The sequence below is a fragment of the Copidosoma floridanum genome, unplaced genomic scaffold (genome assembly GCF_036245765.1).
Source record: "Copidosoma floridanum isolate Cflo_tuat_1 unplaced genomic scaffold, Cflo_Japanese_pri ptg000020l, whole genome shotgun sequence".
In the NCBI taxonomy this organism is placed as follows: domain Eukaryota; kingdom Metazoa; phylum Arthropoda; class Insecta; order Hymenoptera; family Encyrtidae; genus Copidosoma; species Copidosoma floridanum.
In genome coordinates this window covers 18,649,258-18,893,050 of record NW_028321897.1, presented here as the reverse complement: position 1 = coordinate 18,893,050, position 243,793 = coordinate 18,649,258, and the positions used below count along the sequence as shown (strand labels likewise).

At 32.2% G+C, this 243,793-nt stretch overlaps 3 protein-coding genes and 1 pseudogene across 3 annotated transcripts; 3 read left to right on the top strand and 1 right to left on the bottom strand.

Annotated features, from left to right (window-relative positions):
- Nucleotides 1-9,327: 9,327 nt before the first annotated feature.
- LOC149374401 (uncharacterized) lies at nucleotides 9,328-10,104 on the top strand. The gene is made up of 2 exons (XM_089593692.1): nucleotides 9,328-9,474; nucleotides 9,580-10,104. The coding sequence occupies exons 1-2, from the start codon at nucleotides 9,328-9,330 to the stop codon at nucleotides 10,102-10,104; spliced, it is 672 nt and encodes a 223-aa protein (XP_089449818.1).
- A 269-nt stretch (nucleotides 10,105-10,373) lies between these two features.
- Nucleotides 10,374-12,962, top strand: LOC106644926 (uncharacterized). The gene is made up of 7 exons (XM_089593691.1): nucleotides 10,374-10,561; nucleotides 10,664-10,816; nucleotides 11,029-11,113; nucleotides 11,721-11,957; nucleotides 12,066-12,215; nucleotides 12,287-12,427; nucleotides 12,480-12,962. The coding sequence occupies exons 1-7, from the start codon at nucleotides 10,374-10,376 to the stop codon at nucleotides 12,960-12,962; spliced, it is 1,437 nt and encodes a 478-aa protein (XP_089449817.1).
- A 5,794-nt stretch (nucleotides 12,963-18,756) lies between these two features.
- LOC149374400 (uncharacterized) lies at nucleotides 18,757-21,105 on the bottom strand (annotated as a pseudogene).
- A 16,835-nt stretch (nucleotides 21,106-37,940) lies between these two features.
- Nucleotides 37,941-182,549, top strand: LOC106636748 (uncharacterized). The gene is made up of 2 exons (XM_089593864.1): nucleotides 37,941-38,570; nucleotides 181,378-182,549. The coding sequence occupies exons 1-2, from the start codon at nucleotides 38,017-38,019 to the stop codon at nucleotides 182,474-182,476; spliced, it is 1,653 nt and encodes a 550-aa protein (XP_089449990.1). The 5' UTR covers nucleotides 37,941-38,016; the 3' UTR covers nucleotides 182,477-182,549.
- Nucleotides 182,550-243,793: the final 61,244 nt, after the last annotated feature.

Here is a 243,793-nt window from a genome sequence, read left to right as displayed (position 1 = left end):
AGTTTTTTTATAGTTAAAAAAAATACCATATATTTGTGACATTGTAAAGCATACATTACACATGTATATTTTATGATTAATTACGAAAAGAATAAGATGCATGACATCAAAACAGGTTAAAAATTATCCAAGACACAGCTATTTAAAAAAAGTAACAATCGTTAACCTAACCTCAAATAACATGAAAACGGCTACATAAAATTTATCAAAAATTAAACTATATCAACATAATACTCAATCCAAGTACTCCTAAAATTTGAAGAAAAAATAGTTATTTTTACTTAAGTTATCGTGTTAAAACGAAAAAGTATGTTATTTACTTTGTACATTCTCACATACACAGAAAGTATATTTATAGCTATGAGCAACAAAGAATCTTTAAAGGTCTATATCTTTTCAATTTTTTTTTTTTTTAGAGAAAAAAAATACGCGTAAATTATTTTTTAAACTCAACAAGACGGACAAAATAGAATTTACATCTAAAATGCTCATTATTTTAACATAAGTACCACGTTCGTTCGAGGCTTACTGGATACAAATCAGATGTATTCAGCAGGTAATTATTAATGTATCACTAATGAACAAGGTTTAATGAATATTTTTAGCACTGGTTGGCTGTCATAACGTTAAATAATAATTGTTCAATGTGCAGCAAAAATTCACAGAAACGCATTTTTCAAAATTTGGTGAATTTTTGCGGGTACGAATTTACGTATTTTACTTACTATTGAAATAAACAAAAAAATTTTTCTTTCGTTGAAAAACATTTATTTATAACTTTAATAAGAGGTGTCAATAGAAACTATTCAATGCAGATTTAGAAGAAACACTGTTGTTATTCATATTTAAAAGGCCAAATTATATAGATAAAATTTTTTAAATTTTGGTAGTTCGCTTAGCAACGGGATCGACCTTAACACCTAGATGATTTATGTGCCAATAATTTTTTTAGAGTATATTAGTTTTGTCAATAAAATGATAGATTAGAATTTTGTATGTACTTATTTATTAGTTAGGAATAATTTCATACGATATTAGTACACACTTACGTAATTGTATATAAATTTGAGGCGTTTCTAATTGTATTGTATTGATTTATCTCTTTTTCAAAACGAATTTAAGAAATTCTAGTTTGATTGATTCATTAAATATTTATGCAAGGTTATTCATTATATATTTGTACAGAAGAAAAGAGTTTCCGCACATTTTAAAATGAAAGTAAAGTAAAAAAAGGAATTAAAAGAAACAGTGGAGACATTTTGAAGGAAGATGTTGTTTAATAAACCATGAAGAAACAAATAAGATTAAAAAAAAAACACTTTTTATCTATTTTGTATTTACCAAGAGAATTTATGAATAAATTATTGGAAAGTCTAAAAATCAGTTAAAATTTCTAATTTCTAATCCCTCGCTGTTCTTGATGTGTTGAATTCTTATCTTTGATCCACCGTATTGGATTTAATATTTTCAATTTTCAAAATCCGACAATGAATATGCAATCAGCGACCCAGAAAATCCCTGTATATCAATTTTTGCGTATGATATATGACATGCAAAAACGTTTTTTGGGTTACTTTTCAACGAATTTCAGAGTTTGCAGAAAAAAACTTACAATAAAAAACATAGTTCCAACTCCTTAAAAAATAGAGGATGTGACCCTGACTATAGAATTTTCCTTTGATTATTAATACTTTTTGATGGGAACAATTTTCATATAACTTTTTGAAAAATATTGAGTTTAGAAGAAAAAATTACAGAAAATATTTTTTAAGGGTAAAAACTTACAGGTAGAATGCACCCTTTAGAAACTATTTTCCATCGATAAAAAAAAAAAAAAAAAAAAACCTGTGTCATTTATTTTTTGATTCTCTACCACTACCAAAGTTTCATCAAAATCGGTGAGTGACACTGGGGTTGGTTAACTTGTCTGTAACTGCCAGATACGTCGTGTTCGTGTTATCGTTTTTAAGCGCCTTTTCGGCTTTTGCTACTTGGTTTACTTTCATTTCCGTGAATAAGAAGTGAAGTAAAGAAGTCAGTGGTGACCGGAGCCAACAACCACTGATTTTTAGAATTTTGTCAAAATTAATCCGAAAATTTGTTCCTCGTTTTTGGAATTTGACAAGTCTTATAAACAAAAACAAGTTCTCTAGTACAGTCTAAAAAATACGTGCTGTGTCCTTACTTTAGAGTAAATAGTCACCAGCTCTATGTTTTTTTACCATTTCTTATGTAGTCCTTTCTATCTCCATGAGATTTTTTCTCACCTGTTTAATAATTGGTGGAACATTGTACTTAAACACATGAAAAAAGTCAGAGGGGTAATTAAGCACCTTCTTATTTTGCACGAGTACAGATATGTGCATGATAAAGTATGTTTTGTGATGGAACTCATGTCTTTAGAGATAGTCTCTTTTTCTCCCGTATACTTTTTTCTTGTATGATTAGATTGACGATTTAGCTATCAACCTATACTAGTTAACTTTTTGATGCGTGCTCAAGCGATGCCTAAATTAATCAAAAAATTTCTTTTTTGTTTTTAAATTTTGACGAGTCTCCGAAATGAGAACGTGTTATTTCCTTGAATCTCAAACACACATGTTGCCGCTGCACTTTCAAGTTCATGAATTCATAAGCTCAATATTTAAATACTCATTGAAAACAAATTAAAGTGCGATGTAAGTAAACAAACGTTTTTCAAAACATGACATGTGTTTTCACCGTATGCTATTTTTTTTTCCAATCCCACGAGACTTTTCCCCCTTTTTTCTTAATTTTTAAAACATTTTATATTTAAAATCATGTAGAAAGGCAGAGGGATAACTCCAGTAACTCTATATTGTATACAAGTACGAACATAAGCATCATACAGTATAGTGCGTTGTAATTTATATATTCATTAGATGATAGTTTCTCTCTCTTTCTCTTTCTCTCTCTCTATATCTCTCTCTCTCTCTCTTGTATAAAATTTGACGGATGCACCTACACTGTAATATATGAATTTATTCCTCTGTTTATGTCTCGTCGAGTGGCATCTCTCATACCTATCTGACTAACAAATAGTCAAAAAGAGAAACAGACAGTCATAAGGAGTCGGCATTAATATATAGAAAAATAAAATGTGGGTAGCAGTGCGGGCGGGAGGAAAAGCGTTAGGCAAACTTAGTAGGTACTATAATTAGAATAGAGAGGCAACAGGAATTTCGCACATGCAGAGAAAGCAAAGAAGATAGACTTATGGTATCATGAGTAGTAGGAGCCGCCGCTGGCCACCACTGGTCATCGGATATACTAAAGGCAGCAGCTGGATACCGCCAGCAGCAGCTCCCAATCTATAGTTTATTAACAGGGTAGTTGTGCCACTACTCCCTGTAGTCAGTCACTGCCTCCTATAAATGGTTGGCACTCGCTGCTGCTATAGTGGTGGCCAGTGGAGGCTCTGACTGTTTACTATAGACGATCTCTATAGCACGTCAGCAAGAAGTGGTCAAGTATAATCTGTATCTACGTATATATAACTAAAGTATACTAACCACGAGAGAATGTACCCTATGATAATGTATATTTTAAAACTAAAATCATAATAGTGTATGTTACAAGTGCAATTACATTGTATTTGAACTTCCTCCCATTAGTATACAGCATGATATGTAACGGTGGCATTTCCCGAGAACCGCGTGTAGAGCGATTTTTTCTGACGCGAACCCCGTTGGAATTAATTTTTTAGGGCAAATAGCTTTTAAATGGGAGCCGATTGAAAATACGTTCCAAACTACCCCTAAATGGGGTTGGAAAGCTATAGCGTGCCCGCATGAACTCGCGACGTTGCCATATTGTTATTGGAGCTTAGTCGGTAAGCAGTGAGAACTATATCCATGTGCGCACGCAAGAGCGTCAGCTACTGCTGGTAACTTGAAGGTTGGATATAAAAATTTTTATACCTTAAGGTAAATATTGTCTGCTCCTTATGTTGTCAGTTGTTTATCCACGCGCTTACTGTCTTTCTCACTCTCATGTAGGACAAAAACATCTTTAAATTTTTATACTTGAGTAATGTTACCTCGAATGAAAGTAATAATACCATATCAGTAGGGATTTTTTCACTCTACACGACAGTATTTTTGCAAAAATAGTCGACCTGTCGGTCAAAAATATTGTTGTTAGGTATGTCTTGCTTACGTTCCCGAATATGTCGTATGTACACGATTTAGAACGAGTCCATTCATAAATTGCAATAATCCAGTACCCAGGAAGTGCCCGGGAAGTACCCATTAAGTACCCGGGAAGTACCCGCCAAGTACCCGGGAAGTACCTGCCAAGTGCTTGGGAAGTACCCGCCAAGTGCCCGGGAAGTACCCGAGTAAGTGCCCGGAAAGTACCCGCCAAGTTCCCGCCAAGTACAATACAGTCGGGTACTTCCTTGGGTACTTAGATAAGTATAAAAATTAAAAGATGTTTTTGTCCTACATGAGAGTGAGAAAGACAGTAAGCGCGTGGATAAACAACTGACAACATAAGGAGCAGACAATATTTACCTTAAGGTATGAAAATTTTTATATCCAACCTTCAAGTTACTAGCAGTAGCTGACGCTCTTGCGTGCGCACATGGATATAGTTCTCACTGCTTACTGACTAAGCTCCAATAACAATATGGCAACGTTGCGAGTTCATGCGGGCACGCTATAGCTTTCCAACCCCATTTAGGGGTAGTTTGGAACGTATTTTCAATCGGCTCCCATTTAAAAGCTATTTGCCCTAAAAAATTAATTCCAACGGGGTTCGCGTCAGATAAAATCGCTCTACACGCGGTTCTCGGGAAATGCCACCGTTACATATCATGCTGTGTATGTATGTGAATATGTATGGGCGCGCGCGAGTGTGTGTGTGTGTGTATGTGTGTTTAGAAAAGGTGACTTATGTTGGCAATCATATGCATGGGAGGTAGGGTAATTATGCAGAAAAATTAGAAATTATATGGTCGGCTGCATAATCCTACCGTGTTACTAACATACGTCTTTAAAACACCTAGAGTCTGCACAAGTCACCTTTTCTGAACATTATTATGTATACTAGTAGGGCTTCGCACCTCTGTGTGGTTAGCCAACCTCCAATACTTTGTCTTAAAACAAAAGTTGTGTGATTTAATATTACTATTTTATCTTTAGTCTTAAAATATAAGTCATGTGATTTCAGGTCCTTTGAATACTCTCCGTGCTCTATCTTAGTGGCACCAAGTATGAATTTTAGAACTAGAGTAAACTTGATTGGCATGGAGAAAAGTCCGTATGCATGTATGAGTGCAACATAATTTGCACACATACAACCGCAAACAAAATGATGTTTAAAATATCGAGTACAGTGTCTTGATTGATGTTATTTCTGTAAACAAATAAACAATTGATTAAGGGAGATGTAATAAATCGATTTATTAAATGCATGCAATTGAAAATGCATGCCAGTTTACCAAATTACTATGGCAATCTTGACTTTATTACCATAATACGTATCATATTTTCAAGATAAAATATCAATATATAATAGTTTTTATAATTTTAGCAGTACTTTCGACGTATCAATTTTCAAATTTATTTCAAGATGGTTTTTGCAGGCTCTGCGCGTCTTCACTATTGATAGAAAGTTATGTGAAATTAATTAAAAATACTATACGTACTATATAAAGGGATCCAAACGTTATGTAGTTCGATATATCATTGAGACTTTCTACCTTGTCAAATACCTTCGTTTGGAAAGATTTTATTAAAAATCAAATTCATTGTTATTTAGACAAAAACTAATGAAACAGAAGAAATACAAGTTGAAGTTATTGTACAGTGGAAGTGAGGTGTCGACAAATATAAAAATAATAGATGTCTAAGAGAAATTCTAATTTTTTTATAAAGGGGGGTAATGCACTAGCCCCTCTTGTCCCTATCATAAATTATCTTACAAGAAATTATAAGTGAGTGTAGGGGTGTTGAGGTGCTGTGGGGTAAGTATTCCTATTAACCCTATGATAAAACATCTTTATAGTACATACTAAGATTTTGTGGAAAGATGTGGATAAGGGCTGTGTGGTGCGAAAATAAGCCCATATGTATTTTTCTTCAACATATTTTCATTAAAACAGGATTATAATTTTTTTTTAAATATTCTAAGTTTTTGTGGTAGAGTAGTGAGGGGGTTGTGGGGGGTTACTTTATGCACCTAGGAGGCTGTGGATGAGTAGTAGGAGGCATTGGAAGGGGATTTACACAAATTTTGTTGGGATGAATTCACAGAAAAGTAAAAAAAATTTTGTCTTGTATTGTAGGGGGTTTAAGGGGAGCTGTAAAATGCTGTTGAGAGACCATGAGAATATGGGAAATGATTCTTATTCTATCCACTCTCGCCATCATTATCTGCACTACGTGGCACTGTTGACCAACTACTGGAAGAATCGGTTTTCACCGTTGATTCATCTCTACGGCCTATTCGATACCCTCAGAGAGAATTATCGCCCACTCTGACTCTCCCTCGCTATTCTAAACCGTTTCCATCCAATAGGCCACTCATAACAGTGGGACGATGTGCACCACTTTTCCACGCATAGAGTCTCTAGCACAGGGTGCTTATTGCTGCTCGATCTCGACCGTTGATCGATATCTTCAAAGACGACATCAGCCACTCTCAACTCTCCCGCTCTGTTCAAAGCTGCCTACCTCCCAAAAGGCCGATTATAACAACAAATATTGTCCTTGTCCTACCTGCCATCAAAATGTTTGTACAAAAAACTGTCCAAACAAGTTTACTGAATTTACTATTACTATATTAAAATAAAAAGGTTTTTGGGATATTTGCTTATTGACTTATACAATTATTTGATATTTCTTGGAAATGAGAATTTGATCATATTTGTAAGAAAATGTATAAATATCAATATGGCATGGTGACTCACGACCTTAGTTAGGTAACTTTTGTTCATAATTGATTATCTTACATTTTAAAGAACGAAATTCTAACTTATTACAAAATAGATTATGAAAAATATCAAGGTAGTGAACGCACACATTATGCTAATGTAGATATAAATTTTTTAATCGTAGCTCTCAGTATTATACATTAAGGCTCACAACCACATGCTTGAAGTTTAAAAAAGGGTGCAGTTATTATGTTAATAAGAAAACTTAAGTTTATTACTCAATGGTTTGTGCGATAAAACAAGACTTCGCAGGATTAAATTATTTCAATGTAACCTTGAAGCAGTAATAGTGAGTATTAAATAATCGCGGGCAACAAAGTCTTCATAGGTACTAAGGATTACATCAAATACAAGTATTAATCTACTTTTATCGTTCGTACAGGAAATAATTTCCTTTGGTTTTAGTTCTTTCCATGACACTTTATAAATCACAAGGTCAAAATTTTGATAAATTATGATATTCGCATGAAATATTATTATTTTCTTACTGTCAACCTTATGTATTGCATTCAAGATGTGTGAATCTTTATAATATATGTACATAAAATAATTATAAAAACTAGTCAACCATTAAAAATGTAGTGAAATTTTTCGTAAGTATTAAAAATTGAAATTTTTTTTTCTAGTAAGCAGCCACAGAAAATTCTTAATCTAATGAGATTGCTGTTTACACATGATCGAACGAAAAATTTTATTTTCCACATTACACTTTTCAGAGTATTTTTTTCACGAAGAGTATCCATACAAATCTTGCTGTTGCTTGAAGTATTTCATTATTTACAAAATAGTAAAAAAATTATTAACACCAATGTCAATTTCTAGAAATAAGATAAATGTATCATGATAATGAAGTGATAATTCAAATGATAATTTTAGTATGTTTTGTTTGGTATTTTTATCATGTTGTCATAAATTATGATTGATGATTCTATTTTAACTACTACAATAAACGGTATCGGAGAAGTGGCAAGACAGGAGCCAGGGGGCTACTTTGAATGTGAGCAGGGGCCTATGGTGGTGCGAAGGGGTGCTTTATTTCCGTAGGATGTTTTTGTTGGGTTAATTTTAAGAAGAAAATTTTAGTTTTTCCCTTATTAACGAAATGGGCCCTTGGGGCTCCCATTAAATTCTAATTTTTTGCAAAATGTTAAACACATTTTTTGCTGGAAAATCTATAGCACGCGTAATAATCATGATTATAATTTTCTTTTTCAAAGAAAATTGTACAAGCTCTCTTATTTATATCAAATTTTTACACAATCGATCGTCATTTTGATAATCTGAATTTTATGAAACAGCACACATTTTTATCTTGAAAAAAAGTGTGACGGAAGTGGATTTTGCTTGATTCTCCCCCCATCATCCTCGTACCCCGTGACATAACTCCGATTTTCTCCACACCACCTGACACTTCATCACATCACCACACCACACGATTTGAATCTTATGAATTTTATTTCTTGTCCTTTTAACAAATCTTGATTAGAACCCCCAGACCTTCTGCGTACGAGTCAAGGCCCTTATATGAAATTGGATTCCTGTGTGTTATTTTGTAGTTCGTAACTTATTTTTTACGTAAATTTTTAGAAAATGTTTATTTTTTTATTTTGATGAGTTATAATTTAAATAACTAAAAAATTTACCAAATGAAATAATTTTTTTTAAAACGTTTTTTCAAAAAACTTGAAAATTATTATACTTCCGTAAAGCACCTTTCCAATTCATTACTGAATATTCATTTCTATATACTTAATTTGTTACTTTTACAGAAAATAAATAATTGTTTGTACAATTTTTTATTGTGCACAGTGACTTTTCCTCATGTAGATGTGACCTTATCCTCTTCGAGCGTGAATTTCCCTCGAGAGTGAGACAGTGCATAGCGTGGTGAGTGACATAACCTCAAACAAAAGGCTCTTTTTTCCGTGTGTGAGTTGAAGCCGGCACATGCCAGTGGAAACCCGAAGTCTAGGGTTAGGGCGTTCACGCGGCCGCGGGTTAACTAGGCCTGGAAGTGAGCAGTCTCCTCTGGTCGAGTCGGATAACGCACTCGTGGTGGCATTGCCTTCTCAGGTCCACCATACGTCCCGAGTGCCTCCACTGTCAACCGACATCACAGTGTGGCACCCCGACATTTATCGGGATGAGGAAGACCTTGCCGGTTTCGACCTGCTACCGTTTTCTCCGGCGCCGGGAGGGCCCCTCCATGGCTTTGGAACTCAGGCTGTCCCATACATCTTCGGCACGCCGTAGAAGGTGTTAGAGAACAACACGCACGAGGGGGGAGAGGCCCAAAATACCGCCCCCCCCGCATATACAAGATAATCTGATAATTTCTGATCCAGCAGACCCAACAAAACGAAGCAGAGATGAGCAACAAGCTCAGCATGCTGCCCTTCTGGCGCGACCAGCCACACATCTGGTTTATTCAAATAGAAGGCATTTTCGCTGCCAACGGCGTAACAGACGACGCCCAAAAGTTCTACCAGGTGCTTGGCATGTTGGACAACCAGATAGTGAGATAGGTGGCTTACCTGCTGGAGCACCCACTGGATGCGGATAAATACAAGTCGTTGAAGGAGCAAATACTTAAACGGACCACAGACTCCGACGAAACAAAGCTACACAACCACCTTACGAACTTGGAGCTGGGGGACATGAAGCCGTCACAGCTCTGGCGCAAGATGAAGTCCCTTGCGGGCTCTCACATGCAGGACGACGCCCTGCTGGTCAAATGGAAATCACTGCTCCCGTTAAATGCTCAAAACCTGTTAAAGATTTTCAAGTCAAATAACACGGACGAGCTTCTTTCAACGGCGGATGAAATCGTGGCCAACAGCATTGGAGGCGTCATGGCAGTGAGCAGATCGCCCTCCGGGAGCGGGTTTGTCGAGCGCCTAAGAGCGGTGGAGGCCGCCTTGTCTCAGCTGGCCCTTAGAGTCCGCCCAAGCAACATCCAACAAGCCGGACGTCAGGGGCGCAGCCACTCGCGTGCACGATTACAGCGCAGAAACCGCGGACGCAGCCGGTCAGCCACTCCAAACCAGGAGTGGTGTTGGTATCACAGGAAGTTTGGAGCCAAGGCGCGTAACTGCGAGCAGTCCTGCACGTACTCGGACGACTCGGAACAGCAGGGAAACCAATAGGCCCCCCCCTCCGCCGCAGGTGTCGGAGGCAGGGCCTCATCTAGACAAACGTCTGCACATCCGCAATAGGCGAAGCAATATCACCTTCCTCGTAGACACCAGCTCTGTTGTTTTAGTTCTGCTACTACACTCGGTCAAGGAGAGCCTCGAACCGCAGAGTTTTGTTTTGCATGCAGCCAACACAACGCCCATCAGCACCTTCGGCCGCAAACAGCTCTCGCTAAACCTTGGCATGAGGCGAAACTACATCTGTGACACCATCATTGCAGATGTTCCGCATGCCATTAGGCGCGGACTTTCTTTTGAAGTATGGCCTCTTGGTGGACTTAGAGAGCGGCGGTCTCATAGACTCAACAACAGGACTGACGAGTCATGGAACATTCGCACCGGCACAGCTGCACTCCGTGTCGACCATAGCGTTCATTCTACCAACCAACGACAGCGTGTTGGCACATGAGTATGCCACCCTGTTTAAGGAATTCGCCGATGTTTTCAGCCCCAACACCAGCCCAATACAAGTACCTGGTTAGCCAGTCAAACATACCATCTCTACCACCAGGCCACCCGTCTTTGAGCGCCCCCGCAGGTTGATCGGCGATAGACTGGCCGTGGCTAAAAAGACATTTGCTGAGCTGCTAGATAAGGGCATAGTTCAGCCGTCTTCAGGCCAGTGGGATAGCCCGCTTCACATGGTGCCCAAGAAGGATGGCACGTAGCGCGTTACCGGCGACTATCGCCGTCTGAACGCTATCACCATTCCGGATCGGTACCCGCTGCCAGTAATTGAAGATTTGCTGCAAGAAAGTGAAGGCGAAATTTTTTCTACGATCGATTTGCTCAAAGCATTTTATAAAATTCCAATAGCTAAAGAGGATGTTGAGAAAACAGCAGTGACCACACCATTTGGCTTGTTCGAATTTTTAGGTACTTCTCTGGGCCTCAGAAATGCTGCACAATAGATGCAGGGAACGATGGACCATGTTTTGCGCAAGCTGCCCTTCACAAAAGGGTACGTCGACGATATTTTTACCCTAGTGAAAAGCATTTTGTAGTTACATTTGTAATTACATTTGTAATTATACTTGTAAAGCCATTTGTAATTCCACTTGGAATTACACATAGGGTTTTAGAATGGAAATTCCAAGTAGAATTCTAAGTGTAATTCCAAGTGGAATTACAAATAACGATTGGAGATTAATTTTTTTTTCTTTTTTAAATAGTTTATAATAGAATCGTGCACAGCGTAATGCTCATTACAGTAGTTATCATCCGTATAATAACACCAAAACAGGGCGATTAAAGTATTTTTTACGAACTTAGAGAAAATAGAATTTTCTATTTTTTTTCAAGTTTTCTCAAAATGAACTGATTTGTTTTGGTGTTACTATACGGATGGTCACAAAAATTATGGTCATTACGCTGCGTACGATTCTATTTTAAACTATTTTAAAAAAAAAAAAATTCATTTCTAATTGTTAGTTGTAATTCTACTTGGAATAACATTTGGCATTTCACTGGGAATTTATATTCCAAAACCCTATGTGTAATTCCAAGTGGAATTCCAAGTAGCACTACAAATGGCTTGACAAGTGTAATTACAAAATATTTTTCAGTAGGGTATTGTATCCAAGGACCACAAGCAACACCTGGACCACTTGCGACAGCTGATGGAAACCCTGCGGGAAGCTAAACTACACGTGAATCCAAAAAAATGCTCCAGAGGGCAACCGCAGGTCGTCTACCTCGGCTATGAAGTCTCCAGGGAAGGTTTCGAGCCGCCGGCTACAAAAGTAGAAGCCATTGAGGCTTTTTCCAAGCTGGACACGACATCCAAGTTGTGCCGTTTCCTCGGTGTCATCAATTAGTACAGGCGTTGTACGCCATATGCTGCCGAGTTACAAGCGCTGCTCCATGACCTTCTCAAAGGTCTTTCTAAGAAGACCAATCTATCTTGGACACAGGAAGCTGATGCGGCCTTTCAAAAATGCAAGGACAGCATAGCAAATGCCGCGTGTACAACGTTTTATCGCCCAAAAGCGCCGTTGGCGCTCAGAATGGACGCGTTGGATACTGTAGTTTGGGCGGCACTGGAGCAGCAACAGCGGAATTGCGTCTGGCGTCCTCTGGGATTTTTCTCTTTGAAGCTGACGGACATACAACGCCGATACAGCACGTATGACAGGAAAAAATTTTTTTGTCGAGCTTCCTGGACACAACCACCATTGCCGAGGCCCAGGCCACCGACGCTGAGTTGGAAACGCTCAAAAATTTAGCTCTGCAGCTGATGCAGCTCAGGATGGATAGGCAAGATATTTTCTGTGACGTTAAGGATAGCGTCGTTCGGCCGTACCTTCCAGCCGCTTTTTCGCTGACAGGCTTTTAATGTTGTCCACGGCCTCGCACACCCAGGTGGCAGAGTGACGGCAAGGACCCTGACACGCAAGGTCGTCTGGCCTGGCCTACGCAAGGACACCATCGCTTGGGCTCACTCCTGCGAAGCCTGCCAACTATTCAAAGATGGCCGTCACAATCAAGTAGCACTCGGACGATTTACAGAGCCTGATAATCGGTTCGAGCATGTCCATGTGGGTTTAATCAAACTACCTCTCGTCGCAGGAATGCAGTACTGTTTAACAGTCATCGACATATTTACGAGATGGCCCGTGGCAGTCCCTTTGCTAAACGTGCAAGCAACTACAGTGGCAAAGGCATTCCTGGATAACTGGGTCAGTTTGTACCGCACTCCACTCTACATCACGTCCAACCGGGGGGCGCAATTTGAGTTGGAGCTCTTTATTGGACTCGCCAAAGCCATAGGTGCACAACTGATATGCACGACCTCGTACCACCCACAGTAAAACGACATGGTGGAGAGGCTCCATCGCACCTTGAAGGCTACCCTCAGGTGCTGCCCACCATCCTGGTTAGATTGCCTTCTCACAGTCATGCTGGGATTAAGAACGGCTTTTAAGGAGGATCTCGAGGCCTCACCAGCAGAAATGATCTACGGCACCACTCTGCGCATACCAGGCGAGTTTTTCGTGTCTGAATTAATCCAGGTGGACAAGTCCAGCTTCGTCTCCAGCTTTCGCAGACTTTTCAGGGCTATCCATCCTGTACCAGCGTCAAGACACCCAACAGCACACCCTTACGTGCACAAAAACGTGGAGAAGTGCTCGCATGTATTTAAAAGAGTGGACAGTATTAAAAAGCCGCTTGAACTGCCATGCACAGGTCCACATCAAGTCATCAAGCGTACACAAAACATGGCATATGTAATCGAAATTAATGGAGCGGAGAAGGTAGTGTCGGTCGACCAGCTGAAGCCTGCATATATTGAACCCACGGAGCCTGGCTATGCGAACCTGACTACCCAACAGCAGCCTCCAGCAACAGAATTACCTCAACAAAACCAACATCAACAACATGCACAACAACAGCCTCCAGCTTCGGATTCACCACCAGAAGCCACCAGCCTGGAATCTTCAGTGCACATAAAAGACGCACATAAACATGTTACAATCCCTCCGTTTCTTGCAAAGGTCACTGGAGGGGAAGTGGTTGTAGCGTCTCAGCCCAGCCCGCCGACGATATGCCATCGTCGCATGCAAGCGCTGGTGCCGAGGGAGGACCTTGACTAGTTCAGTCAAGCTCTTTCTCTCTCGCACGCGCTGGTGTACGGGAAACGATGCCACGCTTGATCACCTCGGTACCACGACCGTCCTGCTTGCTCTTAGGCGCTCTCTTTACTACCACAGCTGAGGCGAGGGAAAAAGCCGGAGAAGGAGTCCAGAAGAAAAGGGACCAAGGTCTGTCTGCGCGTGGGACGCTGCCAAGCCTGACGGCCTGTACGTTCTGTCTGGCCAAGAGTGCGTGCTCAAGAAAAGCCATGTATAATTATTAACATTAATCCAAGTAACATTTACATTAAGTACTTCTTCATTAGGTTATGTACAATTAGCTCAATGTTGTAGCATTAAAGTGATATTAAACATACTTGTGCGTACACACCCTTATTACTCGAATCCTCGCCCACGTACTCGCGCAAGACTCTCAAATTATTGAGTCTTAACCCAAGACTCCCAAATGTATTTACAAAATTGTATTTTCACAACGAGAAACTTGTGAAACTTTTTGTATTGATTCTAATTATAAATCTTTTGATACTTAAAAAAAAATCTGTTTATAAATATTAAAATATGTGTATAGAAGCAAATATAATATTTAGATGAATTCCTCTGTGAGTAGTAAAGAAAGATGTAGTATACTACAGGATGGTTTTCCTTAGTTTCCTATGTACAATTATATTTTGTTTATTACATATGGATTAGAAATAAGTGTGAGATCGTATGTGATGGATGTGTGCGTGATGTTACAGATGTAATCTGCGTAGGCAGTAGGAAGTTGTTCTGAAATCACCGAAAGATTCGATGAAAGAGCAGTCTTGTACTGTCCAGCCTACATATTTTTTTAATGTATTGTGCCGCAATATATTGCTTATTATCGTTAACTCATTAAATACCTGGGCGTAAGTTATTTTCAATCCCCTCAAAAAAAAAGAAGCTTGAAGAAAAAAAAAAGTACTTTTAAAAAATTACTGTATGAATTTAAAAACTTATTTTAGAACTATCAAAATATTTTTGATTTTGTTTTTTTTTTAGTTATTTTTTGTTTTTCTTTAGCTTTTTGTACAATTTATCAAAATATTTGTTTATCCACTAGAGTAATTTAATTAAGTAGTGTATGATTATCATGGAATTGAGAATTGTTCGATGCATTTTCTTCTGAAAATATCAATGCTAAAATAAATAAATCATAAATTCCATCGTTGATTTTTCGTTGATACCTTGATGAATCAATGTTAATTGAATATTGTGTCTACGATTATTGAATTGATGTTAGTACACTTAACTTCAAAATAATAATCGTTCCATGTTATTCTTGTAGTTAAATTGCAATTCACATAAACTTTTTTTAGAGCTTATAACTAATGTTATTCAGTTGATCATAAGTCCATGTTGATTCAACGCCTTATCAGTATTAATTCAACATAAATCATCACAGGATTATCAATGAACTTAAAATGATTGATTTTAATGTTTATTTAGCGTTGATATATGTTGAATAGGGTTTAGTACTATGTATTTTTTTACCTACTAGTCGATTACTAGTCCAGGCACGTTGAATATGGAGAACAAAAAGATGTTACCAGAAACCTACGTTTTTAAATGGTTAAAAGCGTTAAGGTCAACATAAGGACAATGTGTTATATGCCCAAGAAAATTCAGGGATGATTTTAGGGGTTGAAAAGGGGTGAAAATGGATACATCCCGTGTTTTTTGCAATTTCACGCAAAATTTGATGTCCTACTGAAAAATGTTAAAAACAAAAGTTGTAGATCTTGCAAAAATCTACAGCTTTTGTATTAGTCATTTCTTAATATAACCTCAAAATTTAAAAAAAAATGCAAAAAATTAAATAAAATTTTTTTTTTGTTTTTTACTTGTCAATTTCTTAAAAATAAATATTTTTCAATTAAACTTGCTGAAAGTACTGCTTTTTATGTCCCTTACAAAAAAAAAAATTTTAGATTAAAATATTAAAAACTGTTTGAAAGATTCATTTTTTTCGGTCCGAAACACGTTGTTTTCAAAGTTACATTTTACTACTTACAATCATCGTAGAGAGGTCATACAAGGCTCATTTTTTTCGTTATGACGTCTACTTTTCTATAAAATAATAAAACAATACAGCTTCTATTTAAAAATATGTCTAAAAATTAAAAAATATAAAAAATTCAATTTTGGAAGAACAAATTTTTTGGTTATTGTTAATAATTTGTTACAAATAAAAAAATTTTTAAAAACTAATAAGACCAATTAATTATATGGGAAAAAACACGTAGAAAAATATGTTTTACTATCAAATTCTATTTTTTATTTTTGTACAATACTGCTATAAACATCGTAATAGCATATTCCGTGTAGTTGAAAGATGTCTGGTAAGTACATACAATGCGATCGACTTTTCCTTTAGTAAGAAAAGTTCCTCATTTTTCACGATGAAATTAATTAATTCAATTACTTTTTACATATTTTAATAAATTAATCGTCTTATAGTTTATTTTCTGTACAAAATTATTTAAAACATGCTTTTAAATAATTGAATGATTTTTTAAAAGGAATTGATCTTGCATTGAATTTTATATTTATTGTACATTTTATTATATCAATAGAAATTTTAATATAAATCAAAGCCAAATATTAAAACTACACAATGTTAGGTAAGTTTTAAAATAAATTTTATAAAATGTTTTGGAGTAAAGATAGTTGAATATGTTTTTGGAAGGAACCTCTAATTTGTTTTGGAGCATATATACTGTTATATGTAGGGGACTGGAACAGGTGTTACATCTGTAGAAGAAGGACGTGGACAGATGGAGAGAAAGAAAATGAGAGAGAGGGAAAGAGAAGAAGAAATAGAAAGAGAAAACGAAAGAGCGAGAGAGAAAAGGACGCACAGGCAAAACGAAGCAGAAGGACGTGTACTCAGATCGGAGCACGTGGCTCAGTAGTCTATGTACAGTCAGCAAAGAAAGTACATTTATATTGAGTTCTTTATTCAATAAAAACATAGTTTTTGTTTGGTTAATTGAAATTTAAATTAAGTGATTAATTTTGTTTTCCTTTCGCTTGATTTCGAATAGTTATATGTGATAAAAATAAACCTCAGGTGAAGTTCCTGTTCTCGAAAATTAAACATTGATGTAAAGTGAAAACGTAAGTCAACTTTTTTTTTTACTTTTGAAGTTGTGTTTAAATTTTTTTTAAATATTGATAGTGAAATATTGTTATTTTTATAAAATATAATTTCTTGTAATAAAGGGTAAATGCTAAACTAATGAGAGTTTTGGGTCTTTATTTAATCAATTATTTTCATTTTTATTTTTTTATTCGTCAAAATGACTTTACAATATTATTTATAAAGTTGTATTTGTTTATATTAACTCTGCTTATGGAGACTATAACGTTTGCATTCAAACGATGCACGATGCACAGAGTTATGCACAAAATGCCATGGTTCTGAAAGTTGTTCAAACGTTGAAAATGTTTCAAAAGATTTAAGTGATTTTGATGAAATTTCTGATAATCCTGATGAAATTGAACAACCAAGTATTATCTTCAACTTAGAAAATCTTGCTATGGAAAAGTTTCCAGAGAAATTTGATGAAGAAACGATTGAAGATAATAAGAAAGTCACATATTTCGACGAGCAATTAATCGATGATGATCAGCCAAACTTACAATTAGCGAAAAGACAAAAATTGGTTTAGTGTGCATAATGCATTCATAATGGAATATATAATAAATCGCATACTAAATGTATAATGTTTATGTATATAAAGGGTAAATGTATGATATTTATCAGTACTTGAGCATATTTCATTAAAAAATCAACTTGATTAAAATTAAGTTTTTCATTATTGTCATTTACCTCCATTTTTTTTTTATTATTATTATTTTTAAAAGTAGTAGTATTGAGGAAATTGAAATAAATAAATTTAATTAAATAGCCATGCTCCAAGATTCCAAGTTTTTTCATTTAAATTTCCTTAATTATGGCAAAGGAGCAAGAAGACAGTAGTTTTATTATCAAATTTAGGTAGTATTGTTAACAATCTATTTTGTTGATATAAATTTCAATTATAAATTCAGTGCAAGTTAAATTAGATTTGGAATTCATTTTTAAAAAATCATTTAATGATTTAAAAGCATGTTACAAATAATTTTTTACAAAAATTCATTATAAGACGATTTATTTATTAAAATATGTAAAAAATAATTGATTTAATTATTTTCATCGCGAGAAATAAGAGACTTTTCTTATTAAAGTAAAAGTCAATGGCATTGTGTGTACTTACATGACATCTTTCAACTACACGAAATATGCTACTACAATATTTATAGCAGTACTGTACAAAAATGAAAAATGTATTTATACCGTTAAACATATGTTTTTTTGTGATTTTCTTGTGCAATTTAATGGTTTTATTAGTTTAAAATTTTTTTTTTATTTATAACAAATTATTAACAATAACCAAAAATTTGTTTTCGGAAAATTAAATTTTTTAAATTTTTCAATTTTTAGACATGTTTTTAAATAGAAGCTGTATTGTTTTATTATTTTATTGAAAAGTAGACGTCATAACGAAAAAAATGAGCCCTGTATGACCTCTCTACGATGATTGAAAGTAGTAAAATGTAACTTAAAAGACAACGTGTTTCGGATCGAAAAAATTCATCTCTATCGAGCTCTAAAGAATTGTACAAAACAAAAAAGGACAAGCCAAAAAGCGAAAGGAATGTTGGCGATCAGGTTGGGTATAAAGGAAATTTTCATGCCAATAAATCTTTCTAACAGTTTTTTATATTTTAATCTAAAATTTGTTGTTGTTGTTTGGGATACAAAAAGGATTTTAAGAAAATAGCGAGGAAAACGTCGAACGTGAGGATTGTTTTGATCAGGTACCGTGAAAGCGCATGTGCCGTAAAAGTTGCAACAGTGCATAATACACGACGACGACAGATTCCGCAGTCCAGCACAAGTATAGGTATATAACAGCAGAATATACCAGGTGTGGTGTTGTCAATATTATAGTGTCAGGGCCGTCAACTTTACACACGGCACCTCGGGAAAACTAATATTTTCTTTAATATCGATTTCCCCGATGACTTTTCCGCGTATTATTGCTATTTCGTTGTTATATGTGTATAATCAATATTATTCTAAAAAAAGTAATGCAAGGAATCATTTGTATGACAAGTACCCCACAGGGGCCCCTCGATAGATACGACACTAAACGCCCAAGCCTCCTTAAAGAAATATGTCGAAAATGTTGGGATGGATCGATAAAAGAAATATCTATTGGTGATTTAAACTGCAACATTGCTTGGGCTTTTTTTCATATGCAATAAAAGACGATTTTCATTTTCGAAACAAAATGCATCATGTGTATAAAGTGGCCCGATATTTTGAACACTTCGAGCTATATAAAACAAAAGATGGACATTATAAGTCATTTGGTCTTTGCCAAACTATTTTTCAAAGTCCATGACGAACTCTACCAACAGCCGATTAGCCTTCTTTACTTCAATATAACTTATAGAATCTTTTAATACAATTTTGATACCACTGACTAGTTTTGATAAATGATTAAAATATTTAGATGGCAAAATACCATTTAAACATATCAAGCAGAAGTACAAAAGCCAAGAACGCCATTCGGAAGCTTTCCATGAAGCTCTTTGCTTTATTGATCTAGGTATTTTTTGGATGTATGTAGGAAGTTTTATTGAAAGAAGACGTTTATCAATGACAGATGAATTTTTTGGAGATCCAACATAGAATGGTTGCCTAACTACACTTAGAATAGCTTATGTGTACTGGTGAATAACACCAAGAAATACACAATGCATGCTGTCAGGTGACATTCCATTAGCTAAATTGAATTGGTTCAAGTTTATTAATGCGGATACCCCCTTAATTCCGTAAATTAACTGAATTTGTATTTCTCCTGTCTGCTGATTATGTAACTGCGTAGCCAGCATATCCTTTATGATTTCCTCGTGAGTCCTTAGCAGATTAAAATTGTTCTTCACAGGGTATCTTCTTACTCCTTCAACATTTTCCGTAGGATGATAACAAAATGTGTGACCATTCTTACCGTTATATTGCTTCATATTTAAAAGGTTACATCGACAAACTGAGTCCACACAACATCCTAAATGTATAGATTTAGAATTAACAGGTTTTCCGTTTTTTATCCAGGCAACTCCTTCTGAAGATAAAGTGTTTTAAATTCATTTATAAGAGGTGGTAGAAACGTATTCATAACTGGTTTTTCCAAATTAACCCACAGTCCAGCCAAAATATACAATTATCTCTGATTTCTGGAGGTAACTCATTTATTTTTATATCCACTTGCCACACAGAAAGAGGACTGGAATCAGCAGCTTTACAACCATCTGTATTAAAAATATGAGGGAAATTATTATCTTCAGATGAAATATTTCCTTTTGTAGACAGTCCTTTATATAAGTCACTATCAAGAACATCTTTCATATTATTAATATTCTTTTTCTGACGGCTGTTTCTGCATGTTAGATGTGGCTGAACGATATTATTTTCTAATGAACTTTTTAGTTGATTTTTTAAATTTAGCGTTAAAAAAAAGGTGCTTTTAGTAACTTCATGTACTGTAAAAGCACATGGGATGAATGTTACAACTAATGATAACTCGGAACGTGTCCCTATATAGTGCTTGCAAGAAGGACAATATACATGGTATGTTTACCAATCCTTTTTTACAGGAAAAAAACTTAGAAGCTTGTACTTACTTAAATTGATGATATCTTTGTCAAATATCTTGTTAATTAAGTTAAAAATATCTAGCGATGCTTCCCACGTTAACGAATGACGCACTGCTAGGAGCATGCAAATTAGTATTAGTTCTCCATTGCTTGTGTCAGTCGTTTTGTGCAGCCTTTTATGAAGAAAGCACTTTTTTTTTAAAGTTATTTTGCTCAATTTTTTCTTTTTTAAATAGACATTCTGCTTCATTATACAATGCATCATCATCATCAGTGCCATCAGCATCATCACCGTTATCACTATCATTATCACCATATCATCATTATCATCTCTTTTATTAGAACTGTTGGAAAAATCGTTAGTAGTAGCTCCACAATCTCGATACAGACTTTTGCCATTAAGAGCAGTTGAATCATCACTATAATGTAAATTATTATTTGCATTATGTGCATTATTAGCATTTATCCAATCACTGTTGTCTTCATCGTCTGTATGCACTACTCTATCTTCATTATTGTTTTCAATACTAAGAGATGCATCACAAACTTCTTTGTTGTAAAACAAATCTGTGCATTCTTTTATGCTGTCTGTAGTTTTAATACCAGACTTTGATTCATAACCATTACTCATATTGCAACTGGAATCAGCTGATGAAATGCCTAGTGCCTTAAAGATTATAATGTAGTTGTAGCAAAATAGAACAACGTTAAATAGGGGCGCTAATTCAAGGTTATGATTTTTTTTTTCCATAAGCTGCGTGTATAAACAAGTTTTCGTACCAGTAATTATCATCATTAATAATTTAGAAACAAATAAAGTTTTCTACAAAACATCGAAAGTACTTTATTCATAAGTTATCTAAGCAGTATGGTATTTTCACCGATGAAGTTAGATGAAACATGAAAGTTCACTCTATTGATGTTAGTAAAAGGAAATTTTATGGTCGAACCAAGGAACATGTGCCACAATAGAATTAATAACAACAATAAATTTTTTTATAACTTACATTTACTAATGTATCATACTCTCGTTTTCTCGAATAATATTTACTTGAAGTAGGTTGTTTTGCTTTAGAATTGGAATCCAACCATCTGTTATACTCATAAGAAAGTTCATCACCCATTCTTGTAACTACTTGTTAAATAGTAGATTAATCACAAATGATTTTTTTGTGCACCGTACAATATTTTATACTGGTTTTTTGAATATTTGAAATATCACTGTTGATACAAGAAACATATATTAAATTCCAGTTAAGGCTATGTATAGAGCTGTAAAGGCACGTATTACACGAGATTGCCAAAGATATCTGTGGATTTGTTCTGATTGTTCCGAATACATAGACATGGAGGGTATTTTTTTTAGTCGGTCGGTTGATCGGTCGGTCCAATTCCTTATAAAAGTACACCTATATTCACCACAGTATGCAGATATACATTCTAGAAGAATCGGACTAACCTATCGATCGATGGACTATAAAAAAAAAAAAAAAAAAAAAAACAGACCCAAAGAAAACCACTGCTACATGCGGCGGAAATACTCAGCGAAACGTTACAGCGCTAAAGAGAAATGTTCCCCTACTATCAGTTTTATTGGTTAGGCTATTAGGTTTTTACCCACTTTGCACATGATACACTACGTCAGGCATCAATACAACGAGTCAGACTTTAATCAAGACTTGGAGGACGTAACTTATGAAAATGAAAAAAAAAAACAAAAGCAAGAAAAAAAGTAAGTATTTTTAACTTCTATTTTTGATGATGTATCTCATGTAAATTGTTTACATTGTAAATAAATTAAGAAGAAATCCAAAAAGAGAAGTGAAGCGGATGCTGCTAAAAAAATTGCAGAACAGTATCAAAATACTATAGATTTAAATGCAGACACTACTCAAAGCTGTTCAAACACGCACGAACACAGTGATGGTGGAAAATCTCCGACAACTTTTAACAACAATAATCAGCCTCCATCACCTGTAAATGTTGTTTACTTACTCATAACCTTAAAAAAATAGTTTTTAGTAAATATCATTACGTAATAATTATTATCTTTCAGTATAATATAGAAAATTTTTCTGACACTGAATCCAACGAAACGCTGAAAAATAGATTTACAAGTTCAATTGATTGAAGAAAAAAGGAAGCGTTTAAGGAAGCTTATAAGGTAATTGAGAAACTGCAAGATAGATTACAACAATCAAAGGAGAATAAGGAAGTTAGGACACAACAAGAAGGTATGGGATGACATAAATAAAATTAAATTTTACAGCCTCAACTCTTCATGATAATTTTAATGAGTATATATAGAACCTCATTTGAGTTATACCCAGTTAACACATTTTCTCAAAACTTCTTGTAGATATCTTGGAGACTTCTAAAGTCTATCTCAATAATATCTTTAGGAAACTTCATTATTAAGACTTGAAAAAATGTGTTAACTAGTTTATTAATCAAAATTCAGCGCTTTTGGTCGTAAATCGAATACTTGGTCATAAATATTAAACTGTATTTATATTTACAATTATCGTTATAAAATAGTTTTTATCAATTATGTCAAGTTATATTCCTGGTAGTTTTAAGTCTGTTAAACGAGCATTTTTATTTCTATGTCAAAGATTCTATCAAAAAATATAAATTTTTTATCTAATGGGAAATATGACAAAGTTGAATTATACATAAGAATTTAACGCAATAGTTTAAAAAATTTTTTTAGGATTATTGATGTTCAGTAGATTGCACTAAGTACTTACTCAATTTACAGCGGCTAAGGCAATGAAACTAACAGCTAATGACACTATTTAGCGTATCAAAGGATTTCCCAAAATAATTAATACGGGATACTATAAAAGCCAAAAAGCTGCCGTAGAGAAGGCGTATGAAAGTGTAAGACCTAGTGTGTTTTATATAACACTGATGTACGCCTCTTGGAGATACAAGGATCTATCTAATAGGTCCATAAAAAAAAGAAGGAAAACTCGTAATATAAAAGAGCTGACACCCAAAAAAAGACGAGCCATAGAAGCGCATTTTATTTACTACTTAGATCATTATGAGTACAGGGAACCTCTATACAGCAATGAGTTAAGAAGCATGAATGATTGTGCACGACGAGCGATTCATGGAGCAAAAAAATGGGTAATAAGAACTGAGCAATTCCCTGAACTTGATTCAAATGAAGAACAAGAAGAGCAGGAGTTTCTCATGTTCTGATTATTATTTTTTTTATATTCGTTTTATCTATAATAGTTTGTAATCAGATGACACAAGTCAAATATGAAAAAAAAGACAAAGCTTGTACTTTGCTGATAAATGCATGGAATATTTGAAACAATTTAGTTTTAACTATTTGCTGAAATTTACATGCCATAAGCGTACATGTTTATTTGGTACAATACGAAAAGTAACCTGCATTGAGTACAAAGTGAGGGAAGAAAGTATTTTCTTGTAATGTTTAAACATGTGTGAATATAACTTATATCAATAAATAAGGAAAATGATACAACAATAGATTCCTTTTTATCTTTGTTCATTCCTGATGCTTAAGTACTCAGTAATTCTTTATTTATATTATATAAAAGTGTATGGCGATCATTACACTATTTGAAATAAATTCTAATAACATTTTTGTTACACATACGGCCTAAAAAATCTGTTCCAATTATGATAAAAAATTAAAAATAAAACATTGTTATTATTTAATGAAAAAAAAAGAATTGAAGAATAAAAAATAATTTAAATAAATTTAAATAAATTTATTAATTTTTGTCTAAATTTGTACAGTAATTTTTTGTGATTATTAGATACTATTAATAAGGATTGACTTTCATTGTTTTTTTTTGTTTTTGTATAATTTCATTTTTTAATATTTGTTTGTATTTGTTTTTCTTTGAATTTATTTTTTTTTCAATCAATGGAGGTACATATACTCATTCCCACGATAATTGCTCCACCTTCTTGCACAATATTCTTTCATAGAAGGTATTTTTATACTGATAATTACCTACGTATCGACTCCTCTTTCATCGAGGTGTCATACGGCTTAAGAGATGTTTTTTTTTTTTTTTTAATTGATAGTTGGAGATACACACAGCTATATTTAAAATGAAATAATTATCCAACTTTTTCTTCGATTTACTGTACTCTTACAACTACTAATTATGTGCACGTGTGCTTTCTAGACAAGTTATAATCCAGAAACCTTCGTAGTTAGTTTTTTAATTTCCAACATTCTTTGTATTTATATGATACTCACCTTTAAAAGATATTTAAAGCCATTTATATTCATTATAATTTCATTCATCACCATTTCAATGGTGTTTTTGAATCTTTTTTCTCAGTTAATTTTTATATTTATAACTAATTTTACATTTCTGTTTTTTAACATGAATAAGATTAACAAAATTCACTTATGAAAACGTATTAAAATTAAAATAAAAGAATTATTATATTTGGATGTACGCTGGTGTGTGTAAACATTTCTTAAATAAATCATGTTTTCTGTCTTTCATAAACTATAAATAGCTCGTTTTTTTTTAACGCAGATAATAATTTTGATATTTTTGCCTGAATTTTGTTTTTAGAATCAATCTTTTGATTTCGCAAATAAATTTATTTGGAAGTGGTAATTTTTCTCACATAAGTCACCGATGTATACCATCCAGACACAGTTTGCGCCCAAGGGTAGAAAAAACATATACGCAACTTGTGCACAAATGTACAACAAGCGCCTCTTTCGGTCGCTGAAAGTTTTACTTTGCACTCTGTTCACGTTACGTATTATTTTTGTTTGAAAATCTCTTAGAAAATGTAGCTCAAGTAACATATAAAGTAAAAAAAAAATCATAAATTACTTCAGTGTACATTGGTATATCTGTAGGTATTTGTCTCACTCACTCGCTTCCTGGACTTATTTCCCTAACTTACCAGAGCCCTATATACGCCTTCGACCGACCTAACCGAACGCGTGTTTAATAGTTCAATAATTCTATTATCATTGTGTATTAAAAAAAGTCTTTTATTAATAAATTAATAAACTTTTGCTAGATTTAACGGTATTTATATTAGATAGCTAAGAGCTGTTTAATATAAGACTGTGAAACTGAAACCTAGCAAAAGTTCATTGATTTATTAATAAAAGACTTGTGTTAACATCCTCCGATTTAATATGTTTCACAAACGTCCAATCAAGAATTCTATTAGTATTAATTTAATTATAATCTGTCCGATCGATCTGACCGCTCGGAACACTCAGAGTAGAACCAAGGCAAGTTTCTTGAGCTCTAATTCACACCTAAATTAAAATGATCTTTACCCTGTGGCCTGAGGCACGCACTTTACCTGAGCTTGTATTATACATCTCCTGATTCTTTCGCAACTTTTGATAGGTATGTTCTTTTATCTGTCTTGGAGCGGTCTTAGCGGTTGGTTAAAATATAGGGGGGAGGGTTCGGGACTTACATTTTCTTTTTTTTTTTTTTAATTTTATAGGGGCTCAAAAATAATAATGTAATTTTGTACTTTATGAAGGTTTTTTCATACGATTTTTTGATTTTAAAAATATGTGAAGGTTTTATGCATGTCTCCTAGTATTTACTTTCTAAATTATTTTATTTTTGTATTTGTATTGTTAGGGATAGGGACTTATATTATATATAATTATATGTTAAAATTTTTATTTTTAAATACATGTTTAATAGGGCTACTTTACTTACGAAATTACATTTTCAGACGATATTCAAATTAACACTCCCAGTACTGACAAGAATCCTATTATTCCTTCAAGTTCCGCTAACCCTACTTCATCATCAATTAACAATGGATTGCCTGATATAAGAATCTCAGATGTTCAAGAACTCTCGAGTACGCATACTCAGACGATAAATTTACCTTTTACTCCTGTCACAACTACTAACGAATCTATATTCACTACAAGCGATGATCCTGCTCAGTGGGTCATTAATGAAAAAACAATCAATTTGATCTTAAAGCGAGGATTCAAACAAAATATTGATTTTGATTTTTCATTGTCTTAGTAATTAATATACGATAGATACCGGTACATGTCGAAAAATCTCTTTCATCGAACCCTTGCCAACGGTGAAAAACAACTTTGGTCATGGCTGATATACGCTACAAGTGTAAATGCAATATTTTGTGGTCCATGCAAACTCTTTGGAGAAGAACAGCCTCTGACAACAGGATTTCGAGATTGGAGTAATGTTTACAATGGAATAAAAGAACATGAAGAATCTTCTACGCACAAATTAAACGTAATTATTTATATTTAAAGATCGAAGACAGCTCAAAATATTGATGTCAACTTGGAAAAGCAAGCAAATTGTGAAATGGAATATTGGAAAAAAGTCTGTATTGGCGTTTTGAGGAAGTGATGAACGCTTTGGTACTCTTCACAATAGTAACTTTATGAAGCTTTTAGAACTTTTAGCTGAATTTGACCCTTTTTTAGCTGAGCATATTAAGTTGTATGGAAATGCAGGTAGGGGTTGAGTGTCTTATCTGTCTTCAACTATATGTGAAGAGTTTATTGATCTGATATCGAAGCAAGTTTTGCAAAAAAGTTCTTTCGATATTAAAAGAGCCAAATACTTTTCAATCAGCATCGATTCTACGGCTGACATATCCCATGTTAACCAATTGACTGTAATTATACGCTATGTAGATAAGACTGGGACTCCACAAGAAAGATTCATTAAATTTATCCCTCATTGTGGACATAAGTCCAAAGATTTAGCAGAAGCAGTTTTTTGTGTATTAAATGAACTTGATTTAGACATTAAAGATTGTAGAGGGCAATCATATGATAATGCCAGTAATATGAGTGGTCATTACGCAGGCTTTCAGGCACTCATAAAGGAGAAAAATCCTCTGGCTGAGTACGTTCCATGTTCAGCGCATTCGCTCCATCTCGAGGGTAATTACACTGCAGAATCCTGTCCAATGGCTGCAGATTTTTTCTCCAATGTTCAAAAAGTGTATATTTTTTTTCTGATTCAACACGCAGGTGGAAAATTTTAATGTCAGCATTAAAATCAAAGTGCACTGTTAAAAATCTGTCTCAAACAAGATGGTCGGCCAGACATGATGCTTGCAAAAGTTTGAGCGAGTCATTGCCAGAAATTTTGGATGTCTTGAAACGTTTTTTTGAAGATAAAGATGAGAAGCCACTTGTACGTTCGGAAACGTTAGGGATGTATACATTTTTTGATTCACTTGAAAGCTCCTTTATGGTGGTGTTTTGAAGTGATATATTAAATCGATTTGACTGCATAAGTAAATCACTACAAAATCCGTCAGCTGACTTAGCAAAAGTCGTTGAAATATATGAATCTCTGATAAATTTCGTTTCGGAAATGCGCAATTCAACGATGTTTGAGTCATACGGAGGTAAAGCAATTGAAAAAAAGTGGATATGATTGTTACAAGCTTGATGCGAAAAGGAAACGTAAGCGAAAACAGCAGTATGATGAAAAAAATACTGATAATAATGATATGATATTTTCTGGAAAGAATAATATGAAAATCAATGTTTATTATGCTATTTTGGACTCTTTAGCATCTAATCTACAAAAAAGAAATCAAGTTTACGTAAAGTTAAATAGTAATTTCAGGTTTTTAATGCAATTGCATACTTCATCCAAAGCAGACATTGTAGATAACACGAATAAGCTCATTGAATTATATCCTGATGATTTAGATTATAATTTAGGAATTGAATTTCAACACTTTGGAGCTCATTCGAAAACTGTCAACGATCGAACGCACTAGTTTTGTGCAAATTTATTTGTGAAAACGATTTTATTAGTATTTACCCGAACGTCTATACTGCGTTACGTATATTTTTATGTTTGTTTATAGCTAACACTTCAGGAGAGAGATCTTTTTCAGCGTTGAAACGCAAAAAAAAACTATTTATGGTCATTACAAGGAGATGAAAGGTTAAATTCATTAGCACTTTTGTGTATTGAAGAAGAAATGACTAGAGGTATTGACTTTGAGTCATAAATAGATGACTTTGCCAAAAAAAAAAGCCAGAAAAGTACTCGTAAAAATGTAATTTTTTCAATTAAACTTGTAAAAAAGTTAAAACTAATCAATTCTAATAATTTAATTTCCATTGTGTATTGGCTTTACGAAGCTGAAAATAAAAGACAAAACTTATAGTTGGTTTTAAAATTAAAATGATATTACAATAATTTATCTAAGTAAAAAATTAATAGAATTATTTCAGTCACTTTGAGTTTTTGTTATTGATTTTCGTATTTACTTTCATTATTATTAAATAATAAGGCAATTTAATAACAAGATGCTTAGTTAAAGCTTTATTTTTATTACGTGTTATTACCTTAACTGCCCTAAGTATAATGGAAAAAATTAAAACTCATTATGTTTTTTGTTCCATCATTAATTTTGCCCCTAAAATTATTTTAACATAATTTTTTTATTCACGTCTTCAATCTGCCGCCCTTCAATATCTGCCACCCTTACGGCATGGCGTTGCTGCCGTATGCGGTAATACAGCCCTGGATCTAAATAAGTCTCATTTTGTCTTGGTATCTTCTGGAAGTTTCAGTGGTGTTAAGGAATATTTTTGGGTTTCTTCAGTGATTAGCAAGAAGCTTGGGCTGCAGTCACATATATGTCTACGTTGGTAATGACGAAGCTCAAATGGTACAGTGGTACAGATTTAAGCTTTTTTCAATCGGATTCAAGGTTATCAAAGTATTTCCTTAAAGTTGTAAGGTATTTGAACTATTTACTTATATTCATGTGCTTACATCTTAAAAATATTATGCTTTGAGTCTTTGAAATCAAGAAACATAGCTATTACAAAATATTTTAAAATTCTCGAAGTTAAGCTATTTGTTGTAAGAATTTCGCGAGCTCGTTTGTGATGTTAAATAATGATTTCCTTATTTGTAACAGCTTAACTATTAAAAAAAAAAAAAAAAAAAAAAAAGTTATAAACTAGTAAAAAGTGTCAACTGAGCTTTAGTTGGAGATATTTAGTAGTCGTAGTACATAATTTCATATAATTTCATTTAATCCTTGTTACGGTAAAAAAAATTTAATATGTGTCCTGTATGGAGGTTGTGGTTACGGTTGTGTAATTTAAGATAGTTTTCTTGTGACAATGCAAATTATTGAATAAAGTAGTTGGACGTGTAATCGAAATTATTATCAACATGAACACATAACAATTGGAGATTGTAAAATACACATAATAATCCAAGCAAGCCCCAATGTTTAAATATATCTAATTATAAATATAAGTGACCCAAATAAACATAAGTAACTTTCGGCTTAAGTATACATATGTCCTTCCGAGCACAGATGGTTGACGTGCAGGATTGACTGTATCTTTTTTGCATTTTTAGGCTCAAATCTTTGTCCAAGTGAGCTGACTTATTGTTTTTCATTTCGACGGTCTTATTAGTTATTCACTATCTATGCTGTCCTCAAAGTCTTTCATTATTATTCATGAAGCAGACGCGTAAGTTCGAATTAGATATCAAATACGGTATCGAATGATTATTATAGTGAAAAACTTACTTCAATTTTTCACGTTACTACGAAAAATAAAAAAAACTAAAATTTAAAAAACAAGAGTTTTGAGACTTTTGCTTTTATGCATAGAGCTTTAATCGTTTTTAAATAATGCTTTACTTCTTTTTACACTTAAAATGACTTGAATAAGGTATCAGGATAACTTACAAAAAGAATGAACTATTTAATATAAAGTTATGAGAAAAGTTCACATAGGACGTCCTATTAGATATTTTTCTTTTTGAGAGGCAAGAAACTTATTTTTTTGTATCGAAAAAAAATTTTAATAAAGTAATTTTCATAAGATACAAAAATGCAATCTGAAGCTTATTGGGCAATGACAATTAAATTATACAAGGTATTCAATAATAAGTAATTATATAATAGGTATTTAATTTAAGATTGAAGAAAAAAAATTAAAGAATAAGCAGTAAGACCAACAAGACAAAAAAAGGTCATCTTCCATGCTGAGATTCGAATCCGAGAATGCAAAAACAAAATGATAAATATGCGTGCAAGCCATCTGTACTACAAAAGCTCTGTGTATACGGTCAAAAGTTAATCATGTTTGTAGTGAAGCGTTGAAGCTTGTCCTTGATTTTAAGGCTTGCTATAATTATTATGTTTATTTCGCAATCTCAATTGGGTATTTATTTGTGTTTATAATAATTTTCTATTAACACGTTTCAAGATGTTATTTTACAGTTTGCATTGTGCGATAATGCACTTACAGTTATGTATCATCCAGATCGTATGACGTTACTATAACATATACTGATAAATGCACGGGTAACAAAAAGTTGCAAGATAACGTTGTCGAGAAGCGAGAAGAGCTGAGGAGAGATTATTCACACTATTTTTTTATCATATGACCTTATTTAAAGAACAAAGATGACAGTGCTTGTATATAGTTAATGTAGGTGTCAATTATTTATGAACTTCTGAATCCTAGATAATCGAGTGGTGAAGTGTGTGTCGCTCGCAGGCTCTAGCTAGCTTGGGTTCAATTCCACTCGTCCTAAATAGTTTTTATTTGAATTTTTTATTAAATTACCGTGGCATCAAAATGAGTCACTTTAGAACTCTTTATAAATTTAAAATGTAGAAAAAACGATCTCTTGGCGAGCTCTCAGAGAACTCAAAAAAGTGGACACAAGTGGGATACTATAGAAATACTTCAGAAATATTTTGCGAATATAAAAATTAGTTCGTCAGTGAATTCATAAGTAATTCTATAAGAATTGTGTATGTCACCTAGGTTAACATGAAATTTTATATCAAATTTATTTAAAATTTACTTTTGATTACTTTTCAAACAAATTTATTACTATACTTAAATAAATTATAGTATAAAATAAATTAAATTAAATATCTCTTACACAACATGTTAAAAGAAACCATTTTTAATTAGCTAGTTAACCGAGGTTGTTACCAATTTTAAAGTTTTTTCATTTTGATTACCTCAAAACATTAATATTTTCTGAATTTATATTTTAAGCCTACTTTAAAAAAGAAAAAAAAATTTTTGGGCTTTAAAAGTGGACATATTACATACTCCTATATAATTTTTTTAATATTTAATATAGTCAACGTTTTTTACCTTTATTAAAAATTCGTACAAAATTAAATACAAATGAAAAAAAAAAAAAAAAAAAATACAAAAAATACAAAAAACAAATGACAAATTTACAACTTTAGTTGTAATTATGGAATAAACAATCAAGAAAATAATCAAAAATTTTCTGATATATTTTGATTGTTGTTTAATCTCTAACTATCTTTTATGTGTATTCATCTTACGATTAGTATGATTGGATCAAACTAACAAAAAATAATGGAGAACATCTTCTTGAAACCTTCAATGCTTTAAAAACATTGGTTTATTAAGTCTTCTGCAATGTAAAATAACAACAAGATATATATATATATATATATATATATAATATAAACAACATTTTATTCCCATTTAATATATTCCAATGTACACTGAGACAAGTAGTGTTAATAACGTATTATAACTATACTAAAAACTACTATATTTTTTAAGAAACCTAAGACCTACTCACATGATGATACTTACTATGGTTATATTCATAGTAACTTTATTTTTTTTTATAAATAACTATTATTATGTAGTAGCCGTACAAAAATTATTACACAGCATAATAAAAATTACTAAGGCTAGCGTAGTACAAAATTGTGATGGTATAATTTTTACTATACAACATAGTAAATGTTATTGTTATCATTTTGAAATTTCCCATATTCTTCAGTAGAATTTACTATGTGACATAGTAAAATTTCTGATCCCTCTGCATTGATATTCAGTATAGTGTCACGGACGTGGCTTGCTCCAGTCAAGCCAGCACCCGTGTGTTGGCACATTGGCGTACAACTGACGACACAATAGAGTGCATCTAAAAGTGCAATTAATACAGCCGCTCGTGACTAAGCGGTCAGCGTAAAGTTTCGCGAATCCTTAATTGACGGGCTCAAGCCCCTGCTCCACCTTTTTGGCGGAGCATTTTACGACAATATTTCGGACTCTTTAATCCATTTATTTAATAAGTTGGAATTATCAGCTCCCCATCTACACGAGAATCCCCAAGCTTGTTCCTTAACAAGCATAATTTGGTGACAGCGACGGGATGTAGAATAGCATACCGCGGTCTCAGGGGTACGGAGCCTGCAGATTTAAAGCTGCAGGACGGAGGTACAATTCCTGATTAAAGCAGACCTTTTTAAAATAAAAGTATTCTTTAAATGCATCTATATCCATAACCCAAAAGAAAAAGATAGTTATATAAATAAAAGCTATATATCAATCTTTTGTTGGTTATTATTTCTTGCGTATAAATAATATGAATGTATATTTTTCTCTTTCTTGAACTCAAAAATTAGTTTTGACCTTAGGAAAAGTAACTATAGTTGATAGTAATTTCAAATGTAAGCTGTTTTTAATGTGTTGTAGTATTTTGCAGTTTTGCAAGTATGTCTCAGCTTTCCTAAAAAATATAGTAATTTTCAACATAGTTATTGTACTTTTTCTAACCCCACTTTACTTAGTGTAGTTCAAACATTTTGTACCCAACGCTATGATTTAAAATTTATCTGTTTCTAAGAAAAGAGGTTCAAGTCTGTATTGCATAATTTTGTAGTTGTTGGCCAAAATAAAATTTTGTTAAATAAATAACGTGTACCTGTAGTAGTTTTTAGTGAGCTTTGAGAAAGTGAGCAGCAGAACGCAGGACAGTAGCTGATTGGCTGTTACGACCCATAAGATTAAAACAGGATTCCACTCGTTGTTTGTTGCAAAGTGTATATATATGCCATGTATACTTTGCAACAAGCAGTGGCGGTTCTGCTGCTCACTCCCTTCAAGCTCACTAGTAGTTTTGAAAAAGAGAGTAATCAGTGCACTATTCGAAAACTGAAACTAAGAATAAAATACGTAAATATTGATTAAAAATAGTCATGTATTAATACATAAGTTAAAAGAGTGATGCGCTATTCAAATAATTAATGATTATTAAGATATTACTTGATAAATAATTTACCTGGAGCTCCGTTTTATCAGAGAGCCAGACTATGTATGTTCTATAATCGGTCTCTATTTTTTGTGCCATTTTATTTCAAGACAATGGGTACAATTTTTAATTATAAATTAAGTTTTATGTTATTTTCTATGTGGTTTTCAAAATTTCCTTCTGCAAAAATTATATTACCTTAAGCATAAAAAGTCTATTAATTATGATTATACCGTAAGAGTTGATGTTTTGAGTACCATGAAACGTTTATACATCCATTTTACAGATTTTTTAAACCTTTGTTTGATGATAAATACATATAAACTATTATAATTAATTTATAATTAATTATTTATTAGTTATTTGACTGCTATAAGAAAATCTAACTTATTACACGCATTACGCAAAAATTTTGGCCGTATGCAAAATACAATTATAGATTGTATAGTGTTGACGTGATGATGAAATGATAATTCACCTAACAATCATTTCAACTGTAGGATTTGCATTTGCCCTCATACTAGCAACTGAATTTAAAGAGCTTGATGTGTTACAATTATTTAGAGTATGCTGGAAAAATTCGTAAATCTGGGTGTTTACGAAAAAATTTTTCTTTATTTTTTGTTTGTTTAACTTTAAACCAAAATTGTGAACATATTGTACTTGTCAAGTCTGACTGATCGGTTTATGTCGTCACTGTCAAAAGTTTTTGAAGTCTTATAAAACCTACTAATAAGTATGTTAAAATCATAGTCAAGATCTATACTTAGAAGTGTTTAATACATAACATAGATTTGCATTTCTGGTCAACAAATTTTAACTCAAACTTACGTGATTCCCGTTAAAATCGCACAAAACGTTATTTTAGTTAGTGTACTGTTAATTTATTTACTGATCATAGACGAGCGATAAAATAAATGAACGATTTCTCGTTTAACGTATTGCAACAACTTGTAAAAAAGGTAGATAGAGGAAGAATTAATGCTAAGAAATTTTGATAGAGGAGTAACGTAAAGGAACTTCGTATTATGATGCCATCATCAAAACTTGATACAAGAAGAAATGAAAGATTTACTACAGAGAGTGATTTCTGCTACTGTACTCTATATGAAAGCAGTCGGTAACGGTGGTGTATTCTTGAATATTGACAAGTTCTTTAATCTTTATGCTTATAAGTACTTGTGCATCTTCAAAGTTTTAAGTTGAGTCAAATTAAAAGTGTCATAGTTTAAAACGTTTTAAAAACAGTGAACCAAAGAAAATCGATGTGATAGATGATTTAAGTGAAAACGTTAAAATTCATTAATAATGTTATACTTGAAGACAAGTTATTTTAAATTACGTTGTAACATATTTTTATACTAAGTTATTTAAAAAAATTCCTTATTTTTAGGTGTATTTTTTGTTTTTTATTCTAAATTTTTTGTTGTTTTTACGAAACAAGAATAAATTATGTTATTATGTTAATTTTTGCAGAACAAACGAAAGAATTAAAAACAACGTGAGAGAAAAGTCCAAGCTGTGGTTATGTGGGGTTGGTTAAAAAAGATTTAGGTCTTGTTTTGTATGTTCATAATATAGAAATTAGTTATCCACAAGTAGTTTTTGACAAGCCTGAAAAAGTATGTCTTCCAATGATGACTAATAAACAATAAATTCATATATTAATTTTTCGGTCGGAAAAAGCTTTGTAGTACTGTTACATATAAATACGCACGTTCACGTAGATAGATTTAAAAAAAAAATTTTTTTGTCTCATTTTCACTTCAGTACGCTAGTCATAAAAATAAACTTAAAAACGAAAACGCACTGAATTATTGCTGGGTTAGGTAGCGAGGAGTAGCTTGGAGCTTGTAGTATCTTCACTGGTCATTTAGTTACTTAAAAAGTTTTTTTATTATTATTATTTCTTCCCTAGTAAAGCCCGTTTGCTGGTAGGAGCCTTAAGGCAGCGTCGAGTCTACTTTTTCTTTAATCAGGGTCACCTTATCCAGAGTACTCCATTTTATTTCTGAACTTTACAAAACACATTCTTATTATGTTATTTGAATAAATGATCTCTCGTTGTTTGCAAACGTTTTTTTATATAAAAGAGCAGTATGGCCAACTAATTCTAATACTCGTGTCATTGAAAGCATAAGTAGTTAGTAGATAAACAATACAAGAAAGTTTCGAATAATGGCGCTAAAGTGGGGCACTAAGGGTCTTTTATAAAATACAGCCCAATAAATAACTGTTGTTCTTTATTTTGACATACTAGACTTTTCTTCAGGTGGCTTCGGTAATTATTATAAAAATGACAATAATCTATAAAATTTTAAAATTATGTTAATAAAGTGTATCTTATTCATTTCCAATAAAAAAAATTAACCACATCATTTTTCTAAAAATTGCTACTAGAAGCTCACCAATTTAACACGTACTCTTATGAGATTTATCACCAAAGCAATTATTACTGCAAAAGTAAATGATAAGCCTTCACGAATAAGAACTGAGTACGTATTTTTTTTTTATAAATATAGAAATGTAAGAATTATGTGGTAACGATTAAGATTTTCTCAGAAAATTAAGAGAAAGTGATTTATCGTATTTTGTGCATGCACAGACTAAATTGATATATTTTTCTCATTTTTATCGATATTTTACAAGTTCTTAGGGCAATAAGACTCTGAAATTTAAGTATGTAATTTAGATATATAGTTATGATGATACTAAACAAAGAATATTTTTCATAATCCATAAAACTTTAAAGGGTCTCTCGCTTGGTACGGCACCATACACCCAAGCCACTTTAATGCATGTATTATGAATTGTTAAATGTAAATCTGTGCGTACTCGTGCATGTAAGAACAAATAGTCTGATCTGGGTTTATTTCTTTTTTGGGGGTTGTTGAGTCAATGAACATTACGATTTATTGGACTTTAATAGATGAGATAAAATCATACGTGATTAAACAATTCTTATGCAATACTCAGATTAAGAGAACCAAATACTTAACAAGTAACTAGTCTAGTTATAGAAACCGAAGTATTTTTTGCTTTTGTGTTGCAATTAACGAGCATTATTACATACTATTTGGTTATCGAAAAAATGGATTGTTAGTCGATGTTTTCAAAATTTTCAACGGAGTCTAGGCTACATTTGAATGATCTGCGATAATACTTTTATTGCTGTCGGGGAAATATTTTTTAAGAATACTTTCAAATACAGTTTAGATTTTCAAATTATTCTTTCAAAACAATATTAAAAAATTTTCTTTATATTGTAATGCAGTAAGACTTGTTGGTATGTTTTTTTTATTATTAATTTTCCTCCTTCATTACCCATTATTAAACTTTAGGGCTTACAAATCAAACAAAGTCAGAATTGTGAATAATGCTACAGATCTTGCTAAAGGTTAAATTTAAATAAAATGTTCCATTTTTGGTTTGAGAGAATATTCAACCACGAGTTAGCTGGTATGCAATATTCTTAATAAACAAAACGTCACTTGTAAAGAGTCTAAAATTCTTTCCATGTAGTGATTATTTAGTATAAGACACTGCGAAAAATATCATCTTTTAATAAAGATTTTTCTATCAGTGACTGAAGTTGAATTAGGAAAATGAATTTAGCCATTCTTAATAATGGTAGATTTTTTTCACAAAATTAATCATCTTAAATTTTTTAGTTGACAGTTACAAGTTTGCATTAAATTTAAATATTATTATATGTACATTAAATGTATTTTAGTCTGAGTTCCGAAATATTGAATGATAATGAGGGCACTATTGGAAAAACCCTGTAGCTTGGGAAAGAAATATATTTTCATTTATCATTGACCAAGTACTTGGTAATACGTATTAAGATACTCTTGGAGTAATCGAATACCAATATCTGACGAATATTCAATACGCATGTGCAAGTATACGGAACGTACCACCAACGTAGTATATTCTAAAGCTAAAATCGATAATATTACTGACCTGTGGTGGGATACTTTATATTTTGCCGTATTACTCTACACAATTAAAAATTCTTACTTGTTTAATTGTCAATACTCTTCGAAACTTAGTACTTGCGATTCATCATGTACTTGCTCATGAGATTATATTTAATTTTAATTTTTACTTTACTTGCTATAGGATGTCCTAGTTTATGTTTATGTAAATGGAAAAGTGGTAAGAAATGGGTGCAATGCAGAGGTCATAATTTTCAAGATCTTCCTGAAGGTGTACAAGAAGAAACACAAGTGCTTGATCTTTCTGATAACCAATTTCTGAACCTTCCAAATAATAGATTTTATGAACTACGACTTATAAATTTACAAAGACTTTATTTAAAAAATTCAAAAATACAAAGATTGTCTGCCAAAACATTTACAGGACTGCAAGGTCTAGTTGAGCTTGATTTATCTGAAAACCAACTTGAGAAAATACCCCCTAAAGTTTTTTCTCCTCTGCATAATTTAATGCGACTGAATTTGGCAGGTAATTTATTAACAATATTACCTAGGAACGTTTTTTCTAATCTTGGTCAGTTGATTTTTTTGGATATCAGTCGATGTCATATATCACAAATTGAGACAAGAACTTTTACTGGCCTAAGAGCTCTTGAATGGCTACGTTTAAATGACAACATGCTTGAGAACATATCAGAATCTGTGCTTCCATTGACAGCTAGTTTACATGGATTATCGTTACATGGCAATCCTTGGAAGTGTAACTGCCATTTATTAACACTGCATAGATGGTTAGATACTTCACAAGATCAAGTACCACAAGAAGTAGATCCACGTTGCAACGAACCAGCTAGATTAAGAAATATGCCTGTAAGAACATTGAAAAATCATGAATTAGCTTGCATTCCTTTCGTCCAACTAACGGGAGGCTTGGATATTGTTAAAGAAGGAAATGTCACTCTACAATGTAAAGTAGTAGCTGTCCCGCCAGGACAGCCTCAGTGGTTTTTAAATGGAAAACGTCTTGAGTTTGATTATAGATCTTCATCGATTAAAAATGTCAAGTAGGTGGAAGTACATGTTTAAATTGTCTTAAAAAAATATCAGTTATCGAAAGAACTATAATAAAATTTTCATAAATCAATTTAGGTGCTTCATCATATAAAAAATTTTTTTGAAACAATTGATGTAACTTATAAAATATAAGTACTTGAAAAATTTAAACTAATTGAACAATTAAAAGATTAATATTTAAATGTAGTTTTTAAGTTCCTATTCAAGAACTGCTCTATAATTTTTAATTACAAAAAATTTATTTAATATTTAAATACTTCATTTTACTAAACAAGTTTTTCAAAAACAATTTTATTAGAATTTAGATATTTGATCTGCAATTACTTTGCGTATTAACATTATTATCTTTAAATTTGTAAAGTTTATTTTTTTGAAAACATTGTTGACCTAACTACTAAATTTTGTCTTCTGTCATAAATGTAATTTAAAAACCTTGCATCACTGTTTCATCATGTTGAAATAATGGCTTTATTTGTGTATAATTACTAGAAATAGAGTAAAGTAAAACAGGGTTAGTTGTCATTAATTTAGCGGTTAAACAAAATAAGTAGTTTAGCCTTAAAACCTCGTTTTTTTAAGGTTTATGCGAAAAAATAAGAAAAAGATATGCTTTAGATTTTAATACAAGCCCAAAACAACAGACAGAATGTATTGAATCCAAACTTGATAAGATTCTCTCACTCCCTGAGAGAGCTTGCTGATAACCAATTTATAAATGCACATGTACATGACTGTTATGTTCCTCAAACTTCTGTACTCACATATTTTTTTCGGAGTATGATATATGTCAAGTCAACAATCCAACGGAAAAATGGATACACAATTATCTGTATAAGTTGACATTGTTACAAAACAACTCTGAGAATAACTCTCTTTCTTTATATAAAAATAAATACTTACTTGCGTAGTGTATTTGTTCGGAAGCTTTATTAGGTTCTTAAAGGCTTTTATAGCTGCAGTAACATAACAACTAGAATTACATTATTAAATAACGTTAGGTTGAAGTACTGTAGGTGAAAACTTGTCTTAAAACTAATCCTAAATCCAAAGTCAGTTTCGTGGATTAAATCGCAGTGATCACTATTATAAAAAATCTAAATCCCCACAGGGAATCCAACCCTTGCTCCCTTGAGTTCTGTTGTTTTAATGACTAGTATGCTAACCAACCGAGCCAACAACGAGTTCGACAACAATTCTTAAGACGCAATTACAGACGAAGTTATTATTTAACTCATTCGTACTCTCTCTTTTTACCACGATTGAATAAAAAAAAAAAAAAAAAATGTTCCGAAAATTTTTGCAAAAGTTTTCCCAATGTCTGTATGAAATTTTTTCATTAGAGGATTCATAAATCACCAATTCAATGACAGGAGGTATTAGACAATAACGAAGAATACTTTGATGATTGAACGTGTAAGGTTTTCTGTGTATACGTTTAGTTAAAACATAAAAAAAGGTAACGTTACTTTTGTACATCCGCAATAATATTATACATGCAGATTGCCGTGTGTGTAGAGTATATACGTATGCATACACGTATGTACTTATGTGTAACTTGTGCATGGAAAAAAGAAAATGTGTATATATTTACGTGTGTGAGGGTGTACCGTTTACTGTGCACATGTGCGCGTTTGTGCGTATATAATACTTCCATGACCTCGAGAATATTATTACTTAAAGAAAGTAAATTACCAAAAAATTATTGCACACATGGTACAAAGATGCAAACAACTAATTATAATTTGACGGGATGACCTAACCTCTAAACATTAGGAAATATGCCATAATTTAAAAAGGAAGCAAGATACACCAAAAATAATGATTCTTAGCACTTTCATGTGGCAAAAAGCATATGTTATTCACAAATAGAGAGGTTTTAAGTCATGTGAAAATATAACCTCAAATTTGAGTGTTCGACTACTGTCTTATTAAATCAAATTAGAAGTCTTTAAAAAAATAACAACTAGTTTAAAAAATTATTACAAATGAATGAAATATATTTGTTATTCTTTTGCTGGAACATTACGTTAAAAATTGTTTTAAAACGCAAAATCGCTAACAAGAACATAGATATATAGACCAAAAATAGTAATTCTTATGTGTGCGCGCGTACGTGTCATTTAAAAAAGCAATTCTGTATTTAAAAAGAATTATATCAATGCATTTAATACAATGCCGGGGACCCGTACGGCCACAGTTTTGAGTACTACAAACTTTCTGGAAAGCAAATCAAAGAATATGTTGGCAAAGATCTAAAAACTCCAGTCTTTCACTTTTTAGTATGCAAAATAAAATCAAAATATTACGTTTTTTGCCTAGATTTCTTATTTACAATAAATTTCATAAACTAATATGCAAAAATATGTGCAAACAAAATTTTGACCGTGCAAAGAACACATATGAGGTCAAATTGTACTATCCTTTTACAGAAATATCCTTTCTGTTAAGCCCTCACTTTTGCAATGTTAAACGGTAGGTACGTAAGTTTTTTACAGTTAAATTTTAAGGAATACTCAAGAATTTAAGCCAGATTAAAAACTGTAAATTATTAATTTAAAAATTCTCTTTCAAAAAAATAGTAAATTCACCAAAAATATTTGCCAATCTTAAATATGCTTAAATTACATTAACAAACGCGTTTATTTCTTAGGACAAAATTAAGAAAAAAGTCATTTACAGCATTTAAGAAGCTTGGCCCCCTTTATCACGCACCTCTTCTTGCACTCTACAAAATGCCTGGCAAGGCTTGATTTTTTTTGTTGAGCATCTTCCTTTTGTACCAAGGTATTTATAAAAACGTTTTTTTTCCAACACATTAAGAATATACCTTAATTTCAATTACAAGGCAAACCTAACTTTGCTCTCTCTTAAAAGACCGTGTTAAACTGTCAATATGTAATAATATTTTTCTCGAAAATTTCCCCTGGCGAAAAATCTGAAAGCATTTATGTGCCCTCCTAATATGCTCAAATATAACATACAATTTTTTGGCACATTTCTCCATTGTAAACTTTTCTCCCACACCTCTTAAATATAACAATTCATTTTTTTATTTTTTTTTACAAGTAGATTTTTTTAGGTTTTTTTTTTTTGTGAAAAAGAATTACAACAGTGAAACTGATCTTACACTTTTTAACTTTTTTTAAGACTAATATTCATAAGACACTTTTTTTTGTAAAACTATGATGTGCTCAATTTTTATTACAAACGTTACGTTTACTCAAAAGTATTTATTTAATTTTTTGTCTTCTCCTGCCGAAAACTTGCATTTCAGAAGCCTGTATAACCTAACCTTACAATTTCTAAATAAAATACAAATTTAAATGCAAAAAGTAGTGGGCACACCTTGGTGATTAAGTAACCTATGTACCACCAATTCACCTTAGACTAGTCCAGAGATTAGTAGAGAGATTGCTGACTGCAATACTACGGCGCGAGTTCACTTTTGGCCACTGTTCCGAGCGCCCCGTCGCGGCCAAGCGGTCGAACCAGGCACACATTTTTTTTTTTTTTTTGAGAAGCGTGGAGGGGATATACCGAGTGTGTGCCTGTGGATTTGCGTGGAAATGGGCAGGTAGGCACATACTTTGGAGACGCGTGGAAGGGGTATACTGAATGTGTGCCAAAGAAGAGAGGAGTGGTGCATGGAAATGCCGACTACAGCTATGTAACTATATACCCGCGTATATCATAGCGAAAGAAAGCGTCGAGTCTTCCTCGCTATATACTAACTTCTTAAATAAGGTCTTAGAAATTTAGGGGAATTAGAGAAAAAAAAGATTTTACATCTAATATTTATAAAATAAGAAACCTATTCTTTCATTTAACAATTCTCTATAACATATGAAAGCTTAAGAGAGGCTAGCCATATTATTTTTCGAAAATTAAATCATACAAATAAATGCTTACGCAATTGAAAGCTCAGACCTTCAAGGCATTTATTTTTTAGTTTTTCTTATACTTTGGATTTTCGTTTAGTACGGCGTATCAAAGAACGTTAAAAAAATATTTAGCTTGAAATATTTTTTGAGGTTGATAGTATGGCTATAAGCACCTTAAATATAAATTATTATTTTTACTTATCATAATCGCTATGAACTGTAGGCCAAGCTCTGGAGGGTATCAATGAACATATGTGACTTTAGGTTGTATGAGGTCCGAAGTTTGAGTAGCTAAGATGGCTAGGGCTTATGCCTTCGGCGGCATGTTTTGGCGATTTGGGGTTCAATTCTGATTGCCATTAAATTTTTTTTTTTTTAGTATAATTCAGTATTCTATTTCAATTTCTTATCACAACTTTTATTTTAATTTATGAATATTGTCAACGCTTTTTTTTCGGGCACGTTTGAAAAATTTCATTTTTAATACTGTGTTACGTACATGCAAAGGCTGCATTTGCTCTTACTAACGGTATACTTTTCTTTTAAACTGTTGATTTGGCGTTGTGGTGTTAGGTTTCACCAAACCGTATGAATGGAGTGGCGTTAACGTATTATACGCTGAGTTGACGTTATCCTACTCATGGAATTTCTGTAGTATGTAATGCAGTTGTAGCGTATTTTAATCGTCGCTTTATCTCACGTCTTTGTAAGGGTCTTTGTCATACGTTATCTGTTGAATTTTTGCTTGGTATTTAATTTATTTTTTAAAGCTTAAACTATGTATCTATTAATTTGAATTTTGAATCTTAAAATATTTAAATTAAGAGAATTAGTGTAATCATCAACCAAGTTATGTCTTATCTAATGACTTAATAAATTTGATATACTCTACAATAATCGATTTTTACAAATAATGTAAATTATAAAGTTTTAAATTTGCATATACAGTGTGTTTAAAAGTTTTTAGTTTTTCTCAACTTAACTACCGTCTATGATTGTTCGTTAGGTGCTGATTGCGCTCTCACAGTCACAAGATCTTACAAAGTTGACTGCAACGATGATTCTAATCCTACACTTTCCTTCCTAATTTCCTCTTATCCCTCCCCTTTTTAGGCAAGTCTACAGTAGTCTGGCTTGCTTGAGCTTTTCTTACACAACTTAGCCACCTAACTAAGTCTTACATTTTAAACAAATGTACAATTCTAACACGCTTCCTAATCACCGAGTTATTCGCAAGGAGTAATACATGGAAGCAAGGAGTTTCTACACTCTAGAGTTTAAGAAGGACACGTTAGGATATGGGTCCAAACGACCAATCAGGGCTTAACTTAATTACTCTCGATTGACACGAGTCATGGTACAATAATAATGCAGTAAATAATAATTAAAACTGCTGATCTCTCAGTATTTTACATAAAGTATAAGTTGCTGTTAAGATTGTGTACGATATTCTTTGTAGATCATGCGTAGTAACTAACGTTAAAATTGTTGATTGTTCCCATTTTTTGATGTAGTAGTGCGAATTGATGTTGTAAGATGAGCACTTTATAAGATTGTTGGAGTCAATTTTTAAATATAGCCTAATGTTTGAAGATCGCTGAGCATTCACTTGACATAATTTTAGAGTGAAACTTTGTGTGTTAAAGTAAAAAATATTAAGTAAATAACATGAAGTGTCACACTATTTACATGGATTGATAGAAAAGATATCAGAGTGTTATTACAAAAAATATCAAACATTACATAGCACAGTATGCTTAAGCAACATTATTTACAAGGAAAGATTGCTTAACCTTTTAAATGATACTACTACATACCTAAAAATAAGTCCTCCGTAAAAATAATTTCAAAACAACACAACATTCTAAAAGATTTAAATGACATTAACTACCTCATTAGTTAATACAATAAGAGGTTTTCAACTGAAACAAACACTAATCTAGCAAAATAATAGAGACTTTAAAAAATGTATACAGACAACTACTCCATAAGATCAATAATCTGTATGATCAACAGTTCTACGTATTTTTGGCAGAGATTTTGTACGAAAGATTTTTAAGACGCTTTATAAGATTGTTGGAGATATTTATTAGGAAGCAAGCAAAGTTTATTGTAGAATGCTGTTTATTTCACTTTATTTGCGTTACGAACTTTGAAACTTATTATTATTCATAAATTAGCAGCCCCCTGTCTCGGCTTCGCCTGAGACTTACTAATTAAAACATTGTAGTGTGTTGACATGTAATGTGAAACGTTTTTAGTTAGAAATTTTACGCATATTCCTGACACATCTCAGAACAAAAATCTTCTTATAAAAGACATGTTTTTTTGAAATCCATATAGTTAATTTGGTCAAATAATAAGGTGAAAAGATTAAAAAAATAATTGTGCTGAAAAGTACCGTGCGTTCTTTATTGCATAAAATAATCGGTGACCATAAGAAGCCGTCGATTTACAGTTTCTCCCGTGTAATTTACGAAAAGGGCTATTTTTAAAGCTTTTAAGATTTTAAACCCCCAAAAAATTTTTATTAAAAAAAAATTTTTTTTCTCATATCTCACAACTTTATTACCAGAGCAACAAAGTCCTTGACGTAAAACCCTACATTTTTATTGCCACAAAAACACAAATACTTTTTTTTCTTTTTCAAAAATCTAAAGTAGGATCTTTAAAGATTTCAGAGATTGCTGTAAGGGTAAAATGAAAAGCTGATCTCTTACGTAATGGATTCTTTATTTGTCGATTTTGACGCTGCTGTTTCAATCTCGATAAATTTTCTGCGTCAGTTTCTTGACGCCTAAGTAAAATTGTATTTATTAGATACATTTAAAGTTTTTCTTACAATTCACCCTCTTGCGATTTTTGGCATGCTTAAATTTTTGTGACCCCTAAAGGCTTTTTTCTGTCAACTTTGTTAAGTTCTAATATATTTGCTGGCATGTTAGTCCGACGTCCAATGGCCCTAAAAAAGACCGGGGAGCTTCTTAAGTTAACTCTTTCTTGACTGCAGTTTACAGCAATTGTGACTGCCTGGATACCTCAGGGTCATCTTCTCTGGCCTGCTGTTGAAAACCCAGACTGATCGGGAGAAAAGTTACAAAGTCCGAAACTTTGGGGCTAGTTGTAGTGCTTTTTCCCAACGTCTCCCGGTATAACGTCGAAGACGTTGGTGTCTAAAGCACCTTTTTTATTTGCAGATTCAGTTGTTTTGGTGATCTTAGATGGGGAGATTGGTTGGTGATACTTGTTCAGTGGAGGCTGTCCCATTGGCTCAAGTTTTTTTTCCTTCATAGCTGTTACAGGTTTGCCCAGCGCAGACCTTGGAGAGGATCAGTGATTCTTGGTTGAATGCTTAGAGTCGAGAGGGTAATATAGGGTCCTTGGTCACTGGGTTTTCCAGCCTTGCGAAGAACAACTCCGTCGGTGACGTCTGCTAGTGAATGGCTTACTTGGTTTAATAGTGCCCGTCTTTAGTTAATATAGTCTTTCAGTCGACGAATCGCTTCCGGAAATGGTAGTAATAATATATATTTGTTGGCAAGGTAGTTTACACTTAGGTGGCCTCTAAAAAGAATCGATGAAATTGTTGGTTAAGTAGGGAACGTAAATACTTATAATGGCCCTAAAAAGCGCCAGTCGTGAAACTTCCAGGCTATTCTTTATTATTGTTCCTGGCGATGAAGAGCTGGCTACGGGTAGCTTGATTCTTACCCTGGGAGTCTTGATGTACGGAGACTGTGATGGAGGGAGGTATGCCACTGACCAAAGAATATCTCGTCTTCGGGTTGTTCCCTGGATAAACAACCGCTCATCGTTAGACGGGAACATGTTGGTAAGCGCGTTGGGGACGCGACGACTAAGAAGGTAGTGGTTGTGGCTGCCCGTGCCCCTCAGAGTTGTTTTCCCTGGCTTAAATTTGTAGCCAAAAAATCTCCTACTGCACCAAGCGGGATGGTGGGACTGCCACTCAACTTTAAAGAGTTGGTGCACATTGTGCTGTGGCTAGATATGTCTCTTAGTATTATGCCAGAGACGTCATCGGTTGGCATGAATTTCTTTTTTGATCGCACTCGTCTAGATTCAGGGTGAATGGAAACCTAGGTCCCTTTCCCCTTTTAGAAGAGTGTCGTCCGTTACCGGAATATCCAGCTGCAAGACTATCATCTCCCGAACAGAAATTGAGTTCAGGCACTGAACAGGTCCTGGACAGGTGCCCGAGCTGCCTGCGAAGGACCTGCTCAGGAATTAATGGAATTTTATACAACGATGTGCACAGGACGTGCTCAGGCTCCTACACAGGCACCCTTAGCTCAGGCAACCTGGACAAATATAATCTAGTCCTAAACTGACCTTTACACAATTAAATAGTAAGGTTATGTAACATAAAAAATGTTTTTAAACAGAGGAAACGATGAATACTAAAAAAATGACTAGTAGATCATGTGTAAAATCATTTATTAACACTATTTAGTTAATTTTATAAGAACTATTTTGTCAGAGTAAAAAAAATAAAAACTCTTTATTATTAAATATCATCGTGTCTTTCCTTTGACGGCTCTGACTCACTTAAAGTTTTCTTGATCCTCCTTATGCGATTGCCACCCCAGTCACGAGCATTGTTCATCAATGAACTTAAATTTTCTCTGACATTATCAGCATTGTGATCAACATCTTTAATTGTTATCGATGTCAGAGCATCTAAGAAATGAAATAATTTATTAGAACACATGTAATTGTTAATACGAGATTTATAAAAATGATAATGAAGTTACCTTGAATGCATTCATAAAACTTGGTACTGCTTAATACGGGCTTGCTGCCTTGTTTTCTTTGGGCTGTGTGCAAGTTTACAACTGTATGTAACAAAAACTTTTTAAAAATTTTTTTCATTATTTGTAGCAAGCTGTCATTCTTATTCAGTGTTGTAGTTAAATATCTTTTCTAAAAGAAGAAAAAAAATCAATAACATGAATGTAACAATCGATTGGGAATTCATAGTTATATCTCTCTTGTAAGGCCTTCAAAGTTAGTAGATTTTCTTCTCTCATCCCAGGATTATAATTTATTATCAAGTTTTTATACTCTTCTACAGAAACTTCAAGACTAGAAATTCTAGAATGAATGCTCTTAAGATCTAGTGAAATCTTTGCCTTCAAGTTTTTAATTATAATGAGAATTAGAACATAATTACTAAAAAAAATTAAGATTTTCAGTCAAATTATTTGATCGTGAATTCATATCTGCATCTACAACTAAATCCAACTTAGTGCATGAAAATCACTTTAACAAAACAATCACAATTAATGCAATAACTTACATGGTTGCACATTCAATTGTACTTTCATCCAATTGTACTTCGCATCGTACGGATTCATTCTCATGAGCATTTGATTCAGCGGGTGTTAAAGGTAGAACATTAAATAAGTGCATCTCTTCCTCAGCATCAATTATCTTTTCAGATGCATCACTTAGTGAGGATACTACTTTGTTGGCCTCGTCGTACGTGTCTAAGATAAAATAACGTAAACAATAATTTTTCAAAACATGGTTAGTCATTAGAGAAATCTGTTTCACGTACCAAAAACTCTGTATATCTGACACTTATGCGGCACCCAGCCATTAAGAGGCTTTCCCTCATTTTTGATGATCTCAAATATATTATTTACTTCTAAAGTAGTAATAGGAAGTTTTGGATAGCACGTAAAAAGTTGTTCATTTCCAGGAAACTTCCGACAGAAGCTTAGTGGAACAACTACCATAGGATCTCCCAACTTTGGATTCTCTAATGTAACTACGGCCAATTTTTTACCTGCCATCTGAAAAATGATTTGTACTTAAGTATAAAACACAAAATATTTAAGAAGTCCCTTTTGCATCCTCTAAGCCTTTTATTGATAAAGTTAATCAAGTTCATAAATGTTGTAATAGTTGCACAAGTTTTTAAGAAAATAAGAGTACAGTTATAAATGGTATTATTCTTACCTTTCTTCTTAAATTTGCTCGAACGATTCTCTACGTACTCTACTTTTAGCTGTCAAACAGTATACTGGTGTGAACACTGAATATCCGCTGATCTATATAACACATGCATGTGTGTGTATACGTATATGTATTAAGTATACCCGAATATAAACATGTAATATACAAGTAATTTACTCATAATGACTATTATCAAATTAATTTTTGTACACTATTCACACTAATTATTGAAATTATTTACAAAAAAAATACAAGTTTTTTACTGCATGTGGAGAAGTGGCACAACGTATTCCAGCTTTGGATCCGTTGTTAACTCAAAAACTTCAAGATACATCATTTAACTTTTGACATCTTCTAATAAAAACAAAATATCCTTATTATTTTTATTTTTTTTCACTTTAAATATGTCCAACACAGAAGATTTACAAGGATAATCAAAAGCATTTCCCACGACATCCAGAGGTGTACCAGAAACTTGGATTGGTCCAAAGCAGGTTAATAAGGAATATATTTTTCTTATCTGTACCACTTGTCCACTGTTTACAATCACAATATTATTTGGATGCACACAAGTGAGTTCACAATTATGGTATTTTATTATTACGATGCTGATTCCCTGTTTTTCTTTTCTGATCTTTAAAATTTCAATAGGAAGTGGAAGAGAAGCTTGTTCACTAAAAAATATATCCTCCTTTACTTGATGTCGTAACTGAGACAGTGGATTATTTACACTATGTATGCTATTCTTAAGTTTTCCTAGTTTATTTTCAAAAGAGAAACCTGAATAATGATCAATAGGGCACTTCATGTTTTTGACATTCTCAGTTAGATGGATCAAACTATGAATATTCAGAGATTGTGACTCTTTACCATAAAAGCAAGAAAAAATTTGAACAAAACTGTTTAAATAAGTTTAAGCTTCATTGACATATTTTAGATGAAACCTATCATATGACAATATTCTACAAGCTACACTGAAGAGCATAAAATGATGAATTAATTTTGTTGGCAGTAAATCCAATAGAACAAGAAATCCATAGTACAATGAGAATAAACGGAATTCTGTGGCTTTATACTTGGACAATTCTCCAAGCGACCTAGTCGTTCTTTGAAACTCACAAGGTATGGAGCTTGATAAATGCATTATTCTCTGAGAAAGTCTGATAATTGAGTGTCTGTCAAGTTTTGTTTTAACTTCTGCAGTCCAGTAGCGGAGTAATTTTTTTGTGACACCTAAGGATCCCAAATGCCAAAGTAAATTTTGTAATCATGTTAACTGGAGGATTAATTTTTAGCAATGGAGATATACCGATATGATGTTCAGTTTGTTTTTGTTCTCTAAACGAATTATCTGTTCTACTCTCACTCTTAACTTCTGGAAAAACAGTCCGACTATCTACTCTGATGCCTTTTTGTGTACATCGTCCACAGCTGTGGTAGCCTGTATGCCCTTTAATGCACTTAACAAAAGCTCGTGCAGGACTATCACAGACAAAACACATAACTTCAACCTTGAACTTAACATCACCAACAGTAATACCATGGTCCATGATGAAATTCAGTTCATTAATGAAATCTGGGAAAAATAAATCGACTCTCTTGGGTTTTCCTTCACCACAGTGTGTTGCAACAACAAATGGCTGATAAGCGTCTCAATCTGAATATATTTTTGCTAATATAGGCCAGAATTCTTTTCTACTTGAATTAAATATCGGTAATCCATCGATATGTAACTGTAACTTTAGTACAGGAACAGTGTGGAGTGCTAAATTGACAGTTTTTTTAATTTGCTCTGTCATCCCAAAGTAAATAAATTTTGACTGGTCACTTTCATCGCGTTGATTGAATTTTTTTTATCGCGTACTTTTTCTTTGAAGTTGATTTCAGTAAAGTATTATGGGAAACAGGTAAGCTGGGAATGTGACATTGCAATATTTTTAAAAGTTCATCTATGTGGCTATTTGCAATAAAACACTCTCTTTTCCATTTCCGAAGTTTTACATACAAATCACGAACTTCATCAATATTAACACTTGTTTGTTTTTTTTTCTTCTTACACTGTCATTAGTTGTGTTTAATTCTCCAAAAATTCCTTGCTGAATATTGCTCTGAATTTCTTGCTTATCAAACTGTACAGCTGAGTTTTCACTAATATTATCTGTAAGTTTAGCTTTTTTTTCAGTATTTCCGTTAAATCCGTTTGGTTTTCTTTTTTCCGAAATTTTTCTTTTACGAATAATTTGCATTCTATATGTATTTCGCGTCTTTCGTCGAGAATAATGGTTTTGCTCTATTTTAGATTAATTGAAAAAAAGGTTAAGACTATACTGTAGTAGCAGACAGTTGATGTCAGTTCAGGCAAGAGCACCGGACCAGTTTAGGAACTGTGCACAGCCTGAACTCACATATGCATAAAATGCCTATCTTGCCTGTGCAGGTCCTGCACAGGCAGTCAGGCAAGCTACGGCACCTTTCTATTCGGGCACCATTCTCTATGCAGCTTGTTGAATTGCCAAAGCACGACTGCATCACTATCGAGACGCACTGGTGTATGATAACCACACGTATTTCTGTTTCAGGTAGCCTCGATTTTATGTCGACGCCACCTAGCGGATTTTACTAAACTAAAGTGAAAAGCTGGCTTATTTTTGCAAAACTTTGAGCTCATTTATTGCTATTGTTATTAAATTTTTTAAGATAAAAACTATACTAATTTTTATAAACGTCGTACGGCAATTTGGGCCCGTGTGATAATCTGGCCTCCTGAAGAAAACCAGATTACCTAGTAATAATAAGTGTCACATTGTTTTGAGCCTTTCGACTCACGAGACTCCTAAATATATCGTTGCCACCTTTGACTAGAAAGGATACGGCCTTAGAGGCGTTCAGGCATAATCCCACGGATGGTAGCTTCGCACCACCGGCCGCTCGACCGAGTGCGTGAACCAAATGTCCGAACCTGTGGTTCCTCTCGTACTGAGCAGGATTACTATCGCAACGACAAAGTCATCAGTAGGGTAAAACTAACCTGTCTCACGACGGTCTAATCCCAGCTAGGAAGTATCATGAATCAGTGTGCAAAATTTCAGCAAAATCGGTTTAGTAGTTTTCGTGGTTAGCGATTACAACGGTTTTAGCGAATTTACTTTATATATTATTAAGATATTATATTTAACAAGTATTGAAAACTATTTAGTGATCTGCCCCTTACTTTTTTATGTTTGATAATTAGAACTGTTCTGTGCAAAGTTATCTGAACAACGTAATGCATTGCACGAAAATTCTTTTATTATATTTTGCTTTGTACTAATTATTTATTGCACGTATAACTAATAATAGTAATTTAATAGTCATCATCCAACATAAAAAAAAAGTTAGATTATTGATAAATATTTCTATTAGTGCTCAAAACATTGAAACGTAAATAAATCACGGTATCCATGCAACATAAAAATATTGAACATAAACTTAAATACATGAAAGTAATGCATTATTGATTCGAGATTCCTCACTCAATAATAAGCATTATTTAAAATAAATTAAAAGATAAGAGTGTATTAGATTATTTCTTTCATGGGCTTGATTGTAATTTATCTTTTGATTAGAATACTAAAGCGTACTAGATCATTTGGTTATACGTGGTTCTTCAATTACTAACATAATAATTTTATGTGTAGAAGATTTTAGCATATAGATGATTCTGTTTTAGCTAATGAATTATTAATTGAGATTTTTATTTATTAGAAATATAAAAAGACAAGATCGTACTAGGTCATTGATGTTATGAGCACTTTTTAATTAACTAACATCACAATAAATTAAAATGGGAAAGACTTAAGCATACTAGATAATTCTATTAAAGGTGCCCATGTATTAATTGACGTTTTAGTTAACTTGAGATGGAAGGACTAGAACCTACTGGATCAGTTTATTATAAGCACTTGTTTGTTTATTAACATTATAATTTATGAAAACTGACAAGACCTGGGCGTACTTAAACATTCTTTTTAAGATGCTAGTTTATTAGTCAAATTTAATTTAATTAACTTAAAATAAGGCTACTAGAGCTACTTTTTTAGTTAATATTATTGTTTATTAAAAACCGAAAGACTTAAGTATGCTACATGTTTGATTTGAGGATGCTTGTTTATAATTTAAAATTTGTAAATTAGTTATAACCAATACGCACGCGCTTACTGGATTATTTACTTAAAGGCGTAAGTTTATTAATTGATGTCATTACTAAGAAGAAAAGGAAAAAATGCATCACTTGTTATTACTTACCGAAACTTAGTGAGTATTATTGATCTCTATTTAGAGGTGTAACTACTGTTAATCAGAATGCAGCTAGTATTATTACTTTTTCACAGACACAATAATGAAGACATGCTTTTTTCGAAGCCGTCAATCCATTGAACTCAAATAAAAATTAATTGTCGATGCAGTTTTTGAAAGCATAAATTAATTATAATAAGAAACAGTAACTGTAAAAAGAAGAAATAAAAAAAAAATTCGCAGATGCGATTTGAAGGTTATATGACCACCAAAAACGAAAATGATTCTATTCACTCGGCTACGGCGTGTTATATATTATGGGATACAGATGTAATATTCAAGCTATTTGTGGGGTAACCATGCACATCACATGGAGAGGGAGAGTATAGGAGTAGGGGGGCTGGGGTAGGGACTCTTTTGAGCTGTACTCAAGAAGCGCCAGCCTATAGCCTGCGAGTCTCTAGAGTACTAAACTCTGGTTTGAGAGAAATGCCGTCCCATCTGGCATCACTCGTCGCGACCGAGCTTCAGGGGAATCCTCGGCTCTGTAGCTTCATGCACGAAATCTGATTACGCTCGCTCAGAACTACCTGCGGTTTAAAAATCATCAAAATCTTGGCTTCCCTGGGTTACAGAACATTTTTTGTTTAAACTGTGGTAACTCAAGCAGATGAATTGTTTGTGCGTACTTTATTTAACTTTTTGAGATTGTTTATTAGGGAAAAAAGCACATTTTGAAAGATTGTTGTCTAATATGCATCTACGGCACGTTTCTACAGATACACCTCAACTTTTTATTGACTTACCTTTTTACTTAAAGACCAATACCAAGCAATACAGTGATTATCATAATAATGATAATGATTACAAGAATAGTAATAGTATTAACTAAAACATCACTCGTGAAATTGTCATTTTTCCTGCGTTGTAGCAGTAAGCCTAGCTTATTTGTAATGTAATTGGTATGTATGTGTCTTTCTTTAACATTTATTGTTATTTACTATAAAAATGTAACAAAAAATTTCTGCAGGTACAAAAGGTGTTATTACACTATTGCATTATTGAGCTGAACTGCTTGGTATTCTGTTGGCATCATTTTTGACACTACTACATGTTGTACCTTGACAACTATCACACAAGAGATTACAATACAGACCATATTTTTTGCAGCTACAAGCTTTCGACCTACACCCGTTTCGGCAATAGCAGCAAATACATTTGAGCAGATCATCTGGTATGAGAGTGTCGCGTGTGTTTTCACAGGCTCACCAACATAGGTACATAAGAAGCTCTTGCCGAAAAATTGAGATGTACTATTCAGTTTTGTATGAATACGGAAACAGTTCAGAAATTATATTTTGAGACTAATCTAACGACGCTATTGTAAAACTTTTTTTTTTATACAGGGTACACCCAGGAATGCATAGAAAATTATTCCCGATATCCCAATCAATTAAATTAGCGCTATTAATAGTAAGCAGCACGGTTCAGTACGATTAGGTCAAAATTTAGTAGTGGCTCGGAAATCCTGGGAAAATAATAAAAGTTTAACTCAAGCTATATAATCTAATAACCTGTTCACCTTTAAGTATTTAACCCCTTAGCCCAGAAATCTGAAAGCCTTTAAACACATAACATAATTCATCGTGAACTATTTAACCCCATTACTTGTTGCCATAAACAGTCATACATGCACTAGTTCAAAATTAATACTACGAGCGCAATTCACTAGGTTACCCAGGGCACCTACTGTCCACTTTATTAATTAATAAAGTATGATCAAACAACACAAATGCCAATTAACTGGTAACTCAAAAGGCTTTGTGGCTGCCTTATTAGTTGATAAGTTATTACTTTATAATTCAAGCACTAATCATTAAAGAGCCCTTGTAGGAAATGTAATAAATTAACATAACAACAATACATAACGCAATCCCTAATTACCAGGTAATTCTGGGCACTGACTGGTCACTTGAAGACTTAATAAAGCATTCATTATTAATACAAGCAGCAGTCTCCAGGTCAGCTGGATTTTAAGGCAACTTTATGAAAGTATGAGCTATCAATTATTGATAGAACCTCTAGTAACCAGGAAACTTGGAATGCTAATCACATCTTTGTTATCAGATTATAAAGCAATACTTCAAAACTCCAAGGGTAATATCTAGATATTTTGGGGCACTTATTGGCATCCAAACGAATTAAAATAAATACTGCAGCACAAATCACCATATAACCTAAACGATTACCACAAGCACTTTATTTATTAATTGAGTAGTATATTTAATCGTACATTATAAATCCATAAAAAGGCTAGTACGTGTCCCAAGTTGTTGGTGATCGGTGCTTGTGTTTTAAAATAATAATTTTCTAACTTATAAAGTGGCCAATAAGGGTCCGGAGTTACCTGGTGACTTACGCTCGTATTATTAATTTTTAATAATTTCATGTATGACAGTTAATGGCAACAGGTAATGGTGTTAAATAGTTCATAATAAATTGTGATGTTATGTGGTTAAAGATTTTGAGATTTCTGGGCTAGGGGTTTAAAGACTTTAGGGTGACCCGTTTACTACATTATAGAGCTTGGGTTAACTTTTTCTTATTTTTTCGGGATCTAGGAACAACTTTTGAATTTTATCCTAATCGTACAAAACTGTACTGTTTACTATCAATAGCACCAATTCAGTTCAATTAAGACATCGGGAATAATTTTCTGTGTATCATTGTATACTTCAACGATGAATCAAAATTGATACTTTAGATAATAGGGTACTGTTTTTCAAACTTTTACACAAAATCTCTGCCAAAAATATGTAGAACTGTTGATCATACAGATTATGGTCTTATGGAGTAGTTGTCCAAATACATTTTTGGAAGTCTCTATCCTTTTGCTAGGTTAGTGTTTGTGTTTCAGTTGAAAACCTATTATTGTATTAACTAATGAGGTAGTTAATGTCATTTAAATCTTTTAGATTATTGTAAGTGTTGTTTTAAAATTATTTTTACGGAGGACTTATTTTTAGGTATGTAGTAGTATCATTTAAAAGGTTAAGCAATCTTTCCTTGTAAATAATGTTGCTTAAGCATACTGTGCTATGTAATGTTTGATATTTTTTGTAATAACACTCTGATATCTTTTCTATCAATCCATGTAAATAGTGTGACACTTCATGTTATTTACTTAATATTTTTTACTTTAACACACAAAGTTTCACTCTAAAATTATGTCAAGTGAATGCTCAGCGATCTTCAAACATTAGGCTATATTTAAAAATTGACTCCAACAATCTTATAAAGTGCTCATCTTACAACATCAATTCGCACTATTACATCAAAAAATGGGAACAATCAACAATTTTAACGTTAGTTACTACGCATGATCTACAAAGAATATCGTACACAATCTTAACAGCAACTTGTACTTTATGTAAAATACTGAGAGATCAGCAGTTTTAATTATTATTTACTGCATTATTATTGTACCATGACTCGTGTCAATCGAGAGTAATTAGGTTAAGCCCTGATTGGTCGTTTGGACCCATATCCTAACGTGTTCTCCTTAAACTCAAGATTCTAAAAACTCCTTGCATGTATCAATATTTGCTTTTTCTTTTTTTTAGTGCTCTAAAGTAACTATAGAGGTTGAAAAGTGAGTTCTGTTGCGCTTTTTAGTGAATATGAGACTTAACTCGATGATTAGGGTGCGTGTTAGAAGTGTACATTTGCTTGAAATGTAAAATATTGTTTGGTGGTTACTACTGTAGACTTGCCTAAAAAGTGAAGGTATTAGAGGAAATTAGGAAGGAAAGTGTAGGATTAGAATCATCGTTGCAGTCAACCTCGTAAGGTCTTGTGACAACTTTGTTAAGTTTTAACATATTTGTTGGCAATGTAGTTTGACATCCAATGGCCCCGAAAAAAGACCGGCGAGCTTCTTAAGTAAACTCTTTCTTGACTAAAGTTTACAGCAATTGTGACTGTTTGGATACCTCAGGGTGATCTTCTCTGGCCTGCTGTTGAAGCCCCAGACTGATCGGGAGAAAAATTACAAAGTCCGAAGCTTTGGGGCTAGTTGTAGTGCTCTTTCCTAACGTCTCCTGATATAACATCGAAAACGTTGGTGTCTAAAACACCTTTTCTTTGCAGACTCAGTTGTTTTGATGATCTCAGGTGGAGAGATTAGTAGATATTAGTTCATGATACTTGCCCGTTGGAGACTTTCGTTGGCTCAAATTTTTTATCCCTTCATAGCTGTTAGGTTCGCCCAGCGCAGACCTTGGAGAGTATCAGTGATTCCTGGTTAAATGCTTAGAGTCGAGAGGGTAATATAGGGTCGTCGGTCATCGGGGCTCTCAGCCTTGCGACGAACAACTCTGCTCGTGACGTCTGCCAGTTAACGACTGACTTGGCTTAATAGTGGCTGGCTTTACATAGTCTTTTATAGTTGACGAATTGTCTCCAGAAATCCTAGTAATAATGTGTTTGTTGGCAAGGTAATCTAAACTTAGGATCTCCCTTTAAAGGATCGATGAGATTAATGGTTAAGTAGGGAATGTAAATGCTTACATTGATCCTGAAAAGGGGTTAAATTTCTAGTCATTCCTTATTATTATTATTATTATTTTTTTTTTTTTTTAATTATAGTGCTCTACGTTGGGCTCCTTTAATAAGGGCACTTCTATGGGCACTTAGCACTTTGGAGAAGGAAGGGAAGAGGGATAGGAGGCCTCCCATTACTGGGAGGCGGGTAGGGAAAATTAGGCAATTTTGCTGCGAAGAGGTCACCTAAACCCTCCTCGAGGAGCATTGCGTGGTGAAAAAGCACATGTGAAAAATTGCAGAGGTACTTGCTACAAAAGTTGCAATGGCCGGGAATCGAACCAAGGTCTCCTGTGTGCCAATCCACGACCTAGCTGACTGAGCCACCGCGCGCTCTTATTATTGTTCTTGATGATAAAGAGCCAGCTGTGGGTAGCTTGACTCTTACCCTCAGAGTCTCTGTGGACGGAGACCGTACATAAGGGAGGTACACCGCTGATGAAAAAATATCTCGTCTTTGGGTTGTTCCCCGGATCACCAACCGCTCATCGTTAGTCAGGGAAATGTGGGGATGCCGTTGGGGATACGACCACTGAGAAGGAAGCCGTTATGGCTGCCCATGCCCCTCAGGGCTGTTCCCTGGCTTACATTTATAGTATAAAATTCTCTGACGGCACCAGGCCAGATTGTAGTACGGCCATATAACTCTGAAAGGTTGGAGCAGGATATGCTCTGGCTAGACACGTCTCCTGGTACTCCACCGGAGACGTCATCGGTTACAATAAATTTTTTATTGGTGGCACTCGTCAATCCTGGAAGTTCCGGGTGATAGAAGACCTAGATCACTTGCCCATTGGAGAAGAGCGTCGTCAGCGTCATCGGTAACCAGGATACCCAGCTGCACAACGATCATCTACATTCTCGATGCAGCTCGATACACTGCCGGTTGAAAAATGCAGTATTTTTTGCGACGTTCTGGCCTCTTATAACCACACTTATTCAATTATGTTGCAGGTAGCTTCGATTTTATGTCGACGCCACCTAGCGGATCCTACCGAACCAAAGTGAAAAGCTGGCATATTTTTGCAAAATTTTGAGCTTATTTAATGCTATTGTTATTAAATTTTTCAAGATAAAAACCATACTTAAACCATCTAAGAAGTGTCAAGAATCGGTATGCAAAATTTCAGCAAAATCGGCTTAGTAGTTTTCGCAGTTAGCGATTACCACGGTTTTAGAGACCCTGCTTTATATATTAGTAAGATTATAGATAAGTAATTCAGGCAAAAACGTAATATTTTGATTTGGTTTTGCATACTAAAAAGTGAGAGTGAAATTTTTAGATCTAGATGATTGTGGGGATGGATGCCAAGAAAAAGTCGACAAAGAAATTTATATTGACCTAAAATCATAATAAAAGTTCTCTCGTGGCTGGATCATCTCAAGCCAATGAAACCATGAACAACTTGACGTGCAGTAAGGCACCAAAAAAGTTTGTTACAGCATAAGTGAGTACGGCAGTATCAGGATCTCTTCATCCGTAGCCAAGAATAACTATTCTGAATCTTATACTCTTCGTATATTAAATAAAATGACTTACCATTCACAGAATATTGTTACGTCGTGGCTGTTTGACGTAACGTTAGCGTGCGAGAATTTTAATGCAGCGTAAAGCGCGCGGACAGCAAATGCGTTTGTGTTCAACAGTGTTTGTAATGAAGTTAAAGTATTAAAAGTAATTTACTAGTACCTCTACGAGTAATGCATGATTATTAGCTGACAGTTCTGTTGGGTTGGCCAGTGAAGTAAATGCTTGTTAAGCTGACAATATATTATAAGAAAGAAAAAGGTCAACTGAATTGTAAGCAAAACTTGCTTTATTGGATCACAAGTATTATAATGATAATTTAGACAGTCAGACGTTTAATAATATGACTCGCTCTAGTTAATACCGGCTACTTGGTTGTTGGTCGACGGACTTTCTAGGAAAGAGGACGAGCTTGTAGGGCGTGGTTCTATTTAAACCCTAAATTGGATCGATAATCAGGGATAGCACTGGTGGTGATTCAAGGAGTGGAGGTAAATTTGATTAACATATTCTTGGAAAAAAGGTGCAGCTGCAGGCGTAAGGCAGCTGTTCAATTTGGTGGGTGTGGGGTTAGGGAGGAGGAATGGCTGGTAAGCACGCGATCGACCGAGCATGCGTTTGTATCGATTTATGGACTAGACGTGACAATATCTAGAAAAGTGTATTGATGATGTAAACAATACTGCTGTAAGAAAAACTTAGAGAAGAGAAGATGTAGGTAAAAAGAAGCATAGAGCTTTCAGGTTGTGTCGTAGGCAGTGTTCGCTACCTAAATGTGGGCACTGCCAATAGAAGCGTCATATCTGGTAGCGCACTCTGGTGTGCCGTTGCCAGATCTTGCGCAGGATGAGTTGTTACGTTTTGGAGTGAAGCTTGTTTTGAGCTTTGGTTGGAAGCTGATGCCACATATCTAAACATAAGACTATGCTTCTACCATACAGCTTCATGCATGTGTGAAATATTTCACGTTAATATACCAGCAATATTGCTAGAATGTTAAACGTTCTTATTGCAGTAATATTCCAGTAAAGTTGAAGACACATTACTTGTGAGCAACAACTGTTAATTAAAAATATAAATGCAACATTTCTACATCATTCTGAAAAGTTTCAAAACTATTTTGTTTTTTTTTTAATATTTTAGGAATGTCCAACATATTGCACATAATTTTGGTGAGAGCTTATTTTAAGTATCTAATAAAGTTTAAAATAAATTATTTATGAAATTGTATTATCTAAGGGACTTTTACTCTTAAATTCTGTAGTATAAAATAAAAATAAGAAATAGAAGGAAACAGTAATATAACAATTTTTGTATTAACTACAACGTATCATTTGTCATACATACTATTAGTTTTAATTAATTGCTTTAATTTTGAAGATATTACTTTAGGCCAAAATAAAAAATAAAAAAAATCAGTTTAATTTAATCATGCCATGCTGTTACGTAAATATTGTTCTACAATAATAAAATCTTCGTATGTTTGTAAACTTTCATGATATAGAATATTGCAAAATCATATATTTCATTTTTGCAAATTAATTGCGACCAAAAATTTTCACGCTTACTGTAATACTACTCCATAAAATAAATTTACATTTTGTTGTTGCAATTACATTGCACATAAGTTGCACTACATTGTAAAAAATTATTGCTTTTTGCAATGATGCAGTAATATTGATGTATAATATTATGTCATCTAAGGTACCCGTATGACTGCTAAAACAATTCACAAGTACCATTCTAATACTGTCTTCTTGTTGTAAGGTTTTTGCAGCTTCAATGTTTTTCATTAATACCTCTAATTATGTTACTTCAATATTAGGTGACAACAGTTACAACTGTTTACTGGTGAGCTTGCTCAAATTATTGGTCTCGAGTAAGGAGCGTTAGCAGAATTACGAATGTTTTAGTCTTGCGGAAAGAGTAAGTTGAAATTTGTATCTTTTAATCACAAACAGTTATTATTTCAACTAGATGATAAAAACTTTTTTACGAAAGAAATATGGTCAACACTGCTCTAACGTTACGTTGGCTTACGTTAAATAAATGAATACACCATGCACAATGACTAGAAGTGAATTTTTGATTTCAAAGAAAAAACAAGAACTATTTTATAAATAAACAGAAAGTAGCTTACCTAGCTAAAGATGACAAAAGAAAATATCACAAACAGCAAAAGTAGTAAAAAAGCACGAAAGAGTGCTTTAAGGGTTCAACGGCTGACTCCCCGATACCGCCAAAGTGTGGTGCTCAGGGGAGATGAATGCCCATTTAGTACCTTACATGACCAGCTAGATGTTGACGCCCTTGACAAATACAGATGACTTGGTAAATAGTTTGCTGAGTATCATGACAGCTTTTTCAAAGGTTGAGGCGTTATCTGAAAGCAAGGTGGAGCAAGTACCCCTACGTACACGATAGCGGCTATACGCTGCCAAAAGTGCGTTAACTGTTAAGAAGTCTGATACTACCTCAATATGTATGGCCTTAACCACCATAAATGTAAAATTTAATACGTTACCTTTAGTACTTTTAGATCTTTGGCTTTTAGAAAATAGGACAGGTCGAGGTCTCGCGTAATCAAGTCTAGTGACTGTGAATGGCTGAGTAGGAGTTGGATGATTACGTGGGGGGCTGACTCATTTGTTAGCCGGTGCCCTTAGTGTTGTGTCGTGCGCACGGGACGTACTGGTAAAAAACTGTGGCAATCCCTCTTATATCCTTAGTATTCCAAAATAACGAGTTGAGAACCAAGAGCATTAACTTAGGCCTACCATGGATAGTTAGTCAGTGCTTTTTCTGAACAAGCCTCTTCGTCAGTAGACAGCCTCCAGGCAGAATGATCGAATGTTTTTTTCCATACGTCAGAGTTGAATGATAAAGTCGATTACCAACTCAGATTAAGCCTTGATCACAGATGAACATGTGTAAACTCCTTAAATTATTCCGTTTGGTAAGGCCTTTGCCTTCAAGCAGATGGCGTCTATAGTCGGCAGAAAGACAGATTTGAGTGGCTCTGCAGCAAAAAATTCTTGCAGCATTGACTATGACTACCATTGGCAACCCAGAAATTATCTGTCCACGAGGTAGTTTGACATTTATCCCCGCTATCTCTACCAAACGTTCTTAAATCCCATCAGCAAAGTCATGCACAAAATTGAAACCCTTGTTTCCTGTAACATAAAAATCAGCAAGCTCGTTCAAAATAGAGGATTCCACTATTCTGCTCGTATATGTTTTAAATTGAATATTTTAATTAGAGTTCTTCCTATTTCTGAAAGGCTAAAAAGGTTTGAATACATGATAATTTAATTTCGTAAGCACTAAAGTACGAAATATTTCATAGAAATGGTGAAAATTATGAGTTTGTGTATCAAAAATCTATCACATTTTTCCTTTCCATTTACTTTTGCACTTTTTTTCGATTTTATGACTTTGCTTAGCAAAGGACCTAAGTGTTTGGAGATAAAAAAAAGCCAGAGTACCTATTAGTGAAAATAAAAGATCACAACTTGTAGATTAGTGCTGTATGATTTTAAGGATATTATTTTAAGATACGTTTGTCAAAATACGCGGATAATAGATGAATCATTTTTAGTGTCTACTGATAATAATAAAAACACATTTACAAAACCATTATTAACTGTAAGATTATTGTTTAAGATCTTTTTGACCGCACTATTGTTTTCTTGATCATGTTTTGCAAGTGTTGTAATTGTATTGTCTATGGTATCACGATTTTTAGCAAAATTTTCGGTGGAAGCACTATGCACAGCTTGAAAATCATTCAGCATCTGTTACATGAAAAAATTTATGAATTAAATCTTGATTTTTCCTCTAAAAAATTAATTTTTGATTAGGCGAAAATATACATACCAACAAATATCCAAGAGACAAATTAAAGCATGTGTTACGTCGGTGTGACAAATTAGTTGAGTCTAAGCTTGCGCTTAATAACTAGGGACTTTCACTGGGCTGGATGATAGTTGAAATACGCGGTAGGGTATTCAAAAAGGGTGTACGAATGTTTTTGAGTCAAGGGAATCAAGCTGCAATGCCTCGGAGCGGTTGTTATACTGTATCCCGATCTACTTACTCACGGTGCTCCTAGAAGTTGTCAATATTGACTAGAGCGGCTTATCGTAAGTGTCCTGTTTGCGATCTAGAAGCTACCAATACTGTCACGAGAAAAGGTATTACTTTAAAATTTACATAAGGGGAAAATTTGTGATTTAATTAGTGACTAGTCTAAGAGCCATTAATACCGTCACGAGTAATGGTGTTTTTTCTAGATTTTATGTATATAACAATTGATTCTTTATTTCTATGGTACAGAGGGTATCAATAATGCAACAAGTACTGTTATAAGCAGTAGAAATTATGTTCACGTCAGAAGGAAATAACAAAAAGGAAGGTTTAAAAACTTTCATAAATTTTTAACAACTTACTTTCCATTTTTTAGTCAAAACTAGAATACACGCGGTGAACCAGCGCGAAGTACCCAAAACACAGGTTTAACTGCACTCGTAAAGAAACATATAATAGCAGAGGCGTGTAACGTTGCATTTTCTCGCTCTGCGACGCGTACGGTGTCACGGCTAGGGCGGTCCCGAAGCAGCACACAAAGACACTTAAATTACTCACCGATGGCCTTACTGGAAACGATACGAATGACACTGCAACTGAGACGCGAAAATACCACTACTAGTAGTTGTTGCAATACTTTGGCCTGTCACAACAAACCTCCACCACCTACGTAAGAGCTTTCCATGATGAGTAAAGACAAGGCATGTGCGGTGGGGGACATGATCCCACAACGGTTGGGTCCCCTCCCAACTTCAAGCGTGGAGAGAAGGCTCCCCCACTTTTGAGTCACTAGAGAGTTTAAAAATTCTCCCTCTTGTTTAATATCGGTATTCTTCTTATAATATTAATAGGTTTTTCGAATACAAAGGGTCCAAAATATTTTTAAATTTTTTTCATGACATCAAAATTAAATGTGGTTTATAAGGATGTGGTGTAAATTTTGAATAAGTAACAACAAAGGTACATACGTTTATTAATTTATTTCAGAATTCAAAGTCTCTACAAGTGCCATTGTATGAAATGACGCATTATTGTATATAAAATTGCATATACATTCTTTTGTTAAATATTCGCATTTTGTTGTTCCCGTAGGCGCGACTTTTTCATATACACTCTCTAAATCTGAATCATTCACATCTCTTACAATTTTATTTACAATATCGTTTCTATAATAATCAATTTGCGCTTTATACATATTACTACCTTTTTCTGAAATATAATCTGCAAATTTCTGCACAACAGTAGGCATCAAAACCGACAAATCACTCAATACACGTAAATTACAATCGATATATTTGACAATAAATTCGCTTGAATAATCAAAAGTCACCTTTTCTAGAACTAAAATACGACGATATTGCTTCGCGACACTACCACTCACACCTTGTTTTTGTCCTTCTTCAAGCTCAATAGCCTTGTCGTTATAACTTACAGTAAACTTTAGGGACCAGCTGGAGCCATAAATTTTAATGTCCTACAAGTGGCTGTCGTCCGTGGTAAAATACTTCTCAATGTCTGTAAAAGCCAATTTGAATTCGTTCCAATCCAAAATTTTCAAAGGAATCCCTTCGAAATCTGTGCCTAATAGACGAACTACAGGTTCCAAATCGTTATCAAGTAATTTCTTATATTTAAGAACAACTACGACTTTTTTGTCAAATGATTTATTCAACCCATAAAGCTTGCAAAAAATCTGTGGAGGTGACTGTTGATACTGCTTTGCGCTTGAGAGATCGATTGCTACCGACGCCCCAATCCTCTTGTTCTGGAACTCCATTTTTCTGTTTAATTGTATTGACGATATGACGAGCAAGCAGAGACTAACGACTAATCCGACTTTTCATACTAGTTGTAGCTCCAGAGAGATAGTGTGTAAACGTTTGGAGGTGCAAGGTCACGTTTTAGCATGAAAAATTGCGTCAACAGCACATTCAGAATAACGTTAATCAAAACAAGTATGATCGTGTATCGCGCGTGAATAAAAAAACGCTGCTTATGAAATTTTTTACAAACTTTAAATATTCAGAGGTAGGATTGCTAAATGCTGACATCATTTATTTTTGGAATTGATAATAATGTAACATTTGTATCTGTCACTAGATGATCAAAAATGCGCAAACTACAAGTATATTCATGGATAAACTTATATCAAAGACATTTTACTGCAACTTAATTGTAAACATTTTACCAGACAACCGCTGGCACCCGACTCCGAGCTTCTCAAATTTTTTTGCTACATCTCTATGACATAAAATGTCTGGCATTTTTGTTATTCTTTTTTGAATCAGCGTAACAATTGTCGAGAAATTTTTGAAAACCTAAACTGTTGCTAATGTAAAACAAAAACATCAAACAAAACTGACCACATACATTTGAAGATATGCTTTGAAACTGTTTGACATTCCAACGCAGTTTCTTACAATTTTTACGAAATCGATTAATGTGCTGCTGTACATAAGGTTGAATACCATAGCTATCGTAATATGAGCCATTAGAATGTGCATCAACGTATATAGCAACCCAATGCATACCTGGTTTCGTGTGATCGTCAGTGTAAATGACGAGTGCTGTCGGTTTCGTCCACACCCGTGGGATCTGAGTGGCTGGGAACACACCGGTGGTATGCGTTGTAATTTGCGACAGGCTCTGCAGTATCTGTAGGCTGTTCATTACGTTCGTAGAGCCAAGATTTCAATTTATGAGCGTTATTTAAGGCACACTGATATTTTTGATGATTTGGTTTTAATGCGTGATGCATACAATACACTACCGATGATAAATCTGTCTATCTCTGAAGGTGGACAGTCAATATCGTATTCTTAACTTATTACTTGACAAAGAGTTATTTTATGTAAACCGTATCACTTCTTGCAACCTCTGACGTAGATTTTCCCGCACTCCTTCAAATATCGCTTAAAATTTTAAAAATTGCATTTAAAGGTACTTCACCCTCAAAAAAATCAAGTCTTTGATGATGTCGGGAAAACCAAATATTTCGTCGTTGTGCCTTCTTACTAAATTTTTGCAAACGACAAGAAGATGTCACTACCCAATGTGTGGGAAAGTCATTGTTCAAAGCAACGATAACAACTTCTTTCGGCACCGTTACGTCTTTCTTCACCTTGAAATACTGAATGTCGACTACGACCTTTATTGCGATTAATGGATAATTGAGCGTACCAGCAGCAACTAACCCGAGAGACGTCCGAGTAGTGAGTGCAAGTATAATATATTTAGTTAGTGGCGCCATCTAACCGCTAAAGTTGACCATGATTTGACGTGACGCATCGATTTCGAGAATATTCTCGTACTTGGCATACACTATACAATTAACAGTCGAAGTTAAAGCATCGGCAAATCGAACGTCCAATCTTACACTGCTGTGTTTAATTAGGTTCCAATAAGAACATTCGTTGGCCAATAAATCTGGTGTTAAATCGAAAGCAAATAGACAGTAACCGTTGGGATAAGATTCGCGATCAATATGGTTTCCTTTATTGAGAAAGTGAACGCCCGTGCCCGAAAACAAGGTATGATGAGCATCTACTTATAAATTGTTCGTTTTAAAGTCTGGCTGTAATGGTTTGCAAGGAACTTCAATACCGTCAATGTACAAACCAAGAAAATGTATATTGAAATGATCAAAATTAAACGGATTCATAGTACGATCTCCATTATAAGCTTGGTTTTTCACGAAACCGACGATTATCCACTTAGGTAACAGGCCCAAAGTAATATTATCTAAAGTTTCACCATGAATACCACTATGTGTCGTCACAGCTTTCACTTCGACACGCATGAGCAGATATTTTTCTGTACTCTTTGACAGAGCTTTGGTATGGGCTAATAAAACAGATGGGCTTATTTTAACGCGTCTCACTAAAAGATTTGTTTCTTTGATATGAACGGAAATTAAGTTTGAAGTGTCTATGAAACAAAATGTATCGCGAGATCTCACTAATCGCATTCTCACCTTGACGCCATTGATTAGTAATTTTTCCTGATTACATACATCGCGATCGCAATGAAGATGACCAACCAGATCAGTATAGATAGTACGTACAGATCTCAGTATAACAGTAGATAGTAGTGTACGTTGCTTGACGAGGCCTGCATTGGCATCCAACACATCGTCCATCTTTGTCGCCGTATCGTCGCACCATAATGCACTCGTTAAAAAGAATAATTTTGCCGCAGGACAATAATTCAATAAAGTTTCTAAATACGCTCGGTAAGCGTACGCGTTGTAAGAAGGCGATACAGGTCTCTGATTGGAAAACACATCGACTTGATTGAACAACGAATGCATAAAACTATTGATTGGTCCCGTCTTTGAGATTTTAGATGCTACATCAGTATTTAATTCTTCATCTTCATTGTCGGCCAACTTTACACGAAGACTGAGCATCGTGTGTGCAAGATCGATGTATTTGCCACCATTACCTGGTACGAGAAATCCGATCGGCGAATCATCCGTGAGAGATGAAATCGGCTTGTATTGAATCGAGTACGATCCCTCGATAGTTGTTTGAGTTAGTGGAGTATCAGACGAAAGAAGCTCAGACTTTAAGCACTCGCATGAGTGACTGTGTAAAAAAGCCGTTTTTAAAAAATTTATCTTTTAAAATTATCTCTCGTAGTTCTCTGTCCCTTCTTATTTTTTTTTTTACTGTTCCCTTTTTCTTCTTTGTATCTTGCTTACGCGTTTTCTTAGTTTTTTTCTTTTTACTCTTACGTCAACCACGCCTTGACTGCACAGTTCCACGAAGCAATTGCAACTGAAATGGTTCGTCGAGTCGTCCAAGTTTATATCCCGAACCTTCCATAAGCTTGTCTAATTTATCCTTGGCTTTTCTCTTCAGCGCATTATCAGACTCTATCACACGATTGCGGAATGTCTCTTCGAAAGGTATATTTTTAGCGGTGACGTCAGACATAATGTTTCTACCTGCATGAACAGCTTCTTTGCCAACAGCTTTGAAACCTCGTTTAATGAGTGGTAAAACTCGTCGAAATACTCCAGCCAGAAACGATCCAATACCTCCGTGCCCTCGTTGATAGGGGGTCCCAACGTAAATGCGCCCAACATTTCCTCCACTGTTTCCATAAATTGTGGTCAGACTTCCATCACCACCACCACTTTGTGCAATAAAGTAGTCCCCCTAGGAATCCATAATTTTTAATCGATTCGTTTAGAGTGAAGTGTTCCCATCGGCGTCCCAAAGTCAAATGGTATGGGGGCACCAATCGGGTCCCTTAGATTGATTTAGATGTTGTGAAAGGAGTTACACAATAATGTTAGATACATAGGTGGTGAGAAAATTTTATTTTTGACACAACCGTACGCGTAACCTTGAAGATCCAACGATACAGCCCGCAACAAACGCGATTGAACGTCTCCTACAATGTATGACTGACAGATGTTGCTGTAAATCATGAGCAGTAACGGTAAAGCATTGGCAAGATTTGCTGGATGGATAGATCGAATTTCATTATTTTCCAAGAAAAGACTCGTTCCACTTTTAAAGCCAAAGATTTTACGTAATTTTTCGAACAACAGTAAATAGCGATACATGTATTAACTGCGCGCTGTTGCAGAACAGACTAACTTAGCCACTACGTAACCGCCTCTTTCCAAACTGAAAACCACGTGATTTCGTGTGGTATCGGAACTATTGATTTCTTGTATCATTTCTCCGATATTTGTGTATAGGCTGGATTGTATGTAATTATCTACATGAATCACAGGACGTTCTGTGTGTATATTATTGTGTTGTCGTGGTATACATTTTACGGTAATTTTTCTTTCGTTATCTTTTATTGCATGTTAAAACGTCAATGGTGATAGAATATCTGTTATACCAACACTCCATTGACCTTGCAAACTAATTTGCTAAGGTAATCTTGTCACGTAATGCGCAGTAGTATTATCAGGATAATACTGCATGCTACTGTTGCTAGGCAACACAACGTGAAATTTATCCTTCATTTTATATCTTTTAATTAATTACCTTTCACCCAGGAATGACATTTTTCAGGGTATTCCTTCCAGCTGACAAAAAATTCTTTGGAGCGTTCTTTACCTTGACTTTTCAATATCTTGTCAACCTCAAAGAAGCTCTCGCTCAATTCCTTTCGCACTCTGCTTGACTCTTCCTCCTAAAAGAAACCGTCAATGTCTTCGTCAGCCAAATCTCTAAGAAAATAAACTGGAAGTTGTCGCGTGAAAGATAGACGTACAATTCTAAACAACTCTAAAGTCCAACCTCTTTCGTTACCTTTGGCAAAGACACTTCTCGTCTTACTGATATGAATTAAATCTCCAACGTTGTACTTTGGATTTTTATAAATATGTCTGTCATAACGTTGCCGTATGCTTTCTCGTGCTCGTGCAACATTGTGCAAAGTCACGTCAGCTGGTGCCATCTTTGTTGACGAATGCTTCGTGCGATTGAACAACTCTATTATGCTTAGAAAAATGTCTACGAAGCGTCAATTGTTTGTGTGCGTAAAGTATCGCCACATTCTTTCTTTAATAGTTCTTATAAAACGTTCAGCTATTGCAGCCTTTGTCTGTGAGCTACGTGCTACTATGTATTTAATTTCATTTTCTCGTTGCATTTCACGACCTACGAATTCTTTACCTTTATCCGTTTGAAGATACATTGGGGTACGGTCGTCACTTTTTAATAAAATATGTTGAAATACTTTGGCAACGTTTTTCGATGTTTTATCCTTGATAGGTACCACCCAAGCGTATTTGCTGACGACATCGATGACAACGAGAACATAAGCATAGCCATCATTGTAAGTTTTTAAGGTTCTCAAGTCCATTAAATCAGCTTCCCTTACGTCGTCAAAGTTACGCACGTTATAGTTTCTTCTGGGAAAGCGATTTCTTATAGGCCTATGTAAATTATAGGTATCTTGACTCTCTAGCCAACTAATAACGTTCTATTGCAAAAATTTATTTCTTGCAGCACTTACAAGTTTGCTACCAACAGCGTATGTAGTTGGTCACGCTGCTTCGTAGTGAAGTTTTTGCAAAGTCTTATGCATTATTTTTTTTTTTCTTCTTCTATTTAGACTTAGGTCCAATGGCTGTCTTGATGCGCGAAAAAGACTTCTCAAATGTAATCTTGCTACACATGCAACATGCTATCAATAAAGCGACTGTTCGCTCATCTGGTGGTGTTTCTCCGGCAAGCATACGCAAAAAAGCAAATTCATCCATCGCCTGATTGGCTTTTAAACGTTGACCCTTTTTCTCCGTAGCATAGGCAAGATCGTGCTGACGACATGCTTCGTCCACGGGATTTATACCCACATCACTGTGCTCAATACGCTTCGATAGCTTCGTTCCAGGACTGCAAAATTTGTATCCAGGTACATGCATCTCAAATGGTAGCAAGTTGATTAAAGCGTCGAGGGCACTATTTTTTTTCTCCTCCTCAAGTTTTACTTCTGTTTCTTCGCCTTCATAACTTTTCCGCTCAATCGACGCGATGTTTGTACTTGATTCTACAAAGGCACAACTTTTTTCATTTTTTTTCTATTTTTTGGTTGATTCAGTACCACTTTCATCAAGAGAACTTCCACTATTCAACGTAGATCTCGGACTCTTATTTGGCGGTTTTGATTTATCGTCATCGTCGTCGATCAGTAATATTTATGCTTGAGCGTTTCCGACACACTCTTGCGGAATTTTTACTATACGAAGTGACACTGCAAAGTGATCACGGCTTACCAGTTTGCGTTTCTTTTTGTTCCTCGAGGCATCGTTCACCGGATCGACAATGTTTGACTGTGGTATGCAAACGCCACCTATGATGACGGTATGTTCATTGCTCCACTCAAAGTTACCAGTAGCACGCAGTCGTAGTATGATAAGAAACTTTTTCGATTCGCTTTCGATAACCTTGTTATCTTGCTTTTCCTTCTCTTTACGATTCCCTTCATCCTTGTTGACGTCGTTATCATGCGGTATCTTGGTGTTCTTCGTGATCGTGTCAGCATGTCGTTTTCTTTCGCTGTCCAATTCCCTAAGGTGCAAATATCGTTGTAAAATTTGTTGGTATTTTTTCCATTTTTCTCGCCCATCGGTATACGGTAAATTCAAGATGTCGTTCATTTCTGCGTCGAGCCGGCACATTGTTGTGCCCAGCGTTTGCACAGACTGGCGCGCGATCTCGCAAATTTTTATCTCGACACTTAGACATCTCTGATTAGATCTCGACAATCTTACATTTTTACAGTGTTTCCTGTTCAATCATTAAAAAATGCATCACGTGGATTCAATTGTTTTCTTCTCCAATAATTTTCATTTTCTCGAATAAAATTTAAAAGTTCTTCGTTTCCATGTATTTCTTGGTTAAAGTTGCATTCCCATTTTTCTATCAACTCATAATTTGACATTCTTATCTTTCCGTTAATCGTGCAAGTTTACTCATACCTATCATCCATTGTATCTCCGGTCGTCAAAATGGTATCTTGGTTTATTCGGTAACACCGTGGGCAGCCGTGCCAAAAGCAAACCTTAAAATTGTAATACGATTCCACGATGATAATACACACCATCTAGAGGAGTACAGTATCCATCGACGAGGATACCTTCTGGTAAGCGTCTCTCTTGGCAGTGTCCAACGTATTGGATAAATCGCTGGAGAACGTGTTTTTCGATCCAATAAAGCCATTTTAAGGCTTTTTCCAATTGATAACAATCAATCTGCTAACAAGCCATTCTGTAACTTTTTTGTGGTATTATAACAATTTTATTTTTTTCAGAAATTTTTTTCTATACACACACATGCTGGTCGAAACGATCGTTGTGCATTCCCCAAAAGGGTCCCCATCGGAAGTAATTAAGACTATCGATAAATTTTATTTTCATAAATTCCACCAATATAGTGCATTGTGAGCTATGCAAATAATCTTGTCAAAATATTTTTGATGATCCGAAGCAAGATCTACCATCTGTTTGATTGGATAAGTTTGAAAAATATATTTTCGAATGCCGCAATGATTGCAGTTTATCGAAATATCTTGTAAGTTGCTACAAGCATTACAAACTTGTTGAACAATACACAGATTTACTTCGTGGATTTCTTTTCCTCATCACTCACGATGGGTTTCGTCTGTTGCGTTTCAAAATCGTAGAATAATATTGAAAAATTAGGTTTTTTGCAGTTCAATTTTAACGGTTGAATGTAACATTGATGATTAACGGATAAATACTCTTTAAAATAACAACAAAAAGAAATACCGCATTAATGTTTATGTTTTTTGTTTGATATTTGCACAGTTTTGCAATATAGAGGGTAAATTTTTTTTTTGGCAAACGGTAAAAAATTTATTATACGAACCTTTTTTTTAATGATTTTTAAAGCACGTGAAGTTAAAAAATAATCTGTGGCACAAAACACACATTTTTGATGGACCCGTCACATCGTTAAGAGGAGATTGCATACACTTGTGGCATTTGTTGGAGCATTTGTGATTCTCGATACGCCAATAACTCTTATTGCACGGTATACAGTATCCACAACTACCGCTTGTACCGATCAAATTCAGTATAGGCTCGTAATGCTCAGCATTTTCATAGAACATTAATCGTAATGTATTAACGATTTGTCCTGGAGTCTCTAAAACTAAACGAGTACCATCGCACAGGGGACGATGACCACGCCCAAAATTTCAAAACGAATAAACGACTATTGCTGTCTTGTAAGTGGAAAAAAAATTTTGAAACTTGTAAACGTATGTGACGCCAAACCCTGTATCAGGCACAAAAATTTTTGTCAATCGCAAAAGCTCTTCGGCAGCTCTCTTTTGAGTGGGCCCGTAATCGCGTCGTATAAGGTTCTAATAATTCTGTAGCCTACCTGTGCGTATTTGCCCCTGGATGACGTAAGCGTAAGCTGCTGCTAGAGCTCGGGGTAAACAAAGATTATCATTGTTATTGATGGTTAATATTGATTTTTTCCGTCTGTTGTTCTCAGTCAAGGCTACACGTCGTCTTCCACTGAAACCACTTATAATGGCACAATTAATTGACAAATTGTCATCAATTTCAAAGTCACTTGAACTCTGGATGGCACTTAAAAAAACATCCCATAAATCTTCAACAATAAAATTTCGAGTAGGCCGAAAAGATATCCACAATGGCCCGTGATGAAACATTTGAGAATTGCTAGTAATACCTGTCAAGTCTTTAGGATTACTTTTTTCGACTAAATGATTATGTAAATCATTCATACAATTCTCAAGCCATGCGTATATATCAACATTTGGGGGTGGTCTCGCCAATCTACCTTGAATTTCTCGTTCTTCATAATTAAATGGACGGTATTGTCTAGTTGTTATGTTTTCGATGATAAAAAGTGGACGTTCCCTTTCGCCATTCTGCAACAATAATTCTTGAAAAATGATTTGAATATTTAAAAATAACTAGAGAAAAAGATGCATCTCATAATATTTACCATCAGCGCCAGGGCAGTCTCCGTGGGTAGGACTGAGGGAGAGTAGCGACTCCCAGCCGGCCCGAGCAAGTAGCGGTTTTCTCTGGTAACAGAGAGGGCTGCTGCCCTGGTTTTAACCCTTTCCAAATACTTATTTCAAGAAAAAAAGGGTAGTGCTGGCCCTCGCGGGTCAGTACGACATTAAAAAAGATGCCAATATGAAAAACAACAATGCAAAACAAGTACCCCAGGCGGTAACCTCTCTGAGGGAATCCGCCGGCAGTTCCGATCCGGTGGAAGCCCGGGTGACTGACGCAGGCCCCACGGATTCTGGGGGGGACCACAAAGACGTGTCTCATGGCCAACAGGGACTGCTAAATGTTCCATGGCCTTTCCTTACAGACAAAGGACGACAAGGAAGCCTGTCAAGTATAGGCACTAACGACACCAAGGTTAGCAACGTGACGGTATTTAGCCACCAGACCCAGGAAGAGCTTGCCTCTTTAGAAGAAAGTGTCACTAGACTCATAGTAAAGTGACAGCAAGTTGCTGATAAAGTCCAATCAGCAACGAATGACATTACAGAGACGCTGCAACTGGTTAATAATAAGTACGGCAACACAGCGAACAATGTCAAAAATGGGCTCAAAGTTGCGCTTAAGCATCCTCAAGAGGCAGAGGTGCTGAGAAAAGGCTGTCTTATGGATGAAGATTTGTATATCAACGCTTGGAAGTCGTCATTTAAATCCCTGCAGTGGAGGGAACAAAGGCGAGATAATTTCCGACGGCATGTACAGAAACGAACCCTGAACACTGCCTTGAAGGAAATAGAACGAAGTAAGAGAAACAGGAGCCCATTGGACAGCCCTGAAAAACGCCAGCATACTATGTCTTTCAAGAAAAAGAAGAAAGGTAGTGGCAAACAAGAAGAAATCCCCCTGAATGACAAAACAAGCCAGAAGAAAAAAGTTGACGCCACAACAACAGTAGTAGTGAAGATGGTTAAAGGACAGACCTTTGCAACGGTGCTGAAGACTATGAAGGCGAACTTTGACCCCAAAAAGACTAAAGTGGCAGCCCAAAGTGTTGTCTCTACAAAGAAAGGAGACATAGTTATTAAGGCCAAAGGTGTAGAGAATGCTACGGCATACTCACAGCAAATTGAAAAGTCGGTAGCCGGACAAGGTACTGTCAAAATAAGCAGCAGAAAAGTGACTTTAGAGGTTCGAGACCCGGATGCCATTGTAGAGGAAAATTAGGTCAAAAAGGCTTTCGCTAGGACTTTTGGACTTAAGAGCCAGGAGCCAGAAGTAACTCTCTTAAAGCCAAATGCCAGAGGACAGAGGCTGGCTTTAATCAAGGTGGACGAACCAACTGCCAGACAAGTAGAAGAGGAAGGCAGGTTACGAGTTGGCTTTGTAAGCTTCCGAATTCGAAGAAGAATCGAAGTAACAAGATGTTACAAATGCCTGGGATATGGACACGTCTTGGGCAGCTGTAAGGAAGAAAACAGATCTAAGCTTTGCTTTCGGTGTGGAAGCACAAACCACTGGAAGAAAGAGTGCCTAGGTCCAGCATGGTGCTTCCTTTGCCCAACAACGGACAACAAGCACGAAGCAGGCAGCAGAAGCTGCCCTCTATTTAGAAGAGCCCTAAAAGAGGCCAGGGATTAGGCCCAAGCAGGATCAAAATAAGGCAGAAAGGCCTTAAGTTGAAAGACAGGCTTATGTGGACCCACGCTGCACTGGGTACTTCTTACCTATCAGCAAGGGAAAGCATTAAGCTTATAGTGGTGCTGGCTAAGTAGGCGGCCTACTATGAAGCGCTAGACAAGGTGCTGGTACTCAGAGACCCCGAGTCCTTTTCAGGACTCGAGAGCATCAGCACCTCCAGCAAATGGTGGCGAGCTAGCTCGTTAATGCTGTGAGACGCGATGGTCTCCCTGGTGGCTCTACCCTGAAGTAATGCTAACGCGGTTCTGGGGTGGATTAAAAGCCACGTGGCAAGGGGGGGGGGTTTTAGTGGGTATGGGTGGTCTAAAAAAAAAAATCCACCGAGTCTCACACTACCACTGTCCCTGCAGTGTGCCTTAATGCATTTCCCCTCCCTCCACAAAAAAAAAAAAAAAAAAAAAAAAACTACTACAGTCTTCTTTTTTACTTGCTTCTTACGTTTCTGAATTTTTTTTATTATTACCACTTAAATCTTCGTATATCAGTCGATTTAAACTGCTAGTCGATGATTGCGGATTTTCCTTTGCAAGAAAAAATGTAAGAAAATTATACCTAAGCAATTAACATAGTAATACAGTCTGCCTTTTACTTATAGTGTTCGGTGTTTATTCCATGGTTGTATCAACATTGAAAAGTAGTTTGTTTCTAAGTGTATCATTATGCATTTGCCTTATCACTAGGTGTAACTTAATTTTTAATGCCTGAAAGTAAACAAAAGCAATAATTTTAAGGTATACTTATGGTAACAGCGCACGATATTTTTTGCCAATGGATGATTACGACCGACAAATTTTCGAACAGCTTTTACAATAGTTTCGTAAACGACTGTACATTGAAAAAGACCACGTTTAAACATGTCACTCACGGTTTTTGTTCGACAATGTAAGACAAAAAACTACATTTTTTTGAGTAATATCTTGATCGATAATGATAGAAAATTACTACTCCAGGTGCTATTATACACAGTCCGAAGGTGTGGTTCACGAACGAGTGCAACGCGTAGCAAACATCTAAGCAAGCTTATCAACTGAGCTTTCGTAATAGGTTCCATTGTTAATGTTGAAATAATACTGAGAACTGAACGTCTTTCTTGTGCCATAATTATAATATTTTTGCAAGAAATTATGATCGGTCGACTTTTCCTCCCTTCCCGTGAGTCGGAAGACGTCTTGTTTTATTTATTATCAAATAATCGTTGCTTTACTTTAAGGAATGTGCTGACTATTGTATATAATAAACCAAACAATTCATTTTTAAAATTATAAAACAAAAGTCATCCTATATCACATAATAATCAGTCACCTCTTTATTTTTTTTTAGGAATGCGCTGATTATTTTGTATAGAGTATCCATCACCTTGATTTCTCAAGAATTTGAGAAGAACAGTTATAAAACAATCGTTACCTTATATTACATAGTGGGTGTTTGACGTCTTACTTTCAGGAATGTGCCAACTTTTGTTCGTAGAGTGTCAATGTGCTATGTTGACGCGTAGCTCGCTAAAAAACGATCTCATTACTCGTGCAATCTATCTTTGATCTCATATGTATGTATGATTATTTTCATACCTAGCGTTTTTGCACATGTCTGTAATGGAAGGGACGGGTGTAAGGTAGGAAGATTCTGCAACATTGTGTTAAAAATAACGGACCCTTTTGAAGGTGCAACTGTGAGTGATGATCAAGATCAGGTGGCAATTCAAGAAGCCCACATACCACAATCTGTGTTAAAGTTTTTTCGCTTACAGCATTTATATTGATTACGGGAACACCCGTTTACGCGACCATCAGTGATTGATATGTTAATGGAAGTGATATTGTATGAAAATCAATACCGCTATTACCAGGGGTACGTCGTTCCATTCCCCAATTTGCAAGCAATGAGAAATAATATTCAAAAATCTAACGTGGTACACGTACAACTACGCTGTGGAAGTACCCCGGAGTGACCCGCATTTAATATTTGTGTATTTTGAAGAAAATCGATGGACGAGTATATACGCTGCGAGGGTGGAATATTACGAAAACATTACTGGTAATAGATTAGAGCTGTAATCGGCAGCATTAATACGGTAAGTAATTAATAATTTTGTGGACAACCCATACAGTGTTACGTGTAAGAATTATAATAAAAACCGTAAAGTATTATGAAAATTTTCAATGTACATTCATTACGAGTGTGTGTTATGACGTATGATAGTAAATAGATAATATGTGTGATAAAATACAAACTGTGTAGAATTATTCTTGTAACTGACAATGTTTGTTGATAAATTAAAGATATACAAATTTAAAAATTTTTTATAATATTTAAAATACCCACAGTGTGTCTTTGTTCATTTTTACTAAATTATTACAAAGAGACAAATTGCGAGATCAAATTGCGCACGTCAAAGCAACATACACCTCGTGTGTGAATACTTATTATATTGCACATCATCGCTCTCCGCCTCTCCAAGATTTCGTACGTCTCTCTCTCTCTCCACGTCTCTCTCTCTCTCTTTCTCTCTTTTCGCGACGTTTAGACTTCACATGTTCTCCCTTATACTTGACATTTTTTCATTCTCCCACCTCACAAATACTTACATGCAACACTTTGGCTTCGTCAAAGCAGACCCCTATTCAAGTGGTGGGGGTTTGTTTTGACGGGCCAAAGTATTGCTACAACTACTACTGCTTAATGACGCTCGCAGCTCGGCCAAACCAAGCTCGGCTCCTGGAGACTCTCACCTAGAGAAAGTCCCACCAGCGGTAGCCCATCGAGAAGCAAGCTACTCTCCTAGGGAGAAACAAGTCACACAACCTGAAAGAAAACGCTGTTTGAAAATGGCATACAAATAACGACACGAAAGGCGGATTTCTCGAATTATTAAGATCACTTTATCCGGTACCACAATTACGCCAGCATCTAAGCCCAGAAAATTTCGGCGTGATCTGACGCAACGCCACGGTATGATATCCGACAATCATGCTTCTCTCTCACCCGCTCTCGCTCTTCCGATCTCTTAGATGAACGATCCCAGAGGCCGGCTCCCACAGCGCGCCCTGGCTACACGTGGCTAACACACATACACACACACTCCCACGCACAATTTCTCGTGACAACACTACACACTACTTTACCTCGAGGTTTACCATCTCTCTTTCTCTCCTTCAGCGGCTGAATCGGCTAGTGACCTTGACCTCGCGTTGATAGCTAGTGACGGCAAAAATGCTCTTTCGGTCATCGAGCGCAAGGTCGGGCACGGATGGCTGATCACAATCGCTGGCTCTCCTGGTATTTCTCTCGCTCTCTCTTTCTCTTTCTCTCTCTCTCTCACTCTCTCTCTCTCTCTAACGCTCTTGACAACTCAAAAAGAATGTGCGAAACTCACACCTTACAACTCACGGGCTCAAGCAGGAATAATGCCTAGGCCTAACAATTATGGCCTCATGCATCATCACACTATGCCGAAACATATACAGGTATAAGTCAAAATTCGTAACGAGTTACTCGTACACATACTCTAGAACGCGGCGCTGTTTACAAAAGTGTATGCGCAGGTACATTTGGCATATTTGTAGACGCAGCTTTTTCATATATATACATTCGCGCAACAGATCTCTATAGTACTAGTTACATGTGTATGTTTTTTGCACGCCATAGTTCTCGATACATACGTTCCCGCAACTCTCTTGCCTTCTCTCCTTGGTGCTACTCCTTTTTTCTGATTACTCTCACGTAGAACATGAAACTTACAGACCTGGGCCTTTATTAGCTTCTTGTAAATAAAATAGATTCCCCCTTGATGATGCGTTTTGGCGCCTACTTCTGCAGGGTCAGAGAAAAATGACTCCGTCATAGGCGAACTCTAACTACTCAGTCTACCGTTAGAAGTGACTATTAAGTGTCTGTTTTCGGGATCTCCAAGCCTTTTTACAGAGAGTAGTAGACTTTGGTCACGCGCTATCTCGAAAAGGATGCAGAAAAGCTTACCAGGCAAAAATCTGGCAAAAATAATAATAGCCGAAAATCTAACTGCCTAGAGCTGATCTCATTCAGCCACTCAGAAATTGGTACTTTCTTGATCCAAATTGCTATCCTACATGCGTCAAGAGAAAGGAAGGTGATTTACTTAGTACTGCCCTTCGTTTTTCTTTTACATCCTAACTTAACAGAATTTCATTGTAACTTAATACTTACATTAAGATAGAATATTATGAATATCACTAATGCTTATAACTGTTTATATATTTAATTAAACTTGTTGCAAAACAAGTGGTTAATATCGCTTTACACTTTGATTAAATGCTCGCATGAATAAACGGTTGGTGTGATAGCACTAGTACTGAAATAGTAGTAACGGTGGCCATTGCTCTAATAACTTAAAATTATAATTGTAGGGACAGTGGTAGAGTGGAACTTGGTGAATTTTTTTTTATTAGACCACCTATACCCACTAAGCCCCCCCCCCATGCCGAGTGGTTTGGGTTCCACCCTGGAACTGCGTTAGCATTACTTCTGGTTTGGAGTCAACAGGGAGACCATCGGTCCCTGAGGCCAGTACCTTGTCTAGCGCTTTAGAGTAGGCAGCCTACTCAGCCAGCACCAGTATAAGCTTAATGCTTTTCCCTGCTAATAGGTAAAAAGTACCCAGCGCAGCGTGGGTTCACATCGTGGGTTTTTTTTCTGTATATGCCGTCGAAAATTATCTCGCCTTCATTCTCTCCACTGCAGGGATTCAAATAACGACTTTCAAGCGTTGGTATACACTTCTTTTTCATAAAGAAAGCCTTTTCTTAGCACCTCTGCCTCTTAAAGGTGTTTAAGCGTGGCCTTGAGCTCATTCTTAACAGCGTTCACTGTGTTGCCGTACTTGTGGTTAATTAATTGTAGCGTCTCTGTAATATCTTTTGTTGCTGATTCGACTTTATCAGTCACTTGGTGTCGCTTTACTCTCAGCTTAGCACTACTTTCTTCTCAAGAGGCAAGCTCCTCCTGGGTCTGGTGGCTAAATACTTATACGTTGCTTTCCTCGGTGTCGTTCGTGCCTATGCTCGACATACTTTCTCTTTGTCTTTTGTCTGGTAGAAAGGGCCATGGAACATTAAGCAGTTCCTGATGGCCATAAGACACGTCTCTGTGGCACCAGATTAAAACTGCTAGCAAATATACTCAGAGAGGTTACCACCTAGGGTACTAGTTTTGCATCGACGTTTCTTATTTTGGAATCTTTTTCAATGGCGTACTGACCCACGATGGCCAGCACTACCCTTTTTTGTAAGAAATAAGTATTTGGGAAGGGTTAAAACCAGGGCAGCAGCCCTCTCTGTTACCATAAAGAGCCATTACTTGCTCGGGCCGGCCGGGAGTCGCCACTCTCCCTCAGTCTCACCCACGGAGACTGCCCTGGAGTTGAGTAACAATTGTAAGACTAATGTTCGTGTGTGATGTATGTATTTGTTGGTACACAACCGTCATTTCAGCGAGACGAGTGGCAGGTGTACAGTCCCGAGACCGCGCAGAAAACCCAACAACACGGGCTGGTGTAAGGCACAAAGGTGCCGCTATATAGCCTTCTTAGTGGTAGTAAGGCTAGATTAGTTGGCCCATCACGTCTTTTTTGTTTATGAGGCGTACAGCCATTTTAGATGTGGTTACCCAGACTTATCTGGGCCTCATTATTTGGCCTCACCCGCCGCCGGGCCTCCAACGCAAGCCTGGAAAAGGACCCTTCACACGAAACCCAGAACAATCCGTAAGTGTCCCTGTGTTTGTTTAGCAGAAGTGTGTGATGCATGTATCTGAGAAGAATGTTTTAACCGCCGCTTACTTCTATACACGACTGGTGCTAGTTTTTGTTGGCCCACATAAAGCAATCGAGTGCCCCATACGGAAGCAGCAAAAGCAAAGAACAAGAAGCACAAGCAGAGCCGGCCCATGCATCCACACCGATGGAGACATGAGGCACTAGTCCTTCATCCACATTACTGCAGATACGCACGCCAACGCCACACACGCCTCCTGATCCACGCCCCCGACCACCACCACAGAGAGCTACCCCAGCTACCCATCGTCACCTCATATTTAAAGGGGATGCCCCTATCCACCACCCAGGAAAGCGCCCAGTATGGAGAAACTAGCGAAAACCCCACCCGAAAGTAGTAGTAGTACGAGTTTTTTTGTTTTTTTTTTTGTGGAGAGAGGGGAAATGCATACAGGCACACCGCAGGGACAGTGGTAGTGTGGGACTCGGTGGATTTTTTTTATTAGACCACCCATACCCACTAAACCCCCCCCCATGCCGCGTGGCTTATGATTTACCCTGGAACCGCGTAAGCATTACTTCAAGGTGGAGCCACCAGGGAGAACATCGCGTCTTACAGCATTAACGAGCTAACTTGCCACCATTTGCTAGAGGTGCTGATGCTCTCGAGTCCTGAAAAGGATTCGGGGTCCCTGAGGACCAGCACCTGTCTAGCGCTTCATAGTAGGCGACCTACTCAGCCAGCACCACTATAAGCTTAATTCTTTTTCTCGCTGATAGGTAAAAAGTACCCAGCCCAGCGTGGGTCCACACAAGCCTGTCTTTTAACTCAAGGCCTTTTTGCCTCATTTTGTTCCTGCTTGAGCCTTATCTCTGGCCTCTTTCAGGGCTCTTCTAAATCAAGGGCAGCTCCTGCTGCCTGCTTCGTGCTTGTTGTCCGTTGTTGGGGAAAGGAAGCACCGTGCTGGGCCTGGACACTCTTCCTTTCGGTGGTTTGAGCTTCCAAACCAGAAGCAAAGCTTGGATCTATTGTTTTTTTTACAGTTGCCTGAGACGTGTCCATATCCCAGGCATTTGTAACATCTTGTTACTTCGATTCTTATTCGAATTCGGCAGCTTACAAAACCAACTCGTAACCTGCCTTCCTTTGCTACTTGTCTAGCAGTTGCTTCGTCCACCTTTATCAACGCCAGCCTCTGTCTCCTGGCATTTGGCGTTAAGAGAGCTACTTCTGGCTCCTGGCTCTAATGTCCAAAAGTCCTAGCGAAAGCCTTTTTGACCTCATCTTCCTCCACAATGGCATCCAGGTCTCGGACCTCTAATGTCACTTTTCTGTTGCTAATTTGGACAGTACTCTGCCTGGCTACCGACTTTTCAATTTGCTGTGAGAATGCAGTATAGCATTCTCTACACCTTTGGCCTTAATAAGTATGTCTCCTTTTTTATTAGTGACAACACGTTGGACTGCCACATTAGCCTTATCAGGGTCAAAGTTCGCCTTCATTGTCCTTAGCACCTTTGCAAAGGTCTGCCCTTCGGCCATCTTCACTACTACTGTTGTTGTTGCATCCACTTTTTTATTCTAGCTTGTTTTTTTCTTCGGAAGAATTTCTTCTTGTTTGCCACTGCCTGTTCTCTTTTTCTTTGAAGACATAGTCTGCTGGCGTTTTCAGGGCTGTCCAATGGGCTTTTGTTTCTTTTACTTCGTTCAATCTTTTTTAGGGCAGTATTCAGGGTTTTTTTTTTTGTACATATCGTCGAAAACTATCTTGCCTTTGTTTTCTCCACTGCAAGGATTTAAATGACGACTTCCAAGCGTTGGTATACACTTTTTTTTCATAAAGAAAGCCTTTTCTTAGTACCTCTGCCTCTTAAAGGTGTTTAAGCGTGGCCTTGAGCTCATTCTTAACAGCGTTCACTGTGTTGCCGTACTTATCGTTAATCATTTGTAGCGTCTCTGTAATGTCTTCCGTTACTGATCAGACTTGATCAGCAACCTGCTGCCGTTTTACTCTGAGCATAGGGACACTTTCTTCTAAAGAGGCAAACTCTTAAGTAGTAGTAGTAGTAGTAGTAGTAGTAGTAGTAGTAGTAGTAGTAGTAGTAGTAGTAGTAGTAGTAGTAGTAGTAGTAGTAGTAGTAGTAGTAGTAGTAGTAGTAGTAGTAGTAGTAGTAGTAGTAGTAGTAGTAGTAGTAGTAGTAGTAGTAGTAGTAGTAGTAGTAGTAGTAGTAGTAGTAGTATTAGTAGTAGTAGTAGTAGTAGTAGTAGTAGTAGTAGTAGTAGTAGTAGTAGTAGTAGTAGTAGTTTTTTTTTTTTTTTTGTGGAGGGAGGGGAAATGCATTAAGGCACACCGCAGGGACAGCGGTAGTGTGGGACTCGGTGGATTTTTTTTATTAGACCACCCATACCCACTAAAACCCCCCCCCATGCCGCGTGGCTTTTGATCCATCCCGGAACCGCGTTAGCATTACTTCGGGGTGGAGCCACCAGGGAGACCATCGCGTCTCACAGCATTAACGAGCTAACTCGCCACCATTTGCTAGAGGTGCTGATGCTCTCGAGTCCTGAAAAGGACTCGGGGTCCCGGAGGACCAGCACCTTGTCTAGCGCTTCATAGTAGGCCGCCTACTCAGCCAGCACCACTATTAGCTTAATGCTTTCCCTTGCTGATAGGTAAGAAGTACCCAGTGCAGCGTGGGTCCACATAAGCCTGTCTTTCAACTTAAGGCCTTTCTGCCTTATTTTGATCCTGCTTGGGCCTTATCCCTGGCCTCTTTCAGGGCTCTTCTGAATAAAGGGCAGCTTCCGCTGCCTGCTTCGTGCTTGTTGTCCGTTGTTGGGCAAAGGAAGCACCGTGCTGGGCCTGTACACTCTTTCTTCCGGTGGTTTGAGCTTCCACACCGAAAGCACAGCTTGGATCTGTTTTCGTTCTCACAGTTGCCCGAGACGTGTCCATATCCCAGGCATTTGTAACATCTTATTACTTCAATTCTTCTTCGTATTCGGCAGCTTACGAAGCCAACTCGTAACCTGCCTTCCTCTTCTACTTGTCTGGCAGTTGTTTCGTCCACCTTGATTAAAGCCAGCCTCTGTCCTCTGGCATTTGGCTTTAAGAGAGTAACTTCTGGCTCCTGGCTCTTAAGTCCAAAAGTCTTAGCGAAAGCCTTTTTGACCTCGTCTTCCTCAACAATGGCATCCAGGTCTCGGACCTCTAAAATCACTTTTCTGCTGCTTATTTTGACAGTACCTTGTCCGGCTACCGACTTTTCAATTTGCTGTGAGAATGCAGTAGCATTCTCTACACCTTTGGCCTTAATAAGTATGTCTCCTTTTTTTGTAGTGACAACACTTTGGATTGACACGTCAGTCTTGTCGGGGTCAAAATTCGCCTTCATCGTCTTCAGCACCGTTGCAAAGGTTTGTCCTCCAGCCATCTTCACTACTACTGTTGTTGTGGCGTCTACTTTTTTCTTCTGGTTTGTTTTGTCATTCAGGGGAATTTCTTCTTGTTTGCCACTAACTGTTTTCTTTTTTTTTAAAGACATAATATGCTGCTGTTTCTCAGGGCTGTCCGATGGGCTCCTGTTTCTTTTACTACGTTCTATTTGTTTTAGGGCAGTGTTCAAGGTCTTTTTCTGAACATGCCGTCGAAAATTATCTCGCCTTTTTTCCCTCCACTGCAGCGATTCAAATGACGACTTCCAAGCGTTAACGTACGTTTCTTCTTCGTAAAGAAAGCCTTTTCTTAGCACCTCTGCCTCTTGGAGGTGTTCTAGCGCGGCTTTTAGCCCGTTCTTAACAGCGTTCGCTGTGTTGCCGTACTTATCGTTAATTAATTGTAGCGTCTCTGTTATATCTTTCGTTGCTGATTGAACTCTATCAGCCCATTGCTGTCGCTTTACTCTAAGCTTAGCACCATCTTCTTCAAAAGAGGCAAGCTCCTCCCTTGTCTGGTTGCTGAATACTGACACGTTGCTGTCCTCGGTGTCGTTAGTGCCTATACTCGACAGGCTTCCTCTTCGTCCTTTGTCCGTTAGAAAAGGCCATGGAACATTTAGCAGTCCCTGTTGGCCATGAGACACGTCTTTGTGGCCCCCCCCAGAATCCGTGGGGCCTGCGTCAGTCACCCGGGCTTTCACCGGATCGGAACTGACGGCGGATTCCCTCAAAGAGGTTACCGCCTGGGGTACCTGTTTTACATTGACGTTCTTCATTTTGGCATCTTTTTAGTTTCGTACTGACCCGCGAAGGCCAGCACTACCCTTTTTTTCCTAGAAATAAGCATTTGGAAAGGGTTAAAACCAGGGCAGCAGCCCTCTCTGTTACCAGAGAGAGATGCTACTTGCTCGGGCCGGCCGGGAGTCGCCACTCTCCCTCAGTCCCACCCGCGGAGACTGCCCTGGCGTTGAGTAACAAGTGTAAGAAGGGTGTTCGTGTGTAATGTATGTATTTGTTGGTGCACAACGGTCATCCCAGGGAGACGAGCGGCAGGCGTACAGTCCCGAGACCACGCAGACAACCCAACAAAACGGGCTGGCGTAAATCACTAAGGTGCCGCCATATAGCCTCCTCAGTGGTAGTAAGCCTAGATTAGTCGGCCCACCACGTCTTTTTTGTTCATGAGGCGTACAGCCATATCAGATGTGGTTACCCAGACTTACCCGGGCCTCATCATCCGGCTTCACCCGCGGCCGGGCCCCCAACGCAAGCCCGGAAAAGGACCCGCCACACGCAACCCAGAACAATCCGTAAGTGTCCCTGTGTTTGTTTAGTAAGAGTGTGTGATGCATTTATCTGAGAAGAATGTTTTAACCGCCGCTTACTTCTATACACGACGGGTGCTAGTTTTTGTTGGCCCGCATCAAGCAATGGAGTGCCACCCACGGAAGCAGCAAAAAGCAAAGAACAAGGAGCACAAGCAGAGCCGGCCTATACATCCACACCGATGGAGGCATGGGGCACTAGTCCTTCGCCCACACCGCCGCAGATACACACGCCAGCGCCACACACGCCCCCCGATCCACGCCCCCGACCACCACCATAGAGAGCCACCTCAGCTGCCCATCGTCACCTCTTATTTCAAGAGGATGCCCCTATCCGCCACCCGGGGAAGCGCCCGGTATGGAGAAACTAGCGAAAACCCCACCCGGGGTAGTAGTAGTAGTAGTAGTAGTAGTAGTAGTAGTAGTAGTAGTAGTAGTAGTAGTAGTAGTAGTAGTAGTAGTAGTAGTAGTAGTAGTAGTAGTAGTAGTAGTAGTAGTAGTAGTAGTAGTAGTAGTAGTAGTAGTAGTAGTAGTAGTAGTAGTAGTAGTTTTTTTTTTTTTTTTTTGTGGAGGGAGGGGAAATGCATTGAGGCACACCGCAGGGACAGCGGTAGTGTGGGACTCGGTGGATTTTTTTTATTAGACCACCCATACCCACTAAAACCCCCCCCATGCCGCGTGGCTTTTGATCCACCCCGGAACCGCGTTAGCATTACTTCGGGGTGGAGCCACCAGGGAGACCATCGCGTCTCACAGCATTAACGAGCTAACTCGCCACCATTTGCTAGAGGTGCTGATGCTCTCGAGTCCTGAAAAGGACTCGGGGTCCCTGAGGACCAGCACCTTGTCTAGCGCTTCATAGTAGGCCGCCCACTCAGCCAGCACCACTATTAGCTTAATGCTTTCCCTTGCTGATAGGTAAAAGGTACCCAGCGCAGCGTGGGTCCACATAAGCCTGTCTTTCCACTGAAGGCCTTTCTGCCTTATTTTGACCCTGCTTGGGCCTTATCCCTAGCCTCTTTCAGGGCTCTTTTAAATAAAGGGCAGCTTCCGCTGCCTGCTTCGTGCTTGTTGTCCGTTGTTGGGCAAAGGAAGCACCGTGCTGGACCTAGGCACTCTTTCTTCCGGTGATTTGAGCTTCCACACCGGAAGCAAAGCTTGGATCTGTTTTCTTCCCTACAGTTGCCCGAGACGTGTCCATATCCCAGGCATTTAAAACATCTTGTTACTTCGATTCTTCTTCGAATTCGGCAGCTTACAAAGCCAACTCGTAACCTGCCTTCCTTTTCTACTTGTCTGGCAGTTGTTTCGTCCACCTTGATTAAAGCCAGCCTCTGTCCTCTGGCATTTGGCTTTAAGAGAGCAACTTCTAGCTCCTGGCTCTGATGTCCAAAAGTCCTAGCGAAAGCCTCTTTGACCTCGTCTTCCTCTACAATGGCATCCAGGTCTCGGACCTCTAATGTTACTTTTCTGTCGCTCATTTTCACGGTACCCTGTCTGGCTACCGACTTTTCAATTTGCTGTGAGAATGCAGTAGCATTCTCTACACCTTTGGCTTTAATAAGTATGTCTCCTTTTTTTGTAGTGACAACACTTTGGACTGCCACTTTAGCCTTATCGGGGTCAAAGTTCGCCTTCATAGTCTTCAGCACCGTTGCAAAGGTCTGCCCTTCAGCCATCTTTACTACTACTGTTGTTGTGGGGTCCACTTTTTTCTTCTGGCTTAATTTGTCATTCAGGGGAATTTCCTCTTGTTTGCCACTACCTGTCTTCTTTTTCTTTAAAGACATAGTATGCTGGCGTTTTTCAGGGCTGTCCGATGGGCTCCTGTTTCTCTTACTTCGTTCTATTTCCTTTAAGGCAGTGTTCAGGGTTCGTTTCTGTACATGCCGACGGAAATTATCTCGCCTTTTTTCCCTCCACTGCAGGGATTCAAATGACGACTTCCAAGCGTTCATGTACAAATCTTCTTCAGTAAGACAGCGTTCTCTTAGCACCTCTGCCTCTTGAAGATGCTTAAGCGCCGCTTTGAGCCCATTTTTAACAGCGTTCGCTGTGTTGCCGTACTTATCATTAATCAGTTTTAGCGTCTCTGTAATGTCATTCGTTGCTGATTGGACTTTATCAGCAACTTGCTGTCGCTTTTTTCCGAGCCTAGTGGCACTTTCTTCTAAAGAGGCAAGCTCTTCCTGGGTCTGGTTGCTAAATACCGACACCTTGCTAACCTCGGTGTCGTTAGTGCCTATACTCGACAGGCTTCCTCGTCGTCCTTTGTCTGAAAAGAAAGGCCATGGAACATTTAGCAGTCCCTGTTGGCCATGAGACACGTCTTTGTGGCCCCCCCCCAGAATCCGTGGGGCCTGCGTCAGTCACCCGGGCTTTCACCGGATCGGAACTGACGGCGGATTCCCTCAGAGAGGTTACCGCCTGGGGTACCTGTTTTACATGTTTTACATCGACGTTTTTCATTTTGGCATCTTTTTAGTTTTGTACTGACTCGCGAAGGCCAGCACTACCCTTTTTTTCCTAAAAATAAGCATTTGGAAAGGGTTAAAACCAGGGCAGCAGCCCTCTCTGTTACCAGAGAGAGATGCTACTTGCTCGGGCCGGCCGGGAGTCGCCACACTCCCTCAGTCCCACCCGCGGAGACTGCCCTGGCGTTGAGTAACCAGTGTAAGAAGGGTGTTCGTGTGTAATGTATGTATTTGTTGGTACACAACGATCATCCCAGCGAGACGAGCGGCAGGCGTACAGTCCCGAGACCACGCAGACAACCCAACAAAACGGGCTGGCGTAAGGCACTAAGGTGCCGCCATATAGCCTCCTCAGTGGTAGTAAGCCTAGATTAGTCGGCCCACCACGTCTTTTTTGTTCATGAGGCGTACAGCCATATCAGATGTGGTTACCCAGACTTACCCGGGCCTCATCATCCGGCTTCACCCGTGGCCGGGCCCCCAACGCAAGCCCGGAAAAGGACCCGCCACACGCAACCCAGAACAATCCGTAAGTGTCCCTGTGTTTGTTTAGTAAGAGTGTGTGATGCATGTATCTGAGAAGAATGTTTTAACCGCCGCTTACTTCTATACACGACGGGTGCTAGTTTTTGTTGGCCCGCATCAAGCAATGGAGTGCCACCCACGGAAGCAGCAAAAAGCGAAGAACAAGGAGCACAAGCAAAGCCGGCCCATACATCCACACCGATGGAGGCATGGGGCACTAGTCCCCCGCCCACACCGCCGCAGATACACACGCCAGCGCCACACACGCCCCCCGATCCACGCCCCCGACCACCACCATAGAGAGCCACCTCAGCTGCCCATCGTCACCTCTTATTTCAAGAGGATGCCCCTATCCGCCACCCGGGGAAGCGCCCGGTATGGAGAAACTAGCGAAAACCAGTAGTAGTAGTAGTAGTAGTAGTAGTAGTAGTAGTAGTAGTAGTAGTAGTAGTAGTAGTAGTAGTAGTAGTAGTAGTAGTAGTAGTAGTAGTAGTAGTAGTAGTAGTAATAGTAGTTGGTTTTTTTTTTTTTTTTTTTGTGAAGGGAGGGGAAATGCATTTAGGCACACCACAGGGTTAGCATTAGTGTGGGACTCAGTGGATTTTTTTTTTTATTAGACCACCCATACCCTGTTAAACCCCCCCTATGCCGCGCGGCTTTGGATCTACCTTGGAATCGCGTTAGCATTATTTCAGGGTGGAGCCGCCAGGGAGAGCATCGCGTCACACAGCATTAACGAGTTAACTCGTCACCATTTGCTAGAGGTGCTGATGCTCTTGAGTCCTGAAGAGTTGTTGTCCGTTGTTGGACTAAGGAAGCACCGTGCTGGGCCTGGACACTCTTTTTTCCGGTGGTTTGATTTTCCAAACCGAAAGCAAAGCGTGGATTTGTTATCTATCTTACAGTTGCCTGAGACGTGTCGATATCCCAGGCATTTGTAACATCTTGTTACTTTAATTTTTCATCGTATTTGGCAGCTTACGAAGCAAACTCGTAACCTGCCTTCCTTTTTTACTTGTCTGACAGTTACTTCGTCCAACTTTATTAAAGCCAGCCTCTGTCCTCTTGCATTTAGCTTTAAGAAAGGTACTTCTGGCTCCTGGTTTAAAGTCCAAAAGTCCTAACGAAAACCTCTTCGACCTCATCTTCCTCTTCATCGGCATCCAGGTTCCGGACCTTCAATGTCACTTTTCTGTTGCTCATTTTGACAGTACCCTGTCCGGCTACGGACTCTTAAATTTGCTGTGAGAATGCAAAAGCAATCTCTTTACCTTCGGCCTTAATGAGTATGTCTCCTTTTTTTGTAGTGACAACACTTTGGACTGCCACGTTAGCCTTATCGGGGTTAAAAGTTGACCTTCATCGTCTTTAGCACCTCTGCAAAGGTCTGCTCTTCGGCCATCTTAACTACTACTGTTGTTGTGGCGTTTACTTTCTTCTTCTGGCTTGTTTTGTTATTTAGGGGAATTTCTTCTTGTTTGCCACTAACTGTCTTCTATTTCTTTGAAGACATAGTCTGCTGGCGTTTTCAGGGCTGTCCAATGGGTTTCTGTTTCTTTTACTTCGTTCAATCTTTTTTAGGGCAGTATTCAGGGTCTCTTTTTTTGTACATGCCGTCGAAAACTATCTTGCCTTTGTTTTCTTCACTGCAAGGATTCAAATGACGACTTCCAAGCGTTGGTATACACTTTTTTTTCATAAAGAAAGCCTTTTTTTAGCACCTTTGCCTCTTGAAGATACTTGAGCACCGCTTTGAGCCCATTTTTAACAGCGTTTGCTGTGTTGCCGTACTTATCGTTAATTATTTGTAGCGTCTCTGTAATGTCTTTTGTTACTGATTAGACTTTAGCAGCAACTAGCTGTCGCTTTTCTTTGAGCATATTGACTTTTTCTTTTAAAGAGACAAGCTCCTCCCGGGTCTGGTTGCTAAATACTGACACGTTGCTGTCCTCAGTGTCGTTAGTGCTTATACTCGACAGACTTTTTTTTTGTCCTTTGTCCGGTAGAAAGGGCCATGGAACATTAAGCAGTTCCTGATGGCCATAAGACACGTCTTTGTGGCCCCCTCCTAGAATTTGTGGGGCCTGCGACAATCACCCGGGCTTTCACTTTTTTGAAACTGCTAGCAAATTTACTTAGAGAGGTTACCACCTGGGGTACTAGTTTTTACATGAAAAATAATCTCCAATTTACAATATAACATGCAGTAATTAAATATCTCCTGTCAGGCCTGCTCGTAGCAGAGTGGATAAGGGCGTTAGCTAATGTACAAAAGGTGGGTGATTCGAATTTCTTTTGAAGTTATTAGAAACAGTTTTTTTTTTAGAAGTGGTTAAAAGAAATAGAAATATAATTTATAAAATTCAAAATTGTCAAGTAGCGTGGTGGTGTTATGTGGTGTAGAGGGGACTAGAAGTACGTCATGGGGGACGATAAAAAGGAGAATAGTTAAGCAAAATCGACTTCTGTCACACTTTTTTGTCAGGCTACCGATCTGAAATTGCCAGTTCACCTCCACCCATAATGCGCCTACAAAAGTATAACTTCAAAAATGAAAAAAATAAATAATATATTTTTAATTACAGAGCCGCTTGAGTTAAGAATTTGGAATTCACCGTTATTATTTTACACCCCTCGAGAAGGATTTTTTATACTCCTATCACTATTTCTGGTTTACATGAATTAATTGTGGTCCATACTACCACTACTAAATACATCAGATCCCAACAACATACATTAACCATGGTTATCGTCATCTGCATTTTTGAAACCATTCTTCCCAAGGAGAATAGAGTTCTGCTTGTTCCCTGAGCGATGCTCCCTCCAACACGGCTCACCATTAACAGCGTTGGATTTAAGGATACCTCTTACCACTGCTGTCAACGCTTCTATGGGCAGCGATTTGATTACATATTCTCTAACACTTGCCAGTGATCAACAAGTACCATTAATTGATTTAATTTCTGTAACACGTTCTGTTCAGGAATCGCCAGAAGTGATACTGGTAGCAGAAAAACAATGTGCAGCAAAAAAAGGATTAAATAAATCGCATGAGAGACTAAGAAAGCTTTTCAGTGTACTATTTAAAAGTTTTTAGAATGTATGTGTATTTAAAAAAAATGATCAGAATAACAATTACGAAATGTTTAATCATCGTGTTGTGTAGTTTTTGTTTGAATATAGTTTGTAAATTAAAAACTACTTATCGTTTTCTATTAATATCACTTTTTTCAAAATATTACTTTTTTATTATCTTTCAAATACTGATGTATGTGTATACATATATATATATATACACACACCCACTTCAAGATACAGTTGGATAAAACTTTCGAGGACTTTGGATGAAGAGGGAGACAGAGTTTGAACACATATGCTCGCGCGAGAGCTATTGTATGTATTCATGCGTTTGTATACACAAGTGTATGAGCTTGTGCGTGCATATTAACTTATATACCATACTATTCTGTTAAATAGAGTACAAAAGCATGCGCAGAGAGCGAAAAATATGATGAGATAGGGAACCCTCCTTAAATCGTCTAACAGCTCCTTGATTTACTATTTTAGAGAGCTTGCAAGGTACCTCATACAATAGGACGATCATATTTTACCATCTATCAATTTAAGGTAAAAGTGAGAAGAGAGAGCTTATGCACGCAGTGTCTCCATCCACAAATCTTACATTAAAGCGAGAGAGAAAAAAGAATTTGTTCACATGGTTTTCTTTTCAACCATGCCTGGGAGCCCTCGTACAATAGTACGAGCCGTCGACATTCCTCTCCTCCTCCACCACGGTCAAAACCATTCGTACAACAGCAGGAGCTCCTCCTCTCCCACCGCACTAGGGGGGGGGGTGGAATCTAGAACCAGCCTAGCCTATCTACTAATCTAATAACTGTTTACGTTCTTACGTGGGTGCTTGTTCCTCTAGCTCTTGTAAAAAATGCAATAAATGTTACTATACATCGTTACATAATGATTTAAAAACAAATTTGGTATCGAACGCAACTGTCACCTGGACTGCTAATCCGAATGTTAAATATACTTTTAAATGCAACAATTGACTGGCTATCTGAAGTAAGTCCATATCCAATGCCTGGTGGGACTTGAACGCTTCCACCCTCAGTTTTATCCAACTTATGTCCGAATACGTCAACACTCATACTGATACTGAAGTCAAAATTAATTATCAGCTTAATATATAACACCACGTTTGCACAACTACTCGATAATCAAATAAATTTCACTTGTGTAGCTAGGGTTACCAGCTAATCTCTCAGCAATTCACAGTTGAAAGTGATCAACTAATTTAAATTGGGATTATTCCAATACACATAATCTGTCTGCATCTTTAAACGCACAATTTTTGATTGTGGTAATGCACCACCGTGATTTTTTGGCATTCATTGTATCAAACATTGGTACAATTGCTTTATTCAAATTCAGAATACTTTGATTTCGCACACTTGCATTTTTTTCAAATTTTTTTCTGTAAACGCTCGAAATTTAAAAAAAAAATCATAATTTACATTGATATTTAAATCATCATTCATGATAAGATTTTTTGTCAAAATGTTTTTTTATAAACAGTTCTATTATTTCAATGGTTATAGAATATATTTCCGTGCATCTAACATCTACTCTTTCTAACTCGTTAAACTAACCTTTAGAAAATTGTTCTGTTACGATCGGAGTGATTAATGAGTAAGATACCAAATGTCATCAAAATCAGAATTCAATCAATTAATCATAATTTTTCTTTTCCAATCTGACTTTATTGGTTATTTCAAAGATTGCTAATTTTGTTCCATCCAAAAAATTTTCTCAAGATTTATTCAAATTACCACGTAGGATACAGCTCACAGATCCGCAATTTTATATGCCACATTGAATCGATATGTCAATAGGCTCAGGCGCTAAGCTTTTTATGCTTTACATCGGGCAAATTAAACTTACTTTTGATTACTGAGATTCTTATGCGCGAAAACCCTTATAAGATTAAATTGTCGTGGGAGATTTTTGTCAAAACTAAATAAAAGAAATTTATACGTAAGATAAAACCATTTTACAAGCTGATCATGCTCATACACAACAATTTTAAGAATTATCTTGAATTACAAATAGGTTTTGGAAGCTAAAAGATATTCTATTAAAAAGATACTAAACAACCAGAAAAAGCTTTAATCAAACTTCATTATGTAAAAAACATGACTTAAGACACTAATGGGTGATACGTTATTCAATTACTTTTTGAGTGGAGATGGTAGATTTAGGCGACTCAAAAATCAGGGCTTTACGACAATTTTATTCACTTAAATAGTGATTAAAGGCAAATCCTGAGCTTAAAACTGAATATTTGAGGTGGTGTAGTAATCTCCGTAACATCTACTGTTTAAAGCATCAAGTACTACTACCAAGATACGTTTGTTTTTAACACCTTAAGCAAAACCCATGAAGGAGTTTCGTTGAACGATGGACTTGTAGTAGGCCTAACCATATACAAAAAGCTTCATAATTATCGGCTTGGATTTAAATCATACGGTTATGTCATGACGGGTGCTATAGTACAAATTTATTGGCAAGTAAATTGGATGGAATGAATCGTTACTAAATAGATTACATACTTCTGGGATTACTTCCGCTCATCATATCGGAATTATACAAAATTTCAAAGTCAATCAAAAAATAGTAATCGATAATTTTATACGTGTTGATATCATCGGGCTCTGTGACACTAGTAAATGAGGTTATGATGCTTGTCTATATGTTAGATTGGTTGATGCATCTGTTAAGGTTCTTATTTGATTAGCATGTGCTAAATTGCATGTACCCCCTTTAAAAGGTTCATTTACTATTCCTCGTTTAGAGTTATGTGCTACTTGACATCTTGTAAGACTTTACTAAGAAAGCTACAATGCTTTTAAATTTCCTATTCGAAACGTCATTTGTGGTGTAATTTTATAATCGTTTGACAAAAAATTGAATAATCGCTTTGAGATTTTAAAGTCTTTGACACAAATTGGGTAAGAGAAATTTAATTACTTGATGATGTTATAGACTAGTGACATACAAGAACTACTGATAATGCTGCTGACACTTCATCTCGTGGTCGAACACCATATGAGTTTTTTTTATAACTTAATGTGGCTAACTAGTCTGAAATGACTATATACACATGAAACGTTGTGGCCACACAGCATCGTCATTGCAACTACTTTTACAATTCAGAATATCACCTGCTTAACAACCATCGCACATTCTGATTTGTTTTCAAAATTTTCGGATTTTTACAGCTTAATTCCATTTGTAGCTTGTTATTTACAAAATTTCAAATTGACAATAACGTAGTAGAGCTATTTCTGTAGATGAGAAGTTAACAGCAGAAAAAATAATTTCACGTGTTGATCTCAAACTGAATGTCTTTTAAGAGAAAAAAATTTAATAAAACAAGGAAAAGAATCGCATTTAAATCCGTTTCTCAATTCTAAAAATATTTTGCGAGTCGATATATGCATGAGTTTCAAAGCTGTGCATACCGAAATCAACAGCAATCTTCAAACTAAGGGATTCCTTGTTGATTTTAAGCGATTTATAGCTCACCAAGAAATTCCGCAAAATGTGTTTTCTGATAATAGTTTTCACTACATCGGACCCAACAATTAACTTAAGGTGGCTCATCACTTTTTTGAAAGCTGAGCCATTGCGCCCAAATTAAAATTTATGGTAATGAATCACTCAACGTATGTAGAATTTAAATTTTAGAGCACGTTGCTGAACAAAATCAAAACAGAAATACATTCCAAATTTGAAATCTTAGAATTGGTCTTTTGAGGCATTTTGATTATTTTACCAAAAATCTTGGCATTTTAAGGCTAAAAGTCAAACCACTTGCTACAAAAACTAGGAGCAGGTTGTTTAAATAATCTTTGTCCAACGAAATCGTGAAATTCCAAGGTTACCGAGCCAAAAAAAATGTATGATACGTTGAGAGTCACAAAGTGATGGCTAACCTCAGCATGTAAACCAGTTGATTCTTATCCATAGGTATACACATTGAGCCTGCTACTTAATATTCTTAGGTGTGATAGCTAATTTCACACAAACGGGTAGGACAAGAATAATGAGCCACATTCAATAACTTTTTTATCTTCTAAAATCAGATAATTTCCATCGTGACAGAAATGAATACACTGTAGAAAAAAAGTACTTGTCATTTCAGCCCATTTATCTCCAAATTTTGGTGGACTCTGGGAATCGACATGCAAACTGTTTAAACATCATGCTAATCGAGTTGCTAGTAATAAGCAACTCACGTTCAAAGAGTTTAATACTTTGGCCGATGAAAACGAAGAAAATTTTAATTCAAAACCAATTTGTACTCTACCTTTAGACCCTAACGATCTACAAGCGCATACTCCAGCACATTTACTTATTGGTAGATATAACTACCAGCTTATGATTTTATTGGATGTTTGAGAAACCGTTTCATCTCTTGGAATTACATATCAAAAGCGAGACAAGATTTCTGGAAGCAGCGGTACACCGAGTATCTAAGTGAGCTCCAGAAAAAACAAAAATGGCAAGAAGAAAAAGAAGAAATCAAGTTGAATTTGGAGATTCTTCTAAAGAAAGAAAAGATTACTTGAGATAGTTGGAGGCTAGGCATAGTAGTTGAGGTTCACCCTGAAGAGGACAGCATGGTGCAAGAGGCTGCCATTATAACTATTAATAGTATCTACAAATGAAAAATAACAGATCTTTGTTCTTCGCCAAAAGAAAACATTGAGGTTTTATAAAAGTTTCAATTTCCTCTACTTCTTTCTAAGTATTGTACGAATATCCATGTGTCACCATTTTAATTTACGTAAGTTAAATTGTTCGTAATTTTTATATTTTTTCATTGTTGGCTATCGATTAAATTGTTCATTATAACATAATAATAAATTATAATATTGTAATTAGAATCTAAATCATTTCTGAGTTATCTAAAATATATATTTAATTAATTTTAGGCAGACTCAGCAAGTACTTATATTTACTAAGGTATTTATTTTTTTAAAGTAATTTGCTTATCCTGTTATTTCGCAAACGTGGGGGAGTATGTATCGTAAGTTGGTAGTACTGTCATCATTAAATATTCAATAAGAAGCTCGTTGTACATTTTAACTTCATTTCAATTGAAAAAATCGAAGAAAAAAAAAAAAAAAAAAAAGATTGGTACTCGCACACAAATTTTGAGGATTTGCGCTTTCATTTTTTACCTCTACACGAATTCTCGTCTAAGTTTGACGCGATTTTAGCTTAACGGAAGCGCATCAGCTGATCAGTCTTAACGTCTCCCAGCAAAACACTTTAAAAAAATTTTCGTGTTGATAAAAACTCTAGTCCTGTTTGGCTAGCAGACTAGAGAAGCCGAGTGTCTGCTAGCATCAACTAATTTCTCTATCTATATTACATAGTCGTGAGAGTTAGAGCGAGGTTTTGCTCCCCCCCGCTCCCCCCAGCTCCCCCTCAGCTCCCCGCCAAATAAGGTAGTTATTCTTTCATTTTCTTGCATTTTTCGAGTAATCGTACTTTTTTGCTAGCTCCCCTCACTCCCCCCCCACCGCCCCTCCCAAATCCCCGCCAGCTTCCCCATATATATTGTAAATATATTCGTAAAGCCTTATATATTAACTGTTACAAATGGTCTAATTTTCACACATAATTTTATTTGACCATAACAAAAAATTTTGTTACAATTATCTTACTTACGATGTTTATTTTTATGACGTATTAAAAAATGTCTTTTTAGAAGGCCTGCTCTTACATAACCTTTTCCACAATTTTGACAAATATTTTTTTTAACGTTTTTTTCATGACTTTTCAAATGTCTGTGTAAGTGATAATTTCTTTTGAAACTTTTTTCGCATTTAATACACTTGAAATTTTTTCCAATGTTTTGGCATTCCTCTGTGTGACGCAAATAGTTTTTTTTGTCGCATATTATAATGCTACATAGATCACATACAAAAAACTTTTTTTTGTGAATTTTTTCGTGTGATAATAGACACTCTTGATTTGAAAATTTTAAGTTACATTTGTCACACTAATAAAATTTTGCATCCATAATGGTGTATCTGAAAACATATTACAAAAAACGGATTGTTGACGATTACATAAATCTGGGTACTAGACGGTACTGAAATTTGCTTTTTTGATAAAAGATAAAATTTGTAAAAAAGTATAAAAATAAAAATGAGCTATAGAATAGTTTTTTTGTTACTCTAAAATTTTATATTCATTCCAAACAATATTTTTAATTTCAAATTTATTTTCTGATTTCATTAGGATAAAAATTTTTTTTTGGTTTCAACATCTAGATAGTGCCACATACAATTGCCCATAAGAAAATAATGGTCTTCTGAAGTATAACCCTGAGGCATCAAAACTTTGACGTTAAGATTTATTGATAGCCATAGGAAAAGTTAAGATAAATGGAAATCGTTTTCTGTGCAATATAAATGGTAGTAAAGAAAAATTGATTGTATTAAGTGTTATTCTTAGACTAAAGACTTTATTTCTTTTTTTTTACCTGAGATTATTCCAGCTTCGATGTTGTATTTAAATAATTTTGTAATTCGTAATCTTGTACCATTGCAAAGTCCTTCAGATATGTTTAAGTTTTGTATTAACATAACAACAGCGTTGATTTTTAAATCTAATTCGTGTGAAAAAAGACCCTTTTTACAACTTATTAAGTATTCTGTAGAGAAATTAGTATAAATATTATCGTCTAATTTATTTACTTCTTTGTGAGTTACTTTATAAATACTATTGTACGTTACTAATGTTGCTACCATATTATTTAAAAGTTTTTTGTTCAAAAAGTGAGTGTATTTATTGTGAGATGTTAATATAGGTTTACTTATAAAAGAATCATCATCATTATTAAAAATTTAAGAACATACATCGTTTGTTTTTCATGTCTGAGGAATTATAAAAGTTTTAATTTTTTCTTCTTCTATATCCAGTAGCAATGAAGAGAATTTTTTATCAACTGAACGTATATTATTTTTTAAATAAAAAATATTTAAAAAAAAGCCAAAAGTTGAAAAATTTTATGGTTTCTTGAACAATAGTAATTTTGCTTCCGTTTGTTACTACTGGGAGAATTTGACGAAAGTCTCCACCTAAAATTATTATTTTATTTCCAAAAGGCTTATTACAACTAGATAAATCTTTCAAAATCCTATCAACGATTTCTAACGCTTTTTTCGGTACCATAGAAGCTTTATCCCAAATAATTACTTTTACATTACGTAATTTTTGTTTATCTGGCTCAAAACGAAATAATGCACTTTCTATAGTGCTTAAGTTTAAAGGAAGTCTGAAAGTTCTGTAAGTGGTCATTCTCTTTGGAAGCAGAATAGAAGCAATTCCTGTCTAAGCCATTGTAAGAATTTTTTTTTAATTTATATGAAATAATAGATTTTTCTTTTGTATAGAAAAATTTTTCCAGATCCACCAGGACCATCAATAAAAAAAAATTTTTTTTCAAATTTTATTATTTCTTGAAAAATTCGACGTTGATTAGGACTGAGTTGTAAGCATTTCATGGAATTCATGTTTACAAAATATTCTTTCATCATTGTCAGTATTAGTATTTTTTTTGTCGTTTCTGTTGGTTCTGGTAAACTGCAATCTTTACAAGACATATTTTCAGAATTAAAAGTTCCGGTTAAACGTAAAAGAGCTTTATTTTAATCATCTTTACAATTTTCAATGAAAAATTTTTTGTATTTGTTCCAAATAATATCACCAAAAAATTTTTCAGACATAATAAACCATGCGAAAAATTTTCGTAGATGAAAAAGCAGCATAACGTTACATGCTTCTTCAAAAATTATATCGTTTTGAAAATCGTGTTCTACTAATCCCATAGAAATAGCTGTTATTAGTCAGGGAAAATAGAAATCGATTGTTAAAAATTCATGTAATTAATTATGATCAATATACATTTGTTAAATATATAAATTTTAAGTAACAATTATTTTAATTCGGGTTTTTTTCTTTACTTTGTAAATCTAATTTGCAACTACGGGGGTTGGTGCGCAGAGCGCGCAGGGGGCATATATAGTTATTGGAGCTTAGAAATATCTATTGACACATACAGGATAGACAGCTCATTTAAAAAAGGGAGCCACTAGAAGAAATAATAAAGCTCACCAACAAAAAGTCAAGGGCACATCACTTTGTCTATATAAACTTGACCACTTTTATTTAAAATTAGCAGCTTGTTCTTCATATTTCCTTAAAAACAGACCAGTTTTTATTCTTTACCGGAGAAAATTTATTGCCGAGTATTTACGAAAAATGCCACAGTCGTCTGAATTTTGTAAAGTTTACTTTAAAATGTTATTTTTATACTAAAAATTAATATTATCATTTTTAAAGCTTTAAAAAACATAAATACAAACATTATTTTAAAAAAATTACATTTGTAACACATCAAAAGTGGGGGGGTTTGGCGCGTGGAGCGCGCAGGGGGGTAGAGCTTTACTAATATATATATATATATATATATATATATATATATATATATATATATATATATATATATATAATATAGTTAAATCAGTGGGGCATTCCACACAAACCCCCCACCGCCCCCCCATCGGCCCCCATTTGCCCCCCACCGCCCCCCCACCAACCCACCACAATATAAGGTAAAAATCCGTTATTTTCTAGCTTATTTTGACATATCGTAGTTTTTCTAAAAACCCCCCACATCCCTCCACTAACCCCCACAGCCCCTCCACAACCCCCCCGCCGACCCCCCACACATTTTTTCATGGTCCCCCACCGCCCCCCCACAAAATGTTATATGAATAGTATAGAAGTATGGCATAAGTCTTGCTTTCAAGCCAGGGGGTTCAACCACGTATGGCTTCATGAAATGATAACAATATATGTTTTAATATTTAATTAAATAGTTACAGATTACTGCACAATACTATAATCGGCTAAATTTAAATACAATCAATTGTATTTCGATTTACTGGATCCGTTGGTTTCTTTGTAAGCATAAAGTTTTTGGTAGGCTGACTTTTTTTGTTAGCATTTTGTAACGTTGCATTTTGCCAGCCCTGTCAATGTGTTAAAGTCTGTTACCTCATTCCTACCAAATCACATGGAAATATTGTATAGTATTTTTTCTCAAAACATCCCACATTCCCCCACCTACCCCCTATGGCCCTCCCACTGACCCCCACGAATTTTTTTATGGCATCGCCTCCCTACATCACTTTTTTGGAACCTGACCGTGATCATACCGTCTTTACCTATCTTTGGACAAAACTGTCTTATTGCCATGATTTATTTCATCGTCAAGAAGAAATTTAAAGTCATAAATTGATTCATAGGGGGTTGTTGCGCAAAACATCATTATTTATACAACTAAGTAAGTTGAAAAACCAATTTATATGGAGTTAACAATATTTTGAACTAATATATACACATATATTGGTGCGCATAATATATCATCATCACTTATATAGTCCTTTATTACACAATTCTTCTTTTTACGTACATAAACTTGAGTTAAATTTAGAGTATCATTAATATAAACAATGAAAGTTTCGCATCAACTTATGAGTCATTTTATAAAGCCTGATAAAACCACGAAGACTTACGTCCATTTTTATTTTGTTTCAAATTAATGCTGAAATTGGTACAATAGATAAACACGATAAACATTCAGGATATGTATTACTAATCAATAAATTTTAACTATACATAAAAAAATAATAATTAAATCATATTATGAATATTAGATACATTATTATAATCAAAAATTTCTTTCCAAACTATATTTTCAATCTCTAAACTGTTTTCTTTATCGACTTGAACAAAAATTTCATTTTTATATTTGCATCTTGATAAAGCCACGTATAATTGACCATGAGAAAATAAAGGTTCTTCAAGTATCATACCACATTATCAAAACTTTGACCTTGAAACTTATTTATAGTCATAGCAAATGCTACAACTAATGAGAATTGTTTTCTATATGAAATAAAAGGTAATGATAAAGTATTTCCAGTATTTAATGTAATTCTTGGAATGAAAACTTTTTTACCAATTTTTTCTCCCGTTACTATTTCGCCTTCTACGTTATACTTTAGTAATTTAGTAATTCGTAATCGAGTACCGTTACATAATCCGTCTGATATACTCAAATTTCGAATTAACATTACTATTGTACCTATTTTTAATTTAAGTTCATGAGGTGGCAAGCCTTCACGAATGTTGTTTAACATTTCTACGGAAAAATTTATATAAATATTATCATCTGATTTATTAACACCTTTATATGTTGCAGTATCGATGATGTAATAAGTTTTAGTTTCCCCATGTAATTTACTTAAAATGTTATTGTTTAAAAAAATGTATATTCATTATGTGAAGTTAGTACCACGTTATTGTCAAAACAGTTGCTGTAATTACCAAATATTTTGGTACAGACATCATCTGTTATCCAGGATTTAGCAATGTTAAATGTTTTTATGTCCTCTTCTCCAATTCTTAACAATAATTTTGAAAATTTGTTATTACTAGAACGGATATTATTTTGTAATCTTAGAATTTTGAAGAAGTTCCATAAAAATGATGATTTAATAGTTTCTTCTTTTATTATAGTTCTATTACCGTTTTTTATAACTGGAAGGATTTGTCGAAAATCTCCTCCTAATACTATTGATTTATCACCAAAGCAAAGTTTTGTATTACACAAGTCTCTTAACATTCTATCAACGATTCCTAAAGCTTTTTTCGAAATCATAGAAGCCTCGTTCCATATTATTAAATCAACTTCCCTCAATTTATTTTTTTCAGTTTAAGCTTTTAAGAATACACTTTCAATATTATCTAAGTCTAGAGGTAAATGAAAAGTTCTATGACTGGTCATACCTTTTGGTAGTCATACAGATGCAATTCCTGTCTAAGCCATTGACAAAATATTCTTACCTCTAGAAATAAAGTAATAAATGAGTGTCTTATATAAGTAGGTTTTTCCGGATCCACCAGGACCATCTATGAAATATACTTTTTCATCTTGTTCACAAATAGTTTTAAAAATTTTTCTTTGATCTTCATTTAAATTTGTGTACATTATATCGAACATTTTTTTGCTGAAAGATATTTCCTCAATATTGCAATTATTTATATAGTTGCTAATGGTTGGTGTCGGTAAACTAAAAGACTCACATGATTTACTTTTCGATACCAAAATTTGATTAATGTGTAGAAGAGCACAATTATTATTATCATTATCGAAGTCTTCCGTAAAATATTTTTTATATTCATTCCATATTTTATCTCCTTGAATGTTTTCTGAAATCAAAAACCAAGCAAAAATTTGTCTTAACTGGTATGGAAACATAATTGTTATGGCTTCTTTAAAAATATTGTCGATTTCAGAGTCATGTTCTATTAAACCCATTGCAATTGCAGTATCCCTGAAATTTTTATATGTTCTTACATTATGTTTTTTAACTTCTTCAAACGATGTAGCCCCATGTCATTTATTTAAAATAAGTTTTAAAAAAAAGCGCTCATGATCTTTGGGAAGTACTATGTTTAATCTACCTATAGCAATATTTTTCAATGTAACTTTCCTTTTTTTTCAAATTTTAAGTTTACTGTCAAAAATGTAATGTTCTGGAATGTTAACATATTTTACTGATTTTGCAAAATCATCTACTTTATTTAATTCAAACCAAGCTGTAAGGGGTGTTTCATAATTTTTTATCACATTTTTGATATTATTTTCTTCAAATATGAGTTTTTGTTTATTTTTAAGATGAACAGCTAGATTTACAACTGTATGACTTCTACCATAAATTGGATATTCTTGAAGTCTCCTAGCTGCTTCCATTGGACTTACATATCTAGCATCTACGTAACTACTAATTTCATCTACTATTATTTCATTTAGATCGTTTGATTTTCCTATTTTAATATATGCTCTGTCACTACCTTTATGTATGTAGTTATAAATAAATTTTATGCTTTGTATTAATGCACAATATTCAACGTTCAAATGACATTTATACTTTATTAACAAAAATTTATTGTATGGAACAACCATTGAATTATCAACATAAGTCTTATCTATTTTTAGACTTTTGTAAATATGTTTTTCAGACATATTATTTCTTCTTATTTATTGTGGGTAACCGTTATTTTTTAGTGTTGTTTGGATTGTAAAACTTTTTGGAAAATTTTTTGTAAACTTTTTGTGAGAATTATTTATACATGGACTTTTATCTGTATGAGGGCCATGAAGCATGTGTTTAATCACTAATTTTGTAAGTGTTATATTATTCGAAGGAATTTTAGCCGAAAGAAATTTATCAATTTGTTCAGGTGTAATGATTTTCTCATCAGGATGTTATGATATTAATAAGCGTGCATGTGGTAAACCACGTTTTTGAAATTCAATAGACTCATCAGTCTGATGAAAATATAGTATGCTCAGAATGTGGAAAAAAATTTTCAAGAAATGATTCATTATTAAGACATTATAGAAACATTAACAAAACTGTAAGTAAAAATATGTTTAATATTATTAATTAACATGAATAGAATATTGGATTTTATTAAAAAGTTTACGTGTTTTTTTATTTCAGATAACTTGAATGTTTCAAGATAACTTAATGTATCAGGAATCACGAATTCCCACTAAAAATTTGATGTGTTGACGTCAAATTTATCATATTCCAATATATATCATTGTCCAACAATTACTTTACTGTGTAACTGAAAAAGTTAAGAATAAATAAGAATAAATACCCAAAAATTGTGAAAATGTATTTCTTATAAAATTCGGAAGTTGGGGGGTTGGCGCGCAGTGCGCGCAGGGGGGCGTAAGCCCCACTAGTATATATATATATATATATATATATACATAGTTATCAAATGTCAGTAAGACAATCTTAATATTAGCTTTGATACAACTTAAATAGATAAGAATTTATTTTATATAGTTTTCCGTCCTGTTATATATTATCTACGTTTGATGTTCAATCTCACTGTTTTAATCCAAATTAAGAAAGCGAATTTGTGGCCTTTATAATTACGAGCACAATAGCGTCATCAGATTGAGTAAGGTTGCAAAAGCATTCAAGACAAAGTAAGAGAATATGCTAAATCAATTAACATATATATATATATATATATATATATATATATATATATATATATACTGATGAGGCTTTACCCCCTCTATGATTACTCCATGATTCATTGTTGAGTTAGAAACAAAAATTGTTGAATTGGATTGTACTCATTTAAAAAAACTATGGCATTTCTTAAATATACTTGACAATAGAGGTTATGCAAAGAGGACTGGGTTGAAATTATAGGGCTGCGTCTAAGAAGAAATAAAGAATAGATTGTTCATTTCAAGTTAGAGTCATAAAGCTCACCTTGAATAAGAGATCTACCCTCAACTTTTCTCTCTCATATGTAAACTTTAGTTCCAGAGGTCTTCTGTTTGTAATTACCAGCTCACCTTCTGTATGTTGATCGAGATTTCTAAAAAAAAATTTGTAAGTGAACACACCGTAAATTTTTCAACAGTACCTTACGTGCTGTCGGTTGGTTTAATTATATTGCAATGTATCTTGGTGGATGCTGCCTTATTGTGTAAAGTGCAAAGAATAAAATTTAGTTCAGTATATCTGCTAACGTAATATATCTTATTTTAACACTTTATTCAATATCTGAAATGTTTTAAAGCAAGAATATATTTTTAAAGATTTCATTGTCCTTTGTTTAATTTCTTTAAAAGTCTTTCTTGTAGTTCTCACTCAATTTTTGAATTTTAAAATATTACCATTGTATGTCTTATAAATAAATCGGATGATAACATTCACATAAATTTTTCTATTGAAATACTTAACAATATTCGTAAAGGCTTGCCACCTCTTGAACTCTTGAACCCTTGAAAGTTGGAGCAGTAGTTATGTTAGTAAGAAATTTAAGTATAGTTAACGGTTTGTACAACGGTACACAGTTGAAGATTAGAGAGTTATTAAAGTATAGTATTAAAGCTGACACAACAACCAAAAAAAAGTTAGAAATAAAGTTTATATACTAGAAATTACCTTAAATGCAGGTAATACCAGATCGTTACCTTCCATACTTTAGAAAATATTCCTGTCCCATCGTGGATTCGTAGGGCTGCTGGCGGTGACTACCATGGTTTCTATTATTTTCTTATTACATGATTTTCAATAAATGTGTGTGATCGTACCATGTCATACGATGATACGTTATTATTTAAAACTCAGTATATAAAAGAAGTAATACAATTGAAAAAAAGGTCAACGTACCTCAAATTATATACATATTAAAAGTTAAATCAAGTTATAATTATATTCAACGTTTTTTTTGCTCATTGTTAATAAGTATGAAATCGACCTTTTTCTCTCATACGTGGAGTAGAAAAAAAAAAACTACATAAAGCTAAGAGATCGCCTACCATGAGTAGTAGGAGCTGCCCCTTATGACTGCTGTTTACTGCTAGTTTTAGCTTATCACAGGAGATAGTAGCTAGCCGCAGTCTTATATATTGTGTGTGTATACAATAGCCTATCGATGTACTATAGACTGAGCTACTACTGACTGCAGGTATTCGCTGCCTCCCTTGATTGGCCAACGTTTAATACTGCTAGCTGTGCCTAGTGGTGCCTCCAACTGGTAACTAGTAACAGAATACCAATAGAAAATACAGAACAACTTTATTCAGTTTAAATAGTGGATAAATCTGTGGAGTTATCTCTCATATTGCGAGGGGTGCTAGAACAGTAACATTATTTTAAAAATTACAGTTATACTGTCGGGAGTGACGTAAGGTTTGCGGGGGGGAGGGGCACTTATAAATGTGCAAAGTGGTGGTAGTGGTGAAAAGAGTAGAAAATTATAACAAAATAACAAAGATCTCTTTAATGAGTTAAAATAAAGACAAAATCAGTAAAGATTCTCCTTATATTCCAAGAGGCTGCAGGGGCTATGAAAAGCTAAAGGGAGGGGGGGGGCTTTGAAATTTTTTTGAGGTGACTGTGAGGCAGAGAGACTCCGTAGGCTTAAGTATTATGTTTTGGTTTGAAATAACATTAATAACAATTAAATTTTACCTTTTTTTGCTAGAGGCGTAGTGGTGAGCAGTGGAGGGGTGCATGGTCTGGTGCAAATAGACCTGCCTTTGCAACTATAAAATATAGGCACATATATATAGATCCCTCCCTATATTATATAGCTATTTTTTTGGGGCATTCAACATATCTCTTCTCACAGCCCCCCCACACAGTTTTGCCTGTCCCTCCACACCATTTTTCATACATCATGTCATGTATACTTGTTAAATGATGAAACATTAATAAGAGACTTACAATTTATAACCATAAATATTGCCGATTTATCTATAAAAATCATCAAGTAAAGTCGATAAATTACGTGAAAATCTCTTCCCAAACAATATTTTCTGTTGCTGTATTTTTTGCCTTTCTACTTGAATGAATAAATTATTTCAATCTTTGCATCTTGATAAAGCCACGTATAATCGACCATGAGAAAATAAGAGTTTTTTAAAATACAAATCTACATTATCGAAACTTCTACCTTGGGATTTGTTATTGTCATAGCAAATGCTACAACGATTGAAAATTGTTTACTTTACAAAATAAACGGTAATGTTGAGGAGTTTCCTGTGTCTAAACTTATTCTTGGAATGAAGACTCTATTTCCAATTTTTTCCCAAGTTATTACTTCTCCTTCTATATTATACTGTCATAATTTTGTGATTCGTAAACGTGTTTCATTACAGAGTCCATCTGATATACTTAAATTTCTCAGTAACATCACTATTGTATTAATTTTTAGATTTAGTTCATGAGATGTTAATCCTTTACAAATATTGTTCAACATTTCCACCAGAAAATTTAAATAAATATTATCATCTGACTTATAAGCCCCTTCATAAGTATCGTTATCTATACTATAGTAAGTTTAAATCCCTCCAGTTAATTTTTTAAGAATTTTATTATGTAAATAAGAGGTGTACTCGTTATGTGACGTAAGTATAACACTATTTATCAAACAATTGTAGATGTTAGAAAATGTTTGAGAACATTCATCATTTGAGATCCAATTTTTAGGAGTATTAAAAGTTTTTATTTCCCCTTTCCCAATTTCTTACAACAATTTTGAAAATCCTTTATCGTTAGAACGAATATTGATTTCTAATTTTAAAATTTGAAATGAGTTCCATAAGAATAAAGATTCAATAGTTTGTTCAAGTATAATTTTTTTACTACCGTTTTTTATCACTGGGAGAATCTGACAAAAATCACCTTCTTAAAGAATTAATTTACTTCCAAAATATTTTTCAGTATTACATAAATCTCTTAATGTTCTGTCTACTATTTCCAATGCTCTTTTTGCAATCATTCAAGCCTCATCCCAAATCATTAAATCAACTTTTCTTAATTTTTTTTTTTTGACTCGAATTCTAGAAATACACTCTCTATATTATTAAGATCTAAAAGAAGTCTAAAAGTTCCATGACTGGTCATCCCCTTTGGAAGAAAAATTGATGCTATCCTAGTCCACGCCATTGACATGATTTTTTTATTTTGAAAAATAAAAAATAAATTAACTTTTTTTATAAATAAGTTTTCCCTGACCCTTCAGGAATATCTATAAAAAAATTTAAATTTTTTGTTTGCAAATAATGTAAAATATATTTTTCTGGTTATTATTCAAGCTTTTATACATCGAGTTAAACATTTCTTTGCTAAAACGTATTTGATTATCTATATCTTCTTTTTGAGTCTCCTTTTTTTTGGTGTAGGTGAATTAAAGCATCCACATGATTTGTCTTCTGATTCAATAATTTGGTTAATATGTAAAAGAGCTAAACTATCTTTATTGTTAGGCAAACCTTTCGTAAAAAATTCTTTGTATTTATTTCATATTTCATCATCTTAAATGTTTTCTCAAATTAAAAATCAAGCAAAAAATGGTCTTAATTGATATGGAAACATAATAGCAATTGCTTCTTACGAAATATTATCAATTTTTTCATCATTGTCTGTTAAACCCATAGCAATTGCAGTATTTTAAAAAATTTTATAAGTAATTCCTTTGTATGTTCTTATGTCTGTAAACGATGTCGAACCAGTTACTTTGTTTAATCCAAGTTTAAAAAAAATCTTTTATAATCTTTTGGAGGTACAATAATTAATCGACCACTTGCAATATTTTTTTTTTTACATTTTTCCTCTAAGATTGATTTTTAGCTTAAGATTACTATTTGAATTTCCATATGTTTGAATATCGTTGTTTGAAAAATTAACTATAACGTGATCATGTAATAAATCAGAGAAGCTCTTAATTCAAATACGTGTATTATAAGTCTCATTTTTTAAAATAATATTAATATATTTATGACTACTTTTTACATTTGAAGAATTATCGTTTACTACTGTAAATTCATAATAATTTTGCCATTTATTAACAACTTTATTGATAACTAAAGAACGAGCTCTCATGTGGAAATCTTCGTCACTATAGAGAAAAAAAGAAAAGTTCTACATAAACAATTTCTGTCCCCTCTTACACCAATTTTTGTATTCTTCATTTATAGAAATTTTAAAAATATCTAGTTTGAAATAAAATAAAATTTTAATAGTACAAAGTACAAACGATTCCTCCAATTTAAAGTGTGGAACACTGTGAAGAAATTGTTTTTAAATTTGTCATTGCCTGCAAATGAAAAATTTTTTCTAACTACTTGTATCAATTGATAAAATATAGAACGTATAATAGTAACAAAAATAATATAAAGTTTATGTCATATAAAATTTAAGTAATTTATATGCGATTAAGGTGATTAAAACTTTTCGTTGTTTAGAATTTGATCATTAAAAAAATAATGTATACCTTTCTTCTTTAAACATCACGGAGAGTTTTAAAACTCCTAACGTACCACAATAGTACCTTCTGGTTGGTGTGAAAATTGACTGATAAATATATAACTAATGTTTAACGATGTAGATCAAAAACTCTTTTTCCTCACGAAATTCTGGGCACCAACCTCTCTTCACTAACAGATGAAATTTGAAAACTCTCTTTTTAAGATAGAACAGTAGGGGGTTGGCGCGTGGAGTGCGCATGGGGGCGAAGCCCCACTAGTATATACATATATGCTACTGTTCTAACTTAAAAGGAGAATCTTTAAATTTCATCTGTTAGTCGGGAGAGGTTGGTGTCTAGAATTTCGTGGGGATAAAGAGTTTTTAATCTACATCGCTAAGATACATCTATAGCACACACACACACACACACACACACACACACACATACATATATATATATATATATATATATATATATATATATATATATATATATATATATATATATATATATATATATATATATGTTTATATGTTTATAAATAGTTCCACATAATTTGACTTCTGTCCTCATAATAACCCTTACACACATGTGACTGTCCACATTAGTTACCTCTTTGTAAACATATATGTGTGTGTACGTGTATGTGTGTGTACGGTACCTAGACTCTTATTATCGCTTTCATGCGCCCACCGTCAAACGTAGCAGCTACTCCTGCAGCTGACTTGTGCTCTCCTATCCACTCCAGCTTTATGACTAAGCCTTTGCACATGGCATTTCAACTATAAATATACCTGAAGTTATGCATCCATTTATTTATCGGCGCAAACTCACCTTCATAGCCTGGCTTTCTCAAATACATACTTGTGGGGCTACGCTCCTTTGCGCTGCATTTTAAGTTTAAAATTAATTAGTTGATTTAAAAAATTTAGAACTTTTTTTTACTTTAAAATCTTTTAATGAATATCAATCGTATCAAAAATATTACCTAGTGAAACTTTAAGACAAGACATTAAAACATAACCATTTCCATAATTTTAGTAATATTTTCGTCAAACTGTTTATTTATCATAAAATGGCTTTTGCGCTCTCTCTGCGCCATCATAATCAACAAAAAATTGTGTAAAGTTAATTAAAAATACAATATATACTATATAAAAACAACTTAAATGTTATGTAATTCAATCTGCCATTGAGACTTTTCATCTTGTCAACTACCTTCGTTTGAAAAGTTGATATTTGTAGTAAAATTTTATGTCATCTAGACAGAAACTTATAAATTAGTAGAACCACAAATTAAAATGGAGGAAGGAGGTCAGGTGTCAACAAATATAATAAAAACATGTCTAAGAAAAATTTTAATGTTTCTATGAAAAGGGATGATGGATAAGCTCCTATTGTCCCTATTGAAAGTAATCTAACAAAAAAGTATAGGGTTATTAAGAGGGTGTGGAGCGGCTGTTGGGGGAGGCATTTTATAACAACCTGATGATAAGTTCTCTTTACAACACATTCTAAGTTTTTGTGGGAAGATGGAGGGGAGCGCTGTAGGAGAGCGCTGTAGGGTGCGCAAATTACCCCATATGTACCCTGCTCCCATAAATTTTCATTGAAATGAAGTTTAATACCATTATATCAAAATATTTAAGCTTTTTGTGTGTGGTAGAAGGAAGTTGTGATAAGCCACTAAATTTACATAAGTGAGGCTGTCTGGGGTTGAGGCGATGTTAGGGCAAAATACAAACTTATTGGGTTAAATTCAAGGATAAGTAGAAAAAGTTTTATCTTGTACTATGGGGGGTTGAGGGTGTCCGTAGGGGACTGTGAAAGGACCTTGAGGGTGTGGGCGTATGTGTGGACAGCCTTACCAGAATAAATATAGAATATGAAAAGATACGTATGTTTACAAATGTACGTGTGTGTTTCTGTAAATATAAAGTCACGTACCTTATAATATGAGTCATATACCTAAAGGGTCACTGTGATACATTCTATCGCCTCTCATCAGCAAATTTAATGTTACTCTCTAAGGATATTAAATATATCATGCATACTACAAGTCCAAATATTGATGATCAAACCTTAAAGTGCATCAAAAGTGGACATTTGAGTCACATTAAAGCCACATTAAGATAACAAAAGTTTCTAGTACGTAGTAAAAGTCATTGAGTTATTAAATTTCCAGTCTCTATTTAAAATACGAAGAATATCATGTAAAAAAAAAGTTTATTTAATCCATCAATAACTGAAAAACTTCTTTAACAGCTTATTTTAAATTTAATAAGGTCAGTGATTTTGCAAAAAATATTGAATATTACAATCTTTTGAAACATTTTATTTTTGACAAAAACATAGAAAGATTAAAAAAAACAAAAACGTAAAGTCACAAAAAGATACGACTATTAGTATGGTAGAATTAGCTAAAACTTAAATCAAGATCTCAAAAATTTTGAGCATCTCAAAAAAATAGGGCATTAGTTTCAATGCAAGGTAATTAATCAATATAGACTTTAACAAGTAAAAGTGTCAGCAAGAGCCCCTTAAAAAAGGGCAAATATGGCCAAAACATGTTCTTTTCATCCGATTCTATGATAAACAAAATCAGCTGCGTTGGGTGCAATTCGGTTCAGCCTTATTTTCGCAAATCTCAAAAAGCTGGCATTTCAAGTATTTATTTTGAAACTAATTTGCTAGCGTTGTATACAATGTTTAGATCTAAAGTTTAATTACAAGGTAAAGGATCGGTCTTACACTCTTTGCGTACCACAGCAAAAAACCGAAAAAATGTCTTCTCGAAAAATGGCCATAAAAAAGTTGTTAGCCCACATAGATGCATTTTTAAAATGTATTTCGCTTTATTTACTTTTATTCTACAACTACCTATGATGTTATTTTTCTTAAACTGCTTGCCAAACCACTAATTCCAGTGACCGGAGAGCAAAAAGCCGTTTTTTGAAATCAATGTTTCTGGTACTTATAATTGGTAAAAGGAAATGGCATCTTAAATAGTTGTAGAGTAAATATGTTTCAGTGTTGGCTAATAACTTTTTTATGGCTACTTATTGAGAGGACCTTTTTTCGATTTTTGCTGTGGTTAACAAAAAGCTTAAGACCTGTGAAGCTGAAATTTTATGTGTATTTTAAGGACTATAATGTCTACCTTGTGAGAAAATTTTAGCCGTGCATATTGTATAGAATACGAGTTATTGAATTTCGAAAAAATGACTTAAAATAGCAGTTTTTTGCGATTTGTCAAAAAACGGCTAAGCCAATTTAAATCCTACGCAGCTCATTTTGTTTCCCTTATAAATTGCACATCTGTTTTACACCACGCTTTTTATGTTTAATTCTCTGGTTTTCTTTTACATGCAAAAAAAATGTTTTGGCCATTTTTACCATTTTTTTGGATCTTGCTGTCATTTTTACGTGTTAAATTCTGTGTCAGTTTGTAACTATGTATTAGACCTTCTACTTTATTTTTTTTTTTTCGAGTTAGTCAGGATTTGTCGGGCCGAAAAACAAATTTTACTATACTATACAGATAGACTAAATGTTGGTACTGTATAAAACTAGAAGTTTCTTTTAAATATTTTATTTAAATAAGGGCTTTTAGTTTTAGAGACTTAATGATACATAAAAAATTTTGCATAACAGTTTCAGAAAAACTGCTATTAAGATGGGTTTGACAAAGTATAATTCTTGAATTGAAAAAATTTTAGAGGAATCAGTTACTGCTATTTGATTATTTAAGTAGCGCACATTTTTACGTAGTTTTTATTTTCGAAATATATTTTAAGTGATGAAATTGGGAATTAATTAAAGAATTAATCCTTAGAAGTCTTTTTAAGTTATAAAGAAAATATTGCACTTATTCAGTTAAGTAAGGTATTTAAGTCTTAAAACAATACATGTCAAAATTTAAATTTATCTATACATCTGATGATCGTAAAAAACATAGTTTTACACAAATTACACAACGTTTGGCATAAAAATATACGATTAACTGTGTCCTTTATGAGATAACGAGCAAAAATAAATTTTTTATTACATATGTGGAAGTATACAGATGATTATTTGAATTGACGTTTAAAGTTGTAAGGGTGAGGTATTAATATAAAGAACAATTATTTGGTTTATTATTTTATTTTAACTAAAATAAAAATTATGTTGATGGCATGGGCAGGTATTGTCTGAACTGCACTTCCTAATAGAATGACAAGTTATAAAACAGTTGAATTACTATTAGAATTAAGCCATGTTCAAAGTACATTCTTGGAATTACAATCCGAAAGGAAAACTGCAGAAAGTTGATTTTATTCTACGTAATGAAACTTTAACAATCGCCAAAAAGCTTTAAAACCAGTTGATTGAACATTTTGAGATATATGTGACAGTAATAAACTTTTTGGGAATAAATAAACGGAAGTAAAATAGTATTAAAAACAATATTATTCTTACACATATGGCAATAATCTAAAATATATAAAGGAAGTAATTATCTTATTGAAATGAAGCTAATTTTTAATATTATCACAGAAAATCCGAAACGAAAACGTAGAGTTATTTTTTGTTTTAAAAAAATAATTAACAAATGATGTATGTTTAAATATATTTGATAAAGGTATCATTTAAAGTTAAACTTAAGTTGAGTCATTTTAATGATACATTACTAGTATACATATTTCTTAAGTAATGAAATTAAAAATTTGATAGAAGGAGAAACTATTATTTTTTCTAATGTCAATAAAGTAGCATACGAAGATGTTTACGAATCTTATGATGAATTATTTGTGTAAACTTCCCAAAAAAGTTTCTAATAATTTTCCTGAAGGTCTTTGATCTTATAAATTAACACTTGAAATCAGGGCAGCAGTGATGTTCATCAGAACCAAAGTTAATAATAATATAATTTTATACATGTACTATAAGACCAAAAATTATGACTCATAAGAAAGTTGGGTATTTATATGAGTTTATAGGTAAGGAAAAAGGAATTAAAAAGTGTACTTATAGTCACTAGACTGTATTAAAAACAATGTATGATAACTAATGTACAGAGAGTACAAAAGTGTCAAAGCACTCAGCATTTGTACGGCATGGTAGCTGGAACATTTCTGAATCGTGGAATGCGGTTACGTAAGGAGGTATATAAAAGCGCTTGAGTCGTAAGTAACAATACATCACATTTCTCCCACAGCCACCAATTCACTTTTCAGTTTTTTAGCTGTGAGCGTCAATTAAAACTTTGTCCCTTGTGTTTATATCTATTTGTCTTTTACCTTTTCTGGACACAATTTATGCACACTGTTGCCTTTCTACTGTCTTGAGTACATAAGATGTTAAACGATCAAATTGAGTATGCAGGTCACTTTTGTACAGCTCTCTGGGCTTTAACTGGTTGTACAATGTGAAAAAACTCAGTAGTTGTACAAAAACGTATTTACTGCTTTTCCAACACTCTTTCTCTCTTCAACAAAATTTTTTTACTTCATGCTTTAAAGTTTGAATTCAATTCTCGGCTGCGCTATCAGTTGCTGGGTTAAAGGATGGTGACAGTATATGTGTGGCTACGTTTTTTTTTAAGAATTCCTTAAAATTGTGGTCCAGCGTCGGTTACGTAATATTGAGGTAGACCGAATTGCTTGAACAAAATTCAAAAGTTTTCTATTAAATTCTCTGATTTTATGATGTTCTTACAGTTTATAATTACCAGCTACTTACTATGTGCGTCAACTACTATTACATTATCATAGAATAAGCCAGTATAATCACAGTATATATACTGTGATATTTATTCTTCATTTATGTAAGAAGTGTTTCCACTTTTGTTGAGCACATATTTCAAATAATAATCTTAATCGTCAGTTTTTATAAATAAATAGGTAAGAAGAAAGTAATTAAGTAGTGTACTTATCGGCCAGAACACTTTACTGAAAACGATGCATAATAACTAGTTAACAGAGATTACAAAAGCATTGGAGTGCTAAGCGTGTGTACAGGTTGGTAGCCCGTACGTTATTAACACTAAGAATGTGACTACGTATAAAGGTATACAGTAGCACTTGAGTCGTAAGTTACAATACATCACAGGTATAAAGTATTTATTCCACGTACAAACTTGTGTGGGAGAATCTTTACCATTTTCATAAAACATCAAAAGCAATTCCCACTTGATTTAGAGTTTTCTATGACAAATAATAAGCCACAATAATAAAGTTTTGATGAAATTAGTTTGTTTTTGAAGAAGCTTTTTGTATTACATGGGCAATTATATGTTCCTTTATCAGGTGTTATAATGCAAACAATATTTTCATGCCGTTAGTGTGAAAAAATGATTTGTAAATACTGACCCTCCTGCGCGCTTTGCATGCCAAGCGCACAATTATTTTTTTCCTGTGCTTCCTTAATTAATAACAAATACACTTATACAAAGAATGTATTTGTGCAATATGAGACAGTTCTTGCTTAGACTACGTGCAGTAATAAGAATTTGTTTGCATGGATCTTTCATTTTTATACCTTCTTCGAATCCTGGTATTTTTTACGTGAAAAAAACTTGATTTACAAGCAAAAAAGCAGGTGACGGACGGAATTAGCCACAAAAGCGTCTCACTTACAAAAATCTTTGCAGTTCAGGCATAAAGGGTATGCAGTAATAATAAAGAAAGCGACAAGAAAATGAAAGTTTAAAACAAAAACTCTTCATTAGCTTGGATAAAAATTACATGAATGAAAATAAAACTAAAATTAATTTTAAGTCAATTAAAACATCAGAATACTCTCTGTAGACAAGACTTCAAGACGCATGAATCGGAGTGACAAGCACACCATGAGAAAAGATTGTCATTTCAACACAAATGGAGAAAAGAACAGCTTATGAGAGTCTCATATTTCCAACACAAAAGAACGGCATTTCCAATGAACAGCTAAATTACTTAGATACTTCAGAAGGACTTATAGTCACGCAAGGAAAACAGACGGATAGAAAATAACTTAACCAAAAACAACAGATTAAAGAAGTTGGAGGCAACACGGGATATCTAAGTTATAATGATGACATAAATCTGCCACATAAACTACAAAATAGTTTACAGAGAAATTTCTAGCAGAATTCTTGGTAACAAGATAGCAACGACGGTCAATGTATCAGTTAAAGTATAAAAAATATTAACATCACAGAGCAGGCAGGGAAAAAAAATACATAAATGTTAAGAACAACAGGTGATGTATAAGGGCCATTTTACACACCGACTCTACTAAAATCCAAAGTCAGCATGCAGAAAAAAAGCAAAGACTGAAATATGCATGAACCAATTTAAGAAATAGTTCACATAACAATAGTAACAGTAAATAAAAAGGTCTAAGGGAAGGGCAGCTCAGAACAGTGAGAAAAAGGATATTACTTCAAGGTTAAAAAAATGTACTCATTACAATTATGTCTGAGGACAAAAATTCGATACAAACAAAGGGTAGAATAAAAACAGAACTACCTAAAATCATAAAATCAGTGGCAAGGTGAAAACCTGCAAAGAACCACTAATGATAGTAATAATAATAGTAATAATAATAATAATAATAATAATAATAATAATAATAAAAATAATAATAATAATATTAATAATGATAATAATCATATAAATAATTATAAAAGTAATGAAAAAAATAATAATTACGGTGATAATAATAATAATAATAAAAATAATAAAAATAACAATTCTCACGCACAGATAGTCAGCGTCCGTGCGTGAGTCAATGCGTCCTCTGAGTGCAAGATGGAAGTAAGCTATTTGCAGGTGTACGGTTCTTAAACGCTGCTCGAGCTTCGCTCAGATGTTTAAGTGCCCCTCCTTTCTTCTTTTTGAGAGTGAGCTAGTCTCTGAAATTCTCCGTTATTTTCCTTTTTTTTTCTTCTCTTATGCCTTTTTGTTTTCTACGGAAGTGGTCCTTACGAACCTGTCCATCCGGGGAGGTTAGTTTTTAGACGGTAGGCACACCAGTTTAATCTAACACTACCACCGGATTAAGTGGGGGGTGTCTACGAAAATTTTTTTCCCTCGCTTCATCAAAAAAAACAAAAAAAGCGCTGTGGTGGTTGAAACTTATGCCTGCAGGTGATTGTAACAATAGTTTCCGTGGACCAAAATTCTGAGAAGAAGACCGTGGTAAGAAATCAAGGGTAGGTTCATGAATAAACCAAAAAAAATGACGCTAATGAAAATGTAATAACCCAGGCGTTCACTTCTCAGAGGGAATTTGCCGCTAGTTCTCACCTACCAGAAAACTGGGTGACTGGTATTGACCTAATGGACTTTAGAAGAGGCTACAAAGATATTTTAGCACGAAAGGGAGGATACAATCTCTAATAAAAAACACTTACAAAAGAGTTTCACATTCTTTCCAAGACGAGACATGCTGCTGAATACTGGAGACAGAGTTAATGACGTCAAGTAGCAGTTAACGGAAAGTACAAAAGAGCTTTTTTAGCAGTATAGCTGAAATCGTGAAAGGGCTAGGATCCGTTAAAGCAGATAAAAAAAGGGTAATGCTCAAAATTCGTGATTTGGAACCAATTACCAAGAAGGCCGACGTCAAACTTGCATAAAGTAGTATCCCTGGTTACTGTTGCAGACAAGAACAGTGATGCTGCTAAGAGAAAATAAGGGAGGGTAGAAAAAATCTGTGGTAAATACTGAAGACACCAATGCTAGAACTATAGAAGAAATGAGGTGCTTGTTAATAAGTTTCACAAGCTGCCAAGTGAGAAGACAGTTTGAAGTCCTAAGATGCTACCAGTGTATTGGATATCGACACATAGCCTAAAACTGTACTTTAATAATAAAGACCAGTTAAGGCAATACTTTTGATGTGGTAGCTGCAATCACCACGAGAGAAATTGCAAAGAAGAGGCTCTATGTTCCGTTTGTGGAGCAGAAAGTGTAAAACATGGAGCAGGTAGAGGTATCTGCCCAGCATTTAGAAAGGCGCTAGAAGAAGCCAAGACCAAGGTTCTTACGAGGTGTAGATAGAGTTAAAAAGGATAAAAGTGAAATGACCATAGCAGACCTAAAATGAGATGACTTAACAAACCCATCAGCAAGGAAAATCCACAGAAATCAATGTTTCTACAAAGCAGCAGACGAGCAGACGAAATAAAAAGAAGGGAGCATCATGCTGGTAATGACCCCCAGATGGAAAGCCACATCAATGGGTAATACATAATATTGATGAAGTATACATAGTACCAACGTATGCGTAACTGAATGCCAATAAACATAATGCTTGCCAAGCAGGAAGGAACGGAGTGAAAAAAAATTAATTAATAAAATAATATATAAAAACATTTAAAACCATACACTATGCTTTAACATTGAATTACTTACCTCAACGAATCACACGTAGGTGTACGTCTAAAAATGCTCCTCCCAGTCCACCGAAGTGAAGAAAATGAAAGATTTCCTGCCATGGAAGTAAAAGGACTCACATCCTCTAGCTCCTGAGTCAGACAATGAAACGCCCTTTATTGCAAATTATCTTAAAGAGTATACTTTTTTAATCCAGAAGGTACATCACTAATTTCTTGTAGTGTTTAGATATGCACTAAATAAAGAACAGAAAAAAAAGCATTTCACTGAATAAAAAAAAATGTAATTAACACAACTGGTATAAGACTGGCTCAAATATAAGGCTCAGCAACCGCAATAATACTAACGCAACTCACCGATCTCGCCGATCTCTACATTGCTACAACTTGGCCCATAAGCTGGATAAAGAAACATCGAAAAAATTAAATTCAATCACTCTAACAGGTAAGATTAATACAATTATCATCGTATTAATTGGTGCATTCGTAGATGGTGATGTTTTTTATACAAGCACTTTTTGCCTTGCATAAAATTATAAGAATGGTTTTCAAATATATCAACCTGGAGCTAAAATACGCCTCATAAAATTAAGAATAGAAACGTATCAGATCTACGATGCAAGTGAGTACACAGCTCCGTAATAGCTCAAGTGGCAGAGGAACTGTCTAGCAAATAGGATGTTGTATGTTTGGCCCAGGGAAACATTTTCTTCTTTCTTACTTTGTGTTTGTGTTAGTCTTATTTTGTGTTAAGTGATTAGAAGCAATAAAAAAGAAAGTAAAAAATCCAAAATCTTCATCCACAAGTATACTTGTAATCAAAGACGGCATAAATAGTTTTAAAGACTGCTTATGTAACAACTGTCGCCATCTACATATGCTACAACTGATACGATAGTAAATATATCAATACTTTCTGTTATATCTCCTTAAGTCATTGAATTTTTAAACTACCTACAAGTATTAGAGTCATTTTCCAATAAAAAAAGAAAAAAAAATTATAGATAATCGTATAAACACATGAATCCGACATAATGACTGGACGAAAAACAGTGCAGATGGGATTAATCCGTTCTTGGCATACTATATTACTCTTTAACAAGCAAATTTAAGTGCTTGAAGTACATCAGATCACATTCAGGGCAATTTAAATCGGGTGACTACGACTTTCTTCCAAACAACGATACCATATCGTTTTTGGCTACCTTCTAATACACATAACCACACTATATCATTGAACAACAGAAAGAAAGAGAGTACGTACTACTTAATTCTGTTTTTCTATTCCTTCAGTGAACGTCTATTTTACAAACTTAGACTTTTCTCGATACATATTAAATACCCTGTAAATTGACGAGACCAATCTCCTTGAACCCTGGTTCAAGATTCGCTTCTGCATTAAAATTTCAAGCTAGAGCTACAGAAAGTTGACCATTAGAAGCTTTTCATCTAGGTGTCATCGCCGTCAAAATGCTTCTTTCTCTTTATTCCGTCAAGACGTATGTTGTTTTGCGAAAATATTAATTCTCGTTACTTCGCCATACTGATGGCTTAGGTAAGTAAGCGCAGCTTGGGCCTGCAATACTTATCGTGCTTTTATCCTCTGAACCCCAATCTGTATCTTACACATAACTTTCTTTTGGCTTCTTCTAGCACTTTCCTAAATGCGGGGCAGCTTCTTATTCTATCTGCTCTGTTTTTGGCATCTTTTAATACACAAGCAAAAAATAAGAGCTCCTCCTTGCAATCCTTCATGCAGTGCTTGCAACTGACACATCAAAAGCATAGCTTCAACCACATCTTTTCATTAGAGTCTTAGGCAATGTGTCCATATACCAAACACCAGTAGCATCTAAGGACATTATCCTGTTTTTTAACGTTACTTGGCAGCTTAAAAAGCTAAATAAAATCATCTGTCTTTGTTTTGTATTTCTAGCATCCATCTGTTCAGTTCCCAGATTTCAAGTATTACCATTTTCTTATCCTTTAAAACAAAACTTATCATAAGCTTGTTCAAGAAATATTTTCTGCTTCTTTCTTCTTCCTTATAGGCATCTTTGAACGAATATGGTAGTTTTAATGCCACTTTCATACCATCAATTATTGGCATCGTTTTTGTGTACGTTATAATTGTTGCCCCAATGATATTTTTGAACAATATGTCAAGTTCTGTAACTAAAAGTTTTTCTTTTGGCTTCTCAAAAGTAAAACAAAATCGAAAGTTGTTTGTATATTTCAAATTATTATCAGTATTGTTGCTAAGATCCCTAACAGAAAGAATGTAACAGGTTCCGCTTCCAGTTTGTCGCAGATTCTCTCAATTAGGGCTGAGCAAAAGTAAAGATTTAATATGCAAGTACTTTCAATTCAGAAAGAACGCCTCCCTTTCATACTAAGCCGCTTAAAAAGGCTGTCCCCATAGATAATGCAACCAACAGCAGTCATACAAATGTCCTGAAATTCTAATAGGACGCAAGCTCCCTCTAAAAAGTTATCATATCAGAAAATTTTAACCCATGAGCAACACTGACGTTTAAATGTTTTAAACAATATCATAATTTTTTTTAAATATTTTCTCTTTAACGTTTCGTCTACATAAGCTATTACATTTAAGTTCAACGATACAAACAAATAAAATCCAAGCGCAAGAGCACTTCATAACTATACATCAACAGCGAGCTGAACTGCTTTTAACAAAGGAAAACGCTCTACGTAGGCTATAACCTTGACTGGCAATGAAACTTTATAAGTTTTATAATGATTGTCATCCTAATTCAAATAATTGAGATGAACGTTATCATTATCATTATCATCATCATCATCATCATCATCATCATCACCATCATCATAATCCTCATTATTATCAGCATTATTGTCATTATCATTATCATTATCATAATTATCATCATTATTGTTATCATCATCATCATAATCTTCATCATCATCATCATCATCATCATCAATATCGTCATCATCATCATCTTCATCAACATCATCATTATCATCATCATCATCATCATCATCATCATCATCATCATCATCATCACCATCATCATCATAATCACTATCATCATTATCATCAAAATCCACTTCGTTATCGCTATTATTATAAAGATCGTTATCATCATCATCATTAATATCATCATAACGATTATCACCAATATCATCAATATTGTCAATTTTATCGATAACAGTGTAATCGAATTCATAACAATCATCTTAAACATCATCATTATTATCATTGCTACCATATTAAACATTATCATCCTAGCCATTATCATAATTATTCCCACCGTCAATATTTAAATTGTGACAATTATTATCCTAATAATTATCGTCATCATCAATATCATAGCCTTAACTATGTTTTTTTGTTGACATCTTTATCGTATACTTATCATTATAAACATCTGTTTTATCAGCATTATTCTCATCATTATTCACATAAAATTGTCATCATATTTCTTATTATATCAACTTTAGTGTCATAATCATTATTAAAATTAACATGATCGTTATCATTACAACTTTCATCATTCTTTTCACTATCGTTACTAGTATAAGTAAAATTGTCATTATCACTGTCAACAAAATTAGCCTCATCATAATTATTATTATTTTTTTGACATTATTATCATAATTACGATGGTTATTGTTGTTATCATTATAGTTAATATCATTAGTGATTTCATCAGTATTGTCATCATTATTGTTCTTATTATCCACAATATTCTTATCATAATTGACATAATCCTCCTAATGAGTATCATCATGATAGACATTATCATCATTTTTATCATCACTATTAACATTATTGGCATTATTATCATAATCAACATCATGAAAATAATAATTACTATCATACATATTATAGCAGTTATTACCTTTATTTACAAATATTATTATCATTCTTATTATCTTAATTATCATCACTTCTTTCATTATCATTATTATTCTTATTATCATCATACTCCTCATTATTATTAGCATTATCGTCATCATCATTATCATCATCATAATTATCATCATTATTATTATCATCATCATCATCATCATAATCATTATTATCATCATCATCATCATCATTATGATCATCATAATGATCATTATCATCATCATCATTATTATTATCATCATTATTATTATCATCATGATCATTTTTATCATCATCATTAATATTATCATCATTATTATTATCATCATTATTACTATCATTATCATTATTATTATCATCATAGTCATCATCATCTTTATTATCATCATCATTATCACCATTATAATCATCATCCACATTATGACCGTCATTCTTATCATAGTTATCATACTAATCATCAAAATAATTATTACTATCAATAATTTTACTATTATTATAATTGTTCTTATCATCTTCATCGCCATCATCATCATCATCATGATCCACTTTATTCTTTTTTATATTATTATATAGATCGTTATCTTCTTTACTATCATTATTATTATCATAACTATCATTACGATTATTATCAACATTGTCGAAATTATGGTCAACAGTATTGTCAACATTTTAATTATCATCCCAATTATTATCATTATCATTGCAACCATAACTTAAACCAGTATTAATGAACCTTATTAGTAATATCATTATCATTATTTTCTATGAGCTTGGCCGATTTGAACTCTCTTTTTTCCGACGTTTATCTTATCTTCCTATATCTTAGCCCCATATAAAATAACATTCTGGGCCGTAGACATAAGGAGCGTGCATTTCGCAGGCTTTAGACTTCTAACTTTTGGCATGATTCGGTTTAATGTCACTACTCTTTCCACCGCGTTGTCTGCTGCTTGCCTAAGGTGGCTTCCAACCGTAAGCTTTCTATTCAGGGTTACCCCTAGATTTTTTACGGCATTCTTTGTCATTCCTTTTTCTGTTTGTGAAATAAAAGTATCTATTTCTCTTCTCGTCAATAGTACCATCTCCGTCTTTCCTGCTGCAACTTAGAGTCTGTGCTTCCCCATCCATGGAGCTACTCTCTGCATAACCTGGTTAAGTCGTATCTGGACAAGTTTCATCGTGCGTTCAACGAGTACTTCAGCAGGATCGTCCACGTATCCTATTAAAAACGTTCTTTCTGGCATTTTCTGGTAAAGCAGTCCATCGTATGACACTATCCAGAGATAAGGTCCTAGTATGGACCCCTGAAATGCCCTTGCAGTTACTTTCTTCTTCGTTTCGCCTTGTGTTGTCAGATAGGTCAAGAAGAGGTCCTTGAGATAAACTCTCAATACTCTCAAGAGATAGTCTGGTGTTATCAACGTGTATTTAGGAGCGTAAAGCATGTCTTTTTGTCTTGCTGAGTTAAAAGCGTTCATTACATCCAAGGTCACTAGAAGACCGGGGGGTCTCGCTCCCTAAAATATGTCTTGAGTGCTCTAAACTGCTTTTATTACTTTTTTTATTGCGCCTATGGTAGACCTTCGTTCTCTAAATCCGTACTGCCTGTTGGATAAGTCTCGCACGTTTTGTATAACCTGTAGATGACGGGCCTTGAGCAGTTTTTCGTATAACTCTCCAGGCATATGCAGCATGCATAATGGCCTGAAAGATGATGGAGAGTTTGGCTCCCCCTTGCCTTTATCGGTAAGTACCAGCCATGCGTTTTTCCAGGGGGTTGGAAACAACCCCTTCTGCAAACATGCATTGTATAGGTTTAAAAGCAGCTGTGGGTATTTTTCCACCACTTTCTTAATGACTTCTGCCGATATACCATCTGGTCCTGGAGCTGTCCCATTTTTAAGCGATCCAGCTGCTAGCTCCAGTTCCTTTTGTATAAAATAAGGTAAATAGAGGTACATCTTCTATGAGCTCCAAGTTAGCTTGAATCTCCAGATCTGGATGCGTCGGGAATAGCGTATTCACGATTTGCCTTATGGTATCCGCGTCTTTGTTTGCAATTGGTGCAAGTCTCCCTAGTTTTTTAATCACTATCTGGTATGCTCTGCCCCCGGGGTTGTTATTCACTACCTGGCAGAGAGTCTGCTAGCACTACTTTTTGCTGTCCTAAATAGCAGCTCACATCGTCTTTATTGTAAGCTGGTACTCGGAGTACCTCTTTCCGGCCTCTGGTCTGTTTCTGGCCCTATGATAGAGGCATCAGTGTTAGAGACATTAACACCTTAATTCCGCAATTTCCTTGATCCACAGGTAAGTTGAGCGTTTGCCGTTCCATCTTTTTTTCCTCGGCATCGAAGCCTTGCATGCGGTTTTTAGGAGTTGCATGGTTGCCTCGATGAGCTTTTGTACTCCTTTTACTGTGTTAAGGCTTAGTTTATGGCTTTAAATAGCAGCGATGCCATTATTAACTTTTTCTGCTAGTTGTTCTGTGTCCAGCTCCTTAACATTCCATCCTGTTTTGCGTGCTATGCCTCTTTTATCTATTGTATCGATGATTTCAAAAACGATATATACATATATATATATATATATATATATATATATATATATATATATATGTGATTGCTACTATTTTTGTCCTCAATGACCAGCCATTCCTTTACTCTTGGCGCAAGGCTCTTCGAAGCCAGTGTGATGTCTGGTATTGATTTGCCAAATTCCAGCATTCGAGAAGTTGTGGACCTTTCTTTATTTACAACGACCAGTCCTAGTCTTGCTGACATATCTAAGACTGCCCGGCCCTTAGAGTTCGTTGCACGTATACCCCATTCTACTGCTTTTGCATAAAAGTTTTTAGCGTCCAATAGGTTGCCTTCCATGCCTTCCCTAAAAGTATCTTTGATGTAATTCATTCTTCCCCTGTACTACTCGATACTAGTGTTTGGTGAAAAGTAGCAGCTGACATATATGATGCTTCCACTTTTTAAGCAGACAAAATGTCTTTCTGATCCGCTAGCATCTAGGTGGATTTTGTCTAGTCTAGGAACTAAAATGGCCGACGTATTTGTTGCGTTGCTTAGCCACTTGAGCGGCTTAAAGTTTCTGTACTGCTCGCTCATGAGCGCTACGTCTACCCTTTTTTCACATTATACTTGTGGCAGAAGGGCTTCTGCGTCAATTGCCTCGTTCATGCTACCTTGGAGAACTCCGGGCATTATGTCGAGTTCCTTTTTCTTCTGTCCAGGACCTGTCTGAAGGCCCTGCAAGCTTTAGATCAAGGCACATAATTTTTGCTCTCTCTTCCATGCTCGAACTCTTTGTGTAGGACACATCGTGGTTCGGCCTTGCAGTCCGTGGCTCTATGTTTGTCTTTCCTGCATCTCTAGTAGGGGCTGATCGGTCCAGGCCTCTACAGTCGTATCTTGTGTGCCCATATCTCAGGCACCTGTAGCATGGCTGGACGATAATCCTGCACTTTAGTCAGCACCAGATCTATCTCCCTTCTTTCGTCTCTTTTCTCAAAAAAGACATTGACCGCGTCAACTTCTCCTTGTCTTAGGTGCTTTTGACGAGCTCTAGCAAAATGCCACAAGCTTTTGTGCTGCGTATTCTGGTAAATTTTTCAGCGCAGTCTCTCGGGTCAACCACGTTACGGAATGCTCCTAGTACTTTCGCGTACGATTTTTCTTCTGCTAGTTTAACAAGGATGGCCTCTGTTCTTACCTTTTCCTTCCTCCGCTTCTTTATTTTCTTTCCTAGATTACTTTTGTTTTGAGTCGGTGTGCTGCCTACTATCTTCTTCTTAGTAGCCACTGGCTCCTTGCGGTTCGCAAGTGCCTGCTTTCTTTGGTTCACGACTTCCCTCTACAGTTCGTCGTCGTCATCGTTTTTACTTTCTTTCGATACACTCCGATCCTTTGTGGTGCCATAGTCTCTACCTCTCTCTTTCGGAGGCTGTCTGATCACACGAGCTAGCAGAGATGTCTTCACCACTAAAATTTTCCCCATAGATTTGGTGGCCCATCAATTGCTTTTTTAATACTTTGTAGGATGTCTAACATCCTACCTAGTGCTTCTTCCTCCTCCATTTCTGTGTCACTCAAGGATTTATGCAGGTAAGCAACTACCATTGATTCAGCCAGTGTCAGCTGATATTTATTCTAGCTATTCTGGTCTACATCCTGCAGTTCGTTGGTCCGATCATTTTACCAACCTCCAGTTGTCATTTTCTTTGGGATGATAGCAAACATAGCATTTTCGTGCTACACGCCTTTGCGGCCTTCCCTAAAATCCATGAGGCCAAAACCAGTCACCCGGGCATTCACCAGGTCAGAACCGGCGGTGGATTTTCTCACAAAGTTACCGCCAGGGGTACATTATTTTTATTAGCGTCATTCATGTTTAATTTCATTTGAAAACCATCCCTAGATACTTTTACGAGGCTTTCTTCTTGGCGTTTTGATCCACGGGGACTATTCAATTTGGTTTCAACCAGCTGCAGGTACAAGTTTTGACCACTTCAGCGTCTCGAAACCATACACTCATAAAAAAGTTGCCTCTATTCACAACCTAGAGAGCACGCACCTTATAAGCTGATAATCTTAGCCCAGGGCCATTATCATTATCATCGTCTTGCTTCCATAATTAACATTATCATCATAGCCAGTATTCACATTATAATCATGATTACTACCACTGTCAATATTTAGATTAAAATAACTTTTGTCTTTACAATTATCATCATCATCATAATCATAGTCATCGCTATCTTTTTTGTTGATATCTGTATCATTATGATCATTATTATAAACATCAGCTTTATTAGCATTATTCTTATAATTGTTATCATCGATATTGTTATTATCTTTTTTATTACATAATCTTTATTATCTCAATTATCATTAAAATTAATATCATCATCACCATCATAACCTTCATCATTCTTATCACTATTATCACCATGACCAGTACAATTATGCTGACTACCATAAACAATATTAGTCTCATCATCATTAAGTTATTTTTCTAACATCATTATCATTATTATCATCCTTGTCATCATTATAATCATATTTATCATAATCAGTGATTTGTTCATTATTGTCATGATCATAGGTATTACTATCCACAATATCCTCATTATAATCATCATAATTATCATTATCATCATCATTATTATCATCATCAACATCATCATCATTATCATCATCATTACTATCATCATTATCATCATCATCATCATCATCATTATCGATTTCATCTTTATCATTATCACCATTTTCATTAGTTAACTCACGATCATTAACATTATGATAATTATCATTCTAATCTTTAATGTCATAATAAGCTCTTTATGTATTATGAACATTATTATAATTTTCAGCGTTAGTATTATTATTACTGTCAATGTAACAGTCGTTATTGTAATCAGGACTACTTTTTTTGTTTTTATCACAGTCATTATTATTATAATAATTACTTATACCAACGTCACTATCAGAATTATCCTAATTATTTTTATTGTTTAAATTTTAATACTTATCACCATAATCGTTAATAACGTAAATGAAATAATTTTTTTTGCCATTGTTATAATTATTGTTAATATCATTATTAATATTATCGACATTAAAATTATCATTACCATCATGACGATTATAATTTTAACTATCACTACAATTTTCCACCATATTTGTATCGCTATTATCCACAACATAATCATAACTGGAAGATCAATAATTACTATTATGATTATTATTATTATTATTATGATCATTACGACTATCAAAATTATTTCCATCATTATAAGAGTCATCGTCATTTTTGTTATTACACTTTTCGTTATTATTATTATTATATTAATCATTGCTGTTACTTCTGTTACTACATGATCAATGTATACAATGTTCCTTTAACTATAAACATTATTATCATCAAAATTATTTTTTATATTCTGACCATAATAATGATAGAAATAATCATAACCATACCTACTATAACTGTCATTATCATCGACTTAGTTATAATCTTATTATTATTGTTGAACTATTACTATATTTATCATCACATTATTATTGTTGTAGACATTATTAACATAATAATAATGATTAATATTATTACTAATTTTATTATTATTATTAGAATTAATACTATAATTATTATTATCAAGCTAATCCTAATCATGATCATCATTATCTGTTTTGCTTATAATATTCTAATTACAGTTAACATTATCAGAAACACTATTATTATCATCATTAACATTATATTATGTTTGTCATAATCAAAACCATTATCATTATTATCATTATTATAATTGCTGTTATTTTTATCATTAACATTCATATTCTTATTATAACTATCATTAAAATTATTATTATTAACAATCTTATAATTATGATTGACATCATCATCATAACATTCATCACCATCGATATAATTAGTATCGTTAACATCATCACGAACATTATTATCATTATCATCCCCATTATCATAACTATTCTTATAAATTATAAATTATAATCATTCTTATTTTTTCATAATTTTCATTATTTCTATAATAATTATTATAACTTATATTATGTTTATTATTTAAATAATTATTATCATCGTTATAAGTATTGGCAGCTGTTTTGACCAGCCATTGGCTTAGCGAAAGCATGTCCATTTTAATTTTGCCTTAACTTCTTCTGTTTCAGCAGACTCTTGAATGGCCGCTAAAACTTTTTCTTTGTCGGCAACTGCCACTAAGTCTTGTACCAACAAGGTAACTCTAAGATTACTCGATTGTACCTTTTCTGCAGTACTAATAGCCAAAGAAATGCCCTGTGTCTGCTTCTTTTTGACTTTATTATCATCATCATCATTATCATCATTATTATAATCATCATCATCATTATCATCATTATCATCATCATCATTATCATCATCATCATCATCATCATCATCATAATTATGAACATAAGGATCCTAATTATCATCATCATTATTATTATCATTATTATCATCATCATTATAATCATTATCGTTATCATCATTATCATTATTATAATCATCATAAGGGTCTTTATCATTATTAGTAACATCATCACCGTTCTTACCATCATCATTATCCAAATCAACATTATCATCATTATCATTATTATCGTTATCATTGCCATCATCATAGTCCTTATCATTATGATTATCATTATTCTCGTTATTAATATTATCATCATCATCGTTATCATTAATATTATCATTATTATTATCATAATTATTATTATCGTTATCATTGTTATCAACATCATTATTGTCTTCATAATCATCATCATTATTATCAACATCAACACTTTTGTTAATTTCAATACTATTACTATTATTATCAATATTATCATCGACATCCTAGTCATCATAATCATTATTATCATGATTATCATTATTATTATTTTCATCATCATTATCATTATCATTATAAACATCAAGATCCTTATTACCATAATTATCATCATTATTATCATTATCATAATCATTCCTATGGTTATCTACGTAATCATCATTATTATCATTATCGTTATCCTTACTATCATTTACATTATCATCATCATTATAATTATCATCATCATCACCTTAATTACTATCGTCATTATTATAACAATCATCATTATTGTCATTATTATTATTATTATTTCTATTATTATCGCCATCGTCATGATTATCATTATCATTATTTCAGTTATCATTATCATTATTATAATCATTATAATCGTCGTTGAATATTGGTATCATTTGTATCGTTATTATCATCCTTATTATCATTATCAACGTTCTTATTAGAATTATCATAATTATTGTTATTATCACTATTATTATCGTTTTTATTATCATCATCATTATGATCACTATCATTATCTTTGTCATCATAACAATTATCATCATCGTCATGACCATTATCATCATTATTATTATGATCATTATTATCATTATAATCATCATTATTATTATTATTATTATTAATATTATTATCATTGTTATTGGCATTATTATCGTCATCATAATTATTATGATTATAATCAAAATTATCAGTACACTTTATACTAATACCATTATTATCATCATTATAATTATTATTGACAACCTAATCATCATGATTATTATGATTATTATTATTGTTATTATTAATATCATCATTATTATTATTATCATCAACATCATAATTCTTAGTCTTGATATTATCATTATTATTATTATCATTAATATTATTATTATTGTTATCATCGTCATTATCATAATCATTATTATCATCATCATTATCCTCATCATCGTTATTATCATTATTTTCATCATTCTTACATTAATCATAATCATCATCATCATCATCATCATCATCATCATTATTTTTATTATTAACATCATTACCATGAACATTACAAACCTAATTTTTATTATTATCATAATTATTATCATCATTATCACTATCATCATCAACACCATTATTATCATCATTATTATTATCATCATTGATATTATAAACATCATTATAATTATTATTATTTAAATTATTTTTATAATAACTATCATCATTATTATTATTATTATCATCCTTATCTTTATCATTATCATTATTTTCATTATTATAATCATTATTATGAGCATCATCATAACTATCAGCATCATTATTAATTTTATTTGTTTTTTTAACTATTATCATCACAATGATCATTATAATTATTATTTTTATTACTATCAACGTCATTATTATCATCATCATTATCATTTTCTTATTATTATCATTATCGTACACATTCAATCGTCATTATTATGAGTATTATCATCATCGTTTATATTATTATCATCATCATTATTATTATTATCAACAACATTAACATTCTTATTTTGGTTATCATTATTATTATTATCATTATCGTTATTATTATGATTATTATCGTCATTATTATTTAAATAATTATTATTATTATTGTTATTAACATCATTACAATTATTATTATTGTCATTATTTTTATAATCATTATTATTGTTATCTCTATAATTATCATAAGTATTATTAATATTAGTATTGTCATCATTTATATCATTATTATTATAATCCTGATTATATTTGTTATATTCATCATTATTACCATAATGATTATCATCATTATCCTAATTATCATAATTATTATGATTATCATTATTATTATTATGATCATCAACATCATTATTATCATTTTTGTCATCATCATCATTATCATCATCATCATTATTATTATTACTATCCTTATTATTATTATCATCATTGTCGTCATCATTTTTATTATTATTACTATCTTCAGTTATATCATCATTATTATTATTATTGTTATCATCATTATTATCATTATTATCGTTATCAGCGCTACTTTCGTTATTATAATTATAATTATTATGATCATCTTTATCATCGTTACCATTCTGATCATAATCAATATCATTACATTATCATTATTATTAATCGAATTATTATTATCATTATTATTTTTATTAACATCGTTATTATCATCATTTTTATTACCATCATAATTTATTATTATTATCGCCTTTATAATCATGATCATTAAAATTGTTATCTCTATTATTCTCTATATCTTTATAATCCTTATCGTCATTATCATGATCGCCATTGCTATTATCATGATTATTATGATGGCTATCATTATAACAATCAGCATTATTATCACTTTTTTTTAATATTATTATTTTTATAATTATTACTATAATCATTATTTTCATCACTTTTGTTGTCATTAAAATCATGATTATCATCATTTTCTCATTATTATCATTATTATAACTATGATAATCGTCATCGTAAATAGCATTATCATCGTCATTTTTATTATTATCATTATCACTATTCTAATTTTCAGTATCATCATTGTTATTATCATTTTTAATTTTATTATCATTACCATTATAATAATTGTCATACTTATCATCATATTTATAATCATCATTATGACTATCATTATCATTGTCATTATTTTTGTTATTATCATTATTGTCGTTTCAATTATTATCATAACTATTATTATTAAAATAAACATCATTATTATTATTATCATCTACATCATCATCATCATTAGTATCATCATCATCATCATCATCATCATCATCATCATCATCATCACCATCATCATCATCATCATCATTATTATCATTATTATTATCATCATCATCATCATGATCATCATGATAGTTAGTATTGTCATCATTATGACTATTATCATTTGTATTACTCTTATTACCATTGACATCCTCATTATTATAATAATTATTATTATATCATTATTATTATCATTTTAATTATTATTATCATCATTATTGTTCTCATCATAATTCCCATTGTCATTATCATTATCATTATAATCATTATAATCATTATTTTTATCACTATCGTCGTCACTATTATTATTGTTATCATCATTTTTCTATTATTATTATTATCATTAACATTAAATCGTCATTATTATTAGTATTATCAGTATCGCTTATATTATAATTATCATCATCGTCATCATTATTATAAACATTAAAATCCTTATTATCGTTATCATTTTTGTTATTGTCATTATCATCATAATTATTATTATTGTAGTCATTATTATTTATAAAATCATTATCATCATTGTTATCAACATCATAACTATCATAATTATTGTCATTATTTTAATGATCATGATTATTGTTATCTCTATTATTATTATTAGTTTTATCAGTAATAATACCGTCATCATAATTATTATCATCATTATAATCGAGATTATATTTATTATAAATATCATTATTATCATGATCGTTATCATGATTAACATTATCATCATAAACATTATCATCATCTTTACCATTATCTTCATCGTTATTATAAACATTAGAATCCTAATTATTAACATTATTATCATTATTATTAACATTATGGGTGTGATTATAATCATCATTATTATTATTGTTATTATCGTTAATATTATTATCATCAACATCATAACAATTGTTTTCATGATAACTATCGTTGTTATAATCTTTATTATCATTTTTATTATCATTTTTATCGCTATCATCATTATAATAATTGTTATTGTCATCATTGTAATTATTATTATTAACATTATAATCCTCATTATAACTGTTATAATAATTATAGTTCTTATTATTATCATGATTTTCATTATTATCGTCATCATCTTTATCATTATTTTCGTCATCATCATTATAATCTAAATAATTATTTTCATCAGCATCATTATTAACCTTACGAATTTAATTAAAATCATTATTATTATTACTATCGTCATCATTATTATCATTATCGCTCTAATTTTCATCGTCTTCATCATAATTAACATCATGACAATCGTCATTTATGTCAGCATTATTATGATTTTACTCTCTTCATCATTATCATCATTATCATTATCATTACAATTATTTTTATTACTATCGTCGTCATCATAAACATTTTAACCATTATTTTTTTATTACTCTTATCATTAATAAATCGTTATCATTATTATAATAACTATTGTTTTTATCATTATTATCATCATAATCATCATTATTATAAACATTATAATTGTTTATATCATTATAATTATTATTATAATCGTTATCATTATCAATATTATCTTCATCGTCATCATCATCCATATTATCTTCATCATCAACATTATTAACATTATAACTATCATTATTATCGTCAATACAATAATGATCATCATTATCGTCATCTCTATTATTATGTTTATTATTATTATTGTCATTTTTATTATCATTATTATCCTAATTATTATTATCATCATCATAATTATAATCATTATTATTATTATTATCATCATCCTTATCATCATAATCATCAGTATCATTGTTATTATCATCATCATCGTCATTTTCAATGTCACCGTTATCATTACTAACGTTATTATTATTATCATCATTATCGTATTTATTATTATGATAATTTTTACTATCGAAAATATTATTATTCTTATTATTATTATCTTTACTATCATTATTATTTGTATTGTTATCATTACCCATATTATCATAGTCATCATCATTTAAAACATCATTACTATAATTATTATCGTCACTATTATGATAATTATTATTATTGTCATTTCTATTATTATTACTATTATTATTTCTATTATCATTATCATTATCATTAGCATTATTACTATCGTTATCATCGTTATCATCATTATCGTCATTATCATTATCATTTTAAGTGTCATCATTATCCATATGATCATCATTATCATCATTATTAACATGATTTCTATAATTTTTATCGTCATTATCATACAGATCATTATTATTGTCATCTCTATTATTATCATTATTATTATTTATATTGTCGTCATCATCATCAGCAGCACGACTATCGTTATCATTATTGTCATCATCATCGTCATTATTATTATCATTATTTTCATCAAATTTATTATTATTATAATTATTATTATTATAATCATTATCGTCATCATAAACAGCATAATTACCATCGTTATTATCATTATCATCATTATCGTCATCATTTATAATATTATTGTTATCATCATTATTTTTATTACAATCGTTATTATTATTATTTTTATTATTATTATTATTGTTATCAGCGTCATAATCGTTATCATGATTATTATGATTATTACCATCATTATCGTCATCATCATCATCAGCATTTAATGTCGTTAATATTATTATCAACATCATCGTCATCATTATGATCATTATCGTTATCATCATCATTATTATCATTATCATTATTGTTATTATTATGATTATTTTTACTATTGCTATCAGCGTCATTATCGTTATCATGATAATTATCGTCATTATCATCATGGTCGTCATCATTATCATTATTATTATCAATAAAATTAATATTTTTATCGCTATTGACGTCATCATAATTATAATTATTATCATTTCCTTATTATTTTATTGTAATAATTATTATTATCTTTATTATTTTTAGTATTATCGTCAACGTCTTTATTATAATCATTATTATCATTTTTGTCATCATTATTCATATAAGTGTCATAATCATCATCATTATCAACATTATTACCATCATTAGTAAAATTATTATGAGGATAATTATTATTGTTATCATCTCTATTATCATGATAATCATTATTATAATTATTATTATCATCATTTCAATTGTCATTATTATTATTATCACTATTATTATCGTTATTATTACTATTATCATTATCATAATTATCATCATCATCATTATCAAAAATATCGTTATTATTATTATTATTATTATCGTTATTATTATTATCATTATTATTATCATTATTGTTGTCGCCAAAACCATTATCATCATTATTATCATCATCGTCATCATTATTATCATCATTATCATCCTGATCATTTTTATTATAATTATTATTATTATTATTAATATTATTGTTATTATTATTATTATAATCATCATCATTATCGTCATCATCGTTGTGATCATCATCATTATATTCATGAATATCATTCTTATCGCTATCATCATAATCATCATTATCGTCATTATCATTATTATCATTATTATTATCGTTAAAATCATTACCATGATCATTATTACGAACTTTGTCATTATTATTATCGTCATTATTGTCATTTTATTGAGTATCATTATTATTATCATTATTATTATCATAGTCCTTATTATTATTTTCGTTATCAACATTATTATCATCATCGTCATTATCAATATCATCACTTCTATTGTCCATATCATCATCTTTATCATCATCATCACTATCATCATCATCATTAGTATCATATACAATATAATTCTATTGAACGTTATTATTGTTGTTATCATTATCATTGTCATCATCATTATCAACAGCATTATTATCATTATTATTAGCATCATAACTATCATTATTATTATTATTATTATAATCATTGTTATTAGCGTTATTATAGTCATCATAGTAATTTTTATTATAATCAACATCATTACTTTTGTTTATATAATAACTTTTATTATTATTATTATTATTATTAATATTATTATTATTAAAATTTTAATTGTCATAATTATTATGATTAACATTATCATTATTTCTATTATCATTATCATCTTCATTATCATTATTATAATAATCCTTATTACCACCATTATCAATATTATTATCATAATAATTATTAGTATTATAGTTATTATCGTTATTATCTTTATTATTATTTTTGTTATTATTATCATTATCTACGTCATCATCATTTTCAGCATCAATATAATTATGATAACAATAATCATCACTAATAGCATTATTTTTTTTTATCTTGATCATTATTATCATTATTACTATCAGTAAAATCATTATTTTTATTATAATCGCCATCATCATAATTATCATTATTAGGACTGTCATTACCATTATCATAATCCTAATTATCATAATTGTCATTATTATCAGTCACATAATTTCTGTTATTATGATCATCATCATATTTATCATTATCATTCTTATTACTATCTTCATAATCTTCATCATTGTCATAATCATTATCATTGTTATTATTATTAATTTTATCATTACCATCATCATTAATACGATCGTTTCTATTATTATGATCATTATTATTATCATCATTATCAGAAGTACTAATATCATTATTACGATCGTTTTTATTATTATGATCAACATTATTGTCATCTCATTAAGTATTATCATCACTATCATTATTATGATTCTAGTCCTTATCATTATTATCGTTATCATCATTATTATTATCATCATCACTATCATTATCATTATTACTATTGTCATCATCATCATCATCATTATCATCATCATCACCATCATCATCATCATAAGTATTATATACAATATAATCCTATTTAACATTATTATTTTTATTATTATTATCATCATCATTATTATTATCATCAGGATTATCATTAGTATTATCATTATCATTAACATCATTATTATGAGTATTATCATTTTCATCAGGGTCATCAGCCTTATTATAGTCTTCATAATAATTTTTATTATAATCAGCATCATTACTTTTGTTTATATAATTTCTATTATTATTATTATTATTGACATCCTCATTATCATAATTATCATAGTAAACATTATCATTATTATTTTTATCATTATTATCGTCATTTTCATTATTATGATTATCCTTATTACCATCATTATTATTATTATTATTATCATAATTATTATCAGTATTATTGTTATTATCGTTATCATATTTATTATTATTTTTGTTATTATTATTATCATCTACGTCATTATCGATTTTAGCATCAATATAATTATAATAAATATAATCATTATTATTAGCATCATTTTTTTTATCTTAATCATTATCATCATTATTATTATCATTAAAATAATTATTCTTATCATTATCGCCGTACTTAGAAACATCATTATAATTATTGTTACCATTATTATTATCATAATTATCAGAATCGTCATTATAATCAGTAACATGATTACTGTTATTATGATTATTATCATTATCATTGACATTATCATCATAATCGTTAATCTTATTGTTATCATTCTTATTATTATTGTTATTATTATTATTATTATTATTATTATTGTTATCAGCATTCTTATAGTCATTATAATTATCATCATTATAATCAACATCATTGCTTTTGTTTTTTATCAAAACTATTATTATTATTACATTATCGTCATTGACATACCAATTATTATAATTATCATAAACACTCATATTAATATCATTTTCATCATAATAATCGTTATTATCGTCATAATCATCCATATTATTATTATTATTATTATTATCATCTTTATCATTATTATTATCATTCTTATCCTGATAATAATTATAATAATTATTATTATTATTATTATTCAAACCATTATCATCATTATCATCCTAATAATCATTATCACTATTATCATCATCATCGATCTTATCATTATTATTATTATATTTATCATTATTATTATAATTATCATTATTATTTTTTTTTTTTTTTTTTATCAGCATTATTGTTATCAGCATCATTATCGTCATTATAAATATTTTGATGATCATTATTAACATGATCGTTATTATTAATATAATCATCATCGTCCTGATTATCATTAACAGCATTATTATTATAATCATTATTAATTTAATTATTATCATTATCGTCATTATTATTATCATTTTTATCGCTATCATCATTATCATCATTATCGTCATCATCATTATCATCATTACTATGATCATTATTATCATTTTTATTATCATTATTTTTATTATTATTATTATTATTATCATAATTTTGATCAGCATTATTATCATCCTAATAATTACCATTAACATTATCACTAATGTTCGTATCAATGCTTCTATCATTATAATCATTATTATCATTATCATTCTAATCAATATACTATTTATAGTTTGCCATATCATTATGATTCTTATTATTATAATTGTCATGATTTCTATTATTATTGTTATTATTGTGATTATTATTATCACTATCATTATTATTATTATTATTATTATTATAATTATTATAATTATAAGCATTATTATTATTATTATCTTTTTTTTTATTCTCATTATTGTTATAAGCATTATCATTGTAATTATGATTATTATTATCATTGTTACTATTGTCATAATCATACTTTTTACTATTATTATTATTATCCTAATTATCATCATCATCATTATTATTATTATCATGATTATTGATACGACTATCGTCATCACAATCAGCGTCATATTTAATTATATTATCTTTCTTATTCTAATTCTTATTAATAACATTATAATCATTATTCTTGTCCCTACCGCCTTCTTTGTAACCGTCTTTATTATCATTTTTCTCATTATTATCATTATTATAATTATCATCATCATAATTCCTAATTCTGATATTCTCATCGTTATCGACTTTAATATCATCATAATCGTCATCATCATCATTATTATCAGAATTATTATTACCAATATCATTATTATAATTATTATAAACATTATTATTATCATTATTAACATCATAATTGTTACAATTGTTATTATTATTTCTATTTAAATTATTAGTATTACGATTATAAAAATCGTTATTATCATTATTATTATTATCGTTAGCTTCATAATTGTTATTATTATTTTTATTATCATGATCATAATTATCCTTATTATTATTATTATCGTCATTACTTTTATCATTATTGTTGTCATTATTTTCATCATCATCATAATTATTATTATTATTATTTTTATTATTATTAAAATCATCATTATCGACATCATCATTAGGATTTTGCTTATTATTATTATCATCATCATTACCCATCGTATTATCATAATTATCATTGTTAATAATATCGTTATCGTCATTATTATCATCACCATAATCGTCATCATCATTATGATTATTATCTTCGTTATTATTATTTTGAACATTAGGATCCTTATTATCATTATTGTTATTGTGATTATTATTTCTATCTTGATTATGATTATCATCATCAACATAATTATTATCATTATTATTTTTATCATTGTCAATAACATCTTGACTTTTGTCTTTATTATTACTATTGTTATCATCATTATTGTTATTATTTTCGTCATTATCATTATCGCTATTATCATTATAATTATTGTTATTATCATTATTATTGTCTTTTTCATTGACATCTTGATTCTAATTATCACTGTTAAAATGATTATAATTTTTATGATTATTATAATCATCATAATCATCGTCATTATCTTTATCATAATTTTCTTTATTATCATTATTATCTCAATTATCATTATTATCAGCATTATAATTAACATTGTTATTTTAATTATTTCTATTATGATAATTATTATTATCATTACTATGATTTACATTTTCTTTAGTATCATAATCATCATATTTGTAATCTCTATTTTTATTATTATTATTATTATCATTTTCTTTCTCATTACAATTTTCATCATTATTAATCTTATTATCTTCATCATTATCATCATCATTATTTTTATTATAAATATTTTTATCACTATTGTCGTCATCATAATCATTATTATCATTATTTTCATTATCTTTATTATCATTATTCAATTGTCATCATCATTATCATAAGCATAGTTTCTATTATTATGATCATTATCATTATCATTATATTAACATTAAGATCTCAATTATCATTATCATCATTATGATTATCATTATCATTATTATTAGTTTTATTATTATTATTATTATCATTATCATTATTATTATTATCATTATTACTATTGTTTCTAGTATCATAATTATCATAATTGTTATCTTTTATAGTATCATTATTATCATCATTATTATTATCATGGTAATTATCATTGGTATCGTCATTATGACTATTATCATCATCGTCATTACCATTATTATTATTATAAATGTCATTATTATCATCATCATCATCATTACCATCATTATCATAATCAGTATGATATACAATATGATCCTGATTAATATTTATATTATAATTGTTATCATCATCGTTATCATCATTATTATCAGTATTATTTACATCGTTATTATCATCATTATTATTATTATTATTATTATCGTTATCATTGTTATCAGCAATATTATAGTTATTATAATTATCATTATTAAAATCAACGTCATTACTTTTGTTCATGTTAATACTATGGTTATTATCATAATTATCATCATTGACATCCTAATTATTATAATTATCATGATGATTATTATTATTATCATTAGTATAATCAGTATCATCATCATTATTATCATTATGATTTTAATTTCTACTATTTTAAATATTATCATTAACATCAAAACTGTTGCTTGTGTCAATACTTCTATCATCATAATCACTATTATCATCATCATCTTAATCATAACTATCATCATTATAGTCATCATCATTATCATCGTAGTTATCATCATCGTCGTTATTATCATTATTATTACTAGTATTATTATTCTTATTATTATGATGATAATTATTAATGTTATCTCTTTCATTATTATCATTCTTATTATTATTATCATCATCATCATCTTTTTTATTAATATCCTTATTATCATTTTTATTATAATCATTATTAATATTATCTTATACATCATTATTATAATTACTGTTATCCTCATCTTTATCATTATCATAATCATCATCATTATCATTATCATCATGATTCTTATTTTCATTATCCACATTATCATTGAATTAAACAGCATCATCATTGTCATCATCATTATTATTATTAGAATCATCATCATTATTATTATTATCATAATTGACATCTTTATTATTATTATTATTATTAACATCTTTAGTATTATAACTTTGATTATTATAACTCTTTCAATTATTATTATTATTTTTGACATTAAAAACATTATCATCATTTTTATAATTATCATTATTATTAGTATTATTATTATCATTATTATTATCGTTTTATTTTTATGATTATTATAATCATCTTTATCATCATCATTATTATTTTCATTATTATTTTCACTATCGTCATTATTGTTATCATCATTTTTATTATTATTATTATTATAATTATCGTCTTTATTATAATTGTAATTATTATCATCATCACCATTCTCATCATTATCATTATCATCATTGTTATCATCATTATCATCATCATCATCATCATTTTCATCAATGTCACGATTATCATCAGTAATATTATCATCATCCTTATTATATTTTTTTTTTTTTTTTTTTTTTTCATTTTTCTTTTATCCTTATTATAGTATACATTATGATTTAAACTATAATCATTATTATTATAATTATTATTATTATCAGTAGTATCATCATTATCGTTTTCATCGTCATTATTATTATCACAATTATTATCAGTATTACTATTATTATTATTATCATCATCATTATCATTATCATAATCATTATCATCATTATCATCATTATTAGTTTGATTATTATTAGTATCTTAAATATTATTATTATTATCATTATTATTATCACAATAATTATGATAAACATTCTTACCCTTATTATTATCATCATCATTATCGTCATTATTATTATCATTGTTATCATTATCATCATTATTATCATTATTATCATAATCATTGTTATCATTTATATAATAATCATCATTATTATTATTAACATTATCATTTTCACTATTATTATCATCACCGTGATTATTGATATTATTATCATTAGCATAATCGTCATTATTATTATCCTCTACAAGATCATCATCATCAGCATTAACACCAACATCATGATTCTAATTACTATCATCATCATTGTAAAAATCATCGTTATCATTATCATCATCATTATTATCATTGTTATAAGCATTTTTATCATGATTATTACTTCCGTCATCCCTTTTATTATTATAAGGATTACAATCAACATTGTTATTACCATTATTATCATCATTATTAACATTATTGACATCATTATAACTATTATTATTATCAGTATCCTAACTCATTATCATTATTATTATTATTATTTTTATTTTTATTGTTATTATTATTATTATTATCATGATTATCATAACCATCATTACTATTTTTATTATTATTTATAAAATAAATATCATTATTATTAATATTATTATTATTATCATTATAAACATTATTATCATCTAAACTTTTATTATTATCATTATGACTGTCATTATTATTTCTATTATTATAATATTTATCATTATTACAATAAAGATCATTATCATAATTATGATGATTGTTATCATCATTATTATAATCATTATTATCATTATCATCATCATTTTTACTTTTATTATCGTTACAATAACTCTTGTTGTTATTAATTTTCTACTTTTCCCTATCGTTTTTATTATTATTATCTTTATTATCAACATCATTATTGTTATCATCACTATCGTCATTATCATCAACATTATCATCATCATCATAATCATCATTTTCATCATCATGATTATCATTTTTATCGATATCATTATTATCATTATCATTGTTATTATAATTATCGTCATTATTATTTTTATTAATACCATTATCTTAACTATCATTATTATAATCATTATTATTATAATTATCGTCATTATTATTTTTATTAATACCATTATCTTAACTATCATTATTATAATCATTATTATTATAATTATCATTATTAATAATCTTTATATTATCATTATAATTGTTACTAACTTTATTATCCTAATTATTATCATCATTATTATCATCATCATCATTACCATCCTTAATATCATCTTTATCATTCTTATCATTATCATAATCACCATCATCATTATTATTATTATCATTATTATTATTATCATCATTATCTTTATTATAATTATGATTAGTAACATCGCTAATATCATTATCGTTATCATTATCATTATCGTAATCATCATCATTAATACGATCATTATCCTAATAATTTTTATTATTATCATCATTATCATCATTATTATCATTATTGTCATTATCATTATCATTATTATTATCATCGTCATTATCTTTAATTTTTATTGTCATCATTATAATCATTATCATCAACATCATAATCAGCATTATTATCAACATTACGAACTTTATTATTTTCATAACTATACGAATAATTATTATTATTTTTATTATCATTATTATTTCTATAATTACTATCGTTATTATTATTTTGATCATCATTTTTGACATTTTTATCATTATCATTATTATGATAATCATCATTATCATAATCTTCAATAATGTTATCATTATTATTATCTTCATCAACATCATCATCATTATTTTTAACATCATTATTATTGTTATTATCATTACTATTATTATCATAATTTTCATAATTATTACTATCCTAACCATTATTATCACTATTATTATGATTATTTTTATTATTATTATTAATATCATGATCATCATCATAATCATCATTATCCCTATCATTTTCATTGTCGTCATCATCATACTTTATTAAATATCATTAATTATCACATTATAAACATAATTTTTTTAATCATTATAGTAACTATCACCATTATTTTTATTATTATTATTATCGTCATAACCATCGTCATACCTTCAAGCATTTTCATCATTTTTATTATTTAACTCATTATTGTCATCCTTTTTCTTATTATTTTAACTATTTTTATTACTATCGCTCTCATAATCATCAATATTATCATCAATTTGATTATTATTACTATCATCTTTTTTGTCATTATTATCATAATCATTATTATTGTCATGATTATTTTTATTATTATCATCATTAAAGTCATTATCATTATTATCATCATCATTATCATTATCATTATCATTATAATGATAATTGTTGTCATCATTATTATTACGATCACAATTATCATCATTAGTATTACTTTTATCATTATAATCGTCATCATCATTATTATTATCATAATCAACATCATCATTATCATCATAATCATCGATATCATCATGATTAGTATTATTATTATCATTATCATTGATATTATTATATTTATTATTACTATCATTATCACCATAATTATGATAAACATCCTTACTCTTATTATTATTATTATCATTATAATCATCATTATCATCATCATTATCATGATTATTGTCATAATTATTATTATCATCATCACTATTCTTATCATTATCGTTATCATCCTCCTCGTTATTTGTTTTAATATTATTCTCATCGTCATTAGGGTTATCATCATCATTATCATCATCATTATTATTATCATCATTATCATTATTATTATTATTATCGTTATCGTTGTCATCATCTTAATTATCGTCATTGTTATAATATCATCATTTTATTTAACATTATCGTCAACATCAATATAATTATCATTATCATCATTATCCTATCTATTAATAATATCAGTATTATTATTATTTCAATTATCATGACTATCGTCATTATTAACATCATTATTAACCAAATAAACATTATTATTACTATCATCATTATCACATATATTATCATTATTATTATTATTGTTATTATTTATTTTCTAATTATTATTATCCTCATTATTATCATTATTATTATTATTATCATCATCATCGTCATTATCATTATCATCATTATCATTATTATTATCATTATCATTATTATCATAATCATTGTTTTCATTATTATTATTATCATGATCATCATCATGAACATTGTTATTTTTACTATTATTATTATCATCGTGATTATTATTATTATAATCATCAGCATAATTGTCATTACTATCATTCTCTACAAGATTATTATCATCAGCATTATTATCAACATCATGATTCTAATTACTATCATCATTATTGTAAAAATCATCAGAATCATTATCATTATCATTAATATCATTGTTGTTAGCATTATTATCATGATTATTATCATCGTCATCTTTTTTATTATTATTAGGATTACAATCATCATCGTTATTACCATTATCATCATCATTATTAAAATTATTGACATCATTATAATTGTAATTATTATCAGCATCCTAACTTATTTTCATCATTATTATTATTATCATTATTATTATTATCATCATTATCATCATTAAGATTATCAGCATTACTATTATTATTATTATTCTTATTATTATGATTACTATTATTTTTATTATTACTATTATTTTTATGATTATTACTATCGCTAACATTGTTAACATTATCATTATTATTTTTAAAATTATTATCATTATTTCTATCATCCTTAACATTTGATCTTCTGTTATCATTATAATTTATATTATAATCATCATCTTTATGATCATCATCATTTTAATTATAATTATTATTATTATAATTATTTTTATTATTATTTTTATTATTATTAATATTATTATTATCATTATGTTCATTATCATTTTTATCATTGTTATAAGCTTCATTATTATCAACATAATTATTATTATATCTATTGTTCATATCAATACTATAATTATTATAATTACTTTTACGATCGACATCCTAACTATCATTATTATTATCATAATCCTTATTCCTATCAGTATTATCATAACTATTATTTATTATATTATTACTATAATTGTTATTGTCGTCATCATCTTTATTATTATTATTGTTATCATTACAATAATCTTTATTATTGTCATCATCGGCATTTTTATTAACATCATGATTCTAATTATTATTATTATCGTTATTATCATTTTTAATATGATTATTATTATCATTACTATTATAATAATCGTTATTATTATTTTAATTACCATTTTTGTCATCTCTATTATTATCATTATAATCATTATGATTATCATAAATATGATGATCGTTATCATCCTAATTATTATAACTATCATTATCATCATTATTGTTATTATTATTATTATCATTATCAACATCATTATCATTATTTTTATCATTATCATTGTCATAATTATTACCATTCTCATCATTATCATTATTTTCATCATTTTTATCATCAATCGTCATTCTTATCAATGTCATCTTTAATATTATTATCATCTTATTCAATGTTATTATCATTATCACTATAAGTATGATTATTATTATTATCATGATTATCATTATTGTTATATTGATTCTTATTATCATTATTATCATTAGAATCATCACTTTTTACTTATAATTATTATTATCTTTATCATTTTCATTATTATTACTATCACCATCATTATTATTATTATGATCATTAACGTCATTATCATTACCATGGTCATTATCGTTATTATTATCATTGTAATTATTATTATCGTTAAAATCGTTATGATTATCATTATTATTCGTACCTTAACTATCTTAATTATTATTACTATCATAGATATTATTATTATTATTATTTTTATTATCATTATTCTTATCTTTATTATCATAATGATCATCATAATTATTACTATCGTTATCATCTTTAATACCATCAATACCGTCATTATCATTATTATTATAATATTTATCATAATAATTATTAATGTCATCATTATCTTCCGCATCATTATCATTCTTACTATCATTATGCTTATCATAATTATTATCATTATCATCATTATTATTATCATTATTATCATCATTATCATCATGACAATTATCATTATCATCATTATAATCATTATCATTATAATCATTATCGTCATTATCACTAGTATTTTCATTATTATTGTAATTATAAGCCTAACTATCAATAATATTATCATTATTATAATAATTATTGTTTTTTTAATGATTTATACTATTATTATCGTCATTATAATTGTCATCATTATTATTTTCATCATTATTTTTTATTTTTTTTTTCATAAATATCTTTATCGTCATTCTGTTGAATATTATCATCATCATCATTATTATTATCATAATAATTATCAGCATGTTTTATATTATAGTTCTCATCATTAGCATCATTATTTAAATGATAATTATCATGATTATTATACTCTCCTTTATCATTATTGCCATTATAATCATCAATTTTTTTATTATCATTATTATTATTAGCGTCATTTTTATTATTTTTATTTTCAGTATCATTATTAGTATCATTCTGATCGTTCTAATTTAAATCATTTTCATTACTTTTATCAAAATAATAATTATATTTATTATTATTATTATCGTCATTACAATTATTTTTATTATTATTTGTAATATCATCAGCATTATAATTATTATTACCGTCATTTCCATCATTATTTTTATCATTGTCATTATTATTATTATTATTATTATTATTATTATTATTATTATTATTATTATTATTATTATTATTATTATTATTATTATTATCATCATTATCATCATCATCATCATAATCATTATCGTTATCATCATCATAATTATCAGCATCATTCTAGTTAATCTTAATCATCAATTTAACATCATCATCATCATTATTATTTTCAACGTTATTATCATCATCATCATCAATATCATCATAATTATTATTATTACTATTACCTTTACCAATGTGATCATTGTCGTCATCATTATAATTTTCATCATTGTCATCATCATTATTATCATTATCATTATCATTATTATCATTATTGTTATTATTATCATTCTCAATATTTTCATATATATTATCATCGTTATTATTATTATCATCATAATTATCATTATTATTATTATTATCATCTTTATTATCATTATCATCATTCTCATCATAATCATCATCATTTTTATTATCATCATCATTACCATAATCATCATCATCATCATCATCATTATCATCATAATTAATTTAACATCATCGTTATTATTATTATTATTATTATTATTATTATTATTATTATTATTCTTATCGTTATTATTATCATTATTATTATTATTATTATTATTATTATTATTATTATTATTATCATCATCATTTTTTTATTATGATTGTTATTATTACTATCATTGTCATTACCATCATCATTATTACTGTTATCAATTTTTATTATTACCATAATTATTATCATCATCATTATTATTGTTATTATTATCATTATTTAAAGCGTTGGCAAAGTTATTTCAGGGTTTTTTACTTGCTCCACAGGTCTTTGGGCCTGGGTGAATGCGATACAGTGTTAGGGCCTAATAGGCAGGGATTAGTGGGCCTGATGCCAGGTAGGGATTGCCGGCCTTACTGGCGAGTGGTGGCCCCTGAAACATGGGGCTCTTTCAGAACTGCTTATTAGCCTGGTCTTAATGCTTCGGATCCAGGCTTTACAGTGGCGAGTTGCACCAATGCACTTCCCCCAGGTGCAGAGAGTGTCAGCTTAACTGACAAGGTGGGTCACACCAGAGATAATTCCACTGTGCCCCTGGTATAATTGGTATGGTATTAATTAAAAGAGAAGATTTAATAGGTGTGGTAATACACCCCCACAGATAGGTAGTGAGTGGGTGGCCCCGGCGACTGGGCAAATAGGGTGTTGCGGTAACCCAATATAAAAAAAAAAAAAAAAAAAAATTATCATTATCATCATTATAAATATTATCATTATTATCTTCTTAATTATTATTATCATCATCGTTATTATTATCATTGGTTTAATCATTATCATCGTTGTCATAATTATTATTACATGAATCTTTACATTTTTTTGTTATTATCATTATCATCGTTACTTTTATCATAATTATTATTATCGTTATTGTTTTTATTATCATTATCATTATTATTATCAACATTATCATCATTAGTAGTATTATTATTATCATTATCATCAATGTCTTTCTTATCATTATGATAATTATTATCATTATTATCATCGGCTTTTCAACTATCATCATCTTTATTCTTATCATCTTCATTATTATCACTATCAATATTTATATTTTAATTTTTATCGTTATTATTATCATCATTATCATTATTATCATTATTTTAATCACATTATTGTCAACATTAGAATAAATATTATTTTGCTTTTTATTATCTTTATTATAATTATTATTATCATTACTATTTTTGTTATTATTATCACTGTATTATTGTTATCATTATAATTATCATCTATATCATCATAATCATCATTATCATCATCATTATCATTGTCATTATTATAATAATAATTATTATTATTATAATTATAATAAAAATTATTATTATTATTCGTATTATAATTATTATAACTATAATTATTATCACCACTATAGCTTTTATTGACGTCATCATTATTATATTCATTATAATCATTACTATAATTTGTATTATCATTATTTTTATCATAAATATTGTTCTTATCATTACATTTTCATAATAAATATTATGTTCATTATTATAATTATTATTATAATTGTTATTTTAGTATTTGTATTACAATCCCTTATATTTTTATTCCCAGTATTATTATTATCATTATTATTATCGATTTTGATCATTGTCATTTTAATCTTTATAATTATTATTATTATTAACATTATCATAATTATTACCATTATTATCATCATCTTTATAATTATCATTATCATCATCATCGTTATTAAAATCATTATTATCGTCATCGTCGTCATTCTTATCATCTTTATCATGACCATCATCATTATTATTCTCATTGTCTTCATCTTTATCATAATAGTTATTATTATTATCATCATCATCATTATTATTAACATGATCTTCATAATTACTATCATTTTCATAGTCATCATCATTATTATTATGATTATTCTCCTGCTTATCATTATGATCATCATCATTAGCATTGACTTTATTTAATATAATTTCTATTATCACCTTTATTACCACCATAATTATTATTATTATCATCATCATAAATCAACGATCATCATCATTATCAGTATTATCAATATACATATCATCATTATAATTATTATCATAATCATTATCATTATTATCAATGTCTCATCATCAGTTTCATCATTATTGTCATTATTATTATCGTTTATTTTATCAGAATTATCATTATCGTCATTATGTACAACATGATTGATATCATTATCATCATCATTATCTTCATTGTCATTATTATTTTTTTCATCATCATTATTATCATTATTATTACTTTTATTATTTTTCTTATTACTTTTATTACCGTTATTATCAGTATCACAGTAGATATAATTATTAATTTTGCTAGCTTTATTTTTATTATTACGATAATTATTATCATTATCTTTATTTTAATCATTATTATATTAAATTTTATTATAATGATTATCATCGTTTCTATTATTATGAATATTGTTTTCATTAATATAACTCTCATTATTGTTAACATCACTATAATATACACTATTATCATTATTATTGTCATTATTATTGTCATCATCATTATCGTCATTGTTATTATTAATATCCACATTATTATCATTATTATCATTATTATTATCATTATAAGTATCAAATTCCTTATAAATATTGTCATCATTATCATAATTGTCATTTACGTTATTATTAATATTATTGTCATCATCATAATAATCTTTATCATTATTGTTATGATCATTATTATTATTACCGTCATTATCAATATTATCATAATGATTATTTTTATAAACATTATTATTATTATGATTATCATAATTATTATTGTTATCACTATTTTTATTATTAATGTCATAAACACTACTACTATGACTATTATTATCATCATCATCATCATCATTATTATTATTATGATTGTTATCATTATCATCAATATTATTATTGTCATTATGAATATCATTTTTATTATTATTATAACTATTATTGTTATTAATATAATTATTATTTTTATTTTTATGATCATCTATAGTTATTTTATCGTTATTATTATTATTTTTATTATCATTAACATTATAATTACTATCATCATTATTATTATCATCATCATCATCATCATCATCATCATCATCATTATTATCATCATTATCATTATCATTATCAATATAATCATTATCATCAATATTAACATTATCATTATCATTTAAACATTATTGTCTTTATCATTATCATCATTATCGTTATTATTTTTATTATTATTATTTTTATTATTATAATTATATTTATTATTATAAGTATGATCACTATTATTGTCATCACCACTATTATTATTATTGACGTCAACATCATTAAAATCATTATTATCATTATAATCATTCGTTTTATTACCATGGTTATTATCGATATTGTTTCTATCATTCCATCATCATAATTTTGATTGTCTTTATTAATAAGATTATGATTATAATTTTAATTTTATCATTTCTATCATAATCCTATGTATTGTTATTTTTATAACTATTATTATCATTGTCAAAATTATCATCATAGTCATTTTTATCTTAATCCTGATTATCATTATTATCATTGACATTATTATTATTATGACCATCATCATCATCATCATGATCAACATCATTATTATTATTATTATCGTTATTAAAATCATTATTATCATTATCGTTATCAAAATTATAATCATTATTATTCTTATTATCTTCATCATTATTATTATTATTATCACCATTATCGTTATTATTATGATTGTTTTATTGTCATCATTAATTTCATCATCTATATCATTATCGTCATTATCATTATCATCAGTATCGTCATTTTTATTATCATTATTATTATTTTTAATATTATAATTATATTGATTATTTTAAGTATAATTAATTATATCGCTTCTATTGTCATCACGACTACTATTATTATTGACGTCAACATCATTAAAATCATTATTATCATTAGTATCATTAGTTTTAGTATAATTGTTATCATCGATATTGTTACCATTATTTTTTTATCATAATTTTGATTGTCTTATTTAATAAGATTATCATCATATATTTTATTTTGTCATTTCCATCATAATCCTATGTATTATTATTTTTATTACTATTAATATTATTATCAAAATTATCATCATAGTCATCTTTATCTTAATCCTAATTATCATTATTATTATTGTCATTATTATTATTATATTTATTATCATTATTATTCTCATTATGATAATTTTCAGTATATTTATCATTATTATTGTCATCATTATATTATTATCATTATTTTTGTTATCTTTATGAGTATTATCATTATCGTCATCATTATTATCTTCATTCCTAACATTATCCTAATTATTGTCATGATTGTCATTATTATCTTCATTATCATTCTTATTATTATCATGATCATCATTATTTTTATTACTGTCATTATCATCGTCATCCACATTATTATCATTATCATCATTATTATTATTATAATTATTATCATCATCATCATTATCATCATCATTATCGTCATCAAAGTCATTATCATTATCATGATCGTCATCATTATTTATCTTATTAACATCATCATCATCATCATCAATATTATCATTATCATTTTTTTAATTATTTTTATCAATATTATTCTATTTATTATTATTAATATAATCATTATCATTGTTGTTATAATTATTATTATTATCACTCTCTCTATTTTTGTTGTTATTATTATCATTATCATTATTCTTATTATAATCATTATTATCGTTGTTGTTTTAATTATTATTATTATTATTATCATCATTATCAACATCATTATAATAATTATGATCATCATCATCATTGTCATCATAATCGTAATTATCGTCATGAATATTACTATCATTAAGATTATTATCAATTTTGTTACATTATCGTCAACATCAGAATGAGTATCATTTTTATTTTTATTATCTTCATCATAATCTATATCATTATGACCATTATCGTTATTATTTTTATAATTATTATTATTATTATTTCCATATTTATTATTATAATGATTAGTATGATCATTTATACCACTATTATTGTTATTTTAACTATCCTTCTTATTAACGTTAACATTATTAAAATCATTATTATTATCATGATAGTTATTTTTATTATTGTTATTTTCGTATTTGTATCATAATCCTTTATATTGTTATTCCTTATCTCATTATTGTTATTATTATTATTATCATTGTCATTTTCATCTTTATTGTTATTTTCATTATTACCATTATAATTACAATTATCATTATCATTATTATTATTATTATCAATAGTTTAAATCATTATTATCGTCATCTTAATTAAAGCTCTCTTCATTTTTATTGTTATCATCATTATCATCGTTATTTTTATAACAATCAATATTATCTTCACTATTATTTTTATTATTATTATGATTATCATTATTATCAACATTATTATTATCATTATAATTTTTAATTTCATTATCATCAATGTCTTTTTTATCGTTAATATTATTGTAATCATCATCATCATCGGCATTAGTATTATTGTCATCGTCATTTTAATCATCTTCATTATCATTATTATCACCATTTATATTTTAATCATTATCGTTTTATTCATGATCATTTTAGTTATCGTTATCATTAGTATAAATATCATTATCAACATTATCATTGTCATCATAATCGTCATTATCGTCATAATTATTATAATCATCATTATTATTATAATTTTTATTACATCATCGTCAACATCAGAATGAGTATCATTTTTATTTTCATCATCTTTATCATAATCATTGTCATCATCACCATTACCGTTATTATCATCAATGTTTTATTGTGATCATTATCCTTCTTACCTATATCATTACCATTATCATTATTATCATCATTATTATCGTCTCTATTATTATTATATTTATTATTATTATTATTATTATTATTATTATTATTTTTTATAATTATTATTATTATTATTAGTATAATCATTAATATCACCATTATTTTCATTTTTACTATCTTCCTTATTAATGACAACATTAATATAATCATTATAATTATTAGTATAATTTTTATTATCATTGTTATCTTCGTATTTGTATCATAATTTGTTATATTCTTATTTCTATTCTTTTTATTGTCATTATTATTATTATCATTGTCATTCTTATCTTCATTTTTATTTTCATAATTATCATTGACATCATCATTATTATTACCATTATCATCATTATTATCTTTATGATCATCATTATAATCATCATCGTTATTCAAATTAATATCATCGTTATCGTTATCAAATTCGTTATCATTGTCATGATTGTGATCATTATCATTATAATCATCATCATTATTATCACCATTATCGTCATTATCACTATCGTGATCGTCGTCATTATTTTCCTCATTAAGGACGTTCGGTAGTGATTGAATTTTCCAACGAATTTTTCTGAAATTTTGACCAGACGTTTTCATTGTTGTTACAATAAACCAGTCAAAATTTAAAGAGGTTCCTCTGTTTCGTTTTCGAGATATTGAATTTCAAAGTTAAGTCATTTTAACACTGTCGCTTATGGGAGAACTGACTAAATCACAGTTTTAAGCAAATTGGGCCAGTGAATTTGGCCAATTTTTTTATATGTTACAGATAATGTTATTAATTTGATGTATACCAAGTTTTGCGACGATCGTCTGATTCGTTTATAAAAAAAAAATTAAATAAAAGCTCGACCGAAACGCAACGGCAACGTCGCAAGTGGCGGGAAATTCAAAATGTTCCAGGATGTTGATCAGTAAATATCTCAATATTATTGTAGATATTTATGCATTCACGCATAAAATACAAGCTTACGTGTGTGCGTGAGTGTATGTACAGAACGCCCACCCCTTCCCATAAGAAACAATAAATGTTAATAACACGCTATTTATTTTTTTTTTTTAATTTCAAATTTATTATTTCTTCTTAAGATACAAATTTTTTGCACACTACAAAATCACATGCTCATAGTTTGAATCACTCATCTTAGAAATCATCCTACTTATCTGACATCCCATGCTGTATGAGACTTGTCAAGTCATTTAAAAATTCAAGTATTTTATTTACACTGGTAGCTCTTTTGATTAAAGGGCTTTGCCCATTTATTAGAAACGATCTTAAACCATCATTACCTTCCATAAATTTATCAACAATAATATTAAAATCTACTTTATTTTGACTTAGATATTTTAATCACTGTTTTGGGAATGATAGACGACATGGGGGAAAAAGTTGGCGAATACATTTTTTCATCAGAAATTCTTTGAATTTTCGCAAGAACACCTTTTACGGAAAACACGTTCGTTGAAATATCATCCCATGAAAGATATGTAGCGGTTAATTACTTACAGCTTTATCACAAAAACATTGATACACGAACGCTGTCGTAACCGACGCAGCACGCAGCAGACGAGCAGACAGTGTAGAATGTGCAGAGACACCTGATGCGTGTACATGAACACTCACACATTTAAGACCCGTACGACGTTGCCAAATCTTCATTCATCGCTGGTTTCCCCTCACCGCGCAAATGTTTTCCCCCGCTAACACTACCGAACGTCCTTAATATAACCCCATTATCATTATTATTGTTATTTTCTTATTATGCTTATTTTCATAATCATTATCATAAGCATCGACATCTTCATAATTATAATCATTATCATCATCATCATTATAAATTTTATTATTATCATTATCGTAATCATAATCGTTATAATTATTTATATTTTCATCATCTGTATTATAATTATCATTATTATTATTATTGTTATTAGTTTTATCTAAATCATTACTATCGTCATCATAATCATTACTATTATGATCATTATTATGATCATCATTATCGATATTATAATTATTATCATTATTATTACAATTATAATTATCATTATCATTATCATTATCATTTGTTTAATCATTATCATCTATATGTTATTTATTTTAATTATTACTCTCTTTATTTTTATTGTTATTATCATTATCATTCTTATTTTTATAACAATCAATATTATCGTTACCGTTATTTGTATTATTATTATGATCATCATCATCATCAACATCATTATCATTATAGTTATCATCATCATCAACATTATTATTATTTTAATCATCAGAATCATTAAATTAATGTCTTTTCCATTGTTATTATTATTATCATTATCATTATCATCGGCATTAGTATTATCGTCATCGTCATTCTTATGATCTTCATTATCGTCATTATCATTATTTAGACTATTTTTATTATCGTTATTATGATAGTCATTCTTATCACCGTTATTATTATTATAATTATTATTATTATCATTAGTGTCATCATCATCGTCATTATTGTCATCATCATCATTATCAACATTATTTTTATTATTATGATTACATCATTTATTATAGTCAACATCAGAATCATTATCATAATTATTCTTTTTATTTTTATCATCATTATTATCATCATCACCATTATCGTTATTATTATTATTGTATTATTGTCATTATTTATATCACTATCGTCATTATCATTATAATCATTATCGTCATTATAATTATAATTATTATTATTATTATTATAATTATTACAATTATTATAAGTATAATCATTACTATCACTATTATTGTCATCACCACTATTATTATTATTGACGTCAACATCATTAAAATCATTATTGTCATTATTATCATTAGTTTTTTTATCATTGTTATCTTTAATATTGTTTCTATTATTGCATTATTATAATTTTAATCGTTTTAATTATTATAATTATCATTATCATTTTAATTTTCGTCATTTCTATTACAATCCTATGTATTATTATTTTTATTACTATTGTTATTATCATCAAAATTATAATCATAGTCATTTTTATTTTAATTCTGATTATTATTATTATCACTGACATTATTATTATTATTACCATCATCATCATCATGATCAACATCATTATTATCATCATTATCGTTATCAAAATGATTATTATTACTATCGTTATTATTATCATTCCTATCATCATCCTTAACATCTTCATATCAACTATTAACAATATTATCTTTATCGTCTTTATTACCATTATAATAAACATTATCATTATTATCACCATCATTATTATCATTGTCAACGTCATAATTATTTATATCTTCGTCATCATCCTAATTATCATTAATGTCATTTTCCTCATCATCATCATTATTATTATGATCAGCATCGACATCTTCATCATCATAAAAATAGTTATAAAAATGATGATGATGGTTATCACCCATGTCGTCATAACATTTTTCATTATTATTACCATTCTCATCATTTTGATTATAATTATCATTATTATTATCATTATTGTTAGTTTTATTTTTATTATAACTATTGACATTATTATTATAATTATTATTATCATCGATATTATCATTATCATTATTATCATCGCCATTATCATTATCATGATCGTTATCATTATTAACCTTATCAACATCATCATCATCATTATCATCATCATCATTATTATTTTTTCATCATCATCATTATTATTATCATTTAATTTACTTCTATTACCGTCAGTTAAGTTATCATCATCACCATTTTCATTATTTTTATCATTATCATCATCGTGATTATCATCATTGTCATTTTTACCATAATTATAATTATTGTCATCATAATTATCATTATTATCAGCATTATTATCTTTGACATTATTATTATTATCACCATTATCAAGATCATCGTTATAATCATTATCATTATCGTAAATTTTATCAGAATTATCATTATTCATATTATTTACAACATGATCGTTATCATCATCATCATCATCTTAATTGTCATTATTATTTTAATTATTATCATCATCATCATCGTCATTATCATCGTCACCTCGGTCATCATCATCATTATCATTGTCACCATGGTCATCATCATTATTATCATAATTATCATCTTTATTTTTATTACATCATCGTTAACATTATAATCATCATCATTATCATCATTCTTTTCATCAGTATGATCATAATTATCGTCATTTTTCTCATAATCATTAATATCGTCATCACAATTATTATTTTCATCATTATTTTAATTCTTGACATTCTCATTATTATAACCATCATTATTATCATTATCATTATCATCGTTATTATTTATTGTATCAGAATCATTATTATCGTCATTATTTACATCATTTTTTTCATCATCATCACTATTATTATTATTGTCATTAATATTATAATCATAATAAACATTATTATTATTAATATTATTATTGTTATTATTATTATCATTAATATTATTTCTATTATTATTATTATTATTATTATCATCATCACTTTCGTCATTATTATTGAAATTAACATCATCAAAATTATTATTTTAATTACTATCATTATTATTATCATTATTATTATCTTTATTGTTGCTATCATAATAACATTACCCTTATTTCTATCATCTTTATTATTATAATTATCATTATCATTATCATAATCGTTATTTGTATCGTAATCCTTATTACTGTCGTTATTGTCATTATTGTTTTTATCATTATTAGTATTATTAACATTGTTATTTTTATTCTTATTATCATTATTTTTTTTTACATCAGTATTATTATCACCATCATTATCATTATCATCATCATTATTATTATTATCATCGTCATCAAAATTAATATCATTATCCTTCTTATCATAAAGCAAGTAAAAGTATGTATTGTTAAGAATACTATCCTAATTTAAAATCGGGTACGGTAAGTTCTGTCTTCTCAAAGTTATGATATAGCTAAATTTCATAGGCTATTTACTTATCTCTTAACAATTGGGTGATACTTCTACCGTTATTGTTATTTTGTAATTATGTAGCCGTTATATATATGTATATAATTAGTTGTATTATGGTATAATCGTGCGTATAAAAAAAGATAAATATTACATTGTTTTAAAATAATATTTACACAAATAAAGTTGAATGAACCAAGAACTTGAGACTGATTAGTGAGCTTAAACAATTTGATAACAGTTACAGTACGATTTTTAATATCTAATTTAATTACATTTTCACATATCTTACTATGAATTCTATATGTTAATAATATGTATTAGGTCCTTCTATTTGCGTCTTTGGTGGTGTAGAAAAATAGATGGAAATAATTTTTTTTGAAACTAAGTATGATTAAATATAATGTCAATAGGGGTAATTTACAATAAATTGAAAAGGTTGTAAGGGGACAATAAACATGGTGTAGAAAGGCTGTGGAACAATAAGCTAAATGGTGTGGAAGGTTGGGGTGAAGCTGTGGGCTGTATTAGGAAAAAGTTAAAAGTGTCGATTGAACGTGGCAAACGGTGTAATTGAGCTTATTCGTGGTGGGACTGGAGGGGTGGGGTGTGGGGGCATATGTTTAATGCCCCACAAAAATAACTATATACATACACATATAACTGGGGCTCTGCGCGCCAATCCCCTTATTTTAAATTCAGTCAAATACTTCGTTTCCTCAGTTTGCTTCTTATAGTTAAAAAAATAAAAAATCTTTGTAAGATAGTTTAAGGATCATAACAGAAGTAGTAATTAATACTTTACATAAATTTTTAAAACAATTTTTGCCTTGATCCTAACTACAGAAATTATCCAAAGAGATAAGATTTAAGAAACATTTTGAATAATTTTATTGATTTTATAGTGTTTCCAGAAAAAAGGTCTAATAGGTTTTTCTTACTTTACTTCGACATTCTTATACGGAATTCTGATTAGGCCTCATGTTTACTACAGATAAGAATATTCGAAGAAGTTATAAAATTATAAAAAAGTGGTTATGTTCGCTGGCCGTAATAAATCTCTCCGACTGTAAATCACGATTTTTTAAATTGTAAGTTAACAAACAGATAAATTTTCTCTTATTGATGACCCAAGAGGTCCAGAAAGAATATTGCTACATAAAACGTTGATTTAGTATTTTATTTCTCATAGAAAAAAACTTTTATCTATAACATGGACTGGTATAGCATCAATATAACTTCTAAAAAAATGATCAGTCGTAGAACTTTTTGTTTACCATTAGACTTAAACAATGTAGAAAGTTGGTTCTAGGAATTTGAAACTAAAAAAAAAAAAGAAAATTAAAAGAAGTAGATTTAACTGTATAGGAGAATGCTTCTATGATCTCAAAAAAGCCTTAGAAGTAGTTGAAAGAACATTACGTGATTTATGAGATACAAATATCCATTATGGTTATAAATGAATTGTTTTAGGGGGAAATTTCAGATAGATTTTTCTAGTTTTCAAAAATAGTAATAGAAGCATGATTATAGAAGTAAATATTAAACCATCATATTTTCAGTCCTTGTCTCGTATTCGATAACTTAATATCATCAATACACTTTCGATTGACAAAACATTGTCAAAATTGTTATTAGAAATTGCAGAAAGAAAAATAAAACCATTTCAAGGATCAAATAAATAAAAACAACTTATATTTCGTTCTGATATTTTGGTACAATAAATAGCGTTATACTTACTTATTATACCGGATATATTTACTTTTTAAATAAAAAAATTCTAAACCATATAAAAGAGGAAATGAAAACATACTGCAGGTAAATCATACTACTTACAAGTTTCGATAAATCTAATTATAATAATTATTAAAACTTTACAATTCAATTTTTAAAAAAAATTTGTGAAGGTTTACCACCACATAAGCTTAATTTAAAAATTGGAGCAAGTGTTATATTGATACGCAATTTAAGTATAGTTAAATGGTTGATGGCTTGTGTACGGGTACAAGATCATAAATAAATAATTACTTAAATACAATATTAAAGCATTGATTATAATTGGAAAAAAAATTATAAGGAGAGTTTTTATATTAAAAATAATTTTTAAAACAGGAAATTCATCATCATTACCTTTTATTTTATACAAAAAACAATTTTCTGCAGTTTTGGTGTTTTCAATGACTATCAATAAATCTCAAGGTCAAAATTTTAATAATATTGGAAAACACTTGAATAAGCCACTGTTTTTTATATGGTCAATCATACGTCACGTTATCAAGATGCAAAAATAAGGATGAAATTTTTATATCAATAGAACCTGATTTTAATATAAAAACACAAGTTATTACATAGATAAAATTTTTGACGTTAAGTAATCTAAAATAAATGAAGAAATTTAATTTTTTTACAATAGCAAAACTATGAATTTGTCTGAAATATTTTTGCACAGATTATTCATATAATGAACTAATATATTAAATCAATAAAACTAATATTTAAGTATTGTTTTATGACGATACTAAATTATAAATTATATACGAACTAGCAGCCCCCCGTGTTGGCTTCGCCCGATACTTACTAAATGGAACACCGTAGTGTGTTGACATATAATGTGAAACGTTTTCAGTTATAAATTTTACGTTTATTCCTGACACTTCTCACAACAAAAATCTTCTTATTATAAACATGGTTGTTCGCAATCCATACAGTTTATTTGGTCAAATAATAAGCTGTAAAAATTAAAAAATTATAATTATGCTGAAAAGTACCGTGCATTCCTTATGCCATAAAATAATCGTTGGCCGTAAGAAGCGGTTGATTTGCAGTTTCTTCCGTATAATTTACGAAAAGGGCTATTTTTTAAAGCTGTTAAGATTTTAAACTCCTAAAAAATATGTATTAAAAAAAACTTTTTTTCTCTTATTTCACAACTTTATTACCAGAGCACAAAGTCCTGGAGCTTAATCCCTACATTTTTTATTGCCACGAAAATACAAATATATTTTCTACTTATTTAAGAATTTGAATTTAGATCTTTAAAGATTGAAGAGTTTAGTGTGAGGGTAAAATGAAAAGCTTATCCCTCACGTTATGGATACTTTACTTGGCGATTTTGGCTGTTCCAATCTTGATAAGTTTTCTGCGTCAGTTTTTTGACGCCTCAAATTATATTCATTAGATACATTTGAAGTTTTCTTTTCAATATACCCTTTTGCGACTATTGGCATGCTTGCGACTTTTGTGACCCCTAAAGGCTGTTTTCAGTCAACTTTGTTAATTCTAATATATTAGTTGGCAAGGTAGTTTGACGTCAGATAGCCCTAAAAAATACCGGTGAGCTTCTTAAGTAAACTCTTTCTTGACTGAAGTTAACAATAATTGTAACTGCCTGGATACCACAGAATGATCTTTTCTGGCCTGCTGTTGGAGCCCCAGACTGATTGGGAGAAAAATTACAAAGTTCAAAGCTTTGGGGCTAGTTTTTTTTGCAGACTCAGTTGTTTTGATGATCTAAAGTGGAGAAATTAGTAGGGATTGGTTCGTGAGGCTTGCCCGTTGGAGACTCTCGTTGGCTCAAATTTTTTTTCCGTTTATAGCTGTTAAGTTCGCCCAGCGCAGACCTTGGAGAGGATCGGTAATTTCTGGTTGAATGCTTAGAGTCAAGAGGGTAATATAGGGTCATCAGTCACCGGGGCTCCCAGCCTTGCAACGAACAACTCTGCTCGTGACGTCTGCTAGTTAATGACTGACTTGGTTTAATAGTGGCCGGTTTTACGTAGTCTTTTATAGTTGACGAATCGTCTTCAGAAATCGAAGTAAAAATGTTTTTGTTGGCAAGGTAATCTAAACTTAGGTGGCCCTTAAAAGGACCGATGAGATTAATGGTTAAGTAGGGAACGTAAATGCTTACATTGGCCCTGAAAAGGGACAGTGGTAAAATTTCAGTCATTCCTTATTATTATTTTTGATGATGAAGAGCCAGCTGCGGGTAGCTTGACTATTATCCTCAGAGTCTCTAATGTGGACGAAGATCGCACATGAGGGAGGTACGCCACTGATCAAAAAATATCTCATCTTTGGGTTGTTTCCCAGATCACCAACCGCTTATCGTTAGACGGGGAAATGTGGTGATGCCATTGGGGAAACGACCACTGAGAAGGAAGCCGTTATGGCTGCGCATGCCTCTCAGGGCTGTTCACCCTGCCTTGCTTACATTTGGAGTATAAAATTCTCTGATGACACCAGGCCAGATTGTGGTACGGCCATATAACTCTGAAGGATTAGAGTAAGATATGCACTTATTTTTCACTATTTATTTTCATTTCCTATCGATCCCTCACACGATTTCAGTTAAAGAACTTCAGTGGACTTAATGTGTAAGCAAAAGCTTATTATATGTTAACCTCCGTAATATAATTGAAAGTAATTAAAAGTTTTCTTTTATTAATTTTGTTATAATATATTTGTGAGTACTTATGTTAGTTACAGGTGTGCTAAAATTTTTTTTATCAATATGACTGTTGGACTGTAAATAAGATTTTAGTTTGTTACATATTTAGATCTGGCATGACTGCTATGCATAAATAAATTAAACAAACACTTACTTTTGTTATAATAGAATCTATACAAGTATCGCTCCAATAAGACTTTTTATTTTCATGAGATACCTTGTGAAGCCCTATAAAATCATAAACAGACGGAACCTTCTTGTTGCACAGTTGCAAACTGGATAAAAAATATTGAATTATTATACACAATTAGGAAATAAATTAATAAGTTAGCCTGTCGTTTATTTAACTTCTCAGCTTATACGTATTAAAAAGGATCTTAAAGTTTTTTTTTTAAATTAATAGGTTCATACCTCACGTTAAATCCTAGACAAAAAATTCATTTGATGTGTTAAAATAACATGGAAAACATGTATAAATTGTATACGTGAATTTAAAAGAATTTCTTTTAATATCTATAAAACCATCGTACACTTTTAATCGAAGGTTAGTTTTTGTTTATTCCAGAACAAAAACAACAGTTTCAAAATGAAAATAAAATTGTAAGCATGTCTCTAGAATTACTTCCATATGATATAAATTCGAACAAACTTAAAAAAAAAAAATCTTAACTATGAAAACGTTAATTTTTTTAAGAGAGATAATCACAAAGATTCCGTATGAAGAGAGGCACTATGAAAATTTTTTTATGAATTTAAAATTAATGAGATATTTAAAGATGCATATGCAGGTTGTATTCAATATTCTGTGTTGTTTGTCATGCATAGGCTAAAAATTTAGTAATTGAGAAAATGTACTCCTTAACTTTATACCTCTCAAATAAAATTAACATACGGCTTGTACTTTCAACATTCTTTAGCTTTTTTTTTAGTTTGAAAAACCTTTGTTAAAAATAAATAAGCCTATGTAGATAAATACTTTATAACATCTTCTATAATATAATTAAATTTATTAATATTTATACTTCATGTAATACATAAGGCGTCTTTTCTCAGCAACGGTTGTCCATACAATTAATATACGTATCGTCATCAAACATGTATGAATCACGTGACCCAAGAGATTCTACGTATGCTCAATGCCTAGCGTCTCACGCCTTCTCAAATTTGAAATTTTATTATGTTACAAATTTAAGTTAATCATTTTTTTATTTTACATCGATCTTAAATCTTTTCTAAACTTAAAAAATTAAGTTCTCCCTAATCACTAAGTAAGAATGTCTCCATCGTTAATTTCTGAGATTACTTTAACTACAATAATTATACAGTTTAAACAATTTAATATGTTCCAAGTTTTTCATACATTTACCAAATTTAGCAATACTAATCGCACCCGAGTTATCTTCAGAAACATTTTAGTTGAATAAAAATAATTAAGAAACCTTTTAATATTTCTCTTATCTATAAGTTTTCGCTTACGCTTTTAGACAACGCCACATACTCAGCTGCTGTCGGAGATTTTGTTACACTTCCTTGTTTCTTAGATCTTCAATATATTACATTATTAAACAGCTTTATAACGTAACCAGTAGTTGATTTTCTATCAACTGCATCACCTGCCCAGTCTGCATCCATAGAACAACTCAAGATATCTACTGCGTGTCTTTGCTTTGTATGCGAGATAGGGTACATGGTGAGACCGGGAGTACAAGGTGCAAAGAAAGAATGCAAAACGATTATAAATCAATTTTAAAGTATATTCAAGTTTTTTATTCAGTAAGTAAGTTACAAATTTTTGTTTTGGCGCAATGGATAATTTTCAGTACAAAGAGTGAAGGAAATAAGAGAACATAACGTTAGTCATCCAATTGTAATTAAGCACCCTTAATTGTCGACTCGAAATAAAGTAAATAATTTGTTTTTTTCTTACGATCATTCGTGGTTCATAAATTATTGCACAATTCACGATTTTTCTAGATTTAAGATTAAAGATTTTACAACAATTTAAATAAAATTCATTGTAAAACGTTAACGCTACTTCGCCCTTAACAACGATATAAATATCTAAATCACGACAAAATGCCCTTTCTTATACGATGTTTAACGATGGTTAACGTGTCTTCACATATACATCAACAAATCAGACTTTTAATAAATTCTAAGAAACATATTTCAAACTTAAGACCTAAATTAAGTTAAATCAAATACTAAGTGCAAAAAATAATAATTGTAAATAATAAAAAAACTGCATTCAAACATAGGATCTTTTTCGTTGAGCAGGCTTTGTGCTAATTTGTAACAATTGGACATTAACTTAAATCCCTTACCCTCTATACTCTATTAGACTCATCAATCTCTTGGATATAATTTAAAAAAAAGAATATAATTGTGGGCACATCGCAGAATCAACGGGATCTAGTGGCTAGATGACACGGTACGACGATCGAAGAAAAAACAACAAAATAAAGGAACCTCAAAAAAAAGGAAAATAGGCAAATCAATTAGAAAATAAAGACGAGTACGCCTAGAAAGCCAATACAAGGGATTTATTACTTTAACGACGAGGAGTTATCGCAATGATAAACAGCGAACTCGCTTCTCGTGTCGATTAGATGGCCCCTACTCCTCACACACACCAGAAAGAAAAGACCAAACAAAAGCAAGAAGCTTAGAGTTAAGAAAACAGGGCCCACGGAGGAAATCTCAGTAGAGAGCCAGCAGTTGTTCAGCAATCCTCATTAAAATTATCATCTCCGCTCTCTAGCCTTTCTTCGGTCTTTCCCTTTCTCGTAAAAAGTCGCCCAGACCGCTGCTTGTTTTCGGGCATTTTCGCGCTTTCTCGCCCCAGGTCGTGGCCCAACGCGTTTGGTCCCTGCAATACCTTGAAATTTCTTGTGTACGTTAACTTAATATCTTTTGTTAAATACATATATTTAACAATTCTTATTGTATATCTGTTATGAGTTTGATTTGAACCGTTATTAAATCTACTTAAATAGTTTACGCTATAACTTACATCTGGTCTTGTTTCTGACCTTGTATATAGAAGTGCTTCTATCAAATTTCTGTAGTTTTTAAATTTAAATGCTGACCGTGCAAGCTCACATTTTAAGTTTTGCTTGATTAGAGTTTCATATAATTTTGCGTTGATCACATCATACTTTTCCGCTGAAGACTCTATATATATATATCTTTCCTAACCTAATGTCATTACACCACTCACACGATTAAAGTCAATGTTTATACCAAAACATGTAGTAATATTACCTATGTCTTTCATATTAAATTTATTTGCTTATACCCATTTTGCTTTGTTAAGTTTATTTTGGCTTTTACTGCATAATAATAAATTATCTATAAAGATAATAACATCATTTGAAGTATATCCATCATGTATATGATAAAAGCAATAATCGTTCTCGTTTCTTTTAAAATTGAAACTTTTTAAATATGTATCCAGACACTCATACTACGCTTTAGGGCTTTCTCTCAAACCATATAAATCGTTTTTAATCTGCATACTCTGCCTGTTTTATCGTTATAACCTTCTGGTTGTTTGACATACTTTTCAGATGTTACATTTCCATCAAAAAAAAGTGATTCCATATCGATTTAAATAATATTAAGATTATTTTGTTAACAATAAGCCAATAGAATTTGGAAGTTTGCGTTCTTACTACAGGTGCGTGTATGTTGCAAATTTTTTTTTGTCTAAAACCTCTTACAAATAATCTAGCTTTGTATCTATTATCTGATGTCTTGGTATACATCACACATTCAAAATTATTACTTTTTCTATCTTCTGGTCTATCTACTAATTCACAAGTTTTATTTTTTAAAATGCAACTCATTTCCTTATCCATAGCTTCCTTCCATTTTATACACATTTTATCGCTTGTTGCTTCATTATAGATTTTTGGAGTGTCTAACCTAATTTACGTAAATACTTTTTGCATAATTTTCTGGTTTAAGCGTTTCTGGTTCTTTACACATTCTACTTGACCTTATTATTGTACTAATATTTTTATATGTAGCTCCATTAGTCTTTACAGTTTTAATATTTCCATCAAAACCGAATTATTGTAACTACTATCATTATTATCATTTTTTTACTGTAAAAACTTTCATTTTTTTCACCATTAAAACCGACTTATTTAACATCCTCCTCGACAATATTAAATGTCTAGCAATTATAATTTTATTATAAATAAGTACTCTACAACCAACACTTCCATATTCTACTAATATTTCTACTTCTGCATTTTTATCGCATTTATTATTTTGTTTAACCTCTGCCAATCTTACAAATATTTTATTCCCATACAGTTTTATATTATTCAAGTTTGGCTTAAGGTGGCTCCAGCGCCTAGTGCCGTATCAAAATGGGGGGACTAAAAATTAATCATTATTTTCTTTAAAATATGGTATAAGATTATCGTAGAGACTGTTGTAAGCCATATTCTACATTTTATCTGTTACTTTAGTGAGTAAATATAAAAAAACAAAAAAGTTTTATGGTGCCCTAATTGATGAACTGTTACGGTACGCTCCTAAGTTCAAGAGTAGTTATACCTATATATATACGTACTCTGCAGAATGCAGACAGCTGAGAGCTGACTTGCACTCGCAACTGTATACTTAGTCTCCGATTATTTAAAGATTTTGTTCGATAACAAGACACTTTTCTCATGTCATCGAAAACTGCGTAATAATATATACAAGATAGTATATTTTTTACACCTTACGGGTTATTTATATAAGTGCAGCAGTAGGTTGTATATCGCGTAAGCTTGCATTTTCTATCGAACCCGTTTCAAAACTACGATTTTGTAAGCATGATTTTTTACAATTTTAATCGTCAACCTTAATTTTTTTTTATACGAATAGAAAGATGAGAATTCAAAGAATAAAATTAAATTTTATTAACCTCGGTTGGGTTATTTATAATTTTAACATTGAGGCCACTGGAGCCACCTTAACTCTCATCATAATTTTATATGGAGTTTTTCTTTCAAAAGTGCTTGCTATGGTTCTGTTTTCTAAGTAAACTGCCATTTTTACTACTTCTGGCAAAAATTTTTTATCTAATTTTGAGTCAGATAACAGACACCTCGAAGTATCCATTACTTATCGATTGTATCTTTCTGCAGTTCCATTTAACTCATGCACATATGAAGGGCATGGATCTATTATAATACCATTATGCTTTGCAAATTCATAAATACCTTTGCTTAGAAATTCTTTTTCATTATTACATCTCAACCTTTTTACTCTCTTCCCTGTCAAGTTTCCTAATTGATTTATGTAATCTACTAAACAATCATAAGTTTCATTCTTAAACTTCATTATGCGTGCTTTAGCAATTTTACTGTAATCGTTAACAATAATTTAAAAATATTTATCTTCATTATAACTATCTCTATAAGGCCCATAAAATCTATGTGTAAGATTTCTAAGACATCATTTGCTCTACGTCTATCGTTATGAAATTAAAGATTATGCATTTTATTTTGAATACAAGTGCCATACTTTATATAATCACTTTCTAAATTATTAGGCAGACCTTGAACTAACTTTGCCTTACACAAAATGTTTAAATAATCAAAATTTTCATGTCACAGCATTGTATGAAATTAAAAAAAAAAAACATATCACTTGTTACATCGTATGCCAGTTTTTTATTCACTATGCTTAAAATCTTGTACACATCATTTACTTTATAAACTGTTGTAAGCAATTCATTTTTTTTATCAAATAGTTTTGCAGCTTAATTCTCCATGATAATTTTATGATAATTCGTTATTTTACTAACACTCATTAGATTTTATCCATTTCTTCAACATAGTCAACATTTTTTACATGGATTTCTTTATTCTTATTATTTAGTTTGAATAATAGATTTATATTTTCTATTTTTGTAGCTTTTAAAGTTTTTCCGTGGCTTATTCAAAAATTGACTGAATTCCGCTGATTTAAATATTCGGAGAAATAATTTAAGTTATTAACAATATGACCAGCTTGTACTGGTCCACTTGTAGTTGTCCACTATGTTAAATTCATTCAATTTTATTACTACAATTATTCACTTTGTAATTGGCAAGATTTTGATTCTTATTGATACTTACATTGTTATTCCAAATGGTCCAAAATAAGTCTTTGTTAGTACTTTAATTTTCGCTATCGCTTCTACCATATTCGGCACTGTTATCTTTATTCTGTTGTTGTTGCCAATGTTAATTCTGCCCCTGTTGATATTCACCACGATCACGCTGTGCTTTGCCATGGATTCTGTTATTTTTGTGAAAGTTTTGCTGCTATTGGTTGCCAAACTGATCTCCTCTGCCTCCTTGCTGTTGATTACTTTTTCCTCTGTTCACATTTGGAACACCAGTCCACGATCCTCTTGATGCGTTTTGTCGTTGATTACAATTTTTATTATAACATTGATTTTGAAAATGTCCTGGCTTACTACACTTATAACAATTTTTTCCTTTTTTACTTTGAACACACTTGAACTCCCACTATTATGTTTATTTTTGTATGCCAGAACTTTTGTCTCGTACATTTTGATAAACAAGAATGAAACAGGCAACTTAAACCACGGACCGCTACTATGTTAAAAATAAATAAGTCTGGGAAAATAAATACTTTATAACATCTTCTATAATATACTTGAATTTAAAAATATTATTACTCCATGTATTATGTAAGGCATCTTTCCTCAGCAACGCTTATATATACACTGAATATACGTATCCTCATCAAACATACGTCAACCATGCCACTCGAGAGCTTCTACGCATGCTCAATGCCTAGCGTATCAGCGCCGTGCGCGTAACTTTAAACTTTCTTATATTCTAACAACCTTTAACTTTCAAAATTTTGTATGAAGTGTATTATTCCTACCTTATGCATTTAGTTTATGTCACACGTGGCTCAATGTTAGCCAAAATGTGCCACAACATTTGTACACTATTTAAAATGCTCCATAAGACCTATGTAAAAATTCTAAGTTGTAAATACATTTTTATTTATTTTGATAAACAACATGCTTCAATATTCTTACTGTTGATGTATTGAATCTTATTTGACCATAAATATTAACTTTAATGCAATGGCTCAATATTCTATATAGTGATATGATCGGACTAGTTCAGAGTAAGGTCTTAACTGTTTTATTAAGTGGCATTCGTAGCGTTCTAAGATTTCAGCTCAAGAGCTTTATTTGTTCTTTTATTTTTTTTATTTATTGAATAATGATCTTCAATTAAATAATATAAATATATAATGTATATCCTTATAAAAGCAATTTAATAATAATTTGTTCTTTTAAATACAATTTAATTGGGTCACTATAACGAGGTTCAACGTAAATTTTATAACTGATATCTTAATTAAATCTATCACTGACTATTTTTACTGCTGCTTCGGAGTTTCCTAATGCTTCGTGCTGTCACCATCAGTGTTTTCCTAACTTACACGAACGAGCACGTGGCCAGAAGGATGTTGCGATATCTGCTTCCTCTGCTATCGCTGGAATCACCTTCGGCGGGCCTTCTATGCTGTACCTTGCTCCTTAGCGTACTCCGATACTTTTAATGTTCTCGATACGCACTTGAGTTGCCTCAGCCAACATGTTGTGCCTTACGTGTATAAGATACTCACAAGTCGCGAGAGTTAAGAGTTAACTAAAACTTTAGAGGACAGGTGACAGACGTAAAGAGAGCACTTTTTGCTCTTAATGGTGCGTTTTTATAGCATCAGAGCGAGTAAAAGAGGCCTTTGGTTGAATTAGGTCAACCAATGAGCGATGTTATTGCAGATTGCGTTGACAGTTGCATGATGATGTGACATGTTGTAATTTTACGTATAAGAAAATAACAATACAACAGTACCAATCGCATTTTCTGACAAGTGCGATTGAGTTTTTGGGTCAGTGATGATGAAAGCTCGTATCAGCAATATAAGAAAGCCAACTACAAGTTTAATTGTGATAGTAAGTTTACAATTTCGAAATTAATCCTGCTGAGGATTTTACAATCAATTTTGAATATAATGAATTAATGTTTGAATTACAAATTCTCAATTAGTGTACATTATCAGAATAAAATAATTAATGAGCAAGTAACTATTCATTCATACGTACATGCATTCTCAGAATGAGGCTGGTCGTATTCCATGTCAGCATATTATGAAGCATTCACCTTAAAGCTAATACACACACGCGCACACATAAACGACATACAAGCTTCTCTTGTCATTTGAGCTTGCTTTATATTCACAATACGTCTTATCTGAATTTTGATGGACGGATAGTTCTTAGTTATAGTATAATTTGTATCAACTCGAGATGTAACACCCCCTCTTTAGATTATGGCCGCCCTCAGCAACTACAGATCAATTGAGAATTCACACGAGCTGATGAGACAAATTATTACAATAGATGTAAGTTTATCTTTTGCAATCATTTTACTATATATATACATATATATATATTTTTGTAGAAAAACGATTGATTAATTATTTTATACTTTTGCTTTTATCGTAAAGCAGTGCAAGTATCAAGTTGTTATGTTAGGTATTGATCATGCTGTGTGTTTTACCCATATATTTTATTTTCGTTGTATTAACGATTGAAGTATGATGTTTATGTGAGTTCAATGATCAAAGTATTATGTTTGTGATGTAGGTAGAATATTTTCCAGTGTCATGCAATGAATATGGTGGTAATGATGTTTATTAATACTGTACGATAGTGGTTTGGCTTTACCGAAGATTAGGTAAAGAAAGAAGGGAGGAGCGATCTGATTGCAATTTTTTTTATTTATTGTTGATTTCCTTGTAGAATTTTTTGGCTTAAGATAAAACATTCAAAATTTTTTTGGAAATCAAATATAATGTTTATAATGTGTTATTATTGAACACTTCTTTTTTTGCAATAAATAGCAACGTTTTAGTTTGTCAAAGCGTTTGTTAATTATTCTGCCATTTTTTTATTTTCATATGACGTTATTATTACTACGTATTTCTTTGATCTTTTAAAATTCCGTTATAAGATCTATCTTATTTGGTTCTTTGAGTACATAGACTGTCATTTCGACTTCCAAGTTCGGTGGTTTTGACTTATTGTCATAACGTGTTTTTGTATTTTGTTTTTTAAGTATGTCACGAGATATGTTTTGTATTATATGTAAACAGCTGGCAAGGTCATAAGCATATGAGCTGTATGCTTCTGATTTCAATTTGTCTGGAAGTGGATTTGGGGAACGTGCCTGTCTACCAAAGACAAATTCGAAAGGCGTGAAGCCTGTTGCTGGATAAACTGAAGTATTATACCCATGCATTGCAGGAGGAACCATTTGATCTCAATCATTTTTGTTTTTAGCGTTAGTTCTCAAGAATTTGTTTAACATAGCGTGGCTTCTCTCTAATAAACCATCTGATTGTGGGTGATATGCACTAGTGAGAGCTAGATGAAATCCATAAATTTTTTATACTTCTGTCAATACATGATTAATAAAACTTTTTGATCAATCACTGAAAATTATTCTAGGAATGTCGAAAGTTAAAATAAAATATCTTGATAATACATCGGCAATAGTTATTGCTTATATATTAGGAACAAAAACTGCAATAAAATATTTTGTAAGTAAGCATGGCATTGTTAAAATATGCTTATTTCCGAATGTTCTAATGGTGTGTCCGTAATTATCATAGATTTTCTAGTTTTTTTATAGACCAATTTTTGTTTCTGGCTAATCTTCCTTTTTCGTATGTATTCAGCAATGTCGTTGTGCATTCCTTTCCAATAATATTTTTCTCTTATTCGTCTATAAGTTTTTACTACTCCTCTATGACCTCCGAACAAACTTGTATGACATTCAACTAATTGTTCCTTTCTATCTTTTGGGGTTGGATAAGAACATGCGCCAAAACAAATTTTTACTGTAAGGGGAAGGTGACGTAACTCTTCATATGAAATTGATGGCATATCTCCTCGAGGGAGATTATCGGTGAGTTTACCTTTCCTAGAAATACAAGTGGTGGTAACTTCCTTTACTGATATTGCATCGGCAAGATTTTTAAAGCAGGTTTGTAAAATGCTAGGTTTTATTTCATCAGAAAAGTTTTTGTTTACGACTAGTGAAAATATGTAGCGATTTCGGTTTTTTGTAATTATAACGTCTCCCAATTTTGGTTAAACATTTGATAATTCTTCTTTTAATATAGCTCCTAAATCGAATTATAGTTCGTCATATTAGAGGGATTTCCAACGGGACTTTTTTCGTGATGTTTTTCGATTGAGAAAGGTTTTCGTCTCTTTCTTCATTACTATTTTGTTATATAGGTGATAAACTTCTTCTGTATAGTTTATCATTAGAGTTTTGTAAATGTTTTTTGGTAGGACTATTTCTGTGTGATGTAATTGGAGATTTTGCTCTCATGAGATTTCCGTTTGCAATAAATTCGATCATTGTTTTATCAATCTATTCATTTACTATAGTAGGAGAAATTGAATTTTGAGGTGACGACATAAGTGAATTTATTTGTTCTTGATTTAAGTAACTGCCGTCATAACATTCGGTAGGAGATGTAGATAAAGATTGTATTTTTCCAAGAATGCTGTTACTTGGTATTTAATTTTTCTTATTGTAACTATTTCACCATAACGAGTTTTGATTCCATTCTTCAATAAATTTTTCTTCGTCGCAATCTGTATTAATGTAAGTGCTATTTCTTGAATCGGATAACTGCTCGTTATTTTTATTTGTATTCATATTGTCTAGAGTCTTCATATTGTTGAAATGTTACAGATTTTTGATTTACGTCATCGGCTTGGGATGTACTGGGTTGGATTGAAATATTAGTTAGTCTTGGTGAAAAACCTGAATTTTTTTCGATTATTTCTTTAATTTTACTGATTTCCAAATTTTCGTCACTTGAGTTCTCCATTATATTCTGAGGGGTCTCTCCTTCAAGTGCATTTATTAAGCATGGCATAAATAATCGTTCTTGTAATGGTATTGGCGTGTCGGATTGTGGGTCCCTAAACTGTAAAGTAGACGCGGTATCGGGTTCGGATGAGAAGTCTTGTATTTGAGCTCTTGGTGTTCCTTTTATTCGTCTCACTTTCAATCTTTTCGCTATTGTAGGTGCATTTAATTCACCCGTCCGCCTCCCATACCCCGAGGTATTTTTAATAGTGTATCTCTAGGTTTATTTTTTCTAAGTGTAGGTGCTGATTTTATGCTTTCAATAGTATCGGAATAAGATTGATTGGTTTTTGACATAATTTGGCGAGCTATCAAAGTTTTAGTTTGTTTAGATTTTATAGATAGCAAACAAACTTTTAATGATATTTCTTTGTCTAAAGAATTATCTTTATCACTTTCGTCTTCATTCTATTCTATTGGACTTCTTGTTAAGACGTCCGCGTTTGTATTTAGTCTACCAGGTTTGTACTTATAAGTATAGCTATAACCTCAAAGTCTTGCTCTTTATCTATTGAGCCTACTCATAGGATCTTTTATAGACTCAATCCAGGAGAGTGGTTCATGGTCTCTGGAAACCGTAAATTTCCTGTCATATAAGTAATGTCAAGAATATTGGACTGCTACATCTACTACTAAGCATTCTTTTTTCGTTGTAGAATAATTTTTTTCAGCTTTATTTAAATTTTTTGACATGTACGCAATTGGACTGCCTTTTTCTGGTTCTCTTTGGCTGAATACTACCACAATAGCTATATTAGTTGCGTCTATTGTTAATATGAATGGCTTATTCAAATTGACGCAAGCTAACACAGGTGCTTTGCATAATATTCTTCTTAACTCTTCAAAAAATTTTTGCTGAGTATCTGTCCACTCAAGTTTTCTTCCTTTCCTTAACAAGGACGTTAAAAGCTCTGCAATTTCTGCAAAATTTTTGATAAAACGATGGTAATAGTTTGCTAATTCTAAAAACTGTCTTACATTTATTTGACTTCTTGTTTTGGAAATTTTTTAACAGCTTCTAATTTTTTTTAATCTGGTTTCACTTCGTTGTTTCCTATTTTATGTCCTAAATAAGTTACTTTGGGCATTAATAATTCAAATTTGCCAAGTTGTAATTTTGATTTTGATTTCGATAGTTTTTTAAATAAATGAGTAGTTTTTGTCACATTATCTTTTCAAGTTTTTGAACATACAATTATGTCATCAAGAAATTTAAATAACTCTATGCTTTGCAGTCCTCATAAAATAACGTCCCATAGTTGTTGAAATGTTGCAGGTGCATTGCATAGTCTAAAATGGCATTCCCATATATTCGTAATGACCGTTAGGTGTGCTGAAAGCAGTTTTATGTCTATCTGCAGGATCAGTTTCTATTTAATGGAATCCACTGGCTAGATCAAAAACAGAGAAATAATTTGAGCCTCCAATTTGCTCTAATAATTCAGTAATGTCTGGTAGTGGATAAGCATCAGGGATGGTTTTTTCGTTTAATTTACGGTAATCCATTTATAATCTGTATTTTTTTGTTCCATCTGGTCTTTGCTTCTTGGGTACTAGCCAGAAAGGACTACTGTAAGGGCTGTTTGATTTTATGATTGTACCGTCTGCTAATAATTTTTCTGTTTGAGTTTTAATTTCTTAGTGTAATGATAAGGGGTAGTGGTATTGTTTGACATATACAGGGTGGTCGTCTGTCGTAGGTATTTTATGTTATAATAGAAGTATAAGGAGCTAGGTCACCTGGAATGTAAAATAAGTGAGCGTATTTTTCTACAATTCTTCTTATTTCTGATAAACTAGCTTTTGAGTGATTAGATCTTTTTAGCTTATCCATTATAAATTCAATGCGATCAAAGATATCAGAAGGTTCAAGTTTTTCCACAGGTTTTTCTATTTCTGTCGGCTTATTCCTTGTGTTTATTGCTATTGTATAATGATGACCTTCTTTGCAATCTTCTACCGCCTCGCCTATGTGTATATACTCTGGTGGGTAGTAATCCTACGAAGATACGCATGGCCGGTGATCTTGTTTCTAGTCAGTAACTTAATAGCTACTTTTGTTCTGGCTGGTAAATGAAAACTTCTATTTCTATTTACTTCAAATCCTCGAGAATTCTAATAAATAGTATTACGTGGGGGTGTGGGTATTTTATCTTCATCCTGAAATGGGAGAATTAATTTTCCTTAAGTTGATTCGGAATTTTGTTTCGTTTTCAATCTTACGGATTTTTCTTGTTTTTTAATTAATTTTATAGAGTTGATTTTATTATCTCGGTATAGAAAAGGTATAGGTTCAATTGGTCTGCTTTTAACTATTAATGCATTTTACCCGTAATTGATTCTAGCGTTTTCTCACGTAAAAAACGGATCTCCTAAAATACATACATTATTTATTGGCGATTTTGGGCTCATAACGTGAAATTCGTGATCTGTATCAAACAAATTTACCGTAATGGTACCTACAGTGTATATTCACTGTGGGGCTATTCCTTCTAATTTAACTGTATTATCACAATTAATTTTTGTGCCGTTCTTTAATGCGTTATAACGGATGACATTTACTTCGGCACCTGAATCTTATATAAAAATTTCTGAATCTTTCTGAAATGTTGCGCAACGTAATTTAACTGCTCGTGAATTTCCTATTGTTCTTGCTTGGAAGGCTCTGTAGATTTAATTGCCATTATTAATTTCAGACGCGTCATCAGATTCAAACTCGCAGTCGCCTCCAACTGTCGAGTCTCGTTCTCGTTTTTTGGAGAGTTAGGGCGTGAGTCTCAATACCATTCTTGATTATAATTTTGGTATTGTTTTTAGTTGTAGTATTGAAATGGAGATTGTTGATAGTAAGCATAGCCTTGAGTATGAGGATAGGGATAATACATTTGTGGGTACTAAGGTGGATAAAAGGGTGGTTGTTAAAAATATGGAAATTCTTGGAAATTTGGAAGATAATAATAGTTATTAGGTTGATTATTCCAGGGTGGTGGTAGTGTACGGCTTGGTAGCGAGGTACTTAGTCGTTGTTAAGGTGCATAGCTAAGTGCGGGATGTACAATTTTTTGACCATACTCGTCGAATTTTGATTGAGTCATCTGGACATCATTTTTGTCGTAGGTATGCGGGAAAGAATTTCTATTGTGGGTCAATGGGTCATTAAAACTGACGAATTTTTTTCGTGGTCAAACTGAGTGGAGACAGGAACAGAAATTTTGGTAACGTTTGGTACTAAGGATGCAGGAGTCGTAGAAGTAGAGGTCGTGGGTACAGCCTTTTAAACGTACTTGGCCTGATTGTATACTGGTGGGCAAGTACTATCAGTAAGTAAAGCAGCCCCTAAAGCTTCATGGATATCTTTGGGTTCCAAAAGTGCTATACTTAATTTCCACGAGTCAGGTAAACCATTAATGAACGTTTGTAACGCTAATTTTTCAAGTTGTGGTTTTTGTGTTGTCTTTTGAGTTTCTTGTCATTCAATTCAGTCAAAAGGGCTGTTAAGGTAGTTTTTGTAAGAGAAATTGTTCTATGATAAAAATTTCGAACTGCTTCGTTTCGTTTCATTGTAGTATTTAAAAGTTTTGCCATGTATTCATGATATGATTTGATTGGTAAAAATTCTTGTTTTAGATGTTTTTTTAACTGATCGATTAATACAAAAGTAGAACCTACTAAGCTCTCTGGAGCTTTGCCTTTGAGTCTAAAAATAACTGTGCGAAGGTACATAGGTTCTTGATTGGCTGTTATTAGAGTTCGTTCATACTCTACATCTTGTAAAAAGTCTTTCAAGGGAGTCGAGTATCCAGTATAAAAAGGTTTTTTTATGTAGTATTTATTTAATTTATAAAAGTATTTTTTTTAAACAAAACTAAGATTAGAAGACCACACAAGCGATGCCAATTTTGTTATGACCGGACTTGTTCAGAGTAAGGTCTTAACTGTTTTATTTAAGCGTCATTCGTGGGGTTCTTAGATTTCAGCTCATGAGCTTTATTTGTTTTTTTTTTTTATTGAATTAAGATCTTAAATTAAATAATATAGGTAATTATTGTATTTCTTTATTAAAGCAATTTAATAATAATTTGTTCTTTTAAATAAAATTTAATCGGTTCACTATAACGAGGTTCAACGTAAATTTTTACTGATATTTAACTTAAATCTATCACTGACTATTTTTACTGCTGCTCTAGAGTTTCCTAATGCTTCGTGCTGTAACCGTGAGTGTTTTCCTAACTTACACGAACGAGCACGTGGCCAGAAGGATGTTGCAATATCTGCTTCCTCTGCTATCGCCGGAATCATTTTTGGCAGGCCTCCTCTACCATACCTCGCTCCTTAGCGTACTCCGATACTTTTGATGTTCTCGATACGCAATTGAGTTGCCTCAGCCAACACGTTATGCCTTACGTGTATACTCACTAGCCGCGAGAGTCAAGAGCTGACTAAAACCTTAGAGGACAGGTCACAGACGTAAAGAGAGAACTGTTTCCCCTTGATGGTGCGTTTTCATAGCATCAGAGCGAGTAAAAAAGGCCTTTGGTTGAATTAGTTCAACTAATGAGCGATGTTATTGTAGATTGCGTTGACAGTTGCATGATGATGTTACATATTATAATTTTACATATAAGAAAATAACAATACAACAGTACCAATCGCATTTTCTGACAAGTGCGATTGAGTTTTTGGGTCAGTGATGATGAAAGCTCGTATCAGCAAGATAAGAAAGCCAAATACAAGTTTAATTGTGACAGTAAGTTTACAATTTTAAAATTAATTCTGCTGAGGATTTTACAATCAATTTAGAATATAATGAATTAATCTTTGAATTACAAATTCTTAATTAGTATACATTATCAGAATGAAACAATTAATGAGCAAGTAACTATTCATTCATACATACATGCATTCTCAGAATGAGGCTGGTCGTATTCCATGTCAGCATATTATGAAGCATTTTCCTTAAAGCCAATACACACACGCGCACACATCAACGACGTACAAGCTTCTATTGTCATACGAGCTTGCTTTATATTTACAATACGTTTCATCTGAATTTTGATGGATGGATAGTTTTTAGTTATAATATAATTCGTATCAACTCGGGATGTAACACTGGCATACGTGTTTTCTAAACTCAATTATTTTACTATTTGAAGGAATTTGTTACTTTGCGAAAGTAGGAAAGTACAAACTTTTACCTTTTGTATTTGAAATGCGATAGTCCTTGTTTTGTTTGTGTACGCAGGATATTTTCCTATCTTATCCATCCTTTTGTATAACTAATTTATAGGTGTTATTTTTTTTAATAATAAATGTCGAAGAATTGTTATAAATATATTTATGGTGATAACTAATGAAGACATTAATAATAATGCATTTTAATTTATCTTACGTAGCTTTTTTTATGTACAACATACTTCTATTTATTTTATTTAATGCTTTAAGTAGAACAGTAAGAAAAAATATGACAAGTTGATAAATAGAGACAAACCAAAAAGTATACATCAGTGATTCGAATTAATTTCTTTTACATAAAAGCTAGGAGTAATACTTCCTGACTGGTACCTGACAGTTGATGCGTGAAGCACACAAGTGGGTGGATCCCTACAAGTGTGTATGTATTACAGCAGTGAAGCTTCTGTCAATGTGTTGTAGTAGTACGTACTGCAAAGCTAGTGAGCCAGTATAAAGCTACAGGGAAGTAAGAAGTTTTAATATATCTGTAAACTTCTTATCATACTTGGTTGGCATCAACATAATTTACAGTTGAAAATGTGCTATTTATTACTGAAGTGATCTAATTTTTAATTTATAATAAGACACATCAAACGTCAGGACAAATAAGTAGATTTTATTTTTTACTTTGTTTATAGACATAGGTTGTATTGTTTTAAAAATATTTTATAGACATGAACCTTCGTTTAATCCAAGAAAAGTAATATTAGAAAAAAATACATTATCCTTTGAATTGGATACTTACGCTTAAAAAATAAACACAATTTATATGTTAAATCAGTAAATAGACCGTTTTATAAGCAATTTTTATAAACTCTACTAATAATAAGATCAAATCTTTTTTTAAAAGACTTATGAAACTTTTTTCTTAATACTTTTTACACTATAAAAATCATTTTCTTTTTCAGGTTTAAGTACAGATACTTTTTAGAGGCAGATAGTAAGCAAATAATAGGATCTTTGATTATTGCTCATTTCAATCAAACAGATCAAGGAAATTATATTTGTCAAGCGGAAAATATAGCAGGAATATCGCAAAGTAATATAACCTTGTACTATCGACAAATCGAAGGTAGTACAGTGAAACCCTTATCAAAAATAAGTCATGCAGGTAACACAGCAGTTATCGCTGCTGGCGCTTTGCTCGGTGTTCTTTTTTCTTTCAGCTGCCTTTTTTCATCTATATTTCTATATGCACGCAGAAAACATTCTAGATCAACAGATAACTTTCAGCAAAAAGTACTCTCTAGTGATTTAGTACCTTCTTCACTCCTAGAAAAGAACCTGAAAGTATTTTCTGTTGAAAAAAAAAGTGTTGATAGTGAGTTTATACATGTATCAGCTAATGATAAGAACTTAGAGTTGGACATGACTGATTTACACTCTCCAGTTGGATCAAATAATTGTCACAATGATCAAAATAGTTTTCATCATAAAACTGAAACTTTCACTCTTCATGATCAAGATTTATGGAAACATTTTATTGATAAAGACTTAATGAGTAAAGTATTTTCTGGAAGCAATGTCACATTTGCACCCAATTACGTATCATATGAAGGTATCCTTAACCACAATCATTTAGATTGCGATGGTTATCCTTTGAATTTTGGCTTACCAAAATTAAACCAAATTTCAAATTATTTTTGTAAAAATGGTCAGAATGTGATACAATGTAATCAACACCATGGGCTTGATAATTCAGTTGAGACTGTCGTAAACGAAAGTAGCTATGTTAATACGACTTACTCACCTGAAAAAAAAAAAAGTAGATTTCCATTGCCTACTTCTCAACAACTACCTACATCCCACATAAAAACGACAGTTACACATAATTTTTGTTTGGGAAATACGTACTTAGATGGAGTAGGTAAACTAGAGGTATTAGCACCATACACAAATCATTGTAAGTTCTACCATCATCTGAACAAACAAACAAATAAACAAGAAGATTTAGAGTATTCTGAAAGTCCTGACGAAGGTTATGTGGGGGATGCAATGGATGTATAGAGAATTTAATATTGTATACGTTTTTCACTACGACGAAAACATTTTGATAAAGTGAATAAAATGTTTTAAGATTTAAAATAAATATTCTAAAAATGTTTGTAAATTGAAAACTGCGCCTTTAATGCACGTACGAGTAAGTTATTATTTTCTGCATTATTAAAAATTTTTATTTTGCATAGCTGTTATGATGTGACTACGCTTTATTTTGTATAAAATCATTTTTCTTGACTTTTGCACTTGTGCTTAAAGTTGTTTATCATGCATAATTAAGTCAGCAAAATAATTATTTTTTTAATTAACAATATGGACCAAGAAATATTTACTCAATATTGATGCACTCACTAATGACAGTAACAGATACACACTATTAATATGATTTAATTGCGCTAGGATTAGAAAATAAATATACTATATCTTTTGTGTTAAAATTTACTTTATAAATCTAAATCAAATTTCTTAAAACACTTTTTCAACATAGAAGACAGTAGTTTCACAAATAAGGATTTTAAATAAACTAATTCATCATACTTTTTCTAATCAACAAAACAATTATTGTATACCCATGTTTCTTTTTTTCATTTGATAAATAAAGTTTTTGACAAAAATAACTCATGAAGATATACACTCCATCTAAGTTTTATTTTTTTTTCTTCTAAAATTCTAAAATTCTAAAATTTCGAGTCAAAAATAAGATCATTTAGTATTATGTTCTCTACAACGAATTGTAGAATTTGTACGAATTTTTAAAAATATTTTTAAAATGATTTAACGACAGCTTGAAGTTACAGAAACGGAATGAAAATAAAAGTAGTATTTAGAAATCCTTTATTAGTTATATATTATTTGTTTCTTGACAAATAAATTACAAGTATTTCGTATGTATAAGAAAAAAATAACAATATTACAGTGGTAAAATTAATTTCAGTTGTCATTTTTGATTATTTGATTTTTACAATTTTTCGTACAAGATTAAAATTATTACAATAATATTTATTCTAATACAACAATACGTCTTAATTCGTATTTTAAAAAAAATATCTACGAAAATAAGTAAATCAAAGCAGATGGAAGTATCTCAAGTGAATTCATGTACATAAATCCTTAAATTGACGAAGTTAACTTGAATAAAATATTTGTGTATATTGACTGTTCATAATTTGATAGTAACTCTTCAGTTTTGCAAATATTGTTTGGTGAATCATAAAAACGTATCATAACTTTGTTAATTTAAAAATAACATTTAATTTTTTTAATTCACACTTACTTTAATAGTCATGATTGTGTTGTAAAAAACTATAAATGTTGTTTGGCAGCTTCGAACAGAAAGCAAAAAAGCGTTGAAAAAATTTCAATGACATTAAGAAAGAGAAGGCATTATAACAAGCATATAGCTAATTATCGGATATAAGAAAATTTAAATATTGAAAATGGAAGCAAATTTTACAAAAATTACATTTCATAAAACATCTTAAAAATCACAACATAGAACTAATTCAATTGATTTGTAGTAACTATAAAAACATTTTAAAGCTTCGAAACTATTTGAAAAAACGCATTTACTGACAGTTATAAGTGTGAATATCATTTTGAAATACAATTTGCATTAATTTTATATTAAATAAATTTAGCTAATAAATAACATATAAAAATTTAAATATCTACTTTTTTTAGTTAACACTTGTGTAAAGTCAAACAAAGATGCACAAACAACTTTAGACAACAATTTTAAACAAGCGTTGGAGTTATCAATGAATATTAAACTTTTCTATTTTATAATTTTAAGGCATGTTCGATTACCTTTTTCCCAATTCCCGACAATTCAGAGAGTCTTAAACGTATATTTTTATGAACTGAGCTGTGAGGTACGGGGAAGGGGTTACATGAAATTGTTACGGTAGAGAGAAGGCAAGGGGGGTAAAAAAACTTAAAAATAACTGAAAATAGGCAAAAAATATTCAATAATTTTTAAAAGTTCAATTTCAGCAGTGAAGAAAAGTGAGAATGGGTATCCTGGTGATCCTCTGAACATCTATATGTACGTATAAAAATAGATATGCAGTACCCAAAATGATTATACTAATATTCTTAATAACGAAAAAATTGACAAAAGAACAACTTCATTTTACTATTACAAAATAAGTTAATTTATATTTTACGTATTGAAGTACTATATTTTAAAAGAAGCTTATTGTAAGATTTTGTACTAAAAATCTTATTACATTGTTTATGTACTGCCTTTAACGTATTGACTTATTTTTTTCTATTGTGTTTATATAAAAAAAGGTAAGAAACAGACAAGGTTTTGTTCCAGAAAAAAAAAACAAAGAGCTTATGCATAAAAACTTATATCAACAGGACGATAAATTGGAGGAAGCACGTTTAAGTGTGCATATTCTTCATTAAAAATATCCCAACATATTTTAGCTATCTTGTACTTCATAAGCGATTTTCCATTCACTTTTTGTCAAACGTAATATTAGTGAATCTTTTTTAAGAATTTTTTACCATATTTAGGATAATTTTCACGATATTGTATGCGTTTTACAGTTTATTCTTATGTAATGTCGTAAATGTACCAGATTGTTCAGTTTTTCTTAATGCATAATTTTTTAATTATTTAATAATCGTACATAACATTATGCTACATGGAACATTACTTTATACAAAAGTTTTAAGAAAAGATTCCAAACGCTTTGTCTTAAGAAGTAAAAAAACAAATTAATTTACTACTTATAATCATTACCATTTTCTTTTTCTATTGTATTTGTATGTATCAAGTCCATCTTTTGCCTTCATGGGTAGTGTAATAAAAATAAATACAAAAACTTTAAATAATTAACTTTAGTATGTGTTATTAGAGTTTATTTTATAGTTTATTAAAGTATACTTTTTATAAATTATAGTTAGAGTACATATGCTATACATTATAAATAATAAATGAAACTAATACTTTATATGATTTAAAGATAAAATTGTTAAAATCGATCTTATTCAGTATATATTTTGCAAGAGAGATTGTGCAGCATTCAGGGACTCCCCTGATTAATACAGTAACAAATCAATGAGAAAATGTGGAGAGTCTGTAAATAATGGTAGAAAATTTGTGGAAGGAACAAACAAAATTAGGTGGGAAAGAACTAAGGGTTGGCTAGAGGTAGTTGTGGATGGTGGATGATTGATAGAGAGATTTTTCTACAATTTTATATAACAAATAAATTTATTGAATATTCCCTTATTTTTTAGAAAGTTAATTGAAGGCCTGCAAGGAAAGGTCAGAGTTAGTGGTAGGACTGTACAGAGGATGGTGAAGGGCATTTGCAAAATGCTCCACAAAAATAACTGTACACATTGTTAAGTATACGGTTGAAAAGCCGTAAAAGGAATTATCTATCACGCTAAGCCGTTAAACGTATTAGCTATCACGTAATCAAACATGTTGATAATGTTTTTCGATTGTTACTTGGAAGCGTAACAATTTGAGGGGCCCGTCCAAGATACGAATGCCAACAATTTTAAGATTGAAGAAATCTTGCATCAAATACACACCAATGGAAGACATCAAAATTATGAAGTAATAGCTTGAAAAATCCAAAAAGCGAGGATTGGAATTAAGAAACCAGCTAAAAATATAAGAAAAATTGTGAAAACTCAGAATGAAATGATAGCAAAGTTCAAAAGTGATCTAATTAAGCTGCAGAAAAATCGTAACAACTTGCAAGTTCAGCTTAATGCGATACAACAAGAAAAGTGGGGACACATTACTTAAATAACAGAAGGATCATGAGATGACACTCCAGCAGTTGAGGTTTACACTTTCTGATTCTCATGCGATGGTCGTGGTTCTACCAACTAAGTGGAATACACTTTAAGCTAAATAGAACTCCTACTTAAACAAAAGACAGTTACGACAGAGGGAAAACACGACTTCTCAGGGTCAAAGAATCCGTGGTATAAGACAGATAAATATTACTGAAACTCTTTTGCCACAACAAACACAATCATCATAACTGCCACAAATCACAGTCAACCAGCTCAGCATGCATCTTTTGGGTAATCTCTTTCGAATGGTTAAGTGATAGATTCATTTCCACCTTTGCTTGTTTTGGTTAGTAATTATGACGGTAGTTATCCGCTTAGTAATTTGTCTCATCAATTAAGTCTGATCGCCAAGTTGAATGGTTGGTATGATAATAGTAAAATGGTTGCTCTCATTCCTTGTTTACGTAGAAGATCAAGATTGGTACTTGATAATTTTTCCGAGCCAGAAGGGCTCTTGAATTTGATTTCAAAGCTTAAGGTTCATTTTTAGAAGAAGTATTTGGCAGTGACGTGTTATTCTTAACTACAGAATAGAAAGCGGACGCTCAATAAAAAATTTTCAAGTTTAGCTGCTGATTTACCAAAGCTAGTTCCAGGTGTTTACCCTAAGTGTCTGTTTGCTACTGCAAATAAGATTTGTTCTTTACAGTTTATCATTCGGATAGCTGATAATTTCGTTAGGGAAGTGCTTCAATTAGAGAAGATCACATTTTTAAGAGTTTTTCTTTAACGGGCAATGTAGGTGAAGGCAATTTTTAAAGAAAATTGAAGACTTCCAGGGATTAGTGTTATTGCAGAAGCATACAGAGCAGTGCAGTCCAGATTTAATTAAGGAGCAAGTAAGGAAAGGAGACCTTTGAATGCCACCAGTTTTTAGTGCTGAGTTTGTCTAAAGAAGGACCATATGAAGTATAATTGTCTTTAACTGCATGCATTCAATTGGCAGGAAAACTACGTTTGGTTGAACTTACAGGAGCAAGTTTAATAGTAAACAAGCCTGCTCTTGTACATTTAATCTCGAATAACAGAAGAATTGATGGAAATTTCAGTTAATTTATGCTTAAAGCTACATACAATAACCAAATTTGTAATTTTTTATTCGGTTCTGCTACTGACGCAACTATTTTAAACTGAAATTTTTTTATTAAAGTAGGCATTTCAACTTTTATTTATTCTAAAACACCAAAATATCCAATAGGTAAGCATGTTCATTTAAAGTTTGGCTTTGAAGCATTTGTGGTCTTGGGAAAACATGAGGTTTAGACTATCGTGTAAGTAGTTGATATGGTTGATGATTGTATTCTTGGAAGTGATTTCTTTGATGAGGTAGGTTTAATACAGAAGATTTATAGTTTGATATTTAAGAAACTAGATTCTAAATATAAAGATCATGCCTCTGTACGACAAATTTTTAACCTACAGGGTAGCGTCCCAGTTAATTGACAGGATATATTTCAGCAACATTTGGAGGAGCGAGAACACCGCAAAAAGTCATAATTTTCAGATTGGCTAATCAAATGTCAAGATATTTTCGAAGATGATAATATTGTGAAAAAATATGATTTGGTCGAGCATGAAATATACTTGAAAAAAAAAACACACCTAATTAGAGAGCCACTAAGAAGTGTTCTCATGTACATACAAGAGAGAGTTGACACTTTATCTTGATATTAAAAACTGTACCTTAATACTCTTTCAAGAGGTTGAATACAGTCTTTGAACACTTAAAATAGGGATTTTAATGTTCTTATAAGCTTTTCAAGTCGATAAAATAAAATATTGTTATTTCTAAGAACTATGATAAATAAGCTAAGTCCCATATTTTTGGTATGGCAATTTGAAAAGTAACACCTTGTATGGCCACTAAATTCAAGAACAAAAACGTGTACTTTTTCATGGGTGGGGTGTCAAAAGGGAGTCAAGGGTGTGGGAAGCTCACGGCATCACCAATAAGACATAATTCAGCTCATTTATATGGCATAAAGGCACCACTGTTTTAGACCTAACCAAAATTATGACTTTTAATTTTAAAAGTCATCATTTCCTCGATAATAAGAATATATAGAGATAAAAATTTAAGGATCACATAAATTCGCTGTTTAAGAAGTATAAACATATATTTTTACAATTTTTTATCTAGTACTACGATATACTGTTTTCAGGTCTTAGCATTCGTCCCGTAACAGCTTACGTTAAAGAGTTCGTTATTTATTTTTAAATAAAATATAAAACACATAAAGATACCACAATTTTCTAGGATTGATCAAGTATGATATACATATTGATCGTATTTTCAAAGAAGCAAGTAACTGCATGCTTCCTCATTAATTAAGGGAACTTTTCGCATGGTTTTTAATATTGAAGATTATACAAGGTGATACAATTTGGATTAAGTATAAGAACTTCTTTTGTAAGGATTTTATTCGTAATAAAGGAAATTGTGCTCTTCTGCACATTAACCTCATTTTTAAACTTGCAGATAAATCATTTAAATTATTTAATTTACCTGTACTGATTAAACTTAGCCTACAAAACAGTGATGACGCAGAGGAAGTTGCATTCTATAAACGTATGCTTGATTCGATGTATGCTTAGCTAAAAAATGAAAAAATTTGATAATTTGAGACAAGACTTTTAGAATTCTCAATAAAGCTTTAAAGAAAGTAGACAGAACTTGGCATGATATATGAAATATGCATATACATTTTGAAAATAAATTAATAATTTTGGGAAGAGATTTCTGTTAAAGACTTCCTGTTGCAAAAATTCTAACTAAAGTATGGCAATATCAGAAACTATGAAGTTATCATTTTTTTAAAGTTTTTTTTATACCTTAAAATAAAATTAAAATATTCGTTTGGTTGATACAAATTTTTTTAAATTACTTATAGAAGTTAGAGAGGAAAAACTAAAATTACTGATCATTTCTGAAAAATCGAAGGTCAATGATGTATGTTTAAATATTAAGTAAAAATAATTAATCTTTATTAAATTTTGTTATTCTGACCTCTCATAATATGCACACTATTTTTTTAATAATAAAATTTTAAATCTTGTAATAGGAAATACAACTTATTGTAGCATGGATCATGCCACGTACAAATGTGTTGATAAATCAGATTATAACGTTTTCATAAATTTTACTATTGAAATATTAAATAATATTCGTGAAGGATTGCTACCGCATGAACTAAATTTGAAAGCTAGAGTAATAGTTATGTTAATAAGAAATTTGTGTATAGCAAACGGTTTATACAACGACGCACAAATGAAAATTAGAAAATTGTTTAAGTACATCATAGAAGTTTCAATTATCACAGAAAAAAAATTTAGAAGTAGGGTGTTTATACCGAAAATCACTTTGAATACAGGTTTTACTTCGTCGTTACTTTTTATACTCTACAGAGAGCAATTTCCTTCAGTCTTGGCATTCACTCCTGGGCGGTATAAGAAAAAAAGTATACGTAGCTGAAAGCTCGCTTACAATAAGTAGTAGGAGTTGCCACTTGCAATTGCTGGCTACAGCTAGTTCAAGATCAAGTACAGTTTGTCCATACAAAAGCCTATCCATGTACTATAAACTGAACTGCTACAAATCGGTAGAATTGTCCCTCATATTACAAGGAGTGCTGGATTGGTAGCTTATTGTTTGGGGCTGTGGTGGCTGCTTAAGGGGAGGTAAAGGGGCACTTAGAAATGTGCGAAGTAGATTCGGGGGGAGGGGCATTCAGAAAAATAAGAAAGATTTCTTATTGGTCAAAACAGCAGTTACAGTCACCGAATTTCCCTTGATTTTTGGGGTGCCTGCAGGGGGTTGTAGGGGGCTTTAAAAATTGTGCGGGTAGGCTGTGCGGGGCAAGATAAGGTCTTAGTGGGTCATTGGCTATTATTTTATTGGTTAAAAATGTCATGTACAGTAATCGAATTTTTTCTTATTTTAAAAGGGGGTTGTAAAGAAGTGCAAGGGAAAAGTGGTGGGGCTGCTGGAATAGGTGTGAGGGTAGTGTGAAAGGTGCGACTCTTACAACTATATTATATATATATGTATATATACATATCTCTTCCTCAATTATACAGTTGTTTTTAAGGGATTCAACCTCTAACCCTCCTTCATCCCCCTCCATCCTCCTCCATCCCCCACCCATCCCCCATAAATTACCTTTTTAATCGTTTGTTTTCTTGCTGTTTTAATAATTCATTACACCCTTCTCTTTCCCCCTCTATCCCCCATGCATCCACCACCCATCCTCCTTTATCCCCCCCTTCTCTGCAGTTAAATTACCTCTTGAGAGTCTAAGGGTATAATTGCATTTTGTCAGGCTGTTAATTTTATAGCGCCATTCAATTCGAGCGTAGTACACGATACATTTTTAAGAAGATATTACGTTGTATGTCAGTGTATAAGATATTTGTTTAAGAAGTCTTGAAATTAATGGAAGAAATCTTGAAGTCTTGTATGACAGTAAAATTTTCAGAATAATATCCTGTAGTAATGAAGAAAAGTAAATTAATTGATTTCAAAAAATTTATACACGATAAATTTACAAATTCTGATTTTTTATCTTTTTAAACCTTCTAATCCTAAAAATTCATTTCCTTATTTTGAACAAACTTGTTCAATTTCATATTTACTGTGAATTTTTATATTACATGTGTTGATCTTTTAAATTTTTTATTACAATATACGCATGTGAATGTTTTTTCTCAATTATGCTCCTTTTGATGCCTAACGAAATTTTGTTTCAAAGTAAATGCAATTTTACAAAAATCACAAGCGTATAACAATTTTTAATGTGTCTTTTTATGATCTATTAATTTTTCAGGGTTCGAAAATTTTCATGTGATAATAATTTCCCATTCGGTGAAAAATGATTCGTTTTAGTAGGTGATTTTATAGAAATTCTTTCAGTAATAAAGCATGGGTGTAAAAGCTCTTTAATTCTATTATATAGTTATTACACAACTAGTAAAGCTATAAAGTATTTATTTCTATAAAAATACTTAAAAATTTTCAAATTAAAAAAATAATATGTGGAGTACAGATAAACAATATTTATCATTATTAATGGACATAGAAACAGAATCATAAAGTCCTTTGAAATTCCCTAGGGATGGAAAACTAATAACATTTGTAACCAAATGTATGGGGATGGTAGAAGTTGCTGATTGAAAAAGAATCATTTCGACACTTAATAACGAACGCTCACATATTTTTAATAATCGAATTGTGAGTTTTATTAAAAAGACAGTACATATTTATTACAGTATAGATTATGCACAATATAAAGTGACTGATCGCACTAAAGATAATATAAGCAAATTTTTCAAAATAAACTCTGAATTAAATACATAAATGATAACCCCTTCATGTTTTTAATGAAAAAATTTATGCTATTGTTATAGTAATAAGAAACTTAAGTATATTTGATGATTTGTGCAATGGCACTAGGCTACGCATGACAAAAATATTAAAATATAATTTAAAGGCAGAAATAATAACTTGTTAAGAATACAGTAGAAAAAATTTAAAACCCAGAATTACTTTTAATACCAGTAAAAATATTTGTACCGTTAATTATACAGAGAAAAAAGTTTCTTTCAGTTCAAGCTTTTTCCATGAAATCAATAAATTACTAGGTCAAAGTTTCGACGAATTAGGATTTTGCTACAAAAGACCTTCGTTTTCTCTTGGACAACTATTACGTATTGGTATCAAGATGTAAAAATCCTAAAATTATATTTATACAAAATAATTTGGAGAATTAATCAAATATTTAAAATGTTGTATGGCAAGAGATTTTTGATCGTTTACGAATTAATTATTTTGCCGTCAAAGTTAATTCTTTATAATTCTTTCTTTTTTTTGTAAGAAAATAAGTTTATTGTGAAAATTATACTTTGAACGAGTAAAAACAAAAAAAATTACTTATTTATTACAAAACTGTATTCTTAAGTTTTTACTTAAAAACAATAGAAACACTCACACTACTAAAATTTTTATGTATGTTATAACCTTATTTTATATATGTATATTTGACCTTTATCTTGAAAGTCTTAAAGTGTAGTTAATAAATTAGTTTTACAAAATAACAGAATAGGACATCCATTAATTTTGGATTCGAAACTTTACTATTAGAAAAATCGTCGTAAATTTTAAGGGCAACATTCATAATAATAAAAATTTAATAATTTTATTTTTTAAGACAAACATAACGTTGCCGTCATGAAATTATTTCTATCTTTGTATGAATAACTTGAGACTTAGTAAATTGTGTAGACTGTGTTATCCTCAATATATGAATAGTGTTAATCTTATTTTGAATTAATTTTTGTAATCTCATTTACAAAAAAATTACAAAAACGTTATAACTATTATTTCTTATATTTATTAAATAATATTTTAATTTATACATTCATACACACATGTTCATTCTAGCACTACAAAAAAGTCTTCATTATAAAACTTCCATCTCTGAACACTTCAACTCTAAGTCTATGTTGTATGTATATTTTTAATCAATTAAAAGATTGTAAAAATAATTAAGAAAAGTAGTTGTACTCAATTATATAATAAGTCCATCATTCCGTAGATTAAGTTAATATAATGCGTGGGGGGTTTGCGTGCAGAGGAGCAGAGGCCCACTAGTATATATATATGACAACTAATGTATTGCGACAAAGTCACAGCGTAGGGAACACGTTAATGTGGTAAGTTCCTAAACCTAATGTGTACATGTCTGCGTGTGCTCAGCGCGATAAGGTGATGCCTTTCAGGCTACAAGTTACGGGCGTGCTTTTGGTGAGCAGCACTGATGTGATTCAGGCATCAGGAGTGAGGCTTGTTGGTTGGTGGCAGCTAGATGGTTGGTGATAGTGCCTCCAATCTTGAAGGAGTCGAATGGTATGAAACATTGGGACCATATTGGTGCAGGTGCCAGTACTATTTGCTGGTCAAATTATTATGTTAATTGGGGTAAGGGAACGGTTAAATAAATGAAAAAGGGCACTGGTGTATAATTAGTCAATTTAAAATTTGCATGGAAGTAGCTAATAGTGATCCACTAAAAGCTTTACCAGTAATTGTGATCCAAAATGCTAGCAGTTGGTACCGAGCCAATATGAATGATTTTTCATCAATCAGTAATTTTAAACAGGCATTGAAGTCACAGCTTATTGGGGAATTTGATAGGTAAGATTTAATTAAGAAATTGCGTTTGCGCATTGAAGCAGAGAAGGAGAAAATATCTAAACATCTATCTTGTGTCAAATATATAATCAGCAGATTTTTTGATCCCCCTTTCTTGGAGACGCAAGTAGAGCTGGCTCTACGCGATTTCTTACCTTCTTATTGAAAAGATATGGCACAGAAAAGACTAAAAACGTTAGGAGACATGAAAAAATATGGTAAATGACATGAAAAAGGATTAGATTTAAATGCAAGTCATGTTCCCCCACCACCAGCCAAGAAGTACAGAATTCCGACTGCTGCATATTCTCAACAACAAATTAAATCAGCAAAAGTGGCTGTAGCTAAAGAAAATCAGCAAAGCGGCCCTAAAAATAAAAGCCAACAAAAGTGAACTAAGGCTGAAGGTTATGTTCAGGGATTAGTGGTTCCTTGGAAAAATATACCAAATCCTAAACACGGAATCCAGTACCTCAGAAAAAGGAACAAAGTGGCTCTAAATTACACAAAGTAATGGCTTATGTTATTTGTGCAAGGAACCAAGTCGTCAAGGAGCACAGTATCCTAGCAACTGTTGTTTTTGACGTTATGCTCCAGGTTACTAAGCAAAAAAGTGCCCATTAAACACATTGTGCTTACAATTATCATGGCTGGTATGCGGAGTATCGAGAGTTATACTTGCGAACTGTCCTGATTGTGTAGGTAGGCATAAGTTGTTAACCAAAAAATCAGTCAACATTGTTGACAGGCTTGGTTGAGGAGAATCCAAAACTCATGTCTAACTTTCTAAGAAGCCCATCACTCGTGACATTAGGTTTTGATAGTGACCATGAGGATTGGGCTGAACAAGTTGCAGCGAAAAAAAACTGGGTGTTAAGTTCTTATACGTTGAGAGGCAGTAAGGCTATGGATAGTGACTGTGAGAATTCGGTTCAATTAGGAGTTGATTTTGGCTTGGCTGGCTTCAGGAGTCCCTCTTTCGAGTTAGTGGATAGTGGAGATAAGAAAGTATAGTAGAGAAGTGGATAGTATGGATCGCATGCTCAGACATCCGTTGGCTTGTTTTTCTTTAGGAGGCAAAGAATATGATGTGACAATCGACTTGGGAGCTTCGATCTCATCGGCAGGACCGGCAGTAGCTCAACAATTTAACGACCGTTTAATACGCTATTTAAGGGCTTGTTCCGTACCAATTAGCCATTGAAGGGCTTATACGTATCAATAGAATGAGATGGTGATGTACGTACTTAACAGTTGTGAGTAGTAGATAACATAGGGCATGATATAGTACTAGGCATTGATTTTAGTGAGAAATAGGATGTCACTGTAAGCTTGGAAAAGAAGTACTAGAAATCCTTTGACGGTCTGTGGTATAAGTTTGGGCTCAAACCAAGGACGTCAGGCTTGCTAGTGGCTGAATGTGCTAGAATAACTGAAGTCAGTGCTACTCAGAGAGAGAGAGAGAGAGAGAGAGAGAGAGAGAGAGAGAGAGAGAGAGAGATAGAGAGAATTAATTGGATAGTGACTAAATTTTTGTCAAAAGTTTCTGGTTAAATGGGATTGATGACTAGGATGGTACATAGAATTGTTATAGAACATAGTTTGCCTCTAATTTGTCACAGGCCGCGTCACATGTTACTAAAAATATGTGAAATCGCTATCGCAGAATTAGATAAGTTTTCTGAGGAAGGAATGATTAGGCGCTCTCACATTAATTATTAAAGCATCTCTGTGACAATACGAAAGTCTAATGGAGCATACAGATTTTGTATCGATTACCGAGATTTAAATAAGCAAATGTGACAAGATGATTACCAGCATCCAAATATGGATACGATACTAGATGAATTACGCAAAGCTAGATTTTTAACAAAAATTGACCTTAAACAGGTATATTATTAGATATTAATAGAAGAAGATAGCAAAATTAAACAGCTTTTTCAGTGGCTGGGAAGGGGTTCTGGCAGTTTAAATAAATGCCGTTTGGTTCGATGAACGCATCAATGACTTTTTGATGATTAACTAATAAGTTATTTGGTCCAAAATGTAAGGGGGCACTTCTATTACCTAGAATTTATAATATACGCTTTACATTTATATTTATATTTTTCTATTTATTATATTTTCTTGTAATAAAAAATCCGTCCAATAGACAATTCAAGGGTGCACATTCTTTTTATGTATACACATATTTCATTTATTAAAAATTTCTATTTGAAACACGAAAATTCAAATTTGAACGCCACGCGTGGGAAATGTGCGTCTAGTACGTTAAGAAAAGGCTAGAGCGCGTTCACCTAAAGAAGGAAAAACCTGCTACTCAAAAGGAAGCAACGCTGGCATAAAAGGCGCTGGCGCGCAATGTAGAAGGGTCCTCTTCCAGCGAACCTGGGATGCGGTGATCCGCTGCTCACCCAGACCTGGATCTTTCCCGTGCACCGTTACATCACCGCGACGAGCACAAAGGGACAGAAAGAGACCAAGTACGAAGGCCGAGAGCTGAAAAGTAAATTTGTACACCACCTACAGGTAAGACTTCCACTAACTGGTTCCTACTTAGACTTTCGGTGCTCGACCGCTTTAAGCGTGGAGACGACGCATCCCCAAGTAGTCAAGGCACTAGGGTTGGCGACCACGTTCTTAGGTGAAGTTCCTGGGTCAACGACTTGAGCAGTGCTCAAGACACCCTTGGGCCTTAAGAACGACCTAACCCTACGTGACTTGGTAGGATAGGTTGTTACCTAACATTAATCTTTCGTGGTTGTACTAAAAATTTGTGCTAGTCTAACCTTACGTGTCTAAGTGGAGATTTTAAGGAGTAAAAATTCAAATTGTTGTTTATGTAAAATTTTCTGTTTAATAAAGGCACATAAATTTTAAGTAAATTCTAAATTATCGAGTAAATTATATATTTCCTTTTTTAATTATTAACGTAAATAATCGCGATTACTGAAATATAATTAATACATGTAGAAATTGAAGATACAATTTCCTTAGAATCATATGATTGAATAAATATAAGATAATTAAAAATAAATTGATTGTACTTATTTCAGCAAACCTTCTCCTTCACGTATGATTGCGAGTTCCTTTTTTGTAGTTTAAGATAAAAGCTAGAATAATAGCTCTTAAGATATTTATGAAATTGTTTATATGAACTGAGAATATTGTTTGTACCCAAAAAAGGGCAGGAATAAATTAAAAAAGATATTAGATTTAGAAAGATATTGAATAAGTTAAAAAAGACATTAAATTAATTAACTTAAGGGAATATTCAGGGAACGATGAGAATTCAATGAAGTAATAATCAAAAAACATTTGCTGTATATTGTGCCGGAATTAATTAATTATTTAACACATAAATTTTGAAACTTGATAATAATTATTTTTTAATATTGTATATAATCGGCAATCTAAGCAACTTCGCTCTTTTACACAGGGCAACGAACCCGCCCTCTGGCACATAAACACTAACATTGTTTATGTGTTGGTTCCTAATCTTAGAGTTTCCTTTGTACAGATAATATTCCGAGCCGATTGTTACCACCACTAATTAACCGGGGTTATACTCAAAGAAAAGGAAGTCAAATTAAAAACAACTGTCTTTGGATACCTAGACGATTTTGTTGTAGTGAATGAGGTTCTTACGAAGTATATAATGAACGTTGAATCAGTATTGTGAAATCTGGTCAAGGCAGGTCTGGCAGTGAATCCCGAGAAATGCGATTTTTGCTGCTCACAGTTACATCATCTCAAATTTACGTTGGATTGGCATGGTTTGCGTCAATGTCCAAAGAAAGTAGCTCTCATTCTAGAATACTTGGAATCAACTACTGATAAACAATTGTGGAGATTGCTGGGGATAATGGGGTAGTATGAGTGATTTATTCCAGTGCGATGCTAGTGGCTTCGCTTAAGGCGCTTTTCTCACTCAAGAACATGAAGATAGTGAGCAGCCCATTGTTTTCGTGAGTCTCATGTTAAATCTGTCAGAGAAAAATTATTTGACCACAGAAAATAAGTTTCTAGCACTAATGTGGGCAATTGAGAAATTTTGACCATATCTCGAGGAATGTCACTATGTGGTGAAAACAGATCATAGTGCACTAAGGTATCACCAGCTTTTTTTAATTTTAGTCGGTAACCTTGGCCAGTTAAAAGCTTGACATGAAAGGCAGAAGGGAAAGCGCCAATATCAAAGGTGACTGTAGAAGATTGGCTAGATTAGCTTAAAAGATAGGATGCTCTGGGTGATTAAAAAAACAAATTTATTGACGCAGCTCGTAACAAAAAGATATAGAAGTACAATAAGGGTAAAAAGTCTGTAATACTTTCTGTGGGTGGAAAATAGTAAAGAATAAAATTTAATTTCTTGTTAGATTGTAGCTGAAGGGGTTTCATTTTAGAAGAGAGTGTTTGTTGTTTAGGGGAAAGAATCGCGACGAAGTTGCAGCGTCGGGCACGCTCACGCAGAGGCCTGGCTATGGTAAGTCCCTAAGCTTCATGTATGCGTGTCTATATATGCTCAGCTTGATCAAGCAATGCCTCTTAGGCTATAAGTCGTGTGCACACGCTTGGTGACCAGTGCTAACGTGACTCAGGCACGACAATTGTGGTTTGTTAGTTTGTGTCAGGTAGACGGTTGTGACAGTGTCTCCAGTTTTGAAGGACTCGAACGGTCTGAAACATGAAAACCAGACTTGTAAAGGCGCCAGCACGATTTGCTGGTCAAACCATTATGCTTATTAGGGTTAAGGAACAATAAAATAAATAAGTGCACTGGTGTATAATTAGCCAATTAGCAATCGGAATCAACGGTAGGAGATCGATCAAGGATTGTTGGTAGGGACTATTCCGAGGGATTAAGCAAGAAAACGTAATTGGGTTAGTCAGTATGTAACTTGAGCTTGTCATACAGGTTTTAGTATCTTTTCCTGGTTTACGTGAACAAAAGAATTCTGCACTCACAAAATTCGTGTGACTTGCGATTTTGGCTCTGTTTTCTCGTGAGTTGTGTTGACCAGAAAAATGGATTTGGGGTCTAGGCTGACTGGGTGTGATTGGTGGCTGCAAGCATACTTGAAGACTAGGGCTAGAGCCAACGTCAAGCATCGGGTGTCCGAAAAAATCGGAAGGCTGTAAGCAACAGGGTGAGTACAGTTTTTTTATGTAGGCAGAGGTGGTAGTGTGCGCAAAGTGTGTGAGATAGTGAAGGCAGGGTTTATGGGTCGTTCACTTTGAGTTAGTTGCTTTTGGGGCCAGAAATTAGTGACTATATGATACTTAGTTAGAGGAAGATCAGCTTGCGAGGGCAACTTTTTGCCCTTTTCAAGCATAGTAGGAAGTAGCTCTGAGTTTATGGTGAGTGACTTCTGGGTCTACGAGTTATGGCTTCTTGGGGAAATAGTCGTTGCTTTTCGGAGGAATTTAAGTAGAATATCTAAAATAAGCCAGTGGCATTTATCAATTATTAGTAAAAAAACAGCTGTGCATGGTACGGTGGTCGTAGTAGAGAAGCTGGAGCTGTACGGCTGCATACCTTTAGCGTTGTACTCGAGATAGTTGTGCACGTGTCTCAATCTGTCTGGGTACAACGTTACAATAAATAACATATTCATGTCAATTCTTCCTTATAGGCATACGCCATCTGCGCACTCCCTACGCCAACCCCTTATTTCCAGTTTAAAATTGATTAGTAAAATTAATCTTTCCATTTTTTTTTTTTTTCTTTTTTTTTTTCTTATTTTACAATTTTTTTTCGAAAAATATCAAGTTATTCCATTAAAAATTTTGACAGCTAAATTAAAAGATAGAATATTAAAACATTATTAGTTTTATAATTTTAGTAATACTTGTAACCAATTGATTATTTATTTTAATCTGCTCGTTACGCACTCTGTGAACTATCACTATCAACGAAGAGTTGTTTAAAGAAAATTAAAAGTACTATGTTGTCTTTATAAATGAACTTGAATGTAATTAAGTTTGATGTATAGTATCATCAAGACTTTCCACCTCGTCAACTACCTTACCAGGACCGTTATTGAACAGTGGAGGTGAGGTGTCGACAAGTATAAAAATAACAGATATCTTACGAAAATTTTGGTTTTTTTATGAAAGGGGGTGGCATGTCAGCCCCTTTTATCCCTATCATAAGGTTATCTCACAAGAAATTTTAAGTTAAGTAAGTAAGGAGGTAAGGAGGGGCTGAGGGTGACTATTTCACAATATTCTATGATAAAGTATTGTTACCGTCTGAGGTATTAGTTTGTTAATTATTAAATACTGCAAAAATAAATATTTAATAATTGTAAGCCGTTCTTTAACATATATTCATTAAAACAGAATTATTGTAACATTTTTTAAAAATAATGTTAGATTCTAGGAGGCTTATGTGGGTCATTTAAATTCACGTGGGATGGATGTGAAGTGATATGAAGGGTGTGGGGGAGTCACAGAAATTTTGTTGGGTTAAATTAAAAGAGAGAAAATAAGAATATTCTGTTGTATTCTGGTGGAGCTGTGGGTGGCTGTGAAGGGACGATGGGTACGTGGGGGGGGGGGTGTATGGACAGCCTTATGAAAATAACTGTATAATATAGGAACACATATATACATATATATGTTCCAAAAAACGTGACTTGTGCGGACAATCATATGCAGGTGGGGGTAATTATGCGGACAAGTTGGAAATTATGCAGACGTCCGCATAACTCTACCCTGTCATTCACATAATTCTTGGAAGCACGTAAAGTCTGCACAAGTCACCTTCTACACACACACACACACACACACACACACACACACACACACAAAAACATATATATATATATATATATATACACACATAAATACAAGCAGGGCTTGAACCCCTTGCGTGCTTCACGTACCATTTCTTTTTAAAACTATAAAATAAGCAATATTTATCTCATTCTATTCTTACTAACTACCTTTGCAGTTACTTGTCAACATTTTTCATTTTCATCTAATAAAATACAATAAAGCATCAGATGATCATTACTGTTAAAGTATACTGTATTAATATACAAATATTATTGTACTATTAAATATATTCAGTTTAGTTATGAATTTTTGCATTATGCAAAACTAAATTAACGTAGACAAATTGACGTTTTAAGTTTCCATCTCTGATATTTTGAACATTGGTAAGTAAGAGAGTCAATTTACATAGGGTAATTAAAATCTTAACCTGTCTGATATATTTGTATTATTTTAGTGACTACGAGAGTTAATATTGTCAGGAGAGATTTGCAAGGCTTAAAAACAAATGAAGGTTATACAAATACGGGAGAAAACGATCAAATTATTTTGCTGGGGGTAGGGGTGAGTGGAACTTTTTGAGGGATGTTGACAGCCCCCAAAAAAATTTATGTATTTTCAGAAGATTTGTTTCAGCTAAAACAATTTTATTTAAGGTAAAAACTTGCAAAACAATTTAATTTACATATACTTTATGGTCCTTACACTAAACGAACTTCCTTGGTTGAATAACTCTAAGAAAAATCCTATAAAACATGCTCCAAAACTTTTTGCTGACGTATTATCATTTAATAACAATTTTCATGTGGAGTATAAATGAACAAATAAAATGTCTGATAATCTTATTAACGAAAGTATAAACAATGCCTTCATTTCTATTGATACTGCTATGATTATACCATACAATAAATTTTTGCTGATGAAGTATAGGTGTCACATTAATCTTAAGTATAGAGCTTTCATTAAAAGTATCAAAAACATCTATAATTACATTTGCAAGAGTAGTAATGAATCATTTGTTGACATTAAAAAATGTTCTGACTTTGATCTAGAAATTCTAGATAAAATTAGAAGTAATGGAGATGGTAGGTACTTAAGTTCCATGGAAGCTGCAGGAAGATTAAAGAATTTTTAATTCGAGGTAGAAGTCATGCAGTTCAAAATTTTTGGTTTATTTTGAATACAAAAAAAAAATATTATTTAAAAGAAAATAACAATTAAAATATAATGCAGCGTTGGTAAATTTGTTTAACAGCTTGGTTTGAATTAAATAACATTAATAACATTGTAAGATCAATAAAATGGTTACATATTTCAAAATACTATATTTATAATAATAATCTTAAAATTTTTATCAGGAGAAAGAGTTTTGTCAAACTCACAGCCATAGTTAGGTTCAACATAGTTTTTCTGAAAGATCATAAACGATTTAAAAAAAATTAGTATTAAAAAATAGGTTCAACGTTATTTAATGACTTAAGAACGTGTAACAACACAAAATATTAAACGTTTTAAAAAACTGCAACCACTATAGAGGAAGAATTTTCTCAACTGCCCCAGCGCCACTGCAGACATGCCGCGTAAGCGCAAAAGACGACTTTTGGATCTCGTCGTTTGGGCCTGAGAAAAATGTTTTAAAAATCACGAAAGCATCAATACTCATATGCTTTTTTCTCAGCTGTCTGATGGTGCTATTAGTTTTTACAAGTTTTCACTCTATAACCTATAAAATTGCAACTGTTGGTGAAAATGCGTTAAATCTCATGATGTACAATTTTTAGGATTTTTTTGACTATCTAGATTGAAAGATAAAACAATTTTACCAAAATGTAGTCAATAAAAAAGGGTTTTTTGATATTTCTATGTATTGGACCGATGAATGTATAGGTGCGAGTCACTGCGCGGCCCTGGTGGCTGTTACGCGCCCGCCACCGTACCTAACGCTGCCACACCTTGCAAAATACTTTCATTTGATTCTTTTTTGATTATATTAATAACAGATGATAAATGTAGATGGAAATTTAGTACGCAATTGAAATAAACTTTATTTCTAAACGGCTAAGAATAGTTAAAGTTTTATTGATTCTCAGTAATTTCCGAACTATTCGAATTAAAAGATCTCCACGTACAGTAAGAACTTTGGCTTGACCGTAACATTTTGGTAGCAGAGCGTGGTTTGATAATGTGAGAGTGACCTTTGACTGTTAAAAAAAAACTATTTATATACATATATATATATATACGATAAGTGCAGTTGCCATCGTATGCGTGGGCCAGTCAGTGCTGTGAACTTTGATTTTGTGAAACATTATAGCACAGCCAGTGACATGGTATGTTCGGCTAAAGTATTACTGACACGCCAGAAAAACCTTAAAGCTGCTATGAAAAATTCCTTGACAAACCTTGCTAATTAGGGCACTGAAAATTATTCTAACGCCATTATCACAATTCGTATAAATAGCCTAAATATGAATTGAAAGGAATTCAAGACCAATTATCTTACTCTCCTTAGCCTACAAGACAATTTAAGCGATTGGGCTTCTATTAAAGACGATGACTACGCAAATACTGAGGAGTTTTATCTGACCACACTTGCCATTATGCTGTCGCTTCTTGAGACCTATCCTGCATCGATACTTCAGACTGCCACGTCGTCTTTTCAAACTTCTTCAGTACCTACGTCATCTTCTCGCAAACTGCCCGAGATCAAGTTGCCGACCTTCATGGATGACTACAAGCTGTGGCTAGAGTTTGAGTTTTGGGACTTGTTTTTTTCTGGCATTTTATCTAGCTCGTTACTAAACAACATTGAAAAGTTGTTCATGTAAAATCGAGGCTGGCTGGAGACGCAGCTCAGCTTGTCCGTGGCATCTCTCTTGAGGGAGACAATTTTCAATGGACTTGGCAGGCGTTAAAGAAAGCATGTGAGGTACCACGCGTGCCAGTTCATGCACTATTAAAAGGCTTCTTCTTGATGAAGAGTATTAGTGGTGAGAATGCTGCAGAGCTCCGTTGGATCCTTTTAACCGCCAAAAATCTTGTCAAAAGCTTTAAAAACCTCAAATGGCCAACTGTTTTAGATGGCATCTTAGTGTACGTCATTTCAAATAGACTGGATGCCGTAATACATTGTGATTGGCAAAAGACGCTTGGAACTTCGAAAGAGCCAGCTGCATTTAGTCAGCTGACTGAGTTTCTCGAGAGACACGTCATGATGCTATTAAGCGTAGCCCCGAGCAACAGGAAAGGGCAGTTATTCACAGGCCTGCATGTGCATTAAGCATAATTTAAATTGAAGGTGCTGGTATTTTTCCTCTGCTCTTTGCCCCATTAGCTGTGGACTTGCAAAGCCTTCAAAGCCAGAAATTCAGAGCAAAAGAAGGAGTTCATGATCGAAAAGCAGTTATGTTAGAACTGCTTGGGCTTTAACGATGTTTCAACCTGTCGCTCCGGATTTTGTTTTGTTTGTGGGGCTAAGCACATCACATTTATACTCGTTGACGCCTTAATAAACCTCCATGTAGCTGTAGTTTCTGCGAATTTTTATGTGCCGATTCGATGTGACGAGCCTTTCGACGGTTTGGTAAGCAAAACAAAATCTTTTGCACTAACATTGCTACCCATAGCATGGGCTAGTCTGATAGGAGCGGATGGCCAGAAAACTTGTGTCCAAGCGCTGATCAACCAAGGGTCGCTGTGCTCATTCCTGTCACAACGCTTGGCCAACACACTACAGCTTCTACACGATCTTGCTTGTGTATCGATTGATAGAGTGGGTGGTGTTAATCTTACAGCTGCCCTTGGCCGAAGCCAAATCACCATGAAGTTTCGATGTGCTCCCTACTCTGTTGACATGGATGTGCTACTACTCAACGCAGTCACGTCATATCGATTTTGAGTGCATCGGCCTACCGACGGGTGGACATTTGGTTGAATCCTATCCGGGCCGATTGGGCCATCTAAACTGCCATCAGATTTGTCATCGGATGTTGCCAGAATATTGACGCATCATAATTTTGTTTTTAATAATAAGTTAGTGGGTGGTGTGCTCACGCCAGTCGTGAACTTTTAATCTTCTTTCTTAAATTTCTAATGTTCTTTGGCATAGAACGTAATAGTTAAATTTCCTAGAGATGTTATATCTGTAACTTTGCTCTATTATCTAAAATCATCACTTATCAATTTCGTCATTTTTAACTTATATTCATACATGCTTTACTTTCGCAACTTATATTGTCTTATCTTATCTTCTTATTGTACTGTGACTCTTAACGTTTTATTCAGTATAAATGTTAGTCAAAGTAATATAAATAATTTTGATACTGATAAGGACTACTTGGAAGTATTTGTATGTAGTTACATTGAATTATTTTCTCCGCCATTTTTGTAATAAACTCAGACAAGTCTTCACTAGAAAAAAGCCAACAACGATTGCACTCTGAGCTCGACTAACCACTATTGTAACACATACATATGCAATTAAAATAAACACTATGTCTAAACGACTTAGAATTATAAAAATTTTATTAATCCTCAGTGATTCTCGAACTATTTGAACTAAGAGATGCTCGTGGTAAGTACTTTGGCTTGACCATAACAGAAGATTATAGTGAAAAGCTGATACCTCACTTAATAAATTCTTTGTTGATTGATTTTGATGCTGCTATAATCTCGATAAATGCTTACCGTCATTTTCTTGATGCCTAAAATTGTATTTATTAAATACATTTGAAATTTACCTTTTAATTCAACTTCTTGCAACTTTTGGCATGGTTGAGACTTTTGTGAGCCCTAGAGGCTATTTTTTTTTACATTTATTAGGTTGTAATAAATCTGTTACCAAAGTAGTTCGAAGTTTAAGACCCTGAAAAGAATCTATAAGCTTCTTACGTAAAGTTTTTCTTGATTGAAGTTCTCATCAAACGTAGTTGACTCCACATAAACCTCAGGATGATCTTCCCTAGCCTGTTATTGTAGCACCACACTGATCGTGACGAAAACTATAACGTTTAAAGCGTTGGAGCTAGTTGTCGAGCTCTTTCCCAATGTCTCCTGGTGTAATATCGAAGATGTTGGTGTCTAAAGCATCTCTTTTTTTGCAGACTCAGTTGTTTTGGTAATCTAAAGTGGAAAAATTGTTTCGTTAAGCTTGCCCGTTGGAGACTGTCGCGTCGGCTCAAACTAATTTTGCCTTTATAGCTGTTAGGTTCTTCCAGCGCATACTTTAGAGAAGATCGGTGATTCCTATTTTACCAGCTTTGCAACGAACAACTCCGGTCGTAACGTCTGCCAGTGAATGACAGACTTGTGTAGAACTTTAATAGTGGCTGGCTTTACATAGTTTTTTAGTTGACAAATTGTTTTTGGAAATGGTAGTATAAATGTATTTGTTCACTAGATAATTTAAGCATAGGTGGTCCTTGAAAGAACCAATGAGATTGATGGTTAAGTAGGGAATGTCAATACTTACAATGGCCCTGAAAAGGGCCAGTTGTAAGATTTCCAGTTATTCCTTTTTATTATTCTTGAAGATGGAGAGCCAGATGTGGGTAGCTTGACTCTATCCTTGGAGTCTCTGTGTACGGAGACCGTACTGGAGAGAGGTACGCTGCTGACCAAAGAATACCTCGTCTTTAGGTCGTTCCCCGAAAAACCAACCGCAAATCGTTAGTCTAGAAAGTGGGCCTGAAGAATACCTTTTCTTTAGGTGTGCTGTTGAGACGACCACTAAGAAGGAGGCAGTTGTGGCTGCCTGTACTTATCAGAGCTGCCTTTCTTGGCTTGCATTAAAAGTAGAAAGTTCTTTGACAGCACTAGGCCAGATGGTTAAACGGCCACAAAACTCTAAAGTGTTAGAGCAGGTTGTGCTCTGGCTTGACGTGTCTTCTGAAATTTCGCCGGAGACGTTAACGTTCTGAATGCCTATTCTTCCGCAGCACTTGGTTATCTTGGGGACCCGGGGTGATAACCGGCTTATTTTGCTTGCCCATGAATAATGAGTGAAATTGGTAGCCGGAATGCCCAGCTGCATGACTTACAATTCTGTTCTTCGTGTTCTGCTGATGACTGACTACGATAATCGACAACTCGATAAGGCGTCTTATAACCACTTATCACTATGTTTAATTATGTATGGCTTCAATTTTACCTTGATGCTACCCAGTGGATCCTACTTAACTAAAGTGCAAAGCTAGCTTATTGAAGCCAATTTTTGAGCTTATTTATTACTATTATTGTTAACTTTCTCAAGAACAAAAACTATGAGAAAACTATTTCAGAATTATCAAGAATCAGTGTGCAAAAGTTTAGCAAAATCAATTCAGTTGTTTCCGCGCTTAGCGATTACAATAGTTTTAGCGACTTTCCTTTATATAGTTGTAAGATTTACCCATGCTTATAAAATCAATTAACTACAAAATGATAATAACGAGAAAACTGCATTCTGTTAACACATAATTCGATTTGTATATACATTTCATTGAATGACATCTAGGAAGATATTTTTAAAACTGTTTGTAAAAAGAACAATAAAATTTATCCTATGAGTGGTCCAGGGGAATCAGGTAAGACATTTTAATACAAAACCTAAATATATCTTTTTATGTCTCTAAATAAAATATTTAATTAATGACTTGGACTGGTTGTGCCTCAATTTCACTTTCAAAAGGTATAACAATTTTCATTTACAATTAGAGCTAAACAGTGTTGAAAGTAATTTAAAAAAATCAGAATCAGAATAAAGAAGGTTAAGAGAAGCTTACTTAATCATTTAAGATAATGCTTCCGTGATTTAAAAAAAAGCTTCAGTAATAATTAATAAAAATTTAAGAGATGTATGTAACACGAAATTAATTTTACAAACAAAACTGTTATTTAACGAGGAGATTTTCGTCGAATTCCACTGGTCATAAAAGTAGTAATGGATTGATGATTATTATGAAAACTATGAAGCAACCGTTTTTTTTTGGTCGTATTATCGTGTATTGAATTTAAATGTTAATATTTTAACAAAATATGATGAATTTTTAATATTATTACTGAAAACTAAAAAAGGAAGAATCAAGATGTTTGACGGTCTTCAAAAGGGAAAACAAAAAATGTTTTGAAAGGGAAAAAAAAAAAGGTTATGTGAAAAATATTTTATTGGGAATAATAACTGTCCTAATAAGCACCTAATACTGACGTCTTAAAATAAATATACCTATTGCTTTGACTGAAAGTATTCTAAATCAAGTGAAGGGATCTACAAAAACGTATTTCAGCATAGATTACACAATGCATAAGGGTGTTGATGAATCCGATGTTAATATTCATGTTAACTTAACAACAGAGATATTAAATGGTACTCGTAGAGGCCTGCCATCATTTAAACTTCATTTGAAATTTGAGAGACACTTCGCAGTTAACAGTGCAGTAACGCAATGAGTAAATATAAAGGGACTATTGGCCTAAAACAAAAAATAGCTCTAATATAAGGTAAAAGTTCTGGTATGGTAAAGTAAAAGTGTTCAATAATTATCATTGGAATTTTTTTTATCTCATAGTACAATTATTGAGTATTTTAAAAATGTATTTCTTGTAGGTAAATAAATGGGATAACAAATAAAAAAAAAGATTTTACGAAAAAAGTAAACTGACCCAATAGTCGAACAATCTCGTCAGAGGAGTAGAAAATTCGATAAACTGCATTAGTAGTTGAACAAATAAATAAACTTTTTCCGTAAAAGAGTCTTGCAGAAAAAATGTTTTAAATTTACTAAAATTATATGTATTTTTTTAAACACGTTTGTTCAATAATAAAACAAAGAAGTAATCTGTGTATTAATAATGAAATTTTGTACATTACATGCTGGACCAGTAAGTGAACACATTGAGATATTCAGTTTAAAATACAGTTTTATTGCTGAACTTGTTAACCAACGATAATAAAATCATGTACTTTTGCAATTTTCAACAGAGAGCTGAATGAAAAAAGGAATTTATTTAATAACAATTATAAAACTAATAGTAACAAAGCGTTTTATTCTTACTCGTACAACTAAGGTCTTATTGGTTGTGTAACTTACTTTATTAATAATCTCATATCACAAACAGTTTGTAATCAGTATGTAATAAGTATTCATAAAAGTGAAATAAAACGTTAAGTTATTTCTTTTTTCATTTTTAGTTTATTTTGTAAACCTTCTATTTCATAAGTTTTTATTGACCGATCAGCTTCATTTAGATTGAAAGTAAAGTTTTTAAGCTGTTATTATAAAATAATACTTTTTTTTTTGCTGTCAGTCTTTAGTTTACTTCTAATTGCTTTAATTTCAGACAGATAATTTTTTTTAGTAGTCATTAATTGATTTTTCTTTTCTTTGAATGATTTTTTAATTCTCGACTCTTCTTGCTTTACAAGTCTACTTTTTTCTCTTTCTTCCTTGCTATTTTGTAATTTAATACTCTTTAACTCTTTTTCCTCTTCTTTTTTCTTAGCTTTTCATAGCAAATCATCAACAACATATGCACAATCACCCTTAAGTGGGTCATTCTTATTTTTGTTTTTTACTTTTGAATCGTAACTCTGCAGTTTAAAGAATTTTGTTTTTATTGACTGTAAATAAAATCAGAAATTAGAAATAAATTCATGGACATTCCATTGGAATATTGTATGGATAAATAATTGACAAGTCTTGCCATTAAAATCGTTAACTCTTTCATTGAAAATAAAATTTTAATCGTGTATTTCTAATTCGTTAGTTTCATTCTTATTGTTTTAAGAATTTATATTCATCTTCTTCCAATAATTTTTGATACCTTCTTGGATTGATGTATTGTTACGTTCTATTACTTGTGTTACTGCTTTAGTATTGCATTTTTTTTTCGTACGATTCGGTTTTTTATTTTTTTATTGATAGATCTATTACTATAAAAGCAACATTTAAAAATTTTAAAGACATATAGCTAAAACAAATCACATTTTACACACTGTTAAATGCTTAATTTTCATACCATCACAGTTTGGTCCTTGAATTTCAAGTTCAGTTGATAGGTGGATATTTGGATCAATACTTAGGGATTTACTTAGCTCACGATTTTGATCGTTACGATACGATAACTTCGATACTAAGACTGTATCTTATTTTCTAAGACGAAGTCTTATGTAATTATGAAAATAATTAGATTGTAAAACAAAAATTTTATATACTTACCGGTTGACGATTCAGTAGCTTTAAAATTTTTTTCTCTGTCTATAATTGGTAATATTTTAGGTTCACTGAATTTATTAACAATTTTAATAGTATAAGCAGACTTTATTTCAGTACTGATTCTGGCATCAGTATTATTTATATCGTATAAAAAAATATTACTATAAAATTAATTATAAGTTATATATAATTAATGAAAATGAATTAATTATAAATCAAGTTAACGGACATTCAAGTAGTATGTCTTCAAAATTATTCCTACTACTTAATTCAACTAGAGTATTGTTCTCTGAAGACTCGGTTTTTATATCTTTGTCATAAAGAGAGCCGGATCGGCATATGACTTCGTCACGATTTTTATTTACAATGTTTTCGTTTTTTTCAATAACATTCATGAACTACATATAGTTACATGTATTAAACGTTTGAAAAATTAATATGCAAAAATATTTAGAACTGAAAGTTGTTGAAAAAAAAATAAAATCATGAAAAAAAAAAAAATCAAATTTAGAAGTCAAAAATGAATGTACCACAATAATTTCGCATCTTCCACTAAGTTTTAAAAAGCGTTGTTTCAGTAGAATTTTCAGTCCAGGATGGTTCAAATTTATTTGCTTTGAACATTTCTAAAGTGCTAGCAGAGATAAAATGTGTTTCAAAATGATTTCAAAAATTGAATTGCTTATTTAAGTTTATCGAGAAACAGGAATCTTGCATGGCTGCTGCATTCTTTTTTTTTTTTGAATTCTCATTTAAAACATTGTAAATGAGAGAATTTGAATTTAAAGGGTATAAAACACTGGAATTCTGTTTTTATTCCTTGTTCAAAATTTTTTTATTTGATAGCTATTCATAAAATTGAAGGTACCGTATAATTCTGTTAATCTACCAAAATATTGTTGATTTTGTATTCATCCATAGCCAACTTGTATGCTGCCTTAAGAGGATGGAAAAATTCTATGTCCAAAGGCTGATAAATGTGGATAGAATTAGAGTGTAAAGCAATCAACTCAACTTGCTCATCTTTACAAAACTCAAGAAGTTATAGATTGACGAGTGATGCACGGTTATCTACATACAAAATTACTGAAAATAAAATGTTTTGTTTGACTAACCATTCATGAAATATATTTTTGATATAACTATAAAAACTCTCCAGTTATGCATTCTCCCTTTGTTCGCCTGACTCCCCATTTTCTTGGAATGTGGGATGGAATAGTTCTGCTAGGTGCTTCTTTGATTTAAATAAAACTAATGGAGGTGCCAGTTTACCACTTGCAGACACATTAAGGAGCACTGTAATACAAGCTTGTTCACTTGTACTAACAATCTAGTAAACATTTTCAAGTGATTACTTTATCTTTTTTTGGAACCAATTTAAAAGCTGACTCGTCTATATTAAAGATTCGATCAGCTTCAATATCTAGAAGATCTTTTTTTTCTAAACTACCATTGACATTAGAGAGCCACTGTCTTCATTCTGATTCTGTAACACATGCTTTAGTCGAGGTAAGATTTTGAGCAACTCTTGCAGATAACGTAGGATGGCTTCGAAGAAATAACACATACCAGTGTCTCCCAGGTTGATGATTCGTAAATGGAGCTTCTATATTTTCTACTAACACAAATTTTTACATATTTTTAATTAATCGTTCTTTTGTTACAGAGAATCTTCTTTGAGAACTATTAATCATCCAATTGACAGCTACTTCTTCTACAGTTTTTGGCAGTACCAGAGCAGGCCCTTTCGAGTAACCAGTGGGACTTTTTTTGTTTAACTTGTTACTCAAAGTTGACCTAGCTGTACCGAATTTCACTGCAGTTGCATTGAGCTTTTGTCCATCTGCTATTTCCTTCAGTGCTTTTTCCAACACATGAACTGCATACTGCTTATTCTTGATTTTTCTTTGGACAAGCCTTTTTTAGTTTTGTGTTTTTTTAAAATGGCTTTTTTGATTTTTTCATTTTGATTTCAGTTTCAAGTAATTTTTATTCTTGATCCTTAAACTACAAAACTTTATTTCAGGATAATGATGAAACGATTTGAAAAACTTAAATAACTATTTAAAACATTTCTCAAATCACTAAGCATGAAAATATAAGAACATACTTGATGGCAGTCAAGACTCAATCAATCCCAATAACGAGGTTAAGGGTACATGCAGAGGTTTTATGTATTTTCCGTCACTTTTACTTCAGCTAATGTAGTCAAAACTCATATGCACAGCAAAAAATTAAATAAAAAGTATACAGTAAAATAATTATTAATACCTACATAAATGTTTTCTTTTATTTATTTGTTGTTTACTTACTGCTGCACTTTTATTCTTTGTAATGAGTCTTCGCCCCGGTATGTGAACACGTACCGCCATCTGTTCAAGTACTGAGCACTACATTTTAATCGGTACGGTTAAACACGCAGTTTTATAAATAAAAATTATCGTTAAAATTAAATCATAGTGGAATTTTGAAGATTCATTCGTGTATTATTGTTTTAAGCCGACTATTTAAATATCGTAAAGATATTTCGTAAGTTATGTAACGAACAAACAATCGGTCTCCTACTTACTAATGGAAGAAATTAACTTCAGTATTGAATGAACTTTAAAGACTATTTTTTATGATTTTTTATTGCCAACGTAAACTAACAATCAGCAGATAAGGTAAACGACTAGTAAGATAACAATGAAATAAACATTAAAAAAAATTGTTAGATAATTTTTCACTATTTTTTAAATTAATTAATGTCATATTTCCTAACTATTCAACTACTGGTACAAATAAAAAGTTGTTCGAGTACTGGTACTTTAACCTTACCACCTACCAGTTGTTGCTTCCAGCGTGGTTTCTTTTAGAAGGTAAAGTTTAAGTTAAGTCTGTAAGTCTTGAGTTAAACTCTTAAGATAATGTGTAAACGTGGCTAACAATAATTGCAAGAAACAAAAGGAAGTATCTTAACTGTCCTATGCAATGCTAGGATAAGACATTTTTCTTAAAGTAATGGTATTTAAAAGAGAATCATGTAAGTGGTTAAGGCCACTAGTGAGTATTATCTAGTCTTCAGCAACAACGTATGGCATGCTGACTACTATGAGATAGCTCTCTTGGCCCTCTGGTGATAAAGCCTTTGACGTGGTAGTCAGTTGTACCAACTTGCTAGTAGGTCGTTGCAGTTCTGTTTTAGCAGTAAGGACCAGTACAACTTTCCATAGTCCTTTATAGCTAAGGAATGTTTGAGAGATATGACCTGTAAGCCACTTAGTCACGGACTAAAGCTCATTTTTTATTAAGATTACAAAACATATTTAAACGTTGGGCTGGGCTCTAAGCAACTTAGTCTGTTGCTGGAGTTACTGTGAAGGCATTACTGGCTTCACCTGTGCCAAAAGTGGTCTCCGATTTTTTGTGTGAGCTTTCATCTGAAACTGAGGCAAGTTTTTGAGCTCTTCTTTGAGAAGTCAGGAAGAGAAATGGGAGTAGCTTTTACAAGAAAATGTCCAGAGGTAACCAGGTCATACTCAATAGAGCTGAGTAGAGCAGACGAGCAGGTGAACAATACTACGTTTGGTAAGTAGCACGATGGAGTACTTCTCGGTTTCTGTGATGGTAGGCATGTAAAGATAACCATCTACTCTAATAAAACCATCTGTGTCAAAAAAAGAATTAAGTGTATTTAGGTGACTTGATGATTTTATCTTGTTTGAACCTCTCAGAAATAAATACTGTCGTGAAAGGTACGTCATTTAACTAAACGCTAAACAGATCCAGTTAGCATTAATATCTTTGGTAAAAATCCAAGTTGACCAGCGCTATGGTAGTTCAAGGGCGTTTACTTTTGTTTGAATGTCGGAAAAAAATATGGATTAGCCTAGGATCTAGGAAAATCGTTGAAGCCACTTATTTTAGTCAATTTAATCCTCATCATAAATTGAATACAACGTTATGGTGCTTATTTTTTCCAATTCGATGGGGAGAGGGGACTAAGGGACGTAGTTGTCCAGGCGTCTGACGACTCAGTCATCTAGCGAGGACCATATTATCAGGGCACCGAAGCCTCTAAACTTCTAATTGAGCATTTCTTGAGGCAAAATTAGCTAGGTTATTCTTGGATGAAACGTAACACCAGGTTGCTTAAGGCATTAAAGTATGAATATTATGCACCTAGTAACATATGTTTTTCAACGTGATGGGTGGCCACGAAGCTATACTCATATAATTATCAAACCGCGACAGCAACACATAGTTAAAGAAGCTATTTAAATGCTTTTTCGATGATGATGAGAAATTTAATGAGTTGCGTGAGGAAGTGAGCTATGCACAACTCTGGACGTTGTATACTCAGAGTCTTAAGGGGTATGGCTTGTGACCTTGCGCTTGTAAGGTTCAAGTGGAAGAAGAACTTGTTGCGTATAAGCTGCGGCTGAGGCTTAATCGTGGTAGCTCGATACCATTTTATATTTCGAAAAGTTAGCTTGGCTAAATGAATTTAACAATCTGATTGGTTAACCAAATTTTTACGATAAATAGGAGCACTGAATTTTTCTGAGCTTAGTAAATTTTTTGATACATCTAATGGTGTTGGGCTAGCATGATTAGGCCCCTGTGTAAACCTTTTCAGAAGCATCGCACAATCCATGTAACTTCTATTGAGATGAAGAGTCAGCTTCAAGCCACCATGAGATACATATCTGGTTGACTTTTGAAAGTTCAAACTTGAACTTCTGAAAAAGCAGCAAGACGGACAGTAGTAGTGGCTGGCCTCAGTCTAGTTTGCTGAGCCATAGAATCTGCAGAAGAAACTTTGCTCTGACAAAAAATGAGCTAGAAATCCAAGAAATCATAGAGCCTATCCATATTTAATAGCACGTTACGCTTGTTAACGGCCTTCCCGCCATCACAAGCTGTGACTTTAGATACCATGGTGTACAACACAGGGGTCCAGAGCACACCTAAAGCTGATGCAAGTGTATTTGTAGGCGTAGCAAGCTCAACAGATTATAGGGTCTTGGAGCTGAATTGGCTCAGCAGCATGGACGAGTAAGACGCCCAGTTGTCTAATTCTATGCTGGATGACGACAAAACGCTCTTGAATCTTTTTGCAGGGATTTTATTGCATCTCAGTTCTGACAAAAAAATCGTCAGCATATGTGTGAATTAATGAAACTCCCAGAGAAAAACGCAAGTACTCCTGTACAGTCAATTTTAAAACTCAAGAGACTCACTCCACAGAATCCATTGCCAGCATAATCGTAATAATTCACCGAAAAAAAGCAAAACATCCTTACAGTGTTGCATGAAAATGCAATCCGTCCGAGTCTTTGTCTCATTAGGATGACGTGAATATCCTCAAGAAGGTTAGGGCCTGAAAGCATAAAGCTATTGAGTAATTGACCGAATAATCCTTATTTTATTTATTAAAGACTATACATATTTTTTAGTAGGAATCGTCACAAACTATTGGGTGATGCGAAATGTAGGCTACTATTCTAATTTGGGTTGGCAGACGGAAACGGATGACTTGTGGCCAAGATTCTAAAAGTCTTTTATAAACGCACTGTAGGCCTATAAAAGAGCAGATTTACAAGATAACATCCACTCCATGCTTCTCAAAGAACTTAATGCTGCTTCTCTAGTACCTGAAAGAGACGGTGTATAGGAGAACAGAAGACGAATAACAAACTGACCTGAACTATATTGTGGCACGTTTTCATGAAAATGCGAAAAACTTTCCTTATAATTTGGGGCTTCATAATCAACGTTGGGCGAACTATCGTTGTGCGACAGACAGTTGTTGATCGACTGGCAGTTCAAAAGACTAAGTGGATTTTACCTCAGAGCTGTTGGATGATTAAGAGCTTTCCAGAAGAATCCAACCAAATACCATGCAGATTGTTAAAAGCTTACTGTACAGTATTGAGATAAGACTAGAACGCAAAACAGTGGAGAAGACTTCAGAACCAAGCAACATGTTGTGTTAAGTCGCACTAGTACTCGACTTCAGCAATACAATAGCTTTGGACACTAGCTTAGTGCTACTTATGAAGGTAGCAAGCACAGCTGTTTGCTGTATGGAATACAAGAAAGTCTGATACTTATCTTTAGTCCGTATTTCTCTTTATCTTCCTGATTCTAAATAGGCTAGCTGCTCTGTTTGATCTATATGTAGGATAGTATGATGCTCACCCTGAAATATACAACACGAGTTTTTAGAGGTATCCTCGTTCGCATAATGAGATGATCTCATGCAGTTGAAGCAGAGGCTGCTACTTCGAGCAAAGGCTCGCCAATCTGGCACTTATTTCTCTGTAAGCTGCTTGCACGAGCCAGTGTAACGTGCTTCTGAGCAATAGTGACACTTTACCTTGGTATCCTTGACAAACGGTGGCGTAGATGTAGGCTGCTGTGATGTCAGAAGAAAACTGGATGAAGACTTGTCCTTGTCTTTGGTTTTGCTATCCTTGATTCACGAGGTAGCAATAACTCTCCTTAGGTTGCTACAGACTCCATTCAGGGTGCGTATCCTGGTATCAAGGAATGTTCGTTTAGCTTGGTATGTGGCAAAGTCCTTTGACTCACATTTCTTAGTTCAGTCAAGTTATACATGTCTGGTGGCAGTTGGCTGGTGATATAGTTTATCAACACAGCATCATAGTTGGCCAGTGTAGATACGAAAGCACTAAAGACGTTTAAACTCTTGTTAGTGGTTGACAACAGCTAACCGAGATGGGTTATGCATTTTTTGTCACCGCTGGTAACTTTGTGATGGCTTTAAGGTGAGTATGACAACGCAGCAGTTTTTCATCATAACGCTGTACTAGTGCTTGCCAAGTGGTATTATAGTTATCGCCTTCTATTTTAATGCCACGTAGACTGCTTGCCGGTTAACATGTTAGTGAGTTAGTTAGATGCTCAAACTTCTTCACTAGCATATTTGTTACGTCAATAATCACCAGGGCCATTAATTTATTAGAAAAACTCTGCAAATTATATTGATCACCATTAAAAATGTGTAACTTGACCTTCTCCATCTGTGAATGAGAAGCCACCCTATTTTTTGTGGATCTTATGTTAGTGTGGATGCAGGGTTTTCAAGGTATGCTAAGGTCTCTTGAAGAAGAGCCAGGTGATAAATAAAGGCTATAAGGGTTTTGCTGAATACATCGTCTTTGACTTTAGATTGATCCTTTACGTTGTCTGCTTATAAGCAAAGCTCTATGTCGTTGCTCTTGAACTTGTTCCAGTAATCTTGGAGAAGTCTTATACTGTTATTTAAATTAAAATCCAAAGCTAATCAATCGATTTAATTTTTCCTCCTGTTAACGATAAAGTTATTCATGTTAAATGACAGCATTTTTCGATGAACAAATAGCACCTAAGAAGTTTCGAGTGCGTGACAAGTAAGAAGCTCAAGGTTATTGGCCCATGTAATAATGTCTACTAGCTACTGATAGCGTGATTGATTCATAAGCTCGTCTACTAAAGCTATAATCTTTAGCTCTGGTGCAGCAGTACGAGAGACTACACGTTACTGTATATAGTGGATCTGAAGCGACTTCCCTGCACTCAGATGATGGTGAGTGAACTCTGTGCCAAGTGCACCCCAAATACAAAGATGCCCACCTCTATGGTTGACAGAGACAGGTACATATACGTACGTACGCTCAAGATGCACGAATTTGAGACTGCAGTACGTAAACACTGCATGTCAGGTGGAAACTTTTGAACAAATTACACAAGAATAACACGAGACGCTGGTGTGTAGGCTTGGTAAAGCAGCAAGAAGTAGCAGCAGTAGTAGCACGTATCTACGTGTGCGTACGTATAAGCAGTAAAATTATAGCAAAAATGACAAGAACGCCTACGTGTGTATGCGTATGTGTGACGATACATATTAGCAAAAATAAAAGGAAAGTGCGTGCATCCACTCGCGCGTGTGTGTGTGTATATGCGTGCGCGTATAAGCAAGAGCACACAGCAGCAGCAACAATGCAATGTGATGTAACGACAATGCAAAACTCGTGTAGCCAAGATGGTGTACTCAACTCACCATCACCTTCTACCTTATACTACTTAAAACGGCCGCCGTACTCACAAGCCTTGTAGCTGTCGTGAATAATGAGCTCCATAGCTGTTATGAACCATAAGCTTAATGGCCATCGTGTCTGTCGTCTTTTAGACTGCCTAAAATCCAGCTTAAAGGACTAAAAAATGTGGACGTCTTTCACCTTTTAGTATGACTTGGGTGATAAAAGTGTGCTAGCTAGGGCTGAGCACGCTGTGTTCAGTTTACAAGTTATATTCATTGCGCTATATTTACATCAATGTTTTCTCTCTTGCAATAGTAACGCTTTTTTTATCTCTACTATTTATTTTTTCTTAACCACCAGCTATTTTTACTGTATTATTTCAATATACCGACCCAAAATGCTTATTTAAATTCAACTGTTCTGCGCAATAGTTAGTCAGCTCATGGCCACTGTTGAAAACGCTTATCTTGCAGCGAGCATTTATAAGTAATTTTTGTTAGTAAATTTGTACATAGTTTTTAAGGAACATGATGGTTTATTAACCCGCTGATTCCAATTCCCACTGGCAACAATCGCCATCCCAGCATGACTTTCCGTTTCAAACACGCTGGATCCAGGTGGATTATTAAGTGGGACAAGAAACTGCACGAGACAGATACAAATAAATCGCAGCTTTGCAATTTTTATAAAAAAAACTGATAGCATGATAAACTTTTTCTGCCACTAGCCTAATGCTTAAAAAAACAACGCTGGTAGCAGCACGTATACACTGTTCTACTTCTGAACTTAGAAATAGAAGAGGTAGCACTGGAGCAGCTCACGCAGCCATCAAGTGGTGGCAGGAAGCTACCTAGTGGCAGTCTATTAACTTTGCTTTACAGCGTAATCAATAATCCAGTGATGTTGTAAGGATATAAAGAGGCTTTTGGACTTGAATAAAAATCAACCATAATAAAGAGAATAGATCATAAACATATAAGAAATATAGACTGCTCGTTGTTATGTACGGCAATGGAGCACAAATAGAAAGAGATATAGGACCGAACATGGGTATCTGTCTCTCTCACACATTGCCAACGATGGAAAGTTTGCATCACTGAGACCTAGCTTACTTACCCCCACCGTTGGCAACATGCGAGAGAGACAGGTACCTATGCTAGGTACTATGTCTCTTTCTACTTGTGCTTCAGTATTATACATAAGAACGAGCAATCCATATTCCTTATATGTCTATAAAATAGATTAAAAAAGAATACATGTTATTTGTGTATTTATCTACACCTCACCTCCACTGTTCAATAACTTTAATTTGTATTTCTTGTATTTTATCAGTTTCTGTCACAATGATAACTAATTTGATTATTTAAAAAAGCTTTTCCAACGAAGGTAGCTTATTCCATGGAAAGTCTTGATGGTATGTTAAATTACTTTACGTTTAAATCTTTCTATATTATATAGTTATTTTAGTAGGTGTTTCTTAGGTGGATATAACCTTTCTCCTAATAATATTGTCTAAAAATGTCTTATTGTACTGTCTTTTAATACCCACCAAGAAGTAAGAAAAAAATACAGTTTTTGGTTAAGATAATTCTTTTGTACACGGAAAAATACCCTACTTTTCTTCACCATGACTATGCATTTGTTGTGGCCAGATTTGCTTAGAGTATAGTCTTCTAGGGTTGGATAAGAACATGTGCCAAAAAAGTTCTTACTGTAAGAGAAAGGTTACATAGTTATCTGTATAAATTAATGGTATTTTTCATCTAGGGAGATCATCGGTGAGTTTACCATTTTTTAAGAAATACGAGCTGTGTTAACTTCCTTTACTGATATAGCATATGCAAGATTTTTGAAGCACGTTCGTAAAATAATAGGTTTTGTTTTATCTGTAAAGTGTTTGTTCACGGCCAGTGAAAATATCTAGCGATTTCGGTTTTTCTTAGTAATAACGTCTCTTAATTTTGGCTGAACATCTAATTATTCTTTTTTTGATAAAGCTCCGATATCTGACAGTAGTTTACTGTTTCTTAAATGTAAATCTACGTTTTCAGATGTACAATAGATATAATTATCTTTGGTGTTAGTTAAATTTTTGCGACTACTTAAGAATGTTAATTTGTTTGCATTAGATGAATTTCCAGCAGGGCTTATATTTCTTGTTACCGTTTTTGCTGCGAGCTGGGTTCCAATTTTGCTGTGTGATTTCTAACGCTGCAGTATAATCAGCTTGCAGCAAAATATTTTGATTGAAAGTTTTCTTGGTATCGTTATCAGCTTTATTTTCTTTGTTTTCAGATTGAGAAAGGCTGTCGTTTCTTTTTTCACTACTATTTTGATTAATGCGTAATAAGGTTCTCTATAGTTTATCATTTGAGTTTTGTAATTTATTTTTGGTGGGACCATTTCTGTGTGATTTAATTGGGGATTTCGTTCTTATGGGATTTCCGTTTGCAATAAATTCGTTCATGTCTTCATCGATTCATTTATTTACTGTAGAAGAAAAAATTGAATTTTAAGGTGACGATGAACGTGAATTTATTTGTTCTTGATTTAAGTAACTGCCGTCATGACGTTTGGTAGGGGATACAGGTAAAGATTGTATTATGCTAAGAACGCTGTTACTTGGTATTTCATTTTTCTTATCGTAACTATATCACTATAATGAGTTTTAATTCCATTCTTTAATAAATTTTTCTCTGTCACAATCTTTATTACTGTAAGTATTAATTCTTGAATCAGATCCCTGCTCTTTATTTTTATTTGTATAGTTTTTTAATCTTGTACAGAAAGTCAAAAAGTAGATTAAAATTTTGATTTTATTGTAGTTAAATTTAATCGCCAGAAGAAGTAGAGTTTTCATCTTCTTGAAATAATACAGATTTTTTATTAACGTCATTGGCTGGGGATGTACTGAGTTTGATTGGAATCTTAGTTCATCTAGGTGAGAAACCTACATTTCTTTTATTTTGTCTTCAATTTCATTAACTTCTGAATTTTCGTCACTTGAGTTTCCAACTACATTCTGATGAGTCTCCTTTGCAAGTGTATTTATTAAACGTGGCCTAAGTGACTATTCTTGTAAAGGTATTGAGGTGTCAGATTATGGGTCACTAGACTGTAAAGTAGACTTTGTTTTGTCGGGTTTGGATGACGAGTCTATTATTTGAGCTCTTGATGTCTTCTTTTCGCCTCGTTTTCCATCTTTTCACTATTGTAGGTGCGTTTAATTCTTCTTGTCCACCTTCCATACCCCAAGGTACTTTTAAAAGTGTATCTCTAGGTTTATTTTTTTTTAGTCTAGGTGTTGATTATATACTTTTAATCGTATTGTAATGAGATTGATTGGTTTTTGTCATATTTCGGCGAATTCTTAAAGTTTTAGTTTGTTCAGTTTTTATTGGTAACAAACAAGCTTTTAATGATATTTTTTCGTCTGAAGAATTATCTTCATCACTTTCATTTTATTGGATATCTTGATAAGGCGTCCGCGTTTGTATTTAATCTACCAGATTTGTATTTATAAGTATTGCTATATCCTCGAAGTCTTGCGCTCTATGTATTTAGCCTACTAATAGGATATTTGATGGACTCAACTCAAGATAGTAGTTCATGGCCCCTTTAACCGTTAATTTTCTGCCGTATAAGTAACGTCCAAAATATAAGAGTGCTACAACTACTGCTAAGCAGTCTTTTTTCGTTGTGGAATAATTTCTTTCGGCTTTATTTAGAGTTTTCGACATATTTGCAAGTAGGCGGTTTTTTTCTGGTTTTCCTTGGCTTAACATGGCCCCTATTACTGTATTAGATGCGTCTGTGGTTAATATAAATGGCTTATTTAAATTAATGCAAGCTAACACCGATGCTTTGAATAATATTCTCCTTAACTCTTCAAAGTTTTTTTTCTGACTAACTGTCAACTCAAATTTCTTTCCGTTTCTTAACAAGGACGTTAAAAGCTCTAGAATTTCTACAAAATTTTTGGGAAAATGACGGCAGTAATTTGCTAATCCTAAGAATCATCTAACATTTGTTTGATTTTTCGGTTTCGAAAACTTTTCAACAGCTTCTAATGTTTTTAAATTTTGTTTGACTCGAAAACTATCTATTTTATGTTCTAAGTAAATTTCTTTGAGCATTAACAATTCATATTTATTAAATTACAGTTTTCAATTTGATTTCGAAAGGTTTTCAAATAAATGAGTGATTTTGTCACATGATCTTTTCAAGTTTTTGAACATACTATTATGTCATCAAGAAATTTAAATAACTTAATGCCTTGCAGTTCTAACAAAATTACGTCCAGAAAGCGTTAAAATGTTGCAGGTGCATTGTATAGTCCAAACGGCATTTCTACATATTCATAATGACTGTTAGGTGTGCTAAAAGCAGTTCCATATTTATCGGCAGGATTAACTTCTATTTGATGGAGTGCACTAGCTAGATCAAAAATGGAGAAATAACTTGAGACTCTAGTTTGCTCTAATTCTCGTTTCAATCATCGTAATCTACTACTTATCTGTATCTTTTTGTTCGATCAGGTCCTTGTTTCTTGTGTACTATCCAGAGAAAACTACTGAAAGGGCTGTTTTGTTTTACGATTGTACCGTCTGCTAGTAATTTTACCATTTGAGTTCTTATTTTTTGGTGTAATGATAAGTGGCAGGGGTATTGTTTGACATATACAGGACGGTTGTATGTCGTAAGTATTTTATGTGTCATAATAAAAGTACAAGGACACAGATCGCCTGGAATGTAAAATTGGTGAGCATTATTTTCTACAATTCTTTTCATTTCTGATGGACAAGCTTTTGAGTAATGACGTCTTTTGAGCGTATCCATTATAAATTTAATGCAATTTCTTATATTGTTTGAATTCTTTTCTTCGAAGTCAGTGTCGAAAAAGTCTTGTGATTCTATAACATCAACGTTTATAGCTTTTGTATGGCAGTAATCTCCTTTGCAATCTACTACCGCCTTGCTCATGTATACTCTGGATTCGGTAATAATTCTACGGAGATAAGCATGGCCAGTGATCTTGTTTTCAGTCGGTAATTTAATAGATTCTCTTGTTCTGGCTGATAAATTATAACTTTTGTTTCTATTTACTTGAAGTCCTTGAAAATTATTATAAATTGTATTACGTGGGGATTTCGGTATTTTATCTTCATCGTGAAATGGAGAAATAAATTTTTTAAAAGTTGATTCGTAATTATTTTTTAGTTTTCAGTCTTAATGGTTTTTCTTGCTTTTTAATTTATTTTATAGAGTTGACTTTTTTATCTTGGTATAGAAAAGGTAAAGGTTTAATTGGTCTACTTTCTACTATTAATGCATTTAATCTATGATTGATTCTAGCATTATCTTGTGTTAAGAATAGATCTCTTAAAATACATACATTATTTATAAGCAATTCTGGACTTATAACATAATATTCGTAATCTGTATCAAATAAATTTACCGTTACGGTACCTAGAGTGTGTATTTGGTGTGGAGATATTTCTTCTTATTTAATTGTATTATCACAATTAATTTCTGTGCCGTTTGTTAATGTGTTATAACTGACATTTACTTCTGCGCCTGCATCTAATATAAAAATTTCCAAATTTTCTCGAAATGTTAACAATATTACTTAACTGCTGGCAGATTGCCTATTGTTTTTGCCTGGTAGGCTCTGTAGATTTTACTGCCATTATTGATTTTGGACGGGTGATCGGATTCAAACTCGCAGTAGAGTCTAAAGGGTGAGTCGCGTTCTCGTTTTTTGGAGAGTTAGAGCGAACGTCTCGGTATCGTTTTTGATTATAATTTTTATCTCGTTTTCGGTTGTACTATTGAAATGGGACTTGTTAATGGAAAGTACAGCCTTAAGTTTGAAGATATGTAGATAATAAATTTCAGGGTAGTAGGGTGAATAAAAGGGTGGTGGTTGAAAATATGTGAATTCTTAGAAATTTGGAGAGTAGTAATAGTAATGAGGTTGATTTCTCCAAGGTGGTGGTGGTGGTGTACGGCTTGATTGCGGAGTACTTGTTCGACGTTGAGGTGCGTAGCTCAGTGCTGGATGTACAATTTTTCGACCATACTCGTTGATTTTTTATTAAGTCATCTTGACATCATTTTAATGGTAAGTATGTGGGAAATAATTTCTATTGTGGGTCAGTGGGTCACTAAAACTGACGTATTTTTTTGTTGGTTGAACTGATTTGGTGGTTGAATTTTTACTTGAAACAATTTTAGATTACAAAAATAGAAATTGTATTAATTGTTAAGTCAAATATGAGTTTTTCTAATTTTTGTTGCATAATTATTTTTTAAAAATCTTATTGTAACTTATTACAGTTGTGAGAACGTGTTTACTTAGCCTGCTATGGTGATTGCAATGGAATTTAGGACTGTCACAATCCTTAAAGCAACTTAAAAAGTTATTATGAAAATTCTTCATATTCGCCCTAGAGTCATAAGATTTGCTTACAACACGGGCATAGTTTTTGCTATAACCTAACGTTAATTAATACTATCCAAAATTCCATTATTTTTTCGACCAACACAAGCAAACTCATACCTTACGATGCCTTTACACAAACCTATTCATGGCGTACTTTTACCCTTTTATAATCCACGTGATTTTCTCTCTTTCTTTTTCTTTTTTTTGCACTTTCTATAAGATTAGCCCACTCCCACATAGATTCGTCAGCTACAACCTCAAAACACTACGCGTTCTTTTTGTTTCTTTTTATTAGATCCACAAAAAAACTTTCTTCTAAGCTTTGTACAATCGTAAAAACATTTTCAAGAATTCACATGTGAAAAAATTAATGACAACACATCTTTTAAGAGTACAAAAAAGTTATGAAATACCAATTAATATACAAGCTCTTGCCGATTATAAGAATTCAAGCAGAAGATATCGTAACATACTTCAAAGATCGTCTACATTTGAGACCAGAAAATAAAGGACTATCGCTGCGTTAATCGCCTCAAGAGTTAGTTGTTAATTATACGAAATAGATGCGGAAAAGCAGTTGTCTTGCATTGGTGGTACGCGCTTATGGAACGCACATTCAGGTTACTTGCGTTCTTTATATCAGAGTCCATTATTTCATCCTCGTCCATCCAATGACTTTTTGTGACATATATGACTATTTTGTAAGTTTTTCGATATTTATTTTTTGCTTAAGACAACATCAATATGATCTGTGTGTTCGTTTGTTTGCTTACATAATAATATTCTAATCATTTGAGTGTTGATTACTGCTTTTAAGTTTTCAATATGGTTTGCTTGTTGGTCATGTTATTCGATAAATAAATTTTGTTTGAAGGTTTACTTATTTTACTGCTAATTATTTTATAATATTATTCCTTTTTTTATCTAACGTATTTTTCATCACTTGAATTTAGTCACTACCTACACTTATACTCTATACTGTATACTTAAAACAGTAAAGTTAACCGCATATTTATTTAACTCTGCGAGTGCATACTAATTCTGTGGAGCATACAATATGTGGAACCTGGGAATAATTTGGATAATTTGGTGGCAAGAAATAAGACTTAAGAATAAGTTTGAAAGAGTTGCGACAGAGATCTGGGGAGTGGAGTAAAATGACATAGTGCGGTTTTGCAATTTTGTAACCAAGCACTTGGAGGATGTAAAAGAAAGACCGAAAATAAACCATAATTTTGGGTAAAAAGGTGGGTGTTTAAAAGTACATCCATAAGTCATGAGGTGAACTCACTGCCAACTAGATGAGAAAAAAATTTTTTTTCCTAGCTAGTGTCAAATACAAGATTCTAGCTGCAAAATTATTTGTTACTTACGTACATTGAGGAGGGTATAAAAAAGCACTATCGAAGATGAGGCATTGGCGTTGTATTCGTCCAAGACGGAAGGTTAGTCAAGAAGTGATGTAAGCCGTATGGTCTTCTTTCTTTGTGATACAATAGCTTTCTTGTATCTTTTTTCTTTCTTGCTGTTGCCTCGTAATGTTGATGATATTTTTATTTTACTCATTTTATGTGTGCTTCGTTTTATAGTCGTTATCAAAATAGGTGTCAGTAATATAGCTGGAGAAATAAGCAAAATTTAACTTGATGGCAGCCAGTACTAAGGCTAACAAAGGCCTGAGCTCACTTCATCACCTTTAGCCCCAACATTATATTTTGATTGTTTCTTAAATCTCGGCCCCACCAGGAAGTCACGAGTATACTAATAGAATGTGTGCCAGAGACCTGGAACTGTCATGTTTTCAATGATTTGCTTGATACGGGCTAAGTGCAATCCCTTTTGTCTCGTGTTAATAAGACTTTTTTTGCCTGAATACAACTGAACTAGTTCTTAACTTGTTAAGGCTAAAGGAACAAGACGTGATCGAAAGTCTCTCAAGGCATCGTGAAGGAGTTTTCTCTCCCACGCTTTTTCTGATTTCTACGCAACTTGTCCTCAGTAACGGATGGCAAGTTTGATTCATTAATCTGTAGTGGAATGGTACACCTTACACAGTTTTTAGCATATCCGTCTGAACTCACACTTACACCTACCACCTATTTCTGAAAGAGCTCAAGAAGAACTATTCTATTTAATTATGGGTGAAAGCCTGAGGAACTATTGCCTGTTTCGCAAAAGATAAGATTTTGACTTTAATTTAACTATTGATTAGAGATTTTCACGGTGAGTTAAGTGTGAAACAAGACCTTAAGCAGAACGTAAAAAACATGGCCTCACGTGGTAAAATGTCTCAAGTCTAAAAGGAAAAGAAAATTGGAGGTTAAACATATGTAACAGCTTTACATTGATAACTAACGGCAAAACTTACGTTTCCTGGTATCTTTTTCTCATGAAGTTGAGCTTTTCACGTCAACCTCTTACTAGCTAAACTAATGCGTGGGTTAGTATCTGTCCTCACTGTAAGGTTATCAGTAGGATAGGCTGATTGTACATAAGAGAGAGATTTATTCGCTACGCATAATCTCCCAAAAACCTTTTTGTACGGTTATTCCCTCAAGAAACCTCCTGATCGAGCTATTGAAAATGATGTAAAGTCGTGCACTCCTCATAACCCACGTAGTTAGACTCAGTACTCACGAGCAAAGAAAGTATCTCAGACTTTCCTTGGTAAGCTTTCTGTGGATTGGGAAGCAAAAGAGCCACAATGCAGCTCATCCACCTCTCACAACGTGTGGATTTCAACTTAGAGCTGGGCCCTTACTTCTTTTAAGCAAATGACACGTAGGTCGAGCAAGTCAAGTGCCCCAGTTTGCATTGGGTCCTCATCCAGGCTGAAGGCTAGATCGTTGTGGAACCAACTCTTACCCAGAAGATTTTTAACGAGTAAAATGAAAGAGTTAGTGTTTTTCTATGACGTGAAGTCAATTGAAACTGTCCGCAAGTAGATATTCCACTGTACTTTCGCTTTGTGTGTTGTAGACGTAGAAATTACTCAGAAAACTTTATTATGGCTTTGGTGAGTGGATTCTACCTCATCTCGAGTCTATGAGAGACTAATCTTAGCAGTTGTCCGTGCTGTAGTGATGGGCAAAACAAATAGATACAAAGAAACTTTAGCGAACCTTGTATAAAAGATTCTGTATGTGTTGGAGATACTTCATTTTTAAATCGAAAGTATTTTAAATACGCCATCGTAAGCTTAACAATAAAGTCATGTTCTATACTGGTACGTATAAAAACAAAATGTTTTGAGGCACGAAATTTCAAAATTCAATGTTAAGTGATAAAACATCTTATGAAATTTCACGTTCATGAAATGTTATTTGTTTCTGAGCGTAGATGGTGTGAAAAAAACCTTCAATCTTACTGATATACAAAGCAAACTCACAAAAACCGTTGTAATCGCTAACCGCAAAAACTACTCAACCAATCTTGCTAAAATTTTAAACAGTGATTTTTGACACTTCCTAGATGATTTAAGTCTAGTTCTTGAATAAAAAAATAGCAATAAATAAGCTTAAAGTCTTGCAAAAATATTATAGCTTTTCATCTAAATGGGTAGGGTCCGCTAGGTGGCGTATAGTAAAATTAAAGCTACCTGCAGTAGAATTTAGTAAGTCTGGTTATGATATCTCCAAGTAAATTGCCAGATATGAAAGTAGTTCACCAGCATTGCATAAAGTATTTAGCTAGGTATCTTGGTTATCTATACTATCTTCTAATGGACCAGTGACTTACATCAAACTCCATCCTACACCACTAAGATTAATGAATGCTATCAATAAATAGGCTTTCTGATTACTAACGTCTGTGACAAAATATCAAGAGACGTCAAACCACAGCAAAATCTACTCAAGCAATTTGGGGTTTCATGACCATTCTTTCAACTGACCTGGCGCCACCAGAGTAGATTTTGCTACAACAGCAATCTAAGAAAAAGAATCGTTGAGGAGTTAAGGCAGCCACAACGGTCTCCTCCTGAGCGATTCGTCCCAAGAGCATACCCACAGAGAACGTATTCTCCAGGTCCACTTTCTCGACTAAAGATGAACAGTTAGTCATCCGAAGAATGACCCGAAGATGAAATATTCTTTGACGAGTGGTGTACATCCCTGAATCATGATCTCCATACCCAGAAACTCCGAAGGTAAGAGTCAAGCTACCCGCAGCTGGCTTTCCATTATCAAGAACAATGATAAGAAACGGCTGGAAGTATCACCATGGAACCTGTTCAGGGCCATTATATTTTATATACTACTTCTGGCAAAGATTCGTCGACTAAAACACTTTATAGGGCTGGACACAATTGAATCAAGTCTCTCATTCACTGGCAGACGTCATGAGTGGAGTTGTTCGTCACGAGGATGGAAATCCTTGCCACCGATGATCCTGCATCACCCTATTGACTTTAAGTATTCTACGAAGAATTACTGATCCTCTCTGAAGTCTGCACTGGGTGAACCTTACAGTTATAAAGAAAAAATAAACTTATGCAAACGGGACAGCTCTAAGGAAAAAATTACGAACCAATCTTCATACCTTAGATTACGAAAATAACTGATCTCTGCAAAAAAAGGTGCTTTAGACATTCATATCTCTGGTGTAATACCAGGAGACGTTGAGAAAGAGCTCCATAGTTAGCTTTAACGCTTCAAACGTTGTAGTTCTCCTTTCAATCAGTATGGTGCTACAACAGCAGGCTAGAGAAAATTATTTCAAGGTATTAAGGCTTTCACGTTTGCTGGAAACGTGAGCCAAGATAGAGTTTAGTTTACTGGTCCTTTTAAGAGCGATTGGATATTGAAGCGCCTTGCCAGCAAATATATTACAACCTAACACAGTTGATAAAAAACAGCCTTCACGGGTAACATAAGTTTTAATCATGCCTATAGTCGCAAGAGTGTGAATTGGAAGGAAAACTCCAAATGTTTTAAATGTTTACAATTTCAGGTGTTAAAAAACTGATGCAAAACATTTATCTGGATGTAAACAGCAGCATCAAAATTGACAAGTAAAGAATCCATTGTGTGAGAGATTTCTATTTTAACCCGTACAGTAATCACTTAAATGTATCAGATTTTTAAACAGGTAGAATAATTCGTAATCATATTTAATGTGGCGATAAAAGCATAGAGAGATTTAATTCCAGCATTTTTTTGCTCTGGTAAAAAAGTTGTAAGACTGGGAAAAAAAATTGTTTAATTATATATTGTTGTTAATTTTTTATCTTTACAGTTTGAAAAAATAGTTCTTTTCATTTATTTTTACGAAAAAAGTGGAAATCAAAGACCCTTCAGAGCCAACAACCATTTTTCGGTGTAAGAAACACATGACTCTTTTCAAGCGTCGTTATATTTTTCTTATTTTTAGAGTTTATTATTTGACCAAATAATTTGCGTGAATTTCAAACACAAATGTTTTTAATGAGAAGTTTTTTTTGTTCCGAAAAGTGTCAGAAATAGATGTAAAATTTTTAACTGAAATCGTTTTACATTACGTGTTATCACACTGCAGTATTCCATTCAGTAAGTCTTGGGCCAAGCCGTGACGGCGGGGGAGGGGCGCTAGTTATCGTTATAACAATACCTTCTATTAAACTATGTAATGTATAAAAGTTGTTCAATTATATTGTCGTTGAAATCAGTATACCCTCGTTAATTAGGCGTAGTTTTAACTAAAATCCTAATGTTCAATAAATAAATAATTATAAACAATATATTACGGCATAATACAATATAAACAAACACGTTTTCTTCCAAAATATCCAAAATATATTTGTACATATAAGATTAAGAAAAACCATTCCGTTGTACGGCTTCCTTTAATAGGGTAGTATTATATGCCAGTGATTGTCCCTTCATGACGTTCGCTTCACATAGGTTTTTTTACAGATATTATTTCAACGTTTATTAGATATTCCAAATAGCGTAAAAAATACTTCCAGAAATTTGCAAATCGTGTAACTGTATCCATTTTCATATGTTAAATTTGAAAATATCGCAGTTCAACCGTAACTTTACGGAAAAATCACGTAAGATTGCATTTTTATGATGTGTAGAACTCTCTCAATTTCTGTTTGAATGAGAAATTGCTTTTAGATAAACCTAAATTATTTTAAAGAAGATCTAAGACTTTTTTTTTAGTAATATAAGGAAAAAGAGATCAAGCATGCGTAAAATCTGTATGTAAGTACACCCGTATAAAAAAAAAAATTACCAGCGTTGATGCATGTATTTGCGCTCCCTCCATCTCTCTGAACTTTTAGCTGAACTTTTTTCCCACTAACTATGTAATGAAAGTCTTTAAGTCAAAGAATCACCTCAATCATAAAGGAAAAACCGTAAAAGAAGAAAAGACAAAAAAACCAACTATTGTATTTATACAGTACCAAAATTTTTTTTAAAGATGAAAATTTTGAAAAATGTGAAAAAATTTAGAAACAATCATTTATTTATTTTTAAAATAACAAACGAATGATGAGTAAATAAATATTTATTATTACATCGGAAAGCTGCTCTGATAAAATATACTAAATTCTGCTTTTTCACCAAAAATATAAAAATAAAAAAGTTAGTTTAATTAATTAATTATTTATCCTTCACTGTCATTTATAATCAAACCAAATGAATTTATAAGCAGTAAACAAAAATGTGTACTTAAAATAAGTTACTAACCATATTATACAAAGATGTAATTAATTTTCCTATATTAGAACCGCTCATAGCAGAGTGAGTAAGGGTCTCGACTACTATATAGAAGGTCGTGGGTTCAAATCAATTTGAAAAATATTTTTTTTATTATTTTATTTTATTTTTTATTTAATTTTTGCAAGATTCAACATGTATGGTATGGTGGTTTTTTGTGGTTATGTGCATAGGCATACGCATTGTGACCGCAACCTACATACAAATAAAATAAAATCACGCAATGTAAATTCAATAATTATTATTAATACTAGTTACATAAATAAAAAGTAATTGAATTTTTATTACCATGACTAGCAACTTTTACAAGAAACAAAATGTATATTAATAAACATAGTAAATTTTAACTCTGTTTCACTTTATGTGGTATCTTACATGCAATACAATACGATACACGGAAAAAAAAAAAAAAAAAAGTCTCTTACAACACAACCAATGAATTTGCATGGCGAAATTTAAATTAAAAATAAAATTCCTATAGATTACGTTACATATTAGTCAAGCTTGTATTTAAATAGCATTTTAATACTATTCGTTGACTCATGAGAAAAAAATTAAAGTTTTTTATACGTAGTAGTCATAGCATTGTTTGCAACAGTTTCTAAGCGTTTTTATGCTTTTAAAATCTGTATACGTGTGAAAGAAAATACATCTTTAATAAATTTTATCATAAATATCTGACGGATCAGATTTTTTTTTTCCACGCAATATCCAATGTATGAATATCAAGGACAAGTAATTATATGTATGTATTAGCTACATAACTTGCTTAGATAATTTTAAGATTAAGAAAAAAAACTCTGTTACAAATAATTGTATACACAGCAATGTGAGTCTTATGATAACCTTCTTTCTTATTTTATATTAATTGAAGTAAATTTACATGACAAACATTTATATTAAGAAAATAAAAAAAATGGAGGAAGATGCAAAACATTTGTTAATTGGATCGTTCAAACAAAAAACTACAAAATTCAGACGTAATATCACCGTATGATTATTTTCATACACTACTCAATAATAAATTTCAAGTCAAGCTTTATAAAGAAACATATGCGACGTATGGTAAGGAACTGCCAATATTAATAGTAAGAAAAATCAGCTTATTTATTCTTATCTAAGTTATTTTTGTCATATCCGTCTGTTTTTAATTCTAGACAGTAATTATTTTTTTCTCGAAAATATATACAATAAAAATGTTCAAAAAAGTCATACATACATTTAATGTTCTCATGAAAAACATTATTTTTAATTAGTTTTACCAAGTATTACATATTTTTGCCAGAACTTCCTTAAAGAACATACCATTATGATTTGAAAACTTTAAAGATGTTAAGGCATTGATTAACTGCATTAAAGTAGCTTTATAAAAAATAAGAAATGTGTGCTGTCAAAATGTTGACAAAAAATTATAAAACGTATAATATACTTTTTTAATTATTTTGCAAATATGCTAAAATTTTTACTAAATCTTTTACCTTGATGTCGAAGAGAAATATCTAAAACACTAAAATTTAAGGTTTTAATTTTACATAACTCAACGTCCCTATATTTAGGCAACGCAAGGTTTTTTCATTTAGAAAACTTATGAAAATCGTTGTTTTAGTCTGTCTGGCCTTCTGTCTAAGAAATAGCTTATTTTTGTAAAAGTATTTGGAGGTTGCGTGTACACATGACCATGAAAATCATTGTCACACTATTCTCATTTTGGACTTAACGTCATATAATTTCTAAAATGTTTGCCCTTTATTCCATGGCGGTACATTAAAAGACATTTAAAATTAAGGTTGTGTTTTAATATAACTCAATACCTTTTTTGTCAGCTGTACTGTTTTTTTCTCGTCATAAGACCTATAAGAACCGTTATTTTTAGTTTATCTTGCTTTCTTTTTAAGATGTAGCATACTTTTTCATACTTATATGTTATGTTATACTATACAACCCGTCTAATTATTATTGGCTTCTTCTATCGACCTGCCATGCATGAAATATTTTATTTTTGTTTATTTACTTAGTTACAAAAGTAATGTTCACTTGTTGCAATGAACTCACAGCATCAAGCACATGCAGACAGATGCCTGTCTGTAGTAAATCCTGAAACCTTATGTGTACATATCCGTAAATATTTAATGTTGAAAATAGCTTATGTACACAACGACATAAAATGTCTATGTTTATATCTATTAGGAAATCTGGACTTAAGGTGTGTATGTGTGTAAACTATTGTACTGCCTACACTTTTGAAATTAATTTTTTCTTATTCAGTCAGAAAAATACACCTTTATTCTTTCTGGTATAGGTATTTGTAAAAGACCTTAAAAATCGTTTTTAATTTTTTCCTTGACTGTCATACAATTATTTTTCGTGTAACTGTCATATATAACACTTATTTTCAACATATGCTTAACTATTTATAGAGCTGCCGTTAACAGAATCATTGAAGATTATTCTATATGATCCATCACTTCATCCGCCAATATATCTAACACATGAGTAGTTAAAAAATTGTAAAATAATGTATTCAGATCTTGGACCACAAATTTCAGCGAAGCACGCTAAATCACCAATAACAGCAGTAACAGCAAAAAAGAACATTAACGCCTCTTACACTAAAACGTTCCACGGCAGATAGTGGTAGTTTTTTTTCTCTCAGCAGAAACAGCAGCAATAGCAGCAGGACCACCATCAATATCAACAGTATTAGCTGCAGCGCCACCACTAACAGCAGTAGCCATAGCAGCAGTAGCACCGCTAATATCAGCAGGATCGCTAGCACCAATAGCAGTAGCAGTGCCTCTAGCAGCAGCAGTAGCGCTACCACCGACATTGGTAGCAATAACAGTAGCACCACCACCAATATTAGCAGCACCACTACTACCACCTTGACCTCATACACTGTACGATTCAACCTAAATCAGAGAATGTGAATGATCGGTAACAGCTCTTGTGGATATACCTTTGTCATATAAAAACTTTTTTCGCAATGCACCTGTCATTTGTCACTACTCGTCACTTTAACTTATATTCTTCTGAGAATGTAATGAAATTGCTTTGACGGTAGCCACTCCAACTGTTTTACTTTATAAGATATAACACAGAAAATTACTGACGAAATGGCAGCACCGTAGGAACTTAAAGTGAATAATACGATGGTAAAAGCAACAACTACCATCTCCTCCACTACCTCCATCAACACCAACTTCTCTATAATTCTTAATACCATTGCAGACAATATTGATACCATGATTGTAAGTGTTAAGTGGTGTCATATATGATAAGCAATGAAAACGTTTAAAAATCAATCAACCTCATTTATAAAAAGCTGCGATAAAAGAGAAAGTAAAAGAAAAAAAAAAAAACAAAAAAAAAAAAAAATTTTCATTTAGAGTATGAAAAACAAGCGAGAGGTTGGACATAAAATAATTAGCAATAGGATAAGAGTAAAATAAAAGTATCTGCAAAAAAAAAAAATTGGGAGTTTAAATCAAAAAGGAGTTGAAAAAATCACAAATGACATTCAAAAATGTATCGTTAAACAATGATCGTAACTTTCCGTTAATGTTATTCGACTTGTAGTATAAGCTGATGATATTGTGCAATGTCAATCAGTTGTAAAATTAAGCTTCTATTATTTTATACATAACAAAGAATGCAAACAAATTTTTGATACGCTAATAATAACATTTTTAGCGCTTAAAAATTTATTGGGTTTAGGTGACAGTGAGAACTTGGACCAAACATTTATGTCCTTTTCGATAAAGGGACTTTTTTTTGAATCCAGGCAAAGATCACAGTGTTTTACTTTTATGCTAAGCCCTTTTGTAAATTGCAGTGTAGTGGATGTTCAGGTTAAAACCTGATTGGCTGCAACGTGTTTGAGCCGTTCTACTGCATATAATTATAGTGAGTTATGTAAACTGTGTCCTATTTATACACTAAAAGTGTAAAAATAAGAAAAATGAAAAAAAAATCCTATTTGCATTGAAATGGCTTAAGCAAGGTAGTCACCCACGTTAATTGTACCTAAGCCACTGTATCCTTTATTTGTTAATCATGTCTTTTATCTCTCCCTCTACAACTAATGCGATTGTATTAAATAGTTAAACCATTTCACTTTTTGATTACTTGATCTCCTAAGTGGTTCAAAGATGAAACTAACCATGCCTACGGTACAGTACTTTAAAGAAGTAGCGAAGAACATCTGACATTTGAAAAAACACACTAAAGTACAAAAGATATTGTTATGCTATTAAGAAGACTGATATATATATAAGTAAACAGAGTTATATGAACTTAGCCTGAGAGATGTATTCCTTGTTCTACTCTAAATTTTGAACTTGGGAGATGTGTTATTAAAAAAAAGACAAAACACGAAAAACTTTGTTTTGGAGAAATATTTTTTATTTTATTATAAATCACAGTATTTGATTGGTACATCAAACAAAGCTTTTTGATAAATAGGTTCAACTAGCAAGAATACTTACAATTTATCTAATGTTACGTCGTTGACCCTTGTTTTTTCTACATCTTCTTTGACATGATTTTCAACGTCGATTTTCCTTGGTTCATTACAACTAACGAGATTGTTTACATTTGTTCAACCATTTTCACTTTATGTTGTTCTTCTACTTTTGAGAAGTAATTTAATATATTTAATACTGTATCAAAGATGCCATTGATGATCGGTGTTAATTAAGAGCGTAGAGTTGAGTGTCAATGCACTCGTACACTTGTAGTATACCTTTGGATGTTGTTATTTGAAATACCACGTTTACCGGCGTTGTCTCCATCTTTTTTTCCTTGCATGGTGGTGTTTTAGAATGTGGAAAGGAGTATAGCTTCTCTTCTTTCACTGCTACATTAGCTTCGTGCGGTGGTACATGCTTTTTTTGAGAGACACAGCACGATTTTCGTGAGCGTTAGGGAAACGAACTATAGTTAAGGTATGGTGCAACATGCTTATCCTAATAAAGTCAAACTGCTGAATATAATATTTATTTTTTAGGTACGCTATTACGGACTCTGAGTTGTTGATAAGCGTCATCTTATCTTTAGAATAGAGTACCATGTACCTTGAGCTACCACCTCCTAACTTGATGATAGTTTTGTGGAGCTTTATCGATGTAAATCAGTATCTAGTGGAGTTTCGGCTTATTACTCGTATCGATGTTTAAGATCATGGCTGCTCAGTTTTAGATACATGATCTTTGGCATACATGCCAACAAAACTAGCATGTGCCTTCTAATAGCTCGCATAATCATACGTGTATGCATTCAACATCAAAAAACTATTTTTTTTTAACTTTCGTCGGAAAAGATAGTAATGGCGTTTACTTGTTCTTCAGGATCACAACAAAATGCATGAATATTCTCTGCATCGATTATATTACTGTTTAGGAATTTACTCAAACTTTTTTCTTTTTGTAAGATATAAAAACACTCCGTATCTGCATCAATAGAGTCACTCACTAAGGAGCAAAGATAAAGTTTTATTTGATAAGCTCTATTTAGTGCGCAAAAATGATTGTTAAATATACTCTTTTGTATCTTGTAAACACCACACACTAACGTTTTTGCAGAGTATACTATAAGAATACTACTTCAAGAATGTAAAACGCCGGTGCTTTGTACTCTTCGAAGTTGATCATGCTTCGTCCTAGCGTGAATTCCAAATAAGTAGCTTTACTTTGTCCATGAGTGTAAATTTGGTACGCATTCTTAGCAACTATATGCAAGTGGTTGTGTATTTGCCTCATTGAATATTCACCTTCGTACGAGTGAGTTCCATGCACACGCATCAAGCGACGATCGTTTCCTCAACGTATGTCTTGAAGTAGAGAGAAAAAGTTGCATAGGGTAGCCACAATCCAATGACTAAACACTGGTTTTAAAAGAGAGACGCTACAGCCACTTCTTTTGGCAAAAACTCTCGTGACGTGTCATGAAAATCTTGTTCGTCTATGACGTAGCCCATGTGTATATCCATTTTTATTCGCTGAACTTGACCTAGAGCATATGCGTATTGTACGTAGCGTCTGACGTTGACTATAAAACTAATTTGTACTCAGCACTGGAATTTGCTTATGTAAGCCTTATCCAACCATTCATATCCATAAGCTGATAAATTTTAAACTTTAATAATAAGAAAGAAGAGATATTATGGGGTTGAGGAGCTAGTACACAGCTCATGCACATGTAGATAAAAATATTTGCTCTTACTTATTTCTGATCATCTTTCTTTTATTCTTACAAGCATTGAGAGAACCATTCGAGTTTTATGTAAGAATACAAGGGTAGTTTGCATGGCTGTGGTACGGTGCATTATGACTCTAGCATCCAAGATGAGGCCACTGCCAAGTAGATCTCGTGCAATAACATGAAAGGAGATTACGAAAAAAAACATATTGTAGACATAGGTCATTCTGACATGAGAGATTTGGCTGAGCCACACCCTTGACATCATTTTACATCAACTAAAATAAAAATGTATAAAACATGTATATACGTATATGAGCATCGTAAGAGCGCTTAGAGAGGTAAAAAATAATATTTTCAAAATGGAATATTTTATGTTGGGCTGTGAACAGCCACATAAGGAGAAGTACGTTATGAAAAAATGTAGTCACCAACCATGCAGCCCAAGCCCTCTTCTTAATCTCCTCTCTTATACATTGCCTTCTCCTGCTCCATCTCTCTCTTTTGCAGCACGCGCCACTCTACTCTTAACCGTTCTATCTCTTTTTCTCTCGTATGAACGCCACTTATTTCCTTCCCTTCATGCTGGTATTATACCAATACATGTCTACATGTATTCTAGGTATGTTAGTAAGTATGTACACTAAGCCGATGCGCTTGCTCAAGCTGGGGTATAGGTATGGAGAAAAAAGACGAGAGAAGAAAAACAACAGCTGTACCTATCCTAGAGGCAAAGTATATGTATGTATTTTGTATACATATAGACGTGTTGCATGTCCCGGTCATTACATACGTGTTCATACGTGTGCATGTATGTAAAAAACGTGCATAAAGTAATGAATTTGTATAATACGACAATCTAACGTTTAAAAACAAGAAGATAGCTACGTGTCTATTCCCTTAATCTCAATCAGATAGAGTGGATTATTTTACTTTTATGGTATCAAAAATTTAAAAAAACAATTACTTTGTCGGATATTATAATTTTAACAAGAATTGATTGTACATAATAATGCACGAATCCAATGCACGAATATTCAATTTGAATAAAAGAGATTTATGTCCTGCGTAACTAGACAAAGGTACCTTATTTCGGGGCAGTATGGTGAAAATTTTTATTTCATTCTGCAGTACAAGACCAACAATTTGTACACATATTGACACATACATCATGGCAAGCATAGAAATACTGAAGATTCGCTAATCACATGAAACATAAGTATACGTATTTTATTTACGTGCGTGCTTGAATACGTAATAATAATAAAATTTTTACTTTTTTAATATCGGATTGTTAAAGACCTATTGAAATCTAATTTTCTCAGTTTCTGTTATATAAAGTTTAGTAACATTTGAGTTGAAAGTTTGACTTCTGCCAGGGGTCCCGAGACCCACACCTGGTTTTTTTTTATTAGTTCTTACCTGAAAGAGGGGAGCGTATGGTTGCAACTTTTATCCGTACTACTTTTTATGGGGCTTTTTAACTATACATAAAAGGCAACACCTGCTAGTACACTAGACGTCAGGCAATGTCACCTCTGACATGCTCTTCAATTAATTGTAATGTCTTTTAAGATTGACTGTCATATTACCCGTGATACACAGAAAATTTAAAACCCCTTTCCCCTTACAGGTGGATTGTTAGTCACATTTGAACTTGATCACGTATATCGAAGAACGAAAGAAGAACCCCAGTCGATTTTTCTATGAAAACTCAACCAATGATTGACTTATCACCTTGTTAATAGCACAATCATCTTAGATCAGCGTTCGTTGCATTATTACCTCTTAAATTTCTACTCGATAATTCACTACCACCCCTTGCATCACTACTCTTTATACATCATAGCTTACTAAATGTTGGCTTGCAGTTGAACTTATGTGCTCACCCTTACCAGTCAAAAAAAATCATTAAAATTATATATTTACATACTAACACACACACACACACACACACACACATACGTGCGCACGTGCGCGCAACTTCATAGTTGATTTTAACATACTGCCCCTGCGTGCATGACTGTGCACAGATAGTATCTCTACTCAGCCTGTAGGATAAAGTTTTGTCCTAATGTATGAATCGAAGCTGCAACTATACGCTCTTATTTTGTGAGGTACAACATAGTATTACCTCACTAAGCGCAAAATACCAACTTAAGTGGCCGAAGGTATGATTGTTGTACGTTTGTGCCCAAGAAGCGTATATTGTTCTTCTTACCAAACTTGCAAAGCTACAATTGCACTTAGTGCTCATATAGTAAGAAAAACTTTTGACCCTTCAAGCTCGAAGTGATTTTTTGCTCTAGGAAGCACAATGATAAGCCAGTCTCAAAATTATACTTGACGCAAAACAGCGATTCATATTACGCAGTGTACGAACACTTTAGATGTCAAAAGCAGCAGTCCACATGGATGAGTGATATCATAACGTGGTCGATAAAGTGTGACGTATGATAAAAAAAATTAAAATAAAATGTTTTCCTGTATATTGTTATAAATATTTATGAAATACATTTATTAAACTAATACGTATTGGTGAATTTTATTTAAATCACCTTTTCTAAATTTCCTCTCACTCATTGTTAAAAAAAATCCATATAATCTTATTAATTACATGGAAGTTATTGCCACACTAACTATAGAATGTGTGAATCATAAACATAGTCTGTTGTTTTTTTTGCTTTCTCTGTTAATTCAAATACTTAAATCTTGAAATTGTGATATTATCTAGTCTAAGGTCAGCCTTTTATAGTGGGCTAGTAAAAAACTCGTCATGATACGTGTAAATATCTCACAATTCTTTTCCAAAAAATAATTTTGGTGAACTTCTAGTATGCTACCCCTGATAACCTCATCCTTTAATACTCTGGTGACTGGCTCTGAGGAACTATTTTCTGCCCAGCTTGTAGAACAAGAGTGGTCATTATCCCAACGGCATGCACAGTAAAATATAATTTTCTAAAAAAAAATATCTGTACTCGCTTACGAAACAAAGTATGTGTTATCCACTAGTCAAAAAAAGCAGTTTACGAAATGAGAGAGATAGAGAGAAAGAAGTATTCATTCGCTTTTTTTCATTAAAAAAAAAAAAAAAAAAAAATTATCACGTACCCAGTATACGCTCCACGTGGATTCCTCCTCTACTGTTGTATCATGTATAGCTACTGCAGGTTTACTAGTAGATGCACACGCAATATGAGCATCATAATAGCCACTTTGGCTGCTGTACTGGTCGTGAAATTACTGAGGTCTTACTATATGCAGCTGGTACACTCAAAAATAAATGGAAGAAGACCTATGTTGGAGGACAGAAGATGATAAATAGCGAGCAACAGTAAATTTCGTGTTGCTCATTATATTACAAAATTAATCGTGCACCATAGGGTTTTTTTTTTATTTTTTGTATAGCTTTAAGCTTACTTTACGTTACATAACGGAAATCTTAATTAATATTTAAATCTGGATTATTCTCCAATAGGTCAAATGAATTCGGTTCTGGCAACTTATTGGCAATGCCGTGTATTTCACTTTTTTCTTTGATACTACTTTCATTGTCTGCATGACAGAACTATATAAGGATATCAACGGTCTTTTTTAATATCCAAAAATGGTTTTAATTTTTTGCGTCTATCTCAAAATAATGATTTATCGTCATCATACAACTAAATATTTTTCGTTTTGGATATTTTTTTTCTTTCTCAAATCTAAAAGGTAACAATAGCATGATTATCTCTCTTTTATGTTCATTGTAATTGGTTGCTATATCATGGTTTCTATAACGTGTAATTTAAGGTTGTTCTCTTTTAGTTTAAGGTTTTTTTAATGGATGTAGTATTTTAAAACAAATTAATTAAATTCTTCTATTTTTTTTTATACTTATCAGACAAAGTTATTTTCTAAACATTGCAGAATCTTCATTAGAATTTTGCAGTTTTTTTAGTCCTTTCTTTTATCATTCTTAAAAACTCAATTGGCCATATAGTTGGTATATACGTGACTTTGACTGAGGTCTTATACAAAGATTCTAGTTATAAAAACAAAGCAGATTCCTACGACTTGTTATTAATTCCAACTGAACTTCTATTTCAGGTAGAAGGCCTACAATCTTGTCTGGAGGGTTGGGAAAAAAAAGATAATTTTGCTACCAGAAGATCGCTCATCCTCTTGACAAGAGAAATTTTGGGGTAAAAAGAAACATGTGAAAACTTACAGAGGTACTTGTCCAAAAAAGTCATACTAGATGGAAATTGAACCGTAGTCTTATCCGTGTTAACCCACATTCTAGCTGACTGAGCAACCATGTGCTTTTTTAATTTTTTTTCACAGAAGAATACAGTTTTAAGCACTCTAAAAAATTTGGCTCCATTTTTTCACATAGGAGTTGAGTTTAATAAAAATTTAACTAATAAAGCACGAAAGAAGTATTACAACTATTCTCCCATTTTTTTAATACATATTTTTTTTAGCATGTAAAAGGGTACTCATAAGTTTGACGTTTTATACGTCCAGAAGCTTTAAAAGTCAAAACAGAAACTGAAGAATTATTAATTGCGATAGTAGCATTATAATTAGTACCAACAAGGTACTAAAGCGCTATCGAGCTACAGTGATACATGTATATTAGTTTCTACTCTTTGTTAAAGAACAATTTTTCAGAAATAGCTACTTTAGCGACAAGAACCAAAATGTAAATTTTTTACATTGTAAAATAGTTAGTGTAAAATTAGAGAATTCGTTAAAATCTACTAGACAAACTATATCTGCTATTTAAATGACCACTGCATCACACACCACTGTATTAAATTATTATTTTTGTAGCTTTGATTTTTGTTGAAGGATATCACAGGCATCCAACTTGTCCAACCTTCTACTTGAAAGTAAAGTTAGTTTTTTATGGTTTGTCTACTTTAAATTTACTGCAAGGAAAAACTAAACTTGTTGATAGGGTTGGATTGAATATAATTGTAATATTTTTATTATTAAAAAGTACGTTTATTTTATCACCAAATAATGGTTTTTCCATGACAAGAGTCTTGTTACTTTTGTCTAAATGAGTTAAAAGAATGTCTATTTTTTCTATGAAAATACATTTTTTTTTTTCTTACTTTTTGCATTAAACTTTATAATGAGAAACTAAAAACTACACCCAATTATCTTCACTACATGCTTAGGTAAATAGTTGTCTAAGAACTTTTGTAATGAATTCATAAAATTTTGAAAGTTAAGTAGCCTCATTAATTGCTAAAAAAGGCCTCTGAAACACAGGTTTGTACTTATTGTTGGGTTCGCATGTATGTTTTTGGTGTTCTTAAAAGCTTGTGCCTAAAATAAATGTAAAAAACTATGGTTACTTTTTAAGTTATGAATCAAAGATTTCAGCAGTATTAATTCTTCATATGAATATTGTATACGACAAGTAATGTCTTAGATCATAGAATTCAAAATTTTCTAGGTAAGTGACTGTAGGCCCTAAATGAAACGATTGTTAATATGCTGACTAAGAAAGGTACATTTGTACAAATTCTTCGCACCTTACACAATATGCTTAGAAATAATATTATTATGTCTACTCTATCTCACCAGAAAACTTCTTCTAGCAGTGGCAGATGTAAACTTCTGTTTGCTATTATTTTGTTACTTTAAATAATAGTGCTCTTCAATTTTAAAGTGGCGTTTGATGTATCAAAATGTGCTATGCCAATGTGTATTTTGATCGTTGACTAATCTTCTAATCTAAGTTGAATTAGGTTACCATAACAAAATCAGTCTTATTTTGGTCAAGTAAGGTTCAAAATTATTTTAAAAAATTTAATTTTTAAAATATATTTAAAAATAAAGAAAAGCTTAACCAGCATTTTTAAAGGGGGTTAGAACTCTACTCATAATAATCAAAATACTATTGCCATTTATTAATTTATGTAATGATTTTTTCACCAATAATTTATGTAAATATGTCTTATAATAGCATTAACAAGAAAGTAGATAATAATAATTACAATGAGGTCTCAAATTCCGTCGGTTTGAAGACAAAACAGTATAGAAATTCATAGCTTCTAGAGATTGACGTCAGAGCTGGTTTCTAGTCAGTCCCACTATTGCTGTATTTAAGAGGAGGGCTAGAACCAGAAAAAAAAGTTTTACTTGTTAATAATAACATGATTTTTATTATTTAGGAAGGCAAGGTTACAAGATGTATTGTAGGATACAATCAACTTGCAAAGTTGGTTTAAGAAAGGGCACTCAGTGACTAAGGGAGCTGATGTGTATACAGTGTAATGGTCAAGATAACAGTGAGAAAGAAAATGCAATTAGAAAAAACTATTTCCATACACTTTTTTTTAAAGAAATGCATCAGAATTTTGAACAATAAGAAAATTAAAGGTATGTTGATTTAGTTATAACGCTGGAGGGTTGTAACAAGGTGCTTGCATGCCGAATCATTACCAAAATATTTTCACCATGCCCCTACTAAAAGTTATTTTTTTTCTCCTGCTTTGAGGAGCAAAATTAGTTTTTATTCCCTATTATTTGGCTGCGCAGAAGCATATTGCACGAATGTATTTTTCTTTGCGTCGTTCGCATCATGTAGTAGCATATTACTTTATAATATACTGCTCTGGTTCTACAGCTCGTTGAGCTTCTGTAGCTACGTTCAAGTCTTTAGACTCTATTTCTATAGTACGACTAAAAAGTAAAAAAGGGAATATAAAGAATAGAATATCCCCTCTAAATTTACATTTTAAGAAAAGTAACAGGTTAGGCACGTTTGACAGGTTACAATTAATTATGTGTACCGGTAATTGAAGGAAGTCATAAATAAAAACAAATTTATTTTAATTACATAATTACTGATAAAACAGTACGAATATTTTTCGCTTTAATTATACATTTTTTCTGATGTTGTTTAAAAAAAATATTACTATACTTTTGTAATAATACATATCCTTATATTAAAAACAAAAATACC

Bases quoted from the DNA above. Each gene is read 5' to 3' on its own strand.
- LOC106644926 (XM_089593691.1), top strand. From the start codon at position 10,374: ATGTTCCGCATGCCATTAGGCGCGGACTTTCTTTTGAAGTATGGCCTC. The intron at 11,114-11,720 runs GTACGTCGACGA...ATTTTTCAGTAG, and splicing joins AAGCTGCCCTTCACAAAAGG to GGTATTGTATCCAAGGACCA. The intron at 12,428-12,479 runs GTTAAGGATAGC...TTTCGCTGACAG, and splicing joins GGCAAGATATTTTCTGTGAC to GCTTTTAATGTTGTCCACGG.
- LOC106636748 (XM_089593864.1), top strand. From the start codon at position 38,017: ATGCGACTGAATTTGGCAGGTAATTTATTAACAATATTACCTAGGAAC. The intron at 38,571-181,377 runs GTAGGTGGAAGT...TTTCTTTTTCAG, and splicing joins TCATCGATTAAAAATGTCAA to GTTTAAGTACAGATACTTTT.
- LOC149374401 (XM_089593692.1), top strand. From the start codon at position 9,328: ATGAGCAACAAGCTCAGCATGCTGCCCTTCTGGCGCGACCAGCCACAC. The intron at 9,475-9,579 runs GTGAGATAGGTG...GACGAAACAAAG, and splicing joins GCATGTTGGACAACCAGATA to CTACACAACCACCTTACGAA.